Source organism: Cyprinus carpio, chromosome A5 (assembly GCF_018340385.1).
Source record: "Cyprinus carpio isolate SPL01 chromosome A5, ASM1834038v1, whole genome shotgun sequence".
Taxonomy (NCBI): domain Eukaryota; kingdom Metazoa; phylum Chordata; class Actinopteri; order Cypriniformes; family Cyprinidae; genus Cyprinus; species Cyprinus carpio.
This window is the reverse complement of record NC_056576.1, coordinates 424644-666987: the sequence shown is the minus strand read 5'-3', so window position 1 is coordinate 666987 and position 242344 is coordinate 424644. Positions and strand designations below refer to the sequence as shown.

At 36.7% G+C, this 242344-nt stretch overlaps 5 protein-coding genes, 1 non-coding gene and 8 pseudogenes across 9 annotated transcripts; 10 read left to right on the top strand and 4 right to left on the bottom strand.

The window, feature by feature from the left end:
- The first annotated feature begins 17476 nt into the window (after positions 1-17476).
- Positions 17477-31361, top strand: LOC122141973 (annotated as a pseudogene).
- Positions 31362-38041: 6680 nt separating this feature from the next.
- Positions 38042-47041, bottom strand: LOC109089953 (sodium-dependent serotonin transporter-like). The gene is made up of 13 exons (XM_042757218.1): positions 46961-47041; positions 45552-45687; positions 45089-45308; positions 44074-44212; positions 43848-43982; positions 43004-43107; positions 41976-42103; positions 41701-41813; positions 40911-41046; positions 40551-40649; positions 40272-40372; positions 39337-39504; positions 38042-38381 (listed from the first exon to the last, which is right to left on the bottom strand). Exons 1-13 carry the CDS (start codon positions 47039-47041, stop codon positions 38301-38303), a joined length of 1641 nt encoding a protein of 546 aa, XP_042613152.1. The 3' UTR covers positions 38042-38300.
- A 17131-nt stretch (positions 47042-64172) lies between these two features.
- Positions 64173-96865, top strand: LOC109095769 (small G protein signaling modulator 1-like). The gene is given in 27 exon segments (XM_042750996.1): positions 64173-64635; positions 64771-64814; positions 76717-76792; positions 83075-83237; positions 83598-83750; positions 83870-83937; positions 84987-85132; positions 86432-86569; positions 86802-86926; positions 87466-87533; positions 88176-88339; positions 88494-88623; positions 89482-89608; positions 90580-90644; positions 90766-90911; positions 91348-91476; positions 91905-92087; positions 92229-92300; positions 92521-93322; positions 93325-93716; positions 93718-93939; positions 94018-94142; positions 94953-95035; positions 95159-95268; positions 95371-95467; positions 95958-96125; positions 96737-96865. Coding segments are annotated over 27 exon segments (4104 nt in total). The 5' UTR covers positions 64173-64616; the 3' UTR covers positions 96826-96865.
- A 3551-nt stretch (positions 96866-100416) lies between these two features.
- On the bottom strand, positions 100417-100489 carry trnak-uuu. The gene has a single exon. It is a non-coding gene; the product is annotated as a tRNA-Lys (tRNA).
- A 162-nt stretch (positions 100490-100651) lies between these two features.
- Positions 100652-102537, top strand: LOC109089998 (annotated as a pseudogene).
- Positions 102538-103197: 660 nt separating this feature from the next.
- LOC122141970 (polyubiquitin-like) lies at positions 103198-104533 on the top strand. 2 transcript variants are annotated; one of them, XM_042750975.1, is made up of 2 exons: positions 103198-103301; positions 103451-104533. In XM_042750975.1, the coding sequence occupies exons 1-2, from the start codon at positions 103290-103292 to the stop codon at positions 103922-103924; spliced, it is 486 nt and encodes a 161-aa protein (XP_042606909.1). In that variant the 5' UTR covers positions 103198-103289; the 3' UTR covers positions 103925-104533. The 2 variants fall into 2 exon arrangements, with proteins under 2 accessions (XP_042606909.1, XP_042606902.1); XM_042750968.1 differs by having other exon boundaries at positions 103275-103310.
- Positions 103250-113808, top strand: LOC109080751 (polyubiquitin-like). 3 transcript variants are annotated; one of them, XM_042750950.1, is made up of 2 exons: positions 103250-103310; positions 113007-113808. In XM_042750950.1, the coding sequence occupies exons 1-2, from the start codon at positions 103290-103292 to the stop codon at positions 113481-113483; spliced, it is 498 nt and encodes a 165-aa protein (XP_042606884.1). In that variant the 5' UTR covers positions 103250-103289; the 3' UTR covers positions 113484-113808. The 3 variants fall into 3 exon arrangements, with proteins under 3 accessions (XP_042606884.1, XP_042606895.1, XP_042606888.1); XM_042750961.1 differs by lacking the exon at positions 103250-103310 and adding an exon at positions 112754-112857; XM_042750954.1 differs by lacking the exon at positions 103250-103310 and adding an exon at positions 112808-112866.
- Positions 113809-115961: 2153 nt separating this feature from the next.
- On the top strand, positions 115962-116672 carry LOC109090358 (annotated as a pseudogene).
- Positions 116673-120696: 4024 nt separating this feature from the next.
- On the bottom strand, positions 120697-127898 carry LOC109090349 (annotated as a pseudogene).
- Positions 127899-129118: 1220 nt separating this feature from the next.
- Positions 129119-141528, top strand: LOC122141965 (annotated as a pseudogene).
- Positions 141529-142433: 905 nt separating this feature from the next.
- LOC122145114 (D-amino-acid oxidase-like) lies at positions 142434-144141 on the bottom strand. Its single transcript, XM_042757216.1, has 4 exons — positions 144135-144141; positions 143917-143996; positions 143726-143827; positions 142434-142729 (listed from the first exon to the last, which is right to left on the bottom strand). Exons 1-4 carry the CDS (start codon positions 144139-144141, stop codon positions 142592-142594), a joined length of 327 nt encoding a protein of 108 aa, XP_042613150.1. The 3' UTR covers positions 142434-142591.
- A 7692-nt stretch (positions 144142-151833) lies between these two features.
- Positions 151834-185894, top strand: LOC109060181 (annotated as a pseudogene).
- Positions 185895-195897: 10003 nt separating this feature from the next.
- LOC122145113 lies at positions 195898-197288 on the top strand (annotated as a pseudogene).
- A 4886-nt stretch (positions 197289-202174) lies between these two features.
- Positions 202175-241520, top strand: LOC109060193 (annotated as a pseudogene).
- Positions 241521-242344: the final 824 nt, after the last annotated feature.

The window sequence follows — 242344 nt, the reverse complement described above, 5'->3', positions numbered from 1 at the left end:
AAAATGTAGATTTAACTAGGGAAAAAAACAAATGATTATTTTTTAAAACTTGGCCGTGATTGAAGAGCCTGACTAGAGAACAAGGTAAGAGCAATTTTTTACTATTTTAAAACCAGTCATTAACGTACAATCTAATAACATAGTCTTCTGGCAATACCTAATAATTTTGGGTAACAAATTTACCATAGGTTGATTCTTTTACCATTTTACTAATCATGAATTACAATAACTACATTTATATTAATGGATAACCACTACCATTTAAAAGTTTGTGGTTAGTAAGAATATATTTAATAAAAATTAATTTAAGAGGGTCTTATGTTCACCAAGGCTGCAGTATATTTGATCAAAAATAAGTAAAATAGTAATAATTGTGAAATATTATAACATTTTATCAATAAAATTTCTACTATATACATTTTATATGGGTGTTTATTCCTGTTCTGAAAAGCTGAATTTTCAGCAGCAACAGATCCCTTCAGAAATTATTCTTATATGCTGATTTGCATGCTCAAGATATTTTTATTTAATTTTCTCAAATGTTGAAATCAGTTTGTTCTGTTTTATATTTATAATTTTAGTTACATAATTATTTATGATAAGCAACGTTCAAAGAATTAGAATTTATCTGAATAAGAAAATCTTTGATAAAATTTACATTTTTTGGTCCAATTGAAATCATTTTAATAAAAAATTAATTTATCAATATTATATTAATTATATTAATAATTATTAAATTATATGCATAAAACTATTACGAGCCCCAAACTTGTTGACTGGTAGTGTTAGTAACCAATACTTATTAAACATTATATAGTAATTTTAGTTTATGTAATTATGACAATCGTTGAAAACCCATTTTTATAATACCAAAAGCAACAAACCCAGTGTTGCAATTTAAAATGACTGATAATAAAGCTAAAAAAATTGCAAATTTTGACATGCATTGGAAAATAATCAATTTCTCATCATTGCAGTAAAGCGATGAAGGCTAGGTTTAATTACAATTTTTATTTAATTCACATAAAACTCGAAAGGTCAATAAAATAGTTGAAAAAAAAAATTATAAAAGGAAAAAAAATTGTAAATGACATTTGAAAATAAATTACTGGCAGTTTTACATCGATATGACTTTTGTGAGCTTGAATAAATGTGACATGTACAACAGATTTTTTATGGGTTTTTTTTTATATATACATATATATTTAAAATTTTTTTTTATTTTCTCAGGATTTTATCCCACCGTATGAACACAGGTAGGTCTTCTCTGTCATTACTGTCCAGCAAAAACACACACAAAAAATAAAATAGTTACAGTGCAAAGACCGTTTTTTTCAACGTGAAATTAAAAATAAATAATATGTACAAACTAAAATTATTTCGCAAGAGAATGAAGACTGTGTGACTAATTTCACTGAATATGGCCATAAAGACATTCTTGTATCTCCCAACTGACGTAATGTTAAACTTAAAAAAGGTAACAGAAATATGGTGAAATAGGCTATGTTTATTTTAACAGCAAGGATGCAAAGTGAACTATGTTTAGACATTGAGTAGTCTATAATGTTTATCGTGTATATATTGAATCGCTCATAAATTTATCGCTTGAGATGGGAAATTTTTTAATCAGCATGCTTGCAACATTTAATAATTTTTTAAGGTGAAGAATTTAAAAAAATTTTTTTTGTTATAGGTTTAGAGGCAGGTTTTTACTTCCATAGTAATTGGAAGGGTTTTAGGGGGGGGTAATGTCCTCCCTCCCTGGTATTATAATCTCTCCTTATTTTAATTTTAAAAAGGCTTCATTTTAAAGCGCGGTTTCAAAAATTTTACATTTTTTTTTCACCCGTTCAGATAGGTGGCGTTTTCAGGTGGCAGAGGGAGGAGGAAGATTTTTTTTAGGAGGAGGGACCTGGAGGATTGGGTGGTCAGGGCCGCCGGGGGCCTTAGGGTTTTTTTTTAATAAATATGCCGCCTGAGAGAGCTGTTCCTCGCTTTGGCGAGACTGTCGCAAATGAAGAGAAAACGAGTAAGCCAGAGAAACGCAGAGAAAAAAGAAACTTTTTAAAGATGAGCTTAAAAAATTAACTCTTCTTCGTAATTAAATGTTCATTTTTCACAATTATTCACCGTATGTCTCCCACTACAGGCCTCACAATATTTAGATTAGGCACAAAAAACATTAAACCCGTTCTTTGCCTTTTCCATTTGATAAATAAAGTTTGTATCAAAACAATGGAACTGATTCAGATAAAGTTTTATCCGAATTTGAGATCATAATTCACTCCTAGTTGTTATTCATAGAACCCGATCGAGCTACCATCAGTTTTTCTACTCTTTCAGTTTACTGAATATTATTTAAGTTTATATAAATATGTATATATAGTCATTTCATCTTAGGCACAATAGTAAGGCCTCCCGAGTATGTGCTGTTTGTGCATGTGTACTTTTAGTTGTTTCTTGTACTTTTGAATACATTTCAGTACAAATTTTTTTGTTGAATGATTTGTTTCGCATAATTTTCGTGTTCAACAGATTTTTTCCAAATGTTGTGTTATAACCACATTTTTAGTGAATGAAATCAAATTACAAATTTTTTAATGAAAACATAAAATTGAACATCATTTGTTTCTGTAATAAAATTTGATTAACTAGCTTAAATTTTGGCATATGAGAAATATTATTTAAATAATAATTAGCATAAATCCATCTTTTATACAATAAATCTGATCCATTGAAACTGCAGGGGGCTTGCGTATTTTAATAAAAAGTAAAATTACCAATTAAAATTTGTATTTTTTGAACAATAAAATGATTTTTTTAAATATTTAAATTAAAATAAAAATTTTTTTTGTATTTTTTTCTTTAAAATTAAACATTTACTAATCTTAATTCAAATATTTAATTCTTGTAATAATTTTTATAAAATTAAAAATAATTATAACCATTATATTAGTTTGCTCAATAACTCCAACTGCCTTAACGGCGGCAACATTTCCGTTTAGCATGCAGAACTGGCAGATGCAATGTCTAGACATGCTCACAGATCCGAACACTGCATGTTAGACGCTTTAAGAATCTACAGAGAACAGAGAGAGAGAGATTCCTCTGCCGCTCAGAGAAAAGCAAAGCTCACGTCAGACACTATTGGCAGGATCAGAAATGGAAATGCGGAGAGTAAAAAAGAGCTAAAGACTAATCACGATACAAATTATTTTGCCCTTTCCATTTTTACCCATTAAGAGTTCATCCAAATGCAAGCCACACAGTTTTTATCATTCAAATGTCTCAATGCCGAATTTTTCGTACATCACAACAGTGTATAATAGCATCCAAAAGAAAAAAAGAACAAAAAAAATTTTTTTAAACATGTTAACCTTTTGTGCAGAAATAGATATAATCTAAAACCACTTTCAAATCATTATACATTTTTAAGCAAGTTTTCAATCTTTAACCCACTAGACTACGACTAAACTAAACTAGTACACGTTTCTTTTAATGAGAGACCTATAGTGGAAACTCAAACATCCATAACCCAAAACTTATTACCAAACACCCTTTCCCCTATAAAATTTAATTTGAAATGTCCCAAGAAAGCTGGAACTGTAATTTCTTTAAATGCTCATTTAGGGACTGACCTTATTTTATATTTGAGAAAACATTACTAAACAATTATAGCTTGATTTATGGATGACTATATTAAACACACTTCAGTGAGTGTGAGCAAATTCTCTCCGACTAAAGTATAAGTTGTCATCTTACAGAATAATCCTTAAATGGGTTTTAATGTCAATGTGAAAGAGAAATAAATGAGATTTTAAACTATTTTCACACTGAAATGACAATAAAGGCCTGAGAGTCTCCAAATTCAATTCATAATCATTGTTTTATAGTCAATCAGTTTTAGCTCTGATTTGTATTCTGGAAACCCTTGTATAATGAAAATACATATAGAACACAGCCAATTAAAATGAGTCATGCTGATGCAGAGCCAACTTAAATCCGGTTTGTGGTTAGGGAGGTTAGCATGCCAACTAATCACAACAGTCAGTATGTTTTGGTTTCATGTCTCAAAAATCCTGTATCTTGGTCCTTTGTCCAGTGGTTTAGAGGTCCACGGCATGCTGGTTATTTAACACTACAGCATTATTACAGTTTTATTTTGACTCAGCATTCCAGGTGATTTTAATCGTTTCGTCAAATTTGCCCCCTCGACGTCGAGAAGAGGTGCAGTGTTAGGTGTTAGAACTCTTGGGCTTTGTTTATACTGCTCTGACCGCTGTGTGTGCTTTCAGCGCTCACTTCTGAATCTCTGTACCTTTTTCTGCATCAATCTCACTCTCCTCAGATTGTACTGTTGGCCTTCATCAGTGTGCTGAATTTGGCCTGCCAGGCCTGAAGTGCAATTTTTCACCGCCAAAACTCCTGCACTGGAAATGCTGTCCATCGTACACATCAAGAGTCCAAACTTCGAGGAGAAAAGAAGTACGGGTGTAAGACAGCCAACATGTGCACATCCTACACTGCAAATGGCAAAGAATGGCACAAACAAAGTTCCCAAATCTTTTACAGAGTCTACTTAGTTCGGTCCCCTTTTTGCACACGCCTCGTAATCCGTTTCCGGTCCCATCGATCCACACTGTCATAGTCTGGCTGGTACATTTTCCTGGCTTCACTTCCATGTCGACGACCCGTACATTTTGAGCATACATCGACATTGTCTACGAAACTGGTAGACAACAATCATGAAACCTCAGTAAGAACGGTAAAAGAAATCCAAGGTGCAGACTGGTGGTCTGTATGCAGGCGGTACCTATTAGGACTTGAGACTGAATTCCCCTGCTGGCGTCGCTTGCAGCACTTGAGACAATCACAAGTGTGGCAAATTCATGAGCCTAACCTTGCCACTTTTCTTCTTCCCTGTCAAGATGAAGTTGATGATTTTCAATGCCTGGTCATTGGCCTGAACAACTATTGGTCTTTACATCACTTGCTCACCAATGGAAACCTCTGCAGTGAATGGGGGCCGTCAGAATAAGAGTCCAACAGCTGATAAAAACAACCATCAACACATTCCCGTCCAATCAAAATGTTCTTGATCTTAAACCATAAGCGATTACAAAAAAAAAAAAAACATACTGCAAATTTTAGAACTGTACAAACCTCGCCGATTAAAAGATCCATATACTTTTTTTTCCTTACCATTCTGAAACGCCGGATGAAATTGGGAGAACCTCTGTATAACTCAGAATGTAATATAAATCTGAAACTGCATTCACGCCCCTTTAATAGCTAAACGTCCATTGAATGGACTGAGACATGTGATTATATGTGGTGGTTTATAATCACTGTTTGGGCTCTCGTTCTGACGGCCCCATTCACTATAGAGGATCACTGTAAGCACGTATGCAAAGCCTAAATTTTTCCAAATTTGTTTTTATGATGCAGCAGCAAAATACAGCTGCATATTGGATGGCCAGGTGAGTAAGATTCAAAATAATTGTACATTTTTGGGTTAACTACCTTTAAACTGAATTTCCTTAAAAAAGCCAATGGCAAAGACGCCCATCGCAGTGTACATTGTTAAAAACTACTAGAGTAAGTTTAGGTCATTTTCTTGAATTTTATTGTTGAACGTGGAGTTTGTTACAAAACACAACTTTTCTTGATTAGTGCAGTGCTCTCAAAAGACAACCTTCTCTATAATCTAGAATATGCAAAATCGAGCATTTGTTGTGTTTGTTCTAAGTTCAGTGCATAGTGTTTGATGGTCATGTCCTTTTTAATAATTTGTGAAATCTTGGTTCCATGTTATTACTGACACATTTTGCATGTGCACTGTTAGCTGCAAACCCTGCATTAAGGTGGTATAAAATACACGTGAAAGTGCAATATGTTATTTCCGTGTAAAAAAAAAAAAGACTTAAAGCGTTATAACTGTTTCTGTTTAGACTTGCCTTTTTTCGTGTTGACGAGTACTCTGGGTTTACAGGCAGGAAATGCACAAGTTTGTCTCGTTACCAAGGTGCTGTGGTTCGGAGTGGCCAGCCAACCTGAACAGATACAAAGAAAGTGCTCATCAAAGTGTCCACCTTTGCCTCGTATAAGTGTACATTCCATGAGTCAGTTCTTTCCATTTTTTTTGGTTTTTTTTTTATTAAATGCAGATCTCTCACCTGCATCAGTTCTCTTCTTCGTCATACCTTCACGTACACATCCATTGCCAATTCCTCAACAATGAATCGCTGATCTGCAATAATATTAGCAGCGTTGCTCATCATCTTGCTCTAAGGTTGTAAAACAGCATAAAATCATGTTTGGAGAAAGGTTAATAGCATAAATGCGGTCTTTATATTATTAAATACGCGCCGATTACCTGTTTTTGGGGTGTTGTGCTGCACTTACAAGGACATCTGCTTCAGAGAAGCCCAACGGTTTCCTCATTGCTTAGCTGTGTTGGCTTTTCAAAATAACAAGCGACAGTACGTAGTTAACTACAGTTAAGCTAAGCTTTTACCCCTAAGTTTACCTACACCCAATCTACTACAAAATGCTAGCTATTTAAAGCGGTAACCGTTGAGGCATCTTCAAATAGTCACATTTATCTCTGCAATCACAGTATGTTTTATCTGGTACGCAACTAAACAAATAAGGCTATTGCTTTGAACTTTGGAATACTGTAGATTGTATTCAGTAAGGTGACAACATTTCAAGCAGAAAAACTGACACAACTAACTAAAACTGAAACACTGATGTGGTTCAAAAAACTAACTATTTATTACAATATTCTGCTTATATGTCCCCTTATAATTAATATATCCTTTATGTCAAAAAAGATCAAAATAAATGTGAGGACTCTGAAATAGTTTTGATTAAATAAATCCTAAAATAGTTTTTTAATTGTTTACATCACATGTCCTCTCACTGCCGATTCTCTCAAAATAATCTGACTTCCCAAACAACTGTCTGAATAAGTATTTTAATTAGCAGCATAAACTTAAAATAACAATAAATAAAAATAAAATAAAATCAAGAGGATTACAGACTGCAGTTTCTTTTTAGCAGCTTTTGGCGAACTCTGAAACTCCGCACTGCTATAAAGGGAGAAATGGTAAAAAAAAAATCTATATATTCGTTTGTCTATTAACTTGAGTTAACTTACCAAAACTGCTATGGTCCAGATAAACGGTGCCATGAATTGTCACAATTGCCATTCTCAATATCATACTTCACATTTCTTTTCCCATCAAAAAGCAAAAAAGGCATGTCAGATATTAAGTTTAAATTATGTTAATTCGTAAACACTTGTTTGGACTGCTAGCACATGCCTTGCAAGATGTCTTCTGGGAATCTAGTATTACCAATGACCAAAACATGACATATCCCACTAGTAGAAACTACTATAACTCGTGGTGCTCAGACCACACAGGAAAACCAGTTAGAATGCATTCAAGTTGTTTACGTACCTGTCCGCCACGTGTATAATGAATGCTTCCATGATCTTGTGAGCTAAAACACGAACGTTGGACATCTTGATATAATTAGTTTAACATGTTCAAGTGACAATCCAAACAAAACAATAAAACATTCAGCTGACTCTGATCCGGTGTATATTTTTTGAGCCATCTGCGCTCTACTACAGAGCAGTAACCCACTAAAGGAAGGAGCGTGCTATAAACTGGCTTCATCACACTGCAGCCCACAGCTGGATATCAAAAATCATCTCTCAAGATAGCACCCAGCACTCTGCGCTTCTGACTCCCAGGCTTCCGCCCACAGAGATAGAAGGCCAGCCGGTCTGTGAGCTCTACTGTATTTCCACCACTCTGTCTGCCAGGTGTCTTGATGGACGCTTTGCCTGATTACAAACCACCACAATGACGTTTGACACATGGTTTTTATTTGGAACTTTAAGGTCCTGTGCCAATGCTGAGACTTGCCTTTGTGGAATTGCACACCAATACCGGGCACAACCCAGCAGCATTCTGAATCATAAACTGACAAATGGGACACCATCACAGACCAGTGATGTTATGTTAAGCAAAAGCACGTACCGACTTAATACAACAGATTTCTTTAATTAACCGGAAAAAAAATTATTATAATATTATTATAGTTATAAAATATAATATATGTAACAAAATAATATTGTTAACCAACCGTTTGTGGGTTCCCTTTGTTGTTTTTTTATGTGGTTTTTCATCGACACAATGGAAGTCATGGTACCTACATAAAAACTGTTTGGTTACCAACAATCTTCAAATATAATTTTTTTGTTGTTTTCACAGAATGAAGACAGCCATAACCAGGTAGGAATGACTGAGAGGTGAGTAAGTACTGACAGAATTATTAATTTCTGGGTGGACTATCCTTTAATCTGGATATTTTCAGTAAGGCCACATGAACAAATCTATGCCAAGTATTCTTTTTTATCACTGCATTTGACAAAATAGATGGAAGTACTCCATTAAAATGCCGATTTTATTGCCAAGTAACTTCTGGAACATCAATGCCTTAGCTATTTAAACACCTTGCATAGTGGAGGGGCGTTTTTTGCCCAGTGGAGTCCGGGATCACCAGGTCCTGCCCCATAAACACAGAGGAGCGCAGCTGGCACAATTGCCCTGCCCCTGTGTTTAGCTGCTATGTTGCAGCGGATTTGTTTCTGTCTCCTGTTTAAACCAGTGCAGAATCCTTAAGAAATGATCAGTAAGTTTCGGAAGCCCGCAGTTTGTAATGTAACTGAATAGTAAATCAAATTAAGATCAGAGCTTTTTAAAACGGGTGGAAGTAGTTGGCTTGAGCCCCAAGCTGATAGTAACGCGCAAAACATGTCTCAAGATTGCCGGTTCTAACGCTGGAGTGAAGTTTGCTAAGAGATCAAAGACAACATACGTCAATAGAGACTTTTTTATCAACAGTCTGACAGAAGACAACCACAGCAGATGAGTATTAGATGTGCTAGAGGAGCAATAATGTAAAGTCTGAACAAAAAAAAAAATGCACCATAAGAATGCATTAAATATTTGAACGAACTGGAACACCTTAAAAGAAGAACATCAACCATAAAACTAGTAAACTCCTTACTTACCTTGCTTAGATCATCGCGGCTGCTGAACTGTCGCACGTCATCTCGACAGGGTAAAACGTATGGGACGAAAGCCCGGCAGCATTTGATACTTTGATTTTATGAACTCTGTTTTGTTAGGGCTTTTTGGGTGAGAGAAACAATGGAGCTATTAGAGTCAGTTAACATTGGGGGCAGTTGGTGTATTTTCGTATACACTATTGTTCAAAACTTTTTGTTTTTGAAAGATGACTCTTTATGCTCACCTAGCCTGTATTTATTTCATTAAAACATACAGGAAGAAAAACAATAATATTGTGAAAAATTGTTATCATTTAAAATAAGTTGTTTCTATTTGTAATATATTTTAAAATGTAATTTATTCATGAAGGCAAGCTTGAATTTAGTAGCCATTACTCCAGTCTTCAGTGTCACTGGATTCTTCAGAAATCATTCTAATATGCGGATTTGGTGCTCTAGAAACATTTGCTGATTATCATCAATGTGTTTGAAATTATGTTATTATTATTATTATATTATTATTATCAATGATGGTTGTTCTCCTTAAATTTTTTTTTTCCAGGATATTTTAAGATGATTAAAGAACAGCATTGTTTTTGAAACAGAAAGAAATCATTTGTGCATTATAAATGTCTTTACTGTTGCCACTTTTGATCAATTTAATGCATAGTTTCAGGAATTATTATTTATTTTACTGACCCAAAGTTTTGAATGGAAATGCATACCAAACATACATTTTTCTATAATATAAAAAAAAAAAATCCACTTTCAAAAAATTCAAGAAAAAACAAAAAATACTCACTGGACGTTAATCCTGCGGATTGGGTTTGCGTTTCCCGCGCTCGTGATGACATGGCAGGTCCAGCAGAGTGGCTCCATATTGCATTAGCACCATTGTGTATAAATGTTTGAACCATCAGTGAATGAGAAAGAAATTGAGGGCATACATCACAAACAAAACAATTCATTACACACACATGCTCCCTTTAAATATGCTCTTGTGAGGCACACTCTCTGCTGGAAGGCCCTCCAGTGAGGTCGCACACCAATAAACCATTTTCTTATAACCATTCAAAAGACTCCATTGATGGATTAAAAAACAGATCTACACATAAGAGTGTGGAAAAATGTACCAAACAGGACACATTAAATGAAAAGAGACATTACTGGATTAAAGCTATGATTTCATTTACATCAAAACAACAGGAACTTGAAGAGAGTGGATGCTGCAGGCTGTACAAGTACACAATACTGTGACTGATTTTTTCGTGTTCTAATTAAATAAGAGGCAGACAAAATCATGGCTATTAGATCTCTTTCTATGAATGTGTTTTTTGCTCATTTGAAATTTAAATTAATTAATCAAGTGAATCTGCATACACATTGACTTAAAAAAAGAAAGAAAATAGTGTAAATTAAAGAGAGGGTAAAAACTTATTAAAAACCTGAATTCTGCTAATTCTGTCATCATTTACTCCCTCCAATGTCTTCCAAACCCATAAGACTTTTTTGGTAATCTTTGGAACACAATTGAGATATGTTTAATGAGAGGTTTCAGTCCATCCATTTAAAGTTCAGGTAACCAAAAAGGTTATAAAGTCAGTGTAACTTAAGTTTTTTGTGCATGTGAAAATAAAACCTAAATTCATCCTGACCAAAGTGTTAATGGTCCCTGGAAATACATAAAGATGAGTAAATGACAGAATGATGACAGAATTTTTCATTTTTGGGTATAGAATTTGCAATTTCATTGTATCTGTAATTCTAACCATTTCTGTCACATTTGCCTTTTTTACTTTAAATATTGATGTTTTGAACTGTGAAAATGAATCAATTAAATTTTTAAATGTAATTTTATTTTCAATGTTGGTGCATAAGGTACTTTAGCACTTTTCAATAATAAAATGCATGATCAATTTTTAATTTTGAATTATCATTTGATTAAACCAATTTGAACCACCTACAGTATCTAGAGCCTTGAACACTTGTTTCAGTTAGTACTCAACTAGTTATACAGCATACTGGACAAGCTGGTACATACACATGTATTGGGGACAAGTTAGTTATACAGTATATAAAAGTGGACCAAAGTTAGAGTTTGAGTAAGGTTCAAAATCTACCAACATAACTGTAGATATCAACATCAGCCATTAAAAAACCCATATGGATCGATCCCTACTTTATAAATCTGCCTGAGACTAAAGATGCTTACTACAATGTCAAAAAGTCTCAGATGAAGCAGGGTGGTCAGTTAAAGGCATAATAAAAGGGTCCCAGGTGTCTGCTTGTCTGAGAGTGTAACTCACCTGTAGCTGGGGTGGGCGGCCAGGATGTGTTTGGACAAATGCCGCACTTGTGAGTTGTGGCGGCCCAGACTGCGGTGAACACCGCAGCACCCATCACATATCAAGAACTCCTGCTGTTCACAGACGCCAGCGAGGGATCTAAAGCATCCCAAGAAAATCAACAGAATTAACAGGAAGAAAGCAACAGCATGTCTCAGCAGTGTGTTGATCACTGATCGATACACAATAACACTAATGGATCTTTTTGGCCGGTGCATGAGATTGAAAACAGAAACACAATACTTTTTTAAAAAGGAAGATGCCTGTTACAAGAATGCACTGAAGAAAATGAACAGAAATGTGCTTGTCTATTTAAAAAATTAATTCAAGCAGTGCACAGAGGCAACATGAAATGGGTGCCACATTTTCACACATTATACTTCTGTAACTGTACTTCTGGAATTGATTATATTTCGAACTTTTGAAGAGTACAATTTCAATTTATGTAGTTTTAAATAATTAATTTGTTCCACTATAATAGTCTGATAAACCATTACTAGTAGCAGAGATGCCTAACAAAAGTAAATATGAGCATTTGATTTTTCCTATTAAAAAATACGTATTCATGACGACAACAAAAACGCTGTGCTGAGTTCTTCCTTATAAGGCCAGACTAGCAAGGGTTTACTGTCATCCTTTCATGTTCGGCTGTACACACGCGCTAACTTCCTCTTACATACACAGGCCTCAAACCACAACAAATGCTAAGCAGCTGAGCTTTACTTCCAGGGTACGAGCAGGTGACTGGGAAACACTGCATGGCTTTACTTTTCACTACCTTATAGATTATTCGAGAGGGTCGTCTGCAGTGTAACTCTAAAACTAGTTTAACTACAGAATTTAAATTAAGCATCAAGTGGCAACCTAAAACAGTTTTAAAAAATCTGATCAGTTTTCAAAAATCTATTAAATTAACATGGACTGCATATCTCCAACAAATTTAGTATAAAATAAGATAGACTGAAAAGGATTTTTATAGCATTTTTATATGCATAAACAACAGCAGAAGAGTGAATTACCAGCATAACACAAGCAACAAACACAGGGCTAAATATTGCAGCGGTATTATCACTTACATTTTTTCACCACTTTACTATACTAAGCACATTATATGGTTAGCTGCAACCTGCAACCCATTTTTAGGTCACAACCCACCAGCTGAGACCTGCCCCAAACCCTTGATCACTCAAAGATCCCCCACTACTACACTTGACAAACTCGACAACCCAGAGACAGAATGACTGCTCATACATTAACACTTGTCACTGGCAATCGTCCTTCATGGGCGTCCAATATCAAGCCAGTTTTTAATAGAATACTCACTCCTTAACTGAGTCATGATCAGTGAAAGTGGGGCCAACCACAATGGACCTATGAATGAAGTGTCTGATTAGCCCAAGATTCGTTCATATTTTCAACTTCGTTCCCCATCAATCCCCACCCCCCTTCCCAAGGTCAGATTACAGCCAACTTGCGATTTCACTTCCTTCAGAAACAACGATGTGAGTCAGCGCTTGAGAGTGTCAGAATTCCCCAAGAACAGAGTTTTGAGGATTTTATTGTCACACTGATTACACGAAAAATGCTTTTTCTAATTAAATGTTAACTAAATGCATATTTTATATTGTTATACACAGATTATTTAAAATTTGAGCCAAAAATATTTTAACCCTGTGGTGGTCTTTGGCCATATTGGACCTTATGTTTTACATTTTTTACTTCATCAAAATAGTACAAAAGTACCAAGTACAAAACTTGGTCATTTTGTTGCATTTGCTATATGAACAACACACATGCACACACAAATCTGAACATTATTTACAAAAGTTTAATGGTATTACACTTGTGATCTTTGCAATTAAAAATGACTGGCATAGGAAATTAATAGGAAATACAAAAAAAAAAAATACAGATTTTTCAGGGGCTACAATCTACAAAAAGCCATGATGAAGCAGTTATTAATAGTGTCTAAATGTATATATCCAAATGCAAAACCTAATAAAAGTTAGTAATTATGTCTGAAAATACTCTTATGAGCAACTATGGAATACACAGCAAAGGTAAATATAAAAATCTGCCTTCCATGCATTAGACTTTAAATCTAATGCTTGATTGCTCTCATTTTAACTTAATGTATTATTAGAAAAATTATTTGCAATTATTTTAGATAGAAATAAATGGTGAATAATTGAGAGGTGAATATTATTTAGTACCTTTAGATCCTCTCAAAATACCAAATACTAAAGAACATTAACTATTGAAACAAAATATATTCATTTGCTTAAAAAAAACATATACATACATATATGCATATATACATACATACATACACACACACACACACACATTACAATGTTACATTTATTTTCTTCAGTCTATTTTGACCTCAGAGGATTACAAATATGATCCCTATTCCCTAACTTAAGTGAGGAAAGCTAGAGGGATAAATCTAGACTAAATCTGTGCCAGGTGGGAAGGCTATTAAAGATACCCACACTTAAGAAGTGAATGACTAATTTGGGTTTCACAGCCTGTGTGAGGGATATATGATACCACAATTGCATCAGTCCTGACAGAAACATGAGCCATCTAAATTAAAAACTGATCCACTGATAAGCAGAAGAGCAGCCTAGAAGCAAGTCACTTCCCTTCAAAGCAAAGGAAGTATCACAAACAACAGCTGCAAAGAGGCCAAGGGCCAGAATCAAGCACCTGGCACAAGCATCATTCCCCCCTCACCCTCAGTCTCCCTTCCTCTCCTTTTCTTTCTCTTTGAGAGCCAGTGCTGTCTCTCTTCCCCATCAAGTGCTGCAGCGGCTAAAATAAACCCCAGTACTGAATGACTAAAAATATTCACCCCAACAACAACTGCCCGATGACACTGACACGCTGGGGCAGCCCAGGCCAGCTGGTGACTGAGGCGTAACTAATCAAGGGGAATCAATAAGGGGAATGAGGAAAAAAATGAACAACAGAAACATAAACAAATCCCAAGACAAAAAGTTAACAACGTTTCATAGTTCAAGCACCAAAACGGGTGCCACCTTAAATACAGTACATTTCAAATATAGTTTTTATGAAATTGTTCTCTACAAATTTCAGCAATTAAATAAATGTGTTTTTTTCCCATCTCATTTTATAGTCCCTGGAGGTCAAAACTCTCATATAGTCAACAGAATTATTTATTACCTAACATGTGCTTGGTTAGGGTCACTTGTTAGTTATAAATATTGATTACGATCAAGTGACCCCTAACCAACACATGTAGTGCCCTGACTTCTCCAAAGACTGAAAAAAAATGAATAAAATGTCTCAATTAAGCAACCTTTACACCATCAATCAAACTAGATACTGTAGATGTTTTCACTAGGAATACCACTTGATGATCAGTAAGTACATTTACCTATTTCTCCAGAGAAAATAAGATTAGGTAAAATATAGTGTGATTGATCATAGATATTCACAGCATCATCTGAAGCTGAAAAACACCCGTAGAGTTGAGTCAACACTGCATGCAGTGGCTCTGTCTCAAAACCTACTGAGCCGCCATCGTTCAGCATGTTTGGACACGCGCTTACGATGCCTAAAATGCTGTCTAGCTAGACAGCGCACTAAGTTTTGGGACGTAGCCAGTGGCAATACATCATTACACTCCAAATACCATATATTTATTATCAATTTATATATCCAAAATAGAATTAGGGTTTTTGCTTAAAAATCTGAATCATATATGTGTATAGTTAAATGTCATCTTTCGGTCACTTAATTCAGTAATATCACCTGGTTATCCAGTTACCGGAATATACTCACCCGAACTGCTGCAGTCCGCAACAAACTTCGCTATTTCGCAGCCGTTTCGACATCCTGGTCTCCGAGAACGATGGTATTACCATGAATTATCGAATCACAGTCGCACACACGGGTACATTTAGAGCATGCACTGCTTTGACATGATGATCGGATCCGTTTAAAAGCGTTTTATCACTGAAAGAGGATCTCATGCCCGAAGAGGACGCGCATACGGAAGAGTTGAATGTGTGCATGCATCTGCACTGCCGTTGGCTGTATGTGAAATAATGTATGTCAGGCTAGCTTGAAATTAGGACAGGCGCGTCAGGCAGTGTGGAGCCTGTCAATGATGCATTAAACACTACACTACGGAAATGCTTGCCAGCAGCCCATTAGATCGCAGTAGAGTGCCATCTGCCCTCCCAGACCACAACATTTGAGTTTAGTGGCGATAAATCAGCTTTCTCGCGCTGCCTGACACACAGTGGACAGACGCGTCACTGCAGCGCGTGAGATATTTTATCAAATCATCCATCTATTCGCGGGGCCATTCCGAAAAACATTAACTCATATTTATATTTGGGGTACAATTAAAAACTCAGAATTAACCAGACATGGCCCGAAATTAGATTCAAGGAATGTAGGGCGCGATCATTATAATGTAATGCGTTCGTCGTGCCCGCGCATGCGCAGAAGTGATTCACCAGCCCGCGAGCCGCTCCCGAAGAGCTGAAGATCATTTAAAACACTGAGGCGTCGCGCCTACCCACGGGCGAGCGAATTATTTATTACGATTATTTAATGATGTTTCATTTGAGAACATTTTCGTTTTATAGCTAATTTTCAAAAATAGCTTCTATTTACGAATGCGCAGAATTCACTCTTTGACTTAAAATAGCCATATTTTATGGCACGATCTCCCCTCCTTCATATTAAATGGTTTAGTCTGGAGTTGGGCTTTCCCATTTTTAAAAAAAAACTATAAATAAATGTTATATATCGATCTTTTTTTCCTTTACCATTTTTATTGAATAGGCAAATATAGCTAATTAGTCTCTTATCGAATAGTTTACATTGATGATAATATTGTTTTAAATATAACTAAATGCAAAAGGGTTTGGAGGAAAGATTTGTCAAATGACTGGGGACACCCCCACCCAAATAGTCTCAACCTGCCACTTCCTTGTTTTTCAAAAGTTTATTTTGGAAAAAGTTGATTGCGTTTTTCGGCGTCTTCTTTACTAAAATCCCACTTGTTTAATGGTCAGAGTCATTCTATAATTATCAACAATAAACGCATGAAGAGATTTGATGGTTCATGACAGTTACGTTAGCTAGCTCGCAGGCTGGCTCTTGATTTTGGAGAGGGGGCACGGAGAGTTTGATCGAGCCAGAATGTTATCCGCCACCGCTGCCAGCGTCGAGGATTTCAGCCTTAGGTTTCCACTTCATACCCTGGTCTGGGAGAATGATTACAGGAAGCTGGAAAAAAGAGATTCAGACGTATGTGTTGGGATATCCGTAGCTGCTGATGTGTGTACACTGCTGGTGCAGCTGATGGAGGAATCAGTTCACTGCTGTGGGATTTCTGCCTCCAGTGAATTTCATGACATGCTTTTTCATCTATTTAATAATTAAATGAAACTGGAATTGACTTATTATTGGATATTACTGCAAATGCTTCATCAGCTTGCCATCTTCTTGTTAACTACAGCACTGCTGTATATCATTGCACTGGAGAGCTAGCGAGCTCTTCCTAACATCAGGAAAGCTTCATCATTTTGCTGTAACCATGCTGTAGATCAGGGTTTTTTTTTTCTCTCCCCTTTTCAAACTGTGGTTCGTGGAAAAAACCTGGAGGGAAAAAACTACTATAGTATACTAAATTCTAAGAGTAAAACTAAATAAATAAATAAATGTTTATTCAAATAACTAAATAATACATCTATTAGTGCAGAACTGTAGTGAGTATAAAAAAGATAAAAAATAATGTAACATATCACCTTTGAATGTCCATGGCATCTAAAAAGACTGAATATTGCTACTATCTATCTATCTATCTATCTATCTATCTATCTATCTATCTATATATATATATAATATATATATTATATATATATATATATATATATATATATATATATATATATAGACAGTTGCATTCCACAATTTCATTTTCAACAGCAATGCTCATGATTTTCGGCCCTTCTCAGTTTCCTCACTAAGATTTGAGCCATTTATGCTGACTTTCAGAGTAACATTGAAGAGGTGGATCCCAGGGGCCGGACCCCTCTGCACCTGGCCGTCTCACTAGGACACTTGGAGTCGGTGAGAGTGCTGCTCAGACATGGCGCAGATGTTTTCAAAGAGAATGGCAAAAATTGGACAGGTGAGAATAGAGCTTATGAATTGCACATTGGTCTTGTAGGTCTTTTATAGTGATAAGACATCAGATAGTTTTACAATAAAGCCACAGCAGTCTTTGGAGTAAATTGCGTTGGCCCCCAAAACCATTACAACTATTACGACAACTTGCACATCAGTAGATTTCCCAGCCAGTGAAAGCGTTTAATACCTCTGGTCCTGCTTTCCCAGGATACAGTGTTATATATACACTAATGAATACCTCCTCTATATAATAGAAGCTAGTGTGTTTATATTTCCATTACAAGTCCATAGATAAAGATGAATTCCTAAGAGTCCAGTTAAAGCAGATGTATGACTGTTGTTGTCTGTACAGTGCTGCAGGAAGCAGTCAGCACAGGAGATCCAGAGATGGTGCTGCTGGTTCTCCAGCGACGGGATTATCTCAAAGCCTCCACTGCACTGGGTGGTGTTCCAGAGTTACTGTGCAAGATCCGAGAGGTGCGTCTGCCAGTTGATTTTGTTTATTCTTTTGGTGAATGTTGAGAACTTTCAAAAGTTAGAGGATGGTAAGATTTGGTAATATATTTTTTTAAATTAGTCACTTATGTTCACCCAGGCTGCATTTATTTGATCAAAAATATTATTACAGTTTAAAAAACTGTTTTCTGTTGTAATTTATTTTAAAATATAATTTTTGCCTGTGATGTCAATTCTGTATTTTTAGCAGTCATTACTCTGGTCTTCAGTGTCACATGATCCTTCAGAAATCATTCTAATATGTTGATTTGGTGTTTAAGAAACATTTCTTATGATCAATCTTGGATACAGCTGTGCTGCTTAATATTTTTGTTGAAATACAATTTAATGTATCCTTGCTGAATGAAAGCATTAATTTCTTTCAAAAAATAAAAATCTTACTGACACCAAACTTTTGAATGGTAGTTTAAGTGTTTAAGTCTTTTGTTGTCGTTTAGCTAAACTGATCCTTTGGGAAAACCTCAAAGGCATTTTGTGATATTCATGTTTTACTACTAAAGCAATCAGGTTGACTTTTTTTTTTTTAAATTGTCACGTGCATTTTCTGTCCTAAGGGCAAATGTTACCTTTTTGTTTTACTTTCACTATTCACTTTTTTACAGCATATGCTTTCCTACTACCTAACAACCTCATAAAATTGCCCTTCTTTGATGCTATTTGCAATAAATACTTGTTATATGGAGGTCAAAGTGGTGCATGATGCTTGAGTTGAGAGGTGTGTTGGGAGCCCTGATGTGAGTCATGTGAAAGGGGCCTAAAGTGTAATGAACCTCTTTTTGTCCTAGTCTCCAGACTTCTACATGGAGATGAAGTGGGAGTTCACTAGCTGGAGTAAGTGCTCTTTTCTCCTCACCTTTTCTGTGCATAAATCCTTATGGCTTTATAAGGCTGTAGAATGATCCTCATTTGCTGCTTCTGCTCTGGTTTTCCAGTTCCTCTCGTGTCACGTGTGTGTCCCAGCGACGTGTGCAGAATCTGGAAGAGTGGGGCCTGTCTGAGGGTGGACACCAACCTGCTGGGCTTTGAAAACATGACCTGGATCAGAGGAAGAAGAAGCTATATCTTTAGAGGAGAAGGTTATTTTCTCTGCCTGTGTTGCATGTGTTTACAGTTTGCTTTGTTTTTAAAGAAGTCTAGTCGGCCATTCTGACCATCTGTGGTTTACACATTAATTTTTTGGTGGTGGGTTCTAGCAAACATGCTGTGAATTCTCATTTCACATTTGTATGTTTACTAATGCACTTCATTTGAGGATGTTTATTTGTAGTTGATCAGTATCTTGTGGACTTTGCATGTGCATGCTCACAGACAACTGCACTGAACTGATGGAAGTTAATCACGAGGACGAAGTGGTGGACACTGAGCGCTTTGATCTCTCCCGTGAGATGGAGGATGTCACACTAGACTCCATGCAGCCTGCAGAGCAGGAAGTAGCCAAGAGGCTGACAACACCCATTGTCAACACATATCTGGACACAAAGAACATAGCGTTTGAGAGGTATGGCCCTAGATATAAGATTTACATCTAATAAATGCACTCAAAGTTTGGGCTTAGGAAGACTTTAATGGTTTTAAAAGAAGCCTCTTACTGTCTTCAAGTGTGTTATTAATGAAAAACACAGTAGAAATAGTAATGCTGTGAAATATTACTACAATTCAAAATAACGTTTTCTATTTTAATATATTTTGAAATGTAATTTAAGCTGATTTTTCACCATCCATTACTCCGTCTTCAGTTTTAATGTTAAAAATGTTCAATGATAAAAATAATTGTGCTGCTTAATATTTTGTGGAAACTTACATTTTCTTTAGGGTTCTTTGATAAATAGAATGTTCAAAAGAACAGCATTTATTTGTCAATTTTGCCCATTTTTGCCTTGCTGAAAAAAAAAATGATTAATTTCTTTAACAAAAAATAAATGCTTTCTGACCCCAAACTTTTGAATGGTGGTATATATGAAAAATGTCACACATGGATTTGCTTGTACATTGTTGCACAGTGACTAATTGTTTGATTCACAGAACTAAACATACATAAAACCCTTTTTTCTGCTGAAGAATAAATCGAATATGCTATTAAAAACGTATTTTGTACTCAGGTCTAAATCCGGTATCTGGGGTTGGAGGTCAGACAGAACAGAAGTAGTAAATGGATTTGAAGCCCAGGTAAGCAAATGACCAGCTGTTTATGAACTATAGTACCATTAAGAATCACTGGAAAGAAAAACAAATGTACTCTTTTAGAGTTACAGAAACTCCAAAGTGAAAAAAGTGACTTTTTTTTTTTTTTTTTTTTTTTTTTTTTTTTTAGAGCAGTGAGTTTCAGAATAAGGCAGTCTTTGTCCTGTGGGTGATGATACTGTTTTTGGCAGGTTTTTTCAGTGAACAACGTGAACGTTGTGATTCGCACCAGGACGGAGCACCTCACAGACGAGGAGAAGGCCAGGATAAAAAGTAATTAACCCACTTTAAGCTTTCCACTATAAATATCATTCCCCTTTTCTACCAAAATGGTGCCGGTGCTCGCCCGGGAACTGCAAATCTCCCTGTGTTTCCACTTGACTGAACTGTGATATAATTCACATTATTACATTTCATAACTAATATATTACTAACTCTGGTATCGTTTAACACTACAGTATAGTTTTGTATAGTATAGTTTTGTTTTGCATGAGCCTTGTCAGCTTTGTTGCTGATTTGAAAACTTGATTATATTTAGTGGTGACATTATGTTGTCCCCTGGCCTCTGACATTATTGGTTTCAGGTTGTAGGGGTCAGTTTGACGTCAGTTTTTCTAGCCAGTATTTTTATCTGGCGATGAAAATGCATGAAATGGTTCCAGATCGGGCTCCAGCACCCTGTCAGTGGTAAAGGGTCAATGGTTCCCTGCAGTTCTCTGTTATGTTAACTAGTTAATATCAACTACTGATGCTTTTGATCTCAACAGGTGAAAGGAATGTTCTGGAGTCTTTACTCGGCACTGTAGAACAACAGATCGGGAGCTCAAAGGGTAAGATGAGCAAACAAACCAGACACAGTGAATTTGTTTTCTTCTGAAGTATTTGGGCACTTTAGCCACACTTATACATTTTTGAATGTCAATGAATTTGATATAAAATTTCAACCCAAGTGACATCTCCAAACAAATGTATGATCTTTTCTCACAAATAAATGTGAGTCATATTAGACATAGCCTTATAGCCTTTGTTGAGCCATATGTGACCCTGGACCACAAAACCAGTCATAAGGGTCAGTTTTTTATACATCATCTGACAGCTGAATAAATAAGCTTGATGTATGGTTTATTAGGATCAGACAATATTTGGCCAAGATACAACTATTTGAAAATCTGGAATCTGAGGGTGCACAAAAAATCAAAAATACTGATAAAATTACCTTTAAAGTTGTCCAAATGAAGTCCTTAGCAATGCATATTACTAATCCAAAATTAAGTTTTGATATATTTGCGGTAGGAAATTTACAAAATATCTTTATGGAACATGATCTTTACCTAATATCCTAATGATTTTTGGCATTAAAGAAAAATCGATAATTTTGACTTATTCAATGTTTTTTTTTTGGTAATGCTATAATTATACCCCAGCGACTTAAGACTGGTTTTGTGGTCTGGGGTCACAAATTAGAAATTACTTTTAACAAATAAGTGTCAAGGTGTTTTTAATTGAATGTATGAAGTCAGTTCTCCTCAGGAACATCATGTTCCACTAACGTAGTTGTGATGAGGTTCGACACAATTATTCACAGGAAGGAAGAAGACAGGGGTCGGCTTGTGGCTGGGACGCTCGTTTTTATTGTTCCACACTAAATAAACAAAACAATCCTGCGCAACATGCGCCAACGGTGTGCCCGTTGCACAACAATATCTCAATAACTTAGAATTTCTCGTCGTTATCACTCCGTAGTCCCCACACGAGGGTCCCAGCCCGTCTCTCCCTCTTTCTCTGCCGTGCTCCGGTTTATATCCGGTCTCTCCACGCCAATTACTGAAATCAAACACAGGTTTTCGTTATTTGCACTTGACCCACTTACGCCTCGCTCTGCTCCCCCTCGTCTCTCTCCCGTTACAGACTCGGCAAAAACCACGCCCCCCTCGCCACATACCCCCACCGCCCGACTCAGGCCGGGGAGCCATCCGGCCTGCAGCCTCCCCCCCCCCTCCGCCTGGAGAGGAAGTCAGCCACAGTCATCTGTACACCCGGCCTGTGGATCACCTGAAATTTAAAAGGTTGTAAAGCGAGATACCAACGGGTGATCCGAGCGTTGGTATCTTTCATGCGGTGGAGCCATTGTAGGGGAGCGTGGTCCGAACAGAGGGTGAAAACTCCCGCCCCAGGAGGTAATACCGGAGGGTAAGAACAGCCCATCTGATGGCCAGACACTCCTTTTCTATGGTGCTGTACATCGTCTCTCTCTTAGAGAGCTTACGACTGATGTACAGCACCGGCCGTTCTTCTCCCTCCACCTCCTGGGACAGGACCCGCGCCCAACCCCCTGTCCGACGCGTCTGTCTGTAAAATAAAGGGAGAGAGAAAAGTTAGGAGCATTTAGGAGCGGTCCGCCACACAGAGCAGCCTTTATCTGGGTGAAAGCCTGCTGACACTGCTCCGTCCACTGGACCCTATCTGGTGCCTCCTTTTTAGTTAGATCAGTCAGCGAGCTGGCAGTGTCCGAAAAATTAGGCACAAACCTTCTATAATAACCTGCCAGCCCCAGGAACTGTCTAACCTCCTTTTTGGTCTTGGGTCTTGGACACGTCGCAACCGCTGCCGTCTTGTCAATTTGGGGACGCACCTGCCCATGACCCAAGTAGAAGCCCAGATATCTTACTTCCACCCGCCCATTGCACACTTCCTCGGATTAGCCGTGAGCCCCCGCCCTCCTCAGTGTCTTCAGGACCGCTCGCAAATGCTGCATATGTCGCTGCCAATCACCACTGTAGATGATGATATCATCCAGGTAGGCGGCGGCATATGCAGCATGCGGCCGAAGAATTTTTGTCCATCAGACGCTGAAAAGTGGCGGGGGCCCCGAACAAACCGAACGGAAGCGTAACAAACTGGTGTAATCCGAACGGCGTTGTGAAAGCTGTTTTTTCTTTGGTCATGGGAGACAAGGGGATCTGCCAATAACCCTTAGTTAAGTCCAGTGTCGAATAAAAGCGAGCAGTGCCTAGTCGATCAAGCAATTCGTCCACCCTGGGCATTGGATATGCGTCGAACTTCGACACAGCATTCACCTTTCTGTAGTCCACACAGAACCGTACTGAGCCGTCCGTTTTTAGGAACTAACACTATCGGGCTCGCCCAGTCACTGTTGGACTCTTCTATTACTCCATTTCTAGCATCGCTTCTAATTCTCCCTGAACCACTTTTTTTCTTATGTTTCTGGTAACCTATACGGCCGGCTGCGAACCACAACTCCCGGCTCCGTCTCAACATGGTGCTGAATGAGATTCGTTCGGCCCAGGCAGGGGCGAGAACACATCAGCAAACTCTGCTTGTATTGACTTTTATATCAGTGAGCTGCGAGGGCGAGAGGTGGTCTCCTCCAGGGGCCAGGGCGAGAGATTGGGACTTTGAGCTCACCTCCGGACCGAGATCCTCCTCCCCACTCACTACCGTCGCCAGCATCACTGATTCAGCCTCAGACCATTTTTTAAGCAGGTTGAGGTGATATATTTGATGTGCTCCGCCCCTATCCGTTCGAGCTACCTCATAGTTGAGATCCCCAACTCGCCGTGTGACCTTGAAGGGTCCTTGCCACTTTGCGAGTAATTTTGAACTAGACGTAGGGAGTAATACAAGCACTTTCTCTCCCGGCGTGAATTGACGTAGCCTAGCCCCCCTGTTGTACGACCGACTTTGTTTGTCCTGAGCCTGTAACAAATTCTCCATTGACAGCCGCCCCAACGTGTGGAGTTTTGTTCTCAGGTCCATGACGTATTGAATTTCATTTTTGCTATCAGAAGGTCCGTCCTCCCAAGTCTCCCTAAGGACATCGAGGACCCCGCGGGGCTGACGTCCGTAGAGAAGCTCGAAGGGGGAAAACCCCGTGGAGGCTTGCGGGACTTCCCGTACAGCGAACAAGAGGGGTTCTAGCCACTTATCCCAATTTTTTGGCGTCCTCCTGTACGAACTTACGAATCATGGATTTTTAACGTGCGATTAAATCGTTCGACCAGCCTGTCTGTTTGTGGGTGATAGACGCTTGTTCGAATCGATTTAATGCCCAATAACTCGTAGAGCTCGCGAATAGTACGTGACATAAACGCCGTGCCTTGATCGGTGAGGATTTCCTTCGGAATCCCCACCCGGGAGATTAATTGAAACAGTGCGCTCGCAACACTTTTAGCAGAAATAGTGCGGAGCGGCACTGCTTCAGGATATCGCGTTGCATAGTCCACCAGGACTAATGCAAAGCGATGCCTCTCGCGCTGACCGCTCTAATGGCCCGATGAGGTCCATACCAATTCGTTCGAAGGGGACCTGCATTAACGGTAATGGGCACAATGGTGCTTTTGGGGTGGCCGGTGGGTTCACCAACTGACATTCACGACAAGACGCGCACCACCTGCGCACATTCTCGTGGATGCCCGGCCAAAAGAAGCGGGCCATGAGACGGTTTAGTGTAGCCGTTTGCCCTAAATGCCCGCCATTGGATTACAATGAGCCGCCTGGAAAAGCATTTCCCGACGGCTTCTCGGGATCAGTAACTGGGTTGTATCTTGCTTTGTCTGGGCGTCTTGGGTCACCCGATACAACTTATCTTTTAAAATTGAAAAATAAGGATAGGAGAGCGGTTGATCAGGGTGAAGAAGCTGCCCGTCGATAGAACGAACCTGATGAAATGCGTTTTTCAGCGTTTCATCCCGGGACTGTTCCAGAGGAAAATCATCGCGCTCTGGAAGGATGTTCCGTTCCAGAGCACTCTGCTCCCCTTGAAACAGGCTCCGGAGGTTCCGGTTCAGCCTCTCCCAACTGCGCAACCGCTACTCCAGCCTTCTCTCTTTTCCCCCAAGAGGCATCCGCACATAAATACCCCAATAATTTATTAAATAAGGGCCAATTAGTACCCAAAATTAGTGGATGCCGGAGGTGCGGATTAACTGCCACCTCTAGTCTATGCTTTTCTCCCCTGAATTGAATATCCACAGGCAATAGGATAATTCACCACTTCCCCGTGTACACACCGAACCTTAACCATGCGGCTGTTATCCAATGCCCTCGGATGAATCAGACTTTGATGGATGGAGGATTGGTTACATCCTGAATCCACCAAAGCCTGATAGGTACCCCCCTTGATACTCACTGGTATTTGGTATAGGCCAGCTTGATCGAGGGCAGCCTGTGGCGCGTCGGGGACCCGGATCAATGTCCCCACCTCCATCAACGGACATCTATCAATGAAATGTCCTGGGTCCCCGCAGCGCCAACAGGCCGGCCCAGACTTTACCGCCGCCCTGGCGGCAGGAAGTGGGTCAAGCAATTGGCGGGGAGAGAGCGGAGAGGGCAGCGGTGGTGGGAAGGGGCCGTGGGGCGAACTCCCTCCCCTGGGAGGAGCCCGGGGTGCCGCTGCTGGATCGGCCGCATAACCCGTCCTCCACCGAGGTGCTGGCTTCGGCGGAAGCCCTCCACGGGACCTAGGAAGAGGTATGGGTTTGGAGAGGGAGAGGGGAGGGGGGGAGAAAGAGAGAGAGAGAGTTGCCGATGGTAGGGGATCGCCGACCCCTGGACACGCCACCATTTGGTCCTCCGCCAGCTGGATGGCCTGGTTCAGCGACGTCGGGCGGTGGCACTGGACCCACTGCGCCGTCTTTCTTGGCAGTTTGGCCACAAACTGCTCCAGCACCACACGATCGATCACATCCTCGACGTCGCTACTGTCGGCCATCAACCATTTGCGGCAGGAGTCCCGGAGCTGCTGTGCCATCACAAAGGGCCGGCCAGACTCTTCCAGGGTCAGGGTCCTGAACCTCTGGCGATGTTGCTCCGGGGTCCGACCGACCCGCTGGAGGATGGCACGCTTGAGGTCCCGGTAGACCAGGAGGTTCTGGACTGGCAGTTGGTGGGCGGCTACCTGCGCTTCTCCTGACAGCAGGGGGATCAGTCGCATGGGCCAGTCCCCGGGGGGCCATCCTCGCGCCTCTGCCGACTTCTCAAAAAGATCCAGGAAGGCCTCCGGATCGTCCTGAGGCCCCATTTTGTTGAGCGGCAGAGGAGATGTACTGTCCTTGGACGAGGGGATGGCCCGGACCTCCCGGTCTACCCAGCTCCGGAACATCTCGCGGTCTTCATGCTGGGCTCGGAGGAGCACCTCAAAGCGTTTGTCCTGCTCCTCCTTGATCGCCAGCATGTGCTGATGTTGTTCTTGGTGCAGACCCGCGAGTGACTGGATGATGTCCGCAAATGGTGTGCCTGACGGAGACTGCATGGCGGTGGTGATCTTCCTCCTTCCCGGGTTTCGGCACCAGTGTTTTGAGGTTCGACACAATTATTCACAGGAAGGAAGAAGACAGGGGTCGGCTTGTGGCTGGGACGCTCGTTTTTTATTGTTCCACACTAAATAAACAAAACAATCCTGCGCAACATGCGCCAACGGCGTGCCCGTTGCACAACAATATCTCAATAACTTAGAATTCTCGTCGTTATCACTCCGTAGTCCCCACACGAGGTCCCAGCCCGTCTCTCTCTCTCTCTCTGTGCCGTGTGCTCCGGTTTATATCCGGTCTCTCCACGCCAATTACTGAAATCAAACACAGGTGTTCGTTATTTGCACTTGACCCACTTACGCCTCGCTCTGCTCCCTCGTCTCTCTCCCGTTACAGACTCGGCAAAACCACGCCCCCCTCGCCACAGTAGTGTAAAAATATTTATTCATTTTTGAACAGTATATCTATTGATTTAGAATTTGAAACCAAAAAAATTTGCTTTTGTGGAATATTAAGCTTGAAAATAAATATTCTTTTTTTATTATTATTAAATCTTGGTTTAATATTTTGTTTTTAAGTGTACAGTTTTTAAAAAAAAAAAGCATTGAGTCACTTGTGTTTTACAAAGCTGGAAGGATTCTGTATTGATTGTTTGTATGTATGATTACAGGACATGACTATGAGTTTGCCACTGCCACAAACCCACAGCTATTACTCCAGATGAGTACTTTAACCCCGACTTTGACCTGCAGGGCAGAGACATCGGTCGACCCATTGAGCTCACCATCAGAACACAGAAGTAAGGCTGACCATTCACTCAACCTCACTAAAATAATTTTTTTAATAAATAATTAAATATAAATAAGTGATTTATTTACTACACACAAATATAATTGAAGAAATGGTTGAGTTTTTGTGTTCCGACCCCCTCTCAGGTTTAAAGGCACCCTGTGGATGAGCGAGGAGCATCCTCTGTCTCTGGTGGAGCAGGTCACTCCCATCATTGACCTGATGGCTCGCACCAGCACTCACTTCGCCAGACTCAGGGACTTCATCAACCTCAGGTTTCCCCCTGGCTTCCCTGTGAAAATCGGTGAGTGAGAGAATGAAAAAGAGGAACAAACAGCCCTACTGCTCAGTTCTGAAATTAAACCCTGTCCAGCATAAAATTATTTGCATTTGTAATTGAATGCATCAGATTAAATATTAACTTATCTAACCTGCAACAAAACTGCAAGTACACTCTTTAAATTACACTTAATGTTTGTAAATTGTGTATGGAAGAGAGTTTAGTATTAACTAATCTAGCCGTCCTTCTCACAAGTTTCTCAAGACTGCTTTCATGTTTCAAGTCTGAACTTAAGTGTGGTCTTTAAGGAAAACTTTGTAAAACCTTTCTGCTTCCATTAGTTTTCCTTAGTTTTTCACCTGCCAAAAACTCAAGTGACTGTAGTCAAGTATAGCAAGACAAGGAAGACTGATACTGATTCTGTATATTTCTTGTGTGAATGGCTTTAATATAAGACAGAACAGAACATGCTGCTAAGTAGATCACAGGATTAATTCTGTTTCTGTTTCTTCAGAAATCCCTCTGTTCCATGTGTTGAATGCCCGCATCACGTTCGGAAACGTCAACAGTTGCAGTACAGATGAGCCTCTGGACTCCAACCAGTCAGCTTCTACACCCACACCTACAGAAGAGAAGAGTGACAACCAGGCTTCAGGTTTGGAAACATATTGACTCCTCGTCTGTTCCAAAATAAAAACACAGAGAAGACCTTTTGACTGTACCAATCCCAAACTCTGACAAATCATCTCAAAGCACCTCACCTCATAGTGGGAATTAGTTATTTGGTTAGTTGAGCAGGGAAATGTTCTAACATGAACATTAAATGTAATGTGTTTAATGTTTACTTGCTCCTGCAGGACATGCTCCATTCAAGGTGTGTCCATCTGTGTTCATGGCACCTGCGCACTATCACCACCGAGGGGGCTACCGCCACTCCAACACACGCCATTACAACCCAGTCAGTCATGATGAAGAGCTGCTCCAGTATGCCATTCAGCAGAGCCTGCTTGAGTCCAGTGCACTGAATTCACAGGTCAGAGAGCGTCCTCTTAGCGTATTTTGTGCATTTCTTGATGATGTCAGTCTCAAAAACAGTCTGGCTGGCTGTTTTGTTTCAGGACACTTGGAGTGATTCTGAAGGACAGACAACACAATCCATGATGAACCGGTTGAGTGATGGGTAATTTTTATGTGTTTATAATTATTTTTCCAGGGGCAAATTGAGTTATACATACATTTTTTTTTTTAAAGAAAGTAATAATTTAATGAATACTTTTAAAAAGAGTGCATTAAATTTGTATATAAAATAAAGACATTTATAATGTTACAAAACATTATTATTAAAAAAATGTTCTTTTAAACTTTCTATTCATCAAAGAATCCTGAAAACAAATTTATCATGGTTTCCACATCAGTTTTCAATAAGAAATGTTTCTTGAACACCAAATCAGAATATTAGACTGATTTTGAAAAAACGTGTGACACTGAAGATTGGAGTAACGGCTGCTGAAAACTCAGCTTTGCCATCACAGGAATAAATTGCATTTTAAATTGCATGTGTTTTACATTTGTTTAAATTTCTTTAATTTGTATTTTTGATCAAATATATGCAGTGTTGGTGAGCATATGAGACTTCTTTCAAAACGTTTTTAAAAAATCTCACTGACCCCAAACTTTTGAGCAGAAGAAAAGTATGGGAAGGGAGATCTCTCAATCAGTTCTTATGTACATTTTCTTAAATAGTCTCATTCTGTCACATTACCACAGATCTGGGTCTGAAGGAGTTTTAGTAGACCTTAGTGACACCACACCCTCAAGCTCTGGCTCCACCTCCAGCCCCGACACTGATCTGCAATTGGCTATGGAGCTCTCGGCCCGGGCACAGGAGGAGGAGGAAAGGAAAAAGAAGGAAGAAGAAGAGGAATTACAGAGGATTTTACAACTCTCCTTAACAGAAAAGTGACAGAGTAAGATGAGGGAAGGATAGACAAAGGGAGTTCCTGTTATTGCCATAACCATTAAACATTTTTATTTCTACCCTTCTTCAGATTCACGCAGTACACATATTTACATATTCATTTTGGAGCCAACATCCGAAAGGTTCTGCTTCCTTAACCTTATAAAAATACAAATAAATAAGCAAACATTTATTTCATGCTCACTCATACATTTTACTGCATTTTTCCACATTCTTTTCCGCCTTCAAAGAGGTGAGCATGCATGTATTTTACAAGAAATCCAGTGCTGCTTTTTTAAGATTGTGTGATAGAAAGGTTGTGATGTGTCTGACAGTCCAAACATGGTCCTGTGAGTTTGTATGGCTTAACAGTAATAAAGTTTTATTGTTTTTTCTTGACAGAAAAGAAGGTTGTTTTGCATTAGCATTAGCTTTAGGTTTATATTAATACTGTACTCAGGGTTCAACTGATATTCACCAGTTATCAGTTCCTTTAAAACCATTTTATACACAGCCAAGAAAAGTGAAAGAAATGAATGTTTTACACAAAGCAGTAGGACAGTACCATTTTCAGCCTGTGTGCTTTTGTCATTAGACAATTTCTGACTGAAGCATCTCTACTGTAAAGGCAATAAATCACACCGCCGTGCCTCACCAGAGTAAGAGGCACTCATACAGACCGGAATATTTCTGAAAGGGGCTGTCCAATGTAAGCCAATACACCTCAAGTTTTTAGTCTTCCTAATTTGTAAAATGATACAATAAAGCCACTCAGATCGCTGTGATTTATGTTGTAATGCAAAGCATGAATGTGGCGGGGTACTGGGTCACTTTTCTGGCTCCAACCAAACCTCATGCTACACTAAAGGACTAGGGGAATGTGTGACAAGAAAACAAGCTTTTTTTTTTTCTTTTTTTTTTTTTTTCTTCAGATGATGGTTTCTGTGGAAATGTGTGTGTGGTTGGACAGCATTGTTTGCTGACTGAAGTTCTGATGTGGTAAATGTGGAAGAACCTGCCCTGCTCTGTTTGGGAATGTTTAGGGAATCTCTCGCTGTTCATTCCTGTTGTAGCTGACAGTGCTATTTATTTTGACAATGTTTTTTCTTGATGTCTTGAATGTTCTTTTGTTGATTTCTTTCTGTAAAGCCTTGTGATGTTCAAAAGACATCTGTGTATTGACTTAAAGCTTGCAGTATCTCTCACTACTTTTTGTATGAAGCAGTGTGTGCTTGAACCGATTTTAACCATATCTTCTGTCACCTTAAATTGACATTTATGTTGCTTTACTCTTCCTGTAGTGAACCAGGTTCTGAGGATAGTGGCAGCCACAAACTTGCATTTATAATATAGATGTTTTATTAACAGGACATTGATTTAAGTTTCCTGTATTTATTCTTATGCTGCATTTAATAACAATGTAGGTAAATCAAATGTTCTGGCTACGATTATCCACATATCATTATTCCTGGACACAGAATTCAGTTTCTTTCTTTATTTAAAACCCTTATTTAACTTTTGGTATCTGGGTATAAGTCCTAACTCAAACTGATTGCCAAAATGTTTAATGGTCTTTACCGGATCAGGTTTAGTGTTGGTTTGGATCTCGGTTAATTGTCATGCTGCAAAATGCAAGAGAAAGTATCCTGTTTGAGCATGTTGATGAAATCCTGAAGACATTTGTAAACTGTGATGTATACTTGAGACACACACACACACACAAAAAAATGTTTGTACTTTAATAAAAGCACTTTATTGACTTTTTGGGGCTTCATTAACTATGTGACAGTTGCATAGCAATGGCAAATCAAATAAAGGCATAAAAACAATCAAAGTGATCAGATCAATTCCATCATAAAATCTAAGTTATAAACATTTATTTTTACTTAAAATTTTAAAAGTGGTTATTAGTGGCACAATATCTGAAACTTCAAAATTATGAGATATCTTACCATAAGAACCATGAAATTGCCCCTTTTTTTTATACTTTTTTAATCTTAAGATTCATGCAGTTTGTATTTTATTTAATTATTTGTTTTTTGAAATTGCCCCTTTCATTTTAATAGTTCTATTAGGTTATTTAACTTTTATTTCAGATATCCTAAAGGTTACCGGGTTATGGTTGGGTATGTTAAATCTGGTAATACTGTAATATAATCAAAAAAAAAAAAAAAAAAAAAAAAACCTGTGCCTCATGAAACAAACCAACAGATGGCACTGCTCTAATGCGCACCTATCTTTGTCTTTCTTCTTTTTTTATTATTATTATATCTTGAATGTTTTTTGTAATATCTCTTTTTCAAAAACTTTATCCTTTGAAAGTATTTTCTGGACTCAAAAGGAATTGCATTTGCAGTTAACTGTGGGAAGGAAAAGAGAAAGACCATTAACACATTTTCTTTGAAGATATATGGATAATATGGAAGTATTTTCTGGACTATTCAAAAGGAATTGAAAATTGTAATTGCAACTTGTGTTTTTCAATTTGTGGATGCAAAAATTGTGACGTAAGCCAAAGTCTAATCCACTCCAAATTACACCAATTATAGTCATATTATTGTAAAAGGAGAGCATTAGAGGATGTGGCACAGTGGTGTCTGATAGTTTATTAGCCTCATGCATGTACATAAAGAAGGTTGTTTATTCATCCAAAGATACACTTTCCCATTGAGAAATCTTGTGTAAAGTGACATTTAAAAGGTCCCTAGATGTGGATGTGAACGGTTGTCTTGGCACCTCATCTCAACAGACCTTTGAGTGCCATGTGTTGGCAGAGGAAAGCTGTATGTCAGCAGTGGTTTGAGGCAGTGTGCAGTCAGTCTCAGCCCTCTGTGGGAATGAAGTCTTGATTTCAGTGAGATCACGAGGAAATGAAAGAAATAACAGTTTGGAAGAAGCTGACTTGAATTTTATTCCATGTCAAATGCATCAAAATTTACATTAAAGCTAATTACTGAAATGTAATAGGGTTTTACGACAATGCTTTACAATAGATCCCAATAGTTAATGCATTAACAATGCCAATACATGAATTACCATATTTATTAATCTTTGTTAATGTTAATAAAAACACAACTGTTTGTGTCAGGTCAAACCATTAAATATAATCAAAGACTTAAAATTTTAATGTATTATTAATATTAACAAAGTTTAACGAAGGTTAATAAATGCTTCAGAAGTGTTTTTCATTAATGTAGTTAACAAATGGAACCTTATTGTAAAGTGTTATCAGTTTTACACAATGATCACATGATCTAACATAAACTGAAAGTCTTTTGTTCGTGGACTGTTTCTACCGTTATGGAAAAAGCAAACTATTTCCTATATAAGAAAAGTAGGATTGGATCAGACCAGCATATTGGTTGACTTTGTAGAAGACCACATATAATTTAATATAAATTATAGGTTAATTGTCTTCTAGTGTAGGTGCTTAGTTGATCAACTTGTGTACTCTGAACTTACTGTAACAAATTCAGTCTAACGGTCAATTTTTTTTTTTTTTTTTTTGTAGCAAGTGAGAAATCATATCAGTCGTGTTTACATACATGGCTATATCCACCTTTTTCACCACTATTTTCTGTGAATGTGCAAGTCTTCTGATTCATTAGCCACAATAGGAAATAACAAGAAGGGTTTTATTTTGAATTATTTTTTATTAGTTGTGTTCAATAGGTACAAATACAGAAGGATCCTAAATGCTACAACTTGTTAATTTTTGGCTTTAAAAGCCTTTAATTACTTTTACAGGAAATTGTTTTCTTGCCTCATTTGGGTTGCCTGACTTAATTAGCTCAAGTGTCTTGTGGGAAATTACTCAAAGCAACTTTCTGTTAACTATTTCCGTGCCTTCACCTCAGCAGGTGTTTGACTTATGGGCCAACTGCTAAAACTGTGATGAAAAATCATTATGCAAATATAAATAAAAGGCTATACATGTGTTTAAAATAGTGTTCGGTTTTAAAATGTAAATTATAAGCTAGGTTTGGGAAGATTTGGATTGATTACACTGATGTTTAATCGAAGATTGTGACTCGATTTAATTAAAGTGTTGCAAGGAAGGCGCAAGAAGTCAATATTAATAAGGTCATACTGACGTTGATTCGTAACCTTCCAATAGCAAAGTGTTGGATCCTGACTATTAAATAAGCTCATGCTGACGTTGCCTTGTTCTCGTCCAATGGCTTGGATTGGCTCATTAATATTCACAACCAAGCCTTCGCCACAGTGGTGTTCAGTTCCCGGCCTGTCACCTGCGTCGAAGAGGTTTGTAGACACAAACTGCCATTCCAATCATGACCGCCAGCAGTATGGACAGAACACTTATTAGAAGAACTGCAGAAGGAGATAAAATGAACAAACAATTCAAATAAATCCACTGGTGTTCACATAGCGCAGTATTTTAGGATCAAAATTTTTAACTGAGAACCCTTTTAGCGAAAACACATCTAAAACGGAATCTATGATGAAGTGTGCTGGCAGGTTAGTGACACAATTGCAGGTTCTGTCTTCGATTTAACCAGTGTGAGGTAGAGATAACCTGCTCAGCATATGCTGATCTTATTACATGCGAGCGACTGGATTAGAAGGATGAGTTGTGTCTCTCCCTTAATGAGAAAAAGAAATTCATAGATGAGATTGGAGGAGAGGAACACTTATAAGCAGACAAGCCAGAGAGAGAGAAAGAGAGAGAAATACTGATGTTTAGAGCAAATGTGATGGAAGTCTGAATATGCTTATTATTCAGTACCATGATATATTATAGTATTACTACAATCTCATACCAGTTACAACCATATATTACTTTATGGTACGGTTTTGAAAGTATACTGCCACAGCTATTGTTTTGTACCTTTTTTCAGAGATTGTAATAAACTTTATAGAAGTATAGTGAAAGGTAACAAAAAATGGAAACTAAGTGTATAACATGTTGATTTATCATTGATGCATTCAGTCATTCGTTTTGAACACAAGCACATTCAGAAAGATTCAGGCTTTGACTTTATTCTGTAGCCCTATTCAAGAGGTATGGCATTTCGAAACGGTCAAATAAACATCTTACAATAAATACATGGAAATAAAATTTAATGAAAAAATAAATAGGTATAAATTCAGACTGTGCACATTAAGGAAAACATCCTTATAGGCTATACATGTGTTTAAAATAGTGTTAGGCTTTAAAATTTAAATTATAAGATAGGTTTGGGAAGATTTGGATTGATTACACTGATGCTTAATCGAAGATTGTGACTCGATTTGCAAGGAAGGCGCAAGAAATCAATATTAATTATGTCATACTGACGTTGATTCGTAACCTTCCAATAGCAAAGTGTTGGATCCCGACTATTAAATAAGCTCATGCTGACGTTGCTTTGTTCTCGTCCAATGGCTTGGTTTGGCTCATTAATATTCACAACCAAGCCTTCGCCACAGTGGTGTTCAGTTCCCGGCCTGTCACCTGCGTCGAAGAGGTTTGTAGACACAAACTGCCATTCCAATCATGACCGCCAGCAGTATGGACAGAACACTTATTATTAGAAGTGCTGAAGGGGGATATAATGATGAAAAAATTATTATAATATATACTGTTGTTTTCATATAGCGGTGTTTTTTGGTATAGATTTTTTATGTGAGAACTTTTTTAGCGAAAACACATCTAAAACGGAATCTATGATGAAGTGTGCTGGCAGGTTAGTGACACAATTGCAGGTTCACTCTTTGTGGATGTAATGGGCCTGACAGGTTCAGTCGCGTGCGTAAATTAAATTCTTACCCAGATTTTGCCTCAGCAGGACTTCATAAGGTCTATCATGTAATTTAGACTCTCCCAGTTGAGCATTTCCAGATTGGAAAAAGGTTATGCAGCAAGCGATGAGAGAGATCAGGCGTGCTGACATTGTATCGAAACAGCGAGCAGGAATGCAAACCCAGTCCAGAAGGTCCCTAAGCCGTCGAGTTAAACCAACACCGAACATCCCAGTGGATGCCCTTCGCAGTTTCCAATGCAGCTCGTGCATAATTGATTTTATTGTGACAGACCTTTTACATGTTTACCATAAATTCAGTGATGATGCTCTGGAGAATTTTTTTTACATTCTATTTTTTTGCACGCAGTGTAGGTCACTCTCCACAATAGGTTCGATTCTGTTTAGTCAGTATTTTTATATAATGACAGCAAAGATATTGGACCATTGTCTATAGCTACATGCTGGTGCTTACTTTCATGTCTCACATATTACTTCTTTGTCTCTTTTTATATAGCATATTAGAAAAACTACTACAGTCATCTTGCACCTCAACATGTTTTGAGTTTTGCCAAATATTAGAAGACTTCACTATTCACTTTTTTGCTGCCTAAAAAAAAGAAGAAAAAAAATTCTGAGTGATTGATTGATTACTTGGTCAAAAGAGAGAAAGATGTCAAATTTGCTGTCACTCCCCTCAGCTCTTGAAACAGCATTAAGTTTATTTGGCAATGCTCTTTAATGCCAAGGTAAGAAAACACAATGCATAGTGTTATAAATGTTCATTAACAGTTTTGTATATGAAATATACAAAATATAAAAGTTTGCTAGAGTTATAATGTTAATAACTGTGAAAACGCATTATCACAGTCGGTCTATTAATTTTTAGATTTTGTCATTTTGATTGTTTGTTTTCTGTTGTAATTGAGTATTTATACATAAGTTTCAAATTAATCTACAAATTAAATCATTTAAACTAAAATATGTATTTATGTCTCAGGCATTATTGCAAAATTAATATCTTAACCAAGTGTGCAAAGATTCTTTTAGTTGAGGCATTACATAAATGGGTCATTTCTAACCAGAATACCTTGAATTTAGAATTGCGTTCATGTTAAACCTGTATGTTTGTTTAATTATAACAAATTCTGAATGATAGACCTATAATTAAATGCTCCATGCTTTAGTTTAAGGATTCAGACTCCCTTTGACATTAGCTTAAGGTACCCTCTTATAAATATAATAATATTAATAGTTAATATTTCAGAAATTTAATAACATATTTGCATGTTCACAGTTCTCTGATGTTGATTAATGATCACATTACATGGAGGTAAACAAATATTTTTGTATCTTTTTATAGGTTTTTTTTTTTTTTTTTTTTTGCAATTTTTGCAATTTTTATTTTAAAATGATATTATTAACTATTCATCAAATGTGTTTGTGAACCTAGTTGTTAAATCCTGCTTCAGATTCTTCTATGGCCTCAACTTGCAGGTCACATACAGTTTGTCACTCACTAGCCTTTTCCGTGCAACTCTTGGGCTTTCATTTTGGTAATTAACAGAGGAGCACAGAGCCTGCAGCCCTTTTGTTAGGCTCCTCTGTAGTTGAATCTGAGGTCCACCTCTACTCCAGTCGCCTGCACTGAAGCCTTTGATCCATTCTACGGCCTCTGCTAGAAGTGGCTGAATGTGGAATAGCATTATCTTTTGCTCTATTCTCTCACCCCATACCTGAAACTGGCAGAACTGAGCCACGTTTCCCAGACCAGTGATTGGTGGCGATTGAAGATCTAGTCTTAATAAAAAACATCTCATTTAAATGCCTGACACAATGCTGTTCTCTTACCCCTTTACAGATGCTGGATACTGCAGCTCAATGCAAATCAACATGTTAATTAAGGTGCAAGGCTGTTCACACTAAGAGAACGAAAGTGGGAATCACAACATAGTATTGTAAATCTGAATAGATTACAACGCAAATTCATATAATGATAGATAGATAGACAGATAGCTATAGATAGGAATGTTCAGTACAGCTTTATTTATTTTCCAGACATACATACAAGCAAAACTCTCCGCCACAACCTACAGTGCAGACATAGTATATGAACCACATTTTGAACTATCCATAATAAGACATTCATAGCAATTTAATATTTGGTCACATCCAGAGTTCAGTAGAATCCTCAGTTCTTTATATGGAAAAAAAATGTGGGAAGAAAATGAACACATTACACATAGCTAGGATTTGGGCTCAAGTTTTCTTAGAGAATGAAAATTTCAAACAGTCATGTAATGTTAGTTCAGAAGAAACCCTTATTTTTGTCTTTTTGTCCTTTTTTTGGTGAGGCACAATATCAGTACAAATGTTACAAAGTTTTGACAAAGTAGCTACAATATTTAGACAGAGTTAAGGCAGAAAAACACCATAATGATTAAATCTTGACAACAATTATTTCTGAAAAAAATGAGTGAGAAATGTGTATGAAGTACTCTGTTCTAATTGGCTGAATTTTTCACAATGAGTTAATCTCATTTTGCATGTATCTCAAAAAATGTTCTGTGACTTGAAGGGTACATCTGACTTACAATGTAAAAAAATACCACTGAACTCTTCATCTTTATACAGTACGGTACGTAGATCTTAAATTAAAATAGAACATCAATTATTTGTAAATTGCACAGATTGTTAAATTAACGATTATAATTAACATTGAATGTCATTTTTCATTTTACAGATTAAATCTAATTGTACATCACTTTCAAATTTTATCATTTTATGTATTCTGTATATTTCATTTTGTATTTATTTCATTTGTATTACTCTTTGTATTATGATTGGACAAATCCCTAAACCTATGCAAAAGTTGCTTATTTTGCTGTGGACACATGTAACTCAATATATGTGGCTTTTTTATGTGAGTTATGTCTTGCTGTTTTGCTCTCAGTGGTCTATGGTATAGGGCTTAGCCCCATGCTGTCAGTGTGAATGTCTGGCAGTGTTCTCTCTGGTCGCAGACATACAGCAAGACGCTGAAATTAGATTGAAAACATCATGTGAGCAACTTCACCCATGTTATAACTTACAGGAATAGTTCACCCAAAAATTAAAATTAGCTTAAAATTGACTGAAAAACCAAAATATACACCCTCCAGTCAAACTATATGTATCATCGGAGCAGAATTGGAGAAATGTAGTATTACATCACTTGGATCCTCTGCAGTGAATGGGTGCCGAAATGAGAATCCAAACAGCTGACAAAAAATATCATAATAATTCACAACACAGCCAGCTAATCAATTAATGTCTTGAGAAGTGAAAAGCTGCATATTTATAAGAAACAAATCCATTATTGATACGTTTTACCTTTAAACTGTTGCTTCTAGTCAAAATACAAGTCCATAATTCACAATAACGCTTCCTCCATCCCTTGTTGTCCTCTCACGTCAAGATCCACTGACAGATTTGTTTAGAACTATTTTGGACTGCTTTCACTAAACGGTGCGTTATCTGTGCATATTTCTCTCCTAATTCAGACGAGATGACTTTTTCACTATTGAAATCAATATTATGGATAGAGGACTCATATTTTAGCCAGAAGCAATGATTTGAAGTTAAAATAATCTTGATGGATTTGATTATTACAAACATGCAGCTTTTCACTTCACAAGACATTAACTGATGAACTTGAGTCATGTGGATTGCTTGTGAGTCATTGTGTTTTTATCAGCTGTTTGGACTCTCATTCTGATGGCACCCATTCACTGCGGAGGATCCTTTGGTGAGCAAGTGACGTAAAGCTACATTTTTCCAAATCTGTTCCGATGAAGAAACAAACTCATCTACATCTTGGGTGGCCTGAGGGCGAGTAAATTATTTAGCAAATTTTCATTTTTGGGTGAACCATTCCTTAGAGGTTTCTCATGAGATCTACAAGAATGCTTTTCAATTGGGAGTAGTTGTTATTTTATTCAACTACTGTCTCACCTGTTTAAGAGAGCCTGGGGTCCACACAAGCTTGTACACCATGTAGATGGGGATCCACATGAAAGAGGAAGCTCCGATGATGTAACCGACCGTGATGCTCCAGTCTGGGAACTCGTAGTCAAATAGCGTGAGGGGCTGAGGGTTCAACAGTGAGCTGATAATAATGTACTAAAGAAATAAACAGGAAAAATATTTAGTGAGTTAAATTAGCATTTTGTTCATATTAAAATTAATAAAACTGTTATTTATAAAATGCAGGTGCTTTGAAAAGTTCCATTTATCAAACATAAAAAAATCTCTTTGAAATGTCATATATAATTTTAAAAGTGTTTAACAATTCATTCAGATTAGGTTATAGGTCACTGCAGTTTCTGTGTGAGTTCAGATGGATTGATAAGTTTGAAAACATCTTTAGAGTGAGACTCTGATCAGATTATTTTATATTCAAAAGGTCCACATTATCCTGTAGACCTTACACATCCTTTTGTGGTCTATGGAGACTGGAAAATTGTAGAGCGGTGGCCTTTGTGTCTTGAAGGAACAGTGACAAATGTCTTCTCTCCAGCATTTCAAATAATGTCTCAAACACTGTCTCAGGAGATGAAAGTGGCAGCCGTTTATCAAGGTTTTTTTGTTTGTTTGTTTTTTTATGAAAAAAAGAATAACAGGAACAGTATGAAAAAATGATTGTGTTGAGGTTAGCTGTGATGCATGCAGAATTATCTGAGGAATATTAGGCTGTAAGAGTGCATGCCGTTTGACATTTGCAGACTGGGAATTGTGACTGTGTGGACAGGTAAGGGAATGAGATTATAAAGGTAATAAGGGTGGAAAGAAGGTTGTGGGTGCTTAAATAGTTTTGAGAGCATGAAAGATGACTTTAACATTTCACAAACTTTGCACATACTGTCAAATACATCTTTGTTCAAACTTACAGCAAGAAAAGCTGGGCTGATAGCAACCCAACACACTTTCCAGAAGAGTCCTGGAGTATAGCCCAACATTGATTTGATATCATTGCTGAATCTGTTAATACCTGGAGAAAATTAAATAAATTTGTTTATTTTATATACTGAAATTTTTGTTCATGTACACTTAGACATGATATATATATATGTGTGTGTGTGTGTGTGTGTGTGTGTGTGTGTGTGTGTGTGTGTGTGTGTGTGTGTGTGTGTGTGTGTGTGTATTTAATTTATAGTAAAAAATCTTACCATAAAACCAGGATACTGCTGTGGCCTCCAGAAAGACTATAGCTATAATTGGAGAACCAACTCCAAATTCTTCTAGTAATTTTACCACATATGCACCACCTTGCAAAATAAAAATAATAAATTAATAAAAAATGTTACATTAAATAAAGTGCCAAACTTTGTCTGTCTGTCAGCAATTTTCAGTTACATTATTTGGTCAAACATAATTTTTCATCTTTAATAACCCACCTGTCCTGCAAGATAGACAATCAAATTCTAGATTTTATATTATGTACTCTGTTATTATAATTTTAATTCCGCACTGCTGAAATATTCTTATTATAAATGTCAACAAACTGAGATCCAGAAGTTGACTGAAACTCACATTAGTAAGGGTGCTGAGAGAGCCCAGAAAGCAAACAACCACCAGTCCAAGAACAAACAGCTCTCTCCGATGGGACAGGGTATCTGGGTACTCGTCCATTACAGCTGTGATGATGGCCTCTAGCCCACCGAACTGAGGCAAGAAAGCACACAAAAAACCTATGAACATGCAATTATATATTTTGCAAAGCAGTATTGACTGTATTGAAATATCTCTTTCTTGTTGTTCTACTTCTTTGTTCATCATTTTCTTTAACATACAAACTACATTCAGGATTCTTTGTAGATCATTTCAGAATTTTACATACTATTGGTTTTTGAAAACTTCAAAAGGTAAAAGTCTCACATTAATATCACTCAGTAGTGATATCATTGTAATAAATTTCATATTGTTGTTTTTTGTTTCTTATAAAAGTTAAAGTTGTAATTTTTAATTTTTTTTTTTTTTTGTTTATATTTGGATAAGACAGTGTTATGTATCGATTCTCACGCACAGCCAAAAGAAAACAAGATGTGTGCTGATTGCCATGATGACAAAGTTTAAAACTGCTCTGATGACGTGTAATTTTAACAGAGCCAAACTTAAAAACAAATGTTTCACTATAACAATATTTTGTTGCTTTCTTTCAAACAGTGGTATTTCTATCTGGATATACAAATCTAGTTCTCTCTGTCATTCATTTTTCATATCATATTTCTATAAATCTTATACTTTTGCTGACTTCACATGCATATTTAGACTTTTTTTTTTGTTTCTGTACATTCACAGGTACAAGTGTATACGTACAGTGCTGTCCAGTCCAAGAGTAATCATCATCACAAAGAAGATGATGGCAAAGAAAGTCGACCCAACCATGTTTGCTATGGCTTCTGGATACGTGATGAAGAGCAGACTGGGTCCTAGAGGAGGTGCAGAAAGTCAAAAGACAACCTTGAGTTAAAAGACGAAATGCTTTATTTACAGGGCTGAAAGTCTTGTATGCTATTTTGGGTTTGATGCAGCACACTTACAGTAAAACTCAAAATAATTGAACTATTGAAAAGCAAAAAAGGAAAGCTCACCTTTGTCCCTGGCTACATCCTCAACGTTTACATTTCTCTGTTCAGCCATATATCCCAGGACAGTGAAAATAACAAATCCTGACACAAAACTTGTCAGGCAGTTCACCAGACTGGTTACAATAGCATCTCTGTACAAATCGCAAACAAAAAAAATTATTTACAAACTAAATTTAAAAATAAAGTCTATGTGATATTCTCATCCTTAGATATGACTTGATCCCTTTAGATTGCCCATGTGCCTCCTCACAGTCTTATAGTACTACACAATTCAATTTCCCCTCACTCAACTATGCTGCCCGTTCATCTCTTCAAACTGGACATAATTTGCGGTTCTAATCTTGTTTTTACATCATTTACTCATGGGGAAGAGCATTTGTTTTGGTTCATCATATGATTCATCAGGGCCTAGTTCAGTTTGATGGCATTTCTCCTCAGTTAGTGGACACAGAGCCAAATGTAAATAAATGGCTAAGCTATAGATAGAATCAGAATTAAGAGTGAGTGGGCATCAATTTGGCCACAACTGGGCAGGTCTGTTTTGTTGTTCTGTTCATAAACTACCGTTTAAAGCATTGGGCTCAGTAAGAATTAAAATAATAATAATAATAATAAACGTTTCTTTAGCAGCAATTCAGCATATGATGGTTTCTGAAGGATCTCTGAAGACTGGAGTAATGATGCTTAAAAGAAAAATCCAGCTTCACGGGAATAAATTACATTGTAAAATATATTCAAATAGAAAACATTTTAAATTGTAATAGTATTTCATAATTTTACTGTTTTAACTGCATTTTTGATCAAATGAATTCAGATTTATTATGCATAAGAGACTTAAAGAATCATACCAACCCCAACATTTTGAACAGAAGTATATGTACAAATAATTAATTTATGATTCAGGTATTAACTCAAACTAGATATTATTTTCATATCCTTTATATTAAACAACCATGAAGAACTCAGTGCAAATGCTGATAAACAGAAACTCCAGTAGATCAATGTGATGAAAATGAAGGTTTTGTCTGTACCTGTAGCAGTTATTGTTGAAGGGATTGTAGCTGGACAGGGCAAGCAGAACACCAAAACCAGGACCAAGAGAGAAGAAGATCTGCGCAGCTGCATCTACCCATACCTACAAAATATTAGATACTTTAAAAAAAAGTGTGGCTAGAGACAAACACATGAAAATGTGGTTTGAATCATAATAATAATCTTTAAAATTCACTATGCTGAATACAATGACATCACAGAATACTGGGTTTAAGCAGTGCTTGATCACATCTGAAGATTTGTGTGAAGAGAAACGTGTGTATGTGCATCTGCATGAACGTGTGTGTCAATGAGTATGAGGGCCTTTCATGATGGAAAAAAAATCTGTGCCAATTACGCATCTCATTAGCCCCTAGTGCTTTATTTTTGGTTCTCATCACGGTTCTCTGCAGCGCTGCCTCACCTAGCAAACAGTACTGGGCTTATATAGTCACACGATTAAAAATGCAGTTTACATATTGCCTTCACCGAACATTTATATACCTATGACAATAGTCCTTTATTTATCTTTTTTTCCGTATTATTAACTTATCTCAAAATTTATGAAGAAATATGCCCTTTATGAAGTCCATATTTTTTCCCTAGTCAGTTCAGCTACTAGTGATTCACGAGTTTCCTGCCCAAATGCCTGAGGTCCATTTTATTACTGCATGAAATAAAAACACTTACATGCATTTTGCCATCAAAACAGCACATGAATACATTTAAAGAGGTAACAAGATAAGTAAAGAATGTCAAGAAACAACGCAATCTAATTTAACAATAAATGAATGCTAGACACTAAGAGAAAAGACTGAGAGCCTGTAAGAGAAAAGCACTTACGCTGGTCTCCTTCAGTTTCTCCCATTTGGGATTGAGGTAGAACACCACTCCTTTCCACGCTCCTGGCAAAGTTGCACCACGGATCATAAGAATCAACAGCACCACATACGGCAGGGTGGCAGTCACCCATACTACCTGAGAGAGACACGTGAGGATGAGAGGATGTGGAATGATTTTTCCTCAAATGATAAAACATGCATCATTTAATAATTTAGGACTCAGTAACCTTTCCTGAAGTCTTGACTCCTTTCCACAGGCTGAAGTAGACGATGGTGAAGATGAGGAAGAGGCAAAGCATGAGCTGCCAGCGAATGTATCCCACATCCCCAAGCCCAGATGATTCATGGACTGCTAGGACATTCCTCCTGTTTTAAGAAGGGTTTACAAATGTGCAGTCTGAAACTGACCTGAACCACAAAGTATATGCATATAACACTTTAATGTACACAAGTTTACTGGACAAATAGGTTCTGATGTATAAGAAAGAAATGTTGGCACAATGCAAAATATGAACACAATTCTCCACAAACTGAAAAGTTTTATCAGTCTTTTTGCAGTTCTTTTGGCCCTTAACTGAAAGATTAAATGTACTTCAAGCTGTTCCTGTAGCTCAAGATCTTTGAAATTTGTAATATATATATATATATATATATATATATATATATATATATATATATATATATATATATATATATATATATATATATATATATATATAGTCAAACCAAAAATTATTCAGACATCACATGTCATTTTTGTTTTTTTACTGGTGGGGGCAGTTCATATGTAAGTGATGATAGCAAAATAAAGTAAACTGTGACATGTTATACCCAAAAATTCTTCAGACAGTGGACTACCAGTAAAACTGATAAATATTTGGGATCGAAAATTATTCAGACACTTTGACCTGACCATGTTTTGCTTAAGTGTTATCCGACATTATCAAGATGAATTTGTTCGGACAGAGTTTAACTCTTAAGTTCTTGTCATATTTTATTCCCATTTTCTAAACTGTAGTGAATAAACTGTTATAATGTGTGAAGTGTCTCAATAAATTTTGGTTTGACTGTTCAACCTTTTCTACTGAGATTTGTAGTAGTCCATATTTGCGACATATTCGTCTACAATGCTGTTTTTTCCTATTGTTATTTCTCTTTGCTAAATCTTTCCCTTTCCCGCTTCCCTCTCTCTTTCTCTGCCATATTTGCCCTCTTTCAGTGCAGCCACTTACATGCACTTACGTGTAAAACTCTTCGGCAGGTGAGCGTGAGTAGTTAGTCCAGGTCACGTTGTCTTTTCCGAAGTAGTTAGTGCAGTTTTCTGTGTTCCAGGCATTATCACAGCTGGTCCAGGGCAGAGTGCTGCTGAAGGAGGAGTAGAAGTAGAACAGAGCCCAGGCGATGATGGTGTTATAGTAGAAGGACACATACAGTGCAATGATGCAGATGGCGAAACCAATACCTGACAGGGAAGGGGAAATGATGTCAGTGTTTTGTTAATGAAATCTCTCAGTCTGAGTGTCATTTTTCTCTTTCCATCTATCTCTGTGACTGTGTATTAGTCTCTTATTCTTTAATTTTATATCCATCTAGACTTTTAACCTTTTCAAAGTTAGGACTTTAGAAATGTGAAAATTTATAGATCTTTAAAGCTAAAACATTACAATACTGTATATGAGACAGATTTAGATTACATGATTCTTACCTTTGAAAATAGGGCAAATATGTTTCCATATGGATATGGCACCTGTTCTGTGGAACTGTCCTAGAGCTAACTCCATATAGAAAAGTGGCACCCCACCAAATACAGCCATTAGGACATATGGAATAAGAAAATGCACCTGAAGAACACAATTATAACAGATTAAAGCGCCATGTCTGTATGTTGTGAGTATTTCTGTATGTTATAAAGCTTGTTACATTTCATTTCAATGATTTCATAAACCAGTATGCTAAAAAAAAAAAAAAGTTTGTTACGTTTGAGATGAGATTTGCAGTCTGACACTTGTTGATCTCAGTATCTGCCCAGGTTAAATAATGAATAGCCTTTACATGAATGATGACTGCAGCTGGCCATGTCTGCTTCACAGGTGCACTGGTGCATACGTTTAAATAAACAATTATAAGTATTATTTTATATACTGAGAATACAAACCAAAAAATAATATATAAAAATAATATAGTAAACAGTGTAATATGAAAAGGCAAATAATCCCATGGCGGAAACAGGGGAAACCACGTGTGAAAAAGCCTGAAAAACATTTTTTTTTTTAACGTTTGACTTCAGGTTTGTTATGTCAATATGTTTGTTTGTTTTTTTTTAAATAAAAAGAAAGAAAGAAAGAAAGAAAGAAAGAAAGAAAGAAAGAAAGAAAGAAAGAAAGAAATAGGAGCTTTCAGGTATCTTACGAAAGCATTAGTTGTTTTCACCTTTTATAAATAGGAAATTATGCACTGTAGAATACATTTCATGATGGTGATGGATGGAAATCTTTGTTTCCATTCATTTCAATTTTCACAAAATGTATGTTATTTCTATTCGATGTTAATGTTTTATTACTCGATTCAACATTTTCTTTTTTTTTTTTCTTTTTTATTAAAATTGGACGAAGCGGTTAAATTGGTTGTGGTGTTGGCAACACTTTAATTTTGCTTAAAAATGTAAGCCGCCAATTAAACCTACATTTTACATTTTATTGAGCTGAAAAGGTTTAGTGTAAGATATTATCAGAAAACAGTTTAAGTTGCTTACTCTGTAGTTAGGTTTGTTATTTATTTATTTTTTTTTGACAAAATAGGTTTGTCAAACGTTTAAAATAAACACAAAAAATAATTTCAGCACCATGGACAGCTCATCCGGCCATCGACACCAGCTTTTAAATGTATTATTTCACTTGTCAAAGTAAAACAGACACAATTAAAAGAAAGAAAAAAAGTAAAAGAAAAAATGTTAAAAAAAAAACTAAATACAAACTGAGTTCAAAACTCTTACCGACAGATATAAGGAAATCTCCAAACATTTCCGAGGTCTACAGCAAACCCAATGACTGATAAAAGAAAATCCATTTTTTTGCTCCATTTATCGCGGGATTCTGTCTGAATGATGACGGGCACCGGGTTGCTGTTGTACCCGGCGTTGTTTGGAGGACCCGCGCAGAGGTTCCCGTGAACCATCACTTGTTCTTGGTGGGGCATCTTCGCTGGTCCCGGTGACTTGGCAAACTGCAGAAGTAATTATAAACTGCGTAAGAAGTGCCTTTTGTGAGTTTTTTTTTTCCAAGAGTAAAAAGTAGTAAGAATATTTTTTTTGGATTATGCTCGATGTGCGGTCAAAAGAGGCTGCGCGGGGGACCGCAGCATGCTGCTGTGGTTGATTTCCCTACTGGTGGGAGTAAAAGCTTGAGGATTAACCAAGAGTCCCCCACCTGAGCGCGAGAGCTTTGAACGAATGAGATTACACGCGGGAGATGCCGCGACACCATCACTCACCCCTGACATCCCGCGTGCCCACCGCTATCATTCAAATGGACCTCTGCAAGAGCGCGCTTAGGTCCTCAAGAAATATTGCTCTATTTGTCAACGTAATAATGTTTTTTTTTTTTTTTTTTTTTTTTTTTTTTTTGAAGACGAGGCAAGAAAAGCATGGTCAATCCTTAAATATTAAAATTAAAATTAACATTTAGGTTTTAAAATTTTATTCAATAAGTTTAATCTAATTTCCCCCGCTTGAAAAATAAAATAAAAATAAGATAAACAGCCAATTCAGTCTGGTTACTGACTAGCCTAAATTGATTATTAACTGTCTCTACTGGTTCAAGCTGATAGAACATGTTGGACCAGCAACAAATCATTTACTGATCATATAAGATGGTCAAGATGATCGTGACAGATGGTCAGCCAGATATTTACCATCTAAGATCAGCTAATGACCACCTTATATCAGCTAAAAACCCATTATCATGTACTGTAACTAAAAATATCAACCCACTAAAACAAATTTTTACTTAAACATTTAGGAAATCTCATGGTAGATGTTACAGTTATAAACTGCAGTGATGAGTTCATTGTGTTTTTTTTTTCTAGCATATTGAATTTAATTGTTGTTGAAGAAATAAAGTATGAAAACTCATCGAGAAGAACTGAATGAAATTGTGACAAGTTAGACAAAGATGGAAAGTTTGTTGATTTTTATTGAATCTGTCATCATTTGCTTACAAAATCAAACTGTCTCAAAATCAAAACTTATGAGGCATATAGCTACCAACATAAAAAACAGAGCTAGATTAAAGAAATAAAAAAAAAACTGATTCACCCATAGTATAACACACATGTATGTGTAGGGTGAATTAGAAATGAATATTTCGGATATAACCTATAAGGATATAAGTTTTTTTTTTTTTTTTTTTTTTTGGGGGGGGGGGGTCCAGTTTAATAAAAAATCAATATTTTTAATCCAACAAGTGTGGTGTGTGGTGACTTTCATTTAGTCAATATCATGTCTGACAAGCATAAAATGTGATCAAATGTAAAATACTCTAATTTCATTTTATTTATTTTTTATTGTGAAACCAGATTTGCAATATGTTTTTTGTTTTACTCAAGTTGTTTATTGTCTTGACCTGTATCCTACACCTGGCATTAGGCCATTGTATTGGATGAAGAATGGATTGTGAGGTTTCAGGCCCATGTTATTTTTTGACAGCAGAGCAGTGTGAATAACATTTTAAGTTTCCCTGGCTTCCTGAGTAGGCAGATGTAATAGTATTTACTGGAGATCCAGGAGAGTGTATCTGCTCTGTGGTCTAACTGTCCTCGTTAGGTAAACCTAATACAAAAAGAGTTTTGAAATCAAATCCACCGCTTAATTTAGCACTGGCTAATCGAAAAAGTCCTAACTAGATATGGAGACTGCAGTAATCGTGTAGGTCACTGGCTAGAGAGTGCAGTAAATAACATTAGACTCGAAAAATGGAAGCCCTTCGCAAGGTCCGGATCATAGCCCAAGTGAAAGAGAAGATAACTTACATTTACATTTAGTCATTTAGCAGACACTTTTATCCAAAGCGACTTACAAATGAGGACAATAGAAGCATTCAAAAATAGCAAAAGAGCAACAATATGTAAGTGCAAATGACAAGTCTCTGTTAGCCTAACGCAGTACATGTAGCAAGGTATTTATATATACACACACACACATACAAAGAAAAGAAAAACAAGTAGACAGATTAGAAAACATAGAAAGTTAAATGACAAGTCTAATAAAAAAAATAAGATAAATAGATAAGTAGAATTAAAATAATTGAAAGTGCTAGAGTTAAAGGGTCAAAGAAATATGAACAGATGTGTTTTTTAGTCATTCCTTGAAGATGGCTAAGGACATTGGATTGAGTTCGGCAGGTCATTCCACCAGGAGGGAACAGTTAATGAAAATGATTTTGTGCTTCTTTGAGATGGGCCACAATAATGCGTTTGTACACTTGCAGAACGCAAGCTTCTAGAGGGCACATAAACTCTGAAGTAATGATTTATCGGTAAAGGGGCGGCAGAGCCAGTGGGTGGTTTTGTGGTCAAACCTTAAATGCCTACAAGCAAGCAGCTACTGGTACCAGTGGCAAATTGCATGAAACAGAGGTGTGACGATGCATTCTTTTCGGCTCATTAAAGATTAAGTTGCAGCGGCATTTTTGATTAATTGTAGAGAGAGAAGTGGCTGGAAGACCTGCCAAGAGAGCATTGCAATAGTCGAGCCTCGATAGAGAAGAGCTTGAACAAGGAGTTGTGTTGCATGTTCTGAAAGAAAGGGCCTGATTTTCCTAATGTTGTATCAGCAAATCTGCAGGACCGGGCAGTTTTAGCAATATGGTCTGAGAGATTCAGCTTATCATTAATCACAACTCCAAGATTTCTAGCTGTTTTTGAAGGAGTTATGGTTGATGAGCCTAATGGAGATGGTGAAATTTTGATAAAGTGATGGGTTTGTTGAAACCAAAAAGCAGTTTCTGTCTTAGCCAGGTTGAGTTGAAGGTGATCGTTCCATCATCCAACAGAAATATCTGTTAGCCATGCTGAGAGGCGAGCAGCTATGGTGGGGTTATGGTGGTTGAGTGTGAGTTGGTGGTGAAATATGACAGCATAGCAGTGATATGAAAAGCCATGTTTTTTGAATGACAGAACCTAATGATGCCATGTAGAAAGAGAAGAGAAGTGGTCCAAAAACAGAGCCCTGAGGCACCCCAGTAGCTAGATGTTGCGGCTTGGACACCTCACTCTCCTCCAAGATACCTTGAAGGACCTATCTATAAGAGGTAAGACTCAAACCACTGACTTGCGGTTCCTGAGATGCCATTTTCCAGTAGGGTTGACAGGAGAATCTGGTGGTTCACCGTATCAAAAGCAGCGAACAGATCCAGTAAGATAAGTATAAAAGATTTGGAAGCCGGTATTAGGGCTTGCCAGTCTTAGGGCTTCAACAACTGAGAGCAAGGCAGTCAAATATCCACTTCTGAAGCCAGATTGGTTGCTGTCCAGAAGATTGTTCTGTGTGAGAAAGGCAGAGACTTGTTTGAACAGAACTCGTTCAAGTGTTTTTGCAATCAAACTTGAGTCCATTAATATAGAATTAATGGACCATGTTAAGAAGAGGTACATTCATTTGCTACTCATTCTGATATTAATAAATTCATAAAGCTTCATAAATTTATAACTGCAGGGACATGTTTAATACCTTCGTAGTGCAATAGTGTGTTCATTGTAGTACATTCAAACATTCCTCTCAATTCACCTCCATAACACAGCCATGCTGCAAATACAGTGGAATCACTTGATTTAAGAATTTTAGACCTGCATTACAAAAAAAAATCATAACAAATCTGTATATTCATAGTATTATATATTATGCACATATCTTAAGAAATCCGCCACACGTGGCTCTCTTAAATAATTGATTCTGATTGGTCAGTCGCACCATCCAGGGGTCAGACCAAGAGGTAATTATTATAATTTAGCTTTAATAATTTGGTAAGCACAGAAAAAAATGTTCAATATATCCACCTTATTTTGCAATGTGGAAGTAAGCTATTTCCTGTGAGTGTGTAAGACATAGAAAAAGATCACATGTTGTACAACACAGCTGACTTCAGGAGTATTATTACTATCTACAGTCACACATTAATATTTTTATGTTTATATAATTTTAATTTACTTTAAGACAGCATTACCACCTAATATAAAAGCAACAATTAACTACAGCTTAGTTCTAGAATAATCCTTACAGGAAATAGTTTGAAAGCATTTCCTGTGATCTTTGACAATTAAATATCTTCTCCCTGAGAAGTTATTTAACTGTAACTTGAACTTGTCCAAGGAAAAAGGACCCTATTTGTCCTGAAACAAAATCTGCCAATGACTTTATTATCAGCCTTGCTCTGCTATAATATTATCTGTCACTGCACAGATCACACTGCACACCTTGCAAGATTTTTCAGCCAAAGTCTTTATGCATTGGCCAAGTAGGTCTTGGCTTAGTGGGTCTTACTTAGCTTAGCTTACTTTTTGCATCATGTTCAAAACATAACAATACCTGAAAGCTGCATTCTACACGAGTAATGGATTACATGATTGAAGCTGCTTTGGACAAAAAGTCTCTGCTAAAAGGCAACTAACTGCATTAGACCGGTGTAATAGGAAGAAGTAATTTTGGTACTGTGCATGGGCTTTTACAGTGCAAACTACATCGCTGATAGCTAAAATAAACCAGAACCTTTAGGCTGGCTTGCCAGTTTTGCTCAGATTTATTCAGTCAATATACCAGCACTTACTCCAGAGTCATTCAAATAATAAAGTCATGTTTTATGTATGAACTGATCTCTTTCTGTTGTATTAGTGCTACATCAAAGCATTGATATAAAGCATTAAGGATCTTCAGAACCTGAGCTGACCCTGATCCAGAGTTCTTACATCAAGGTTGATTCCTGCTAAGTATAAGCTGACATATATTAACACAAAGTGCTTTGATGGCTGAATGTGACATAACATTCAATCTTTTGTAGGTTCCAGGGAGCTGATGTGAAAACAGTTTTGATTTTCTCCTGTGATTACTGGGGGTGAAGTGTAAGAACAGGGAACTGGCATCAGATCAGGTTAAAAGGGCAGCTGAGTCCCGAAGCGCAATAGACCCCCTATGTTAAAGCCTAGGTAAGTTGCTGGGTGCTGCTGTCAGGGGGAGTTTATGTGTGCGGTTAAAAGAACATCAGGCTGACAGGGACTCTCCCAACATGCCTTGCTGCCCATCAATGAATGTCTACTCGGATCACACAGGGCTGTAAGCAGAGCGCTGCTGAACGGCAGACTGACAGCTGCTTTATCATGTGAATACAAGTCCAGAACCAGCTGTTGCTTGTTGCAGCATGTTATATATTATGTGATCATGTCTTTTGGCCTATAATCTTGCTGCATGACAAACATCATCACAGATTTTACTTTTGATATGAACAGAATGCATTGGCATTTTATTCATGACCATCACCCTTTCCATCATCATCATATCATAAAATTTTTGCTGAATTGTTTTTTTTTCTCTGACTTCCCCCTAACTTTTGAATGGTAGATACGACTGTCACATTTTTAATCAACACAAACAAAAATATGAAGCACAATATGAAAAACAATAATTCATGATTCAGCTTTTGTCTTTTTAAATGGTTTGGGGCATTCAGGGTCATCCTCAACTGGATAAACATTTATATATATTATATATATATATATATAGATATATATATTTTATACTAATATATATATATATATTATATATCATATAGTATATATAGTATATATATAAAGTTTTCTTTTAAGGGATTGGAATTTAAGGGTTGTTATAATTGCATTATAACTTAATTTAAGTGATGAAATTGTAATCTAATTTTCTAATTTATTAATTTAATAGTTTAATATAGTTTAATTTAATATATTCTTAATTTAAATAATTAGGTAAATGTTTCTGTGTGTGTGTTTCATTTCATTCGTAATCTTCACCTACACACCTCTGTATACTGTGTATTGTGTGTGTGTATTTGTATTGTATATTGTGTTGTATTATAATTATTTAAATACCATGTGTATATATTGTACATTGTATTTAATGTTATATCATAACTAATTCCTTAAAGCTAACTTGAGTAAAGCTCAGTTCTGATGTTAATCATAAACATGCTAATGCAGTGCCTTTCATGGCTTCAGTGCACTATACATTTACAACCAGAAATACTCATAATGTAGATAAAAAAATCTATATTTCATTGATTACTTAAAAGAGAATGGTTACTGATAATTGTCCCAATAAACAAATAAACTTTGATAGCATTATTTTCCTAATAATCTCTGCTCAGCAAATGATGATTCACCTGATGAGGTGACAAGACTCTCTCTCAATTATTAACTGAGCAAGTGATTGTGAGATGCTAAGTCATGCCGAATCCTCGTCAAGTCATTCAGCCAGGTTCTTGTCATCTTACAAAAAAAAGAAAAGAAAAAAAGCATTATCATCTGAAGTACTATCCTTCCACTGCTTTAAGCCCTCTGTGTGAGAGTAATCCATTCTTAGCACACTTACACACACAGAAGCTGCTGATAACTTTATATATTCAAAAGAGCACAACTCTTTCATCTGTATTTTGTGCATCACCATATGGGGGATTATTCACAACCACCTCTGACATAATGTGACTCAGTATTTTCAGAAAATAAGACTGACGCCATAATGTGACATAACAGCATATACTTCAAAGTGAATGTGTTAGAACTATTAATGACTGATCTGCATTTATTTGTGCTGTTTGGATATACAGTAGTACTATATCATCTTAAAGAAACTCTTTCGCTGAAATGTTTTTTTTTTTACAGAACAAGTAAGTGTGACCAGCTCTGTTCTGTTGAGGATACTTCTATCCTCTTCTACACATGTAACTGACAGAGAAATGTATCTTATTATACATATAGTTAGGCCTTTCAGTTATTACTTGGGTTTATGCATAAACATGCCCAGCCACAAAATCACTTCACTTTTTCCTTGTAATATTAGGTAGGGCTCACATACTGTGACTTTCCAATCACAATGGCTACTTTTGACCTTCATAAACATATTTGCTTTTACTGAAACAAATGGAAGAGACACACTGTAACTCTAAACTCAGTAGTGTCTACCCAGACAGATGACATCACACATTACAACCTCATCATCTGCAGAGAGAAACTGACACTCAATTACACCTAAACACACTGGAGTAAATAAAAGTACCTAATTGACACATTTTGCTTTCAGTTAATGTAACATTTTTATGAATTGCTTTTAGTTAATGTGGAGTAGTTTAATGTAAATTATTGATAGTTTTTTTTTTAAGTTGTTTGTAGATAGATCTTCATCACTAACAGCCTAACTTGAAAAAGCCATTTCCTGATAAACTTATTTTGTTTTGGAAGGGTGGATGTATACTCAGCGGTATAGTAGACATAACTATGGTTTATTATTTTGTATTTCATAATTGTTGCCGTAAGTGATGTGCCAGTTCTTTTCTCTTTTACAGCTTCAGGTTGCCCAGCTGTCAGTTTCTGTGATATCCGCTTAGTTCACTCACTTGGAAAATACATTTTGTTGTCTGTACACAAAGCCCCAATAATTGTAGCACTGTCATTTATAATTCTACACCATGCTGATGTAATTGATTGCCATCTTTCCAATTTAGAAATCAGTTAAAGCTGGAATACTGTTAAAAAGCCATTTTAACCTTCAAAGTATTGTCCCTTGTTAAAACAGGGTCCATGTCAGAGCTTTGGTGCAGTGCACATGCCCCAGAACAAAAAATGGGAACCCAGAATCAAATCTGACCTGGGTTGCATCCTGATGGATCCCTTGTCCCCTTTCTCATAAAATAAAGGCACTAAATAAATAATGGAGTCCATTTTGCCTATATAACGTCATGATTTGTCATTTTTTATCAGAAGGTTTTATTATAAAATTACGTAAGAGATATGTATGATAGGGGAAGTCGTGGCCTAGTGGTTAGAGAGTTTTATTCCTAACCCTAAGGTTGTGGGTTCGAGTCTCGGGCCGGCAATAACACGACTGAGGTGCCCTTGAGCAAGGCACCGAACCCCCAACTGCTCCCCGGGCGCTGCAGCATAAATGGCTGCCCACTGCTCCAGGGGTGCTCCGGGCACGGCGTGTGTGTGTTCACTGCTGTGTGTGTGCACTTTGGGTGGGGTAAATGCAGAGCACGAATTCTGAGTATGGGTCATCATACTTGGCTGTATGTCACATCACTTTCACTTTCTTCTCTCTGCCAATTGCATTTGTCAATGCAGACAATGCAATTATGTTTTCTCTGGGAGAGACTGTGTAGGCCCCTGGAGAAGGATATACACACTAAAATTGTGGCAGAAAATGTAGCCGGTGCGAATCATGTGATCTGTGGGCTGTCAAGTGAGGTGTGGTGTCTCCCAGAGTCATTTTCAACTGAATGATGGTGTCCCCATTCAGCCTTGAATGTTAAAGGGGCTCCTAATGAAGCTTCAATGAACAAACCTGAAATAACTGTAATGATACTGCATCAAAGCATCTATGTGATAAAATGCTATTACTAAAACATCTTTTGCAGTTTGGGAAACTTAAAGGAATGTTTCACTCAAACAGTTAAAATACAAGTCCTTTATTCATAATATTGCTTTCTCCAGTGAGAACGTTGTTTTGTCTGAATCAGGAGAGAAATATGTGCAGATCAAGCGCTGTTTACAAGCAAAACCAGTCCAAAACAGGTCTAAACAAATATGTTGGTGGATTTTGATGTGAGAGGAGAACAGGAGACAGAATTTTTCACTGGAAGAAGTGTTATTATGGATTATAGATATTATGGATTATGGATATTTTGGCCAGAAGCGGTGGGCTAAAGTTAAAAAGCTTTAATTATGTATTGGTTTATTACAAAAACGCAGTCTTTAACTTCGCAAGACTTTAATGGACTGGAGTCGTGTGGATTACTTGTGGATTATTGTGATGTTTTTATGAGCTGTTTGGACTCTCATTCTGATGGCACCCATTCAGTGCACAAGATCTGTTGGTTAGGAAGTGATGTAATGCTAAATTTCTCCAAATCTGTTCCAAAGAAGAAACAAACCCATCTACATCTTGGATGGCCCGAGGGTGAGTAAACCTGTCAGCAAATTTGCATTTTTATGTGGATGGTTACTTTAATGGAGCTCTGAGCATCACAATCTGTTGTGTAGAGATGTTAATTTAATAATGATTTATTCATTTTTCATGGATTAAAACTTTTTTGCCTGTCAATTTTCCTCTTCCAGTTCATAAGTCATAGGCCCTGGGCTGAACACTAGATTTGCATGGTGGTGGATTTGTCTGGCCTCCTGTCCACCTAAATCGACCGTATCTCCTCTCGCCAGCTCAATCTACATGACAGCTTTCCCCTTAGGTCTGCCCTCACCTATCCGATCATCATCACTGAGTCATCCAACCTTTTTGATATACAATATTAGCCTGTGGGAACATAGCAGCATGATATTCCTTGCTTTTTTCTGGAATCTTTCAGTGTTTTGTCATGGGAAGTAAGCTCTGTTTTATCTTTTATTTTAAATCTTTCTACATAGTTGGGTACTAAATATTTTTTATGCTGATTTTACATCTAGATTTTGTGATTACTGCTACTTATATGTTTCAGCAGTTTGTACTATTTTGAGGCACACTAAGACATACTGTGTTACATCTGCTCTCCTATCGGTGTCTTAAAGTCACCACCTAGCGGACATTGCCATGTATTGCAAATTCTTTTTTTTCTTCATCTTCTTCTTCTTTTTTGTCCTTTGTGCTTAACAACTTCAATTTAAATTCTTCTAAAATACATCATGGATATTGTGTACTGCATGAAATACCTCTTTTACTGAATAAAATAATGCCATCTGTGACATTTATCCAAGTAAAGTCTAAAGGCGCGTCCCAAATCGCGTATTTATGCACTATTCTATGACGTTTTTTCTAGTATACAAAGTGCAAGTAGTGCGTTCACACTGAAAATTACAAAAAGGGAAAGTGCACTTTAAATACCCGGAAGATGCACTTAAATACCCGGGGGAAAAACACAGTATGGAATGTTGGACACTTCATGAACTCAACTGTCGCAGCTTTAATTAAGTAGCGAAGAGGGAGGGGCTATCAGACTCTGATTATGAATGACAAAATAACCTTATATATTCCATACACTACATGGTTAAGAACATAGTGGATAAGTATATACAGTCATTTGAGACGCAGATTAACTTTGCTAAATTCAAAATCATACTATTGCAAAAATAGAATTATTGTAACATGAGGACTGTGATTTTTATTTTAACAACACAACAACAAAACACTAGTAAAATGCAATGTTATTCATTTGAGACTAAAATGCATGTTCTAGATTAGACAAACTGTTCAGTACAGGGCTAATCAAAATTACGTACTAGCTATTATATTTAGATACTACTATGTGGCAGTAATGATTTGCACTTTTCATCTCTTACTGTGAACAGCTGTGCACATGAACTGATATGCTTTTTTTTCTTCTCTTCTCATTATAAGATTTACAATGTCTTAATTAGAATATCGACTCTATATGTTCTTCACTATGGAGGAGATACCATCTGGTTTGTAAAGTATGTCTGTCTAAGCATGTGTGCATTCTGATTTTCTTTATTTACCAGCTAATTCAACAAATCCCTACCTAAGAAATCATTTCAACTTCTCTCTCTGCTGTCAAAATCTATTCGGTAACACTTTACACTAAGGTTTCATTAGTTAACATGAATTTCACCATCTGCTAAGTGTAAATGTAGATTCACTCACCACTTATCTGACATATCCATTTAAGAATTAACACTATGATTCTTGGTAGCATATACATCTTATAGAAGCTGGGGAAAGGTATCTATTTACTGCTGTTAAAATGGTTTCCATCACAGACAATGTTATGCAATGAAGCAAAGTTGAAAAAAAAATAAAAATAAGTAGGGGTTCCCTCAAAAAGCACACAATCTGCATAAGTGCTGTCATGCACAAGAGCCTTGAATTAATTAATTACTGATTTAATGACTCACATGTTTGAATGATGACCAATAGCAGGCCTGTTGGTATGGAGTGGCTGTGCCTGCAGGCAAGGCTGTAATCAAGGCAAGGCCCAGAATATACATAATCAGATACTGTTTGCTCATTTCTGATTCAGTTCCCTCTCCTACTAAATAGCCCTTTGCACTATGGAGAGTCATCCAGGATGACCTTTTCTACCAAAACTCTAGCATGACTGGGACTCACTTACCTTGAACACTTGACTACAATATAAAATATTCTATATGCTATATATGCTGTTAAATGTGATTAATTTGACCTATGTTTTTAAATTCATGCCTGAATTCTTTCTTGAGCAATTATTGTTTCTTTAAAGAAACAACCTGCTACCTGCATCTTTCGTTGAGTTATATGTTTCTATATAGCTTAAAACCATCATTTAAAGCAACTGTATGTATGTTTCACCTTGAAATGTCCCTTTCAGAATCATTCAGATGTTACACTGATTTCCGATAAGGCAAACTGGCTTCTGTTTATTTCCCACGCTCCCCTTCAAACGCCTGATGGATGGAGGGAGCGGGGTACGAAATTTTGCGAAAGTGTTGGATTTCACTCACTTAACTGTAGGGGCTCCAAAGTCACAGAACTACACATAACTATATTCGGTTGTATTTGAATTATCTGTCTTTTAGAGAACACAGGGCAATGAATTTAGTTAATGCAAGCACATTTGGTGTCAATTTCCACCTCAATAGCCATTGTTTTATATTACAGTCTGTATACATTTCAAAAGTCCAGAGCTCTCAATTAAGCACCAAATTAGCATGAAGCCCTTTTGAATTAAGTTCCCATAAAAAGGTGATGTTTGTACACCATCATCTCTATTTATTATATTATATTTATTTTTTTACTCTGCACCATATATTGGTTGTCTTGATAAAATGTAATTGTATGAAAGTCTGGGGTGGCATTTCCCCCAGAGATGATGAAAAGATCACAGTTTTCTCAGACTTTACTCAGTTAACATTGGGGCCCTACACTGTTGCTTAGCAACACATGTAGCTGCTGAAGGTTTGGACCCTAAGCTCATTCCATTTTTTTTTTCTCTGACCCATTATGAATTAAATTTAATTCAAAAGTGGGAACAGAGTGTCTTTATCCACAAAAGAGAAAAAGAAAAAATCTGATTTTCTTTCATTTCATATGAAGGAACACTGTGGGAGCATGATGCACTTTCAATGTAGATTTAAACTGCCATCTCTCCTTTTATTTTTTCCAGCTGTATCTTCTGTGCAGCAGAGAGCAATGTCAATAGCATGCTGCTCTTGTCAATGTCACAAGCATGTCAGCAGGATTTTGCAACCTATCAATCCTTTTTTCGAACTGAGGCAGCACTGGAAAATGTTTGGATGCTACATGTACCATTCAGCATTTCATCTGTTAACAGTTTACATTAAATAATCTATAATTGGGTTTAAATGTGATAACGTTGTGATAACGTCTGTCATTTTCCAAATTTCTTCCTCCTGTACATTCTCCAAAATAGTGTTCTATGAAGAAATGTCCTAAAATCTTGAGTCTCTGATTTGCTAAAAATGTGCTGGCTAGGCAAGTGAAGATGTGACTGGATGGTTAGAGATATTTTGGATTTCTGAAGACATATTTCAGTGATATTTGTCAGTTATTAAGGACATTTTTGTGTGTGTCAAAAAACGTCAAAAAACATCAAAAAAAAAAAACAAAAACGCAGCAGATGCACCTGCTAATCACGTGACCTGTCAGGCAAAGGCTGTTCAAGCTTTTCCACAATGACAGCAGCAGGAGATCAAAATTCATTTAGCCCCCGATGACACGTTATATACACGTTATAATTACATGATTAAGTGGTAAATAAGCATTTTTCTCTATTGACAGCCATTCAAAGTTATATGTGTATTCAGACTATTTTTGGCATATAAACAGGGGTAAACTGGGATTTGTTATGGGAGGGATCTATGGTATTGATCTTATATATATATATATATATGTGTGTGTGTGTTTGTGTGTGTGTGTGTTTGTGTGTGTTTGCAAATATGATTTATTCTGAAGCAATATTCTCATCAGTTTTCTATCAGCTGTGACATAATCTGCGTGCGTTTTACTTTTTATCCAAGGTTTTTTTTTTTTTTTTTACCTTTATAGGGGGCATTTTCCCACTAATCGCATTAATACGTTCATTTCAGATTCTTACATTTGATCTATAAATTAAATTATAATAATGTGATTATATGTTATCAAATTAAATCATTTACACTGAAAAATACAACTGCATTAAATTATATTATGAGATTATTTTAAATATTTTTGAATATGCAAACAAGAAATTATGGTGGAAATTAAAACGCCAGTAAGTGCCAGTAGTGAGCGTTTAATGAGTGAGTCATTGAGTAGTTCATTCAAACGGCAGATTCATCAGATCAGATGTTTATGCATGGGCTAATGAAACTTTGACTCAACCGTTTCGTTCAAAACATGGAATCAATCAGCAATGAATCGGGTGGTTGCTGTGAGCTGCACTGTGTTTCCGGCTAAAAAGTGATCTAATATTATTGTATTTGCTTACTGATCTGTTTTATAGAACTATTAATCAGTCATAATGGTGAAAACGTTGTGTGATGTTGCCTAACTAACTGTATTTTAAATATAAAAACTTTCCATTTTTGAATTTTTACCTCAGGATGCTGAATTTCTTAAAGGGGTCATATGATGCGATTTCAAATTTTCCTTTCTCTTTGGAGTGTTACAAGCTCTTGGTGAATAAAGAAGATCTGTAAAGTTGCAAAGTCTAAAAATCAAAAGAGATATTCTTTATAAAAGTTAACACTCGTCCACATCCCCATGAAATGGCTCGTTCTAACACACCCCCAAATCTCTACATCAGTATGTGGGAAGATTTGCATAACGCCACCCAGATGTTCACGCAAAGAAAGGAGGCGTACCTTTTGTTCTTGTTGCAGTATTGTTGTTTGCCGCCGCCGCCATGTCGTATAGACCCTGTGTGTTTCACTGTGAAAAGGAAAAACTACTTTTTTTGGCCTTCCAAAAGAGGACGATATCCACTTCGTCATGCCTGGAGCTGATCTGTGCTGGCCGCTGAGGAAATACATCAACTTTGCACTGTGGATCCCCGAATGGGCTTTCACCGTGGAGGAAGCGGCGTCCAGCCCGGGGTCGTCACATGTGGTTGCCGCACGCACAAGATACGCTCCTTCGTAGAATTCGCCTGCCGCACCGTTCTCAAGCTGTCTGCCTCTGCTCACTCAAGCCGGCCGCGGCTCACTCTAGGCCTCCAGCCTCTGCTCACTCTGTGACGCTGTTTCGTTGAGAAAGCGAAACTACTATGTTTTTGCTTTCTAAAAGAAAACAGGACTAGAAATCATGTTTATATCATATTTATAATGGGTTTTATGTTTATGTCTCTTCGCTCCGGCTGGACAAGGCATCACAATATGTCCCAAAGCTTGCCTACTATTCTTCTACATACTCAAAAGTACAAACCCGATTCCAGAAAACTTGGGACACTGTACAAATTGTGAATAAAAACAGAATGCAATGATGTAGAAGTTTCAAATTTTATTATTTTATTCAGAATACAACTTAGATGACATATCAAATGTTTAAACTGAGAAAATTTATCATTTCAAGGGAAAAATAAGTTGATTTTTAAATTTCATGGCATTAACACATCTCAAAAAAGTTGGGACAAGGCCATGTTTACCACTGTGTGGCATCCCCTCTTCTTTCTTATAACAGTCTACAAACGTCTGGGGACTGAGGAGACAAGTTGCTCAAGTTTAGGAATAGGAATGTTGTCCCATTCTTGTCTAATACAGGCTTCTAGTTGCTCAACTGTCTTCTTTGTCGCATCTTCCTCTTTATGATGCACCAAATGTTTTCTATGGGTGAAAGATCTAGACTGCAGGCTGGCCATTTCAGTACGCGGATCCTTCTTCTACGCAGCCATGATGTTGTAATTGATGCCATTGTCATGTTGGAAAATGCAAGGTCTTCCCTGAAAGAGATGATGTCTGGATGGGAGCATAATGTTGTTCTAGAACTTGGATATACCTTTCAGCATTGATGGTACCTTTCTAGATGTGTAAGCTGCCCATGCCGCATCGGCGAATGGCACGGTGGATTGTGTTCACCGACAATGTTTTCTGGAAGTATTCCTGAGCCCATGTTGTGATTTCCATTACAGTAGCATTCCTGTATGTGATGTCTGGAAGTATTCCTGAGCCCATGTTGTGATTTCCATTACAGTAGCATTCCCCTTGACCCTTACACACAGAGATTGTTCCAGATTATCTGAATCTTTGGATGAGATTATGCACTGTAGATGATGATAACTTCAAACTCTTTGCAGTTTTTTTCTCTAAGAAACTCCTTTCTGATATTGCTCCACTATTTTTCACCGCAGCATTGGGGGGAATTGGTGATCCTCTGCCCATCTTGACTTCTGAGAGACACTGCCACTCTGAGAGGCTCTTTTTATACCCAATCATGTTGCCAATTGACCTAATAAGTTGCAAATTGGATCTCCAGCTGTTCCTTTTATGTGCATTTAACTTTTCTCTTATTGCTACCTGTCCCATCTTTTTTGGAATGTGTAGCTCTCATGAAATCCAAAATGAGCCAATATTTGGCATGACATTTCAAAATGTCTCACTTTCAACATTTGATATGTTATCTGTATTCTGTTGTGAATAAAATATAAGTTTATGTGATTTGTAAATTATTCTATTCCTTTTTTACTCTCAATTTGTACAGTGTCCAAACTTTTTTGGAATCGGGTTTGTATGTACTCTTTCTTCACAAAAAGAGTACATACTTTTAGGGCATAGTATAAGTAGGCGAATTGGGATGCAGCAAGACTTTAGCTGTTGAGGCAATTGTTGTGTCCGGGTGTGCCGCCCACTTCATGTAAACGAATGGGATTTGAGTCAAAATAAAAAAATAAATAACACTTCCAATACAATTTTCCAAAAGATGGTTTTGGTCATTTAAGGTATTTGTTATCACGCAGACTCTGGCTCTAAATGACGTCATTTACTCAAGATGGCAGCGGCCATACTGAGATGCTTTGGCTTCACTTTTCTATAATAGAAGGAATAGGAAATGTGTCGTCCATCTTTTTTTACAGTCTATGGTCGCATCCGGTGTAGTCACGGTGTTAGTGTTGTGCATTTTGATTTCTCCTGGAGAGGCTGTGTGAGCCTCGCCTCAGCAGCTCAACCTTATACTGTCAATAGATGTATTATATACAGTTGCTATATCCACTATTCGCCACTTACTCTAAATGTAATAAAATCTGAATAATACTTGCGTTTTGGTGTTTACATTGTTATTTTTGGTTACTGATGTTTTAATCATGTTACTTGTCCAGCGTTAATGAAGCGTAATGTCAAGCTCTGGAGTCTGTGCCGGGGCTCAGCCCCGGGCAACCAGTCCCAATTTAAACCCTGAATATAAATAGTAAAAAAAATATTGGTAGGCTACTTTATGGTACTTTCTGTGCTTTTATGTGCTGTTATTGTGTTGATAGCTACTCTTTGTTGAGTCGTTCTCAAATGATAGGATGCATCTGCAGGTTTGGTTTGAATTGATTATGGTACATAACTTTAATACAACTCTCTTCTTGTTCTCATTGTCGATTCAGTCAGTAGCAACGTGGGTGAGTGAGTAGTTCGAATCTTTCAGACTGAATCTCAAATTGATTCAGCCAGGTTCATTTACCCCTAAGGAAGGTTAATTGAAAATAATCGATTTGCAAGAGTGATTCATACGGAGCCCCGTACATGACATGCAAGAAAAAATAAATAAATCGTGCGCACAATTTACTAATTTGTTCTCTCGAGTTATAAGTCGTGTGCATAAATCGTGCGCACAATTTCACAAATCGATCGAGGGAACGAAAATAGTATATGGTGCACTTTTCCTGCATGCCATGTGAGGGCTCCGTATATTCATTCGTAAATCGGGCGTAAATGGTTCTAAACGGCAGATAAAAAACCTAGACATAAATATTATCAGGAAAAGTCGGTATACGTTAAAGTATACGTTAATCTCCCTTATCAGACAAATTATTATTTATTTTTTTGGGCGCACAGAAGTTGTTTTTTGGAGTTTGTTCGACATACACTGCTACAGGCATATCAGCACAGTTACCGCTGAGTCTCGTATTCCTAGAACAGAACAGCGAATTGTTCAATTGCTCCTTCATCAGCTCCAACCAAAGAAATGCTCTTTCAAAAACGGTACCCAAATTCTATTTGCTAATGCTCTAGTCTGCCAACAAAACAGTCGAGCTTTAACCGGGAGAGATTTCAGTGAACGAACATAAGAATGATTCGTCTAATTTTTGTTTAAAACACCAATTTACAAACCAATACTACTACACCCGAGCAGCTGCCATTGAGATGAACAGAAATTCTAACGGTTAATTCACTCCAGGTAGAACTACTTGATACACGGAGTTTGCCATCTCCACCGTTGCAGGAATAGCTCTGGCGGGTCACGTGATCTCACAGTAGCTCCTGCTGCCAGAGACATTGAACTGCGTTGTCTTCATCCAGTCGAGTCAGTCAAGCGTCAGTGGAGTGGAGCGCGAGAGAGCTCAATACCACAATCATGACCACTACAACAGCAGGTGCGACAAAATTCTGCTTTCATCTTTCGAAACACTTCTAAACAGCATCACACGTTTGCCTTTTACTTTTTCTCATATTTAACTATTCATTTTCTATGTGTGTGTAGGCTATATAATTTATTGTTTCTTTTCTAGAAGCCGAGACCCGCCAGAGACTGCTGCGAAACGTGAAGAAGGAGGTAAATGATAGTAAAAGCAATTAAAGCCAAGTGAACATAAGGCTGAAACGCCCTTTATAATGTGACTCAGACATGCCGACAAAATGTGTGGTGTAAGTTAACCAAACACCGGAGCTAACATTTTACCAGAAAGAAAGCTGTCAAAGCAAAATAAACCTTTTTATTCTGTTTAATTAATTGTGTAGTTACTGTATTGTGGTAAAATCATATGTGCCTAACTGTGCGATCTCAGTCTACAGTAGCCTATATTATGAATTATTTATTGGTTTTTACATATTTATTTATTCTTGAATATGCTACAGCTGTTTATCGGGTTTCCCCATCAAGCACCTGTCAGACTTAATATAATAGTCAGTACGACATTTTAGAGACTATTTTATTCAAATGTGATGTTGTTACAGTCATAGATTTGCGGGTAACATTAACGAACCCATAAGCACTCTATAAGAACGTTCTGTGTGTTACAACTGCAATGTGATTTCTAAAATATGTGTGCTTGTTCATAGATTTTCTTGTTTTGGACATGTTAAATACAGTTTAAGGTTCACTGCCAGAGTTGCCAAATCCGTGTATTTTACGCGACGTTGGGCTGTTTTTTTGTTAAGTCGCGTTAAAAAAAATGTCACGGGTTTTGGGCTTATTTTAAAAAGTATGGTTGCTTACATTGGCTGGTTTTCCCCAATATATTGTTGATACTGTCTGTTCGCAGCTAATAGCCAAGCCCCCTCCTCCCCCTCTAAAGTAAAATTGACATGTGACGTTGTAATCCAAGCGATGATGGTTAATAGATGTAAATAGACAAACAACACCACCAACAGAGAAGGAGAGGAAACATGGGAGAAGGTGAACGGTGCAGGGGAGGAAAGGAACCGAAATCAGTTCGTAAAATATTTTTATATTGCATTATCATTAAATCAATAAATAAACAAGCAGTAGGCTAATACTAATCATAGATACATATGGTTCGAGTTTATTTTATAATAAATATGTGGCTATAAAGCTCCCCCTTAGTGCTCTTGTCTTATTCTCATTTTTTCATCTCCAAAACTAGGCTATTCTGTTCGCAGGTGATCGGTGCCCTCACGCTTTGATGATTTTTGTAAAATAACTTATGTTTTTGCTGTGGTTTCAGTTTACTATGTTGCAGATTAACATAAACAATTGATAATAAAATAATGTCGATTATAGTAAATAATATAATAATATTGGGCTTGTTTTTGAAGCTGCGGTTGCTTATTTATCTTGTGAGAGTTGGCAACACTGTTCACTGCATCTTTTGATTTATTTGTGGTATTGATTTAAGGCCAGTCCAATCTCTTTTTGCAGCGCAAAATGCATTGTGTGGTCTTTGCCTTTCAGTCATTTCATCTGATTAATAGGTTTCAATAATCCTTTTGGCTTAAGCAAGGACTGTTCTGTCTGTGTATTTGCACGAGTGTATGTTTAAGGAATTGCGCAATGGATGAGGTTTTGTATGAATTTGGTGTGAATTTGTTGATGATGTCCTCACAGCAGTCTTGTAGTATCTGTACTTGCCCAGTTCTGATTCTGATTCGATGATTTATGGTTTACTATTATGAGTTTCGATTGCAAACACTAGTATTCTTATCTATCCTGTGTGGTGGTGATTTAGACATGAGTGTATACAGTGGATTTATAACTCATAACTTTTTGCCAAATGATCAATGTGCCATCCTTTATGGACCCCTTCTTGTTGTAGTCATGTGGTGCAGTGTATAAATAATGAGAAATGATGCAACAATTAAAAAAGTTACAAGAATGAACATGGGGGAAGAATTCCTTGAATCTCAACACTTCAAATAAATGGCTATGCTGTTTTTAATTTTGTCATTTCATGTGAATATCAACAGTCAGTAGAAACAGTTTTGAGGTTAACTGATCTTGTTTTGTGTTTCTGAAAAATAGTGATCTATGACATTGTATTATGTTAAAAAAAGTTTCTATTTGTGAGCACAACCATGTTTTTAGATTTGTAGAGCAAAAATTATAGTTTTTATTTTGAAGTAAAAAAGATTAAAATTAGACCCTTGGGGGTAAGAACTGGCACAGAAGGCTCCAAGTGGCATGATGTTATTATTTTTTTTAATTTTCTGCTCATTGTAATTAATGGGGTTATTATTAACTAGTTACATGAATTAGGAGAGCATTTAAGAACATCTTTGCTTATCATTAAAACCTATATTTTAAATTAAATTATCAATAGTTTTCTATTTTATTTACCTTAATAACACATTGGCCTATGCATTATCATCCTGCACATGCTAAACTTATTAGTTACAATTTCAATGTAAATGCAAATTGTTCTTAACAGGGGAAGTCTTCCCCCATCTTACACTACTATGAGTCCAATTTAATATAAATCTTTGATAATTTTTTTTTTTGGGTGGATGTTGGGTATTTCAGTTTGAGGTCCTTGGCAGTCAGAGTCTCTTATATAATTTGCCATTGCACTGTGTCTCAGTATATCATAGTAGATGCATAAAAAATGACATTTCAGTGCTTGAAAAACATTATTATGAAGACTGGGACAGCTAATCAAGAAGAGTGGAGGCAGGTGAACTCTCACCCTGTATGCTGCTCATGATGACAGTGTATTCTTGATCCACGCCGTGTTTACAGCATAGCTGCTGGGAAACTGGAGTCATTTGCCATTTGCAGTCCATATTTACCCTTTTGCAGCTGTTAACTAAAATTATGAAAGATCACTATTACAGATATTACATTGCTGAGATGAGGGGCACAGGTAAAGCAACAAAAGCCTCATTCTGTGCCTCCCTCTCTCTCTCTCTCTCTCTCTCTCTCTCTCTCTCTCTCTCTCTCGCTCTCTCGCCCACACCTGTGTTGACACAAGGAGAGGGTCATGCGCAGAAAGCCTCTCCATACTCTGCCCAGCAGCCCACCATTTGTTTACCTTTCCTTTTCAGCTTCCTTTTAACACAGCTAGTTTAATCCATTGCTTATCAGTGTGTCCTTAAAGAACCTCTTTCTTCATCTTTAACTGAGTATGTAATTATGGAATTGCTATGGAATTGTTTGTTAACAGAAACATCATTAAATTAGTTAGTTTGACAAACTATACGGTAGTGACGACTAGAGGCAGGTCGCGATAAATCGTGAGAAGTTGTGATAGACCACTTGTTTTTTTCCTTACAGACATAAGTCCAACATGGTAGCTGCATCTCTTTTTTTCTTTTCATTTTCTGCACTGGTTTTGAGGAAAATCTATGGAATTCTGGAGGATTTTTGTTGAGTTGTTGAAAACTACTGGTTGTAGAGTAACGTAAAGATTTATTTTGTGAAATGTCTGGAGACATCTGTGCTCGATGGTTCCTAGTCCACTACATAGTCATTGCTTTTGAGATTTCAGGGTATAATATTATGCTATAAAATATTGTTCAGCAATAATAAGTTCCATTATTATGTTTTTAACTAAAATTGAATATTATATTATCAGAAAATGTTAAAGCCATAATGTAGAATTATACCTTTTGCTTTTCTTGGTGAGTTTCTCCTAAAAAATTTAATAACAGCATAGCCCTGTTTATGGAACATTGAATTTTTTTCTGTAGAACACGGGGGTAAATAGGATGTTTCAAAGCTGTAGTTTTCAGTCCTGGGCCTGGGGTCTCCTTTATTTAACAGAAATGATCATCAGCTCATTAGGAGAGAGGTCTATTTCTAAGCTTGGTGTGTCAGATAAAAAAAGACATACAAAGATGTTCAGTACTCTGGGTCCCATGTGTTTTTTTTTTTTTACAAAATAAACCCACAAAGATAATGACTGGCTGAGTTGAATTGATTTGTAACAAGAAAGGGACCACAGAGTGCTGTAAGAGAGATGATACTCACACATCTGTATAGGAAATCGAGTTGCCTCGGACAACACACAATCGGACAACAGTTTTGTGGTCATTATGCAAATATATTTGGCTGCAGGATGTCACAAATTACCAATAAGAAGCATATCAAAAGGCATTACAGGGGCCTAGCTGTTTTTAATGAACATAAAAGAATAAATAAGCAGTAGATCAGTCGTGACACTCAAATTAAGTCCGGCTTCAAAATATATATGACAGTTCTACTGTGCATTAACAGCATGCATGTATACAGTATGTCATGGGAAATGTGCTGCCCCAAGAAATGTGAAACTTGTTCCTGTAGAGCCATATGGACCATGGACTGATTTAGATTAACACCACCCACAGAGCATCTCTAATGGTGTGAAGCTACATATTTTATATGTGAAACTATATATTGTGTATACTGCAAGCAAATGCAGACTCTTTCTTAGCTTTTTTAAATTTTTTCCTCAAAAGTCCACTTTGGCATTATGTCAATGTTTTTTTCTCTTGTTTGTTTGCTATGAGCATAACTATTTAATATGAAGCAGCATTGACATATGATGCATTTTGCCATGTACATAAATCATTTGCACGCATAATATGATTTAATAAAGCAGCATTTGGCAGCAATTTTTTATTTTTATTTAAAATGTTTATTGCCCCCAGGAGGTTGTGGTTGTGGTCTTGCTAGATAGCACATGACAATTAATATAATTATGAATAAAAAAGTAGGCTTTAATTAAAGTGTGAAAAATATTGTAAATGGAATATGTGTAAATGGAAAAGGAAATGCATCTTTAAACAAACATGCCACAATATGTTTCTGTGTATATCTATACTGGCAAATAGTTCAGTCAACACCATGCTAAGCATTTTATCCTTAAAACTGCAGTGTACCAAAGAAAACATGGTTTGTAACCGCCCGTGTTTCCTAACGTCTCCACTTGTCATTGGTTTTTGCAGTGTCAAGCAGTGTAGCCAGTCACAGGCATATCTTGATTTCCTGAATGCAGTGACCAATCAGAGGTGTTTAAGTTAGACAGAATCTACTCATTGCTCAAAACGCCAGAGTTTTGTTCAGTGCTGGGTTCTGTAAGCTCATGAATCTTCTCACTGTTACAAATAAAGTGTAGACGCATTAATTGTGGAGTGTATTCACATTATAATGGGACTTTGTGAGATTGCGATGAACTAAGATGAGTGGCAGCTTCTTAGTGAATATATAATTGAATAAATTCACTCACTAATTCAATTCCCGATAACCATTTATCTACTATAGCCACTTGCCATTGTGTAGCATTTACTACTTCATTTACCTGAGCGAAAGTGGAGTGGGTCAGTCAGAGCTGGTCTGATTGAGTGGAGGCTGGGACTTTATTTAAGACATAAAGAAATTATTTTTATGAGAGAAAGTTTAAATATGTCATTTTAATTATCAAAGATGAGTTTTAACAGATAAAATTAGTGACTGCAGGGGGACTTTTATATTAAATAACACCAAATGACAATATTTGTTGTCCATTGTGGGCTTCTGACAGCTCTGAAGTACGACTGGGGCTATAATTGCTTTTTATTGTGTGAATTTGCCTGTTCTTTCTGAGTAGTGTAATAATCCACTCAACCTATTAGCCTTTCAATTCATATGTTCACTCTCTCAGCATGATGAAGTGTGGTAATATGCAGCAAATCATTTTTGTGCTGGTGGCATGAATCGTGGCAAATGCCATTCCCTTTCACAGCCGGAATTACTCATCGGTTCTGCTCAGAGATGAAGCAACATTTTTCAATGTGTTGCCAACACATTTGGGAAGTAACTTGGCAACCCAAGCTGTGAGACTTTCCATGCCATCTCCATGGAAACCTTTGTCATGCTGCTGAGACATCAGGGACATCAGAGCTCCAAATAGACCCCTACAGTCTCATATACACATTTACACACACAGAGCTTGATAGAGTATATGCCTATCAATACACACTACACTCTAAATGAGGCTGATCAATAAGAGTTTAGACACTATTAGTAAACATTTCTTCACGGATTTATTTGCTCTTATTGCATCAGTGATTTTTTATTCAGACTTGGCAATGCACTCTCACTGATGATAAATGTTGTTGTTTTATTTGTTTTCATGTGGCATTTCTTCATATTCTTAAAATATTAGGTGCACCCCAATTTGTGTACTTATGCAGTATTAAATGCTGTTTTTCCGTGTAAATACTGTGATTAGTGTTCACACTGAAAAAAAAAAAAAAAAGTTGTGTACTCAACTGTCACAGCTTTAATTACGTAAATGGGAGGGGGGGCTGTTTTCCGTGTAAATACCGTAATTCAGACTCAAGATGGTTGAGTACATTTTGTGCATTGAATAAGTGCGTCATTTGGGATTAGTTTAGAGTTGGTTTGGTTGAGTACATTTTGTGCATTGAAAATCGATTCGTGGACAGATTCTTAGATTTTCAGAATACTAACGATTCCTCTGGAATCGATTCTGAGCTTAGATTTTAACAGCAGATGGGGTTTTTATCCGCTGTCATGAAGAAGAGTGCTCCTGAGTCATGTAATTTCACCTCAGCTTGAATGCTTGTATGACGCGAGAAATGTAAACACATTGAACACATGTGAACACCTTTTACTTCAACCTTTTCAAATTTTAGGAATTCTTATTTTAGTTTTAGTGTAAGATATGGAAAACAAGCAGAGTACGGCTGTTTCTTAAGCATGCAGTGCCATCTGCTGTTTAAAAAACTAGCTCAGAATCGATTCGAGAAAGAATCACGTCATTTGGGATCGAAATCATTTCTACACGATTAACTCAGAATCGATGCTGAATCATTTCTCGATTCGCGATGCATCGATTTATTTTCCCAGCCCTAATAATTACACCAACTGTCTAAAATAGATTTTTTTAAATAAATGAATGCTTTTATGACATTTATAATGCTATAGATTTCCATTTCAAATAAATGCTGTTCTTTTGAACTTTTTATTTATTAAAGAAATTCTTTAAATCTATCATGGTTTTCACAAGAAAATATAAGCAGCCTAACTATTTTGAAGACTGGAGTAATGGCTGCTGAAAATTCAGTTTTACCATCACAGGAATAAAAGCATTTTAAAAATAGCAAAATTTCTTTAACAGAGATAACTGTCCCTATTAAACTTGAAATATATAGAGCACAGATTCTCGTTTTTATGACTAAGACACAATATTTTTAATTAATTACATTCAACCAATGCCTGATCCATCTAAAAACATCACTCAGTGCCAGTATCTGTCAGGTATTGGATTTGTGCATCCCTATAATAGAGAGCTCTTTATATCTGTGCGTTGAGTTAACCACAAAGTAAGACTTTTTAAGAACTTCTAACCTCCAGAAAGATGGACTCAAGAGTTCATCAGCAAGGCTACCTGGAATGCTGTTTTTCAGCTCAACTCATCAGTTCATGGATTTGTTCCTCATTCTAGTGTATGCATACTCCAGCTGGCTGTCTTGATTAAACATGCATGAAACATGACCTTATACTTTTCTTCAACCTCTACTCAAGCAGCACAATTTGCAGTATCATTTAGTTTTGTCCTTCTTTCTATTGGATGCTTCAAATATGTCTCTTAGATTCTCTTTCAGATGTTGTGTTTCAAAGTCTTACAAAGGACAGTAAAAGCTGTTTGCAAGAGACTCTGCAAAAGAAGTTAAAATGACAGAGCCAGCCTTTACAAACTATTCAGTACATTTTGTACTTTGGTGGTATCATCATGTTTTAGGATTGACGAAGCTTGTCTCTGTTTCCAAGGATAACAGACATTTGTTTTATAGTCGTGTTTCTGATCTGTACCTTTGTGAATCATACTATTGTGTTCCAATGAGTGTGATTCATTAGTCTCTGAGCAAAAGAGTTTCCTTTGCATCCTTCTTTCTCTATGTCTCTCTCTGGAGGTTTACTGTAGGTAGGTGTTTATCTATAGAATGGAGGAGGAGAAAAGTTTACCTCTGGAGTTATTTATAGCGCTCAGGTGAGTCATACGTGGTTCAAACTCTAGTGATTAAGCTGATCAGAACAGATATGTGCTACTATGTTTCAGAATTATGAATAAGATAGTGAGAAGAATCAATACACTAGATTAGATTTCACCATCTGTGAATGTAGGAAGTCTTTTTCAATAATTAAGCACTTTCAATTCTTGATCTCTTTTCAATAATTAAGCGCTTTCAATTCTTAATCTCAAACCTTCTGTCAAACCAAAAGAGTAATGTTGCCTATTCTGATTAAGCAGGTTGTTTGAAATGTATGTTTACTTGTAGGTTTTTTTGTTTGATTTGGGATTTTTAAATGCCAGATTTTCAGAAGAAAAAGCCTTAAAAGGCTGTGACTCTTTTTTTAGGGCAACAGGGTCAGGGCCACAGGTTTTGCTCTGAAGAGCTTGTGTTTACCTGCTGCATTAGTAATGGGGAAATAGAAGAGAAGGTCAGGGAGTAAATATCTGAATCACAGTACATCCACAATCTGAATGCTAAAGAAGAAGGCTATGACTCACAGTAATGGGCTTTTCACATTTGAGTTTAACCCGGGGTCATTTGAACACTGTTCATGTTTTACCTTACCATTGAAATTGATTCTGGTTCATTAAACTGTTCATTTCAAACTGGGCACAGCTGAATTTTCAGAAGCCATTATTCTTCAGTAGCATTATGGGATTTTTTATTCATTCACATATGTTGATTTGGTGGTCAAGAACCATTTCTTATTATTATCAACAGTGAAAACAGTTGTACTGCTTAACCATGATATATTCTTCATAATTTTTAATGAATAGAAAGTTCAATAGAACATCATTTATTTAAAATAGAAATCTTTTGTGTGTATAGTATACATCTGAAACAATGCTAATAATGAAATGTGTATATATATATAAAAAAAAAAAAAAAAAAAAAGAGTTAAGAAAGGGCATCTTTTGAGCAATATATTGTCCGTATGTGGAAATGTCACCATGTTAATGCACTCTTGATGTCTGAAGAAAACTAAAAACTAAGACAAAAAAGGAGGAAAACACAAAGGAGCATTTGTTGTCACCGTTTGACTTTTTTGTCTTTTTGATGTTAACACTGAAAAGGGCATGACAGTTTTTGCGACTATGAGACACCCATTAATATTTAATAAGGAAAGACTTGAGACGAAACAGGAGGGTGCTGAACCCCTTTCATAATTGCAAGTGTAAAACAATGCTTAACCCAGGGTTACTTTCACATTACCCCTGCCCTCACTTTCTTGTTATGTCCAACGTATCAACAGAGGAAACACACTTAGCAGGAAATTTTCATTAGCCACTTCCTCAAGCAAATCAGCAGGCTAATTTCTTTCAGTCAGACCCTTGCAGTCTGGGGAGACCAGAGATTGCTAAAACAAGCTTTTGTGCAAGTGAAGGGTTTGAGTGGTATAGTGTAATTTTATCTGTCTTTGAAACTAGGCCAATATTAGATTCCGAATGCACAAAACTGTGATTTACCTTCACCCGAAGTTACAAAATCTGTGGAATGTGTATTTCTTTATATGTATAGTATAAATGTATATGTTCTTGTGTGTGTGTGTGTGTGTGTGTGTGTGTGTGTGTGTGTGTGTGTGTGTGTGTGTCTGTGTGTGTGTGTGCAGTGCAGTCTAGTCAAGACCCTAGGAATTCCTACCCCTATAAATCTAACTCACCCATTACCAGTTTTATTTGTTGTAACTGTGTTGCTTGCATCACACCAAGTTTTTACCATTCTGTGATTTTTAATTGTAACAGTAGCAAACCCACAAGAGTGGTCAGGTGTTAATTTGCACTTTAACATTCAGTCTTACAGTACTGTGGTATATAATGTGGGGTACTGAAAAGTAGCTAAATAAACCAGCAGAAAATGCATTTACAGAAAATAATGTTATTTTAACAACATAACATATTATATAAAGCAGCAAGCCATCTGTACATAAAAAAACAACAACTCTTAAAATATAACTAACTAACTGAGGCATAATGATATTGGAATATACTAGCAAAGACCCCAAATGTAGGCAAAGGTAAATAATGTTAAGGTGTTATTAGTACCAAGTTTATGAAACAGAATTATGCCATGGTCTGTCTGAATACTTGATTCTGATTGGCTGGCAGGTGTTGATTAAATTCGTTTAACTGCACAGGTAGTTCCAGGGTCAGTTTAATCACGTTCTATATTAATGCACTTCCTATAAACATTGTTAACCATAGTAACATCTCACAAGTTGTAACTGATGAAAATAACAGTCATTTTTATTGTTCCGGTCAAATATTGCAGCGCAATATAAATATTATTAACATCTTTAATATCTGAAGGCTGGCAAATGACCATAAGCGAGATAATCAACAGCTAGCTGTGCGACAGCTGGCCCTGTATCGATATTGTGGCATGTGTGCAGCACTGGACTGCGCTTAATTTGAATATAAGAACACCATTTAAAACGGTGTAGAAAAGTGCAAGGTTTCTAAAAAATAATGAATAGAGCATAATATATAGGCTAAAACAAGGTTTAATTTAGCCACAGAGGAACACAACCGGGGTTACCTGATATAAAGAGACGTAATCCCTGAAACAGAACTTCCCATTTGCGCAATACGGAAATGTCTGCTAAGTGTGTTACTTATTTTTGACAACCTGGCAACCATGTGTACGCGCGATCTCTCCTCTCTAGATAAGCTTGCTTTCTGAAAACACCAGCTAGCTTGCAGTTTAGTGATCTCCACTTCAATATTCTATTCTCAGAAAAGTGTAATTCATTAAGTGTTTATTTATACGAGAGAGAGAGAGAGAGCGGCTGTATGTATGAATTACCACCGTTTTGCCTTGTTTTTCTGTTTTAACAGTGAAGATGTGGCTTTAATTCCTTTAAAAACAACAATGTTACCAGCTCCTTGTTCCTCTTGAGCGATTAAGCTTTTTTATTGATAAAATTGCGGGGCAGCGCTTAAAAGTTTGTGTTACTGAATGTCTGTGTGCACGCAGTGTGATCTGTGTGACTAAACGTGTGCTTAAGATACAGTAAAGACAGCGCATTAGTTTAGAACTCCTTTAATTTTTTTATGTAGAAAGTGTGTTAATTTTTGCAATGATAACCTACCAGCAATGTAAAAAATATTTGTTAATATATTAGTATGAGTACATTACAATATAAATTTACTAGAATGAGTACATTATTATTTATGGGCTTAAAAACAAGATGCAGTCAATCAGAATATTGTATCTGGTGGGGAGTGCCCAATGTAAACATGAAACATATGCCATTATCTATATTGTACTGTGGTACAGTTATGGAGGCCCTTCATTATGCAGAGGTCAACTGCCTGCTCTGCCAATTGTTAGAAATGGCCCTATAGTATGCAGTGTTTAATAAACACCTGTTTTACTAAATTTTGCTGAGGTGAAATTCAGTGCAGTCCTGTATCGTGATACGTATCGTATCATGGCCTCTGTATCGTGACTTTGCTGGTGATACACAGGCCTTGCCGATTCACACATTGGTGGGCAGAGTTAATGTAAATAGCCTCTAACAACAAGGCAAAAATCAAGCCATTTCATGTACTCTTGGGGGCCCCCTGGTGGCCATGGAGCCCTAAGCAGCTGCTTAGTTCACTTGTGCCTTGTGCAGCTCTGATTCCTACTGTAGAACCACCATCTACAGTCACGATGAGGAAGCGCTTTATGCATAAATCCTGCGTGCCAACTCTCAATTTCTCCTTTTCCTCTTAATAGTCAGGGGTGGTGAGTCACAGTCTGCATTCTTCCCACGTATACACTCTCTCTTTCCCGGTATTTATGGCAGAGGTTCTTTTTTCAGCTTTGAGTGTTTGATGGCACTAAATGAGAGTACTTGTGAGAGAGAATATATTCATGAGACCTGCATTGTTCCACAGAATTCACAATCATGGGAACATCCACAATGCATAAAATAAGCTGTAGAACTTTTGCTTTAATTCATCATGCTGCTTCCATTCAGCTGACCCAGCCAGCTTCTGTCTCTATGTGTAACACAGGTCAAGCAGATCATGGAGGAAGCAGTCACAAGGAAGTTTGTTCATGAAGACAGCAGCCATATTGTCTCATTCTGTGGTAAGTCATTGAACATACAAAAGTTGAACTGAAATGTGTTGGTAGAAACATTTGTTATTAACCACAAGTACCTTCTTATGCTTTATTTTGGTGTTCTAAGGCATTGCGGCCTGAAGGAAAGTTTTAGCTTGAAGTGCTTTTTCATTTTACAAACAGCTCCACCTACATTGCATCACCTGGTGCAGCTCCTGAGTTATTCTTTTTTTATCTGCTACCTTTATACACAGAATAAAAATATCTAAACAATACACAATAGATGTCATAAAAAAATATTGGAAAGCTCTTGTGTATTTTATATTGTGTAAAATTAAAATAATTTTTATGAAACAGTTACTGTACATAAATGTAATTGGATTAAAATTCTTTACAAGTATTTGCACATTGGGTTGACAGTGCTAAGCAAAAATATTAACTAGGCTTTAGTTCTTGGATTCATTTAAATAAGTAAAATCAAACCTACATTGTTTGTATAGAGTTATAAAATTAATGTGGATAGCATAGCTCAGAAAGTTTAATCTTGGAAGAACTTATATACAGGTCAAAGACATTTAAATGTCTGCATCATAAGAAATGTACAAATGTGATTTTATATACATAGAAAGCACATTAGATGCAAGTAAAAATTGAAACAACATACTTATTCTGACCTGTACATATTAAAATATATAAAAGAATAAATGAGCATACTGAATTTTAATGTATTTTAAATGAGCAAAACATTCTTACTGACACTTTTTTAGGATAATGGCAATGTTTGAAAATGTGAAATTACAAGTAATTAGTATTTGGGGTAAAAAGTAATTAGTTTTTAAATATGTATTGGAAAACAACAACGATCCAAAGCTGTATTACACCTCTTTGTTTTGATGCTTGAAAACCCTTTTTCATCTTTGACCCATATATTACTGTTTTGGATCTGTACTTTTTGTCTTTTTTTGAAAAGAAGTCTCTTTTGCTCACCAAGGTTGCATTTATTTGATCAAAAAATACATTAAATGCAATAATATTTTAAAATATTATTAGAATTGAAAACTACTGCTTTTTATTTTAATATATTTTAAAATGTAAATTATTCTTGTGAGGGCAACTCAGAATTTTCGTCTCTCTATTTGCTCTCAATTTAATATCACACATTTAATAATTTCAAGGAGAAACAATTGAGATATTAAAGAGATATCATTTTTCTTTTCCATTGGAGGCTCTGGGAAACATCTCCGTTTCAGTATCTGCCAAATGATGGGCAGCTTGATGGTTTGGCTGGTTTCCAGGTAGAGCGAACATTCAGCATTTAACAGGGCTTGGAAAGTGCCAAAGCACATCAATGTCAAAAAGGAGAAGTGTCATGTTTATTTAGTCTAGATAAACATAGCGTGATAATTTCAATGTAAGTGGACCAGTAAGTGAATGTGTAATTGATCTTGTTGCAGTAAGTGCTGCCCGCTGTTTGTCAGCAGAAAATCTGACCACATAATATGAGACGTGCATCTTCTCTGTTGCTGTGCAAATTCACATCAAGGCACCATGACATGATGTTTAATGATCGAGCAGAGCATAAACAGAATAACTGAATAGTCATTAAAAATCCAATTTCTGCCAGGTCATATTCTGCCTGTTAATTGAAGGCTTTTTTTTTTTACATTTATTTTCATTTACATTTTCTAAACAGATTTTATTTCTCCAGGATGCTGGCAACCATACCACCTTCCCTGGAATTTAATCAGCACAGCTCTGTGAGGGGTCAAACACTGTTGGCAGGTTTGCAATATGTGTAAATTAGACTCTGCATCCAAGCGATTATTGTTATGAAAAGTGTCTTGTCAGGGTAGAACAAAATCAACAAAACCTTGCAGTTCAAGCTCACAGAAACAGCTAGTGGAGCATCTTTCTTTAACCACACTGTGGTGTTTCTGAGTAACACTAAGCAAAGTAACTTGAAAAATACCTTTTGCTTAATGGCCTTGTTAACTTATTATGTTCCTGCAGTGGCAGTGGGATTCAGTAGATGATTATAGGGCCCGTGTGCATTGCTGGTTTCTGGTTTCAGCCGGTTGTTTACTCTCCTGTAATTCATTGAGTTCTGATTCATTGTGACTCTCCTGTGCCCTGCTTTGTCTGTGTCTCAAGTCCTCTCAACTATCTCCTGCCACATCGCTGAACCTCTGCTGGCTAAAATCCAAGAGGTCATAGAAAAGGCAACTACAGGAAAAAATTCCAAATGAGATCTTTTTAATATTTCATCAGCAGTGAAATTAAATGGATATTTTGACTTATGCAGACGTCTCAGATGTTTCAGAGTCTCAGACTATACCCAGAGCAGTTATACTTTACTAAAATATACTATTATAGTTTTTAATTTTTTCATTTTAAAGTTTTAGTACTTTTGTTGTGTTTTTGTCATTTCATTCGTTTTTTCTAAATCCCTGTTTAGTTTTTAGTTTTAGTTACTTATTACTTAAACTAAAGGAAGGTGTGAAATATTGCCTTGGCAACAGCTGAAATAAATTGTTATTATTATTATTTTTTTTTTTTTATGGTTTTAGTTTTATTTAACAATAATATTGCTGGCCCAGATGTGTCAAGGTACCAAAGTATGCAACTCATTTCAACGTTTCTCATAAAATTCCTCAAATTCAAAAAGCTTCCTGTATGTTAACATTTGTCTCATTTGTGTCTTTTTATTTCTCCTAATAAAATCTGAGACAAACTTGATACTTAAAGGGATAAATTGAATTTATTTAAGGGATAGCCCCTTGAGATGAACCACCCTCATGTCATTCCAAATCGGTATGCACTTTTTTTCTTCTGTGGATTTCATACATACAAATAAAGTCAGTTGGGTCCCATGTTGGTTTGGATCCTACTGATTTTCATTGTTTGGACAAAAATGGTTAAATCATCCTTAAAAATATTCGTTATTTAAAGAAATTGTTTTCCACAGAAGAAAGAAAGTGTTGTAGCATGAGGGGAGTAAATGATGAAAGAACACCATGAACTCTATTAAATCCCTTGAACTAAGAAAGAACAACCTCTAAGCAATAACAGTTTCCTCTAGGCACTTTTCAACAGAATCAAGACAAAAGCAAAGATACTGGAAGAGAAAAGAAAGAACGCTTAATCTTTATGTCATAATGGATGAATTACATTAGGAGTGTCTATGCTATCACTGTAGTGGTATAATATTGCTGCTTCTTCTAGTGAGGCACTGGCAGATAATAGGAGATGAATGGAGGGTAGCCAGGCTCTGCTGGCTGCCCATGGGGGAGTAATTAGCCATCGCGATTATAGTGATGTTTACACACTGCAGATGGAAATGTCAACACTGAGATTTCTCATCATCAGGGACATGGGACACAATTATCAACTGTGTGCAGTTCTGTGGGATTTTAAGACATCTTTTAATTTTGCCTCTAAATTACGTGTGGCTTTAAAAGCATGCTTTTCGTCACCCAGACACTTTCACATCATTATGTTGCAGTGGAAAGTGCTGGTCAGTGGGAGTGGAGGAGATCATATATATCCAGGTTTCATTTCATTCGCACTGTAACGGTATGATTAGAAACCATTAGGGCTGGTGGTGTGATTACAGTTTTAATGAGCGTTTGAGATCAGGGTTGGGGGTGGCCGTCTGCTCCCTGTGCCATTTCCTGTGACAGAATGGGTTGTGGGGCTTGTATGTTGCTGTGAATATTGCTTTGGAAACTTATTTGGCTGGAATATAATTTTCTTCATCGTGCAGTCTCTTTGTCTCTGCATGTTCCCTTTCATTTTACCTTGGGATGAAGCTGCTTTCATTTTCTTGCATACTGATTTGTCATTTTATTCTCATAGTTAAATGACTGAATTGAGAATCAGTCAGAATAAAAATAATTTAGGCCTACTTTGCAGCCAGGCCATCAGGCATCTAGAGTGAGTTTTCATCACAGATTATTCTGTAGAAAGTAAAACAAAGCCTGCAAAAAAGAAAGAAAAGGAAATCAAACACGAATGAATAGTTTAGACAAAATTTAAATTCTGTCATCATTTATTTACCATCATGTCTTTCCAAATCCATAGGTTTTTCTTTCTTTGATGGGAACACAAGACATGTTTAGCAAAATTTCCAGGTTGCTCTTACAGGCTGTTTGTTACCATGGCTACCCTTGTTTGTTGCTATAGTGACAAATCTGTCTCACCTGTTGCTTGTTAGTCACTCATTACTCATTGTGTTTAATCTGCGCTAATGTTTCTCTAGTTTCTTGTTATTGAATGTAATTGTGCCTTTCTGCTTATGTTTTTGTTGCTTGTTGTTTGTTCCCTTAATCATACTTTTAAATGCCCTGCATATAGATCCACATCCATGCCTGCTTGCTTACTTCCTGTGCTTTACATTTTTCAAATAAATGCACAATAAAAAAAATAGTGCAATTCAGAACATTCATTCTTGATGCGTTCAGTCACTAGACATATGAGAGCCGATGATACTGAAGTTAAATCGTCGTCAAACCTGGTACATTATGTATTGGGACACCTTGAAGGGACAGTTTTCAGTGAAAAACAACTTAAAATTTCATACAGAGAACTATTTTATTGTCACTGTAGTGAAGCTTTTTTTTCTCCTTTCTGATATATTGCGGATTCTGTAAACAACTACTTTTATTTATGTTATTTTGCGGATTATTTAAGGAGATATTTTTATTGTGATTTATTGTGTATTGCTGTACACCCAAAGCGCCAAATCATATGGGGTGATCTCTCCTCAACCACCACCACCAGCGTGCAAAAAACAGTACAGAGCTATGAATGACATGATGATAAAATGAATACATAAATGTTAAAAAGAACATTCTGCTATATTGAATAAACTAAAGATCCTCTCATTAGTTAGTGTGTCTTTAGAAACGTGTGAGACCTTTTGGAACCTATTTGATGGTCTGTGCATCTACTGCTCATTAATTTCACCTGCTCATGTTTATCTGTGTTCTCTCTTCGGTATGAATCCATTTAGGCTGGTCAAAGAGGAGTGATGAATACAGCATCAGATGAAAACAGCTGCTGTGTTTGAATGGATGTACATCTCTGTGAATTAAGAGATTTTAACCTGAGCTTTAGACTGGTTTATCTCTTGTGCATTTCAGTCTGCCACATCAGAGACTAGAACACGAATAATGGACTAGAGGAGAAGATCAAAAAGTCACACTCTGATATTGGCAGAGAAGGAGATTGTAAAGATTATAAACAGAACACAGGAGAAGAAGTGCCATAAAGCTGGAGTCAGATGAGAAAGCCTAATTTCGAAACTGTCACAAAGAATGATTATAAAAGAGAACAAAAAGTCATACATTGGACAGATGAAAAGACAGAAAAAGACAGGATGAGGAAAGAGTGAGAGAGAGAAAACAGCTGATGTTGTTCCAGAGCCCTACCCAGCTCTCATTGAGCATGATCAGTGAGGGTTTCCATGGCTACACAGGCTTTCCCCCGACCCCATTCGAGCAGATTCACAAGATTAGTCCCAAGAGAGCTTCAGTATCAGCTTTGCAGGCACTGCCACGTAGTGCAGTGTGTCTGAGTCTACAGTATGTGTCTCTCAGTCCATGTATTTATGATCCATCTCACTGTCCTTCTTTGTCTGGGCGTTTAGTTTGATTACATATTTAAAGGTTTTCAATTACATATTCAAATGTTTTCAGAAATGATCTAGTTTTGTAGATTTGTAGATGTCTAGATTTTGATTTGTCTGTTGCGGTATTCTGCGGCCAAATGTATTTGTATAATTACAGCTTAATTGTAAAATCGACAGTTCATGTACAATTTTCATGCATTAGACATCTCACACAATGAATAATTGCTTCTGATTTTAAGATTTAGTTTTCTTTTTTTTTTTTTTTATTTTAGAGTTTTATTTTATTTGTGTTATAATGTAAGGTAGTCTTTTTTTTAAAATTAACCCATTTAGGAACCCTCCATTTCACATTTGTGTCTCACGGATAGTTTTGCGGTAATGACCAGCTGACTGTACAGTACACTATGTCTTACTAATAATACTGTATGCTTGTATATGTACACTATCATACACTAAAAACTTTAACTACCAAGTCTGAACAGCATTGTAGATTGTGGAAGAGTGCCTGAAAGTGTTTATTCCCGCATTTTCACAGCACTATTTTGCAATCATGTCCCTATTTATTGTTTCTCATACACAAAAAGCCTTTCACTGTTTGGTGTTAAAGGCTCTTTCTTCTTTATGTAAAATGATCCATTTATGTGCTATTGTCCATTTTGTTTGTGTAAATGTGTGTGTAGCTGCTGTTGAAGCCTGTGTGCTTCATGGGTTGAAGAGGAGAGCTGCTGGTTTCCTACGAAGCAACAAGATAGCTGCACTCTTCACCAAAGTGGGCAAAAGCTTCCCTCCAGCTGAGGAGCTGTGCAGAAAAGCCCAGGAGCTGGAGCTGGTCTTTGAAAGCAAGTGAGAACAGACACCTCCAATACAACAGTACAAAATACAATAAAGCAATAAAACATAGAACACACGGTAGCAACAGACTTTAGTATATTTCATATATATATATATATATATATATATATATATATATATATATATATATATATATATATATATATATATATATATATATATATTTCTGCATCTCATAGCAGATATAACCAACCCAACATATGTCCACTGGCAAATATTATTTCTGGAAAGTGTAATATGCTTAGTAGTACCACCTAGTGGACAAATGTTCATTTAAACACATAAGTATCTACATGGGAATTGATTTGGATGCTTTACAAATGGTTTGTTGAACTTTGTTCTTTGCTTCAGACGAAGTCAGTCTATTTCTTACAGCGAGAGCAACCGTAAGATGTCCAAAGTCCCAAACTTCTCGCCTCAGGCTGTCAGACACTTGTGGATCCACACAGCACTCATTGAGAAAGTGCTGGACAAGATTGTACTGTACCTGGTGGAAAACAGCAGGTGAGAGAGGTGGGATAGAGATATAAAGAACAAGCAAGCTTGACCCGTTTCTTTCAGGTACAATCAAACTTGCCAGCTTGCATTATGATAAATTAAAGTTACTTTTAATGTTGTTTCAGTAAGTTTTACGAGAAGGAGGCTATCCTAATGGATCCTGTGGACGGCCCTATCCTCGCCTCTTTGTTAGGTAGACATGCTTTTTTTAAGAAATCATTCTCATTCTTAATGCCACAGGTCATCTGGTGACATATTGTCAATTTCACTGTTTTAAAACCTTGTGAAGTCAGTGATCAGCTCATTTTTTCACAAGCTCAATGGAAAAAAATAGAGAAATATTAACTACTGAAAAGTATAGTATTGGTAAAAAGAAATATATCTATATATTATGTTATTTTAGATTATCCACTATTTAAGTTGGGTTAGTTAAAGGGTTAGTAAAAGGGTTAGTTCACCCAAAAATGAAAATTCTGTCATTAATTACTCAAGAGAAGAAATTGTTTAATTAAGTCCATATTTTAGTTTTCTATGCACACAAAAAGTATTTTCTTAGCTTCATAACATTAAAGGGATACTCCACCCCAAAATGAAAATTTTGTCATTAATCACTTACCCCCATGTCGTTCCAAACCCGTAAAAGCTTTGTTTGTCTTCGGAACAATTTAAGCTCATTTTTAAGCTTTGCTAATTTCAGCTCAGATTCGCCAAAATAGCACTACACTGATGTGGAGTGACACAGAGGAGACAAATTGTTGAATAAAGTCGGTATTTTTGTTTTATTCGCATACAAAAATTATAACCGTCGCTTCATAATGTTACTGTTTATGGTTGATGGACTATTCACGATGATGGACCTTGACAGGTATTTTACTTCTATGGGACGATGCGGTTTTTTTCATAAACTTTTCTGGAGCCTTGACAACATGGGGGTAAGTAAGTGTATGACAAAATTTTCATTTTTGGCATCCCTTTTACATTTTGGGGTGGAGTATCCCTTTTAAGGTTGAACACTTCCTTTCTGGGCCTTTAAACGTTTCAATTGCATTGCTGTCTATGCAATGTCACAAAGCTCTTGGATTTCATCAAAAATATTTTAATTTGTGTTCCGAAAATGAGCAAAGGTCTTACGGGATTGGAACAACACACTAGGTTTTGGAACGGAGCTAGTTTCTCTTATTGTTTCTTTTGTATTGCTGGCATTGTGCAGATAATCCGTTTTCAACTTTATTTCTTTTTTAGTGGGCCCCTGTGCGTTAGAGTACACTAAAATGAAGACGGCAGATCATTTCTGGACAGATCCTTCAGCTGACGAGTTGGTGCAAAGGCATCGTATTCACAGTGGCCACTGCCGACAAGACTCACCTACAAAGAGACCTGCCCTCTGCGTGAGTGACCTGTGATTGAATAAATTTGTATTTTTGTAAGTTGAAACACTTTATCTTATCACAGGTGTACAAATAAATGTGCATTTCTATTTGGTGCTGTGCAGAAATTACATACATCACCTTCAAAATGATAATGTGCAGGGTGATGTATTGATCTTAGCATTCTGGATTATGGCACTTTACACCAAGAATTCATAAACACTGCAATATTTAAAATGGTGTGTTCCTAAAATGGTCAAAAATAAGAGCTAATTTTATAAAGACATTAATATAGTCTGTTCACATTTGACAAAAATTAGCAAAATTGACAAATTGCATTTGAACGAGATGGAAGTGCCATTTCAAATTTGAAATTCACTTGATGTTTTCAACCGTGCCTCAAGGAAATGTCAGGGGTCAAAAGCAGTTTATAGTCAGTCAATTGCATGTCACATTGAAGTCATAATATATAGTGACATAGCCAATTTGGCTTGTTTTTCACTTTCAACATCTTGTGTAATTTAGTTAGTTTTGAATGATTGATGGTTGAGCTTGTTTAGGATGTTACACATAATTTTTTTTTTACACAACAGACTGCATAACATCGATAAAGCAAAGGCAAAATAAACGACATCTGAATATTTCAAAGCTTTTAGTTTGTGTATTTGATCTTGTTCAGTGAGGTTCTAGTCTATAAAATCAGTGCAGTTCACTCCATCACAGACCTCCGAAGAGGGTGCTCCATAAGAGTCATGCTGCGGTCAGTGTATTTGAGTGTAGTTGCTGTTTCTGAGGCGAGTATGAACTTCCACTCAAGAGATATGTTTCACATCATTACCCAGCTCCATTACCGAACGCAGCCGTCAGATTCCTGACTGATCACCCTCTCTGGCCATTGCCAACACCCACACAACAGCAGGACACACAGAGCGCTTGTTTTTTGTGTCTGATAGATCTGACTGCACTGCACTCCGGGCTTGTTTTCTGATGTATTTTTTATTACAAATATCTGCTAGTGAGCTGTAAAAGCCCAGATTTTGGTGCTGAGTACCTTTTTGATATATGAAAGAGGAGACGTAAGTATACATCTCATGACTCACCTGCGGCCACACATTTATCCACATTGGACTGATAGATGTAGAGGCATATTATTAGGAAAACAAGATGAATATCTCCTATAGCACTTTGTTCGCTAGTGTTTATCACATTTATTGTGTATATTGTCTGGTGAGATTAGTCTTTGATGTAATGTTTAGGTAGAAACATACTGTGTTAGTGATTGCCCACAGCTCTTAATAATGTGTGCATGTGTGGGTTCAGATTCAGAAAAGACACTCCAGTAGTAGTATGGATGAAAGGCCATCTCCCTCCCCCTTCGCCAGAGACTACGTGGAGTCTCTTCATCAGAATTCCAGAGCGACCCTCCTGTTCGGAAAGAACAACGTACTGGTGCAGCCGGTAAATAATGCATTAAACAGCTGTCAATTATGACAGATCTTTAGAAGATTATTTCTGACTGCATATTTTATCTAAAGATTAAATTACTTGGTTTTATTGCAATTAAATAGAAAAGCTATTATAAAAGTGCAAAAAAAGACTAGTTGCTGAAAACATACTATGAGCTGTATTTATTATTGATAATAGGTTTATAGTTGCTTCATAACGTGGGCTTCTGTTGTGGTACTTTCAGAGGGATGATATGGAAGCAATCCCAGGGTACCTCTCTCTACACCAGACGGCTGACTGCATGACGCTGAAATGGACGCCAAATCAGCTAATGAACGGCTCCATGGGAGATCTTGACTATGAGAGGAGGTGGGACTCAGAATAAACAAAATAAACCCTTTTTTAAAAAAGTTGATTTGTTCTTTTAATGAAATATAATGTATGAGTTATCTCTTTGAATCGGAGTATCACAGGAGATGATAAGATGCAATATATTACAGGATTGCTCGTTCCCTCTTTGTATATTATTATGCTAAAAATGTCCTCAGTTTATTGATTTTGTTTGTTTGTCAACAAAATGCTCATGTAATTCTGCCAAAATAAAATGGTTTGTAAGTAATGTATTTATTGATTTGTTTATATTTTTAACTATATGTAGAGTGTTTACATTTTAACCCTATATCCTCCTTTTTATATCCCCTTTCCCTCATGAGTTTTCATCCCAGAAAATAAGGAAAATTATTCCTAACTTTATGATGAAACTGAAACTTATTTCTTTGAATAATGTTAAATGAAAATAATTTTGAAACACTGAAATGTAAGTATTTCTATTATTTTACATTGGTTTATATTATTCATAGTTTTGTTGGTCACAAGCCATTCAAAGGCTAGCCTGTTTTTTCCTGCAGTGTTTACTGGGACTACGCCATGACAATCCGCCTGGAAGAGATTGTGTACTTGCATTGTCATCAGCAGGGTAGGTGACATTGTGCCAGGTTGAAAAACATCCAACTGGCAGCCAAATGACTCACATCCTGCAGTTTTTTATTTGTCCATAAATCTGACAGATCAGTTTAAATAATTCATACGCATATAAAATGACCGCAGTGTAATAGTATGAAATTCTACAACATTCATAGACCCTACAGAGTTGCTGAAGGTTAAAAACATATCTAACATTAATAGTCTCCACTTGGGTGTACTCAAATATTCAGCCAATATCCTCAGTTGTACTTGCCCTTTTCACATTCATCCAAGCACAAGACCAGTGGACCGATGAGAGAGAACAGAATTAATCAGAAAATAATTGCTTCTGGAGAGAGATGAGAATTTAAAGCGGGGCTTTACTCAGATTATGAAGCAATGTAATTCTGCTAATAATGGCAATGAATAATTCCTTATTGTACAGGCTGGGTCATGGCTTCAGTATTAAGAACATCAGGATGATTCAGATATTAGATACAGTTAAGACAGGAATTGTCTTGCATGGTAAAGAGGATTTTGCTATGTACAAAACATCATGTATTTAACCTAGTAAATGTGATAATATGTGTCATTTAAATGTAGCATATCACATTATTTAATATTAATAACATTGCGTATGTATTTTTGTCTGCAGTGGACTGTGGGGGAACAGTGGTTCTGGTTAGTCAGGATGGGATTCAAAGGCCTCCGCTTCGTTTTCCCCGTGGTGGTCACCTCCTACAGTTCCTCTCCTGTCTGGAAAATGGTCTGCTGCCTCACGGCCAGTTAGACCCTCCACTTTGGTCCCAGAGAGGAAAGGTTAGAAATTGATCTGTCATGTACCGCGGCACCCGGGGAGCAGTTGGGGGTTCGGTGCCTTGCTCAAGGGTCTCACCTCAGCCGTGGTATTGCGCATTGCTTGTCATCTGCAGTCATTGTATCTTGAACTGATGCTTCACTTTTCTTTTTCCAGGGTAAAGTATTTCCTAAGCTAAAGAAGAGATGTCCACAGGGATCCTCAGACTCTGTCTCAGACAAAGAAGAGGAAGAAGCAACAGATTATGTCTTCCGCATTGTTTTCCCAAACAGGCAGTCAGAATTTGGTAAGAGACTGAATCTTTGTATTGAACAAACTCTTGAGCCAGTAAATGTTTCCGATTATGGTATGGCTATTATCATATCAGCTTTTAGAAGTGGATAATAGGAAAAAGGGCCTCTTGTTTCAATCAAGGTATTGTTTGTCATTTTGGTTTTTATCCATTTATGTGCATCATCCATCAAAAACAACATCCTTTGGTTTTACTGAAATGTTTTGACTCATTACAGTTACTTTTACCCAGTCCTCCCATCTCTCCCTGGGTACTGCACTCCTGGCCCGATCTCTCTCCCTGAAATCCAGGGGGTTGTGGCCTCCTGAACGTTAGACCCTGGTGATACCAAAGCACCACTGCAGCTGCCCAGGAGAGTCCCTATTCTCCCCTGAGCCCAGCTGTAATTCTCCCTGCCACCTCTCATCTATGTGTTCATGTATCTGTCTGATGCACCAACTTCATGCTGGTTTATGCTTGCTTTTATGGCCTCTCCTTCTGCAAGTTTTCTGTTTTGTGCAGGAGTCGTCCTCCAGTGAAATTTAGTGCCCCTTGGTTAATTGTGGGCTAATGGTTGAGTGTTTTCAGGGAGCCTTGAAATTTATGTTTACTATATAATGGCCATGTGTGTTTGTAAAATTAATAGTGGCTTTTAAATCAGTGATCCTATAAATTTTGTGGCCCGCAGCAACCGTTATTACTTCATTAAATCCACGCAGACTGATATTATTGCAGTATTTTATTGTTTGTTTGTTTTTTTAAGCTGGGTGTAATAGTGGGCTCTTGTTACTCGGCTTGTGGCTAAATAAGTTCCTTTTTGTATCCAGATGGTCAATGCATAATCAGATTTCTGTGTGTTTGCTTGTCTGTTAGTGGCTCCAGAATTCATAGATCAGGGAGTAAACATGTGGCACCCAACACCAAGGAAATCATCTTGCTCTTCCTGCTCACAGAGTAGTTTCTTTGATGGAGCACCACCTAATGGATGTAACCATGAAAGGTACGATGACAGAATGTAATGTAGTCCAGAAGTTATAGAAGTCATTTTGTCATTTTAGAATTGAAAAGATACCTGCAAATGAACAAGAATAAAGGTCTGAAGTACTCAAATTAGATTTGTTGTTTTACATTTAAATTCACCCAAAAATCACAATTTTGTATTACTTTATACCCAAGTAAAACCTGGTTTATTTGTAAAAACTATAGATGTTAAAAATAAATCATAATAAAAAATGTTTGATTAATAGGGGTCGTATACTAAACTTGTTGCAGTATTCCACTGTATTGCAAAGATAGGTATAACATTTGAGTACTGAATAAGCCAAATTCAACCTGTTCACTGTACAAACACAAAATGTTACGGTTTGCATTTCTAGTACAACCCTCTTTCCTTAGCTCAAGTATGCAAACCTCTTTGCCACATGCACTGGAATATGTATTATATTGAAAGTTCAATTTTCTAATGATAATAGCAATATGATCGTTTTATAAAGTATACGTTCATATGTGCTTCATTTTCGATGGAGGAAACAGCAGTGGTGTGACCTGATTTTATACAGTCTATGGGGTGAACGCAGTGAAAACTTAGGATTTTGTAGATGGAGAATCAATTATTACTCCCCCATGATATTTTGTAAACTGGATTTATGACAAAGAACTGCACAGATGCAGATATTATAACAATCTATCGATAAACACACCTTGTCCTCTGTTCCTCACTCTGCGGATTGAAAAAGAATGTGCTGAAAGACGGGGAGGAGCCGATCGAAGTCTGTCGCCGTTTTCATATGAAATTTAAAGGGGACTGAGGCGATCACGAATTTGTGTACAGTTTATGGAGCTAATCGCAAATTGGTACAGTTTATGGAACTAATCGCAAAATTTCACTATAGCCCGTCTTTTAAATGCATAATTGCTCCCTGGGTAAATTTTTTGGTATTTATTTATGGAAAAACATTATGTCATCTGCAGGGCCCCTCTGAAGTTGCTGTGTGACAATATGAAGAACCAGATCATCTCCCGAGCTTTCTATGGATGTTTGTATTCATTACTCATACATTTATAGTCTCACAACACCATCTTTTTCCATCAAATGTGACCATCACATTCTTGAGTGTCTTTCTTATTCAATAAATCACAAATATTTTGCCCTCTCAGGGCTGGCGTACTGCCGTCACCTGTCCACGGTACGCACTCACCTGTCTGGCCTTGTCAATCACACTATTGTGGAACCAGATGTGCCCACTGACGCCTATGGTGGGCTCACAACAGAAGTGTGGCAGAAGTTTCTTGAAGACTGCAGTGTACGTGCACACACACACACACACACACACATACAAACCTGCCTGGAGTCTAAAGCAGACACGTTTAAATGAGAGTCTTCGCCAGATACTCATTAATATTTATTTGTCCCTAATCACAGTTCTCTCATTCTCGTCACATAAACCGTATGTTTAGATGACTAATGCTGAGAGCCTGAGTGCCAGAGTGGTGGCACTAAAGGGTGAAAATCAATGTCATCCCTTATGGCTGTTACCATTAGTGTGCTTATACTGGCAGACTAATTTATACTCTAAACAGCCAAACCATGTGTATATGTAATATATATATATTATATATATATCTAAACATATATACCAATATATATATATATAGCCAAACCAATGTGTATATATACCATTTTGTGCTTGGAAGTCAGTTTACCTGTTTTGGAGTCAGTGTATACTTGCTCTTTTGCAGACCTATGAGGAGAAGGAGTTACTGAGGCTAGTTTATTTCGGTGGAGTTGACCCTTCTTTGCGAAAGGAAGTCTGGCCTTTCCTGCTGGGTCATTACCAATTTGGGATGTCTGAGGCTGAGAGAAAAGAGGTTAGTGTATTTTTTTTGGGGGTTAAAACTGTCATCCCAAACATACAGTTACATTTTCATTGCTAAGTGAAATTTTGCATGGGAAATCCCTATGCAGATTTTGCAACATTTTTCACACAAAAATACTTCTTTGTTTGAAAGTGAATTCTATGTAACCGGTGCATCATGCTTCACTACACTGTGGACTGTAGACACACTCATTTTGCCAGCAAAATTAATGTGACTGTGACTTTAGTCTTTATTCTCTTTAATATTTCCAGTGATTGCTCTAGAATTTGGCATTTAATTATTTTTAGTCTGCTTCTTTCAAGATTAATTGAATTTCAGATGGTTTGTGAAACAAAGCACTTGTTCCATTGCTATCAAGTAGCTTTCATTGTAAGATAATCTCCTCTATGTGTTGCCATTTCTGAAACTGAACTCTGCAGGTGGATGAGCAGATGCGAGCGTGCTATGAGCAAACAATGAGCGAATGGTTAGGGTGTGAGGCCATTGTTAAGCAGAGAGAAAAAGAACAGCACGCTGTGGCGATAGCCAAGTGTTCGTCTGGGGCGAGTATAGACAGCACCACACAAAGAATAATGCACCGTGACTCCACCATCAGCAATGAGGTGAGCGCAAGCCAAAAAGCAAAAGACCCAAGACCTAAATATATTGTTTGCAGGCATTGAAGACTTTCAGTCCAGACTGAAATGTTTGCTTTTGATTTTTATGCAATATTTACTTCAGGATGTGTTGTGTTTGTCATTCAGTCCTCGCAGAGCTGTAGTTCAGGCAGGCAAAGAGATTCCAGGCTGCAGAGCGACTCCAGCAGCAGTACTCAAGTAAGCCTCACACTGATGTTGTGGCCAATACATGAATGTTTGTTGTAATAGTTGCCATTGTTTTTAAAACTTAACTGGTTTTATTTTAAATGGCATGTCATTGCAAATGGTGCCCCGCTTGACTGATGTTCCTCACCCTCACACTCTTTCCTGGTAGTTCTTCACTTCTCAAAACCCCTTCCCCTGGAGTAGCTTGCTTCCCTTTGATTTGTTTTTCCAGGTGTTTGAGTCTGTTGAAGAGGTCGACCAGATTGAGTCTGAGCCCAAGAGTGAAGACAAACAGGTTTCCAAAATCTCAAATGGAACACCCCAAAATGGCACCAGTTCTCCAGACTCTGGTCACCCCTCTTCCAGAAACTTCTCTGTTACTTCTGGTCAGTCAGACTCCTTGAGCACAGAAGACAGTGGGATACATGACCCAAGCCTTAAAGCCCAGCTACAGCTAGCAGTATCAAAGGAAAGGTTTGAAAGTTCATCTGGAGAGGAAGGAAAGCTGACTGAGGAAGGTGAGACCAAATCGGTTGAGAAACTAGGTGTGAGAGAATATAGTAAAATTGAGGTTAACAAAGTGTTGTCTTCGGATGCAGTTGTGACAAAATCAGAGAGAAGCAAGAAGGCCACAGAGAGCTCCGATAAAAGGGCAGAGGTCGAGACAGGGGTGTTGAAAACAGCTCGAGATGCTTTTGAGGCTCCTGCAGCAGCTCGCAGCCACATGACCAAAACAGAAGTGGGCGAATCTCCAGAGAGAACTTTGACATCAAAAAATGAAGCACTGGCACAGCGAACTGAGTCAGATATTCCCAAAGCAACAGAGGTCGTTCAATCGACTCCTCCAGAGTTGAAGATGAATGAGAATCGGGTAAATGTGGACATTGAAAGGTCCCACATGGGAATTAAAGATATTAGAGCAATCGAGGAGAAACCTTTGGTAACAAAAGATCATAAATTGTCAGATGCACTTGAGCAGAAGGTTGTAGCAGACACACTGGTGTCTGTTTCAAAGGAGGATGATACAGAGAAGAAACTGTAAAAACCAATGAAACAAGCCAATATAAAGACTCCAAGATATACATGGATGATGCCAACAATATTAGTGCCACACAGATAGCTTTTAGACCAGGTGATGAGAAAGAGAAGAAGACTATGAAGACCAGTGATTTACCCAATGAAGCTGGAACAGCAGCATCAGTTCTCCTAAAAACCACTGGTACAGAGCAAAGAAAAGAGAAGGTTGTTACAACGAGGACCACACATAAAGAAATGCTGAGAAACGCTCCAGTAGTTGAGGAGATGGTGGTTCCTTTGGTGCATGAAGCTTTTAGCACAAGAGAGATGGGTGAAGCCCAAGATGCAACTGAGTCAGACGAGTCTCCCTCTGCCATTGAAATGGAAGAGATTCCTACAGCTAAAGTGTCCATGGCCTGGGAGGAAGAGTTCACCCAGAACCAAGGGTAATGAGCAGACAACTGTACCTGTATTGGAACTCAGACTGGAGGAAGCTCATGGAAAGCCCAGCTCTGATGGAATTAATTCTGAGGAGCCAGAGATGGAGAGTCTTTGCCCACAGCTTGATTCACTGGCTGTGAACACTACGAATGAAGCTACCTCTCCAGTTTCCTCTATAGGCACCACTTATTCTGTAAGCACGTGTTTCGGAGAGGTATATAGTTAACTATATCTATTATCTATATGAATCTGTTCACCTTTGTAATTGCAGCAAGAGCTTTTGGACATGTACACTCTAAATCTGCACCGCATTGATAAAGACGTTCAGCGCTGTGACAGAAATTACTGGTACTTCACACCTGCTAACTTGGAAAAACTACGCAATATCATGTGCAGGTAATAAAAGCATTTCTTTATTGGCCTTCACTGTTAGTGCTTTGCTTTCAGTTGTTTTGTTTTTGATGTAAAAAATACTTTAAAAAGAGTAATATTGTGAAATATTATTACAATTTATTTTTTTTCAGGATTATTTTATGAATAAAAAGCTCAAAAGAATAGAAATAGAATAATTTTAAATAGAAGTACTTTGTACTATTATAAGTCTTTACTGAAACTTCTGATTAATTTAATACATTCTTGCTTAATAAAATGTATGATTTTTTTGTTTGTTTGTTTTTTCAAAAAAGAATCTTACTGATCTTACTGACTTTTGAATGGTTCAACTTCAAGTTAAAATTTACTAACAATAATAATTTAATGAATAATCAAATGTAATCTTTAGCAAAAATCAAAATTAATATCCATTTTTGGACTGTATATTTTAATGTTGTTATACCTAAAAAACATTGATAAAACATTAACATTTAAACATTAATTTTAGTTTTTAGTGTTTTATTTTTAATAAAGAATGAATAGGATAGAATTTTAACACTGGCCATTTAAAGAAAAGAATATTAGTTTTAATATCGGTGCATCCCTATTTCTAAGTAATCAGACTTATGATTTTCAGCTGGCAGATGGTAAAACATGCAAAAAATCCCAAAGAGCTTCATTAAGTCATATCTATGGGCCAGACTATTTTAGAAACTTTTGAGGTGAGCTCTTTGACTGCAAACTGCATGTCAGAGCACATTAGACCACTCAGAACTCCTGGTGTAGCTCACTTTCCCTGACCAGCACATATAATGACTTGTCTGTTTCTGCAGTTTATATCTGGCAGCACCTGGAAATTGGATATGTCCAGGGCATGTGTGACCTGCTCGCTCCCTTGTTAGTTATTCTAGATGATGGTGAGTCTGTCTTTGTGAAACCTGCTCTTCTTCATCTGCGTTTTTAAGTCCGTGCCACTGTTTAAAAAAACTGAACAGTAAGTATGTTTAGCTTTTCTCATCTGTTTTCTTGGAATCTTTCAGAGGCCATGGCCTTCAGTTGTTTCACTGAACTAATGAAAAGGATGAATCAAAATTTTCCTCATGGAGGTGCGATGGACACCCACTTTGCCAACATGAGATCTCTGATCCAGGTCAAACATCTGCTGCAGACATTTTCTCTAATGTTTGTTTAAAACATGCCTTTAAATGTAAAACGTGGATCTGACTGACCTTTTCACTCTGTGTGTAATTAGATCCTAGACTCAGAGCTGTTTGAGCTAATGCATCAGAATGGGGACTACACCCACTTCTACTTCTGCTATCGCTGGTTTCTTCTTGACTTTAAAAGAGGTTATAATAATATCTTTCGAATAGTATAATGAGATAAAATTATAGTTTTTAAACTGCCTTTGAAAACTAGCATGCAATGAAAATAAAAGTGACATTTGAGAAGAAATGTCTTCTATTAATTCTCATCTTGCAATGAAATGAAGCCATATTTTGCTTAATGAATGTTCAGTCTCCTAATTAGCGATTGCAGTGCCCTCTTGTTGATTCTGAATTAGTAATTTAAAACTTATTATAATAATATTAGGCTGAGCACAAAGCTTTACTTGCATTAATGGCCATGTGCTTTATATGAGAAACATTTAATTTGATTAAAGCCCTGTTATATGAAAAACTAAAATAGGAGAACCTGTTTATGGTCAAGTTATAATGTAAATACTGAAGCATTATTTTCTCCAGTGAAGCCTCTTATTCATTTAGATTTGAACTATAGGCCTGACAAAAAAGGTACTATCACCTTCTTTGCCTAACATACATATTTTCAATTCCTTAGAGTTGGTGTATGATGATGTGTTTGCTGTTTGGGAGGTCATCTGGGCTGCTAAGTGTGTCTCCTCCAGCCATTTTGTGCTCTTCATTGCTCTTGCATTGGTGGAGATATACAGAGACATCATTCTAGAAAACAATATGGACTTCACAGACATCATCAAGTTTTTCAATGGTAAATATATATTCATTGTACACTCTGTCATGGTAACATAAATCTCAATGTCATGAACCTCTATTAAAAAGGTCATATAAAGTCATCAGCAACAAGCATATTAGATAGCTATATAACCTAACCTTTACGAGCATTTCAAATCTAAAGAAAAGAGTTAATATTAACAGCACAGTACAAACACAATTAATTTTTTCACAACCTGTTATGAACACCTGTTGCTTTTGTTGTTTATGTAGAACTGAGAATGCCATTTAAAAACAAAATGAAGAAATCTGTTATCAATTAATTTGAAATAAATTTTTACATTTTCAAACTGACAAACAAATTGACATTACATTAATTCAAAATTATTCATGTTCAATTGTAGTTAAATGCAACATTGAATAATGTTCATAAATTTAAAATGATGTATCAGTGTTTTAGTTGTTTTTTCTTTCTTTCTTTTTTATTTAGCTATTCTTGGATGAGTAAAATATGGAGAAATTACTTTAGGGTTGTTTGATTGGTTATTTTAGATTCATTTCTCGATTATTGAGCTGAATAGTCAGGTCATTTGAATAAATTCTTTCTCATATCCCTGATTATGTCACCTTTGTTTTTTGTTTTTTTAGAAATGGCTGAGCATCACAATATCAAGCAAATTCTGACTCTGGCTCGAGACCTGGTGTGCAAAGTGCAGACACTTATAGAGAACAAGTAACTCTGAAGACTCTCACCTCTGTTGTTTATCGTGTTCACATTGCAAAACCATCAGCCCCCTGCTACAAAACAACAGGGAAACATTTGGCCAAAGCTTAATGAGCTTCAAGTATATGGTAACATTTCCAATGCCAAACATCTTGATCTACCTGGAATCAGTCAGTACACAATTTTTAATAGAGTCATCTGGCTCTTTAATCAGGTTTTTACTGAACATCTAAGCAGATCCTGCCAATCAGTGGTCATTCATTGTTAGACATGGATTTTTATCCTGTGTCTAAAATGCAGTCAGAATTACCAGTTACTTGTGACTCATAGGCGCTCTATTCCAAAACCTAGTGAGCTCTCTTTCTGTCTGCTGCCTTCATAAACTGAAATTGAACATCATACGTGACGGATTTGTTTCTAATTGGATTCCAGTAGAATTTGGTGTTAGTTGGTTGCTAAGCCAACAACATGATACTCATACACTACATATCACACACATACTGGGTAGAATTGTCAGTTTAAATCAGATTTAAACATTTATTGATACTTTTCAGTGAAAACAAGTATTAGAATTATAAACATTTTCTTCATTCATGTAATGCTGCCTTAGAATTTGACCAAAAGAACATATCTTAGAAAACAGCATAATGTTGCAGAAGTGTGCCTATGATGCCTTAAAATGCTGCCTATGTAAGCAGCTCACTAGGTTTTGAAACAAGAGCAATAGAAGTTACAGGAGATTAGGTCAGGTGCATTTTACTGCTAAGAGGCGGTCCACACTAGATTTCATGCTCCATTCACTTTCACATATATAGATTGCACATATATATATATACTACTGTTCAAAGGTTTGGAGTCAGTCAGATTTTTTAATGTTTAAATTTAATTTAAATTTTCAGCAGCCTTTACTCCTGTCTTCAGTGTCACATGATCTTTCAGAAATCAAGAAACATTTCTTTATTATTAATAATGCTGAAAACAGTTGTGCTGTTAAATATTTTGTAGAAAATATTATTTGCTTAAGATAACAATTTATTTGAAATATAATATTTTGTAACATTATAAATGTTTTTACGGTCAAATTTGATACAATTAATTCCTTTGTTAAAGTATTGAACAGTAGTGTATTCATAGAATTTTCTCTTGCACTGCATACAAACATAAATTAAAAATGTTTCATTTGTATTGCCATTGGAAACTGTAGTAGATTTATAGATAGATGTATACATTTCCTTTTATTTATAATTTATTAAAAACAGAACCCTGAGAGCATGATATTTGTTGTTACATCTAGTATGACCGCCTTCTTAAAGGGATACTCACCCCAAAATGAAAATTTTGTCATTAATCACTTACCCCCATGTCATTCCAAACCCGTAAAAGCTTCATTCGTCTTCAGAACACAATTTAAGATATTTTGAATGAACACCAGGAGGCTTGTGACTGTCCCATTGACTGCCAAGTTACACTGTCAAGGTCCAGAAAAGTATGAAAGACATTGTCACAATGATGCGCTGTTTCTACGTGTATTTAGCTTTGATTTGAAAGAAAACAGTGCATCTTTGTGGCGCGGCTGATACAGAAGAGCATATGCAGCATACGGTGATATGGAGAGATAGAGGAGGAGGTTGACGTTGAAATTGTTGTTTTTGGTCATTATTTTTGTTTTCTTCGCTTACAAAAAGTATTCTCATCGCTTCATAACGTTACGGTTGAATCACTGATGGCAAACAGACTATTCTGATGATGTCTTTCATACTTTTCTGGACCTTGACACTGTTATTTACTTGGCAGTCTATGGATAGTCACAGGCCTCCCGGTTTTCATCCAAAATATCTTAAATTGTGTTCCACAGATGAACGGAGCTTTTACAGGTTTGGAACAACATGGGGGTAAGTGATTAATGACAAAATTTTCATTTTGGGGTGGAGCATCCCTTTTTAAGGCTGTGGTTTGACCTGCACACTTTATTAGTATTCTGATGTGCCACTTTTAATATAATGTAGAATTTCCTGTGTACAACTGTAGCAGTAGAGGGCGCTGTGCTTTCAGTCAACTGACCTTTTGCATGCATTTTTGTACCCTGCTTAATTCCACGTCAGTGTCTTTACTGTGAGTTGTTTCACTAAATCAGATCAGGTTATTGTATCACACAGTATATTATAGAACAATACCAAGGAATGCATCTAGGTATTAGATTTTAGAACAGAGCCCCCCCCCCCCCCCCCCCCCCCCCCCCCCCCCCCCCCCCCCAGAAAAAACATCCATAAATCATGTATTTCTTCTCTTTGTGTTACAGAACTGAATAATGATTTGGGTTTTTCTTCGGTTTATGTAATGAGTCAGTGCTGTGTTTCAATGCATTGGTGTCATGTTTGCAGTCACCTTATGAATATCTGGCATTATATGATTGATTTTTCAGATTTGATGCTTGTGTCGGAATGTGTGTGTGTGTGTGTGTGTGTGTGTGTGTGTGTGTGGACCAAGACAACTCATAATCACTACCGCAAGGCCTTGTCTGCTTGATGTATTCTTGCTGTTTGTGGACTGTATAAAAAACAAAAAAAGAAAAAACACATGCTATATTAGAAAAACACATGCTATATTAATATAAGCTATATTTATTATATAGAGAGAATCTATATTATTAATTTTGGTGTCGTTGCCTACATGGACCTCAGAATGGACACTAATACTGACACAAAGAAATGAAAATCATCAGTGCTCTTATTTATTTTTTGTTATGAAATTGTTGTATAAAATGTACATTGTGTTTCTTCATCCTCTGCTAGCTCTTATATCATTGTACCTTATAACATTGTAATCACAGTGATGTATTGATCCTATGATCAAACCAATACAGCTACGGGTCAGAAACCTTTGGTTGATCAGGTGTATCCACAATGAAGTGGAATCGCAAAGTGTATCGAATCCCAAGTATCATTCTTTATGTATCTGATCTGTAACACAAGGCTAAAAATTACCATTTAGGCAAGAATAGTAAAGCAAATCAAAATCAAAGCGTATTCCAGACTCCTGTGAAGACATAATTTATGTGATCTGATATGAGCAGATATTAATCATTCTCCTGCATTGAATCTTCTTGTGCAAAATCTATTCTAAAAGAAAAAAAAAACAAATTTATAATTTGTAATGTGTTGTTAAGCATTTATTTAAATCTGAATGTATGCATTTTGTCTGTTTTTTTAAGTGAATGTTGTTACTGCACTGTGGTCAATCACTACAAAGTGTTACATTCTAAATATATATTAAATGGTAAATGTACTTATTAAAAAAAAAAAAACTAAATAAAATGGAATTGTTCTTATTTTTCCAACAAATATAATGATTATATTCCTGCTTCTGAATGCAATTAAATTTTGTGTGTGTGTGTGTGTGAGAGAGAGTGAGAGATTAATTTATCTTTTGTTTTATTTTCTTGCTATTACAATTAGGATATGTCATCAGAATTGAATTTATAATTGAATGAAATGATGGAATTATAAATGTATAAATATATAAATATAACATATACAGAATAGTCATATACATAGTCATAGTCTTGTCCCTACTTGCCTTTCAAAAGGGTAGATTAAAAATATTCCGCCCGAACAGGGACTTGAACCCTGGACCCTCAGATTAAAAGTCTGATGCTCTACCGACTGAGCTATCCGGGCTCTTACGAAGATCGCTCACAGTCCCTTCTGAGAAGATGTACGGCATGAACTCTAGAAAACCTCAACTTCCGGAAAAGCAGAGGCTTGTTTGTTTGGTGGTATGTATTTATTAGTTTTATTTGGAATTCAGAGATTTTTTTATAATCTTTTTGTTTTTATTTTTTTTACGTTGCGCGCACAGTAACGTGAAATACTTAGGAACATCAATTGAACATGTTCTGTAAATGTGCAGCGCGAGCTTCAAGGGCGCTGCGGCCTACGCATCCTCGGTGTGGAGTGTTAACGCTGCCCTCTCTAAGCGACACTGGGTCGGCTAGCGGAACGTCCTGGTCACGTTGGACATATAAACGGGAATCAAGTAACCCCTCTGCCTGGAATTCCAAGGTAAAGCGTGATTAATTTGTAGACCATTGTGTTGGGATGAATAAATGTGTAAGATGTAAATTAACCTATTAATAGGTGAACAAATATATTATGTTGAACATATTATGTTCACTTTGTTCAACTCTTCAGGTTCCTCAGATACCCACATGGGAACCTGTAGCGGGAAATCAACTTCCACCGGTAATGATTCTTCTGCACTCGTTTATATAACTCATGTTGTACACATGCAATAAACCTTTACGAAATTTAATTATCCATTACTTAAAAATAGCATTATTGATACATCAGCGATTAAGTATTATTACAGTAAAATATAATACAATTTTGTCATGTCACCATATATTTCTCCATACCTGGTTGACAACGTAAGCTAAAAGTGGCACGACTGGAGCATGGTAACAGAAGCCCACACATTAAGATAAAACTTCATTTTGACACTCTTTACATTGTTTCTTGAAACCTCCCAGTGCAGGACAGCAGAAAACATAGTTCACAAACGGAGCAGCACTCAACCTTACATTTAAACTGTTGTGTTTATGTGAAAAGCTTTGCTTGAACAGCAGAGATATTTATTAATAAAGAATAATATTTCTGTACATGGATTATTTTGTACATTCATAATTTGTTTGTTTTGTGCTTATGTCTCACACACACACATACAGAGTTTAATAATGCTCGGCAATAAATCTCATTCTGATTTATTATTAATAAAAATAAAGAATTTTTGTTTTCCTATAAGAAGGAGCTATATAACCATGGTTTACTTTTTATTTGCAGCCAACAAGAGTCTCGCCAGATTTAGTGGACAAGTATAGAGATTAGCCCTTTGTTGACTTTTGGCAGTAAAGAAGGGGTGGACTGTCTGGAGAAAGCCATTCGTTTTGCTGATCAACTTCATGTCATTAATACTGATGGTGTGGAGCCGATGGATTCGGTTCTAGAGGACAGGTATTTAAGCTTACATCAGCTCATATCAGTTATGTGACAGTGTGTAGTTGTTATGGGTGCGAGGTCCAGTCAGTTTAGGGGTATCCATTGAATCAAGACCCTTTTTATGGTGTTTTCTTTGGTTGACTGTTAATATTGTTTAAAAATTATTATATTTGCTGTATTTTCTCAATGCAAAATGGTGGTTCCCAACCCCTCCAAGTATGTTTGCTCAAATTAATTAATCAACATGTCGCTATTTTATAGGAGCTAAACTTTTTCTTTGAACTTCCTGTTGTGCACAGAGAACTGTATTTGAGAGATGATATGATAACAGAGGGTGAATGTGCAGAGGATCTGCTCCAGCTGGCCAAACACACAGTAGAGGAGTACTTTGTTGCACCTCCAGGTAAAAAACAAAATTAAAACTGTAAAAAGACAAGCCGTTCTTTCAGAACTTAAAAACAATTTAATCTCCATCCAACCTTGGATTCACTGTTTAAATCAAATTGTCTTATCAGAGTAGAACAAATGTGTCTTGGTTAACTTTGCTTATTACTTTTTTTTCTAATTAATTGAATATGTGTACTAATGAATAATCAGTCTTTATTTTTAATGCAGGAAACATCCCACTACCTAAGAGAGAAGAGAGAACTTCTATGCTTAAAGACTCAGAGTTTTGACTGATTTGTCAGAATTTTGGCTCTGACTTGCATTATAATAAATATTTATTTTTATCTTGTGTGCCACTCATGTTTTTTTCATAGTGATAGAAAAAAATAACAAAGCAAACACAAATAGAGATTCATTTCAATAAACAAATTTAAGAAATAATCAACAAGAAAAACATATTACAGGGAGTATCAAGTAGTCATAATAATTCGATTAACTAAGAAAACTACAGAACAGAATAATCAAAAAAAATGTTAGCAAAATGTTCAGGTAATACATGTTTATAATGTCTGCCTTTTTTGCCTTTACAAAATACACATAAAAGACAATGAGACATTATGTTGTCAATATATGTATATAGTCTATCTATATATATATCTATATATATATATATATATATATATATATATATAATATATATATTGTATGTATAATATTAAATGTGTCAAATGTGTGTTTGTGTGTGTGTGTATGTATGTGTGTGTATGTATATGTATTTATATATATATATATATATATATATAATATATATATATAATATATATATATATATATATATATATTTATGTATGAAACGTTTTCATGGTTTTTATTCTGATGTTACTGAACAAGAATGCATTGTTCATTAAATTTGCTAAACATCCTGGTAGCTATTAGGTGGAATGGAAACAGAAAGTGACTATATGGACTTCAGATAAACGAAACATTATTGTTTGTGGGCGGGGGCTTAAATTAACACTATAAATTCATGACACCGTCCCGAAGACGTCATTGGTGTGATTTACCTGACTTCAGATTATTCATCAGAATTTAAGATATGAACAGCTCGGTAAACCGCGTAAGTCTTTTGAAAATATTGCACTTTAATATCATATAATACATTCATTAAATGTACGTACGAAATTAAGTGTTTTAAAATAAGCTGAGGATGCTGTAGTAGTTTTAAATATTTAATTATTATAATTAATATTTTGACAGGTGATGGAACTGACAATAAGACTGCTGGGAGGAGATGGGAAGAGTCTGGTAGTGAGCGGAGAAGCCACAGTTGGCGAACTCAAGCAGCGCATTTCTCAGCTCTTCGGAGAGCCTCCTACCAAGCAGAAGCTTTCTGCCGATAACGGAACCCATATCAGCCTCGATGATGATTCCAGAACCCTCAGCAGTTACGGGTTGCACTCTGGATCAGTGGTGAGTCTGCTCATCACGAACCCTGGACCTTTCCAAGTGTTCGTCAAGAATGAGGAGGGCCAGACTGGAACGTATGATGTTGATGTCAATGAGACCGTCGATCAGCTCCAGACTAAGATCTTCAACAAACTGAGTGTCCTAAAGGATCAGCAAAGACTGGTTTACAACGGAAAACAGCTGGAGCCTGGCAGGAAGTTGCAAGACTACAACATCACACCACTAAGCACCATTCACATGGTTTTCCGTCTGCGAGGAGGGTAATGGAGGAGATCAGCGCGACCAGAATTTATAACCGATCCAACTATTTTAATAACTTAACACTAGACATGCCAGAATAGGAAAAGTCATAATGAAAGACATTTTTATTCGGTCTTGATAAGAGTACTATATGAATGCAAATATGTCTATCTGCAAGTTTCAGAATTTTGTATTCATATGTTTGATAATGTCGGGTATCATTTTCAGAAAACGAAACATTATTGTTTTGTGGGCGGGGCTTAAGATGACGCTTTGAATTCATGCCTCCGACACATAATATTTGATGCTGGAGTGATTTATCTGTTATCAAATAGACTATATAGTCTACGTCTTTAAAATTATTGAACGTTAATAGCATATAATGAATTAAAATACGCTAAACTTTTCACTTTTTTAAAAAAAAATGTTTTTCTATTTCTGTTAGTATCAGAAATTTATTTTTATTTTTATTATATGTATTAATTCATTGTGATTTAATGTATTTATGTCATCTAAGAAATTTATAAAATATGGAATAAGTGTAATCCTTCCTCATACAGTTCCAGTTTAAGGTTTCTGTATATGTTCTTGCCAACCCATTTCTTGCTAAATCAAATATAAATGCTCAAAACAGTCCTGTGTACTTTGCATGTTTTATTGACTTGTTATGCCTATAGAGTAACTGGTATACACAAAACACCAGTTTCACTAATAATTTCAAACATTTTAATATTATGGATCAGATGTGAAATATCATTGTGTTAATAGGCTGCGTATTTATCCATTTGTAAATGAATTAGAGCTGATCACAAATGTATGTTAATTCATTTTCTTTTTATTTGATCAAAATGATGACATTACATTATAATTTCCCTTTAAACCATGTCCTCAGCTCAGACCATAACTCATACTTCAGTTTAAAATATATTTAATAAAAACAGCATTATAAATAATTATCATTAAATTTATATATATTAGTTTAAAAATATATAAGTGTCCCTAACACTTTCAGATATTAATGAAACTAAAATTGGGAAATTGCAATGTCAGCTTTTATCCTGAGGGACCCTAAATGAACTGGTTATGTTCAACAAAAACAACACATTTTAGTGAGTCCGTTCTGTGACTTTTGGCCTTTTCTTTAATATATTTGTTAGTAACTGTTTATATTTACTGTCTCAACCATGCAATGTCAACTCCTTTTACACAAATTGTAACTACATAGTTGGATATTTTCAACAACGTTATTTGACCGTGGTGATAATTCATTCTCAGACTGATGTCTCAATTCATTCATTCATTGAGGTGAATACTAAATTTGTCAATATTTATAATAAATACTTGACAGATTATTGTTTTCACTGATATGTTGACCCATACACATTTAGTGATAAAACTGACAAAGAAGTAGCATTTATTTGATATATATCAAATGCCTAAACATGTTAAATCATTTAAAATAGTTCCTTGGTAAATATTGTTTTATTTCAGTTTTGTAGCCATATGGCTTGCTTTAACTTCGAAAGCGTCTCAGAATATTTAGAGAAGAATAAGCTCATCCTGGGCAATAAACACAAACACTGCTCATAGTAATATAAGATTGTCACCTACAGTATATCAGGTGAGACTAGATGGACTGTATCATGCAATAGTAGGCTGGACAGCAGGCATAATTAACAGGAAACAACACCAGAACAGAAAACAAAACTGTGACCCTTTAACCGTGGTGTAGTCACAATGGACAAGGTGTGTTTTGTTCTTATATGACGTGCTTCACTTTACCTGGATTTCCCCAATCACATGATCACGTGGAATGCTAATCTTTCTAACGAAACTCAAGTAGGAGATGACTATTTGACTGTTTTTTTTTTTTTTGTTGTTACATTTATTGTTTTAATGTTCATTTTTATGGTTATGAAACATTTAGATAAAGTAGGCTATACACTTTTTCAATGTAGATTACAGAAACATTGTTTACATTGATTCAAACAGAGAAATGTTACATTGTTTATCCATCCAAATAAGAAAGTTCTCTGCAGGTTCCCAGAACCTTGCAGGAAGATTTTTATTTATGTATTTTATTTCTTTATTTTGATTACAGAGAACCTATAGGCCTACAGTACGTTCTGTCATGGTTCTTTTTATTTTTAGCTTCCCCAGAAAGTTTGGGATCCAAAAATGGTTGGCTGCGTAAAAAATATAAACTAGATTTATTTATTTATTTAAAATATAAATGGATAAATGTAGGCTATTTCATATCTGCATTGTTATTTCCGCTGATGTGTTGATGAACAACAGCGTTTGAGTGAGAATGGAAACAGAAAGTGACTGAGCAAGTTTTCAGAAACGAAACATAATTTTGAGGCGGGGCTTGAGTTGATGCTTTATATATTCATGCCTTCGTTCACTGTAATCAGACGCATATTACTTGATTTCGGTGCGGTTTACCAATCCTACTTTTTGAAGAACGCAATCCAGCGAAAGCCATTCAGCAAAATATTTTTAACAACCAGGTCCGGTTAAGATGCATACCAATTTATGAAAATATTGAGTATTAATGTTAACGCTAATCTCCAGTTTTAATGTAGGGTCTAAGTAAATTGTGTTCTAGTAGGCCTACCCTAATTTTAATTATTTTATATTTCATCTCATTTGTGAAGGTGATGGAACTGACAATAAAACTGATGGAGGAGATGAGACGGAGTCTGGAAATGAGCGAAGAAGCCACAGTTGTAGGCGACTCAAGCAGCGCATTTCTCAGCTCTTCGGAGGCCTCCTACCAAGCAGAAAGCTTTCTGCCGATAACGGAACCCATATCAGCCCCCCCCCCCCCCTCGATGATGATCCAGAACCCTCAGCAGTTACGGGTTGGACTCTGGATCGTGGTGAGTCTGCTCATCAACGAACCCCGGACCTTCCCAAGTTTTGGTCAAGAATGAGGAGGGCCAGACTGGAACGTATGATGCTGATGTCAATGAGACCGTCGATCAGCTCCAGCCTAAGATCTACAACAAACTGAGCGTCCCAAATGATCAGCAAAGACTGCAAAAGTCTGTCAGGAAGTTGCAACAATACGACATCACACCACTAACTGTGCGTTCACACCGCCAGCGTCGAGAGCGTCAAAGTGGTCGGAAGTCATTACCATTAGTGAGCCGGAGTCGAACATCGGTGAGGAGCGTCGTGGCGCGACTTCGCCGTTGAGAGCGTCGAGGAGAGTTGAAATCAGGGCAACTTTATGGTAATGAGCTATGACGTGGTTCGGCGGCAACCAATCAGAACGTAGAAGCCCACCGCTTGAGAGGATTCCAAGCGAACGCAGCATCCGACCCACATTAGTTCTCAAAACAAAAGGTTGATTTTTGCTGTGGCGGGTTTGCAGTAATCTATGATGTGTCCCTGTTTGCGGTACAAGGGGGGACATAAAAAATAACATTTAAATAATACGTGGAAAAAGGTGTCTGAGATTGTTCGTGTTCCTGGTGAGTTGCTGATGTGCAGTAACGATATAAGCATAATAATCTAATGATATAATAAATATAACTAGGCTACAGTAGTCCCAGTAGTTACTTTTTTTTAAAAAATCCTTGATTATAGGTACATTAAGTAATGTTTATACTTGATTATATTTACTTAAGTAACATTTTCAATGCAGGACTTTTACTTGCATCAGAGTATTTTTACAGTGCTTTATACATTATAAGGTAAAGGATCTTAATACTTCGTCCACAACAATATTTAATGAATGGGTTAACTTATAACGTTTACTCTCATTGTGGTTAGTTCTGCACAAGGCTAGCACTTTTTTTCCAGGATTTCAGAACAGCGTAACATATATTGCGCAGCCGCATACTCATACTCTCTCATACAATTTGCATAGGTCAACGATCATGCGCAGATTGGGAGGAAAGCCGTTGCTAAAATTGCTTCTCCAAATAGCGTTACTCTCCGAGATCATGGTTTTTTTTTTTCATATTAGATTCATACTTTACAACTTTAAGGTAACCTTTCCGCGATCGAGGGTGTTTCTTGTCAAATTACATTCATACTGTTAAAATTACATTAATACTGTTATAACTTAAGATCCCTGTCCTGATCTCAGGTGTTTCATGTCAGATTACATTTATAGTTATGACTTCAGATCCCTGTCCTGATCTCAGGTGTTTCATGTCAGATTACATTTATAGTTATGACTTCAGATCCCTGTCCTGATCTCAGGTGTTTCATGTCAATACATGTTATACAGGTTATGACTTCAGATCCCTGTCCTGATCTCAGGTGTTTCGTGTCAGATTACATTTATAGTTATGACTTCAGATCCCTGTCCTGATCTCAGGGTTTCATGTCAGATTACATTTATAGTTATGACTTCAGATCCCTGTTCCTGATCTCAGTGTTTCATGTCAGATTACATTAATACAGTTATGACTTCAGATCCCTGCCCCCCCCCCCCCCTGTGGACAAAAAAAACAGATCTCAGGTGTTTCATGTTCAGATTACATTAATACAGTTATGACTTCAGATCCCTGTCCTGATCTCAGGTGTTTCATGTCAGATTACATTTATACAGTTATGACTTCAGATCCCTGCCCTGATCTCAGGGGTTCATGTCAGATTACATTAATACAGTTATGACTTCAGATACCTGTCCCTGATAGTTTCCATGTTCATGCACTATGGGGGGGGGGGGGGGGGGGGGGTGGGGAAGGGTCGGTGGCCTAATGGTTAGAGAGTCGGAATTAAAGTTAAAGTTAATTCCTGAACCCCTAATTCCCTCAAATTATGGGTTCAGGAATTAACTTTAACAGGACTGATGAGCATAGGTGACAGAGCACAGGTTAGAATATTGTTAACTTTCTTAAGGGAAACAGTTTTGTTTAATAGATTTTATGAGGATAAAACAGGATATGGGAAAGTGTGCTTGGTAATGAATGATTGTGTGTAGGTGTGTAAATTATTATTATTATTATATTTTTATTTATTTTTTTTGAAAGAGGGCGTTTTACCAAGACCTTCAGAAACGCCCATTTTACGTCGTGGTAATGAAACCCCTGGAATTTACAGGGGGGCAGGGTTTCATATTTTATTGAAGCATCCCTGGGGCGCCGCCATTGGCTAGCGGACCCCCACCTGCTGTTAGCATTCCATTGACTCCCATTCATTTTGGCGTCACTTTGACAGCGAATAACTTTACATATGAGGCGTTTAAAGACTCCATTTGTACATTAAATATTTCTAAAGAAACACGAAAATGTATAAAAGGCTCCATTACCTTGTATCTTACGTTATGGCCCCCATAGAAAGCAGTTTTTTGTAAAAATAGGCTAACGATTGCGTCATAACCTGCGACTCTCAGTCATAGCGCAAGTAGTACAGAAATTATCGTATGGACGGAGGAGAACTGCAGGCAAATCTTTTACTGCTATGAGGCTATCAGGGGGGGACGTGGAGGCATGAAGTCAAGGGAGAAGCCCATAGAGAAGGCCATGAAAGCAACGGGACAAAATTTATTCCAACTGTAAATAAGTGTGTTTGGTGGGTGATTCAGATTTCTCTTGGCACAGCGATTAGAAGACTTACAATTGTCAGACAGGGTTGCTCACGTGACATTTACGTCATCAAGCTCAGTTTTGAGTCTGCGCGTTCGATCGACCCCCAGGATTGAGTGCGTGCTTCTAATTGACTTCATTTGTCTCCGTTGAATCCAACAGGGTCGCTGTGTCCATTTCTTTTACTGTCTATGGGAATTTAGTGAATGCCTCTGCGCAAGATCAACAAGCTTGTTTGCTTTGCGGCCGCTTTAAATACACGATAAGCATTCGATCTACGTCAGAGCGTCAGAGCGCTCACGAATCTTTCTGTCAGCGTTGTTTGAGCAGGGGCGGCCAGAGCGATTTTTGACGCTCGCGACGCCGGCGGTGTGTGACGCAACAGTAAGCACCATCCACATGACTCTCCGTCTGCGAGGAGGTTGATCGGAGAAATGTGTGCAAAAAGGACTAAAAAGTGTTGTCGTGAAATGTGTTAAGTGATGTAAATACGGTAGGCATACTACTCAGTATCAGAATGTTGTGGTTTAATATCTTTTTTTGGTGATTGATAAAACGTAGTAATTGGGGAAACAAATGTGGTTAAGATCGCTCATGTAATTGCACTGTATTTATCTGCATTTATATAATTGTATTATCTAACTTTTATCGTTATGAATGATCCTGAACTGTAACTTAAATAATAAATGCTCGAAGAAGTGAGCTTGTTTTTATCAACGTATTTTCTAGTACAGTGCTTCTCAAGCTTTTGTGATTTACTGAATAAGACTTTTTTTTTAAACTCACAATTTCTACAGATCTTCACAATGCTAGACACAACTTGTCATGTTGTGTGTTTACACTCGCACCCAGGAATGGCAGGAACAAGAAGCAAGACAGTCTTACAATTGCAGAAAAGATCACTGTGGGGATTTGAATTGTTTCTTGTTGTCATTCTAATGTCCTGAAGTAAAAAGCAGACTTAAACAACTACACAAAGTATTTTTGATTGCCATTCTAAGTCATAAAAAAGGGTAATATTTTCCAGAAACCATATACATGAATGGTACAAGACAAATGATAATAAATGGAAAGTGACAATCACAGACTGATACACTGCCATTCTGCACATATTCGAATGACCCATGGGGTGTGGTTGCTCTCTATATGGGTGTGTTTAGGAGCACTCTGGGTTCCACCCTCATCATGTGATCACGGGGAATACCCTCTTTCCAATGATTCACTCAGGAGCAGAAATGTTAAAATGTAGCTGTCAATGAAACACGTTTACTTTATAAAACTCTAACAAGAGGCCTGTCTCAAATATAGAGAAATAAAACTGCACTGTTGCACAAACCAATTTATGGATTTATCGTGGCAACAAATCTAAAGTCAACACGATTTCAGCATTATTTAACCAATAAACCTTTTATGGTCTGTTCACCAGAAAGTTATTTTGGGGAACCAAAATGGTTCTTCAAAGGCATCACTCTGAAAACTCCCATTTAGAAGCTTTATTTTTGAATTTGAGTTCACATTGGTTCAATCTACAAAATTCCACTATGACATAATTCTTGTGCATGAGAATTCAAGCTCTGTACACACCTAGATGTTTGTATCTTACACGTCATGTTTATATGGCCTGTTATGCTCACTGCTTTTCTGAAGTATGGAAACTGTATGGAAAGTTGCTGAACAATCCCTGAAAAGGAAACTCAGTGTGGGGGTGAGTTTCAAAACAATCATGACTGTGAACTGATTGTGTGAGTATGTGAAAGAGGCAACTTTCTTTTTATAATAATAATAAAAAAAAAGAAATAATAATACAGTGTTAACTTTACAGCTGCTATAAATGCTGTGTAGAAATGCTTTCACATTTTTAAATAAAACAATATAACCTTTTTTAAAACACTGTCATCCAGTATTGAGCCTTTTAAATCATAACACTGAATGAATTAAAATATATTTTACTGGTGTGCTGGTAATTATTTTAAACCAAATGTCATAAAAATGTATCTATATGTTATAGCTATACGGTGTTCTATATGGCTCAGTGGTAGAGAGCATTGCGTCAGCGGCGCAAAAGGTTGTGGGTTCAATTCCCAGGGAACACATACTGGTAAAAAAAAAATAAAAATAATAAAATGTATAGCCTGAATGCACTCTAAGTCCCTTTGGATAAAAGTGTCTGCTAAATGCATAAATGTAAAAAAATAATGTATACAAACTATATTAGCAAGACCACTGCTATTAATGTAGATCAACTCACAGTTAAAGAGTGAAGATAATAGCAGCAGTATTAGAAACTGCTAAAATGAGTCGGTCTCTGTAATCAGTGTTTTTTAATTAATCAAATACAACAATCAAAATCCTGACATCATCAGTGCTTCCATAAGCAGACGTTCAGAAGATTTTTTTTTTTTTCTAAAATGATTCATAACAGAGCAATAATTCATTAGCAGTCAGTGGAAGTAGCAGTAAAATCTCATCACTGACCCACATCACAGTTATTTAAAGAGAGATCTTCTATGCTTAAACACTCAGAGTTTTGACTGAAATGTCAGAATTTTGGCTCTGACTTGCATTATAATAAATATTTATTTTTATCTTGTGTGCCACTCATGTTTTTTTCATAGTGATAGAAAAAAATAACAAAGCAAACACAAACAGAGATTCATTTCAATAAACATACTTAAGAAATAATGAACAAGAAAAACATATTACAATAATTAGATTAACTAAGAAAACTACAGAACAGAATAATCCAAAAAATTGTTAGCAAATGTTCAGGTAATACATGTTCATAATGTCTGCCTTTTTTTGCCTTTACAAAATACGCATAAAAGACAATAAGGCATTATGTTGTCAATATATGTATATAACCTATATATATATATAGCCTATATATATATATATATATATAGATATATATATATATATATATATATATAGATATGATATATATATATATATATAGTGGTGTGTATGTTTTTCACAATATTAGTGTTACTGTTTTTTCTGTATTTTTGATCAAATAAATGCATGCTTGATGAGCAGAAGAAACTTTCTTTCAAAACATTAAAAATAGTAAGTGTTTCCCAAAAAACTTTGGTCTGTACTGTATATATATATATAGATATATATATATATCTATATATATATATATATATATATATATATGAACGTTGTCAGGTTTTATTTCTGATGTTTACTGAACAAGAATTGCATTGGTTGATTAAATTTGCTAGCGATTAGGTGGAATGGAAACAGAAAGTGGGACTATATGGACTTCAGAAAACGAAACATTATTGTTTGTTGGCGGGGGCTTAAATTGACACTATAAATTCATGACACCCGTCCCGAAGACGTCATTGGTGTGATTTACCTGACTTCAGATTATTCATCAGAATTTAAGATATGAACAGCTCGGTAAGCCGCTTAAGTCTTTTGAAAATATTGCACTTTAATATCATATTATACATTCATTAAATGTACGTACGAAATTAAGTGTTTTAAAATAAGCTGAGGATGCTGTAGTAGTTTTAAATATTTAATTATTATAATTAATATTTTGACAGGTGATGGAACTGACAATAAAACTGATGGGAGGAGATGAGAAGAGTCTGGTAGTGAACGGAGAAGCCACAGTTGGCGAACTCAAGCAGCGCACTTCTCAGCTCTTCGGAGAGCCTCCTACCAAACAGAAGCTTTCTTCTGCCGATAACGGAACCCATATCAGCCTCGAGGATGATTCCAGAACCCTCAGCAGTTACGGGTTGCACTCTGGATCAGTGGTGAGTCTGCTCATCACGAACCCTGGACCTTTCCAAGTGTTCGTCAAGAATGTGAAAGGTCAGACTGGAACGTATGATGTTGATGTCAATGAGACCGTCGATCAGCTCCAGACTAAGATCTTCAACAAACTGAGTGTCCTAAAGGATCAGCAAAGACTGGTTTTCAACGGAAGACAGCTGGAGCCTGGCAGGAAGTTGCAAGAATACAACATCACACCACTAAGCACCATTCACATGACTCTCCGTCTGCGAGGAGGTTAATAGAGAAGATCAGCGCGAACAGAATTTATAACCGTTCCAACTATTTTAATAACTAAACACTAGACATGCCAAAATAGGAAAATTCATAATGAAAGACATTTTTATTCGGTCTTGATAAGAGTATCTACTATATGAATGCAAATATGTCTATCTGCTAGTTTCAGAATTTGTGTTCATATGTTGGTAATGTCGGGTATCTTTTCAGAAACGAAACATTATTGTTTGTGGGCGGGGCTTAAGATGACGCTTTGAAGACATGCCTCCGACACATCATATTTGATGCTGGAGTGATTTATCTGTTATCAAATAGACTATATGGGCTACGTCTTAGAAAATATTGAACGTTAATACCATATAATGAATTAAAATATGCTAAACTTTACGCTTTTTAAAAATTAATTTATTTTTTTCTATTTAATATCTGTTAGTATCAGAACATTTATTTTATTTTTATTATATGTATTTATTATTTTGTGATTTAATGTATTCATGTCATTTAAGAAATTATAAATAAAAAAATATGGAATAAGTGTAATCCTTCCTCATACAGTTCAGTTTAAGGTTTCTGTATATGTTCTTGCCAACACATTTCTTGCTAAATATTAAATATAAATCCAACTCAAAACAGTCCTGTGTCAAACGCTTTTGCATGTTTGTATTGACTTGTTATGCCTATAGAGTAAACTGGTATACCACAAAACACCAGTTCTGTTTCACTAATAATTTCAAACATTTTAATATTATGGATCAGATGTGAAATATCATTGTGTTAATAGGCTGCGTATTTCCATTTGTAAATGAATTAGAGCTGATCACAAATGTATGTTAATTCATTTTCTTTTTATTTGATCAAAATGATGACATTACCATTATAATTTTCCACTTAAACCATGTCCTCAGCTCAGCCCATAACTCATACTTCAGTTTAAAATATATTTAAAGAAAAACAGCATTATAAATAATTATCATTAAATTTAATATATTAGTTTAAAAAAAAAAAATATATAAGTGTCCCTACCACTTTTAGATATTAATGAAAACTAAAATTGGGAAATTGCAATGTCAGCTTTTATCCTGAGGGACCCTAAATGAACTGGTTATGTTCAACAAAAACACATTTTAGTGAGTCGTTCTGTGACTTTTGGCCTTTTCTTTAATATATTTGTTAGTAACTGTTTATATGTTACTGTCTCAACCATGCAATGTCAACTCCTTTACACAATGTGTAACTAAATAGTTGGATATTTTTCAACAACGTGTTTTGACCGTGGGTGATAATTCACTTCTCAGATCTGATGTCTCAATTCATTCATTCATTGAGGTGAATACTAAATTTGTCAATATTATAATAAATACTTGACAGATTATTGTTTTCACTGATATGTTGACCCATACACATTTAGTGATAAAAACTGACAAAGAAGTAGCATTTATTTGATATATATTAAAATGCCTAACCGTTTAAAAATGCCTAAACATGTTAAATCATTTAAAATAGTTCCTTGGTAAATATTGTTTTATTTCAGTTTTGTAGCCATATGGCTGCTTTAACTTCGAAAGCGTCTTCAGAATATTTAGAGAAGAATAAGCTCATCCTGGTGCTCATAGTAATATAAGATTGTCACCTACAGTATATCAGGTGAGACTAGATGGACTGTATCATGCAATAGTAGGCTGGACAGCAGGCATAATTAACAGGAAACAACACCAGAACAGAAAACAAAACTGTGACCCTTTAAACCGTGGTGTAGTCACAATGGACAAGGTGTGTTTTTGTTCTTATATGACGTGCTTCACTTTACCTGGATTTCCCCAATCACATGATCACGTGGAATGCTAATCTTTCTAATGAAACTCAAGTAGGAGATGACTATTTGACTGTTTTTTTTTTTGGGGGTTTTTTTTGTTACACTTTATTGTTTTAATGTTCATTTTTATGTTCATGAAACATTTAGATAAACTAGGCTATACACTTTTTCAGTGTAGATTACAGAAACATTGTTTACATTGATTCAAATAGAGAAATGTTACATTGTTTATCCATCCAAATAAGAAGTTCTTTGCAGGTTCCCAGAACTTGCAGGAAGATTTTTTATTTATGTATTTATTTCTTTATTTTGATTACAGAGAAACCTATAGGCCTACAGTACCGTTCTGTAATGGTTATTTTTATTTTTAGCTTCCCAGAAAGTTCTTGGGATCCAAAAAATGTTTGGCTGCGTAAAAAAATATAAACTAGATTTATTTATTTATTTATTTAAAATATAAATGGATAAATGTAGGCTAATTTTTCATATCTGCATGTTTGTAATTTTCCGCTGAATTTGTTGATGAACACAACACGCGTTTTGAGTGAGAATGGAAACAGAAAGTGACTGAGCAAGTTTTTCAGAAAACGAAACATAATTTTTTGAGGCGGGGCTTGAGTTGATGCTTTATATGATTCATGCCTTCGTACACTGTAATCAGACGCATATTACTTGATTTCAGTGCGGTTTTACCAATCCTACTTTTTGAAGAACGCAATCCCAGCAGAAAGCCATATTCAGCAAAATATTTTAACAACCAGTCCGGTAAGATGCATACCAATTTATGAAAATATTGAGCATTAATGTTAACGCTAATCTCCAGTTTTAAGTATGTCTAAGTAAATTGTGTTCTAGTAGGCCTACCTAATTTTAATTAGTTTTATATTTTATCTCATTTTGACAGGGTGATGGAACTGACAATAAGACTGCTGGGAGGAGATGGGAAGCGTCTGGTAGTGAACGGAGAAGCCACAGTTGGCGAACTCAAGCAGCGCATTTCTCATCTCTTCGGAGAGCCTCCGTTACAAACAGAAGCTTTCTGCCGATAACGGAAACCCATATCAGCCTCGAGGATGATTCCAGAACCCGCAGCATTACGGGTTGCACTCTGGATCAGTGGTGAGTCTGCCTCATCACGAACCCCGGACCTTTCCAAGTGTTCGTCAGAAATGAGAAAGGTCAGACTGGAACGTATGATGTTGATGTCAATGAGACCGTCGATCAGCTCCAGACTAAGATCTTCAACAAACTGAGAGTCCCAAAGGACCAGCAAAGACTGGTTTTTCAACGAAGACAGCTGGAGCCTGGCAGGAAGTTGCCAGAATACGACATCACACCACTAAGCACCATTCACATGACTCTCCGTCTGCGAGGGGGTTAATCGCTGTGAAATGTGTGCAAAAAGGACTAAAAAGTGTTGCCGTGAAATGTGTTAAGTGATGTAAATACGGTAGGCATACTACTCAGTATGAGAATGTTTTGGTTTAATATCTTTTTTTGATTGATTAAAACGTAGTTATTGGGGAACAATGTGGTTAAGAGCTCATGTAATTGCACTGTATTTATCTGCATTAATATAACTGTATTATATAACTTTTATCGTTATGAATGATCTTGAACTGTAACTTAAATAATAAATGCTCGAATCATTCCCAAGAAGTGAGCTTGTTTTTATCAACTTATTTTCTAGTACAGTGCTTCTCAAGCTTCTGTGATTTACTGAATAAGATTTTTTTTTTTAACTAACAATTTCTACAGAGGCTTCACAATGCTAGACCCAACTTGTCATGTTGTGTGTGTTTTACACTGCACCCAAGGAATGGAGAACAGGAAAGCAAGACAGTCTTACAATTGCAGAAAAGATCAACTTGTGGGGATTTGAATTGTTTCTTGTTGTCATTCTAAATGTCCTGAAGTAAAAAGCAGACTTAAACAACTATACAAAAGTACTTTTGATTGCCATTCTAGTCATAAAAAAGGGTAATATTTTCCAGAAACCATATACATGAATGGTACAAGACAAATGATAATAAATGGAAAGTGATCATCACAGACTGATACACTGCCATTCTGCACATATCAGAATGACATGGGTGTGGTTGCTCGCTTTAGGGTGTGTTTAGAATCACTCTGGGTTTCCCCTCATCATGTGATAATGGGGAATACCCTCTTTCCAATGATTCACTCAGGAGCAGAATAGTTAAAAATGTAGCTGTCAATTGAAACACTTTTTCTTTATAAAACTCTACAAGAGGCCTGTCTCAAATATAGAGAAGTAAACTGCACTGTTGCACAACAAACCAGATTTATGGATTTATTGTGGCACACAAAATCTAAAGGTCAACACGATTCAGCATTATTAAACAATAAACCTTTGATGGTCTGTTCAAGAGAAAGGTTATTTGGGGAACCAAATGTTTCTGCAAAAGGCATCACTCTGACAACTCCCATTTAGAACGCTTTATTTTTGAATGTTGAGTTCACATTGGTTCAATCTACAAAATTCCACTATGACATAATTCTTGTGCATGAGAATTCAAGCTCTGTACACACCTAGATGTTTGTATCTTACACGTCATGTTTATGGCCTGTATGCTCACTGCGTTTTCTGAAGTATGGAAACAGAAAGTTGTCTGAACCAATCCCTGAAAAGGAAACTCAGTGTGGGGGTGAGTTTTCAAACAATCATGACTGTGAACTGATTGTGTGTGTTTGTGAAAGAGGCAACTTTTTTAATATAATAATATAAAGAATATAATAATAGAAAAAGAAATAATAATACAGTTTTACCTTTACAGCTGCTATAAATGCTGTGTAAAAATGCTTTCACCTTTTTAAATACAACAATATAATATTTTTTAAAACACCAGCATTGAGCCTTTTAAATCATAACACTGAAGGAATTAAAATATATTTTACTGGTGTGCTGGTAGTTATTTTTAAACCAAATGTCAAAAAAAAAACAATATTGTCTCATTTTGTCAGGACTATACAAGTACTACAAAATATATTAGCAAGACCACTGCTATTAATGTAGATCAACTCACAGTTAAAGAGTGAAGATAATAGCAGCAGTATTAGAAACTGCTAAAATGAGTCGGTCTCTGTAATCAGTGTTTTTTAATTAATCAAATACAACAATCAAAATCCTGACATCATCAGTGCTTCCATAAGCAGCAGAAAGACATTCAGAAGATTTTTTTTTTCTACTAAAATGATTCATAACAGAGCAATAATCATTAGCAGTCAGTGAAAGCAGAAGCAGTAAAATCTCATCACACCGACCCACATCACAGTTATTTTACAGAAACTGTAACCAATATTCCTTGTCCCAGTTTGTCCTGGGAAGACATTTAAAAAAACACATCTGATGTGCAGCAGTCCTTTAAAGGCACAAACTGGATTCAACAAATCTAAACCAACCTAGGTCCACTGTAGCTGGTTTTGTGGTTTCATTTCCTGTGCTGAGGCAAGGTAGGCATACCAGAACACCAGCAACCAGGTTGGCAAACAGCACTCGAAAAAGGGCCTGTGCAGAGAGTAAGAGTGGAAAAAGAAAGTGAGATAATGGTATCAGAGGTACCTTATGCAATCTGAATGAAAGGATTGGTAATAAATGGTCTTATGCAATACCTGTACATGTACATAGTTGATATTGATAAACTGAAATGGGGGTCCAAACCTTCCAGTTCATCTTCAATTGCAGGCCAGTAACTTGTTTTGAAAGTTTGTTTTGCGAACATCTGTGCGTGTCTGGGCCGCTGGCACAGATTACATTTGCAGATCATATCACTAGATTGTGGATGGTTTGCAAGTCCTAATACTACAAGCGTAATCTCATGAATTAGGAAAACGAAGATTAAACAGTAAGTTTACGTGCAAAATCAATGTAGGCTGTAAACAATCACAATAAATACGAGTTACTGTAACTTATGTTAGAGTTGATCTGCATATTCTTTACCAATAATTGCTTTGATTATCTTCCTTGTGCATGTTTCTCAAGAAGCACAAGATATTCTTCATCATTCCTAAACCTTTAATGGCCAGTTCCAGACCCTAAAATATTATGACCTGGCCATTATAAAGTGTTAAGGCCATGAAAAGTGGTGTCGTTTCTACAGGAAGAAATTAGTTTCCAAATTGATAAACACATTTAGTTTAGTTATCAATAACATTACAGACATTATTTATTTAAATTATTAGCTAATAGATTATTTGTTGAACAGTGATCTTCTTGACCAGGATAATAATTCACTGTACAAGATAATTTCAGTATGACTTATATTAGTTTGATGTCCAATTGTAATTAGCTCACGCATATCCAGGTGGTGTGACACTAGAGAATTTTTTTTTTTTTGAGCGAATCACTTCCTTTAAACTAAAACAGAAAACATCCATTTTGTTCCAAGTTTGTGACTTTCGGCCTTGAAGTTGATTCATCAGAGAGCGATCCAACACACTCAGATCAGAACCAGATCATGAGCTGAATCCGAGACTGCAAAACTACAGATCAGCAAACACGGTGGGAAAAATTCATTGACCAGCAGCTGAAGTCTATATTCTGGTCAAAGTTTGAGGCGTCATGAAGGTTGTCCCTAACCATATTGCATTAAGATCTGCCTCTCATAAAAAGATTGCCACCTGTAACCGGTGAATTGCTTCATGCTCCATGACATTGTGAAAATCACATATTTGCTTCATTCCACACCACAAACATCCTTACCATATGGTATACATCATACTTGTCCTACCATCCTTGAACTTCAATAGCTGGTTATGAAAGTAAATGGATCGAATACGCTTGTGTGTCCGTGACCTCGTAATAACATCACCGTTGCATATAGAGGTATGCCCAGAATATGAGTCCCTTGGTATTCTCTAACAACTCAGGAATGTCAGAAATTACTGCAGTCGCATTGTTGTACTGTATTAAAAAAAAAATCATCTGTTCACACAACAGTATATAAAACATGACTTAATCTCACTAGAAGGCTCAGCTAGAAACAGTACCTCCAAAGATTCATAACCACAATAAAAGAGCAAGAGGTAAGCGTGTGCTGGTGGCGAATATTAGGACGTTCCCAGCAGAAGCGCTGTTTGATCAGCCCAGTATGGTGACAGTGGGTTGGCAACAGCCCTCCAAAGAGTTGGTAAATGTAATGACTGACTGGACCAGTGATAGTAAAGAGTCTGGAAATTAGTTTTAGACATTTGGAACTCATTTTAACAGTCCGGGTAGTACCATAATTTTTTGTAAAATGACTTATTGTGGTAGTCTTTCAAATATGTAAAACAGCAATATTTTACAATGATTATGGGGTGTATGTAATCAAAATGCATTGTCACTCAACCCAAAATACTGGCAAAGTGTCAAGGTCCCAGGACACTGATTTTTCTTTTTCGGGCTAATTTCTCTTTGCTGTTTTCTTCCTGTACTCCAAAGCTTGAGACAGAAGATTCCCACAGCAGATAGAATACCACTGTAAGAAAGAACAAAAAACATGCCATTGTATCATTGTACCAACATGACCTCGGCATCTAATGTTGAAGACACTTATCTTTTTAGTGTTTGGTCCAAAAGACGTGTTACTTTTGACAGGATTTGACCCCCCCCCACCCCCAACCCCCACACACATCCAATAGGGAAAAACACTCATGGCTTAAGCTTATAGAAAAAAAATGGATGAAAGAATAACTTTTATTAGGTAAGTTTACGTTTTTTTTTTTTTTTTTTTTGCTTATTAGTGTTTTTTTTAGTGAATATAATTTGCGTTTTACAATTTCTTATATAAAATAGCATCTAAAGCAAACTCCTACTGAAAGCCTGACATGCTACTTGCCTTCGATGATTCTAATCCGAACTAACAGGAAATCCTGGGGACTGACAAGAAAAAAAAAGGCTATTTTAATTTTGGTGAAATTTACAATAAAGTGCTATATACATTATGTTATATACATAACAATAAAAACGGAACAAGTTCTGTTTGTCTAATATCACTGCAAGCTGAAATCAATGTAACTTTAGCTGTAAGTTAGTGTTGTTACATGATCATTGTGCAATGTTTGAGTATATTCATGCGCATTGCACAAAATAAAAAAATTAGTTCCCCGTGGTTTGACTAAGATAACGATCAGGACTATAATTTTCATTTAAACGTAACTGAATATCCCCACATCTACACGCTAGCGCAACTAGCTTTAACAAAAGACTGTAAACTGACCTCGTAAACCGATTTGGTGATGATTGGATATTGTCTTTAACAAACTCAAGTACTGTTGTCGCGTACCCTCCGCAGAAAAGAGGAATCTCGGACCAAGTACGCCTTTGCGTTGGCATCTTCAGTTTTAGTTCAAGCAGTCTGTGTACTTGGGTGAGGAGAAGTCAGGTTGTTGTGTTTTGTTTTTGTTGTTTGTTTGTTTTTTAACAAAGTGCAATGAAGACGGTCGAACGCAGCGTGCGTGTCGTCACAAAACAGAGCTCCGTATGACCAACGCCCTAAAGTCCACGTGCGACGAGACAAGCCAGATCCCAATCCTTAAAGGGACAGGACATTCTATCATTTACTCACACTCATGTTGTTCAAAACCAGCATGACTCACGTTATCACAAGAGGAGATATTAGTCAGAATATCAATTTTAATTTCCAAATAAATTAAACGAATAATGACAAATGCTGCTGAGCTTTAAAAAAATCCTATGGGTTTTAGTTACGAGATTTAAAATGCGTGAAGCTGTAGTAGAGAAAGCATATAAAAAAATATTATTGTTTTGTCGCAGATTTTTATTTAATTTAATGTACCACGTGAAAAAATATTCGCCCCACACAATTATACACAATAATATCATAAAAATATCCAGTTTGTGCAAATAGCATACATTTACAATCAACATATAACATGGAATTTTACAGAATAACACTGAAATAGTTTATGTCGCAGAAAATCTATTTGGTAAATATACATTTTGCATTCCCATATTCTTGCTAGGTATTCACAAAGGATAAACTGACTTTGGGATATGCCAATCATACAAACAAAACAAAAACCCAACAATTAGCAGGAAACCTGATCTACATGTAGCACACAACACCTGATTGAAGATACATCCCATGAATTTGCGTTTCTAATTTTAATTAAAACGTCAAAATGTGTGAAAACAAAAATAACTTAGTGCTGTGGTTACACTTACAAAAAAGACATTTATATGCAAATTGCATATAAATATCCATTTATTTGAACAATAGATCATTCAATGACAAAGACAGAGTATTAATGATTAAAAAAAACTGCATGAGAAACCATGTTAAAATGTACTTCTAAACAGATCATTAGCATTAATGAGCAATGGCAACATTCTAGGTCGGAATTTGCAAAAACAAATATTAATGTGGAAAGAGTTTTTTCTTAGCAAAAACAAGTTCACTCTCTGTGTCAGTCCCCATAATCAGTGGCAAACTGGTAGTAATCATGACTGTCATCATTCCTACGCTCAGATAACAACTTTCTGAGTTTTCTAAAACATACAACCGCCTAGACACTGACCCGCTAAACAAAATTAAGGTTGGAAACTATGTACTACACAGAACCCTCGTCTTCCCTCTCTCTTTCTCCAAAGAGAGATCAGAAACAACATGCGTGCCAAACTGCATGCACCGGGATGCACGGTTGCACTTGGCCTTAGTAGCATGGCCTCGTGAATGGAGAGAAGCAAGGGGTGAACACTAGCTTTGAACGAAGGCATAAGTAACCCTTGGGTCAGCTGAGACGCTACTCTTCTTACCCTCAGACTGGGCCCTTTGCACTCGTTCATAAAAGAGCAGGCAGATAAGCGCTGGGAGGAGAGTGCCTCCTGGAGGATGGCTTTCCTCACCGAATCATCAGACACCCAGAGCCACTGGGAGCTAAAAGGAGATGTGTTCCACGGGGAGGGGCAGGGCAGCGGGGCGGTAAGTGACAAAATGTCCAGAGTGCATGGTCACCGTGGTGAACCAGGGACGGCCGTCAAGCGGAAGAGGTACGCTGAGCGGCTAGAATGAGACGGTAAAAGATTAAATTACTCAATTTTTGAAATGGGTTACATTCCCTGTATATTTTTCAGAAGCAGTTTCAGACTAAATCAAAGCACATATTCTGGCTCTCTTTATAATAGCATGCATCTATCACATGTACATGTCCTCTACCTGTAGTCATAAGTGAGGTTGAGTTGTTGAGCTCAATCCTGGTGAGTGTAGAAAGACGGAGGAAAAAGGTTCCATTGGACAGTGGCTTATTGTTTATTACAGTGTTCTGAATCTGCACAATGAAACGGAAATTTATTTTAAGAGAATAAAAAATATTTTGTATATATCTAATATAAATAACAGCATTGATTATTAATCACCATTTATTATTATTATTATTATTATTATTATTATTATTATAATTATTTATAAATAGTAGAAGGATTTTTTGGATGTTTTTTTGTTGTTTTTTTAATTTTTTTTTGTGTAAGTAAATTGATGATAAATCATAACAACAGCATCAGTTTTGAAATTAATCTTAATCAAGATACTCAAAAATTAGATTTTGTATATATTCTATAGAATAATATTTAGGAAATAATAATAGCAACATCAGCAATTATTATTACTACTACTATTATTATTGTTATTATTCATAACTTTGGATGCAAGGATATTTGTTGTTGGTTTCACAGATGAAACCTTTATATAGTAGTAAATCCATATTCACAGATCTAATTGAAAGCATCACATGACTAACTTGAAAAAGAGTGCATGTCTCTTACCAACACCATTTAGCAATGGTTTTGTCTTTGGGTCTACAAGCAGCTTTGGCAGTCAGGATATGTGTTTATTTATTCTTCTGGTGCTCTGGAGGTTCTGACCAGCAGTACAATGTTTGTATCGATCCAGAGACAAATATTCTGTAAGCTGACATGTGCTCTTGTCTTTCTTAATGGGATCTCTGTGCCCTCTTTAGACCAAGTCAGTCTCTGCAAATGGATTCAGAGGCACTGAGGCAGGCTAAAGGTGAAAAGAACACACACACAAACCAACCAACAGGATGTTAGTTAAGAGTGCCCGTGTTGGTGTTACAGGGCAACTGTCAATGTTTTGAAAAGGTTGCTGGTCTGAATGAAAGAATAACAACAATCATGTCAACCTTTCCAAGTTTCAGTTGCTTGACAAACGTCGTCCTCTGACTCTCAAGGACTACTCCCATTTACAAGCTCTCCAGCCTGTTGCTATAAAGAGACCAGAGAAAAATCAGATCAGTAATGCTCTGAAAGTTCAACAAATAAATTAGATACAGTGGTACTAAAGCTAAACATTCATCATACCTTTGGTACAGTTTTTCACACTCCACCTCTTTGATGGTTTCAGAGGAAATGAAAGTGCTGTAGACACTGGTCCAAAGTAACTGTTCGGCCCTGAAAGAATGATACGCGTCAAGCAAACTATATACACACATTTTTTGTCTGTTAAGACACTTGCTGGGGCAATACGACTTCAACTGTCATATTTTAATGTAGGTAACATAGAATGCTATTCTACACATATGTAATTGTGTATTACAGAGCAAGTTTGCTTACCCACTGTACTGACGGGATAGAAAGAGACAAGCTGTCGAAAGAATCATAGTGCACAGGACTCTGAAATCAAAAAACAGAGAGGGTTACAATTCCATTGTTTCAATAAGTTGTTGTTGATTGAGATCATAAATATTTGTTAAATCTAAAAAGTCCATTTAAAATGTAATACAAAAAAGTCAGAAAAAGATCACCTGCTGCTCACAGCGTTTACAAGCCATATAGAACTTGTTAACTCTACCGCCCATGAAAAGGGTGCCGAGTCCTCCATAAACTTGGAATAGGATGTAGTGGCCCTGATTATGAAAAAGATAAATTACTAAATGCTACACAAAAAAAAAAAAAAAAAAAAAAAAAAAAAAAAAAATATGTTTTGGAAGAAGAAAGTCTTAATTTACCTCCACTTCTGCAGCTTATGTCTCAACAGATTTCTATAAGAATTAACAGTAGGGTCGTGAGAATGTCTATGGAGCCTGTCTAATTTAAACTCATTGTTCACAAACTATTTTTTGGGTCCTAATACTGCTTAATGGGGGTTACTCATCTTTACCTCCAGTGTTTGCATGTCGAACAGGTGAGCCCGACTCTGGTTGGCGTTCTCGTTCCTCCTCTAATGATGATGTGAGAACATGAAAGAGCTCATGAGCATCCTGTGGAGAAAAGGCGCAATAACAATACAAAGTTATGTTAATTACTTTTTTAAAAAAACCCAACATTGAGCTAGGGATGTAAAACATAATAAGTAATAGTCCTGAACTATCCCGTTAAATATATAACGTTCTGTAAAATATGCAACTGCTTGTTGTTGAAAACATCTTACCTGTTCCTCGCAAGGAGCTGATGTGCCATCTGTAAAGTCTGAGAGCTTCTAAAAAGGCCTCCCGCATCTAAAACGTCATCTTCTCCAGGATCGTGACTCGACAGGGCTGTACAAAGGAGGGAAGATGGAGAGATCACCCTGTTAGGGTGCAATAACATTTTGTGCATTTATATTATCCGGTTAGTGAATGGGAAATAACCTTTAAGTAACTGCATCAGAGATCTGGACAGATGAGTCTCTCTCTCAGTCCTCTCCGGATGGACGCTGCTTTCATTTGTAAAATCCATTTTGCATCTGATGAAGGAAGGACATGCTGCCAGGCCCTGGAGAAGTGAGTTCATAAAGCCAAGTGTTCCCCAGATTAAGCAGACCAGGAACCATACCTGCGAGAGGAACTTACACATTTAATAGTAATAAGAAAAATAGTAGTAATACTGCATCATATTATTATATTATTATTAAGTAGACCAAGAAGCATATCAGTGAGTGAGAGAAATAATACATTTAAGCGATGGAATTGTCAAAACGAACACCTGCAATCTTCTATAGCTGTCACTATATTTATATTATAACACAGCATTGAGCCTTATTGTTTTTATTAATTGGCTACTTTTTATATTGTATACGTCTGAACATTTAGAATACAGGTTTGCATGGGTGAAAAGCAAAGAAAAAAGTGCCATCCCTCTGTTACAATGGTACAGTTCCTGACATGTAAACTAAGGTTAATAGTTGCCCCTTTACACAGACTGTGATGATGTGTTTCCAGTTATTAACATCACAAAATTAGCAATTTATATTTTAATTTTAAAAAATCTATGTACATTTATAATACTATACTTCGTGTTTTATCACATGGGCAATGAATGACAGAAAACTAGTTAATGCTTCTGCACGAATGTTTCTAATACAACGACTGAAAGAGTGACAGCAAACATTTTTCTCTCTTCTGACCAGCTGTGTTCAATCTCCCCATATTTTTATTTTTATTTTTGGAAAGGCAGGGAAATGTCATTGCAAGGGGCAGAGGCAGCTAATGCTTTTTAATTATTTATTAATAATTATTTATTATTTATTATACTGCTTTTATAGTCTATAAAAATAACAACTGTCAATTTAATTTAATGATGACTTTTAACTTTACTCTGAGATTTAAAAATCGCAACACGCCAGAAAACAGACAACTCACCTTTTTCTTTTTTCTTCCTGTCGGAAATTGGCCCCCATAGTACATGACTCCAGCAGCCATGGGCAGCAGCTATTCCACCGATTACACCCCAGTTTTTTCATCATCTTGTTCCTGAAACAAAGAAAGATAAAAAATAATAATAATAAGAAGAAGTGTTTTGGTTTTATCCAGCACAGACAATGTATAGAAATTCGAAGTGACAAAGTTAAAGAGCACATGTACAGATCATCACATGTACTGATCACACACAAAAGCTGTGACAGACAGCACAGAATACCTCTGACCTTGACAGCTGTGTTTGCATTAAGCCTCGGCTCTCCAGGCAAAAGCCATCATTACACGACAGACTATTTTAGGGAAAAGCGGAACATACAACACCAAATCTCATGCTCAGAATTAAATGCTGAATTGAAGATTCGGAATCATTTAATACCTATAATGGTATTTTACAGACATATGGGTAGTTTTTAATAAACTACTGCCTGGCTATCAAGCCATATACATATAAACAAAAACGTCCGAATACAATATTACGACACTTTTGCTTACTGGATCTATAACATATAAAGTACAAAACAGACAGACCCGCGTGTTCATTCATTTGTGATGATCAGTGAAATACAAACACAGCAAAGCGAATGTGTGCTGGCCTCCCAATGCAACAGCTGCCACAATCTTTTCTGCCTTTCATGCGTCTCTACCTGAGCTACACCGATACAACATTCAGCCGTCATTTCACACGTTTTTTATACAAACTCCAACCTTGCAGCGGTCCCAGTGCGTAAGAACTCTCGGACAAGCTTGTCTGTAGTTCCCTGTTTGCACCAAGGCATATTTCACTGCGCCCGCATGTGCGGAACTAAACATTGCGCATTGTTGCGCGACGGGCCTTCCGCGGAGCAGGACGAGTCTCGATGCCATAACCGGAAATGATGACAGGCTGAGAAAGCTGTATTTATAAGCCAACGTGAGGGTTTGTTTATAAAGTACAGAAATGAATTACACTGTTCAGGACAAAGCTGGATAATAATAGAAACTCCATGTCATAGTCTTAATAAGTGAAACCAGGTCCGACAGAAAATACACTTTGGATTAAACAGCCATGAAGACTTTAAATATGTGTGAGCATTTAAAGGATTTATATGTGTATTTGGGTTTGTTTTGTGTTCCAAATGAACATACAAGTAGACTTAAAAGCTGACAACAACACAAACTAAGTCTTTATTTGTTAATTAATTAATTAATTTATTTTTGTCTTCTTTCTCTATGAGTATTATTTTTTTCCACCCAGCTTTCTAACTTATCCGTCCTTTATTTGCATATCTGCACATATACTTGATTTCCCATCCAAATACCCAATACACACACACACACACACACACACACACACACACACACAAAATATTAAAAAGTCTTAGGCCTGGTTCACAGACAGGGCTTAGACTAAACCAGGATTAGGCCATAATTAGTACATTTGTATAAACATGCCTTAGAAAAAAAAAACATTAGGTCTACGGGTGTGCATCTTGAGATAAAACAAGGGCACTGACATATTACAACTCTTACCAACTGACTTAATTTTAGTCTGGGCCTAGGCTTTATGAAAATTACCCATCAACTCTTACCAACATAACTTGCTTTTTAAAAGAAATATCTATTTTTTAAATAGATATTCAGCTCTATAACATTGATTTTGCTTTAGCTTTTTCAGCTTTATATTTTTAGCTAAATCCAAACATACTATTTTAGTTTGAGATGCCTTTTATTAATATTTAAAGACCTTTTTGTTTTTATAACCTTTATCATTTAAATCTTATATAATTTACTAACAAAGCATTTTGGAAATATTTTAGCGGAATTACCAATATATAGCCTATGCCTACATATATATATATATATATATATATATATATAGATATAATATATAATATATATAAAAAGGTCAATGAAAAAATTCATGGGAGGCAAAGTGTATTGTCTTGATTCATCATTTCTAGAACATATTCGCAGTTCCCTCCCGGGTCTCTGGTATGACCCGGGCGTTCCAGCCTTTGCGGAGATCCAGCGCGACCGAGCGACGCCAGCAGCAACAACGACAGGCGCAGAAATTATGGACGCCCCGCGCCACACCGCCCCTCTCTGAGCTCTTCACTGTCCTCACGCCCGTGGTGCTGAAATCAGCCTCGACCCGACAGCAATGTGACGGCAATGAGACAAAGACACCCGGCAGCCCGACGAACAGACCGATAATGGACGATGATTTGTTTCAGTTAAGACAGCTCCCGTGAGTCTGCTTTTCATCCTGTTTCTTTCATCCGCACGCGACCTTAGCCACCCGCGCAAACACCCTCTTCCCTTCATTTGAGCCCTTTCAGTGATCTGCTAGAATGTGCCGTACACAATGTGACATTGATATTTATGCAACTTCTTTGAAAAATCACTGCTTACATAACGGCGGTTGTAGCCTAGATGTAGACTGATGTAGAATATGGATAATTTGCGCTGTATGAAGTGGCAAAGGTGCGTTTGGTAAACAGATCAAGCAGATTAAACCGGTCATATGTGTTTTAAAGCAGTTATGTTGTGTTTGCATAGACTATTTTCCTCGTCCATTGATTCATTTGCATCGCACATGCCGATTCTATTGAATATATAACAGTGGTTATTTGTGGATGATTGGGTTTTTAATGTGATCGCAGTTTCTGCCAAGATCACTTTGAAAGGTATTCAAATAGTTTTACACAATAACACTTTGATTGGACTAATAGAAAAATGTTAAATCCTGTTTGTGTATTTTTAGGTTGTTCATATTAAATTATTTTTAAATTATTACTGTGGAAGGGCTTCTTAACCCATACAGTTCTAAGACCTTTTCAAAATTATAAACTGAAATGTTGCTTAACCCAGAGATTAAAAATATGTTAACCCAAGGTTAAGTAAAAACCCTCTTAAATAAAAAAGGGTGCAGTGGCAGGTTTCTAGAAATTCACTTTACAATGCTATTATAAGATATATATAAAAAACTATTTTACTTACAAAAACAGTTTATATTATACTGTAAATGTACATGTATGTCCTGTTTAATGTAATTTTATTTTTCATCATAAAGTAATATTTATTTTTATTGTGTATTACATATATGTAATTAATACTTTTTCAGTATTTACAGTAAAATTATTTTTTTTGTTAAGTGTAATACAATTTTAAACTTTATATGGTAAGGTTACCTTTTTATTGTAACATTTTTACTTTTTTTCTGTTAAATTTACCAACATTTTTACATTATAGGAAAAAGCTTAAATGTCTATGTTGTGTTCCGGTCATTTTGATCCAGAGAGGATGTTCTTTTTTCCACAAAAAAATTCTAGTTAATATTATTGCATCATTGGATTAAATCTTACTGACTTTGCTTACACATTACAACTTCCCAAAATTTATTGTTATCCCACTTTATTGCACTTGTGGTGTTTCCAAAAAATGCTTATAGAGTTCTGATATTATTATCAAATCAGTCTTTTTATTAATATTTTATTCCAATTAGCACAGGTTTTGTAATTATTTTTGGAACTGATTGATTGTAGGTCTCATCGGAGCTATGCACCTGAGTTTTTTGAGTATGCATCTCAAACTTATCCACAAATAATGCATTTTTTTTCACTCAAAAACTAAGATGAAATGAACAAGTTGACAAAAATGTTGAATCCAAGATTTGACAATAAAATAGCATAATGGGAGATTTGCAAGCAATTTTCAGGGGCCGATCTATAACCGGGATGGGCGGCACGGGGTTTCAGCTGCCACCCTAAGAAAAAGCATTGCCACCCTGTGTCGTGTGCCACCCCATTTATCCCTATTTATTTAGCAGCTGCACTTTAATATGATGACATAAAAAATAAAAAGATGTATCGCGAATAATTGTCAGAAAACACGGCTGCTCACGCTGTATAGTCAACTTTATGGGGACTCTTTACGAACGGCTCTTTTTGGTGAGTCAGAAACAGACAGCACAATGTAGCCCAATTCACAAACAAATGGATTGTTTTCAATTATTATATAGCTACAAAAAAAATTCCCGCAATGCTTCTCATCGTTTATTTTGACTTGCATTGTGTATCTTCATGAATATTGGTGCCACGCGGATTCTCAAAGTGCCCGCTCAAAAAAAAAAAGATCCTGAACACGGAAAATAAAAGCAGAGTTGGGAAAGAAATTTAATCTTAACTTGAATGACATTTTTTCAAAACAAAAAAAAATTATGCTGGCTAATTGACAAGGTCTTTTCTTAAAATTTAAAATAGCTTGCACTTGCAGGTTAGGTGCTATTTTCTGTGTTCTTGCCTTCCATTATGCCTACAGACATTTCTACTTCCACTAGAGGGAGCCAGGATCTTATTGGAGGCCATTCTTTTTCTATTAGTTGCCAGCTCTTTGAATGCAAATAAATGCATAGATTTACTCCATTTGTCTAAGTAGTATGGTGTACTGAAAATATAGTTTTATATAATTAGTGTACAGTGAAATCTATGAAATGTAGATCATTAAATATTTATTTAATTTTAATAGACCCTTAATACAACATTTTCAAGTTGCTAGACATTATTAAATATTATGATTAATGTTTATGATTAATATTGGTATCCATTTAAAATGAAAAGACAATTTTATTTCTTTTTTCAAGATAAACATATATTATAACATTTTTATAAGACACTTGTTTGCTGCTGCACACAACCGAAGCACACACACACAGAGAGAAAGAGACACACCGCGGCGTGAACAGCAAATTGATTCCTCTTTCATTTACATACACATAAAGTCATGAAAATCCCATTTTGGGAAGTACATAAAGTTATGTCTTAAGTGAACATAGCTGAGAAAGAAACCGAGATGTTGTGGTATTAGTTCGTTCTGGTACTTAAAGAGCAGCAGCCAATAGTTATGTTTTCTGTCTGCTAATGCCCAATAACACCACAACATAAAAATTAATCTGTATTTAACTTGTGCAGTGAGCAATTGTGTTATTTTACACTTAATTATTAATTTCTGCCCCTGAAGCTACTGTTTACTGACTGTTACTGTGTTGTATTCATCTCACCTTGTAATGTGTTAATTGTTCCGTTACTAAATTTATAGTTTCACTTGTAGTTTTTGCTGCGGTATAGAAGTACTAACAGTAAGGTTCACAATTATTTATTTTTTTGCTGATCCTTCCGATCCATGACTCAAAATCAGTAATGATGATCTGAAACCGTGATGTTTTGTGATCTGTTGCAAACCACTATGGTAATAGTGAAGTAAACTCATTTTTGAGATTTTTTGCTGATCCGAAAAAATTATCTCATCGTGACTCAAAATCTGTAATTGAAAACCACATACTATTATGATCGCATAGCTTATGACAGTACACAGTTAGATTGCTATTTCTGGCCATAAGAGGGAGTGGTGAAGACTGGACTTTCCTGTAAAAAAACCAAATCATGAGATTAAATTTGTTAGATTGCTGGCCTGATAGTGGCTGATGGTTGCTTTGTGGCTTCATTTGTTTTTAATTGTAGTATAGATGTTTTTAAATGAAATAATATAGATTAAGTATACTGTATATGATTGAGTGCTTGTTTGCATTGGTGTTGCCACCCCTCACAGTCCACACGCCATCCGCTTTCCACACTAAACTTAATTTTCTGATCTGCCCCTGAAAAGGCTGGTCCTTTTTGACAGAGAAAACTAAATTAAGTAAAGGATTTTCAGCATAGCACAAGGTGCATGACTGTTTTCAATGGAATAAGGTCAGTCATGAACGGCAAAACATCTTGGTCTCAGTCTTGATTGATCACCCGGTCCATCAGTGGCATCTTAACAAGACAGTGCAAGTTACAAACAAATGGAAATCTGTCCTTGTGTGTCATTGATCATCTGCGTTGCAGTAAAGTTCTTTCCACTGATGCATGTAAGAGTTTTTAATAATCTACTGCTTATGCTGATGTTATTCCCATGTTGCTGATGCTTGGCAGTAGGCCCAGTCACCCATCTGACGGTGTGCAGAAATCATAATGGCACCGTTCTTCATTGTAGAGCTTGATTCAGCTAGGCTTTGGTCTTCTACATGCAGGAAAGAGTTACAAACACCATTCTTTCATAGCATTTTCTTTATGTTTGCAGGAGCCCAGGTCTGTGCTGTCATTGCTAATTTCAGAAGATTTATGATCTTCATCCTGGTTTCTATTTGTTTTTGTTTTTTTTGAAAATGCTCCCAGAGAAACGTTTTGTCTCTGCTGAGCATGGAGAGGTCATCTGTTTAATGACACTGCCTATCTGCTCATGAAAGCTTTATTGCTCATAGTGTCGCCTGTGAGCACTGCAATTACAGTAATTAAACCACTGGGTATCTGTGTGCTACTCTTATTTACCGGTCCCTGATTCAATCTGTCTTCATAGCTGTGAGGACTACCCCCGACTACTGCTAGAGCATCTGTTGTTGTTTTATTTAAACAGCAGTTTTCATTCTGTGAGAAAATTCTTCTCATCCATTTGCCCCATAAAGGCTGTCGGTTGTGAGTCACAGTTTCAAACATCACTCCACTGTCTCTTCTCACATCGTCACAACATGCTAGCTTTCTCTTGTGCTTTCTTTCCTGGCATTTCACAAACAAAGCTCTCTCGTCACCATTGGCAACAGGCTCTTATTATGTGCATCATTCTGTCCTGCACATTGCAGCTGTATTCCACATACAGATGCTTGTTCTTGTCAAGTGATTTTATTTTGGCCAGCCACATTACAATAAACAGCATATATTGGCTGGATTGTGTGTGGGCTGCCGCTATGCATAGGCATTGCTAAACCTGTGCTTGCTAAAGCTGTCAGGCCTCTTAAATCTGCGATTCAATAATCTTTCTTCATGTTAGCTGAAAACAGCCACAGCAGAAAGATATAAAGCATATTTCATTCTGAATCCTCTCCTTATTTGTTATTTTAGTCAGTGTGTTGGAGCCATTCATATGTAATACATCAGAAATATGTCAGTCTGAATTATCTAATTGATTCTGATATGTCTGCCCGTTGTTCTCTCTGACAGAGTGGTGAAATTCCGGCGTACAGGTGAAAGCACTCGCTCAGAGGATGAATGTGGCGGCAGGGAAGAGGCTTTGCAGATGGATGGAAGGACGGACGGATATGGAGTCTGTTTCCCTGGCTGATGGTGCTCCGGTTCCTCGGGAATTTGCCAACCCCCACTGATGGTATGATTAGGCAATTAATATATCTTATGATCACCAGTTAGTTTTTTTATTAGTAAAGGTGTTTATTTTCTTTCTAAATGTGTGTGACGAGTGGGGCGGAGCAGAGAGCCGTGGGGAACGGAGTGAGGCCGGTGGAGTGAAAGATAATGAGTGACACCTGCACCACTCACCGGTTTCGAATCCCACGGTGAAGCTCTGGAAGGATTTCAATTTACCACTGGCTTAAACTATAGTTTCAGTGTCACGTGGCCTTATGCATGAACAGATATTCAATTCAAGTTTATTTGTATAGTGCTTTTTTTTAGTAGTAGCAAATATACTATAAAGGCAAATATACTATAAGGATAAAAGGAGGAGTGACGACCGTGCAAGATGAGAGAGGACCCAGGCCTTGGACTATTTATGTTGTTGTTGTTTTATGCGACAGTCGTCCGTGAGGGGCTGCCGCTTTTTACTTTTGTTTTGTGTTTGTTTATTTGTTTATTAAAGTTTCCTGTTTAAATTGTTTTGCCGGTTCCCGCCGTCCTTCTTCCCAATCTTTGAACTTTGTTACCAATGTGTTTTTCAACTTGTAATTGTTTAATTAAATTTGGTTATTAATTTAATTTAAGATTTTTTAAAGCTTTTTTTTTAAATTAAAGCTGTAATAAAACAAAAATGTAAACAATCTAATGAAAATTAGAAATGCGAATTTTTGAACTAACCTTAAATAATTTTAAACTGAAGAACTAAAATTACTAAAACTGAAGTAAAAATAAATAAAAAAACAAAATTAAAAGGAGAGGGCACACATAAAATTACTGAAACTTAAACTAAAAAGAAAATAAAAAATACAGTAATAAGAGCTAATGACAAAATAACACTTGATCATGTTAAATGCTTCTTATATACAGGACTGTTGACTGCATTATCAGACCGCTCACTGAACATCTTTAAGGCTAAACTACTCTCCATATGTTGTTCTTTCAACAGATACCTTCATGGTTGAGGATGCAGTGGAAGGCCATTGGCTTTGGGACATTCCAGTGGAAACTGTCCCATCCTTACTGGACTTTCATGGGTAACAAAACTTAAACAAAATGCACAGAGGGAATAATTGTTGTATCATCACAGCACTGTATTATTACAATCAGTTGACCTTGGGTTCTAGAAAGACACTATAAATTAAACATTTTATTTACAAATTAACACAGTATCGTTTCATAAGTTGTAAATCTTTAGCTAATTCTGCAGTCAGAAGGAGTAGTTGCTATATTTGTTTCCATATTGCCCATGGTTGAATTTGTGTGCAGATGGCCGACGCCATGGAGATGATGATCCTCAGTATAATTGGCCCCTCAACTGCACTGTGAGTGGGCACTGTCCAGCTGGGAGGTGGCCACTGCTAACTTCGGTACTGTTCACTACTCCCTGAGTCAATAATGACTCCCCTCATGCTTTTTTAGACAGGTTTGGCAGTAGGATTGGTTCTCTAGGTCTGTTAAGCTTTGCATCATCAGCTCTTCCTAAATGTGTCTGCGTGAATAACCACATTGATGTGTATGTAATGTAGAGTTTCTACACTTCTCTGAAACAGGTAGTGTTCATTGGAATGATGATCAGTTCTTCATTATGGGGCAACATATCTGATAAATATGGGAGAAAAACAGTGAGTATGTAAATTAAAGAGAAGTATGTGCATGTCCAATGGAGACAAATGTGATTTATATTTACTGTGCACCAGCAGAGAATGATTAAAGATGTGTGTGTTTTTGGTAGGGTTTGAAGATGAGTGTATTATGGACCCTGTTTTATGGCTCCTCAGTGCATTTGCACCTATATACGGATGGATCCTGTTCCTCAGAGCTCTGGTGGGCTTTGGCATTGGAGGGGCTCCACAATCGTAAGTATGACACGGATCTAAATACACACCCAACCGTTTAGAAGTTTGGTGTCGATAAGATTTATACAAGTTTTGAAAGTCTTATTCTCATCAAGGCTGCATCTGATAAAAAATACTCTAAAATAGTAATATTATGAAATATTTACATTTAAACTCTATTTTAAATCATCCTGTGAGAGTTAATTAGATTTTGGTGGTATATGTTGGTAAATTTGGTGCTCAAGTAACATTTCTTATAATTATCAATTTGAGATTAGTTGTTACTTAATATATTTGTGGACATATTTCCTTTTTTTTTTAAGATGTTTTGCTGAATAAAAAAAATGTAAAAGAACAGCATTTATTTGAAATTGAATTTTTTTGAAGCAATGTAAAAAATAATTTAATGCATTCTTGCTAAATAACATTTCAATTATAGTGTACAAGCATGAATTTAATTATGGTAAGGAGAATTGCGAGATGTTACCCTAACATTTAAGGTTCTTTTAATTTGTATGTTCTCCATTCCAATTTGCCATTTTTTATAACAATATCATTGAATAATTAGAGACTTACAGAAAACTTTTGGTCTCTCCTTTAAGAGTAACATTGTATGCTGAGTTTCTCCCCATGCGGTCCAGAGCCACTTGCATTCTGTTGATTGAGGTAATATTCTATTCTATTCTATTGTATTTTTAGATACAAATATCATAGCCCTGATTGATTAAATTGTTTCAGTTTGAAACAAAACGTGGAAATCCTCATAACTGTGATTCGTGTGGATTTAGTCTAAATCTCTTTTAAATCTCTTTCTCTCTGATCTGCTGTAGATATTCTGGGCTTTGGGTACAGTATTTGAAGTGCTCCTGGCTATTTTGGTGATGCCAACTTTGGGCTGGCGCTGGCTGCTGGCCCTCTCCACCATTCCACTCTTCATTTTTGCTTTTCTTTGCTTTGTAAGTGTGAAGTTCTAAAATATCACTTTCATTCTTTCTTTTAGACCTAGATATGAATTATATATTGGTGTGTAGCAATATATTGTCTAAACAATAGACTAAACAAAATGTCAAATGCACATCAACAGTGGCTGCCGGAGAGCGCTCGTTACGACGTCCTGACAGGAATCAGGAGAAGGCTTTAAATACACTCAAACGCATTGCTACAGAGAATAACTGTCCCCATGCCGCTGGGAAAACTCAGCAGCCAGACAGGTAAATAGCCAGACAGGTAAATACCATGGTTAAATATACTTGTAGCGTATATTACTTTATTTTATATTAATTATTTATTATGCATTTCATGGCTAGAATTTTTTCTTTACTTTGGTCTTAATTTTCTTGTAAAACAGTTAAACACTTCTTTTCTGCAAAAATATAAACAGTAGCATTGAATCTGCATCGGCTGGCGTGTGTATGTTTTTATTTATAGTATCTCCTTATTAATTGGTATAATCATTAGTTTGACAATTTTCTGTGTTCAGGAGGACAGGGGGGAAAATTCAAGATCTTTTCTCTCCACACTTCCGTTTGACTACTATTCTGCTCTGGTTCATATGGTAAGATGGTCATACCATTCCTATGAATTACTGTGTGAGCTCTCATTCAATCACCTGTCTGCATTCTTTATGTAGATGTCTACTACTAAAGCTTAAAAGGACGTTTTGTTCCCTAAGATTTTTGTCACATCTCACTCTTTTGTTTCATAATTTCACTCAGATATTTCACAATGTTTTGTTCTGGCTGCTTTCATTCATATTCTGTTTATTGTGTGCTTTTCTGTTGCAGGTTCTCTAATGCATTCTCATATTATGGTGTGGTTTTGCTGACCACTGGCGCTTTTTCCAGGAGGGAGGCGCGCCTGTGGTAGTGAGTGAAAGCTAGCTTGTGTGTTTAAAAACATAGTGAGAAATGAAGGGCTATGTAAAGAACAGAATACCACATTTATTCAGTGACATATTTATATGCTGTATAGTATAACCTGTATGCTGCTTAATATATATATTATATATATATATATATATATATATATATATATATACTATATATATATATAAAGTATGTAAACCAGTGTGTTTAATATCATTTCAAACTAGAAGAACGCTGACCATACACAACCAATGTATTCTGTGTGCATACATTGGTCTTGTGTCTCCCCCTAGAGGCCAAGGGCAGTAAAATGGAGCCAGGTTGCAGTTTGGAGTGCAAATATCTGAATTCAGATGATTACAAAGACCTTCTATGGACCACACTTTCTGAGTTTCCTGGTATACATTTGTATTTTTAATGCAATAAAATGAAAATTTACAGCACTCACTCTCCAAGATATAAAGTCGAAGGTAGTCAAGTGTTTGTTTCTTTATCAGAACAGATTTGGAGGAATTAAGCATTATGTCACTTGCTCACCAATGGATCCTCGTCACTGAATGGGTGCCATCAGAATGAGAGATGAAACAGCTGATAAAAGCATCACAAACAAGTAATCCACATGACTCAAGTTAATCAGTTAATGTCTTTTTTGAAAAGCCATCTTTAGGATGTTTTTTAACTTCAAACCGTTGCTTCCAGCTAAAATATGAGTCCTATATCCATAAAATTGATTTCTCCAGAGAAAAAGTAATCTTGTCGGAATCAGGAGAGAAATATGCCACAGATCAAACACCATTAACAAGCAAAAATCAGTCAAAACAATTCTCGAAAAAATGTCAGTGGATTCTGAGATAGACTGGGATTACTTGTGGATTATTGTGCTATTTTTTACACACTGTTTGGACTCTCATTCTAACGGCACCCATTCACTGCAGGGGATCCGTTGGTGGGCAAGTGATGCAATGCTAAATTTCTTCAGATATGTTCCAATGAAGAAACAAACTCATCTACATTTCAGCAAATGTTTTATTTTTTTGGGGTGAACTGCTCCTTTAACATCTCATTTTTAAATAACGTACGGCAGGCAAAATGAAAATGTGACGAACATATTGATTGATGCATCACAGGCCTGCTGGTTGACCCTGTGGGCGATTGATCGATTAGGGAGAAGGATGACTATGGCACTGTGTTTCTTTGTCTTCTCTCTCTGCATTGTGCCACTCTACGCCTGTGTGGGAAGGGTTAGAAAAGCACATCTATTACTGCCAATTTTTTAGGGCATTCAAGCCTGTTTTAATCACATATGTGACCATACTCTGAATAACTGCATTCCCTATATTGCAGGACTTCTTTGACAGTATTTATATTCATTGCGAGGGCTTTCATCGCTGGAGGTTTCCAGGCTGCATACGTGTACACACCTGAGGTAAGAACTCTTTTTCAGTTCATTTCAGTTATTTAATATTTATTTATTTTTTGGAAGAACTGAGGCTGAAAGGATCTGTTCATTCTTTGCCCTTTCAAAGGAATATGTAATAGAAACACAGGAAAATGACACTCAGATAAATTGAAAGGAGAGTAAAGCCTGTTAGACTGTCAGTGTAATGTTAATTGTATTGCTCAAGGCAACAGCTGTGCTTAAAAAGGATTTTAACCTTGGCACATGGCAGATATTGCAACAGCTTACCTGACATTAAACCGGCCACTTTGTCATCCTTCTTTTTTTTTTAACTACTGGAGTTCATCTCCATATACAGGATTGAAGGGCTGAATATTACACATAGTGTGTCTGTAGTTTGTCTTTGTTGTAAATGTCATTGAGGTCATTTTATTGCATACTGTAGTTACTTAAGATTGTAGTTACTAACCTGAGGCAGTTTGCTAACTACATTAATCTCTGTCTGTGAAATTTAACTGGTTTTGAAAGTGTTTACAGCATAATAGCATGCTGAAGACCTTTAGTGAAGTAATAGATCCATGTAAGTAAGGTCATGTAGGTCCATTCACTAACCACCCTGTGGTTAAGTAATAGTTCAATGTTCAATGAGAAGATCATGGTTATAAACCGCTCAATATATCTCTCTCTCTGTGTCCTTTGCAGGTTTATCCCACAGCAACGAGGGCACTGGGTTTGGGCACCAGCAGTGGGATGGCTCGGGTTGGAGCACTCATCACACCATTTGTGGCACAGGTGTGGAAACAATAACCAGAAACTTATAAAAGACATACAGAATAATGTTATACTCTTAACTTAACAAAAAATACACAATAACTGAACAACAAATATTATAGAAATCTGGAGTCAGAACACTTCCTATAAAACAACAGCTATGAATCTGTGTCAGGTTGGGCAAATGCTCTGATATGTTGAGCTGTGGTGCTCATGTGGACAACATAGTTTTGAGTCCATCTGTGGGTCTCATTCAATAACTCTTCATATGTGTGTAAATGTTTTAAAAAATTTTGGTTCATTAGTAAGTTTGTACAAAAAATAATTTTAAATTCACGGGTGGAAAAATACTAGAACCAACTTAAAACCACATATTTGAGTTCACACATTTTTGTATATATGAATTTTTAAGATACTATTATGTATACTATTATACTATATTATTCTTCTGAACATTCTATACATCAATGAATCCTGAAAAAATGTGTTGTGGGTTCTGAAAAAGATTAAGCAGCACAAACATTTTCAGCAGTACTAGTAACAAATGTTTCTTGAGCACTAAATCATTATATTAGAATGATTTCTGAAGGATCATGTGACAAACTATTTTCATGTTTGACACTGTAAAGCTGCTTTGACACAATCAGTATTGTATAAAGCGCTACATAAATAGAGGTGACTTGGCTTGACACTGAAGACTGAAGGAATGGCTGGCGGAAAATTCATCTTTGTCAATCCAGGAATAAATAAAAAAATGTAATATATTACACATAGAAAAGTTATTTTAAATTCTAATAGTGTTACGCAATATTACTGTATTTTGATTAAAAAGAAAATGCAATCTTGGTGAACAGAAGAGATCTCTGCTTCCTTCCTCAAGGTGATGCTGGAATCTTCCGTGTACCTGACTCTGTCGGTGTACTGTTGCTGCTGTTTGCTGGCTGCTATTGCTTCCTGTGCCTGCCTATAGAGACCACAGGACGAGGTCCTCCAGGAGTCCAGTCACAGAGAGTGGGGTCAGGAGATGATTGGGACGGGCCTCAGACCACAGCCCTGGAGGGATTCCACATTCCAGCTCTGAATCACAGGACTAAGGAACACCACATGTAGGTTTGGAAAGACTTAGTAGAAGAAATTGTTCTTAGTTTGAAGTGGGGAATCTTTTCTGTAAAAAAAGCAATGTGTGTCCACAAAGGAATAGCAGATTTAATGATTAGTCCATCAATGACACATTCCTCTACCAAAGGTTGCAAGGTTTTTCTTTTTATGAACATCTGTACCATACAATTAGAGTGGAATAATGCTCACATAATGCTCCCCTTTTGTCCTATTCCCCAAGAAACTACAACAAGAATGTGGGTTGAAAATGAATCTAAAGTATGACAAATTACATTATGCAGTTTAACACATGAAATAACTCTGACATGTTCAAAGGATCTGAGGAGCATTTGAACAACGAAAGATTGGAACCTGAAGTCTAGAAGGTAACGATAGCACAGGAGAATGTGTGTTTGCATCAGGTTTAGAAGGACAGTGAGGAAGAAAGATAATTTTTTTGTTGTGTTTTTTTTTTAAGAGGGCCTTACACTTTACTCCCAGCGTTCCCTTTGGGAAAGTTATGACAACATTTAATCTATTATTTAAAGAAAGACAGGATGCTGCTATAAATCAGAAACATCTGCACCACTTTGTGGGTGTTATCTTGCCTTATTTCAAAGAACCATTTACCATACGTTATTGTTAATTGTTATGGTTAATTGTTATCCATTCATAGTTTTAGACTTTCACTGCCACCACGTGATGTATCTAGTGGACACCAAAGTCTTCATTTCTCAGGCACCACCACTTGAGAGCACCTCTCTTTGCTCCTCTCTCCGGTTGCCAACTGCAACCACTCATATAAAGTGGAATAAATTCCAGCCGATCCCTTTATAATCAGGCAAATCAAAGGTTATCCGATAATTATAATCTTAAAATACTGGCTCACAATAAGAATAAAACAATAGCAAGTGGCTTTCACAGTAAAGGCCCCTCGGGTCAGGATATATATATATTTTTTTACTGTCTATTCTAGCACATCAGCTTCCAAGCACATTTTTCAAACAATGGCTTGCATCAGAACACACAACTTGAACAGTTTAGCAAATTTGAACAATCTTTTGTTTTTTTTTTTCAGCACACCCGCGCTCAATGCGTATATTCGGTTATTTGTATATCTGCCTTGTTCAAACTGTACAGTGGGTATGTGTGTGGCATGATGGGAAGTGTGCAGTTGTTCCTGTGAGTGCAGAGAGTTTGCCCGTCTTTTTGCGATTTAGTGCCGTGTGTTTGTGTCTGTGTGCACAGATCTCTTGCCACTGCACTGGATGGTACATGTATGATAACAATAAATTATGCTTCAAGAAAAAGAAAGTGAGTATATGTATCTTTATTATATATTAGTGCGGATAAATGAAGACAAATGTATTCAGTTCTGGAGATTCATTACCTCTTGGAATCTGTATGACCATGGTTATTAGATTAGCGAGAATAAAACTTGATAGATAACATTATCCAGAGGCAAAGATCTATTAGAGCCGTGATTTAGAGTGTGCTAGCAGGCCTTTCTGCTCCAGGATCTGACCAAAGAGACACGAGCCCCAGGCTTCCTCAGCACATCCACGATGGATGGTCAGTCCAAAACCTCCATGTCCGTAGTTATGAATGACCTGAGGTGAAAGAAAACAACATGGGGGTGTTTGAAAAAAGAATCATGAATCTGCGGAGCCCTAAAGGGACATGATGATGGAAAAAATATGAGATGGACGCGAATATGATACTGAAATACGTTTGCATATCCTTGCAAAATGTTTGCGTTCCACCCAAAACTTTAGCGTTTGCTTGAAATCTTGTGCATTAACTTGCAAAACGTTTAGCTTAACTTAAGAAATTTTAGCATTTGCTTATGCAACCTGTTTGCTTAAAAATCTTTTGCATTTACTTGGAACACTTTTTCTTTTGCTTACAAAACTTTAGCATTCACTTGCAAGATTTTACACCTTGTCTTCAGTGGATGCATCCATTGTTGCTCACGCCGCATCATGCTAGAAGTGGTCTTTTTCATGATTTTTGTATCAGTATCAGAATCAATACTTTGCAAAGCATTTATATATTTTTTTGCCTCCCAATCTCATTATTTTCAATACCAGTTTTGTGAGCAAATGTTAAAGTTTTGCAAGTGAATTCATGGTTCTTGGAGTTCTAAACTTAACAAACTTACCTGAAATTACCTGAAAATAACTTAATTAGTACTAAAATTACTTATACTAAAACCTGAAATAATTAATTAAATAAAAATGTATTAAAGCTAAATAGTTTAAAAATTATATCACATTACTTTTCTACTAACTTTTGTATTCTTTCCCCCCAAGAAACTCGCATTCAAATTTTTAAATGTTTTTTCTCTTCCCATTTCATATAATTGTATCACCAGTTATGCAAGTGAATGCATGGGTCCTGGGGGAAAGTAAATGTTTTGTAAGTGAAGGCAAAAGCACTGCAATATTATTTTTTTTCCACACATCTCATATTTTTACAATAGCATGTCCATTTAGGTCCTCTGTATTAAAACATACATTATCTTGCCTGTTGATATTAATAGCAGTCTTTCTTTAGATGAAAGATGGCATCAGATCTTCTATGCAAGGATCATTCTATGAGCTCACCTCAAATGAGGTTGGTCCAGATCGTATGGTCTCTCTATCCAGTACTAACTTTGCTGCGTGCAGGGCCTGAGACCAGTCCAGATCCTCTACTATCCGCGCATGCTAAAGAAAAAGAAAAAAAAAAGAGATCCAATCCACTCATGCCTACTCAAACAAACACTAATTTAATAAGGCTAAATGGCTGAAACTACCTGTAGACTGGGCTCAAGCTTGCAGGCAGCTTCCCAGATTCCTTTATGGTCCCACAAACTGTTCTGCAGATTCCAGTTTCCTATTTGGAAAAACTCCACCCACAGTGACTAAAACGAACGTCCTGCAGACACAAAATTACCAGAGGTAAGGGTATAATCACTGCTAAGACAAGACTATTTGCACCTCATTATGAACACAACAATGCTTGTGTTATTACGTGTCATATTAGTATTACATACTAAATAATTTAATTTTAATTTAATTACATACTATCAAAGTATTTATAAATATTTTAATTTAGCCTTTATATTTTCAGTTTTCTTTTTAATTTTAGTTCAAGTTTGAGCAATGTTATGGGCCTTTGTCATTTTATTTATTTATTTATATTTATATTTAGCTTCAATTTATTTTTTAGTTTTAGTCATTTTTGCACTTTAACTTATTTTGTTTCATCTAGATGCCATTTCTAACATTTAAGTTTATGTTTTTATGTACTGTTTATTTTTTATTTTATTTCAAATTTATTTCAATTACTGGAAAAAACAGTACGTGTGTCATCATAAAAGAGGCTTACCCAGGAATGATGTACGGTGAGTTATAAACTCCTGATGAGGAATCATGTGTAAGGATCCAGTGTTTTAACCAGGGAGCGTCTACCTGTTGATATAAAAAGCATGAGATCAAAAAAGGTTTATGCCTGATCGAGTTTTATCCACTAAGCCTGACCTTAATTATCTGTCCTCTGCCTGGGCTGGAGCTCAGGATCAGGCTGAAGGTCTCCTGATCGGACACCGGAGCAGTGTGATGATGAACATCAGCAACCGATGTCTGCCAGCTGGAGTCCATTTTTGAGGTCATTACAAATACACACATTTTATGATTAAAATGAAACAGTATAGATGATGCAAGCAGAATCTCAACATTAAATTAAATGATTGAAATCTGCTTAAAGCTAACATTAGGTTAACCAGATGTTACACTTTTCTGAATTATTTTAACAATTTAAAGTTAACATGTACACTACCGTTCAAACGTTTGGGTAAGCTAAGACTTTTTTAAATGTTTCAAAAGTCTCTTATGCTCACAAAAGGCTGCATTTATGTTGATCTAAAATAGACACGAAAAAAAAAGCAAAATATTATAACAATATTAGTATTGTAATATTACAAAATAAGTGTTTTAATATATTTTAACATTTAAATACAATTAAATATGTTAAAATGTAATTTATCTCTGATGAAAAGCTGCATTTTCAGCAGTTATTAATTAGTTATTTGTTGTCATGTTATTTTTGAGATATCTCTATTATGCTTTTTTTTTTTTTTTAACTTTAATGTATTCAGATTTAAATGTGATCAATTTAATGTGGTTTAGATTATTTGAATGATCATCACTGAATGATTTCTTTCAAAAAATATTTAAATAGTAGTAATTTAAGATAAAAAAATTTTAAGATGCTGAACTTTTAATTTCAAAACATAAATGAAAATGAAAAAAGAATTGCTCAAACCTCTTTAAATGAACCAATCTTCCTCTGATAAAACTTGACCTTTCTTTGTCTTAGCCTGCAGAAAAGACAGAAAAGTGACCAAGGTCTCAAAGATACTGTTAATCATTGTTAGACCAGAAAAGATTCATACTGTAAATGAGTAACACATTCACAACAGATTTCACATAACTATATAAATGCACAATAGTTATTCTGATGGCATACTACAGTAAAACAGAAGAATAAAACATGCAGGTAAAAATTGGACACACACATCTATAGAACTATAAGATGTGTAGACACATATACATAAGCCTAGGAAAGAAATCTGAAATATTATTATTCCTTTTAAGTTAAAACGGTTCCAAGCTGAAATTACATTTTGAATTTCAGATTTCATTGTGCACTTTTGAAACTCCACTATTCTATTTCATTCCAATGTTAATTTTTGGTTACTGATTTAGATAACAGGAATCTCGCACCAGTCCATAAGCCAAGGGCCAGGTATGTTTTTCCTTCAACCATGAGAGCAGTGTTGAACCACCCAAAACTGAAAAAAGATACAGGGAGGAAAGGAAAAGCAAAGTGACACAATACTGCATTTACAAATACATTTTAAATTCATTCAATTTGATTCACAACCCACTAATTACTACAACTATCAAAGGATTAAAACAACAAAATTGATTCTGAAAATAAGTCTTCAGCATCAATTTACAGAAAAATAGCTGTCTGATGAGATGCCAGGTGATAAATACCTGTATCCTGGGAACATGTCTAGTTCACGTTTTGAGTAATCAGCTTGCGAAAGCCCAACACAGTGTCTTTAAACTGAGGGGGTCCTGTTTGAAGAGAGCAAGAATTGCAGTCATTTTCACAGCTCTCTCTCTTGGATCAGTGAGATGGTTGAGTTATTGTCACTCTAATTTTATACTGGTTTTAACTCATGCCAGAGAGAAGGGCCTCTGCAGTTTAAAGTGGATGTTCAGGTCTTTTGATTCTGACCAGTTCTTTTTTTGTTCAGCTATACAGTAAAGTTTTTTATGCTCTGATTTGCACTTTCAAAAGTGCCCTGCACTGGACTAGTGTAGTGTAAGAACATAATTCAGTCTAGAAGAATGTTTCATTTTATAGATAAGGGCCCACAGGCAGAGACCAAATATGTGAAATCGTTTACCTGTACTATATACTACAGTGGTTATTATACACCATCCTGTAGATGATAAAACATTATTATGCAATGGAAAGCTAATGTTCTCACCGGCAGGGGTTCAGTGCACAGATTATAGCCAGACTGGAGGAAGATTCCCATTCTCACAGAATCTGGAGAGCTGAGGCAATTTAGTAGATACTGAAACGTCTCTTTGTTCCATTTACTGAGAAAAAGGAAATAAAACATTTTACTTGCTGCTATAGAATATAGAGCCTCACCGATTCTTCAGGATAATTGAGAAACATAAAGGATGTGCTTCAACTGATTTCACTGACACTATTAGATTCAGATGCTTTCCACACAAAAGAAAGCTCACGGTTTCTTGCACATTTCCCCTTGTCATAGAGATACGGCTGCCAGAGTCCAGCTGCCCCGTCGCTGGTGGTGAGTGGAGTGAAGACATCGGCATACACCTCTATGGTGAGAGGGGCGATCCTGTCGTGGAAGTGCTGGTAGATGCTCTGAGCAGTGGAGAGGCCGATGACCCCCGCTCCAATGATGCACACCCTCATGTCTGGTAACTAAATGCAAGAGTAAATATGAATGCAGGGGCTTTTATTAAAATATTGTCATGTTGCAAACTGATTGGAGAAGAATTTCAATACAAAACGTGTATTTTGAATCATCCACCAGTGAATACATAATGATACCATATGTTTGCATTGTCATGGGAAATGCAAAATTTATTTGTCTTATGTTTCATTAAAAATCCCATATGGATACAAAGTTAACATGCATAATGAGTTTAAAGAGCTCGAGTTATTGTTATTAGTTGAATTTTTGTGAGCTTTTAAATATCAGGATAAAGCTTAATATGTAATTGCATTGCATGTAATGCCAAGCTGGAATTAATCCATATTTTACATTTATGCATTTGGCAGAATTGCATTCCTTTCCATTCAGGGTATACAGGTCATTTTTATAATTTCATCCTCACCGAACTTTTTTTTGTCTTGTTACCTTCAAAAAGAGATCGACGTTGTCCTAAACAACGTCTTTATCTTCTCTCCTGCAAGAACAGATAGGGCGCAAAACTTAAAAATTAACCTTTTTGCCACATTACGTAACGTCAGCTGTGACGTGAAGGAGGCGCTATTCGTGAGTTGTGGGCCTTCCGAGAATGTTCAGTATATGGGCTGGATGCCGAATGTGTAGGCTTACTATTTTTACATGGTAGAAATAGTAAGTTTAGTTTGCTAGTATGCTATTCCAAATTCAGCCGTAGTGGATGGCGTTTTGATTCATCTTAGTGATTCGAATCTTTTTAATTTGTTCACCAAAAAGATTCGTTCATACACTTGTGTTACATCGTTACTCCAGTAGGTGGCAACAAAATCGCGTTTTTCACCCCCAGTGCAATCTGTGTTTTTTCTGGGATGCATTAACTTAAAGGTAAATTCTGGGTATTTGTGAAACTTTATCAAAACACGGCACTTTTCACATAGATGCCAGCAGAAACTTTACAATAATCCTTTTTTTTCCAGCAGTTGTAACGTGAGCAGTTGTTCCTATGTGTCCAGACTTCAGAGGAGTTTATTGCTTGTCTTGCAAATTTTGTGTTTGTCTGTGTACATATAGATTATTTATTTATAATACTGCAAATGTATTTATTTATGTATTTGTATTTATTTATTGGTCTCGAGTGCACGTTTAAATTGATTAAAAGTTTCAGTTGATTCACAGGTTGTGCAGATTTCTTTGGAGCTGGATAATGGGAATAAAAAAAAACCTTGCCATGCTGAAACAATACATCTTTGCATATTTTTTGTGAAAGTTTTTTGTTTACTAAAACAGCTGTAATTAAATCCGATCTACAGCATATTATTAATGTGCTTAAATTCGTATTGTATTTAAGCAATAAATGTCCATATAACTTCTCTGCTGTATATTTGTTTAGTATATTAGTCATTACTAAACAAATAAAAATAGTAATCACAGCAAAGGTCTCTCACTCACCTTCTTAAAATCTGCAAGTCATCACGACGTAGGCTACTGCACAGATTTACAACTCCAAGTGATTTTATATTTGATAGTTATGCAGCTAGGCCGATTTAATCCTGTAGATTAGGACACACACACAAACACACATTTTACAGGGCATCTACTTTATCTAAATGGGGACATTCCATTTATAGTGTACATGTAACTGTATATTCTAACCCCCTACACCAGCCCTACACCTAAATCTACCCCTTACAGGAAACTTTGTGCATTTTTACAATTTTACATTTTTACTTTACCAGTTTTACAAGTGATGACGTCCCCAAGGGGAGGTTTTTGGAGATTTTGTCAGGTTTAGCTCACTTTTGGGTACAGATTTGTCCCCCAAAATATGGTTAAGTATTAGCTCACTTACACACACACACACACACACACACACAATGACACACAACACACCCCAATACTGGGGGGTGATAAATAAGCAAAATAAATGGATTTTTTAGTACCCAATGTCACACGGACATTTAATTTACTATAAAACAGGAAAAGAAACAGAAAAAAAAGTTGAGTTTTTTTTCTTCTTCTTTTTCTGATAGTGTACATAATGTTTATTTAACCAAGAAAAAATGTGACAGGGACATGAATTTACATATGATAAATAAAAAATTTTTTTACAAAAAAAAAAAACTTTGTCTCCTCATTTCAGAACACCACTGCTTTGAATATTGTGTTCAGACAGTCAAAGAGTGGGGATGGGATCCCTTGCCACTACATGTGATGTACATATGTATGATAAACAATAAAGCTTAATTTAAAAAAGCATTAGATAAAAGCATAAATAAAACATGTCCAGCAAATTTTGATTCTTTATTGTACATTTGAGCAACATTCTGAAAATTCAGTTCTGTTATGTGTTTATCTTTTATTTCAAAACTCTATAAAAGAGTAATAAAAAAAAATATATGAACATTTACATTCCAGTAGTTTAGAATACATTCCTAAAACTCATGAAAATCCATGATTTCCTTTTGGAATCAGTATGATATGGTTATGGGTTTAAGGAGAATATTGCTGATGCCTGAGGAATTTATGGCTAACATTGTCGCAGATAATCTTTTAGAGACGTGATTTTAGAGTGTGCTAGCAGGCCTTTCTGCTCAAGAATCTGATTAAAGAGATGAGCAGCTTCGTCAGCACATCCACGATGGTATGGTCAGTCAAAAACCTCCATATCCATAATTACGAATGACCTGAGGTGAAAAAAAAAAACAATATGGTGTGTTGAAATAAGGCAAAGTTACGGAGATTAAAAATACTGCGCTCTTTACTATGAGCTCACCTCAAAGGTTGGTCCAGATCGTTTGGTCTCTCTCCAGTCTAACTTTGCTGCGTCGGGTCGTCTTGAGACCACTCCAGTTTCTCTACTAGCTGCGCATGCTTAAGAGTAATGAAAACGGTGCAAAACTGGGGGAATTTGGAAAATCACTCTTAACTAACAGATTTTGGCAACATGCGATCTCCTACCTGTACACTGGGCACAAGCTTGCAGGCTGCTTCCCAGATGTTTTTATGGTCAACAGAACTGTTCTGCAGATTCCAGTTTCCTACTTGGAAAACTCCACCCACAGTGACTAAACGACTCCATAGAAACAAACTGAGGTCATGTGCATCAGTCCTGGGACAAGACTACATTTTCCATTTTATAATAAACACAACTTTAAATGGGAACCAACACAGCTTGTTTCACTATATCTCTAAATTTATATCTCTATCCCTTTTTCTTTCTTTTCTTACAAATATAAAGTGACTGTGATGAAAAATAAACTCACCCAGGTATGATGTATGCTGAATTACTTCTAGATGAGAAATTATGTGTGGAGATCCAGTGTTTTATCCAGGGAGTGTCTACCTGTTTACATACAGCACAGAATCAGAGATGAAACTGTTATGTCTAAACTCAAATCCCGATTGACTTTATCCATTAAAGGGTTACTCCACCCCAAAATGAAAATTTGTCATTAATTACTTCCCCCCATGTTGTTTCAAACCCATAAAAGCTTTGTTCCTCTTCGGAACACAATTTAAGATATTTTGGATGAAAACCAGTAAGCTGTCCCATTGACTGTCAAGTAAATAACAGTGTCAAGGTCCAGTAAAGTATGAAAGACATAGTCAGAATAGTCCATCTGCCATCAGTGGTTCAATCTGAATTTTATGAAGTGATGAGAATACTTTTTTACGAGAAGAAAACAAAAATAATGATTTTATTCAACAATCTGAATTTTATGAAGTGATGAGAATACTTTTTTACGAGAAGAAAACAAAAATAATGATTTTATTCAACAATTACACTCTTCTTTGTCAGCCTCGCTGCAAGGATGCGCTATTTTCGTTCAAATACACTCAGAAAATGTTTCTTTAGAGCCATAAGGTATTGCAAGTAATAGAACAATAATAAAACTGCGGTCTTTGCACTTGACCACTTATATGATGTATTCCCTTTATTTGGTGTGTTCAAGTGAGTATGAAGACCACAGGTTTCCGTGACCTGTCGCGAGATCTCGGCAAAAAGTATCATGATTTATTTCCACAATGTGATGCATGATGAGATAGCTACACTAAGCTTCGAATACTGCTCCGGAGCGCTATTCGAGATAGTGTGGATTTAGAGTGTCATTAGTTCTGATTGGTCCAGTGACCCGACATGTCATATCGTTACGACAGTAGGTGGCGACAAGTGAGTGCCTTTTTTTTTTTTTCTTTAGAGCCATAAGGTATTGCAAGTAAATTGGATCGGCCAAGTCGAAAAATACTCCAGAAACACTCCAGACTTTTTTTCCACAGTTGGAGATCCATTCATTTTATCAAATGCATGGCATGGCTTTTATCAAGTTATAAAAACAACAATTGTAGCAGCCTAAATAACATCCTTACTTTTCCACATACAAGAGGTACTAGTAGACTCCCAGTTTATTCAAATGTCCAACGAAATGCCTCGTTCAGATTCAAAACACTGACTCGTTCAGTGAATGGTGTGTTTGTACATTAAGTTAAACCAATAATAATATGCTCCTACACAGCCCATAGGCTACTCGAATGCTATGGTCCATACTAGTCAGTCTTTGAAGGCAGAAAAGCAGTCACGCGCTTTGAAAGGAAGGGACTCGGTGACCGAAAAATATGGAAGTGAATCGTTCACTTAAAAGATTCATTCAAAAACACCGATTCGTTCACAACAGAAACGGCACTATAGGCTGTATGAGCTTGAAGGCAGGAGCAGGAGTTTCAGCCACATGCGGCAGTGGGGTGAGGGTGAGAGAGTGAGTGAGAAGCACCAAAACATCATCCAGCTCATGTCAAAACGGAATCAGCGATACAAAAAATGCCGAACAGCGGCTCAGTCATGGCCTTTTAACAGCGGTCCCTGCGAGCGCGTGGAGTCACAGCGCAATCCCCGTATATCTGGCGCTGCTGCTAGGGGAAAATCCCGCTACTCGGTTTAGCTTGTGACAGATAGACTGGCCGTTGTGCTACCGGGAGATTCCCATCCATGGCTCTGGTAACCCTGCAGCGCTCGCCCACTCCCAGCGCGGCGTCCACTTCCAGCACCGCCACCAACGCGGGGGAGGTAAGCGGAAAAAAAAACACGCTGAGATGAGATGTGATGATGTACTGATTAATTAAAACACAACAGGACCCATATAATGAGTCACGTAGGCCTAATGCTAATGCAGCTCAGGCTGTAGAGCTAGCTAGCGGGATGCATCAGGGTTGATGGAGGATTGGACGCCGTGTCACTGCGTCTGTCTGCGGTTGTGAGGTGACATGATTCGCCTTTGGGCGTTTTATGCACTATACATAGCATAAATACAATTCTTGATTTATGTTCTTAAGATTTACTTGATTATCTCGTGTGTTTCGTGATGGTACTTAATCTCTGCTGGTAGACAGTGTGTATGGTTCAGGCTCAGGGGTGATGCTTTTGAGTTGAATCCTGTTTCCAGGAGAAAGTGTTTAACAGGGCTGTTGTACTTTATTGAGCTAATGGCTTGTTTGCAGGCTGTCCTGCAATTTGTGGTTTAACGCTTGTGAAATAATATGTCTAGTTTTTAGTGAACAAACCACAAACACACTGGTACAGATACTGGTTTAACTAAGGATTGTTCATAATAACATGCCAAGCCTTAAAGGTGCACCCAGTATGTTTTTATGTTTTTCTAAAAAGGTATATGGTTGAATGATTTTTGGTTTTTTGAAATTTAAAATTTTGTATTGTGTAAGAAGATGGAAGATGTTTTATTTTTTTTTTTTTTGTGTACTCGCTGCAATGTTGACATCACGTGACCAGGCTTGTCATGACGTTAAGTGCGTCAGTGTGCAAGGTGCTTTGCAAAGCATAAACATTATTAAAGTAATACAAATTATGTTCTTTGTATTAGGAATGTTATTATTTTTTTTAAGTTAACAAATTCTTTAAAATTTATCTTAAAAATGACCAGTGTTTGTAGAATTCTTATTTAAAATGTAACTTCACTTAATAATAAAGAAATGTACCTTTTTCTTTTGGGCTTATCTATTATTCTTTTTCTTATCTACTGTGAATAATATCTGTAATGTTATTACCATGTTTTTTTTTCTTTGTTCTCTTCTTTCCATTATCTCTGTCCTGTTCTGAAGAGCATTGTTACTGTTCGTGAATATACAGCATCGCTTGAAAATTTTCAAGACTGTTTGAAGCTTTATTTACAAACTGTTGTTCATCTTTTTTCCCACAGTTTCATTAAAAAATAAAGATGAAAGCACATCTAAACAAAACAAACAGTTTATGTAGTATATACAGACACAACATAACAGTTGTTATTGGTAGGATGAATAGGAACCAGCTAAACATAAACAGAAACTTACTGAGTGAACTTTTAAATGGCAACTACATTTTATGTTTATAATTATTTATATTGAAAATATCATTGAAATGTTGTTCCTGTCATTGTATGTAGTAGTAGTACAGGGAGAAGTTTGTTTGCATGTACCTCATGATATTGTGTTAGACTGTGTGTTTCCATTTATTCGGTCAAGCTGTTTTAAAAGGGGAACTGTCAAAAATGTTGGGTGCTTTTCAGTCATGGTCTGTCCTGTAATACAAAGAAAACCAGCAACAGCAATACTAAGCATTGCCTTCCCTATTCCCCATTGTTCCAATTTGTACTTCCACACACGCACCTAAGCCAAGTTGACAAGCTATAATTTTAATTCACATTTAAATTTAATTAACCCTTCATGAGCTGTCGTCTCTTTGTGTGAAAGTTAAAGGTCTGGCCCTGAGGCCTGCATTACTGCTTGACAGAAATTTAAATCTAAGTCTTTTTTCCCTGGCACAGCTAAGCTCCTCTCATGTGATGAAAGGCCTCCTGTTTTTACCTTTTCTTTAGGAGCGAGACCCTTTTAGCCAGTCTCACTAGGAGAGCTGTATTGCTTTTCATTGTTAGTGATTCTCAGGTGGTGGTTTTAAAAAGTGAAAAGTAATTTTCTTGTAGGCTTCAGTTGTCTTTCCTCCATGAAAGCACCCAACTTTCATAATAGTTTCTTTGACATCATAGTTGCCTTAGAAATCCATTTTACTATGTATACCCAGTAGGGGGCGCTAGCTTTACACATTTGAATGGGAGAGCACAAAGAATAGTGGTCTGATGGGTACAATGAGACTAACAAACACATAATGAATTTTAGATATTTGAGTACTGTTATTATCAAATACACACAGTTCAGGTTATAAATCACATTTTAATTGTGTTTCTTTGACAGTAACAGGGACAGATTATCAATGTTTTGGAAACTTTAAGGAAATATTGTCTTTTGCTTCATAATTGGATTAAAAACTAACCCGATTAGGTTTAGATCTTTAATGTTTAAATCTATATTGTGGTTTAAATATAAAGGCCTGTTCAAACAAAGGACAATAACTAACAATAGCAATAAAGATATAGTTATAAAATCATTCTCAATTTAGAAGAAAACAGAATCCACATCATAGCTATAATGGTAATGCCACAGAGAATGATAACTTTGGAATCATGTGCAGAACGATTTTGTTCCAGCTGATGAATGAAAAAAAACATTGACGGCCGATCAGAATCCATCCTGCTTTAAAGAGCTTGAGTATTTAAAGCGGCAGATGACAAGACTGCAGCACCTGCTTAAAACAAACAGAATGTTATCGTACGTTAGTGTGGATGCTAATGTAGTTATCTTTATTGTTCCTGGTGTGAACGGGCCTTAAGAATAATTGCATAATGTGCTACGCTAGTGAGGACTCACGCTATTTAGAATTCACATCACAGCCTCAAACATGCAGCTGCAGTGATGTCATCTCATGCAGAGACTGAAAGAGAAGGAATGGATAGAATGATTGAGAGGATGGGTAGAGAGGTAACAAGAGACAGTGATGGAAAAGTGAAATCTTGTTGAAGAGGAATAACGGTTTTAAGGTTCCAAGGGTAAAAAACTTTGTGTGGTATTTGGGTTAAATTTAACATGAAACCAAAATTGACCCTCTTTGCTTTCTTGAAGTATTAGTTCACATAAACATGAAAATGGTGTCATTGTTTACTTGCCCTCATGTCATACCAAATCTGTATGACCTTCTTTCTTCCCTGTAACACTGAAGGGAAATTTGTGACAAAAAATAAATAAATAAAAGTATTATAGTATTAGTCCATATGACTCTTGCTTTACCAATTTTCTGAAACCGGGGAATTTAATAGCTTTGTGTCTATTCTGTTGATCCAGTTCACAGTGCTATTCTTAAAGGGATAGTTCACCCAAAAATGAAAATTCTGTCATTAATTACTCCCCCTCTTGTCGTTCTAAACCTGTAAGACCTATGTTCATCTTCGGAACACAAATTAAGATTATTTTTTTTGTATTCCGAGAGCTCTCTGACCGTCCCATAGACAGCAATGTAGTTAACACGATCAACATCCAGAAATGTAGGCATCGGTAAAATAATCCATGTGACATCAAGGGTTCAACCGTAATTTTACGAAGCTATAAGAATACTTTTTTTACGCAAAGAAAACAAAAATAACAACTTTATTCAACAATTCGTCTCCTCCACGTCAAGCACAATTTTGGAGAATATCCGCTGAACGTAAATAGCGTAAGCTGTTCTGTGTCAGCTGTGTCACACGGATACGTTGATCAAAGCACAAACAATGTAGAAAAACGTATCTGTGGCGCAGCTGACTCGGAGCAGCATACGCTGTTTACATTCAGTGGATATTCTCCAAAATGGTGCTAGGGAGTAGACAAATTGTTGAATAAAGTTATGTGTTGTGTTTTTTTTCTTTTGCACACAAAAAAGTATTCTCGTATAGCTCTTTTACCGATGTCTACGTTTCTTGACGTTGATTGTGTTAATTACATTGCTGTCTATGGAGGGTCAGAGAGCTCTCGGAATACATCAAAAATATCTTAATTTGTGTTCTGAAGATGAACAAAGGTCTTAAGGGCTCGGATAGGTTTGCGTTTCCACTGCAGTTCAGTACAGCTTTAGAGTGGGCGGGATTATTCACGTGTCGTTATAGTTGCGCCGCCTCTACTGCCACAACTCCTGAAAAATTTTTCATTCCGCGTCTCCCCATCAAGCTCTCGCTGGATCTGCTCCTCTGCTATCAACGAGAGGAATGTCTGTACTACAACGAAACAGACACTTTTTGGTTGTTAAAAAGAGGTGCGCTCATTCAAAACAGTTGCGTTCGATCCTTCGCTGTCTGTGCTGATTTAAATCTAGCGGTTCTGTTGTGTTTGTGTCGCAAGTTCAGTGATGCATGTAGTAGAGATCGACCGATATGGGTTTTTCTATAGCCGATGCCAATGCCGATGTTTAGAGGTCAGGGTCAGCCGATGGCCGATATGTGCTGCCGATATCTTGAAGTTTTCCCCTTCATTTGCATGCTAAAATGTCACACTAATAATAAGTGGATGCACAACATTTATAAACTTATTTTATTTTATTGATAAATTGTTTGAATAATATTTAGTGTCTTAATTTTGTGCACTGCACGGTATTAAAAATAAAAAATTTATCCAAAGTTAACCAAACAAATCTGAGACAGCTCTCAGATTCCATCAAAAATATCTTAATTTGTGTTCTGAAGATGAACAAAAGGTCTTATGGTTTTGAAATGACATGAGGGTGAGTAATTAATGACAGAATTTTCATTTTTAGGTGAACTATCCCTTTAATAGCTAATAAAGTAGTATGGGGTAGGATTAAGGGATCTAAAATATGGTCATGCAAAATAAGGCATCACTATGTGTTTTGTAGATGCTAATAAACAGCCCTAATATGCATGCTAGTAAGCAACTAGTTAACAGTCAGAATTGGTCCTTAAAATAAAGTGTTACCTTATATTTAATAACTCACGAATGGAACCAAAATAATACACCATGAACATTTAATTAAACTCTTCTGTATCCCAATTGAGGTACCTACAAAAAAATGTTTTTTTATTTTTTTGAATAATATAGAAAATTAAATGATGAAGAATGATCATCAACTGACAACAGCACATCATTGGATTGTGCAATGAGATAAGCAATGACAACAGTCAAGAAAGTCTTTTAGTTTTCTGTGTTCTATAAAATGTATAAAAAACTTCTTGTTGTGTTGTACTGTTTTGAATGCATTTTTGAATGCTCAGGTGCAGTATTGACTTCTTCTACCCTCTTATTTTTTTTTACTTTCGCCTAGTGCTATCAGTCTGTTCATCCAATTAGTATGATATAAATCACAGAGAAGCCTCATGCTTTTAAAACCTCTGTTTCTGTTCACAAACCTCATTGTTTCCACTCCTCATTCTGCCCTGCTTATAAAGTTTTATTAGCCCAGCTTCTGCATGAAGGGAAAGCTTTTGGTACGTTGACAGAAACCCTGGCCCAGCCAATTCCCCTGACACGGTTTCTTCGCCTTCAGGCATCTGTCACATCTGACCATGGCACACTCCCCGGCCTTGATTCAGTGCTATATACCACTATCAGTAACCTAATAATCAGGGCCGTCACAGTCACATACAGTGAAGAACTATTTTAAAAACACTCTTTGTTATGATGAAACCATATCTTAAGAAGAGGCCCCATTCTTCATGTTTCACCTTTGAGAGAACATTTCTTCTTTGTCATATTACGCTGCTGTGAATAGTGATTTATCAAAGCTTTTTTGTTATTTGGGACACATAGGTCTTATTTTATGCTTAAAGGTTACACATTTAGCAGAGAAAGAGAGAGAGAGATCATGTGAGGGGAAAGAACCATGTTTAGGCCAGATTGTTGTTCGTTGCGCTGGGTTTGAGTCGGGTGAGGTTGTGGAATTTGGAAAAGTTCCGAGGCCTGAGGGATTCTGGCCTCTCCATTATTTATTCCAGAATTCTGCTGACATTTTCACAACAGATGCTGAATTTATAACTTATAATTTGGTTTAGGTAGAAGATGCGTGAAGACATAATTAGATTTATTACATCAGAAAATCCTACATCCTGCGCTATTCTTTATCTTAACGCTGGAAGCAATAAAATTAAAATAGAACAGTGTGGACATGTCTTGGTGATCTATTGTTTTAGATGACTAACTTCTGTTCTAACTCCGTTTCCCTCACACTTTCTCTTTATTTTCCCAGGACTTTGGAAGTGACGATGAGCGGCGGCTAAATCAGAGGTGACAACTGGCTTTTAAATTCAAGTTTTTCTGTATTTGTGTGTGTGTGTGTGTGTGTTTGTTCCCTAGGTCCAATCTGTCAGAAGCAGATGATGAAGAGTCTGTCAGTTCCATGATGGGAGGAGTCTTCATCACACCCTGTAGTTTGCGAGATGGTTCCTAACACATATAATCAGAGATATCTGAGCCCAGGCGTCTGATCACTGCTTTAATGGCAGTGGGTTCTTATAACAGTTTCAGCTCCTCTTCGACAGAAGTGAGATCAAGTGGGTTTAATTTTGAGACGAATGTCTTGCTGGCTTTCCCCACTATATCAGACACGATATCATTCCTAATGAATTATTAGATCTTATTAGAACTATCTGGTTTCTTGTAATTCAATGACTGTAGCTGACCGGTGGATGAAAGGGTGTTTAGTAGGGTTGGATATTGCCAACTACCTTCTGGAGGGCTCCAGGTGCCATTGGCTTATAAAATTACAAATTTAGGAGCCAAACTGACTGTTTTTCAGCCTTTCTGCAAAATTCCAAAAATGTACCAATACAGTACATGCAGTTCACTGCAGTTTTTAGCTGAAATGAAAAACTAGTTTCTTCTCATAAAACTTGTAAATACAGAAAAAGATTATCGAATAACAAATATTTTTTTTCCATTTGCATTGCATAACCAGCCATGCATAGCTTTTCGGATGAAGTAAACTTGTTCACCTGTAACAAAGAGCTCAAAGACTTGTTATCAAGCTTAAATAGCGTGATTGCTTCAACAAATGTGTTTTTTATCTCGTGTTTGCGTTTGTTAACACTGTTGATTAGGTTTAGTGTAGGTGGTAGGTTTCCTTTTAGCACCACTCACTGGACATTTTACTTTAAAAGTGTCATGCAACATTTAAAAAGCAATGTAATATAATTTTGCAGAAATGTCACCACAAGCACGTTTGTCCAGTGAGCCTGGTTTTCTTTTTTTAGTTGTGAAATTATAGAATTAGTTTTATTATACAGAATCAAAGTCAAAGTTTGAAAAAGGTTTGAGAATTTGTGGGCTTTTTTTTTTTTTTTGTATTTGCAACTATTTCACTTGCAGTCTGAAGGCCTGTTATGATCAGATTAATGTTGATTCAATACTTTGTGATGCGTCAGGATATGATAATTAAATCATGATTGAAACTGCAGTAAACACAAACAAGATAGAGAAACTGCACAATAGTTTCAAATATTTCTCATTCAGTTCATTTAGATTTAAGTGCTCTGATGTTGGTCTCAGATTTTGAGCATTTTTGACTTGCTTTTTCATGTTGTTTAAGTGTAATTTCAGATGTTAAAATATTTTTTGGGGGTGGAACTATCTATTTTTTGACCCACAACAGAGTGTTTGGAAAATCACTTTTTCTATGTTGTTTAGAGAGCTAGTGGTGGAGAAATTACACACTTCAGCTTTAATTGATCTATAGAAAATTACATAAATCAATGCACAAATTTAAAAATGTTGAACCAAGAATCAATGCAACATCTTTATACTATACTATCCTATATAAATATACTATACTATACTATATAAATATATTTAATTTTTCTGTCACAGCCTTAGTGTTTCGTCAGGCCAAAGGCTTTTGAAGTAGAGTGGACATGTTGTCAGTCCAGACTGTTTTTAGATTCAGCATTTTTTTCATTCAGCATATCTTTTAGAGGACATATTAAACTAGGTCTTGTGTCTGCTGGGATTGGACTAATGTCCCAGTCCTTACAAACTTTGAATCTAGGTCACCACGAGGAAGGAAGAAAAGTTCTTAAGAGACAAGTTGTTCACTGATGTGCAGTACTTTATGAAACTCTTGCTCTGTATTTCAGTGTTGCCATCTAGGTATTGGTCAAACAAGGTCAAATAACCATTCATGCAGACAGTTGAAATTCTTAGGTACAGTACAGATTGAGGAGCTAAAGGAAGAGGATGTGTACAGTGGAAGATTTGTCATTTTAAAGGTCACATGACATCCTCAAAGGTCACAGTAAAAGTACCATAATGACTTGTTTTGTTTTTTTAGAAAAGTATCTGTAAATGAATTGCTTTTTTTAGGAAAGTTTATGTAAGTTAATTGCTTTTAATTGTGAAATTAGAGATAATGAGTGTGTTTTTTTTAATTTTTATTGAACTTTGTATTGTTTTTAATTTTGATCAAACTTAGAAAAGGGAATGCCATCTGTCTGTCTTCTGCTGCTGGATGTAAGCACATGTGGCGTGTGTGACCTACATAAGGTCATCTGATAAGCGAAAAGACCGAAAAAAAAAGCAGTTGTTCCCCTCAGCGCATTTAAGTGCTTTTTTTTTGTACTTTTTGTCCATCTTTGTCTTTTTTTCACTGTGTTTGCCCTGTGATTTGGTTCAGAAGGCAGTGCTTGGTGTTTCTGTAAAAAACAGGATATTGAAAAAGGACTCTGAGATTCCAGTGTATTAGCGATTGCAGACACAATGGAGGCTGTGTCTGATTTCTGTATCTTCCTTTGATTTATAGATAAGAGTTCAGTCCCCTCAGCACTTAAAGGGTTACTCCATCCCAAAATGAAAATTTTGTCATCAATCACTTACCCCCATGTTGTTCCAAACCCGTAATTGCTTCGTTTGTCTTCGGAACACAATTTAAGATATTTTGGATGAAAACCGGGAGGCTGTCCCATTAACTGCCAAGTAAATTGCACAGTCAAGGTCCAGAAAAGTATGAAAGACATGGTCAGAATAGTCCATCTGCCATCAGTGTTTCAATCTGAATTTTATGAAGTGACGAGAATACTTAAAACTGGGGGGCTTGAGACTGTCCCATAGACTGCCAAATAAATAACAGTCTCAAGGTCCAGGAAAGTATGAAAAGCATCATCAGAATAGTCCATCTGCCATCAGTGATTCAACCATAACATAATGAAGCATCAAGAATACTTTTTGTACACAAAGAAAACAAAAATAACAACTTTATTCAGCAATTCCTCTCCTCTGTGTCTCTCCAAATCAGCGTAGCGCCTTTTTGACAAATCTGACTAGTACGCAAGCAGCTTACACTCTTCTGTGTCAGCCGCACCACAAGGATACGTTTTTAACGTGTATTTACGATTCGGTTTGAAAGCAAACAACACATCGGCGCAACGCGGCTGACACAGAAGAGCGTACGCCGCCTGCGTACTGCTCAGGTTTGTCAAAATGGCACTATGCTGATGACAAAATTTTCATTTTGGGATGGAGTATCCCTTTAAACCACTTAACCGAACAGAGTATCTTTCAGATACCAATTAGAGCAAACATACAGTGATGAACCCAAAAATTAGTGGGCACTTAAGCTACACTGAAATGAAAGTCATTGCGAAATCACACTTTAAAAACACTTGGTAAAAAAATTACTGGGTTTGATATATTTATTTAATGCAAGTTTCCCAAACTGGCGTTTGCAAACCCCTAGAGGTTTATGAAGGAACTGCAGGGAGTTCTAATCATTAATTAATTAAAATAAATAAATGTCTTTAAAATGAAAACAGTAAAAAAACAACAACAACAACAAAAAAAACACATAAAAAAAATAAAGATCAAAAAATATTAAATGTGTTATAAAGGTTATATTTTTTTTTATTTGTCTTTCTGCATGTCATGTGACCATTAACTGACAATCCTCAGTTAACAATCTGCCAGAAGCAACGGTTTTAAGTTAAAACCTCCTAATGATGGATTTGTTTCTTACAAACATGCAACTTTTTACCTCATAAGTCATTAATTGATGGACTGGAGTTGCTTGGAATACTTCTGGGTTATTGTGATGTTTTTATAAGCTGTTTGGACTTATTCTGATGGCACCCATTCAATGCCGAGGATCCGTTGATGAGCAAGCGATGTAAAGCTGTTTGGACTTATTCTGATGGCACCCATTCACTGCAGAGGATCCGTTGGTGAGCAAGCGGTGTAAAGTTCTCTAAATCTGTTCCAAAGAAGAAACAAACTCATGTACATCTTGGATGCACAAGGGCCAGTAAATTATCAGCAGATTTTCATTATTGAACTATTGAACTAGCCTAATACTTCTTGAGGCCACTGTATCTTCTAAAATCAGAATTTAATTAATGTTCAACCTTTATTCTAAAAATCTATGCCTTCATGCAACTATCCAGAGCGCAGAAAACCGACAGAAAAGTGGTGTGTGTTGGGAGCAGGATGTCCTAAAGGCTCATGTGAAACAAATCCTCTTTTAATGAGGAAAAATAAGGTTAAGATAAAGTCACTAGTGCAACAGATGCATGGAGCTAAATAAAACAATGTAAGAACAACAGCATCAGCAAAACGGAACACTTCTTCCACACAAACAGGCATTTTACTTAGAAGGAACTGAAACACTAGTAGTTTGACTCACAAGAGTCTGAGCTAGCTACTGTTCTAAAGATACAAACTGCTACTGTAGTTGTTATATGATAAAGAGGTCCTGGACTGAGCATTCCAGCTTATGTTTATTGTTGTGCAATTATCAGAACGTGACACCCCCACAGTATTTGATGTAATTCATTTATGCACATGTAAAGACCTGTCCTTCTGCCTGAGCTCACTGATTCCTGAAGTAACACCCATTGATAGTACGAGGACGGTTTGAACCTGACAAATTCCTTGTATCTTACCTAAGGCTGACTTATCTTGTATTTTCCTGAACTCTTGTGGAAATATGTGTTATGATAGAATCTGCAATGCTGTTACTTGCAGTTTGTGGTTTAGTTTGAACTCTGTGGAAAGGGATGAATGCCATTGCTTTGAATATTTATAATGCAGATATATAGCATGTTCATGCAATTGAGAATACATTTTGTTTGTATTTACTGCAGTTTTTATGGTAATATGGTGACCCAGATATATTTAAATTTAGATTAGTAAATGAGAAAATGATTACTTTTAGCGATGCACAATACATCGGTACCATATTAATTGGTGTCCGATATTAAATATTTGGTCACACTTTAGTTTAGGGACCGATTCTCACTATTAACTATGACTTTTGCCCCAAAAAACTCCCAATTTGCTGCCTATTAATAGTTAGTAAGGTAGTTGTTAAGTTTAGGCATGGGGTCGGAATGTTTGGCCAAATTACCCAATCTTGCAAGTAAGCAAACTTTTTTTTTTTTTTTTTTTTTTTTTTTTTAAATCCGTTTTTTTTTTTTTTTTTTTTTTTTTTTAAATCCGATAAGATTACGTTTGAACAACTTGTGTAGTATAAGAATGCCTTTTGTGGTATCTGGATGAATAGGCTAAACAGAGGAGGCCCCCAAATTTTACCCTTATCACAGACAGGACCCCTCTAATAGCTGTAACCCTAATCTTACCCTTTGGGGGATGTACTCAGGAATGCCTGCTGAACTGGTCAAAGACTTTTCCTGTGAACTCATCCAGGTGGCACAGCATTGAGCCAGCTGGTGATTTCACCAAACAGATTCCGAGGCAGGAGCAGTCAAGCACAGCAATCTGTGTTTATGTTTGGGTGTAGTTGGATCAGGGTTTTGTGTGTGTGTGTGTTTGTGTGTTTGTTTTTGTGTGTGTGTGTGTGTGTGTGTCAAAGTCTCTGATCCATTAGTAAACATACTAGTTAAAATGTTGCATAATTGTTCTGGGGGAGAAAAACAACAACATGATTTACAGTTGATCTTTATGCTCTAAATTTGAACATTAATCTTGATGGATGGTGTAGTTCATCCAAAAATGTCTCTGGGTATTAAAGTGCACTTTTGGCCAACGATAAAGTTTCTGTCTTGCTACAGTACCTTCCCTGCTGATCAAAACATTTAAAACCAACTTAAGTTGGTTTGCTGGCCTGAACGTGAGTCAGTTTTCAGCAAATGTAAATTTTTGGGTGAACTATTCTTTTAAAAATAACGATAACGTTGCTCTTTTCTTAGAATCAAATGTTCTACTTGCAAGTGGTTGTGGCAATTCATATGATTAATAAGAAGGCAGTGTAAATACAGGCATGTGGCCAATAGATTGGAGAACACTGATGTCATATGCAATTCATCATTCTCGCTTTGACACCTGAGAAAAGATTAGTGTGTTGTTTGCACCCTCCCTCTTTATGTCCCTCATTTTTCCTTCGTTGCTCGGCAAATATATAATTGAAATGTTATGTAAAATCTGCTTCCAGAAAAGATTTAATCTTTTTGTGCCTGTGTGTGCAGAAAAGCGACCGTGGCACTTTTGTGTACCAGTGCAGTCTCAGCACACTGGAATAATCCAGTGAGCACACACCTTATGATACACACACATACACACACACACACATGCCTGATCTGCTTAAAGCTTCACATGCAGGCGCCCTGAATCTGGACACCTGTCAGGTGTTCTGGAGTTTGCCTGATAGCATTGCCATGGTTGTGCTGAGTAACATGGGAAGCTCTGTAAGTGTAGTCGTGTTTCACGACTTTGTGTGTCAAAGCATGAGCAAGTAAGGCTAATTGCTCTAAGATATACATCATGAATATATTTAAAGGCTCACAAGCACACCTGTCATATATATTACAGTAGCACATATGCACAAGATACCACATGGCTACCTGTTGTTATCTATTAGGGCATTTTGTTAGGTTGAAGGGGATATTTTATCTCAACGGAGCGACGGTTTAATAAACCTTACAAGAAATGCACTTAATTTGAGTGAAGAAAAAGGAAGCAATTCGGAAAAACTATGTTTGATTGTGATTGTTATGCAGTTATACAGTAAGTAGTGTTACAGCAAGTATACAGTAGGTTATGTTTATTACCCCATTGGCATCTTGTATTAAACATAAACCTCAATCATTTTTGTTTAATTTATGCTTCGAAAAAATGTAGAAAATATATGAAAATTAACTTAATTCTAAGATATATTCTGTGAAGATTAGTCACTATTCCTAAACCTGATACCTAATACTTAAGAAAAAGATTTTTTACAATGTATAAGCTTATGTGGCAAACAATATTCTGCCCTCATTTCTGAAGGAAACCCTTGCCCCATAGGCTTCTATTACAAGTTAATTACTGTACACATGGTTTTTACTTATTTTGATAAACTGAGGGACGAGTCAAGGTTATTTTTAGTGGTAATTGACAGCATATCGCTTGTGTTGAACCCAGAACATTCCTTTAAAGAGTGTAACCTGGCAGCATTTTGTTTGTTTGCTGTTTTTTTTTGTTGGTTTATTAGGTCTTGCCGATCCTGAAAGTAAAAATTCCAAATGCCCTTTAGTAAGTCCCATTCACTTGGCTTCTTTTAGTTATTTCAGACAGTTCTCTTCATCTTCCTTTCTATTCATCCTTCCTTCCTTCTTAAATAACTACCCCTCCCCCTTTTTGTAGACAACCCCCCCACCCCCCCCCCCCCCGGGCTATTTCTGTTCCTTGGTGTCTCAGTTTACTCTTTGTTCTGTTTTATCGGCTTTTAGATAGAAAGAGTCAACCCTCTTCATCTGAGTACAGCTTCTTCATTTGTGTGTATGTGTGTGTGTGAGAGACCCGATACTCTGTCCTTCTCAGTCAAGCCGCAGTGTTGACAGGCAGATAGTGGAGTATAGACAGTTGGCCAGTCTCTGCACTTACTGCAGTCTACTTAGGACACTCATCCCCCGTCTCTGCCCCTAATGAGATTTTAAAGAGTCTTCCCTGCTTTGTCTGACAGCAGTAGACAATATAAGGATGGCACCCAGAGGATTTTGGGACAGAAAATTTTAGAGTGTGGCGAGCATTGAGGAGTCCTGGCTAAGAAGGTCAACAGCTGTTAGTAGCCTGTATTTATTTATTTTATTTTTTCCAACAGAAAAACTTGTCTTCAGGAACAAGAACAATCTTTTATATTTTCTGCTGGGATCTTTTTTGCTTTCCTCCTCCATTTCCCTTTATCATTTCTGTCAGATTTGCTGGAATTAAGCTGTTTTATTTCTCCAAGAGACACACCAGGATCTCTGTGGCCTGCTGGGATTCTTGCAGTGTCAGAGCTGTTTGGAGTGCTCTAATTTCAGTGGAGAGATCTCATGCACGCACACACACAGTGCTTCATCACTTTCTGTGTAACTGCAAAGAGAAGGGAACAGGTTTTTTTCTCCTCTCTATTTTTACTGACACATACATAGAGAGAGAGAGAGAGAGAGAGAGGGAGGGAGGGAGTGTGTCAGTAGGAACTTGCTCACACACTCTCAGACAGCGTCAAAACGAGGTAGGGGCTGCAGACGCCCTCCTTCTCTCCTCTGCGTGCTGTTTTTCTACCTCTGTCGTAAGCAACTGGAGATCTGACCGAAGTGTGTTGCTGTGGACCAGGGCGAGGGAGATTTTCCCTACAGCCAGCAGCAGGATGCATCTGGTCGTGGACTCCTGTCAGGAAGTTGTGCTGAAGATGCTACCATACTTTGTGGATAATGCATTCATCACACAGAGGCAGATCTACCACATGTGAGTGAATCAATGAAGTGGTGCAGGAGACCTAAGTGAAATCGGCACTGATGCAAATTGCAGTTCCGTATATACGGCTTTGATTGATTGTGATGCGTTGCTTGTACAGTAAGATCCAGAAGTCTGGAAACCAAGGATTCAGATTTTTAAAACTGGAAATGAACAATGTTTTAAGATTTTGATGTGCTTGAGCTTGAGTTCTGCTGTTATAAAAAAAAAAAAAAAAAAAAAATCCTAAGAAATTGTTAAATATTAATTAATCATCTGAAAGTTGTTAATTGATGATTTGATCACATATACAGTAAAAGCAATAATATTGTGAATATAAAAAAAAGTAAAATAACTGCTTTCTATTTTAATACGTTTTACAATATAATTTATTAATGTGATGACAAGGCTATATTTTCAGCAGCCAAAACTCAAGTTTTCAGTGTCACATGATCCTTTAGAAATCATTTTAATATGCTGATTTGATGCTCAAGAAAAAAAAAATAAAATTTTTTTAAAAAAAAAAAAAAAAAAATTGCAAAAGGAAAAAACATCTCACTGTCACTATTGTTTGGTGTTGTTGTTATTAGTAAATAAAAAAATACAATTAAAATTTTAAGTGAGTATGATCATTAGTGGTCTCAATGTGTGGACCCTGCTGTATCATCTGGACATTTTCTTGAGTAATAACTGTAGTACAGCAGTAGAAACAACAAAACTGGACTACAGGTAATTTGTGACCCAGTTACAGCAGCTGGCAGCATTCATGCATACTTCATATTTGTCTGAGGCCTCTGTTTTGATCTTACATGTTTGTTCTTTATGTTGGTCACATATAGATTTGCATTGACCTGTAAAATCTTGTCAGTTTTGTTGCTCTTACGTAAGAGTAATTGCCAGTGTTACCTGAGAGGTAGTGATGTGGATGCTGTATCTGAATGAAAGGCATGCAGTTGTCTGATTTTGCAATTTGTATTTGCACAAACTTTGTGCATTATATACTGTAAGAGTCAATGTACCACTTTATTCCTGCATATGGCCATTTTACAAATATGTCAGACTGAGATGATGCAGTGCCAAATGAGTCATGACCTTCACATGAATTTACTAACACTAATGTGGGCTTGTTAGGCCTGCATGTGTTTTTGTGTTTGATACTGTACTTTGCTGTGATATGGAAAGTATTTTTGGCTTATGCATTTGTGGAGGGGTTGTAGAGAAAATATGTGTGTAAATGCGTTTGGGAGAAAGTGAGTGAGAGTTAATCAGAAGTTGGCCCTGGGTGGGCAGATATTTTTTTCTGTATTGCTCTCAGTATAATATTAAGCAACACGATGGCTACGTTTACATGCACACTTTATTATATACGTTATTTCTGCATCATTGCACATGCGCAGTCCTTTCAGCTTCGTGGTTCAGTCCAATTGAGTGTTTACATGCACTCTCAATCGTATTAGAAGAGGAATAAAACACCCCCTTCAATCCGATTGAAACTCCATTCGGATCGAGCCCAATCGGATCGATTAAGGTGCTTATATGAATGTTTTTCAATCCGATTGAGCCGTCAGTCCGATTACAAACAGATTGTTTGGGTGCATGTAAACGTAGCCAATGAGAATTGCAACTGTTTTAATGCATTTGTATCTGGCCATTGTCATTATTGGTATATCAGTTGTCATTGTTTTAAAGTTTAAAGTTAAATTAAATTCCAGTAGCAAAAACAGTATTTGAGTTAAGTTTCAACTAATTTCATGAATCAGTTCAAACTGTCTTTTTGAATCGGATCAAAATTCTGATTCACTGATTCACTAGCATCATCTTTCACATGTTGCTGTTTAATTACTTCATTGCATATAAATGAAAATTGCTAGAAACAGTGGAATACATTCCTTGATCTTTTTTAATTGATTTTTTTAGCTTGTTTGGTCCAAGTGATTGAAATTAAGCTATACAGTAAAAAAAAAAAAACTTAACCTAATGTACATTACTGATGACAAAAATAAAAAGAAACACAATTATTTAAATAAAATAATATTATCTTTTGTATCATGCAAGGAATTATTTTTCTATGGTCATAGTTTTAACTTCTAAAATCCACACATTTTACATTTTTACAGCAAAATTGCATATAATGCAATGTTAAAACATGTACAGTTTTTTCACCATACATGCTGAAGTAACTCTTACAGTTAACCAATTAACAGGTTTTGCACTATACTTTTTTTTTAAAAAAATGTAACTTTTCACAGTGTATACTTTTTTTTATTATATTCATCAGGAAAGAAAATTGACAACTTTATATTTGTGGTGCATTTTTCAATCCAGATTTTCTACCAAAGGGCTGTTCATCTTACACCAGGTACCATGTATCCATCTGTGTCTGACTCTAAACATACAAGTGAAACGGGGACAGAGACGTTTTAGAGCGGTTTCTTCTCAAAACTCTTACTCGCATCATAATTACACTCTTTGAGATGAGTGAACTCAACTCAGGGCTTGTGGATCGTCATTTTCAGCTGTCATTACTCAATCCATCAGTCCAACGGTGCTGAGCTGCTTCCAGCCTTCACATAACTCACTTAGAGGGGCGGACAGAGAGAGAGAACGCAGCAGAAACAAAAGAGAGGAGGATGGAAACAAAAGCCTCTGTGATGTGCTGACACCCTTGAGGCCTTTGGAGGGAGGGTGAGAAAGTTGAAGAGGGGAATAAGAGAAAGGGAGGAGGAGGAAGTAGGAAAGAAATAAAGAGAAGGGTGAGGTGGGGGGGGGTCGGGATACAATGTGAGTTTTTTTGTTGCCGGTTGCTTATCATGTGATAGTTGTCCAGTCAGGAAAATGAGAGGGCTGAGTCAGCAAAGGGTCATAGCCACTGTAGGTCGAGAAAACAATGTTACCCCAAAAAATATTTTGCCTGCCCTAGGACCATGATGGTTTTGAGTAGCCACTCCTAAATAGCCTACCCGTGATCTTTTTGAGTGTATGCTATCTATCTATCTATCTATCTATCTATCTATCTATCTATCTATCTATCTATCTGTCTATCTGTCTATCTGTCTGTCTGTCTGTGTGTCTGTCTGTCTGTCTGTCTGTCTGTCTGTCTGTCTGTCTGTCTGTCTGTCTGTCTGTCTGTCTGTCTATCTGTCAATATGTATTTCTTTATTTTTGTCTATATCAGAACAGTCCTAATTACAGTTCTGTTTATAAACAGTTCTCTTATAAAAGAGAGTGACAACTTCATTGTTTAACTGATGTGACTGCTTTAAATATTCAGGAGAGTGATTTAGAGAGCGTGTTGACTTGATGTGTGCTGCATGAATGGAGCCACAGTCAACAACTAGTTATCTGACAAGTCACTGACATATATATGTGACCCCGGACCACAAAATCAGTCTTAAGTGTCAGTTTTGAATAAATAAGCTTTCCATTGATGTATGGTTTGTTGGGATAGGACAATATTTTGCCAAGATTTGAAAATCACACCGCGTTCAGTCTAATTAATGTGAACCGTCCCTGCCCGGTTATGACAGACTGATAATAGACAAGAGTGTTTGCTTGACAGCTCAGTAATCTCTGCAAGATATTGAGAGCATTTCTCACCTTACCAGCTATAGTCCTGTCTTTTCCCAGCACTGAGTTTCCATTTAGATTTACTTGTGCCACAGTGGATTAAAATAATAGTGAGCCTCAGGTTGTTCACATTTCTATAAATGTGTTTAACTGCATGTGAGGCTAATTACTGCAACACCTGAAATCACAGACCTAAAGCACCTGTCACGAGCATACAGGTGAGTGATGGTGAGATGGGTTAACTTGCAAAATTCAACCCCAGAGATGTAGAGATATGCAGTCATTGCTCATTCACAAAATGTTTCATATTTTATATTGATAGAATGGAAACATATACTGTATATTTATTGAATAAACTGTTTATATTTACTGTATATTTATCAGAAACCCTCTCACTCTTATTTTATTGTGACTTAATAATAACATATTGTGATGTCTTGTCAGTTTTATATTCAAATTATAATATTGTGAAATATTATTACAATATAAAATACCATTTTGTTTTATTTTAATATATTTTAAAATGTAATTTATTTCTATTATTGTGAAGCTGAATTTTCAGTAGCTATTTCTTCAGTCTTCAGTGTCACATGATGTACAGTCGTGGCCAAAAGTTTTGAGAATTACATAAATATTAGTTTTCAAAAAGTTTGCTGCTAAACTGCTTTTAGATCTTTGTTTCAGTTGTTTCTGTGATGTACTGAAATATAATTACAAGCACTTCATACGTTTTAAAAGGCTTTTAATCGACAATTACATGACATTTATGCAAAGAGTCAGTATTTGCAGTGTTGGCCCTTCTTTTTCAGGACCTCTGCAATTCGACTGGGCATGCTCTCAATCAACTTCTGGGCCAAATCCTGACTGATAGCAACCCATTCTTTCATAATAACTTCTTGGAGTTTGTCAGAATTAGTGGTTTTTGTTTGTGCACCCGCCTCTTGAGGATTGACCACAAGTTCTCAATGGGATTAAGATCTGGGGAGTTTCCAGGCCATGGACCCCAAAATTTCAACATTCTGGTCCCCGAGCCACTTCGTTATCACTTTTGCCTTATGGCACTGTGCTCCATCGTGCTGGAAAATGCATTGTTCTTCACCAAACTGTTTATTGGGTTGTTGAAGAAGAAGTTGCTGTTGGAGGGGTGTTTTGGTACCATTCTTTATTCAAGGCTGTGTTTTTGGGCAGAATTGTGAGTGAGCCCATTCCCTTGGATGAGAAGCAACCCCACACATGAATGGTGTCAGGATGCTTTACTGTTGGCATGACACAGGACTGATGGGAGCGCTCACCTTTTCTTCTCCGGACAAGCCTTTTTCCAGATGCCCCAAAACAATCGGAAAGGGGCTTCATCTGAGAATATGACTTTGCTGCCCAGTCCTCAGCAGTCCATTCACTATACTTTCTGCAGAAGATCAATCTGTCCCTGATGTTTTTTTTTGGAGAGAAGTGGCTTCTTTGGTGCCCTTCTTGACACCAGGCCATCTTCCAAAAGTCTTCGCCTCACTGTGCGTGCAGATGCGCTCACACCTGCCTGCTGCCATTCCTGAGCAAGCTCTGCACTGGTGGCACTCCGATCCCGCAGCTGAATCCTCTTTAGGAGACGATCCTGGCGCTTGCTGGACTTTCTTGGACGCCCCGAAGCCTTCTTTACAAGAATTGAACCTCTTTCCTTGAAGTTCTTGATGAACCTATAAATTGTTGATTTCGGTGCAATCTTAGTAGCCACAATATCCTTGCCTGGTGAAGCCATTTTTATGCAACGCAATGATGGCTTCACGCGTTTTCTTTGCAGGTCACCATGGTTAACAATGGAAGAACAATGTTTTCAAGCATCACCCTCCTTTTAACATGTCAAGTCTGCCATTCTAACCCCAATCAGCCTGACATAATGATCTCCAGCCTTGTGCTCGTCAACATTCTCACCTGAGTTAACAAGATGATTACTAAAATGATCTCAGCAGGTCCTTTAATGACAGCAATGAAATTCAGTGGAAAGGTTTTTTTTGGGATTAAGTTAATTTTCATGGCAAAGAAGGGACTATGCAATTCATCTGATCACTCTTCATAACTTAATTCTGGAGTTATATGCAAATTGCTATTATAAAAACTTTTAAGCAGCAACTTTTCCAATTTCCAATATTTATGTAATTCTCAAAACTTTTGGCCACGACTGTATATATAGTAAAATCCATATCTACAACTTTTAGGTCTCTGTGGGTTTTGTGGTATTACATTGAATGATAGCATGTGTTTTTTTTTTTTATTGTTGCCCACGTTTCTCACATTTTTTTCCTCTCTACCCTTTCTTTTGCTCTATCTTTTTCAGTCTAAGCGAGAGTTTCTTGATGGTCAAGGGGGCCGCTCTGTTTTTGCAGCAGGGCAGTTGTCCGCAGGGTCAGAGAGGTCATCCTCACCACAAACATGCAGGTGAGTCCATGTTTGCATTTGAGGGGTTTCTATGAAATTCATCTCCTTACATCACACTTTAGTGTGTTTCTGCCTTGTGTCAGCAAGTATACTTGAATTTTAATCACAGTACAGGCAATGTTATTTGGACCTCAAACCTTTATTAACTGTACTGTACTTCAGATGTGTTGCTGCAGTTTTAAATTATTTGTTGTTGCTGTTTTAGTTTTATTGTTTGGTGGAAATTATGGTTACCATAGTCATTTTTAAGAATGACTTTACTGCATGCTGTGTCTGTCGTGAGAGAGAAATTCAGAAATTTGGCAGCAGATGCTGTCCGGCTGATGGACAGACTCAGTGCTGGGCTAAGCGTGTCCCAGACTAGTGTGTGTGTGTGTGTGTGTGTGGATTAGCCAGATTAGCAATTTAGCTCAGCACATTGGCACTGTGAGAACATCACTTCTTATAGACAGGGCACATGGAACATCTTTGTTTTATGTGCTTTTTGGTGGTTTTATGAGGTTTATGATGCAGCTATGTTAATACAGAGTTAACAGTTTTCCTGTTTGCTCAGGAATTTTTTTTTTGTCCTTAAATTTTTTTATTATGTAAATATAATATAATATTTTTTGCTTACACTTTTATTTTTTGATGGTCCCCTTTAGACATTCTGTTGACTATATGGTAACTTGTCAACTAACTCTCATTAGAGTATTAGACTGTTAGGTTAGGGTTAGAGGAAGAAGTTGACATATTTATAAGTGTTAACAGATAGTCTAATAATACTCTAATGACTAGTGGTTGACGTGGTTGCAAAGTTACTTATAGTCAACAGAATGTCTAAAGGGAACCATCAAAACAAAGTGTTACCTTTTTAAAAAAAAATTTTTTTTTTTATTTAGCCTCTAATTTATGAGACAGTTGAAACGAGAAAGAAACATAAAGGTAGAGAGGCTGTTATACTTTCTGTGTAGGCACATACTTAACATTAAAAATATATTAGACATGCATACCAATAGTGGGGCATGTTTTGACATTATATGGGGTAAGTTGTCACAATCTGCCAGTTAAACAACCAATTATAGGTAAATGTTACAAGTATGTTATGCGAGTTATGAAAAACAACAGTTATTCATTGAACCGCAGAAATGTTAAAAGATTATAAAAAAAAAACATTGTTTTGGCCAACAGAAATTGTAATTAATACATGTACGGCTTATAAAATGTGACAACTGTTTTACTCAACAAATATTGAAAAAATATAACGATATTGTGTTTTTAGTTTGGAGGACACAATTCACGAACAGTTTTTAACTACAGTAGTTTTATACTACAGTACGACTATGATTTTAACTACAATACAAAGCCACTGCTAGAAAAACAAGCATTTGTGCAATTGATCTGAGTCATTTAATTAGTCAATCAATTAAGGAATGTCATAAATGCACAAAAACAGATGTCTTAACCGCCATCCGTCCAGCACTTTCTAATAGTGTGAAATGTTGAATTTATTAAACATGCTAATTTAAAGGACATGTTTACTGCTAAACAGAAGGGTGTACATTTGCTCCAGGCAAATCTTAATCTGTTATGAGAGAAACTAAACACTATGCAGACACAATAAACCCTCAAGCTTTATGCATGCACTGACTATCACAACAGAATTAGACTGACATTTTTTCCTGTTATGAACCCCTAATATTATCAAGCATCTGTTTTGTCAGATGTCTAATATTATACTGTCCCCTGACTTCTTGTTGGGACATGAAGTTTCGATTTGACTGGTTTGAACGCATCAGTAGTGCTTATCACAAGGGAGTTGTTGCAGGTTTGACAAGCGGTTTTGTGTTTACATATTGTCTGACCTCAGGGCACATGGGCTTGGAGCTTTGCTTAAGTCATGAGTTTTTTTTTACATTGTACGAATAATAACTCAACTGCCCATCAGTCACAAGAGAAACAAGACAAAGACTTCCTAGAAGTGACTTACTGTACGCAGACAGTCTAGAAGATCTGGAATTAGATTACAAGAATTAAAAGATTTGTAAAAAGTACAATTGCATCACAGCACTAAAAGGTGGAGAAGTCAGCTGTCTCTACTGCGAAACTGCGGATGTCTGTGTTAGACTAGACGATGTAGGGTTTCTCTTCCTCTGTAACAGTCTAGGTACAAAATGTTGTCTGACAGTGAGAAAAGCTCAGCTTTTTTTCCTCAATAAGACCTTCTTACATTTTTTGCTACAATCCTTGGTACTCATTTTGAATGTAAATAAAGCTCTAATCTTCTCTCCATGCTGACATCTTTAAATATCCTTGCTTTTAGATGTTGATGACATAGATTTCTATCTTATTTTTGGTCCTGCTAATGTTGTTGTTGTTGTTGTTGTTGTTTTTGACGTCATCAGTCACCTCTATTTGCATTCCCATGGTGCCGGCAACCAGACAAGTCAAAAATAGTATCAGTGGTGATTTATTAAACACTGTCCAACTTCCTAAGGCAAGATACACCATAAATATTTGCAAGTGGATTCGCACCTCTACTGCTCGTCTTTTTGAATGAAACAATGAGATAAAGGAAAAGTTCTTCAGAGTCCAAGTAAAGCATAAAGGCAATTAAAAAGGTCATATCATGAGGAATTGCATTTTTCTTAATCTTTTGAGATGCGTTCAATGTACGTATGAAAATACACTACCTTTCAGAAGATCGGTCGGGGTCGGCACAATCATTTTGTGTTTTAGTAGGAATTCGCCTTTTAAACTCACCAAGGTAAGGTACAGTAAAACCAGTAATATTGTGAAATGTTACTACAGTACAATTTTCTAGATTAATATAGCCTATTTTAAAATGTAATTTTTTTTCTATGATGGCAAAGCTGAATTTTCTGCGTCTATGTCACATGATCCTTCAGAAATTATTTTTTAAAATGCTGAATTGGTTTAAATGTTTAAAATTACTTGTTTAAGTGAGTGCAATTTTGAAAAGAGATAAAATTGTGTTTGACCTTATATTTAAATGATTTTTGTGAGTAGATTTGTTTAAGACTGAGGTCTAGAATACTTTAATTTTAACCACATCAAATTTCAGTGACAGTCACAGGGATTGGCTCATCGTGACAAAACTCCTGAAATTAAATGATGAATCGCTGCCAAAATCATAACTGGTGGAGAAAACTGTGTGTCAAACTGTGCTCAGTCGTTTAGAATAATCATTAAACTAATAGCTCATCCAGAAATGCAAATTCTGTCCTAATTTACTCATCCTCATATTGTTACAAATTTGAATGCCTTTTCAGCAAAGCAAAAAGTGTTTTTTGTTGTTGTTGTTGTTGGTGTACTGGTCACTCTTTTCCAGGCACTCACAGTGAATTGGGAACTATAATGATATATAGCTCTGATCAAAGCTGTGCTCCGAGATCCTGCGCTGCCTTAGCTATTCTCTTACAGATCAATTTTATCAGATAAGCATGTAAAGTTATGTAAATACTTTGCATTGAGACTGAGAAGACAAAGGGGGCTCGTTTTGTTGGAGGAAAAATGTACCCTGTTTTTTTTTTTCTTTTATGTCCTGAATGCAAAGCAGCCAATAAACCACAGACTATGTCATGCTGTTTTTGTTGAGTCTACATGACAGGCTTTGGCTCTTAAGCTTTGAGTTTATATGGTTTTCACATTTTTGGCTTTGCTCTTCTTAACCTGCTCATACACTTTGATTGGCCTCCCACACGTCCTACACCAGTTACATGATAGCTTCATGGATTCTGCCAAAACTTACACAAGTAGGAGGAGCTTTGTTTGTGTAGGAACGCACCACAGTCAGAGGTCAAAGGAGTTAGTCTGTCTATGTGAAAGGAGGAGAATGAAATTTAAAAAGATCTTGTGTTTCCAAGACTTGGTTTCTCTTATTGACTTGCATTAAAAGGGGAGGGACTAGATTAAGATTTATAATTATTGAAATCTTTGGCACAAAGGGTAGAACTTATTTACACACACCTGATCACAATGCAGCCAAAAGTCACTTATTCATGTCAAGCTTTATCATTTATTTTAAATATGATTATCTGAGATATGTAAATATAAGAAACAACTCCTTTTTCATGTATCTTTCCACATTACCTCTGTGTATGTGTACACTTTGTTCTCTGGAATATCGTAAAATCAGCAGAGCTATAAAAATGTTAATTGAAAGCATACTGTTATCTTCCCACCCAACATATAAAGACTGATTTGAATCACTCATCAGGCATTCTTCTTGGCTCAGCTTCTCTTATAAACCTTGACTTTTATACTCACCCATATGACATCACCGTTAGTTATCTTGTTTACTTTTATGGTTGTTTTTCTTCAATAGATTTTCGTTAAGGGTTTGAGACGCCGCTGGTGTCAATGTAAACAAAGTAGTTTGTCATAGTTTTGTTTGGACTGTAATGATGGTTTCACTCAACAGGTGACTTACCTCAGCATCTACAGGTGATGATCAACATTCTTCGCTCTGAAGACCGCATCAAATTGGTGAGAGAACACACATTGTCAATGACTAACATTTTGGCAGTAAGTTATATGCAGTCAGGCTGAATGGGATTCGTTGTCAAAGTGTTGCCTGAAGACTGTTTTCTTTTCTATTAAGGCTTGTTAAAATGTCATACCTGCTGTTTCAGAAGGTTCCATGATGAAATCTGTATTAATACTAGTGTCAATCACCTGTGATGTGTCGATTACTGTGCATGCAGCTGCATTTATCTTCAAAAAGAACATTCTGTCACTATTCACTAAACCTCATGACATTCCAATCCCAAAACAACAAAGTAACGAAGCATCGATGATGACCTGTGGTGGGCAAAAAATTTATAGTTTGAGAGGATTGGTGGGATCATGGGTTATAAAAAATGTCAAATTTTAGTCTGTTCCTCACACACAATGACTTTAGTCTGTTCCTCCTCCACTGGAGGGCATCACCACACTTCCATGGTTGCCCAAATTAAGTAAAAATATTTCAAAAATATTTATAATATTTAATAACATTAACACAATTGTATTTAAGATCCTCAAAACACTAAAAACAAAGTTGTACATCATTAAACTGACATTATTTGAGTTTATATATATTAGGGGTGCTCCGATCAGGATTTGTGAGGCTGATCGACGATCATAGAAAGCAGTATCTGCCGATCCAATCACCGATACCGATCTTTTTAAAGCCTTCTTTTTATCATGTAGTATTATTTATAGTGATGATCCAATCAAGAGTTTTTTAGACATTTATTCAGGGCCTGAATTTTATTTTTGAAAATTACTTCCTTTCTTAGGTGACTCTTGTGAGAGGATTTTTTAAATAGATATTTATCTCACCTAAAGGTTTGATCATGCACTGTATTTTTGTTTTTACAATCATGTAATTGTTGCACAATAGCTTACACGGTGCTAGCCTGATTTTGTGAGCTGTATGTGAGGTTCACACATACTCTGTTTGCAGTGTGTAATGTAGTCCCATGTGTGGTACAGAAGCAGCACAAACTGTGCTTTCATACAGGAGTCTACTCCTGATCCATGGCTGTTTGACACAAACACCACAATTATCCATTTTTAAAATTTTAAATCTAAACATTGTTACATTAAAATGCTTTTTCAACATTGTGTTTCTTTTTTACAAAGTACAGTAATATAATCTTTCATCAGTTATTCAATGCTTTTTACTTTTAGATTTATATATTTAGTTTCTAAAGCAAAACATTTAAACTACTTTTTTTACGTTATCACAAACATTCTAAATTAAAACTTACCATTGACAGAAACAGTCAGCTCTACTGCCTTTTCTTTTGCATTTAAATCTGTTTATTACAAGCAATCCTGCTGTTCATTAAGAACTTTTAAAATTATTGCCTTGTTTATCTAAAAGTGTTCTTTCCTTTAAACATAGACAAAAACCATAGCCTATGTGTTGGCTGTGAAACACAGTATACTTTAATTATATGCATTTATGGTGTAATTTCTACATTTTTGAGTCAATGCATGTTCATATTTACCGCAAACAATGCGGTTACTTTAATTCAGCGCAGCAAAAAATAGACTCGGTGCGGAAACAATCTCTGCACTGCTGCAGACCCACTGCTCCTAAACGCAACCCGTGTGAAATTTGAAATTTTTTCAAATTGCTTCATCAGTTATTTAATGAAGAAATATGAATTGTACCTCACCTAAAGCATTATAATTATTTCACCATTGCCGGACAGAGACTGAGACGGTGCCGCTGCATGTCATGCTAAACATCTCACGGCTGGTGCGTCATCAGCTTGTGTGTATGTGTGTATGTTATGTTATCTGTATATATATATATATATCCTAATATATATATATATAATTATATTACACACAATGTTTTATTATTAGGTGAATAGGAGAGGGGTATTGAATACTGTTTGACAGTGAGGGACCTTGGAGTCAAAAAGTCTGAGAACCACTGCTTTTTTTTTGAAGAGAGTTAATATATATTTGCACAATGTTTGACGAGCCTGACAGACATATGGTAAAAAGTTGCGTAAAGATTCTTCAAAATGCTTTGTTGTTGTCTTACATAGAGAAAGATGACATGAGGGTGAGTGAATAATGACCAAATTTTAACATTTTCAGGTGATCTGTTTCTACTATTCATCGTATGTTAATATGTGTTTAATATATTGTGCTTTTGCCTGTATATGTGTTTATGTGGGGCCCAGTTTTTACACAAACCAAACTTGTGTCAATCAACCTGTGATCCACAGGCAGTGCGGTTAGAGAGCGTGTGGTCGGACCGTGTGCTTATGGTACATGGGTGGTAGTCTACAACACAAATGGCCGTCAAGACACTGAGGAAAACATCTTGCTGGGCATGGACTTCAGCAACAAAGACAGGTAACTTAAAAATCAAATACAGTTGTATCATCAAACAGACAAGTTTAAGAGTTTTTTTTTTTTACCTCCCGCAGGGACATTACGTTAAGTCAAATAATGGGGAGTTTTTTTTTCATTTACAGTAAGAACTGCTCTATTGGGATGGTGCTGCCATTGTGGAGTGGAGTGACACCAAGATTCATTTAGATGGTGATGGGTGAGTACTGCCCCCTCTGGATATGGAGAGAAAATGCTGCTGCTGGTCTGATGACACTTCAAATTTTGATGCACTAATGTAGATAACGTGGATTATGTTAAAATCATTTGTCAACAGCAAAATGAAGACAATGACAATATTTATACAATATAATATTGAAGTATTTCTTATTTTTTATTGTTATTTAGAGAGGTTGTAGTTCTGTTGTAATGATGTATGATGGCCTTATTTAACCTCTCTTCCCATGTCTCCAGGGGCTTCAGTGTGACTACTGCCTACGCGCACACACACAGTCATTCAAGCCAGTGTCAGTCCAGGCCATGTGGGTGAGGAAAGTAGCATCAATAAATAATGAGCTAGTGCAATTTAAACTCACATTTCAGTTTGTAGTGGAAATGCTAATATATAGAATGACTTGTTTTCATGTTCTATATTGGGTCTTGTTGGGTCACCTTTTTCTAGTTTTACTTGTTAAACCTGTTTTTAAATGATTGATGTGATAATTTAAGTGATTAACCTAAAGCTTCTAAAAAACTTCAGACAATCACTCAGAACTGCTATTTTAACAGTATTTCATGTTATGATAAATCCTACAGTCATCTCTCCCAATCAAGTGACAAGTTAAAGGGTTACTCCACCCCAAAATGAAAATTTTGTAATTAATAAAGACCGTGAGGCTTGTGACTGTCCCATTGACTGCCTAGTTGAATTACACTGTCAAGATGTCCAGAAAAGGATTGAAAAAGATCGTCATCAGAGTAGATCGTCCATCTGCCATCCGTGATTCAACCGTAACGTTATGAAGCGACAAGAATACTTTTTGTATGCGAATAAAACAAAAATAACGATTTTACTCAACAATTTGTCTCCTCTGTGTCACTCCGCATCACTGTAACAACATTTTGGAGAATATCCGCTGAATGGAAACTCCGTAGGCTATTCTGTGTCAGCCGCGACACACAAGGATACGTTTTTTGTGTGAATTTACGCTTTAAATTTGATATGAACAATAAAACACCTCGCATCTGTGCAGCGCGGCTGACACAGAATAGCGTATGCAGTACCATCTCGTCGCTTCATAACGTTACGATCAGTCACAAGCCAACTGGTTTTTCATCCAAAATATCTTAAATTGTGTTTCCGAAGACGAACGAAGCTTTTACGGTTTGGAACAACATGAAGGTAAGTGATTCATAACAAAACTTTCATTTTGGGGTGGAGTATCCCTTTAAATAATTTTTTCCAACGCGAGCCTTTGTCTACTTGGCTGGGGTGAATTTGTGCTCTTGTTTGTTTGTTACTGGGTAAAAAAAAAAAAAAAAAAAAAAAAACAGTTCCTCGGGGGGTTTGAAAATGATGTGAGTGGACTGTGGTTTTTCACGATGTTCACAGGTGCTTTGGGAGTTTGACATCCTTAAATATAATAGAGCTCCACACTGCCATCTAGTGACTCCTTCACAAAAGTACTGTGGCTGTAACATGGGTTTTTTTTTAGAGTGAATATCAGATCACCAGATGGTATTTGATGTAAACCATGGTTTAAAGTGACGATTGTGATCTGACCAATGTCGTTTACTTCACTCAGATGGGATACAGTTTGATCTATTTTAAGATAACATCATGATCATTTAAACTCATTACTGAGACAAAACTGTGTACAGGTCTCTCCTTCTTGCTCACCTTTAACCTGCTTTTCCTTTTTTAGGTCAGCACTGCAGATTTTACACAAGGCATGTGAGGTGTCACGAAGGTACAACTATTTCCCTGGAGGCATGGCACTCACATGGATGGGGTACTATGAGAGCTGTATCAGCTCCGAACAGAGCTGCATCAACGAGTGGAATGCCATGCAGGACCTGGAAACATTGCGACCCGACTCTCCTGCAGTCTTTGTTAACAAGTGAGTGCAAACCCTGAAAGCCCAGAGTCCTTTGCACTTGTGAAACCCACCAGCAGATTTAAATGAACATTTTGATTAGTTTTTTGGAATGGATTTTTTTTAATTCTTTTGTGACCATGCACTGAGACCATGCACAAAAGCCAGACATATTTGTTAAATGTTGTCACAGTTTAATCTAATATTTGATTTTTAATAATCAGTGGTCATCTGCATCTATTTTTCTTTTCTGGCTTTTTTTGTATGTTTTTTCATACATCCTTTATATATTTTTTTTCTTTTTTATTTGGAAAAAAAGAATGGTAGAGCTATAATGAAACAATACATGTTTTATCTCTTTATTTTTATAAATGTAATTTTGACTTTATGAATAATAATAATAATAAAGCAAATAAATAAAATGGGTTCCTTCACCTTTAAATGATGCTCTTTCTTGAACCCTTGATTTAGGTTGTGTTATGTTTCTGTTCCTCAGGCCAACAGAGAGGGGGAAGAGAACAGAATGTTTAATCAAAAAACTAAACTCAGGAGTATCATGATGTGCCAGGACCTTGAAAATGTCACGTCCAAAGAGGTCAGCATGAAATGCAGACAGTGCAAAATCTGATCAGAAGTGGTCACAGGGAGACACAGGACCCTGCAATGTGTCTCGGCTGACCTCTTGTGTTCAGATTGTCTGAGATGGATCTTAATAGTAGGTGTGAACAGGGTTTAAAACAGAACATTTACTGAGATTAAGTCAGTGATGTTTGTTTTTCTTTAGATTCGTAGTGAGCTGGAGCGACAGATGAACTGCAACCTAAAAGAGTACAAAGAGTTCATTGACAATGAGATGCTGCTTATTCTTGGGCAGATGGACAAAGCCACGCTCATCTTTGACCATCTCTATCTGGTTAGTGCTGCTTTTATCACACCTGCCAATTCCCATTGTCCCTTTCCCCTAGGTCACCCTACCCCAAGATAAATAAATAATTTTAAGCAAGGAAATTGTATTTTTTTTTATATATAAAAAGCTCGTTAGTTCTATAGCAGGACAGATGATTTTTGTCAGATATGGAGGTGCAAATTTACCTAAAAGCATGTAATTTGCCCTTGTTAATCTTTCAGGGTTCTGAATGGAATGCTTCAAATCTGGAGGAGCTTCAGGGAAACTGGGTGAGTTTTACTTCTACCTTTACTGGACATCCACAGCTTGTTTTCTTCCCATGCTGTTGTTTCTCTCAACATACTGCTTCTTTTAAATGGGTTAATGTTAGGTAAAGGTGAAAGTTTAAGGTGAGTGTGTATCATATCACCTCTTAAAGGGCAACATTTTCTCCTGTTTCAGATAAAGTTCAGAGTAAATTCGTAAAGCCGTTTCTTTTTACAGCAAGAAACAGGGTGTGTTTTTAGTACCTGATGTAAGGAATAAGAATAAATTTGCATGCATATGTTTTTTAATTGTTTTCCAGATGTAATTTATGGGATCTCTAAATGTATTGCTGTTTTAGGGTGGGCTACATCTTAAATGTCACGAGGGAAATAGATAACTTTTTCCCAGGAACATTTTGCTACCACAATGTCCGAGTGTATGACGACGAGGGCCACAGACTTACTGGCTCACTGGAACGAGACCTACAACTTCATTGTCAAAGCAAAGTAAGGCTCTATTTTAGATTTCTTTAAAAATAAGCAACATACTTGACTCTTTCAATGTGAATTTTTACACCTTCATGTTCTGTACTCTGCAGAAAGAATCAGTCCAAATGCTTGGTTCACTGTAAGATGGGCGTAAGCCGCTCGGCCCTCTACGGTAATAGCATATGCCATGAAAGAGTACGGCTGGTCTCTGGAAAAAGCGTATAACTTCGTCAAACAGAAGCGCAGTATCACCAGTCCCAATGCTAGCTTCATGAGACAGCTGGCGGAGTATGAGGGCATAACTGGATGCCAGGTATATAAGAGAAATTTCCTATATTATTGGACATTAGTTTGGTATGTGTATTTCTAGTTAAAAGTTCACCCACAAATCTAAAAATTCTGTTATTTAGTCGTACACATTTCTAAGGTGGAAAAAAAGGATGTATCTTTTTCATACAATGAAACTAAATTGGATTTCCCATGTTGGACCCCATTTGAATTAGAATTTTTGGGTGAACTTTTCCCTTTAATCCTTTTTAAAACCCTTTCTATACTTTTTCCCTTCAGTAAGCAGCGTCATAACCGTCTGTGGGCATCCCGATTCTGATTGCGATCACCCTGATTGCCAGCAAGCAGCTGCCCCTTGCTGTGTGAATCCGAGACTGTGGATCATGTCACCCCAGACCCCACAAACCCCAGGGTTACTGTATGCTGTGAGCCTACCGCCCACTCCTCTCCAAATTAGCTTAGCACATCTGGACCCCCGGCCACCCGCAAAACTACCACTACTACTTCCGTCGCCTGTCAGACTCCGCCTCTCGACAGTGAACCTTCCACCGCCGAGTCCATGCAACCGCCTCTGGGCGGATGTAGATCGCGTCTACATCGAGGTTGCAGATGTGGAGCAAGATGCAGCTTCTTGATGATGAAACCTTTGAGGGCGCGAAGGCCTTCCAGCCTTTATCACAGTTCAGTCAGTGTTCCAGGAGAAGGCACAGCCGCTCAGGACCTGTTCTCGAGGGGCGGAACCTCGGGAGGAGCTACGTCTACGGTTTTGGAGTTCAGCACAGCACAGTGGAAGAAGAGGATGAGGAGGAGGCTCAGAAAGAGCAGGCTGAAATGGGAGGCATTAGCAGAGGGAGCAAAGAAAGGAGATGGGAATGCACAGAGGACGCGCAAGATAGTGAGGAGTTGTCGAATGAAAACAGGGATTGAGCTTGCAAATTTGAACCATTTGTGCAATGAGAACTCCAACAACACCAACCACCTCAGAACGCAACAAAATCTCACTGTGAGTATCTCACATGATTCTGTCACAGCACCATTACATATTATTGCATTGCATTTGATTTTCCTTGTCTTTTCTTGTCAGGAATTTGTGCCCATCTAAAGCAGGATTCTAACCAGAGGATTTCTCCTGGATCGTCATTTCGTTTCCAAGCCCCTCAGGATGCTTTGTTGGAGGCTAACAGGGACAAGGCCTTGCCCTTTTCCCCATCAGCAGTGTGCCCAGTATCTCAATTCAGACACAACCCTGTGCCAACTTGTCCGTGACAGCCAAGAATGGCAAACTTGCCTCAGATTTGTGCCTTGATGCCAATGCAATGCCCTTAGGGCATAAAGATAAGCCAGAAAGCAAATCTCTTGACCAAGTAACTGATAACCGGACAATACTGTTTGAAGCCAAAGGGGAAGGGAGATTCTGAACAGAAAGAAATTGGTGCACAGGGTTCCTCTGCTCTACTCAGGGAACGAAAAAGAGATAAAGGGTTTTGGATGAAGGCGGAGGCGTCTTGTTCTCCACAACAAACAAGAGAGGTCGGGTACAGCTGCAACGCTCCGGCCTTGTTCGCCGCCGAAAAGAGCGCTTGGAAAAACTTTCCGGTCTCTTTCAGGAGCGTGCACGTGCAAATGAGCAAACAGGGAGCTTGGTTCAAGCAAATCTGAGGATGCAATGAACAATTCCAGTTGATTCAACCGGCACTCTCAAACAGGCCCATTGGAACACGGGCAGATCTCACTACGATACAGAAGTGGCAGTGCACACTGAACGAATGAGGCCTTGTTAGCAGTCCTCGGCTCGGGTGGTTTGACGCCAGTCTCGGTCCCCGCATGGCTCCACGCTCACCCGCAGTCCTCCATCAGCGACAGCCTCCGCAGTGTCCGTGGCAAACCGGGCCTTGTTGCGTCAACGTACGCAAGAAATCGAAGCCCGGATGCGACTTGCAGGACTTACTGTACCTTCTCCGACTGAAGCGCTCCACAACTCAATCGCCAAATCACTGGGCAGCCTAACCTTCTCGTCTGAAGACCTGTGCTCGGCGTGCTCCTCTGATGCAGGGACCTTCTCATGCTCTCTTTGTCCCCAGAACCCGAGAATTCACTCAGAGCCCGGAAATGGGCCAGACCTTGGCCCTCTTCCATCTCCTCAACCTCCACGAACATGAAGGTCTTCAACCAAGGTGAAGCAGGACCTGAAGAGCCCAAGAGCTGACAGCAGGAGATCCAGCTTCACCTGTAGTTCTGCAACAATGTTACTCTGAGATATTTATATTTATGTTTTTTAAACATTTCAGCCACTTGAGAACATCGGCCATTCAAAGAACAGTGAATGTGAGTGGAAGAGTATGTTCTACAAAAAAATTTCTTTGTGTTATAAATATATAAGCATAACATTCAATGAATAGGTATTCCACAATCTTCTGGACAGGCTTCATTGCATGGAAACCGAATGGATGTGTATTGCACTGACTGATGAACAGTTCACAAGGTTTTTCACTTCTCTTCCCTCTGCTGTTTCTGAAGCAAAATAAGCACTCGCCATCCCAGAGGTCATTACTTGAAAGCATCAATTAGACTATTGTGTAAGGTTTCCATCAGTCCCACCCATTTATTCGCACCATAAATCACCTTATTTGTGGCCCTGTATGAGTCACAGATTCCTTCAGACATGGTCACACATTTGAAAAGGGTTTTCAAATCATACACCCTGCTGTGTTCTCGCTTCCTGGCTGGATGGTCAAAGGACATGGACTCTTTGCAGTGATTAGAAAAGTTCTTTGTGTGCTGATGGACTTTTTTTATCATTCACAGAGCACTGATGATTCACTCACAGGTTTCAAACTAATACCTCATACCAGTACAGTACTGTTCATAAGCCAGGCAGATAACGAAACGGAGGACTGGGCAGCACTTTAGTGTTTTGCACACAGCGCAGAGTGTGTGGAGACTCATGGGGAAAGAGGAGATCTGTTTGGGATTCTTCTTTCGGATACTTGATGAGGGTGATGAAAGAAAATCAGAGGCGACTTCAAGCTGCTGTTCCCTTCCACTGAAATGTTCATACATGCAGTTGCTATTCTTATGAATGTGACTGTCCATGTTGCTGTCAAAATAGCAGTAGGGCTTTTGGGTAATGTTTGGGTTACTATTACTGTTACAGTCTCTAATAGCACATACATGTACTGTAAAGATTTTAATATCAACAGGAGCTCCTCCACTGTAGTTTCTCTAGCCAGAGCAGCTTCTCTGTGTTTCCAAATGGGATATAAATCAGTCATTTACCCAGGTAAAGAACGACTGTTATTTGTTACATGTTATGGCTCTACTGTTCTAACTCGTTGTCCTGTTTGTACTTGCTGTCAGTTTTCCATAATGAAATCAAAGTAAGGCAGATTGGCCTTTTGAACCAAATCTATACAGAAGCAGAACTGAAGAATGCTCTGAAACAAGATAAGATAACACTTATAAGTCAACAGCTGTTCACCTCGGAGTGTGTGTATCTGTATGGGAAAATCTCATATAAAGCATATCCAGGTTACATTTTGCCCCTGAATCAAAAGAGAAAAAATAAGAAATTATATTTTGTATTTAGGAACTGGAATTATATTTTTATTATCATTTTACTTTTATTTCTTTAATTCCCATTACCCACAATCATGATTCCCTTTAGATTCTGATGAATGCAGTGCTATAAAAATACTGTATTACAATTATACAAAATTTTTTAAATTGGTATAAAATAAAAAGCCATACAACAGATATTAGAATTTATAAATCAATAATATATAAATTTTTCAATATAGTAAAAAGAAGCGACATTATTTAAATTCAAAAATCAAGTGGGGGGAAAAAAAAAGGAATCATTTCTTAACATATGAAGAAAATGCAAATAATTGTTTCTTAATTTTGATTTTATAGATTTTATTTGATATTTGGCAAGTCCCAGAAATATTTCTTGACGTGAGATTTTCCTTTGTGTGTTGGTTTCTTTGACACTTGCCATTACCAGTTTATGTGATCACAAAAGCTTTGATAAATGCACCAATCCAGCTCTTTTATGACATTTGTTCATGTTTAAGTGTCAGTAGGCCTTTATTTACCAATCAGTTGGCCAATTAAAGATTGAGTTGAAGTACTGAAATTTATTATGCAGCATACTTTTCCATATATTTTTTAAATTGATTTTTGTACACGCATCTATGCTACCACATTCAAGTTTGAACAAAGGAAATGTGAAGTTTGTGAGTGTGTGCGAGTGAGCAGGTTGCCTTGCACAGCGGCTACACCATTACTGTTGAACTATTTGTGAAACACAATACCCTTTCAGAGAACCGGTGTGCACTTTGATGTTAAAAACATGAGCAGGACTCATAGTATACACACGGTCTCCACCTCTACACACACAGAGCAATACACTGTACTTTTAAAATATGGTACGTTGGCCATATAACAGGAAGAATTTCGGGGAGTTCATGGTACTTGCATCTAAAAGTCAGGACTTGAATCCGTTTTCCTGTCCTTTAGTAGATGGTTTGCCTGAATGATTTTGGTGACTGAAGAGTATCAACACTATTTAATCTTTCTTCTGGGCCCCTGAATATAAAAACTGAGAGGAGAAGAAAGAAATAAGCCAGAAAAGCAGCTGTTTAGTGTCATGAACCGTTACTTGCATCCTTCTTAAATGTGCCCCAAACCCGCTTCCTCGCTGAAGCCATTTTGTGTCTGATGCCATATTGAGGTAAAGTCTGGAGTCAGAAATTACAGATTAAATGTTATTGGTTGCCTGCATTGTCTTGTGTCATCAACATCAAGTGCCTCTTACCCAGAAGCACTGGAGGCAGGTTCTGTGGTGACTCCCATTTGATAATGTTGCCAGTTAAGGCAGAGGCCATTGGGTTACATGGGCACATTTTACAAGCTGGCAGACATTTTCTTGTTTGTACACTCCTAAATTTTATTGTTGTATTAGAGAGAAAATAGAAACGTATCATTGATTCCGTGGCATTATTTCTATTTTTAATTAATGAGGAAGACATTGCAAACTCATAAAAGCTGTTAGCGTTGCCAAGTTTTTAGGGGTTTTCCCTTTTCCAAAGGAGCGAGGAAAGATTTTATGCTATTCAGTATGAAGTGATAACCAAAGTTATGCATTGAGGATCAATATTAAAATGCTGTAGATTCAAGCTATTTGCTTGGGAGAGATTGTGATAGTGGCTTTTTTTTTCAGAATGTTACACTGGTCTGTTTCCAATCATCCATTGACTTTCCTCTAGTTGGATATTGGGCCTCTTTTGTGGAATTAGCAATGCGGTTCAAAAAAAAGTTGTGTGAGTGCTTCGCTCCTCATTCTTCCACCAGTGTAATCGCCTATTAAGTATGCAGTAATTTTGTCCTTTGTACTGCAAATTTGCTGTAGTTTTGCATGATATATTGCACTTTGAACATTTTTTTGTGAGAGATGATGTACTGTAGTGGTTATTAGGGGGAATAAACTTTAATTTCTTTCAATCTTTATTGTTTTCCTTGTCATGTTTGCTACATTTTACTTGACCAAAGTACTTAAAGTACTGGGGTTTTGAGTGGTATAAGGGCCTTTTTGGTATAGTATTCTGACATCATAGGGTGGCATCTGTGCTCTGCCAGTATAGTATGGCATGGTTTGTGCGACGTTAGGTAACTACAGGCTAAACCTCCCTGCACACATGACGTCAGAGGGTTTTACTGCAGGCTTGAGGCTGTAGGAAAGACAAACCAAATATGTTGATTTGGCACTGTAAGAAATGGGTTGTCTTATTAATCATTTTTGCACACACTAAAAAATTATATTAATATTAAAATATTTTTAGGAGTAGCTGATAAATAGAAAATTAAAAAGAACATAATTTAATTTAGAAATCTTTTCGGAATAATTATAAATTGTCTTTTTTTTTTGTCCAATTTAATGCATCCTTGCTGAATGACAATTTCTTCAAAAAAATATTACTGACTTCATACTATATTTATGTGTGTGTATTATATGTATTATTTAAATATATATATATTAAATTTTTTTAATAATGCCACTTGTTTGAACATTTTGTTATATTATGCAGTGTCATTCTTAGATTTTTGAAGTGTGGTTTGAGTGGCCCAAATAACTTTCTAAGGTCTGTAAAATACCTTAATAGTCACCTGTTTCTTCCACAGCAGCCTGCAATTATAATTTCTGTGTGGCCTGTTTTCTCTCTCCCCCCCTTTTTCAACTCTGTGTTCTGGTGAACTGGTGTGCTGAAGTCATTCTCCTTTATATGGTATTATCGAGAGGAGAGAACAAGAGCATCCTGTTCTGATCGTTGACATGGCAACCAGTCGCATAACAGGGAGATTTATAAGTCTTAGTTTCTTTGTTTTTGCTGCTTCTTTTTCAGGCAAACTTTTAGTCATTATCTCTACAGGATCTCTACTCCCCCCTAACTTGTGAATCATATCAGGAAAACTTCCAACTAAACTTTGACTGTGGTGACTGGTACACGGTTGTAATACTGATAGGGTGGTACCATACTGATACCATGCTCCCCTCAACTTTCTGTATCTTACCATGACTATCAGTGTCTCAGTCTACACAAGAGCTCCAGTACTTTAGTTTCCTTTAAGGTTATTGATATTTTGAGAGAAGCAAAGAGCCCCAAGACAGTCTCACTACGACTTTGTATCATTGCACCCTTAGTGGAATGAGTGTTGATTTCCATCAAAGAGTCCAGCTCAAAAAAAATGTTATTGATATTTAAAAAGGTCCAGAGCAGTTTAAAGCCATGCTTGACAAAGAAGATTCTGAAGGCTTAGGACTGGGGAACAGATGTGTTATTATTAATACTATTAAGTCAAATGGTTTATTAGGCACAGTTCACCAGAAAATGAAAAACTTGTCATTTTTTACTCAGCCTTAATTTTGTTTCAAACCTGTCTTTCTTAAGTTTGTGGAAAACATAAAATGTTTGGTTGATCATGTTTGATATATTCCATATCGAGGATTGTCAAACTCCAAAAATTAATAACACCTATTAAAACTATTTTCAATTCTATTTAAGTCATATGATTCTTGTGTGAGAAATGGACCCAAACTAAAGTTATTCTCTGAAAGTCTTTGACATGGCTGCCAAATCTCATTCATGAGTCATGCGATATGTCTGTTAAAAGACACACAAAATTCAATGACATCATTTGCTGACATCAAAAAAATAAAGGTTCCAAAAGGGCATTTCTATACAGCGATACTGCAATAGTCAACTCGCCTTTATTTATACAACGCTTTATACAACACAGATTGTCAAAGCAGCAGAGGGACAATTAGAAAACAGTTTATCAGTTAAAGTCAGTCCATTGTTGACTTCAGTGATGTCACTGTACAGCTCAGTTTAGTTATCTTCTATAGTGTCTGTACAGCTGTAAAGTCAAAAATGTTTGCCAGAAATTGTGTCCCCAACTAAGCAAGCCAAAGGAACGCAACAGTGTGCAAGGGAACCAACAACTCATCGATGACAGAAAGGGGAGGGAGAAAGGAGAAACCTTGGCGGAAACCAGGCTCAGTCGGGGGGCCAGTTCGTTCTTCTTATCAGACGAAGCCAGAATGGTGTACATCAGGTGTTATGGGAAGTGTTCCCAGTTCCAGTTAACCTAATTAATGCAGCCTAACAATTGTTTAATTGATTTGAATTATAAAAAAAATATTGTGTTATGTGTATGCTAGTTTTTAAAGAGATATGTCTTAATCTTAGATTTAAACTGACCATAGTGTGTTCTGTCTCCTGAACAAAGCAATAGGGAAATTACTAGTCATCCAGTATCCAGATATGCACTCTGTTAGTTTTGCGAATTGGTTATGTTTCATCAGGCCGCAAAGAAATATAGAGCTGAGTATCATCAGCATAACAGTGAAATCTAACACCATGTTTCCTGATGTTAGCTCCCAAGGATAGTTTTGCTAATGTAAATCTTGAAAAGCAATGGTTTTCTAGTACTGAGCCTAGTGGTACTCCATACTGCACTTTGTGAATGATTATGATACATTCACTGCTACGAATTGATGACGGTCAGATACAGAGCAAGCATGATTTAATAATCATGCCAATGCAATACACTAATACAACATAATTTTCGAGTCTATTCAAAAGAATTTTGTGGTCGATAGTGTCAATGCAACGCTAAGATCCAGTAGCATTAATAGTTAGCTACAATCCCACGATGAGGATGAGTAAGAGAAGGTAATTTGTAAACTCGATTGAGAGCAGCCTCGTTTACTATGAGACGGTGGTTTTAATCCAGTCTGGAAATCCTCACAAATACCACTTTTCTGCTTAGAAAAGAACATAGTTATGAAGAGACTACTCCTTTTTCCCCTAGTATCTAGTACAGGGATCTCCAACCCTGCTGGATGGTAGAGCCTACCATCCTGCAGACTTTTCAGTTCCAACCCTGCTCCAACACACCTGTCTGTAATTATCAAGTAGCCCTGAACACCTTGAATTAGCTGGTTCAGGTGTTGTTTGATTGGGGTTGGAGCTCCTATTGTGTACGGACGGGTATAGCTCTCCAGGAGCAGGGTTGGAGACCCCTGATCTAGTATATACCAGTTTCTATTATCTACCTAGATAGAAGAAACCACTCTTAAAAAAAGGTGGGGTTTTCACAACAAGGCCATTGAAGAACCTTTTTTTAATGTAAAGAACTTTTGTGCACATGGAAAAAATTCCCATGGAGTTAAAGGTTGTTTCATGGAACCATCAATACCAATAAAAAAAACCTTTATTTTTAACAGTGAATTCTTAAGAACCATTTTTTTCTTTATGTGAAGAACATTTAAAAAATATGACAGAATCTTTTGTGAAATGGAAAGGTTTAATAAATATATGAAGGTTCTTCATGGAACCATAAATGCCAAGAAAGAGTATGGCATTAACAATGACTCTCATAAAGTAATTTTTATTATGCTTTTTCTCATTTTTGGATTCCCTGCTCTCCATCCACTTTTATGGTACGGGAAATAGCAGTGTAAATATTCTGCTAAAACATCTCCTTTTGTGTTCTTCGGTAAAACAGAGATCATACAAGATGAATTAAAGAGACAAAAAATAATAATAGTTTCATTTCAAAAATAATAAATTAATCTGAAGGTTGTTGTGCTTCTACACAGGGAGAGGAACTAACTTACTGCATTAGGGAAATGTGACTGTGTGACATCACAACAGAGTAATAAAAGCCCATTTGCAAGCAGAACCCAGCCAGTACAGCCATTCATTCAACAAAGAGTGGTCTTGTCCTGGAGTTACCGTGCAGTAACAAGGAGGATCGGTGAGTATCCATTCGCTTTACTTGAGACAAATTGTTACCTTAGAAGTTGATTCCATGGTGTGCTGTCCACTGAGTATGACCTACAGTTGCTCAGATTTGGATTTAAACACTTGTTGATCGAGACAATACAATTTAAGACAGTGGAGAGACGTTCATATAGCTGTTGTTCATGTTATTTGGATTCTGCATACATGGGAGAGGCAGTGAGCCACAAGGAAATCAAGTGACTTGCCTTAAGTGTCAGGGTGACGGGATGCAGCACAATGGCGCTGTTGTGGAGGTTTTTAGGATGGGATGGTCTTGCATGGGGAATCCTGTCAGTGTCCGCACACACTTTGCAGAGAATTGTCACTTTGTGAGGGAACTGTTAAAAGTCTGATAAATGATTAATGCATCTATTCCATTTAAACAATAAACTGTATGATAAACCAGAGATCTTAAAAAGATAAAAAAAAGGTTTAATATTGAGCTATGAGACAATGTAATATGAGCAAATTAATTGTCTATTCTAGTCTGTCCCAGGACAGGTTTGAAAATGTCACTGTGTAGCCACGTTTCAACTTTGCTGAACTCTATCATATGACATGGAAGCCTCCAGTTCTGTGTGTGAGTTCCTGTAAAGTGTTTGTGCGGGCTGTCAAAGCAAATGAACAGGAAACACATTGTCACTTTAGAGACTTATATTTTGTATGTGTTTTTTTCTACATTTGTGTGAAGTAGAGGCCTTCTGCATTACTCCTGTATGCATATATTCTACATATTACATAGAGACTGATTCAGAATTCTAGCTGCACTTAAAATTTAAGCAGATATTTCTCAGAAAGTGACATCGTGTATGCCATGTGTGTTCTCATGAATCATAAAAAGAACAGGATGCTTAAGTTAGTCACAGTATTTAATTAGATTCAATAGTTTTATGAAATGCAAGATACATTCTTAAAATAAAAGATTAATTTTAGGTTTTAAATGTTTTGCTGTTGTTTCACTATTAGCCCTACTTCTCACAACTGCAAATTTGTAGCATATATTTTTTATATTTATATTTTTTTTTTTTTGAAGAAAAAATAAGCCTGTTACTGTAACCATTTTTCTTATAAGTTTTTCAATAAGTAATGCAGTAATCATGACAGAAAAATACAGTTTATCCTCTATGTTCACACTGCTTTTGGGTTAGAGAGAGAAGGCACTGACAGATGAGAAGATCTTTTTTGGGAGACGTGCAGGACAGGAAACAGAGAGTGCGAAGGAAAGATTTCTTCAGTGGCTTTCATGAGCCCAAATGCCTTTCAAATAATGTGTGACAGAACACCGAGATAATGATCCAATGTGTGTCTGGCGTTTTGTGAACCATGTAGATTCGTGTGATTGACAGTGTTTCAGAGATCTCCTGCAAAATCTTGTGTTCTGCTGATGGTACAGTCATGTAACGAGACGAGACTCATGAACAGGCGATGGTCTTGCTCAGATACGCTGTAGTCATAAGACACTGAGGAAAGAAACACTGTTCACACCAAAGTCGAGGTTCAAGTAAAAGACATTGCTGCAGTTTCATTTTAGTTAGTTTGTACAGCAGTAACCAGTAACCGTTTTTTTTGTTGTTGTACTCAAGTATTTTATTACTAAAAAAATGTGATCCGATTTGTGAATAAATCAATCTTTGGACGGATTTTCGATGTGATTCAATAGCTGTAACATCTAACTGATTCAGTGATCCAGTTGAGAGAAAGTCTCTTTAAACGAGAAAAATATGATCCTTTTTTTTTTTCTCTCAAAGCAATAAAAAGTTGCTTTCAAAGCTTAAAGTGCTGCATCCTCATAATCCATAATTTCATACTGAGCTCTAACCTCATAAAAATAATTATGAAAAGTATGGTTGATCTTTATGTCATAATGTTGACTTTTTATATAATAATTACGACTTTCAATGTCATAATTATTATGACTTCATCATAATTTTTTACTTTTTGTCTCATAGAGAATCTCATAATGTTGACTTTTTAAGTCATAGTTATGAATTTGTATATTGTAATTATGATTTCTTCTTGGAAATAAGCTTCAATATTATGGAATAGAACAAAATAGTAAGAAACATAATCAATTTATAGATCAATACTTTTAATACTAAGTACATTCAAAAGTAAAATGTTTATACTTTTACTCAAGTGAAAATTGTAAGGAGTGTTTTTTTCTTTTATTAATAATATTTCAGCAGGGCATCTGTATTTTTAACTCAAGTAAAGGATATATGTACTTCATCCACCAGTATTATTTTAGTATCCCTATTTTACTATAACAAATTGAAATGTTTGTTTTTAATTTGGTGTTTCCATTTTCATTTTAATCTTAATTAAAGTTTTTAAATTAGTTAAGGTTTTAAATTACTTAACAGCTTTTAATTAAGGTTTTTGTGATTTTGTTGTGTTTTTTGTCATTTTATTAATTTCTTTTATTAGTATATTAATTTTTATTTCAGTTTTAATTTCATATTTTACGTACATCAAGTTAAATTAAATGAAAACGACAAATGTTTGCTTTGGCAACTAGCTAAAATAAAAAAACTTTTAAGTTTTTTTTTACATTTTGTTTCAGTTAACGTATATTGTAAACTGAGAATTTAAAGTTTATTTAATTTTTTTCAAGTTCAAATAAAATGGTCTTGTTTATTGTTAGTTTAACCCAACCCCCACTTTGAGCTTTTAGTTAATACCAGCAACAAAGAGACTTGCCATTAAAGTAAGATGACGAGAGCAAATGATCAGCTGAAGCAAAACAGTCAGGTTTGACTATGATTATAAGAATTAGCTCTGAAATGACAAGGAAAGACAGAAAAGTGAAAAAGACAGTTAGTGAGCATCAGTACAGTTAAAGAGACAGTTAGTGAGCATCAAAGTGTGTACAGGAGAGTGAAAGTGTAGAATAATTTTAGATAAACACTGGCACAAACATGCATGCCCGATTCATGCTATAATCAACATCTTGTGCTCCACAAACAATACACTGTCAATGACATCTCTCTCTCGCTTTTTTTTTCAGAATGGGACAAAACCAGGGCAAGGAGGGGGAGCTAGGGCAGGACAACAGCTCTACAGGACCAGAGGAAAAGGGACCAAGCCAGACCCTGGGGGAGCCAAAGAGGAAGGAAATCTAACCATTGAAACTCATGGTGTCTGGACAGATGAGGAGAACACAGCCAAAGGAAGATTGGATGGAGGCCCAGGCAGGGAGTCACCATCACCTACACCAGTGCATGGTTTGGATTCTCATGATAAGGTCTGCACTCCCACAGATGATTTTGGAGGGAGGGGATGGTGAAAAAGAGGGAGGAATGAGGGGGAGTAGCGAGGAAGGCAGGGCTGAACCGCTGGGCTCCACAGCAAGCTGAATGGAATCGCACAGTCTGACAGCTGCATCGCAGTGCACATGGGAGGCTGGCGAACCAAAACCACGACAGAAAAGACTTGGAGAGTACACTAGAAAGACGATCAGGACAACCTTAGGTGTGACCTTCCTGGTGAAGATAAAATGAAAGGCTTCGCAAAGGAGAAAACAGGAGTAAGAAGTGTGCTTCATATGTAAAGAACGAAATGGAGTCTGTCTGTGGAAGATGACGACAAGCTAAAGAGTCAGGAAGAGGTCAGAAAAAACTCGAATTTTGAAGCTGCTTGTGCTATTAGTCTAAAAAATACAGGGCCTACCTTGGAGATTCTGGAAAGGAAGAACATTTCAAAACCATGTGGTGGGATGCCAACACCAACGGTCACTGCACGGTTCAAGACCAAGCTTTAGTCATTACCGGAAAATGTCTCGGTGAAGACCAGCATGACTGAATCGCAAAACCAAGGGGCTGATTAACAAGCGAAACATGAAAACATCAAAGGACACTTTGAGGCAATTCAGCAAAGTAAAGAAGAAAGAAAGAAGAAGCTGCCAAGAGAATCCACATAAGGTTGTAACAGAAACCCCAAACGCTGAACATTCCTCCTCGAAGAACGTCGAAAACCAAGGTGGTCAATGACGGATGTCCACTCAGCCAGAGAACCAGAAACCCCACATCTGAACGATCTCCCTGATGAACATTGAAACCCAGGGGGCAGTCCATGAAATATGTCTGCAGAGCCAGAGAAAATGTTACGGGGTGTCAGCCAACAGATGATGTCATAAAAGACCAGATTTACTAGTTCATCTCTGGCAGGTGTGGATTTACAAAGTAAAGCGGTGAGTCTGGAAAGAGCTCAGAGCCCGGAGGACCTCAGCACCTTAGAAGTGGCATCCAGTCACCTTGGGGTCACTCTGAGACCCCAGCGACAAATATCTGCGGGTGAATTCTTTCCACAGGCCGAGCTTCAGAGTTGGTCAGACAGTGGCCGGGCCTGTACAAAGGAAACCTTCCAGTCTGGGACGATCATCCACTGGGAGGTCTATTAAAAATCAAGATGGCCACAAGAGAGGAACTGAAAGAAAGAGAAAATCGGGAATCGTGCTTCAAAGGTTTTCTGCGATCCATTTCCGCCCATGAAAAAAACCACCTGAGATAAAAAGATCTTTCTCTGCATGGCTCCATAACAGAAACCCCTCCAACGGAAGATGTGATTGTTTTGTGTCATCTAATATTGACAGTGTAGGTATGCTGGGTGAAAACCAAACCCTGCCGCTACAAAGCTATGACAGAAATGTATTACATTCTCGCTGAAGACAGTTACTAGATTCGAAACCCCCATTGTAAATCTGATGTTCACGTTATGCAAAAAAAATGAAAAAAGAGGATCTCCCTCTTTTAGCAAAGGCCAAAGAACACACAGAGAAAAGTCTGGAATGGTTTCTGCTGAAAACGAGCTCCACAGGAGTTGATAGCAAACCCTTACAGAGACGGTGAAGGATACTACACATTGAGATGGAATCCAGCACGTTCATCTCCAATAAGTGCAGTGATTGATGTCGAAAGATGCCTACAAAACAACAGAGGTTAGATGGTCAAGCTAAAGCTACTCAGAGAGAGGAGAGACCGGGTCGGTAAGTCTAATCAGAATCCTATCAGCTTGCGCAAGGAAGGAAAACATCGCAACTGGTTCTATATCTGAGCTCATTGCTGGTCCTGATTACAGTTTCAGGTCACATAGATGATAGGCCAAGTGTGGACAAGAAAACAGAAGGCACTCTGTCTGGTTCTTCTCAACTTCAAGAAAAATGTTTTTTTGAAGATTTTTACAAATACGTCAACCCATTCCACTATAAGCCAGACAGCCGTATCCAATCAGGTCTGGGCCGGTTGTGCTGCTGGAGCGCATTAGCAGACAACGCTGCAAACACATCTGCTGCACAAGATGTGCAGCATTACTCCTCCATGTGCAACTAATAAGTATGCAAGCTAACGAGAAACAAGATAAAGAGCAGAACAAAGCTGTCGACACAAGCAAATTGTATGTGGTAGAGGAGAAACGTTTCAAGCCAGCTTGACCAAAAGCACGCAATAGAAAGAAAACCCGACCACCATCATGGAAACACCACAGGGTGCACAGAAAAGAAATGTTTCTGATTTATAATAAAGGAAACTATTGAGATGCAGAAAGAAGATGAAGGAGTTGGACCAAGCCAAACTGAGGCCCGAGCTGATCTGACCTTAGATCCAAACCACAGTCTGTGAAAAGTGTCACACGTGAAAGCCGCATTTTGATCCACCAAGGAAATCACCTGACAAAGCACTAGAGAGAAAAAACGTTCAAGTACGAAAACGTGTAGGACCCGGTCTGAAAACGGATGTTAATCATTTAATTGCACCGACCCCTTGCTGGATAGAAAAGATGAGACAAAGAAAACCCCATATGTTGCATTGTGTTGCTATTAAACCCAGACCCAATATGGCATGACTTACAGCACCATAGGATTATTACTTTACTTTAACCTACTTTTTTTTATCACATTTGCATTGCCAAACAGCCATTAAACGTACTAATTAAGTGGACGTTAAGTCATATTTCGGATGTACATTAATGTTGGAGGGAACAATAAAAAACTTAAGCTTGTTAAAATAAATTTTACCTTAAAACCACTTTAAAACATATGTTTCAGATATATAATTATGATTTATTATTAACCCCAATCGATCTGTTTGTTTTATTTATGTGCTAATGGTGTGCAAGCAAATATTGGTATTGTGTCTGCCAGAATAATGGTGCCATCTTGTGGCAATTCTAGTTTTGGAAAATCAAACTCTTAACATACTCACAGCTCAACAATAGAAAAAACAAACAAAAAAACTATCCAGAGATAATCTGTGTTTATTACGTTGTTGTATTCTTACTACGGCATAACGGATATCAACGTACTAATCGACGTACCTTGACGTTTATGACTTCACCTGCGTGTATGACGTCCGCAAGCTGTGGTTCTCAAGTAAATGCAGTCACTAGTCCACCTTGAATTTCATCCCTGTTCACGCGCCGGTTGGGCGGGGCTAAGACGAATGTGTTTGTGATGAGAGAACTTCACGGCCACCTCATTCTCTTTGTCTAATTCACGTTCTTCGTGGGGCGGGGGGGGGGGGGAGGAAAAAAAAACAAGGCCGTGGCTTCCGGCGAGTCTCGGACAAGTTGAGTGTAGGCAGCGGCATAGGGACGTTCGCGCGCACAGGGACCGCTGCTGGGAAACTAAAGCTGTTTATAGGACAAAATTAAAGTCTGCCTTGGGATACTTTTTCTACCGACAGCTGAGAAGGTAAGGACACAGGGAAACCTGCGCATACGCCGAATTGTTCATGTATGTTTGAACATGAGACGAAGATTGTATTGCTGTGGGTAAGTTTAAGGATCTGTCCATGCGAAGGGATCATTGCAGCGTGGCTCAGGACAAGATGTGTCTGATCTGCAGTCAATGTGATCTCAAAAACGCGTATTGACGTAAATTCTGATGTCTCATATATCTGAACTGACAGTTCTTTTAGTTTTGGATATGTACTGGCCTTGATTTGTTTGGGGTAGGATTAAGAAAGCTTTTGACTTAAACTGTGGGAATCGGGAAGGTTGCTGCAGCTGGGTCTGTTTGAATTTTGGAGTATTTGAATTGACAAATATCCTATGACTATCAATAATATGGAATGTTCGATTTGTTTTTTTTCCGTTTTAAATTCTTAATATAGAATGTTGGAAGCCTTTCATTTGAAATTGCTAAGTGTGAACTCTTGGACAATGTTTGTGTGCTGAATTCAATAGTATAACAGAGAGCGAGTGAAAGTGATCGTTATACAAATAAAGCTACAGTTTAACCCCTTTAACTTGCCACCAAAGCCAGTGTGATTCATCTTGATTTTTTTTTTTTGGAAACTTTTAGCTTGCTTTGGCTAAGGTTAAGGAGTGGAACTGCCAGTCGGGACGTGTTCACTGCTCAGTGTAATAAAAATGAAAGTTTAAATCATTAGCAGATAGCAGTGTCAATCATGGGAACAACATCATCTCTAGAAGATATTGCTGAAATCATCACATTCGCTTTATCAGTCAATACATTTGGCAAGAGAAAAAAGTAGAGACAGAATTTATATCAGTGGCCCACGAACGTGTTTAAACAAGGTGGCTTAACTTCCTGTAGGTGTGGATTATCTTGTCAGATCTAGGAGGTGGGATCCATTAAAAAGCAAAGACCAGTGTGATGTGTGTGTGCATGTTAAAGTTTCTGAACATGAAGACTGATCACCACTTTTGAGAAATGTGTTGAAGTTTTTCATATACTTGAGCTAATGTCTGAAATAAAATAAGGTTCTTGATGATAAAAGTGGTTTTATTTCTACATGGAGTGGGTCTGCCCCTTTATGGCGTGCTGCAATGTTGACGACAATGATTGTTCTTGTCATACAGTTGACGTAATATTAATAATACATTTCATGATAAAGCAGAGCTGAGATTGAAAATAAATGCAGGAGAATTATGAAAGGTATCAAGGCTGTCACATTTATCTGGTTTTTATTCCTATTCCGAACAATGAATCCAAACCAGAGTAAATCGGTGAACAGAAACTTGCCTGAGTGCCCCTTCAGTGCAGTGAGGTTTCTTGTTTAAGCTTTCCCCTTTTCCTTAGAACACTTCGTTTTTTTTTTTTTTTTTTTTTTTTTTTAATGATGCAAAAATACAAATAAAATAAAATAAAAAAAATGTTTAAATTTTTCTGTAATTTCAGCTGGAAGAAGAATATTTGTTTGGTTATAATTATTCATTTCAGCATGACTCGTAAAACCATCAGTCCTATTTCTGTCATAGGCATCATGGAACCTATAAGGCGTTTTAGAATTAAATTGAGCCTCTTTGTTTTTGGTATTTGAGAGTGACTGCTTTTCAGATCCACCCTAAAAGTGTTAGTTTTTTACTGTACTTGTAGTTACCTTGTGTTTTTTTGCTTGTCTTGCTTTAACTTTCACGCATCTCAAAGGAGGAGAACAAGTGTTTTGGGCTGTAACACCCCGGTGGGTGGGGAAGGGGGACCAGGTTAGTTTTTTAGTGAATATTATGTACGTGCAGTTTTCCCTGTGGTTTACCATGTGTTCGACCACACTGTACATATTGTCTGGCTTTTGTTCAGTTTTGACTCACTAACTTTCGCCAGGCAGCAGGAAAGTACAAAAATAAAAAAACGTCTGTGTTAGGAAATATAAGCCATGCCAGATATAATTTGTATTGCCTGCTGTCCTGGTTTGTCAGTATTTATCGACTGTGTTGTTTTTGACGTTGTCCTTTTTGCAATTTTAACATTTTTAATTTCTCAGATTAGATTTTATAGAATAAGCAGGATGGAAAAACACATTGTACATGGATAAAAGTGCATTATGGGGTCAATTATAGTCCTTTTATTTCTTTTTTCAAGAGACCGCCTCTTTGTTATTGGTTATCCCTCTGCTGGTTGCATGATCCAGCTTGATGCCATGCTGAATCTCTCTTGACATGGTAATGTTTGGGCTGTCGCGTTCAGAATCATCATCCTTTTTATCGTGTATGGAACAATAGAAGACATCCTTGCATCGGCATTCTCTGGTGCCGTTTCCCTTGTGCTCCTTGGGAAATGGTCAGGATGTCTGGGTAAATGAGTCCAGAATGCAGGAAGTTTGCCGCAATGCTGGGAGAGGATGCAGCTTCAGGAGCATGTTTGTTTAAGAGATGAGATCACACGGGAGATAATTAGGCAGGGGAATCTTGTTTAGAGTTTTAAGGACGTTTTGTTTTCCTCTAAAGACCTGACAGTTCACAGGTTGCATTGCACATTTCCAGTAATAACGTTCTTTGTCTCTTTAGGCTGCATTCAATCAGATTTTTGGAGCGTTGCGATGTATATCTCATCACCAACAGGTATGCAGGTTTAAATACAACCTTCTTCAAGACTTGCAGCTGTCTTTATACAGCATTTTCTTTGCTGAAACTACATTATTGCTCATTTGAGAAAGATTTGACCTATGTGACATTATGATTAAAAACAGTTTTGCAGCAATTAAAAGGTTAGAAGTATCACTGTGAAGTCTTTTGACGTATCAAACTTCAGTTTGACTTGCTTCTGTTCATTGTTTACCTGTATGGCATTTTGCTGCATAGTCAAATGTCACCTTTTACAAGCCATAAAAACATGTTCAGAGGTGAAGTGTCAACAAGACAAGGGCTTTAGTTTTTTTACTGCAAAACTATTGATCTTCAGTATTTTGAGCTCCGATTTGAATGCTACATTTCATGGCACTTTATTCTTTAAGCTGATGTTGGTTGTTTAAGTTGTACGTTTGTTGTGTAGAAGCTTAGCCCACTGGGTTTATAAATCGGAGCATTTAAGCTATATTCACAGATTGTAAAGTTTAACCAACACACATTCATCCATAAAACCTAATGTTTTTGAATAATGATGTCATAAATCTCATTTATTATCTATATTTAGGGCTCTATAAAATCTGTTTTCCCAATTTTTGTATTTTTTATTTTTGTGTTTTCGGATTAAACTTTTCTGGATTCTGTTTTATGATTTATTAATAAAATGAAATTTGAACAGTTCCTTTCATTTTTTTAAAAAGTGCTTTACAACAGAGGTTTTTAGTTTAAATTAAAACATGGATGAAAAATCATTTTATATTTCTTAAGTTTTTTTTAATAACTCTATTACTGTTGTTGTTATTACATAGAAGTATTTTTTCTGTGCAATAGTATATTTCTGGTCATAATTTCTTCAAATTAAACCAAACTTCTATTTTGGGATTGTAGAGTGCAGTTTCGTGCAGTAGCTGAGCAGCTTCATTCACAAGAGACTTGCAGATTTCATATTTAAAAGTCTTTTTACTTTTGATTTATTCATCCAAATTTTGGCAAATTCTGTGCCATGTTATATTGTAAATGCCATTATTTATGACTGGATTCTGTGATTCCAGCCATGTTTTTGCATCGTGGAAATCAAGAACCCAACTATTTTTTATGTGATAATTCAGTAGCCTAATGGCTTTCTGATTTCAAGTCAATTTTAAGTTTTTTTTTTTTTTTTAATGTTAAACCTTATTACTTGCAAAATAGTTAGCTGTTGTTTTAACATGGCAGCTGATAGCAGTGGCAGAGATTCTCATACACACCACCTGGAGCTTGCATCTTGCATCTCAATGTTAAAAAAAGGCCCCAAAAAATCCTTTGGAATTCCATCACAATTCCCCCTCTTTGGCAGGAAAGTTGAGATGGTGTCATCCCCGGGTTTCCCCTATGACAAATGGAATTCGAGGGCCGGTCAAACCCCGGCTGTTAGAATCTTTCTTTTATTGATCCCCCGGGTCAAAAAAAACCTGCTGACGACTTATGCCACTGTGCACAAATCTTGAACTTTTTCTTACAATAATGGACACTGAAACCTTCAACCCCCAAAAAGAACCAAAAAGGAATTAAAGTATCTAAAAGTCCCAAAATGACCCATGCATTTACCCACTGTAAGTACACTTTTATTATATTTTAATTGTGCTTCTCTATTCTGATTAAAACGAAAGCTGTTTTCCCCCTTCATTCTTATTGCCTATTTGATTTTGATGTTTTGGGCCTTTTCTATTTAAACCACTGATGGTTTTAAATAGAAAAACTGGTTTATATGAGATGTAGAAGGGGGGGATTTAATTTAAGGCATGGCTACCCAAAAAGGGGGAAAAGAAATTTTTCAGGGTTTCAGGGACAAACATCCCTGTCTGATGAGGAAGGGGGATTATCTGTCCACATAAGACTTTTTTTTTTTGGGTTAAAAAAAATCCCAAAAACAAAACCCCGAGCAAATAACCCGTCAATGTTAAACTTCTCCTTGGGCAGCCAAATTACAACGGGAAGCTTGTAATAAGTTTTTTAATTTGAGTGTTGGGTCACTTTTGAGTTTGCTCCCGGGTTTTTTGTATTCGCCCGCGTATAAGCAGACCCCTATGATTTTTTGAGCGGAAAAACCGGAATCCAAAATTAAAAAGATTCACAGTTTTAAAGGAATGTCACAGAAATTTGTCAAAATTTTTAATAATAATCAATCAAAAATGGTTTACTTTAAAACAAATCCCAAAATACTAGTATCTGAAATATTACAGATGTAAAGGTTTTGAAAGGTTTGGGGTTTTTATTTCAGGCATGGCTACCCAAGGCATTCCATGACTCAAGAGGACAACTAAATGAACTCTTCCTGAAATGCCAGGGACAGAAACTTGTTGTCACGGTTTGCACGCGCGACCGAAACACACCCTGTCTGATGAGGAAGGAAGCAGCATTATCTGTCCACTAAGACTTTCTTTTGGTTAAAAATGATCAAAATCAATAATTGGCAAATAGCCAGTCAGTGTTCAAAACTATCTCCTAGCCTTAGCCCAATTCACAACGGTAACTTGTAATAATGTTTTCAAATTTTGAGTGCTTGGGGTCACTTTCAGAGTTCGCTGCCATGCTTCTTTGCATCATTACATCACGTCTGTATACATAAGTAGGCCCCTATGATTTCTGTGATCGGAATCCAGTCATAAAACGGTTGCACTGGCAAAAAAACACACCCTGTCTGATGAGGAAGTAAGAGCATTATCTGTGAGCATTTGACCGTTTGATTTGATAAACTAGCGTTATATCAGCAAAGAACTGTAAAGGTATTCATGGCAACCTGTCAAAATAAAAGTCCAGTTTGATTTGAATAAATTGTGCCTATTACTATTTTTACTACTACTACTACTACTACTAAAATGAAACAAACTTTATTTTTTAAGGAATAATCACACAACATTTCTTCCAGGTTTGAATTTTAATAGTCAACCCCTTTTTTTTAATTTTAAATTTTAAAAGAAAAATTAAATTAATGTTTTAGCCTAATTTGATAACCGAAAAATTTTAAATACACAACACAGAATTTCTGGGGGTGAAAAAAGTTCAAAGGCTCTTGAGGAAAAAAAATAAAATTAAGTTTTTTTAGCATTCAAAAATTTAAACACACCTAAAACAGAATTTGGTAATAAAAAATATGGTGAGAAAAAATAAAAACATTTCATAGGCCCTAAAAGAATTTTTTGGGGGAAACTTTTAAAAAAATAGGGAAAAAAGATGTTTATGATTTTAATTAAGCATGATTTTTGTTTTATGTTAAATTTTTAACAGTTAAAAAGGATTGAAAAAAATGAAAAGGAACAAAAAATGAAAAAAAAAAAAACAAAATTTGGGGGAAAAAAAATAAAAGGGAATTTGGGAAAAAAAAAAGGTTTCTGGGGGCCCTAATAAAAAAACGTCCAGCTAGTAGGCTTCCGGTGGAGCGCTGGTGGAGCTTTTGTAGCTTCTTTACACCCGGGAAAAATTAACTTGTCATTTTGAACAAGTTCTAAGGAACTTTAAATTTTCTTTTGGGGTTAAAACAACATTTTCTTTAATGACATTTAATGGGCAATTAGAGATTAAAACTTACAGAAATGAAATTTACGGGTGTAAACAATTTAAAAACCAATTAATGTTGATGATATTTTTTTTTTTTCCCCGTTGGTCGGGTCAAACAAAAACCCGAAAACTTTTGTTGCAATGAAAATTTTGAAAAAAATTCTTTTTTGGGGGGTTTGGTGTAATTTGAAATTCCGGTAATTAATTTGAAAAAAAAAAAATTAATTCTTGGGTTTTAAATGTAAAGAAAAATTCCCAAAAACGCAGTTGAGGTTCAAAAGATCAAAATAGCAAAACTTGACGGTTTAAGTTTAAGCCACAGTAAAACTGTACACCAAAGGTTTTAAAAAAACTTTTTAGAAAAGTAAATGATAAGGCATATTTGTTCAAATGCTTGTGACAAGGACCATGTAAAGCGAATTTTTAAAGAAACAAAATTGATTTAAAAAGTCCAAAGCCAATAAAAGGGTACGTAACAGAAAAAACCGGGGGCGCAAGATACTGTCAATTTTTTTTCAATCTAAAAACTGGCAAAATTCCCAGGTTTTCTTGTATCATAACTGCCCCATGGTATTGTGGCAAAAATTTGGGGATTTCACAAAAAAAAATGTTTTTATTTTTATTTTAAAAAATTTAGTGTATTAAAAGAATGGAAAATACAGTATTTTTTTTTTTTTTTAGGGCCCGATAAATATCGGACAATTTTTTGCACATCTCGCAAAAAGCGGGTTCTGAAAACAGCAGTAATTCTACAATCCCTGCTTTACGGGAGAGATTTAACCCAGGGTGTTACAGAACCGGCTTTACTGACATTGTGCTGATATTTATCGTGCATCCCTAGTTTTTTTTTACTTAAGCTATAGCGTTTGTGCATTTATACTAAATGTATTTAAACTACTGTTTTGCATACAAATATCTAGAAACCATATAGTTAAATTTTTACCATGGTATTGAGGTGCTATATGTGTGATTCTAACTTGTATTTAAACTACTGTTTTGCAGACCAGGGGTTTTAATAAAATCAAACAGTCGAATAATTAAAATTCCCTATCTCATGTGGTTTTTTACATTTTTAAGATGTTTTTTTTTTGGGATAATAAAAAAAAAATTTTACACTGCACCCTAACTCAATACAATGCAACTCAGGCTATGTAAAATTTGCATTTTAAAGAGACAAAATATTAAATGAATATTGCACATGCAATCAACTGTGTGAAGATACAATCAAAGTCAGAAAAAACCCTTTTATATTTAAAACAATATACTAAAACTGAACAAGAAACAAAAATACTTTTTTTATTAAGATATTTTTTTTTTTTTTTAAAAAAATTGAGAATGTTTTGTTTTGTTAAAAACATCAAAAACCTCTGTGTGACCCATGGACTGATTGGGGGTGCGGGGAGCCCAACATAAAGTTAAATTTTTAAATACTTTTAAACCCTTTCCCTCGGGTTTTCCTTCATGCGGGAAAACAGGAAAGGAAAAGGAAATCCTTAAACAAACCCCCATACCCTTTGTGTCGAGTTTATGGGGGCCGGGGCCATAAGACCCCAGTAGGAAAAATATTCTAGTTAAACAAAGGGGGTTTGGCGGGATTGAAGGAGTGTTGGTTTTTAAATTTTTTTTGGGGATGGGTCGAATTTTTAAACGAGCTAGGTAGGTGTTTGAACTGAATAAAGGTAAATGGCTCGACTACTGCAAAAACATCTCCCTGTCTTGTATTCATTTTCTTACAGCCCTGCATTTTATGATCGTTTGTGCCTTTCTCTCCCGGCGTTAGCAGCCGCAATGGGGGCTTTTTTTATAGCAGAAAAAACAGATAAAAATGACCCTGCAGCAGGGGGGGTCAAAATGTCAACATGAATTATTAGTGATTTTCATAGTTGAAACTGTATTGTAATTGAATATAAAAAGGTTCGTTTGGTTATTATTAAATTTTTTTGTGTCGTTTTTCCCCTTTTTTTTTTTAATAAATTAAAATGTCTTTATCCCCCGGGTGGATAGGGGTTTTCGCACCTTTCTCCAGTTTTTGGAATATCTTTAAATTTTATTCTGAATTTTTGCTCAAAAAAATTCCTTTTATCAGTGTTTAAAAAAAAAAAAGTTGATGATTTTAATTTTTTTTTATTTTTTTTTTTTTGTAGAAACCGGGATTTTTTTTTCCCCATGATTCTTTTTATGATAGAAAGTTCAAAAGTGCAGATTTTTTTTGTAAAAATTCTTTTAAATTAAAAATGTCTTTTTGGGTTTTTTTACATATAATGCACCCTGCTGAAGGATAATTTTTTTTTAAAAAAAAACTTATGACCCCAAATTTTGAAAATTAGTGTGTAACCCTGGGCACTTTTCACTTTGCCCAAAATGATGTTTTTCCCCTTTTAGACCGCTCAAGATCATACTTTTTTTTGAAAAACGGAAAGCCTTTTTTTTCCGTACTTTGGGGCAACCACCCAGCCTTACTCTCTGGTTTCCCATGAACGGTACAGTGATCCCCAGTGCTGCGTACAAGGGTTTCTTTGTGCACGCCCAGTTTAGGAAGGGGGAAACGCCTAGATGGTTTGGGGGCGGTATCACTCTGAAACTTGCCCGAATTTTGTGAATGAAAGTCAGTCTCAGTAAAAAGGCGCCTCTTGTTGGTTAAATGAAGGTTTGATAAAATCATCTATAGGTCTTTTCAAAATCCCTTTTTTCTTCTTTTTGTTTTCCACTTCCTTGGGTTACAGTTTTTTTGAAAGGTTGGGGGGAAAGTAGCTACATTTAGTTGGGGCAAATTTTGAATCATTAGGACTTGTTTGGGAAAAATTGTGGTTCCAGTTGAGGTTTTGAGAAGTAACTCTTTTATCTTTCCCTCAAAACAGAATTCCAACCGCCAAATTTGGTTGGGGGATGTCACAAACTGGCATCGGAAATTCTTCAGTGAAACATCTGGGCGGCACGAGGCGGGGCGGGTTTTGGTGTGCCAAGCGGAAAAAAAAAATTCCTAGGGGCCACTAAAGGTTAGAGCTTCACGAGCCTGTTTCATTCAGACATGAAAGTTCCCACCACATACACAAGTAAGGGGAAAATTTGATGACGATGGAAAAAGATTTGTAGATCCTGACACCAAAGACAACACGATCGGGCAAACCCACCGCCAAGTTTTATTGGAGGATTTTTAAAAAAAAAAAAACCCTTTTCTCTGTGTCGGTCGTAAATTTTTATTTTTTTTTAAAAAAATTTCTACTTAATTTTGCGGAGACTGTGATATATCAAATTTAAAAAATATTAAAAATTTTTTAAAAAATTTAAAGAATTTTTTAAAATAAAAAAAAATTTTTTTTCAAACAAATTTTTTTTTTAAAGTTTATTTATCAAAAATTTTTAAAAAAATATAAAAACGCAAATGTTTTCAGCATACTTAAAAAAAAAAATCACTATTAGAATGATTTCTGAAGGATCAGGACAGGGAAAACTGGGGTAATAGCTGAGAATCTAGCTTTCCCTCACGCCCTGTTACTTTTTTTATGGAATATTTTACAAATTGCATTTTTTTTGTACTTTGACAAATAAATAGTTGTTTTCTAAAAGACTTTTTTTTTTTTTTTTTTTTTTTTAAAACATCGAAAACCCCCAAATTTGAATGGTGATGGGCCCGCATCATTCGCTTGAAAAAAAAAGTAGGGGGGAAATTTGGTTTTTGATTGAACCCACCTTACAAACCCGAAACTTTACCAGGTACGGGAAAAATCTCAGGCTGCCTCTTGTTTTTCTAATACTGTGTGGCTGAAAATCCTAGACCAACAAAGTTGTTTTTACCACAGCTTGTTTTGGATGACAACACTTCTGGCCATCTGTTCTCTTTTGGCCATGTAGCAGTCTACCTAACATGGCTGGTGGTGAACCGGTAAAGTTCAATCCTCTGTTCGTTGTGGTAATATTTGGGCAGTTTTTAATGGTGAGAATGGGAAAGCAGCCTCTCTCCTCATTGTTCGCATGACATGCATTCCTTGCAAACTGTTCCAGCAGCTCTGTACTTGTCGGACTTGGATGCTTTAGGCACAAGGGTAGGTTTACTGGCTAACCCAAAACAGCAAGCATAATGGTGCAAAGTATAAGTAGTTGCAATCAAACTTTTATACTCTGTATCTTTGTGTGTGGTTTAATAGATGTTATTTGCATTTTTTGTGTTCAGCAGTAAACAATAAATTCTCTAAGACGTTTTGCCAGGTTATGCTCGTCTCCTCTGTGTCTTTGGTTTTGGCCTTCCTGTAACTAATGTGACCACACCAGGACGGACCGTTTTCACGATTACTTAAAAAAAGAGGATATGCTGGACCGCATGGCCTGATTCCTACCTCACTTGCTAGATACTGTAACCCGGGACAGACGGCTTTAAGATCAGTTTATGGTCGCAGATTGACTCTTGGGGCAGTGGTCAATGTGTTTGCTTGGCAGTTGGCTCGTCATTACACACTCTGCAGACAACGACTGGTGTGGCAAGTGATGAAAGTATAAAAGGGTATGAAAGAGTCTGGGGGGGGTCATAGATCCTCCATCTGTGCCCTATCCAGACGTCGCAATCTGGCATTATGTATGAGCGACGGAACAACATTGTTGTAAGCAAAGAAATACATAAAAAAATACATACACGCAAGCCCATCCATAGCAAGAATGGTGATTTGTGGATAGACAGATGGACAGCCACTGTTGAAAAAAGGAATTGGTTGCTATAACAGTCGTTATTTTTGGTATTCTGCTTCGCGGACAAAAAGGGTTCCCCGTTGCGTTGAATAACCCGCAAGTGCACTTCTGATGGCAGACTGGAGTATGCTGCTACAGCACAACTTTCCTCACCGTTTATGGCCCTTGACACGGTTATTTATCTTGGCAGTCTATAGACAGCTCCCAGGCCTTCACGTTTTTCATCCAAATATCTTAAATTATTTCTGAAGGGAAACAAAGATTTTAAACGGGTTTGGAAACACAATGGGAGTAAGTGATTTAAATGGCAAAATTCCATTTTGGGGTGGAGTATCCCTTTAAGGTAATAGCACACCACTTCACAATCATACCTCAAATCATTTCCTTAATACCCATATCCAGAAACAATGCAGTTATACATTTTGGGATTTTTAATACTTTTGGGTTAGAACGTTAAAACCATTACCTAGAAACGCTGTAAAGAATGGTCCTTGTTATGTTTTATGGCAAAGAAACTGGCGAGTTGTCCTTTTTAACTTTAAACTGTTTGTTCACCTTAAATTATATGGGCACTTAATAGGTTTGGTAATACTTCTCAACGTCTTAAATATTTAAAACGTAAAAGTCAAATTAAATGCAGTGTTTTTAAAAACAGTGTTACAGTGCATTCACCATAAATGGAAGTTAACCAATTATGCATATTTAATGGTACAGAATTTTTACAGTTGCAGACTTTGTCCATGTTTGTAATATCTGAGTAACCATAGAATATACATCTTTAATGTACGTCATTAAGGCAGCGTACAACTATTATGCTATTGTAACATTAGGAGTAAGACATAATACTGTCAGTGTTGTTTTGGCTTCAATCCTGATTCGTGATTGGTTTAAGACACGAAGGTTTTGTGACAAACGTTCTGTCATCTCCTTTAGTAAATGCTCCGCTTTTCTCGTTTCTTGCGGACAAATAGCCCAAAGACCCGAGTTAAATCATTGACTTGTTTTCTGGTGCCATGCGAGGGAATCCCCAGCTGAGTTCCTTGGTTGTTCCTTGTTTTGTGTGGGAATGTATTGTCGTAGTTAAGATGGTGTTTCACTGGCAGCATTTTTATTGGTCAGGTTCCCTAGCTGACCTCCCTTAGAGATTGATCCCAAATTTAATTGGATAAACGACTACTCAGTTTTGCAGTTAATAACAGCTATCACATAATTACTTGCAACTTTAACTGTCTTCCATCTGTCTTGTTGAACCAAGCCTTGGGATTTTATTTGGAGAATTTATTAAATCACGTCCATTATGCTTTAAAATGTTTCCAGTTGTGATATTTCATACAATCACAAATTTGTGGCCAAATTTGTGCACCCTAATGTGGTGCAATTGTAGATAAGCTGTTTTACTCAAACCTTTTAATGTTTAAACAGTATTTTCAATTTGTTCCCACAAATCCTGTTCAGAGCGACTAAATTCAGATCATCCTGGATCCTGGTTTCGGACGAAGTCTTTTATCCCTCTCTTGTGATTTGGAACAGTTCTCATGCATTATTTTTGCCGACTCAATCAGCCATCTGCGTCCATCAGCCCAAGTTGTGAAAGTGATATTGTATTGCTTGGCAAATGAATCTCGCACGAATTATATCGCTTTTCTCCCATTCTCTAGTTGTCTGACGACTCCCATTGTTGCCTTCTTTCTCGGGGCATGTTTTCATTTCCCCGGCAGTGTCCTTTCTGCATCAGATTCTCGACATGCACGGACAAAATTTCAAGCCGTTCAAGCTGTATTAATGGCCAGATGATATGGTAAAATTACTACAGGTGACTCTTAGTTTGTATCAATGCGATGTGTTATGGCGTTATGACTGTCATGATGGCTATTGGATGGCGAGGCAGCCTTCTTATGGACTCAGGGAAGTGTCAAGACAGGCTAGTTGTTGTGCTGGCGTGATAACCATACTGTCGCATTTTGTGCTTGCAGATGTGGGCTGTTGAGTGATGAATTCTTTGTTAGCATTTGTTGGACAACGATCTCATGTATGTGATTTGGAGGTTAACATACAACGTCTTATGCAATCGTAACACTCAAGACTGAGCCCTGGTGCGCATAAATACCTCATTTCTCTTGTTTTCCAGTGATGTTTGAGGTGCACTGTTAGTCAAGACCATTATAAGTTGACCCTCCCCCCCTCCGTTCAACATACACACACCGCGTCGGTCCATCTTAAGTGGTCAAAAATTGGGAAAAATGGTCGTTGTGGCCATTTTTTCGCTTTTCCAAATTGTTTGAGGGAACATGCCGTGAATGTAGTGTTATTGCAGACCTGCATTTTATTTTGTTTAACCACGCGGCTGAATTTTGGCCCACAACAGATTTTGGTTATCTGTCGAGATAGACGCTCAGCGAAACTGTCCAATATCTCACACTCAGGGAAGGTGATTCCATAAGGATATCTTAATCTTGGAACCAAACTGATCTAAAGCAACATTTCAAAGTACATGTATGCAAAATATATTGTGCACAAGTTGTTCCCACAAAGCTGAAAACTATCTAAATAGTATATTGACAACATACAACACTAAAGTGAATACAGTAGCGTAACATTTCACTCAGATATAATGTATTTCCACAAGGAAAGAAAGTCATACAGGACTGGAACGAAATTGAAAGTTGGAAGACGTAAAATCCCTTTAATGCTTCCAGTTGTTATATAGTGTGTCTACTTGGTCTTTAACACGCTACACTAAAACCCCTGCTAAAATGACTTTAAAGACGGACGCACACTTAATTATAGGGTAGTTGAACTTCTGTGCGTTGGTGTAGTGAAGTTGTGATAGTGTCCGGTCTGCCCTAAAATAGACCTTCTTTTGTAGCTGTAAGCTCCTGTTTATTTGGGCGCGGAAAGGTGATTCTTTGGGAGTCCAGTGACGCACATCGGGAAACAGCTCGAGCGTTGTGTATCTAAAAGTTCAGTCCTAGCCGCGCCGCTGGTACACTGTGGTACTTAAAGGCCAATCTACTTCTACTTGGTTCTAACTTTTATTTCATCTCTTTCCTACGGTGTATTGGGCTGGTGTTGCCTAACGGGGCAGGAGGTTCGTGTGTTAAATACGGCTTGATGTGTCACCATATTTACGGGCATAAGGGCTCTGCTCGATTTTGACTACAGCCTGACGTGACTCCCCCTGCACACAAGCCCGCCGTATGTTTGAAAACGTACAGGAACCGGCGGCGGCAAGCAAGCTGAGGCAGAAAAACAACGCCGGCTCTCCGCTGGCCGGCTCTTGGCACTCGGCTGTTGGCCGCGGACCCCCCCGGCCGGCAAGATGACGGCCAAGCGCACTACAGGGCGAAACACGCCAGGCGAAACCCGGACACACCCAGAGCAAGTGGTGGAGTAGTCGCTGAGTTGCCGTCACGGAAGGGGTCGTGTGATTGCCGGTGGGTGCCGTGTGCGGTAATACTGTGCAGGCGAGGAATAGGTTGAGCGAGATTGAGCGACAAAGGTTCACGACATTTCATCTGGATTCACATTGCCAGCCGCCGGGTTCGTCAGACATGCAAATGTTTCAAATCAAGTGCAGCTCTGCTGTCTTAGAAAGCAAACATCCTATCTCCATGTGCAAATATGAAACTAGAGGACGTGATGGAATTCAAGGCTGAATATAACGAAAAAGGAAGCAACTCCCATTTGTAAAATTTGGTTACTTGTGTGCCTAAGTCAGGCCATCATTTCATATGTCATGTACTGAAACTGTCCAGGAATTATGGGGTTACTTCTTTGTATTAATATTGTCTATAACATGACTTTTTGGAACCTTTTCCAATATTTCAGTACCAAATAATTGTAGCAAAATCAATATCTATATATTTTTTTTTTTAATAAAAAAATTGCTGAAAATGTACTCGCCCCAGGCCATCCAAGATGTAACTGCGTTTATTAACTTTAAGAGAACAGATTCAAGCGTTACATAACTTTCTCACAAGTGGGTCCTCTGCAGTGAATGGGTTGCCATCAGAATGAGAGTACAAAGGCGATATCACAATAATTCACAAGTATCCGCTGGACTCCAGTCCATCAATCAACGTCTGATGAAGGGAAATGCTGTGTGTTTGTAATAAATTCATTATTAATTCTTTTTAGCTTTAATCCGGCACTTTTGTTATCCATAATAATGTTTCTTCCAGTGAAATATTTCATCTCCTGTTGTCCGCTCACATTAAAATCCACCAACATATTTGTTTTAAACAGGTTTGGACCGTTTCGCTTTTAAATGGTGCTTGATCTGTACATATTTTCCTTTCAGAATTTAACTTTTTCATTCAATTCAACACTATGGAAATGAACACAGGCTGCTACACTGTTCAGTTAGACTGGATTTAATGGTTTAACACTCCTTGCTGTTCTGACCCAGTCAGATAATCTTATCTCATAATAGTTTTAGCAGTGTTGAACATGATTGGTTAGGTTCACTCTATATAGCCCTTGGGCGTCGTTGGAATTTGAAATGCATTTTACAAAGGTTCACTTAGAGTTCACTCCAGTCTTTACTGCAGTTTATTGTTTCAGAACACCATTCTAGACAGGATCTTTTTCCGGAGCTGTTTGTGTGAGGTTGTCCTTCTGGCACAGTAAGACCATCTGATTGATCACTTTATATGGCATTATTCCCAGAGGAAATGACTATGAATATACTATAAGCTCTTCTGTCTTTACAAATGATCTATACTGCAAGCGTAGCAATGTTGGATGCTTGTGAGTGATTATAATAGTAGCTATATAGTTGTACCGCTTGCTTCTGTTGTGGATTGAGAGGAAAACTGTGATTCACTTTTGATGGAAGCTTTCATTTTTCTTGATTTTGAGGTGTGGCAAATGATAAACTTCACAATCATGAGGTATTGACTTACATGTGTCCTGAATTATACCTTTCTGTTTGGAATGTATATTGAGCTTGTTTTATATCATAGCGATGATGTAGTGATTGATTAAAACAGACACAAAAGAATGCGAGCAGTGCCTCTGAATGCTTATGTGAGCATATTGTTGCTACAGGCGAGCGAGTGAATGTTTGACAGAAACTTTGCAGAGGCTTGCAAAGGAAAAATGTTTCAGTGCCAGGTGTGGTTATGCATGATGCCTTTCTTTCTTTCTCTCTCTCTTTTTAAATTCTTACAATTCCATGTATTTATCTTATTTATTACTCCACTTTTAGTTCTTATTTTTTACTTATTTTTCCGTTTTCAATTTTATTTATTTTTAATTATTATATATATATATATATATATATATCATATATAGATATATATATATAATATCTATCTTCTATATATAATATTATACATTTATTTTTTTTCTTTTCTTTATAATTTTTTATCCATCACAGTTTGGATTACTAAGAAGAGTAACCAAGAAGAGAAGCAGTGTAACCATGATGTTTTTCTCTACATCACAAAAGATTGTTGAACCTAAAGCTGCTTTTTGAGAAGTTCATTGTGAAGAGCAGTCTTTGCTGCCCAAACAAACCCTTTTCAGTTCCACTTGTGCTCCCTGACACATTGTTGTCCTTTCTGAACTCTTGTTTACCTTCAGGTGGTCAACTTCAGTAGCTTATGGGAAATAAGGCAATGGAAGGGGTGAAAATGAGGAAATCGCAGCAGCTGAGTTGGTTTGGACTGTGTGTGGTATTTAGAGCCTGCTTCAGTAGTGCCCTGTGCAAGGCCTTCTGTCGTTCTGGAGATAGTGTGAGATGTAGCATCATGACCATATCTTTCGTATAAGTTAGCCACGGTCCTCAGTATGTCATTTGTTGATAAAATAGCACAGAAACAAAAGAGTGTCCAACTGGTTGTGTGTTCTTTTAGAGCTGCTCTGAGAGTCAATTCACACCCTTCTCATTTGAAAAGATTGTACACTTTCAAACTCAGATCTTTATTGCAAGCATGACGGCATATATACAGGTCACCCAAGTGAGCTTGGCTCGTGTCATTTCCCGATCCCAACCCCCTCATCTCTCTTGTGAATTCCTGTCTCATCTCTTACTGTCACAGGTATAGAGATGCCACAAAGGTCAAAAATAAAAATAAAAAATATGTAAACACTTTTTAAAAGACTTGGTGTGCATTTTTATGTGCTTTGTGTATTTTTTTTATTTTTTTTTTAAATCATGTAGCTATAAGTATTGAGAATGGTTGGTTACAGGTTAAGTTGGTATGAAAAAGAACATTAATTTTCTACTATTTTCTAAATGCATGTGATTTATCATATCACAAACTATTTATCCATGACTTTTTTTATAATTTCTTCATTTTTTTTTAAATCAGGTGACAAGCTTCATCTGATTCCAGTCAACAACTAATGCAACAAAGTCCCTATTTTTTGTCATAATTCATTACACTCAGATATACATCTTAATACGTCTGTTTGTTTTTTAGACAGAACTTATTCTTGCATTGTCTGCACAAGCGTTCAATGGCTGGTTTATGAAGAAAAATAAAGTCACAATGCGTCTTTTTTTCCCTCTAGTCATTCTTAGCTTGTGTTAATGCTGCGTTAAAAGTTTTGACATGCAGCACAGCAGATCATTGTCCGTTTTTAGTAACAGTGGTCCTATCAGATGAAGGGGATAAGATTATTTACATATTGACAAATGTGTATTAGAAATGGTGTATGGGAGTTAAAATGTCTAGAAATGTCTTCTGTACCATGGGCTATTGAAAATATCCTGATGTTACACTCTAAAGACTGCTGGGGTGAAAACAACCCAATTTTGGTTATTTTGTAACCCAGCGCTGGGTCAAAAAGGGACAAACCCAGCGTTGGGTTATTTTTGGTTAACAAGTTGAGTTATGTTTTAACTCAGCATGCTGGGTTGCTTTTTTTATGGTTTAAAATGACTATATTGCTAGGCTAAAATGAACCCAAATCGAGCTAGGCATTAAACCTACAAATCTTGTTCATTTTAAAATCACTTTTACACACAAAGAATAACTATCAAAAGGTAAATATTTATTAAAAACAAGAGAAAAGTCAAAAAGTAACATGCATGTAAGAAGAAATGCAGAAACGTAACAGCTACGGAGTTTATAAATAAAGCATTGAACATTTGTTGAATATAAACTAAGATCAAATTTGACTTATTTGGTAAACTTTGTATTGTATAAAAATATACAAAAACACTATTATACAATAATTGTACAATTAGTTCAGTTCTTTACAAAACTATTCTGGCATGACTGTACATTAATAAACCACAACATTAACACTGATATTATAACATTTAACAGACATAAAGTGTGTAAAAGAATGTGAGTGTTTGTATGAATGACAGAGTGTAAACACCATTTCTACTAAACAACACAGAACAAGCATTTAACATTTTGTTTTTACAAATTATACACTTACAGTTTGCTTCATAGTCCATGAATACGGATCATGCATCACTGTCAGTTTTCATGATCTCTTTAGCATAATTGATGTAGTCATGAAGAAGCCCCATCAGCACAGCATGTGACATCTTTTCCATCATCCAGGGCAGTGTCCTCCTTTAAAACCACTGTTGCATCAGTTTGGGGTAAAGGACATTCTCCTCTTTGACCAGCATTCATCCCAGTCTCCGTCTGCTCTTCATCAGTGGCTTAAAAAAAGAAAAACATTTGAAAAACAAAACATTTAATTAAACTTTACATTTTCATATAGAGGTGTATTCACATCAGTTAGGATAGATAAATAGTCTGTTTTATAATTTCAACACTTTGTGTGGTTGTTTAATGTCTCTGTCTACCACAGCGCTCCAGAATGCTATAATGATAGGCAGCACTAGTGTGAGGGCATGTAATATTGTTTAAATAAATATATTGCTTTCAGAAAGCTACTTCTTTACGGAAACATTAAAAACAGACATGGCATTCACATACTTCACAGATTTTCATGTACGAGGAGGGCTGCTCTTCAAAGGGTTAGTTCACCAAAAAATGAAAATAGAACATTTACTCTTTTCCCCATGTTGTTCCTCATTCATGAAGACCAAGAATGAGGACTCTCCAAATCAGAAAACTCCAAAGTTGGTTTAAGTTCTGCAATGAAAAACACAGACATCAATGGTTTTCATGAAATGAGCACATACTCACACTGTTGTTGCATCAAAATGTGAAGTAAACAGGCAGGAGACAACAGAAACATTTATTTTCTAAAAATAACTTACCTTAATAACATAAATCTCAAAAGAATGATGCTCTCCTATGTCTCTGGCTTTCAGCATCTACAAAAACAAACATTCTTTTAGTATTAGATAAAAAAAAAATAAAAAACAATAAAATGATGGAATTATGAAGTTTACTTGCCTTAAAACCATCTTTCCCTTTCTTCTGAAGAAGATGAGAAAATTGCCGCCTCCTCACAAAAGCAGGCTTCTGTGTAGTTAACTCCAGGCGTGGGCACAAAGAAAGACACAAGCTCAACAAGTCTGAAATATTACATGCAAAACATTACTTTTAACAATTACCACTTCAACAGTCTCAAAATAAGTAAGATAACGCAGTAACTACATTCAGTTTAACTGCGAAAAAGAAGATGATAAATTAACATGAATATGTGTTAATAACCGTCTATTAACACCTCAAAAAGTGCAGATATTGTAAAATCTTATGTAAATATGAGATAAGACACTCACGGACGTTATATTAAAAGTACCTCTTCCGTTCAGTAAAAGAGGCCGTTAAGACCTCTGTTTCTGAGGTGAAAACTAAAAGTACCTCTTCCGTTCATATAAGCTCTTTTATTTCCCCCTTCCATGAAACCTCAAAACACTCCCAGACACAAACAATGAATGATAACTTTACATTTTTAATTTTTACTTACCACAACGCTACTGGGTTTATGATCAAGATCAATTTTCAACCCAAAATTGGGTTAAAACAACCCAACGTCCTACCCAGCGGTCTCAACCCAGCATTTGGGTTGAAAAAATAACCCAGCGTTTTTTAGAGTGTAGGTGAGTGATGTTGAGAGACAGAATTTCATGCAAGTGATTGGTGTAAAACCTTTTGTGCTTTACACTGTATTATCAGGAAACAAAGGTCACATTTCTCCCTTAGTCAATCAGCCACACCCACCAACAGGAAATGCTTCCTGAGTCTGAGTCATTCCCCCATGATGTTCCACAGGCCTGGGACCCCCGTCCTCTACCGTTTACTATTGACTGCTAATATAAAAAATATAACAGGAAAAAATATATAAAAAAAAATCACAACAAAACAGAAGTCTGTTGTTTTCACCAGGAGGTCCAGTTATGACATTTTGATTAAGCGTTATGAGGTCAAAATATTTGTAAAGCTTTAAACCTATAAATACAGAAAACATATAAATGAAATAATACTGTGATCAATTCCATTCATGTTATTTTAGTATCATTGAGATACTATTATATATAAAATATTATTTTATTGATTTTATTTTTAATTTCAGTTTTAGTTACTTTAGTAATTTAATTTAAACCCAGTAATTGATTAAACCTTGATTTTCAGATTCTGTAGCAGGCTTTTTCAGGTCATACCTTTTGTCAGTTGACAAGGTTGTTTGACTATTTTGGAACTTACGTGAGTGGAAATACCACTACTATTTGTCAATTAGTCCATCTGTTCATGCTAATAATCTTATGGCCAAACATTGACTATGTATCAGTCTATACTACTGTATGTGCTATTACAATCAAGTACAGAGTCTCCCTTGCAAGAACCCTTGCCAAATCATTTTGCACCAGCCTAGATTGTTATGAAGCTATATAATTGATATGCAGGTCTAAATGTGCTTATCTGGGTGTGAAAAACATTACAGACTTAAGTACATTGTTTCTTGCCCCCTGAGCAATTTCTTGTCTTTTTGACTCGAACCAACCCTAGTGTGTTCTATGGTTTTAGTTGGGCCTCCGTTGTTTTCATTGTGAAAATGGCACGAAGACAGAATGTTCTTGCAATTCAGGTTTGTTTTAGAACCCAACGCAAGACAAGCCGAAACAGATAGCATAGGAACCAGTGTGATGTGTTGACGATGATATATGGAGTTTGCTGTGTGAAATAGGGTGAGTAATGCGCTCTGAGAGGGGATTTTTTCTGGTTCTTTTGTGATAGTGAACCCATCTTGTACGTGTTCTGTGAAATCGAGCTTGTCCCACTTTGAACTCGCTTTGATTTTTCAGCAGAGCTTTTTGAGATGGATTTCATCATTGTTCTGTGTGCCAGACACTTTGAAATCATGTAAACGTTTGGCAGTTTTAGCAGTTAACTGTCATATTGAGGTGCCACTGTTCTGCTCAGGTAATTTATTGACTTTTAGTGCAACCGTTGCAGCACTTGTCATGTTTTACTATTATATTTAAACTAGCTAGTGGATTAAGACACTCTTTAAACACTGTAAAACTGCTATTTGCAATGAGATGTGTGTTGTAATATCAATGGATTACAGATAGCAGTGTAGATCTACTTAAAAATGTTAGTCTGAATGCATGGCATTTCAACCATTTCTGATGGTGTTTCCTGTACATGGCTCATATCTGTTCAGTGAAAGCACAGCGTTCATGTCATCTGATTGCTTCATTCATCATTCTCGACCTGTTCTTCTCTACAGATATGTTCAAACGGGTTGTACGACAGAGTAAGTTCCGGCATGTGTTCGGCCAGGCGGTGAAGAACGACCAGTGCTATGACGACATCAGGGTGTCCCGGGTCACGTGGGATAGTGCATTCTGCGCTGTCAACCCCAAATTTGTTGCCATAATTGTGGAAGCCAGCGGAGGAGGAGCGTTCATGGTTTTGCCTCTGCATAAGGTGAGAGATCTGTGAAATTACACTGTGCTTATGTGAAATTCTTGGTATATATCCATTGCATCTTATATTTGCTTGTTTTAAATGGCTAGTCAAATTCTGGTTTAGAACAGTAGACAGTAATTGATGAGCGCCAGCCAATGAGATTGCTGTTTGCGCATTAGTTCCGGTCACTCCCGGAGAAACCGTAATATGATCTGCTTGTTCTTAAAAGCTGAAGAATTCTAAATGAAATACTTTTTTTTGACAGGAAAGTGCAACAAAGAATATATTTTTTATGTATTGTGTCGATTCAGCTTGGTATGCAAGACTCCCGCTCTCTTTTTTCATGTGTTTGAAGCCGCGACGGCTGAGTGACGGCTAGCCATGTGCCTTCACACTAGAGTTTACGGTACGTCAAATACAGGTATGCTGCGCATCCATTGAGCTGAAATAGTACAGATCGCTTGACGGAGAGCAAAACTCAAGGGCTCAGTCAGAGTCCAGCGAGTGAAAATATATCTGCGTAAACTTGTAATTAGCCTCTAACATTCGCACTGTCGAGTAAGATCTAAGAATTTATTGGCCAATGGCTAATGATAGACATTATTTAGTCACCAAGAGTGAAGATTTAGTCGCATATGCAAGTGATTTACTCGCAGTGTAGCGGGCTGGGAGAGAAACAGGTGATGGGATGGTTTTTGTTATATTGTCGTGTCCTTGTTAGACTGGTTGTCAAGCTGTAAAAAGGGGAAAAAAGGTTAAAACTTTGAATAATCAGATAGTAAGCAAATTTTTTGAGTTTTGTCATTTTCAGTTAACCATTTTATCCAGTCTAAAATTCTCACTGATGCATCCAGTTTTGGTGATTTGGTTCATACTAGCTAATTTGAGGGAGCTTATCATCGAATAACAACTTTTTCAGACTCTTTTTCACACAAGGGTTGACTTTAAATAGATATTTTATAGTCCATTTTGGTATAGTTATTTTGAGTCTTCACTAGATCTTGTCACTTTGAAAAAAAGGGGCAAGAAGATTCATAAATTCTTCTTGTTGAGTTCCATGGATTAAAAACATTTCTCAGGTTTTGAACTAGTCAATATTTCTGGTGAACTATTCCTTAAAAGTTTGAGAGGAACATTACTTTAGCAGAAGAGAAGTCTTACACCTACAAGAAGCTGAGGAAAGATTATGTCCTAGCTGTGGACAAGAAGCCAAGCCATGAAATGGATTTGTGGGCCGTTTCTGCAAAATTGATCTTGGGGGAGGGATCTTCACTGCACTCTCCACTTAAGTGGTCTCAAACTGCAGCTTTGTCATGCTTTTTTTTTTTTCCATGTTTGCATGTATACACACTTAATGACAACCTTGGGTCTCTACAAATGGAGGTGATGATGATAGGTATGATTCATCAGACGTCTGCCTTTATTCCGTTTGTGTCAGAGCTGTTAGGAGTGGAGGATACTCTGCTGGAAGTCTTTGAAATGTTGGTGAGCATGCTATGGCCACGTCGTGCTGAAAACGTACTTGCTCCACTCCACTAAGAAAACATGTTTAAAATCACACATTATCCAGGCTGAAACCATGTAGAGTTGCAGTGAAATTTCAGAAACTGAAAATATTAAGCAGAAACAGTGAAAAATAAGTTTTTCCATTTGTATACAACTCAGGTTTTTTTAGTTGAGTGTTAATTATTTCGTGATTGATCAATTGATTGTTAAATGAAGTTATTTACAGTTTTGATTTTCAGGAAATTGGAAAATCTTGGTTTCTGTAAAAATTTTGGTGCATCGCCACCAAAATGACAACAATCAACACCGCTGTGACAGTAGGGTTGTCAAAAAAAAAAAATTGAATTTTGAATATTCATTGAATTTAAAAAAATCCACATTTGAATGCAAAAACGTTGCATTTGAATTTTAGGTCTGCGTCAACCATCAGGCAGCCTATCAGTGGCGCACGAAATGCGATGACGATGTGAGTGTCATTGAATTTTAATGCTTTTGTTAGCCTATCCAGTTGAACCCACTAGATGCGGCGCTGCTACATTGTTCATTCAATATGTTGCGGAAAACGAGAGCATCAGTGTGGATGTTGTTTACGTCAAAACTGAAACCAAGCCGTTCACACAGAACGCACATTTATCACATTTTCTAGAGGGACATCTATCAGTGTTGCACTCGCATCTCGCACAAGAGAGCAGCATGTTTAGAAAGCCATGTCAAATTAAAAGTTCAACTTTTAAAAAAAACATGTCTGAAGACTTTTTATAGCGGTTTTTTTTTTCATCCCACTGTGTATCATGTTTTTAAATGAAGAAAGTAGCCTACTCTTTGTGATTGGTTTTCAGTCCTTTGTATTAAACTATACATACATGCATGGTGCTGTTTTTTTTCTAATTAAACAACTTTATTAATAATGTTTTATAAACATTATTATAAACATTATGCACTTTTTTTCAAGTGTTATTTTATTATGTTTTGTGGCCTCAGGAGAGAAGCCAAAAGCTTTTTTTCCCCTAACTGAAATTATGCCTTTTAAATTTGAATATAATTTGAATTTTGATAATATTTAAGTAGAAAATTGCAATTTAGTTTTCAGACATTTTGACGGCCCTATGTGACCGTATTGGCATTTCCACCTCTGACTAAGCTGTTGAACTCAGTTATTTGTTACCCAATGATGTAAGGATATATTTTTTTCCTAAAGGCATTCTGAGTACAGATGTGATGACAAAAGTCAAATTTGCGAGTCGAAGCTGCAGCGCACTGTCATATGATACGTGTGATGAAGATCTCGGGTCTGTAGGGATTTTCTTACCCCGGCGCATAATGCACTCCCCTCTTTAACCTTCCGTCATGGAACTGCCGTCTGCTTGTGTTACAAAGGTAGAGATTTGCTTCATCTGGATGGAGTGTGTGTGTCACCTAGTCTGCTATGTACATGGTTTAGTGGTTTAGCATTCGTGGGTTTAGTGAGTCTTCATGTTTGTGCATGTTGAAGTCTGTGGTTCATTCTCTGATTTTTCCAGCTCATTTGAAGAAGATTGCATAGACAGCAACGGAACTACCACATTCAAGGCCCAGAAAGGTAGTAAGGACATCGTTAAAGGTGTCATATAATGCGATTTTTTTTTTTTTTTTCAATTTTTCCTTTCTCTTTAGAGTGTTACAAGCTCTTTGTGCATAAAGAAGATCTGTAAAGTTGCAAAGACTAAAGTCTCAAATCCAAAGAGATATTCTTTATCAAAGTTAAGACTCTGCCACACCCCCCTAAAATGGCTCGTTCTAACACGCCCCCACATGTCTACGTCACTATGTGGAAATATTTGCGTAATGCTGCCCAAATGTTCACGTAAAGAAAGAAGGTGTGGTTTCATTAACCGCAGTTAGTGTTGAAGCAGCCATATCAGGGAGATGATGTATCTAGGCAAAAGCAAAACCACTTTATTTGGCCTTCCGAAAGTAGATGCATTTAGGAAGCTTTAAGATTACTTACAATAGAACAGCAAAGCATTTTATGGACGACCCGTTTCGAGTACCTAGGAGAGGAGTTAATTCTGACTTTGCTACGATATTTACTATTGACTGTTCAAATGTGGAGTTTTGTGCATCGTGTGTGTGTGTGAGAGAGAGACAGGGTCACACAGTGGAGTCAGCTGTCTTAACCGTCCATGGCTTGTGTACTGCAAACACATAGGAGCTTCATCACTGTGTCGGTCACGCGACTCTGTTCCCCTTTCGAGCTTGAACTGTTGGGTAAAGCTAAGGATATTAATTAACTGTCTTTACATTTATTTAGAAAGATGAAGCTCGCAATTATAGAAAGCGGTGTAACATTTCCGACAAGTTGCTTGTGGTGCTTGGCCAATTACAATGCACTGGGTCAGTTGGCCAATCAGAGCAGACTGCTCTTGTAAGAAGGAGGGAATTTGTAGAAAACCACGCATTTGAGAGAGGCGAGGCATAGAGGACCTACAATAATGTACAGTATTTGAAAAATAATGTGTTTTTTGAACATTAAAGCATGTCAGCATATTCTGTTACACCAAATACACAAAAATTATCTTTAAAAAAAAGCATCATATAACCCCTTAAAAATAGTCCATGTGACATCAGTTGTTTTTTTTTACTAGGCTACGAGAATACTTTTTGTGCACAAAGAAAACTAAAATAAAGACTTTATTCAGTCTTTGACAGTTAACGAGAGTACCACGATGCATGCGTGTGCATTCCTCTGCTTGCAAACAAGGCGCAGAGCATGCGGGCTCTGCATCAGAACACCGGCTCTGGATTTGGTTACCAATGACTTCCATTTTCTGGACAAAAAAACAAACAAACACATTTTCTCAAAATATCTTCTATGTTCACCATAAAATAGATGAGTAAATGATCACATGGTTGGGTCGTGAACTATTCCTTTAAGACTTAGTTATGAGTTATGTATTTTTGTAGGGTGGCCATATGCAGAAAGTGCTGGATTCATAAATCTGATGGTGTCATTTGACACATCTTAGATTACTGTGGTAATACTGGCCTGATTAGCTCGACAACCCAAAGCAGTGGTGTTGACAAGCGGAACAGTTCTCTGTAATTAGAGAGCGCTCAGACACGACTGTGAAATCCAAACCTCTCCATGCTCTCGCCTGGATCCCGAAGCCTGTCATCAGCGTCACACACCAACACGTGCACTCGCTTGTAAATGATGTCACACTCAAGCGCTCAGCTGGCTGGCCAGACGAGCTCAGCCTACTGAGTACAGTTACAAATGACTCTTATGCTGTTTACATTATTGGTTTTATTGTCGGTTCTTGAAGCCTTCATAAAGCTGAGGTTTCTGGTCATCTGATGGAGTACTCAAGTATAAATCCTTTTGTCATTCCAAACCCAATGTTCAGAAGCGTGAGGCAAATGTGAGGGGAATTTATTAATCTGTGAATATAAATCAAGTTTGTCCTCATATTCTCACTGTTGTGTTTTCTCTGAGCAGATTGCTTGATCCATCTGTCCGTTCCTTTGACGTAGGACTAAAATGAGCTGGGATTAAACATTTTTTGCAGCGACTTTCTAGGTTTTTGTGAAAGAATCTGTATGTCACTGCTTTTGTATTCTACAGATTTACATAGTTTTGTTTAAATATTGCCTTTTAAACAAGTTCTGAGCTTCACACTTGCAGTATGTGAAATCGGTGGGGTTATGTGAGTTTGTCATAACTTGCTTTTTGTAAGGTTTCTTTACATTTAGCCTTCAAACGAAACGTAGCATCACACTCTTCATTTCAGTTTATCCGCACCATGTCTTTTTTTGTTTCTTTGTGTTCTTGTTATGTCCTGCTTGCTGTCCTTCTGTTTCATCTAATGCTTTGCACCCCTCCCTAAGTATCTGCTCTGATTCAGTGCAGCAGTGCATAAGTCTATGGTCCGTTTTCCCAGGCCGCCCCATTCCCAGAAGCCCCCTGCAATCAGACAGCTGGCTCTGGGGGAGCTATTGTCCCTGTGCGTATGCCAGGTCCTGCACAGCTCTTTGTTTCCCCTCTCAAATCAGTATGGGAACTCCTCAATCTCACTTGATTCCCCAAAATCCTCACACCCATGTGTCTCTCTATTGTTTCCCAACAGGGAGCAATGGTAGCTGTATTGGTAGTGTTCGAAGCTCTAGAAGTGTAAGTGGCCAGTGTTGTCTAAAAGCCGATGGGGTTTCAGTATGCTTATCTTAATTCTTCATTTGCTCATCCTCATGTTGTTCCGAACCTGTTTGATTGACTTCTGTGGAACAGAAGATATAATATGGAATAACATGAGGATGAGGAAATAATGACAGAATTTTTCATTTTTTTGGTGGACTATGCTGATAAGGTAAGTGATAGACTTGTATCAGCAGGCCCTGGGACACAATCAGGGTGGGTTGGCATTTAGTTGGCCCGTATTTGTCTCAACACTGGGACAGCATTCCTGTAGTTCTCTTCTATTTTATTTATTTATTTATATTTATTTATTTTGACATCAGCATCGGTCAAAATTTGTAATTTCATTGTACATGCTCATGTCATGTGTTTTTTTTTTTTTTTTTTTTGATTATTCTTGCTTTCATCTAACTCACTTAAATTTTATTTAGTCTTTAATAACACTAATTATTTAATAACACTGTTAAATCTTTAGAAAATCTCAAAATAACTAAACAATTTCATACTTTATAATGTTGTGAGCCTAAATTCATTTATTTTAGTTTATAGTGTTTTATTTTCAATTTATTCATGAAATCTTATTTATTCTAAATAATATAGAATTTTAATGCTGGCCATTTTGTTGTCATTAGCCAGAAAATTAATGAAGTTATTAATTACTTTTATTACTTTGAACTGTGCTTTTTTTATATTTATTTAAAAATGTTAATTTAACCTTCTAAATGTTGTGCACTTATTGTATAAATGTATTTATAAAATGATTTATTCTAAATAATATAGAATTTTTAAAACTGGTCATTTGTGTTTTGTTTGCCAAAATTTATTGTAGTATTTTTGATTTTGGATTGGATTTGGATTATTTATATATTTTTCTGATGTTTGTAAATAATTTCAGTTAATTAAGTAATTATTATCAATTAAGTGATCATTTAAACTTAATTTTGTGGAAATATCATTTGCTGTCACTCAATTTTATTATATATAGATAGACAGAGATCAATATTGCATGCTTTCACTGTGCTTGTTTTAGACACTTTTCTTTATTTTTTATTACTTGATAGACTGAGCTGCCTTCTATCTTAACCTGAAAATGGCATGTCATGGCGAGATGCCCCACTCCTCAATGAAGGCATTTGTATGTGTTTTAACTGACTCGAGTGTGTGTTTTGCCGTAAGGAGCAGTGATGTTCTGTAGTGCTGTCCTGTGAGGCTGGGGGGAGTTTCAGTTGGGCTGTGGCTGGATTCTTTGTGTGGGAGGCAGAGCAGCATGAATCAGACTCTCATTGTCTCTCCCTCTCAAGAAGCCATCAGGTGTCTAACTAATCACATGTTGTCTGTCTTTCTCTCCACACCCTCCCCCTTCACATAGCTGTATTCTGTCATTAACGTATGAAGGAAGCCAGTGGGAAATGGATGGCTGTAGCCTTCCGCAGAGCTTGCATTTTCATGCTTTCCATTCACACTGACCGCGGTGACTAATTTTCATCCCTTCTGCCTGACCACCTCTAATATTTAGTTTATAGCACAAAATATGAACCATTCCACAGGAAACTGCCCGTTTACACTTATGCAACCAGTGTTATAATATTGGCAACTATTTCCCTTTAGAGCTCAAATCCTGAAGTAGCGAGGAACCAGACTTCCAGAGCATGTATTTAGTGACAAAGTTTTGAATTTGAATCTTACTACATGGTCATTTGAGTCAGTCTGCTGCAGTTGATGTTTTCAGATCAGCATTTGTCGGGTAATGTTGAATATAACAGATAATCATTTCCAGTTTAAAAAAATTAAGTTGTGAAGCCTTGCAATGGAAGCAAACGTGTGATAAGGCTAATGCATTATACATGTAAACGAGATGAGATGGGATAAAATGGCTTGTCTTTCCTGTCATGACCATGTAAAGCTGGAAATCCCTGTAAATTTGGCATGATATGCATGACAATGCTGATGATAGAGCTTAACCTGTATTGACTGTATGCACTACAGTGATTTTAGGTGGACCTGCTGGCCTTTTGTTCAGAGGTTGTGGCAATGGGACATTAATGCGTTTACTTGTAAGATTCAATTAAGTGTTTTCGTTTTTAAGTTTACGGAATTTGTCATTTCTGAAATACAAAAATCTGTATTTTATCTGTACTCTGATTAAAAGTTTGGGATCAGTGAGATTTTTTTTTTTAATAAATTAAATTAATACTTTTTTTAGCAAGTTAAATTAAATCCAGACTAAATAAAAAATGACAGTAAAGACATTTACAGTGATGTATGACATTATGTATTGTAATAATATTTCACAGTATTAATGTTTTTGGTGTGTTTTTTTGGTCAATTTAATGCAGCCTCATGGAGCATTAGAGACTTCTCTTAAATAAGTTTTTTTTTTTTTTTTTTTTTGAATGCAGTATATTAATCCAATGTGATGTGCAATTAATGTGATGTTTCACAAAAGTCAAGTCACCTTTACTACTATACTGCTTAATTCAAAACAGATTGTGTCAAAGCAGCTTCATGGAGATAAACAGGAAAATAACAATCAATTATGGAAACTCTGCTATGGAGACTCCTATGGAGCTCTAAAAGAGTAAATTAAAGAAAGTCTTTATTCACCTCAAGTCAGTCAGTTTAATGTTGGTTCAGTTCAGATAGGGCTGCACGATAAATCATATTTTAATAGTGATCATGATTTCTACTTCTCATAATTTATTAAGCATAATTGTCTGTGATTATTTGCCAGCTTATTTATTCTGAAATGAGCTTTTCTATTAAATCTATACGTTTTCTGCCTGGTGGTTTACTTAATCTTCCCAACCATGCAAAAATGAGCACACGCTCTCTCTCTGCATTATGGAAAAAAACACGGGCAACCATCCAAGTTGGAGTTTAGCAATCTCTATTGAGATATTCTGCTCAAATAAGTGTAAAACAACCAACTGTTATCTTTCACATGGTCATTTGTGTTTTTTGCTGTGTCTAAACCTGCGAGCAAACCATGCAAGTTGATTTGTGATTATGTGAAAGTTCAATAATTATGATGATTTTTTTTTCAAATGACAGTAAGCGTGATTAATAAATTTTCATTTGAGCAAATTAATTGTGATTTAACCTTGTAACCATTATTGCGCAGACCTAAGTATCATTGTGAAGTTCATCAATTTGGTGTTCAACTTAGCTATTAAAATAAAAGAAAAGATTAGCACTTTTTGCATGACATTTGCACAGAATTTAATCATCAGAACCAACAGTTGTCATGTATGAAATATTTTTGGATAAACAATGAGGGGACAGTGGGGAAACAGTGGGGGGAAAAAACATTTTTGTTGCATATACAAGAAAAAATTAAGGAAAAAGTTGTTGCTGAAAAGTTTAAAGTAAACAGGTTACAAATAATTGATATTAATGAAAGTAAATCTGTATACTACAGCCCTAGTTTCATATCATCAGCCACCCGAGTCCATTTGCTGCTTTATGTATTGATTTAGTATCATATTGAAGCTAAAATATTTAGTATTGATCCAACCATATGTTGGACATATTTAAGAAATCAGCCACTGAACTGGGCTCTTGTGCAGACCCGTTTGATTCCTGCTGTCACTTCATGGAAAAGCGGGAAAGCAGGAGAACCAGAACACCACAGATGAGAAGAGAGAAACATGAAAAAGGGCCACACTGGAAGGAAGTGAGAGTTCAGTCTCTTTACCTCAAAGTCTTCCTCCATACATCCTGTGCTGCCACATGGGCAGATGTAACTTAATGTGTGTCGGTGTGTGTGGCCATGGATGTATCATTCTGATTCCCAGTCTGTATTCCAGGAGCCCCCTACTGTTCCTGCTGCACTGACTGAGCCCTGGCGGCTGCTGACTGCAGATTTTACCTTATATGGTCATCCTCAGCTCCCTGCCTGTCAGCCTTCCAGACCCATTTCCTCTTTCCTTTCCATAGGCTGAAGCACAGTGCTTGCGCCCAATAGATTCTTTGATAGGAGCATAGAAAAAGGGGCAGTGTGAAGGGGATTTTTTGTTTTTTGTTTGATGTGTAATGTGGTCTTTGGTAGTTTTCTTTTTTTTTTGTTTATTTATTTATATAATATTTATTATTTTTGAAATATCATATTTAATTAAATACATGTTTTTATTATAATTATTATTATTATTATTATTATTATTATTATTATTATTATATAATTTATTTAATTTTACTCTATTATTTTTTTAGGTTATTCATCCAGAATAAATTGTATTTTATTTTATTTTATTTAGAATAATGCATTTCTTCTGTCCTTTACAGAATTGGACATATGAAACAACTGTTTTATTTTATAATTTGTCTATAAATCAAGATGGCAAGAGTCAGTAACTTTGTGATTTAATTAATTCTTTTTTTTATTTATAATATAATAAATTAGATATCAAAATAATAATTATATATAAACTTGCATATTCCTACTTAACTGTTTTTTTAGGTTGTTCATCCAGAATAAATTGCATTTTTGTGTTTAAAATAATTTAATGTATTTTTAAAAAAACGGGTTGAGTGTTAAACCACAGGATCTCTCTTATCTGGTGATCTTTCTACCTCATTTCTTTACTCTATTCTACCCTCCTCCATTTAGGTCATGTGTATTAGCCAACTGCATACACCTGCTGGCCCTGAGCAGCTCTCATTCTGACACACAGTTGGCTCCGGCCTCTCAGTCCTGATTGGCTGTATGTGTGGCTCATGTAAAAATGACATGACGTCTGGTTGGACAGCTGCTGGGGTGCTTCAGTCAGGTCAGCTGTAGTCTGCTGCCTCTGGGTCCTCATGGGCTCGCAGAGGAAATGGAAATTTCCATGCTGACTAGATAAGACAGACATGCTTCAGCTACTGCAGAAAGCGGCTCTGCCTCTGTAATACTTTCTGTTTGCCACCTCCACAGTGTGTCCCGTCTTTCTGTCTCTTTCATTTCCTCCTTTCCATGTCTCTCTCCACTGGTAACTCTCTCTCTCTCTCTCTCTCTCTCTCTCTCTGACTTGGTTTTGTTGAGGTGAGAATCTTGTTTTAAAATATGGTTTATTGGTTGTATAGGTTAAGGCAGATCTGTGTTACTTGAGGTGAGGATCTGCAGTAATGCTGCTACTGTTGCTACGCAACAGGTTAGACTAACTGCACTGCAATGGCAATTTTGGATGGCTCCGGTTTTAGCAAGCTATAATTAATTCACATAAATATTCATAATATAAGTTTAGCATAATGCATGCTGGATTAATCTCAGACTTTTTTTCATCATAAAATCAGCCAATCAAAACATTGAAAAAAAAAAAACCACCTGTAACTGCTGTAACTTGTTTGTATTTCTTATGAGCAGGCACTCTAACAATGTCTGTGAAAGTGCACACATCATATAGACATCTTGCCGACAGATTTTGTTCTATAATGGATCTTTACTAGGCTTTCAAAAGATCTAGAATCATGTAATCACTCTATAGCTGCATTTCTGTTTTTTCATCCTTGTGATCACAAGCCTGCATGTATAAGCACATAGACAAGTTTTATATACTCTCTCTGAATGTGTTAATAAATAATAAAGCAAGCCAATCTAGAATCCATAACAAATGATCACTGATGACATTTTGCTTCCAAATGCCAATAATGTTATTAAATCAATATAGCGGCTAATGTGTGCATCATCCTGATCTTCCTCTTTTAGAGGCTTTGATTAACAGGAAGGTTCTCTTGAGAGAACTAGTGGCCTTAAATCACCTCCCCTGTCTTTTCTGCCATCGCTTCCTTCCACATGTCTATGACCAAACAAGCCAAAAAAGAAGTGCAAAGGATCAGTGGTATGTTTTCTTTTGCAGCATGTGATGGTTAAACAACTGCTGCCCAAGGATTGACTCGATTCCATCAGTGTTCATTTTATTTGTACATTTATTAATTAATTTTATTTAGTTTTTGTTTTTATTACATTTACAGTAAGAAATGGTAAAATGCAGAAATGTTAGGCAAAAATGTAAATTCTGTAAAACTGTTGAAATGTGTCAGAACTTTTCTTGATGCATGACGTTCTGTTTCCATGACTTTTTTTCCAACAGTGCTTTACAGGTAGTTGCGTCACATTCCTCTCTGGACGTATGGTGTTTACCAGCATCGCATCGCCATAAGTTCCTAACACAGACAACATCAGTGATTCTCTCACACTAGTCTCATGCAAACACGTATTTTGTTTTGTTGTTTTTTTGGTGCATGTGATGGTTGACAGACTGCTGCCCACAGCTGGATTTTAAGTTAGGAACTTTAAGTGAATTCTGTTTTTATTGGCAAGCGGCAGCACTGTATCAGTGTGTCAGAGCCAGTCTGTCTGTAGGCTTGTTTGGCTGATCATGAAGTGATTGGTAATCGGTGTTCCTGATAACAGGCCTCTGTGTGTGATTCTTGGATTATTTTCCCTGTTTCAGGAACTTCATCTTACGTATTCCTCTGTCTTCCTTTCTCTCCAGTTACCTCTTATCTTTTCTTGCGAAATGCTGTTTTGGTGCCTTGTTCGTTCTTCTCATTTGAAACTACCACAAGCATTTCAAAAGAAACGGGGTGGTTAGCTAGCAAATAGCTGTGAACAGTAGTCTTTCTTTCATAAGGCTGTGTTATAACCATGCCCAGACTTGAGAAGGAATGTGTACGCAGAGTGGTTTTCCACACAGGTGGGTAGTGTCTTTCTGTACAGGGCCTGAGAAGATCTCAGGCTGTTGTGTTTTACTGGGCTGGGCTTTCTGCTGTGATGTCATCGCACCATGGGCAAAGCAGTAGCGTGGACAAAAGTGTGGGTGTGGTCGTCTCTCGACACATGATCAGATGACACCTGATCACACAGCCCTGTGCAGAGATTGTGGATTCACAAGAGATCAAAGGTCGTGACCCGGAGAGCAGAGGGCACTGATGTCATCAGGAAGTCAGCTGACTAGGCATGGGACCGCAGCCATGCCTTTATTTGGCTTCTTTGTTTGCTGTGTACAAGGGAGAGAAGGGAAATCTTGTTTCAAATACACTGTTTTTCATATACAACATGCGTGCAAACAGTCTCAATGGATGTGATGGTGAAATCTGGCTGCCTTTGGACTAGTCTACATCTCTTTAAATACAAAATCTTAGTATTATTTGGAAATTCAAATATAGTATAAAAGTTAAATACATTTAAAAATTATTTAAAAAAATTAATAAATAAGACTTGAGTTTATGTGCACCAATGTTTATTTACCTACTTTTAAAAAAATATAATTAAAAGATTTTTGACTTATGATGCAAAAGATCTCTGAACTGATTGATTTAAACTGTCCATTTTAAAGAATTGATGGAAGGAATCAAATATTTACAAAAATAAGATGTGCTTTACATTTATAATTCTATTCCCAATATTGGTTAAATGTATATTTACAGCTAAATAAAATAGACTTAATTTGATCTGCAATATTTAACTGTCGTGGGTTATAATTATCATAGATGGATTTATATTTTTTTTGTAATTGTGGCAAATTTGTGGCACACTTTCTTCATGCCCAAACCTCCTTGTGACCTTTCCCTCTGAGTGAAAGGGTCAAGGGCCCGTAGCATGTGTGTTTCTGTGCCTGCATTTGAAGCCGAGCTGCGAGAACAAAAGCCCAGCAATCTGTTTTTATTATGAATCAGATGCCATGTGTAAATATTTTCTGCTATTGGTTTGAATGAACGGATGAGCTATTGTTTGAAAATTTGGAGAAGAATGGCTTCATTTCATGAGCGCAGGCCAGGCGGTTAGTGTTTGTTTTGGTGTTCAGTAGAGCTGGTATTGTCAGAGCTCATTTCATTTACCCAAAGAGCCGAATGCTTTCATAATCTAATATTTGTCTTTGTGTTTTCTCTCTGCAGACGGGCCGTATCGATAAGGCCTACCCTACAGTATGTGGCCACACTGGCCCTGTTCTGGACATCGATTGGTGTCCTCACAATGACCAGGTCATCGCTAGCGGATCTGAAGACTGCACCGTGATGGTACGTCACTCTTCCTTACATTTGCTGTCATGTAAATGAGGTGAATGTTGAGGCAGTGTGTCAAGTAGGTGATACTGTGCGTGTCACGGTCGAGTATTCTTTGAAAGCTGTGTGGACTCGGTTGTGTGCGAGAGGGAACAGAACACTGAAAGTGAAGTATACCCAGACCTTGAGTGCTCAGTTGCTGTAGAGCGTGCCAAAAGCGAATTTGCTGATGAGATGAAGGCGAAAATATCTAGTGGAAAATCAGAATGTTTTGTTTTTAATGATACAATTGTTTTCAGTGTTTTGGCAGATGCTGTGATGCCAAAGCTGAATTTTCTGCATCATTACTCCAGTCTTCAGTGTCACATAATCTTTCAGAAATCTAATATGCTGATTTGGTGCTCAAGAAACATTTATTATCAATAGGAATGTTGAAAACAGTTTGTCACATAATCTTTCAGAAATCTAATATGCTGATTTGGTGCTTCTTTGACTCAGAAATATTAAAAAGAACAGCATTTATTTGAAATAGAAATTGTATCTTCTTTGTTACTTTTTAATCAATTTAATGCTAAAAAGTGTTAACACTGACTTAACTGTTGAATAGCAGCAAGTTTTGATTGTCCAGAAATTCACAAGATGGCATTGTGCTGTTTATTTTTATTGTATGTAGTACAACCCTAGCTAAACCCCTGCAGTCATTCTAAAGCTTGTTTATTGATTGGGTGGATATGACCATTTGTAGATAAAGTTTCCTTGAATAGCTGGCATCACATCTCCACCCACCCATTGAGTCCATGTGTGGCTGGCAAAGTCTGCCCCATGACTCATGTGAGCGGCAGTAGATCGGATCACAGAATGGACTGTTTTAGATTAGTTGAAGCCCAGCCTGAAGTCATTGAATCAGCAGTTACTATTTTATAGTTCTGAGGTCAGTCTGGCTGGCTCTGGGTCTATTTATCATGCTACTAGCCCTTGTTTGGCCAGTTTGCAGAAAAAACAGCAGCTCTAGTGCTTGCGTACGTGTAATGAGTGTTGAGTTTAACAGGACTCTGTCTCTTGTCCTCTCTTGGGGAATACCGAGTCCTGGAAAGTTGATGACTCCTATGTCTTGTTTTGTTTTGTTTTTTTGCCCTACTGTTCCCAGGCTCATGAAATCTGAATTATATTGAGGTATAGACATGCTGGAGGGCAATTTCATTAGTTACCTACAGTATGATGTGTTTAGGGGATGATGATGATCATGACATTAAACGGGTTTAGTGATGGCTATGTGAGGGAATAATGTACACTCATCCAGTCTATTATATAGAAATATTTAGTCTTAAAATGTTGTGATTATCCAATCAGAATCAAGTGTTTCTGAGAGCTGTTGTATGTAATAAATGCTGAGAATAATCAGTGTGTAGCTGAGAAGAAAGGAAGTTAAGGAGAGAGGCTGACTTAAAAATCGCATACTACTATTACTGTTTCTGTCATAAAAATGTGGAGGAACATCTGTACTTTTAATCGTTGTTTAAAATCAAAACTCTGCTGGACTATTTGCCCTCTGCTGCCACCCTTCAGGAAAATGATTGAAACAGGTGAAAATTATGTAATTTTGAAAATTAACCTAAAGTGAAACAAAATAGTTTAATCAGATTTCATCATAATGTAATTAAACCAACACTGAATTAAACATAGTTGTTTAAATTACTGTTATTTATATACAGTCGGTATTTTTTTAATTAGCATTTATATATTTTAAATTTTAGTAAGTTAGTTATGCACTTGTCATTTTATGTTTTTTTTTTCTCTATTTCTATATCCGTTTCAGTTGTAATTTTTTTTCCAGTTAATTGCCAATACAACATTTCTAAATTTTATTTTCATTAAAAAAACAAACAAACAAAAATAAATATTTTAATTTTTATGCTGATATTTGCAACCTCCTGGCAAATTAATTATTAAGTAAAACAAGGTGATTTGTATAATTACATTTTTGGTTCATAATATGATTAATTTTAGCAAGTACTGTATGTTTGATTTAGTGTTATTTATATGCTATTTGGTATTTATTAATATTTTAATTAGCATTTATTTTTATATTTCAGTTTTCATTTTAGTAAGTTAGTTATATCATTTTATTATTATTTTTTAAATATTTCTGTTTAGCTTTATTTTCATTTGTTTTAGTTTTTAGCAATATAGTACTTAAACTTAAACTTTATTTCAGATAGGTTGCCAAGGCAGCATTTCTGATTTTTCAGTTTACGTCTAATTTTTTCCATTTAATATTTATGTATTTTTATTTCAGCATGATTTAATTTGCCGAAAGTGATTTTGTAATGGTTTTAGTCTTGGTTAACGATATACTTCATTTCTATGTATACTTGCACTTCAATAATATTTTAGATGAATTGAATATTTGAATTTGAATATTTGTTGTTGTTTTCAGGTGTGGCAGATCCCAGAGAATGGTTTGGTGACCTCCATGCCAGAGCCAGTGGTGGTGCTGGAGGGTCATTCTAAGAGAGTGGGAATCGTTACCTGGCATCCCACCGCCCGCAACGTCCTGCTCAGCGCAGGTGAGAAGCCTCACCTGATCCATCAGGGAGAAGGAACTTTGATAGGAGCCATAACAGATGTGTTTTTAATGTTTTGACACTTTTATCAGTATCTGTCAAAATAGTTGCAATGGAAAAAGCAGCTCAAGCTGCTGTCCAATAAATAGCTTCTTTAACATTCAAACGTGATTATTTCCCCATTTTCTTTTGGGTTTTCTGCAGGCTGTGATAATGTGATTATCATCTGGAATGTGGGGACGGGGGAAGCCATAATCACCCTTGAGGATATGCACCCTGACATCATCTTCAGTGTCTGCTGGAACCGCAACGGCAGTCTCATCTGCACAGCATGCAAGGACAAGAAGGTCCGTGTGATCGACCCGCGCAAGGAGGACATTGTTGCGGTGAGTGCTTGCTTTTCTGAAGCAAATGGACTGGTAGTGTTTATAGATTTTATTTGGTATCTCTGAATATAATAGCTTCTGAATTACATGGCTTGACATGTTTCTCTGGCTTTTCTCTGTCAGCTGAAGTGCTGTATGTTGTTGTGTTTACTTGACTTAAAAGCATTCGGCTGCTCAGTTTTGAGTGAATGTGAGCAGTATTGTGATGTATTATGGTGTGCCTCGCTGACAGGAGAAGGACAAGGCCCATGAGGGTGCCAGGCCCATAAGAGCTATTTTCCTGTCTGATGGCAAAGTGTTCACCACTGGTTTTAGCCGCATGAGCGAGAGACAACTCGCCCTCTGGGATCCGGTAAGTTGCCATGGAAACCATAGACATTTCATCCTAACACCTGCTCATAAATAAATGCAGACAGATACACTTAAGGCTTGCCTAACTTTGATCTTTCTTACGTTTTCCAGATTAAGAAAATAAGTTTAGTTGTAGTTTCTGATGGGAAGTGACGTATAATTGTCCTTTTTTAATATATTTAGACCATATATTTGCTCTGTCTGTCTGTCAGGACAATATGGAGGAGCCAGTTTCTGTCCATGAGATGGACACCAGTAATGGAGTCCTCCTGCCCTTCTATGATCCCGATACTAATGTGGTCTACCTGTGTGGGAAGGTAGACGCAGCACATACATTACCGTTTTAAAGTCTGGGGTAGCTGTCAAAAAGTAACAGTGTAGAGACATTTATAATATAAATTTATGTTTTCAAATAAGTGCAGTTATTTTGGAATTTCTTTTTTTTTTTTTAAACTCACACAAAAAAATATTGATACTAATAAGGAATGTTTCTTGTGCATCAAATCAGCATAATAGAATGATTTCTGAAAGATCGTGTGACACTGAAGACTGTAGTAATGATGATAAAAAAAAAACTGCTTTGTCATCATAGGAATAAACTGCATTTTAAAATATATTAAAGTAGAAAAACATTTAATTGTAACAGTATTTTACAGTGTGTGTACACCTGGATATTTAGTATTTATTATGTTGCATTCTGTTTATTTATTGGAAATGGTATGATGGTAGTAACATTAAGGTTTTAGTGTCTGACTGATGTTTTATCTCTAATAGGGTGACAGCAGCATCCGTTACTTTGAGATCACGGATGAAGCTCCTTTTGTCCATTACCTCAACACCTTCACCACCTAAGGAGCCTCAGAGGGCATGGGATACATGCCAAAGAGAGGACTGGACGTCAACAAGTGTGAGATCGCAAGGTATAGCAACTGAATAATTTATTCAGCTGATGGTAGCACGTGGTAGAATCTCATGAAACATGTCAGGAATATGACCAGGTTTATTTATTTATTTATTTATTTATTTTTAATCCTATTTTTAATACCATGTAATATTTCCACATTGTATGAGCACATTGTACTTATATACTGATTTACTAATATTTTATATATATATAATATATATATATATATATATATGATATATATATATATATATATATATAATATATATATATATTATATAGTTTTTTGAGTGCTATTTGTCAACACCAGTGCATGCAGGGAAGATAGAGTCCCAGTCCCACCCAAAAGAGGGCAGCACTAGGACCTGGGTTAACAAAGGGCTACTGGATCCTTCAGAATAAGATTATATTCCTAATGAGAGTGATGCATTAATAGAGGTTCCATTTTATGGGCATATAAGGCTCATGTTGTAATTGCTTGGTGTGTTTGTTTTTGTATATTGGTATTTCCCCGTCTCACACCTTGTTCTGTTTATGACTGCACTAACGTCTGCTGCCTTCATGAAATGTGCTAATAGACGTGTGTGCTTGTGTGTTTGTGTGTTCTCAGGTTTTACAAACTGCATGAGAGAAAGTGTGAACCTATCATCATGACCCGTGCCAAGAAAAGTGAGCCTTTTGAGTTGTTTTGCTATTTTGTTTTTAAGAGTACAGCAGCCCCCTGCAGCCTGGACTGTATATTCTGAGCCACAACTTCACTTCTTTGGCTTCTGTTTTCTGACATTGTCAAAGAGCTGTTCTATTAGTGTTTAACAGTTTAATCAAAGTGTTTCTGTGGCAGGGGAACACATGTTAGGTAAAAAAAAAAAAAATAATAATAATTTTTTTAGCCTAAATGCACTGTAAGTGGATAAAAGCGTCTGCTAAATGCATAAATGTAAATGTTATTAACCTCCACTATAGGTCTTTCATCACATTTTATTATTTGGCTTTAAACCGCAGTATGTTCAAACCAACTTGTAGACCATAAAGTACCGTGAGTTAACTGTTTACCACGGCACCTAGGCAACAGTGCTGGAGGAGTCAGTGTCCAAAATAGAAAGCGTTGTTCACTTCCTCTTCTTTATGTTTGTGTCCCTATGTTTTTAATAAGGGTTCAATAATAAGAATAATCCCCCTGACCCAGGACCTGTGTAAGATAGTTAAGGGCCAGTGCTGCCAAAATTTTCACTAGCCACATCAAAAATGTTCTTAAGCCTTAAAGGGATAATTCACCCAAAAATGAAAAATTTATGTTTATCTGCTTACCCCCAGGGCTTCCAAGATGTAGGTGCCTTTGTTTCTTCAGTAGAACACAAACAGAGATTTTTAACTCAAACCATTGAAGTCTGTCAGTCGTATAATGTAAGTGGATGGGAATCATGGCTTTTGAGAGTCAAAAAAACATACACATACACAAACAAACCAATTTAAACCCTGGGGCTCCTGACGATACATTGATGTGAAACGACACGAAATGATCTGTCAGTGCAAGAAACTGAACAGTATTTATATTTTTTTTTTTTTTTTTTATTTTTTTCGCAGTGTTTTATGTGTTGTGATTGTATTTTGTGTCTTCTTCAGCCAGCGTGAGGCGTTTTTTCTTCTTGCTTAACGGCAGATCGCAGCCTTAGTGCATTACCACCGCCACCTATCTCTCAAATGGACCATTGACACTCTATCTACAATCTCAATCTATCTTTACACATCAATGTATCGTCACGAGCCACAGGTTTTAATTTGGTTTTGTTTATGTTTTTTATGACTCTCAAAGCCGTGATTCCCATCCACTTGCATTATATGACTGACAGACTCCGGTTTGAAAAACGGTTTGAGTTAAAAATCTCCATTTGTGTTCTACTGAAGAAACAAAGACATCTATATCTTGGATGCCCTGGGGGTAAGCAGATAAACATGAAATTTTTTAATTTTTAGGTGAACTATTAATGACAACAAGCTTTTGAATGGTAGTCTATTTGTTGCAAAATATAAATATTGTTTCCATAAAATATATGACGATACGTGGACAACATTTTCACTGGCCACAAAAGAATGGTCAACAGACATAAATTGAGAAAACAGCTTTGACATCAAGTAACTGAACTCTGCACCTGCATCTTTTGCATGATTGATTGAATGATTTGCCTGATTCGTCTACTGCATATCTTATAACACTCTTCCTTCCATCAGTCGGACTTGTTCCAGGATGACCTTTACCCTGACACTGCTGGTCCGGAGGCCCCCGCTGGAGGCTGAGGAATGGTTTGAAGGGAAGAATGGAGACCCCTGTCCTGATATCCCTGAAACATGGATACATCCCAGGCAAGAACCGTGATCTCAAATTGGTCAAGAAGAACCATCCTAGACAACAAGCTAAGCAAGAATACAGAGAATAACCACCCCTGCCATCAAGACTGCCACCTCCACACCATCTATTGTGAGTGGGACTCGTTTACTTATTTATTTTTGCTGTCTGGATTGTCATTCTACAGCATTTCATTTTGCTTTTCTATGCACTTTTTCCTCCAAATCTCCATTCTCTAAATTCCCTGAAAAATATACAAACACAATTTCTTTACTTGTAAATTGCACTGTGGTTCAGTGTGACCTACATGCAGCTAAATGATTGTATTGTTCAAGGCCAGCTTCTCTTTTTGGCTATATATATATAGTGTTTTTATAGTTTTAAGGATGTTTCCCAACCCCCAACCACATCCCTGCTTAACCACATGACAGCAACAGCACATGTGTGTCCCACCCTCTTTACCCAGCTCTCTCTCTGCTCAGGGCTGCATCACACTGCTCTTCAGACACACTCATGTTAGCTGCTATTTATCACACCTGAAGATTATGCTATAGTTTGCATCTTAATTATTGACATATGCAGTGTATGTAGTTGTTAACTAAAAATTGTAACTATTAAAAAAGACTTTTGTTAATTTTGAAATAGTTGAAATAGGTAAAGGGAAGGGGTGGGGGGGTGGACATGTTGCCTTGGCAACTAATTTTAAAAAATAAGCTGAAGTACTAAAATTAAAACTGAAATAAAAATAAATGAAATATAAATATAGAAAAACAAGCAGAATTACAAAAACTAAAATGACAACTTGAAAATATATATAAACAAAGCTTATCAAAAAATATTAAGAGTTTACTATAATAGTAAATAAATAATACTAATATAACACGGGGTGGCATATGGGATATGGCTTGATTCATTTGATAAGTGATATTT

Coding starts and splice junctions, on each gene's coding strand:
- LOC109089953 (XM_042757218.1), bottom strand. CDS start 47,041: ATGCCCCACCAAGAACAAGTGATGGTTCACGGGAACCTCTGCGCGGGT. Junction 44,213..45,088: donor CCTGCCGAAGAGTTTTACAC/GTAAGTGCATGT, acceptor TTCTTAAAACAG/GAGGAATGTCCTAGCAGTCC. Junction 38,382..39,336: donor CCCCAGGCTCTCTTAAACAG/GTGAGACAGTAG, acceptor ATCTAATTTCAG/CGTCTTGCTGTATGTCTGCG.
- LOC109080751 (XM_042750950.1), top strand. CDS start 103,290: ATGAACAGCTCGGTAAACCGC. Junction 103,311..113,006: donor TGAACAGCTCGGTAAACCGC/GTAAGTCTTTTG, acceptor ATATTTTGACAG/GTGATGGAACTGACAATAAA.
- LOC122141970 (XM_042750968.1), top strand. CDS start 103,290: ATGAACAGCTCGGTAAACCGC. Junction 103,311..103,450: donor TGAACAGCTCGGTAAACCGC/GTAAGTCTTTTG, acceptor ATATTTTGACAG/GTGATGGAACTGACAATAAG.
- LOC122145114 (XM_042757216.1), bottom strand. Junction 143,828..143,916: donor AGCTTGAGCCCAGTCTACAG/GTAGTTTCAGCC, acceptor CTTTTTCTTTAG/CATGCGCGGATAGTAGAGGA. Junction 142,730..143,725: donor CTGGACCAACCTCATTTGAG/GTGAGCTCATAG, acceptor CTTTCACCTCAG/GTCATTCATAACTACGGACA.